The 288,358-nt window shown below is 52.9% G+C and overlaps 3 protein-coding genes across 9 annotated transcripts; 2 read left to right on the forward strand and 1 right to left on the reverse strand.

The window, feature by feature from the left end:
- Positions 1-8,708: 8,708 nt before the first annotated feature.
- Positions 8,709-81,682, reverse strand: LOC116957787 (KH domain-containing, RNA-binding, signal transduction-associated protein 2-like). Of its 3 annotated transcripts, none has more exons than XM_076073862.1 (9): positions 81,136-81,682; positions 40,096-40,217; positions 38,241-38,357; positions 20,643-20,789; positions 20,000-20,139; positions 17,431-17,599; positions 14,361-14,419; positions 12,180-12,217; positions 8,709-9,862 (listed from the first exon to the last, which is right to left on the reverse strand). In XM_076073862.1, the coding sequence occupies exons 1-9, from the start codon at positions 81,233-81,235 to the stop codon at positions 9,759-9,761; spliced, it is 996 nt and encodes a 331-aa protein (XP_075929977.1). In that variant the 5' UTR covers positions 81,236-81,682; the 3' UTR covers positions 8,709-9,758. The 3 variants fall into 3 exon arrangements, with proteins under 3 accessions (XP_075929977.1, XP_032836041.2, XP_032836040.2); XM_032980150.2 differs by having other exon boundaries at positions 12,180-12,214; positions 17,431-17,602; XM_032980149.2 differs by having other exon boundaries at positions 17,431-17,602.
- A 7,593-nt stretch (positions 81,683-89,275) lies between these two features.
- Positions 89,276-116,573, forward strand: ASRGL1 (asparaginase and isoaspartyl peptidase 1). Of its 2 annotated transcripts, none has more exons than XM_076073863.1 (7): positions 89,276-90,091; positions 99,879-100,101; positions 100,402-100,544; positions 101,528-101,679; positions 106,296-106,414; positions 113,267-113,377; positions 114,495-116,573. In XM_076073863.1, the coding sequence occupies exons 2-7, from the start codon at positions 99,915-99,917 to the stop codon at positions 114,749-114,751; spliced, it is 969 nt and encodes a 322-aa protein (XP_075929978.1). In that variant the 5' UTR covers positions 89,276-90,091; positions 99,879-99,914; the 3' UTR covers positions 114,752-116,573. The 2 variants fall into 2 exon arrangements, with proteins under 2 accessions (XP_075929978.1, XP_032836057.2); XM_032980166.2 differs by having other exon boundaries at positions 89,277-90,077.
- An 81,555-nt stretch (positions 116,574-198,128) lies between these two features.
- ENPP2 (ectonucleotide pyrophosphatase/phosphodiesterase 2) lies at positions 198,129-270,929 on the forward strand. Of its 4 annotated transcripts, none has more exons than XM_076073866.1 (25): positions 198,129-198,289; positions 210,178-210,244; positions 211,245-211,376; positions 215,490-215,615; positions 217,216-217,276; positions 221,845-221,942; positions 227,541-227,620; positions 227,855-227,974; positions 229,128-229,183; positions 230,551-230,616; positions 231,111-231,183; positions 232,538-232,646; positions 233,303-233,437; positions 237,431-237,462; positions 238,293-238,420; positions 239,185-239,254; positions 239,643-239,730; positions 240,436-240,605; positions 242,992-243,043; positions 249,224-249,363; positions 251,596-251,731; positions 257,636-257,713; positions 259,217-259,349; positions 260,198-260,357; positions 270,162-270,929. In XM_076073866.1, the coding sequence occupies exons 2-25, from the start codon at positions 210,211-210,213 to the stop codon at positions 270,324-270,326; spliced, it is 2,442 nt and encodes an 813-aa protein (XP_075929981.1). In that variant the 5' UTR covers positions 198,129-198,289; positions 210,178-210,210; the 3' UTR covers positions 270,327-270,929. The 4 variants fall into 4 exon arrangements, with proteins under 4 accessions (XP_075929981.1, XP_075929980.1, XP_032836029.2 ...); XM_076073865.1 differs by lacking the exons at positions 198,129-198,289; positions 270,162-270,929 and adding exons at positions 201,255-202,974; positions 269,868-270,050; XM_032980138.2 differs by lacking the exon at positions 198,129-198,289 and adding an exon at positions 201,375-202,974.
- The last annotated feature ends 17,429 nt before the right edge of the window (positions 270,930-288,358 follow it).

Below are 288,358 nucleotides of genomic sequence, written 5' to 3' on the forward strand. Positions count from 1 at the left end.
TGAGTTACTTTCACAACGTCTTCCGCACTTCTACTTTCCTTGCTTGTTGTTAAACAGTTTCCGCCGTTCAATGGCAAGGCGCCACTGAGAACAAATTCAAGGGCGCTTCATAACATTAAAATTATCATCGTTATTCGTGTTGATCAGCCTCCCAAGTCAACACAACGCCGTTGATGGTCGGCCCCTCTCTCTCTCTGCGCGTGTGTGTGTTTGTGTGCACGGATCTCGATTTCGCGGTTCGCAGTGTGGGTGGCTGACAAACCGGCTCGCTGGCTTTCCCCGTCTGCCTTCGTCGTGCTCCGGGCTATCGTGGGTCGCCTGAAGCAGGGGTTGTGGGCTCCTACTCCTCGGCTTTGTTGTCGGAGTCATCAAGATTCTCAGTCTGGTTTCCATAGCGAGTCGGGGTGTTCATGGTGCATGTAGTGTGTGTCATGGTGCATGTAGTGTGTGTCATGGTGCATGTAGTGTGTGTCATGGTGCATGTAGGGTGTTCATGGTGCATGTAGTGTGTTCATGGTGCATGTAGTGTGTGTCATGGTGCATGTAGTGTGTGTCATGGTGCATGTAGTGTGTGTCATGGTGCATGTAGGGTATTCATGGTGCATGTAGTGTGTGTCATGGTGCATGTAGTGTGTGTCATGGTGCATGTAGGGTGTTCATGGTGCATGTAGGGTGTGTCATGGTGCATGTAGTGTGTGTCATGGTGCATGTAGGGTATTCATGGTGCATGTAGGGTGTGTCATGGTGCATGTAGGGTGTTCATGGTGCATGTAGTGTGTGTCATGGTGCATGTAGGGTATTCATGGTGCATGTAGTGTGTGTCATGGTGCATGTAGTGTGTGTCATGGTGCATGTAGGGTGTTCATGGTGCATGTAGGGTGTGTCATGGTGCATGTAGTGTGTGTCATGGTGCATGTTGGGTATTCATGGTGCATGTAGTGTGTGTCATGGTGCATGTAGTGTGTGTCATGGTGCATGTAGTGTGTGTCATGGTGCATGTAGTGTGTGTCATGGTGCATGTAGTGTGTGTCATGGTGCATGTAGTGTGTGTCATGGTGTATGTAGTGTGTGTCATGGTGCATGTAGGGTATTCATGGTGCATGTAGTGTGTGTCATGGTGCATGTAGTGTGTGTCATGGTGTATGTAGGGTGTTCATGGTGCATGTAGGGTGTTCATGGTGGATGTAGGGTATTCATGGTGCATGTAGTGTGTGTCATGGTGCATGTAGGGTGTGTCATGGTGCATGTAGTGTGTCATGGTGCATGTAGGGTGTTCATGGTGCATGTAGTGTGTGTCATGGTGCGTGTAGTGTGTGTCATGGTGCATGTAGGGTATTCATGGTGCATGTAGTGGGTGTCATGGTGCATGTAGTGTGTGTCATGGTGCATGTAGTGTGCGTCATGGTGCATGTAGTGTGTGTCATGGTGCATGTAGGGTATTCATGGTGCATGTAGTGTGTGTCATGGTGCATGTAGGGTATTCATGGTGCATGTAGTGTCATGGTGCATGTAGGGTATTCATGGTGCATGTAGTGTGTGTCATGGTGCATGTAGTGTGTGTCATGGTGCATGTAGTGTGTGTCATGGTGCATGTAGTGTGTGTCATGGTGCGTGTAGTGTGTGTCATGGTGCATGTAGTGTGTGTCATGGTGCATGTTGGGTATTCATGGTGCATGTAGTGTGTGTCATGGTGCATGTAGTGTGTGTCATGGTGCATGTAGTGTGTGTCATGGTGCATGTAGTGTGTGTCATGGTGCATGTAGTGTGTGTCATGGTGCATGTAGTGTGTGTCATGGTGCATGTAGTGTGTATCATGGTGCATGTTGGGTATTCATGGTGCATGTAGTGTGTGTCATGGTGCATGTAGTGTGTGTCATGGTGCATGTAGTGTGTATTCATGGTGCATGTAGTGTGTATCATGGTGCATGTTGGGTATTCATGGTGCATGTAGTGTGTGTCATGGTGCATGTAGTGTGTGTCATGGTGTATGTAGTGTGTGTCATGGTGCATGTAGGGTATTCATGGTGCATGTAGTGTATTCATGGTGCATGTAGTGTGTGTCATGGTGCATGTAGGGTATTCATGGTGCATGTAGGGTGTGTCATGGTGCATGTAGTGTATTCATGGTGCATGTAGTGTGTGTCATGGTGCATGTAGGGTGTTCATGGTGCATGTAGTGTGTGTCATGGTGCATGTAGTGTGTATCATGGTGCATGTTGGGTATTCATGGTGCATGTAGTGTGTGTCATGGTGCATGTAGTGTGTGTCATGGTGTATGTAGTGTGTGTCATGGTGCATGTAGGGTATTCATGGTGCATGTAGTGTGTGTCATGGTGCATGTAGTGTGTGTCATGGTGCATGTAGGGTATTCATGATGCATGTAGGGTGTGTCATGGTGCATGTTGGGTATTCATGGTGCATGTAGTGTGTCATGGTGCATGTAGGGTATTCATGGTGCATGTAGTGTGTCATGGTGCATGTAGGGTATTCATGGTGCATGTAGGGTGTGTCATGGTGCATGTAGTGTGTGTCATGGTGCATGTAGGGTATTCATGGTGCGTGCTGGTCAACAGTGTGTTCACGTGGTGTGCACGATGAGCACCATCTGGAAAGGTGTTGCGCTTTTTAAATTGGGCTAAACATGTATTTAACAATCACCGCCTCGCCTGGTGTACAGGAGGTCGTGGTTACGACCCCGTCTCTGACACTGCCTGCTGCTGCTGTAGATTTGGAGTTTGCGTGTCTCTCTCTCATCATCACAGTGGCTAGGAGATGTTAACGTTGTTCATCACCGTCACGTGACGGTTATTGTTCATCACCGTTACGTGACGGTTATTGTTCATCACCGTCACGTGACGGTTATTGTTCATCACCGTCACGCTTGTGAACAACGAACCGTCACGTGACGTTATTGTTCATCACCGTCACGTGACGGTTATTGTTCATCACCGTCACACTTGTGAACAATGAACCGTCACGTGACGGTATTGTTCATCACCGTCACGTGACGTTATTGTTCATCACCGCCACGAGACGTTATTGTTCATCACCGTCACGCTTGTGAACAATGAACCGTCATGCTTGTGAGCCGTGGAGAACTCTTTTGTTCGGCGGAGCGAGATGCGGCGAGTCGTTGTATGACCGGGGGGGGTTATCAAAATAAAGGTACTGGGACTATTTTTAGTCAGACAAATCTAAAAGGATGGCGAAACCTTGGAAAATTGATCTCTTTCAAAGTAGCCTCCTGCTGATCGAACGGCGATTCCAGAGATTGCTGCCACGTGTCGAGGCACTCTTCTATTCGGGGGGGGAGGGGGGGGTGCTTTCAGGTACCGAGTGGCATTCTCGATGATGGTTGGAGGCCCATCCTGGCCTCCGTTGCCTTTGGGGGACGCTTGCGTTGCAGTCGGCCAGTGAAGACAACAGAGTTGAGGGTTTGAATCGTCTACAAAAAAACTTTATTTAAGTTGGGTATTTCTGCAAAATGCACAGTCTATATAGAAAGATGCATATATATTAAAAAAGATACGTCAGCTACGAGCAGTAAGCAAAATGTACATAGCCTGGCACGAGCGAAACGTTTACAGAGACGGGAGAGAGACGGGAGACAGACGGGCACAACCGGCATCTCAGTCGCGACGCTGCCACTGCTGTTGCTGCTGTTGCTGCTGCTGTTGTTGCTGCTGCTGCTGTTTGCCCGAACCCCCTCCCCCCCCCCCCCCCAAGTCTCCTCCAGCGAAGCGGATTCTAAGCTAGGCCCCCCTCGTTCCGTCGCAAGGTTAAAAAATATATGTATATATATAATGGCGCGCGAACAGAGAGAACAGTGGCAGGAATTCTGCCTTTCAAAACAAGAAACATCGTCAACATTTGCGTTTTCACGATTGGCAATTGAACGGACGAACCGGTAACACGGGGGGGGGGGGGGGTGGAGAGGACAGGGGAGACACAAGTTTGACACGAGCTTGGGGAATGTAACAAGGACCCTCCGTGGAGCCGAATCAGACTGTTGGGGGGCGAGTGCCGTTAGCGGGCAGCACCTATGAAGGGCCGGCACACAGCACACGAGGAGGTGGGTGGCCAGCACCACGCCCGGCCGCCTTTGTCTCCCCGGTTGCGACGTTTTACACACCACCGCCAGGTAAGTCATTTGAGGCCGAGTCGACCGAGGGGGAGGCCTGGTACCGGTTCAGGTAATCGTCACTGGTCTTGGCCGTGAGCGGGAATCGAACCCCGGTTGGCTGGGTTCGTAGCGCAGCGCAGCGCTCACCACTCCGCACACGGACACGTCCACGGCCCTTCCCCGCCCGCAGGCGATAGGCAAGCAGGCACGCTCAAATTAACGCGCAAAAAAAATCACATTCACAACATATTTTACCTTAAATGTTGTTGTACCTCAGCACCTTCTCAGGTGTTGTGTGTGTGTGTGTTTCACGAGTAACGATCGAGGCAGTTTTGTAAAAATATTCAACAACACGCGGGTGTCTGTTTCACCGGCGATAAATTTGCGCACGGCCGCGCTGGTGGAGGCCCCGAACTGGACTTGTGAAACCTCAAGCGGCCACCACATTTACGCACGCACGTACACGCACACGCACGTACACACGCACGCACGCACGCACGCGCACGCTCGTCCGCCTGTCACCGCAGGAGGCCCTCGCGGTCAGACAACGCACGGCACTTAAATCCGAAATGTGGCGTTGTTGCCGGGTCAAGAAATATTCTCCCCCCTCCAAACGGCGCAAGTTAAGATGATCCCAGTGACAGGAACGCACATTGTGTCTTGCGGGCCCGTTTCTAAGTGGTAGGCCGTGCGAAACGAAGCCGCGTGGGGGCCCCACGTGCCATCGGCCGAGCCCACCACGAGGGGCCCACGGGCCGGGGAGGCCGCTATCGGCGGCTGGGGGCCCGAAAACCTCGCGCCCCATGGCAGAGGTCGCCAGCGACGCGGCGACTTCGCCGGTAAACGCTCACCCCGCGTCGGCGGCGCCACGGGGCAGCCCAAGCGTCGCTATTGGCTGGCGGGAGCCACACTTCAGAAGCCGGTTGTAATTGTTGGCTGCGGCCCGAGTAATTAATTAGAGCGAGACCCGCTCACGGCCGCTGGGGGTTGTAACGACGACGCGATGCTTTGCGCGCTTCCACTGGTGCCGTGCGACGTTCGCCGGGACGCGCCTCGGACAGTCGTCGCGGTTCCCGCCTGCCCCGCGCCTCCCGGTTCCGCTGGTGCTCCGTGCCACGCCTTTACCACGCGTTTACCACAACGGCGGATGGCAAGAGATGCGGTGGAGCCGCTCGAAAAGAAAACCGGTCACGTGTGTGTGGTGGCTCGGGTCAAGGTCCAAATTTGCCAAATAAAAAAAACAACAACACATATTTACAAACTAATGCATTTTGTAAAGCCGCATGGCAACATCGCCTCCCCCTTACTGGCAGACTACGCTCGTCTGTGAACCCGTGGCAAATAGCAAAAAACGTATCAAACTCATCATTGAGTTAAAAAAATATATTATTATTATTGTTGTTATCGTCATTGTGTGCGGGACTCGGATCACCTCGCGCGTGGCGCAAGCACAGCTCACAACGGACGGTTAAGCGAAAAACAAAGCATTAATAAATCACGTCAAACAAAGGGAAAACACAACGCGTACGTGACACAACGCGTACGTGACACAGACGGGGGGGCTACTGGCGCCAGACGTAGTGCGTGCGTTCCCCTCGGTCGTTCCCCTCGGCCGTTCGAACGCGTTCCTCTCCGGAGCAGAGATCACGATACCGAGACATCACCGCGACCCAAGCCGATGCCACCACCGCCGTCACCGCCACCACGGCCACCACCACAATTGCCACCACCACCACCACGGCCACCACCACCATTGCCACCACCGCCGCAGATCGCTACCCCCACGTCCCACCCAACGCCAGAGAGAGACCCCTAGACTCAGAGACCCACACAGAGACCCATAGACTCACACAGAGACCTTTGGACTCAGAGACCCACACAGAGGCCCCTTTGGCAGGTCACGGGAAATGGGAACTCGAGCGCACTCTGTCGAGCGGGAGGGCAGAGGGGGATGGACACCCACGCTTTCCCCCACACACCACGGGGCGCAAACCCGCCAGGTCGACTTAACGTTCCAAAGGGAGAGGAAGACCCGAAAACATTTGGGCCATATACATTTTTTCCGGCCCTCCGCGGAAGACGCTCGCGCGCTAAGCCGGAGCGGCCCGTGCCGCGATGGGCCCATGGCACCGTCGCCACCGCCCCCCGCCCCCCCATCGCGATCGTGCGTCCGAAAGCGCCGCCGGCGTGCGTGGTGCTCGAGGCCATCGAGCGTCGCGACGGCGGCACCCAAAACGACACGGACGGCGCCGTGGTCGACGTCGTCCGCGACGTCGCTTGGGCCAAATAAAACCACGCGAGGAGCATTCATCTGTCGCCGTGTCCACAATGCGTACCCCTCCCAGCACAACCCCCCCGTCAGCTTGCTGTGAGAAAGGTCACACGGGACCTGAGAATGCCAACCCCCCCCCACCCACCCCCACCGGCAGTCGTAACGACTGCGGCGGTGGCGGCGGCCGCCGCTATTCAGAGCCGCCAGATTGCCCACGCACGCTTTCCTAGGTCGTATGAAAGCATTAAAATAAAAGAGTTTGTCGTGTGATTAGCCGCGGCAAACGCCCGTCCACCGCCGGCTTTTAAAGCGCCGCTCAGCTCGCAGGGGGCGGCTGCCGGTGCCGCATTGTGCCCAGGAACAAAGCTCGGGCGCGCGACGTGGGCCTCGAAGCGACCCACACATTTTTGCTCTCGTAAATAAACCACGGCACAGTTTCTTTACGCGTCGACGTTCGGTGGACGTCCCAGTGGTGGTGGTGGGGGGGCCGCCCAGCGACGACGGCCGACACAAAGGAGGCGGCGCGTCTTTCGCCACCTCCCCGCTCTGTGCGCGGCCGGCCGACTGGGTATCCGCACACTTAGCTGGCTGACGGTTCACCACCTCGCACGCCCACGCGGGGGGGATCTTTTCAGCCTTCCCACCTTTCATCTCTTCTCGCGGGGGGGGGGGGGATCTTTCGCTTCCTAAACCAACAACACGGGTTTCACCCCATCACACCGGGCAGCGCACGCACGCACGCGAAGGGTGGACACGTAAATATATATACGCGCGGATTAGCGCGCGCGTCCAGGACCGCGAAACGCGCGTCCCAAGTCGCCGTAGAGACAGCGGGCGGGGGGCTTGCGCGAGAGCGATGCTCTCGTACGCACAAGACTATCGCTCCCGTGGGTACGAGAGCGAATGCTTGCTTTGGCGGGGAGAGGCAGTCGGGCAGGCGCAGGGGAGGAAAAAAAACAAACAAACAAACGTGGGGTTGGATTTAGGCATGTGGAGTTGCCGAGAGGCGTTGAGAACGGGGGTTTCAACGGCACGTTCACGACTCTGCACCGACCAGCGCGGCAGTGACTCGTACGCCTTCAGTGCGGCAGTGGACTGACAAAAGGGCAGCGAGGAGTTAACTTCGTGGATTATTTTGTTTGTTTTCCTTACGGTAGTTGTTTTTTTAGAAGCTCGCCACGCTCTTGCGACCCCGACGAGCCAATGAAAAGAGCACTCTACAAACAGCAGTCTCCGTGTGCGACTCGGGCGGAGTTGAAGAATAACAATCCCGCGCCGTAACCCGAGCGGATGGAGCCCTTCGGCGCTTTTACATTTTTCTTACCCTCGATGGCGTTGCCTCTGTGAAGCCCGGCCACTCACACAAACGATTCCCCCCACCCCCCACCCCCCCACCCCCTTAAAGAATATTTTTCATTTTAAAAAACCTCGACCGCGTCGGGAAACCGAGAAACCGAATCGCGACGCCACCGCAAATCCCATGCCAGGTGACACCGACGGCCCCGCGAGTTGTTTTGATTGCGGGAGGGCACGTGAGACACTGCCCAAAGAAATCCTAGCTAATCCCTCCAAGTGAACGGCGAAGAATGTCAAAACTCGGCGTCGCTAATCCGGCCACCGCCCCCCATCGTCCCCGCCACCACCACCACCACCATCACCTCCACCGCACAACGGCGGAGACGACGACGACTACGGCGGCGGTGCTGACGAGCTCCCATCGTCTTAATCGTCGTGGTGGCGGCGGCGGTGGTAGTGGTGGCGGCGGTGGTAGTGGTGGCGGCGGTGGTGGTGGCGGCGGTGGCGGCGGTGGTGGCGGTGGTGGTGGTGGCGGCGGTGATGGTGGCGGCGGTGGTAGTGGCGGTGGTAGCGGTAGCGGCGGTGGTAGTGGCGGCGGCGGTAGTAGTGGTAGCAGCGGTGGTAGTGGTGGCGGCGGTGGTGGTGGCGGTGGTAGTGGCGGTGGTAGTGATAGTGGTGGCGGCAGTGGTAGTGGTGGCGGTGGTGGTGGCGGCGGTGGTAGTGGTGGCGGCAGTGGTGGTGGTGGCGGTGGTAGTGGTGGCGGTGGTAGTGGTGGCGGTGCTCGCGCGCCCTGAAGCCCGGCGCCTGTGCTTCGCTCGCAGCCCAACAAGTTGAGACATGCGGCAGATGGCGGAAGCCGCAGGAACGCCACGGGATCTCAGCAATCTCTTCACGGAAAATGATGCACTGTTATCTCCTGAGGTGTTGTGGCGGATGGGAGGGTGCGTGCGGGCAGGCGAGAGGGTGTACAGGAGCACGAGGGATTATGGTATGTAGTTTGTGTGGGCTTTGTGCAGACTTTGTGTGGGCTTTGTGCAGACTTTGTGTGCAGTTTGTGTCTAGTGTGTAGTGTGTGTGTAGTGTGTGTATAGATTATGCTGAGTGTGTGTTGCGTGTAGTGTGTTGTGTGTGTGTAGTGTGTGTGTAGTATGTGTGGTGTTTGTGTGTGTGTGGTGTGTGTGTAGTTTATGTCGAGCGTGTGTGTAGTGTTTGTGCATAGTGTGTGTAGTGTTTGTGTGTAGTGTTTGTGCGTAGTGTGTGTAGTGTTTGTGCGTAGTGTGTGTGTGGTGTGTGTGTAGTTTATGTCGAGTGTGTGTAGTGTGTGTGTGTAGTGTGTGTGTGTGTAGTGTGTGTAGTATGTGTAGTGTGTAGTATGTGTAGTGTGTGTGTACTGTGTGTGTGTAGTGTGTGTAGTGTGTGTGTAGTGTGTGTAGTATGTGTAGTGTGTGTGTGGTATGTGTAGTGTGTGTAGTGTGTGTAGTGTGTATGTGTAGTGTGTGTGCAGTGTGTGTGTGTAGTGTGTGTGTAGTGTGTGTGTAGTGTGTGTGTAGTGTGTGTAGCAGTGTGTGTGTGTAGTGTGTGTGTAGAGGACTTTGTGGGTTACAACCGGCCTAGGAGTGGTTGCTCTTGGCGAGGAGCTATCCGGGGGAATTCCTTCGGTCTTCTCGGGGACACTGCACATCCCGGAGTCGCGTCAGCCGCCTTGGGGATCCACGCACGCACGCACGCACAATCCTCCCGTCTTCCGGCACCGTGCGAAGTCTGTCCTTTTTCCGGGACACGTCTTCGCCTGTTACTTCGGTACCTTGAAGAGGTGGCAACACAGAGCGGGAGGCCGATGCCGCTCGTGCCGAGTTGGGGGGGGGTGGGTGGGGCGCGAGCGGGCGGGCGGGCGGGCGAGCTTGCGGCAACGGAGAGCGTTTGTCGGGACGAAGAGAAGGGGGGGCCGTGGCGGCGGCGGCGGCGGCGGCGGGGTTACCCGACCTCTCAGGTGGGACGACGGCCGGCCCTTCAGCCCGCCCGCCCGCCCGCCCGCCCGCCATGCCACCCCCCCCGGCACGGACGGATTCAGTATCTATCGTAGGGATGGGGACGATAGACGCCCTTGCGCACGCGGCTCGGCGGGTCCGCCTTGAGCGGGGCCTGCGGCGCTCGGGACCACTCCTCGGGACCTGCAGCAGGCCCACGCACGCACAGAGGGAGGGACGCGCGGCCGTGTCAACGGCGCCCACGGGCGTCACGACGACGGCGGCGACACCGCGGGGACGTTTCATGATTTTTTGTCAGCGGTCAGAGAAGCAGAAACGAGCGGTCGCTGCACTGGGATGGCCTTCGGCGGCGGCCGTGAGCCGGCAGTGGATTTCCACGTTGCCATGGCGAGGGGCAGAGCTCTCCCTGCAGAGCTCTCCCCGCAGGGCGGCCACCGCCAACTCTGGCCGCCGAGGGGCACGCGACGCCTCGCTCGCTCGCCGAACCGCAAGGCTCCCACCCACCGGGAATTTCACGTTTTTAGTTCTCAAATTTTTTTTTTACCCCCGGCGTCTGCGTCACGGCGGCTCAAAGAATCCATCCGGCCCGTGAGAAGCGGACATGACCCCCTGAGGATCCCACCAGGATTAAAACTGACGGCCTCCCAATCGTGAGGTCGATGGGTACCTCTATCACGGCGCCACGCCGCGTAGAGTTTCTTGGTTAAGATAGGCAACGAAATATTACTCGAAATCAGCTTCGTTTAAACAACAACAACTACAACAACAAAACAAACGCCTAAGCTGCGTTGCACAGCAGTCTGGATGAACACGTTATGGGCGCCACAGCTCGAGGGAGTGGGCACGCACAAAGACAAATGTCCCCCCTGTAGCCTGTAACAGACTGTCAGAGCAAGTGCTGTTCACGAGCAGCACCCATCAAGGCCGGCACAGCACACGAGGGGGGTGGGTGGTCAGCACCACGCCCGGACGCCTTTGTGTCCCCCACTGGTGATGTTTACTACACACAGCACCACGCACTCATTTGAGGCGTGCCTTAAATGAGGCGTGCCGTGCATGCACACACACAGGCTCATACACACGCCCACACACGCCCCCACACACACACGCCCACACACACACCCACGCACCTAATGGAACGGAAATGTAATGGCTGGCTAAGCTTGCCACGAATTGCTTTGTGTAAAAAATTTTTTGTCATAGCCACGAGCTATATTTGAAATGTTCAATTGGGTACAACAAGGCGTTTCTATCAGCCAGCGTTTCAGTTAAGGGGCCTGTCTGTGTGTGTATATGTACTACATATATACTCTGTATATGTACATGTACTGTGTGTATGTACTGTGTATATGTACTCTGTAGATGTACTGTATGTACTGTGTATATGTACTCTGTAGATGTACTGTGTGTATGTACTGTGTATATGTACTCTGTAGATGTACTGTGTGTATGTACTGTGTATATGTACTCTGTAGATGTACTGTGTGTATGTACTCTGTACATGTACTCTGTAGATGTACTGTGTGTATGTACTCTGTATATGTACTCTGTAGATGTACTGTGTGTATGTACTGTGTATATGTACTCTGTAGATGTACTGTGTGTATGCACTGTGTATATGTACTCTGTAGATGTACTGTGTGTATGTGCTGTGTATATGTACTGTGTGTATGTACTGTGTGTATGTACTGTGTATATGTACTCTGTAGATGTACTGTGTGTATGTACTGTGTATATGTACTCTGTAGATGTACTGTGTGTATGTACTGTGTATATGTACTCTGTAGATGTACTGTGTGTATGTGCTGTGTATATGTACTGTGTGTATGTACTGTGTGTATGTACTGTGTATATGTACTCTGTGTATGTACTGTGTATATGTACTCTGTAGATGTACTGTGTGTATGTACTGTGTATATGTACTCTGTAGATGTACTGTGTGTATTTACTGTGTATATGTACTGTGTGTATGTACTGTGTATATGTACTCTGTAGATGTACTGTGTGTATGTACTGTGTGTATGTACTGTGTAGATGTACTGTGTGTATGTACTATGTGTATGTACTGTGTATGTGTACTCTGTAGATGTACTGTGAGTATGTACTGTGTGTATGTACTGTGTATGTGTACTCTGTAGATGTACTGTGTGTATGTACTGTGTGTATGTACTGTGTAGATGTACTGTGTGTATGTACTGTGTGTATGTACTGTGTATGTGTACTCTGTAGATGTACTGTGAGTATGTACTGTGTGTATGTACTGTGTATGTGTACTCTGTAGATGTACTGTGTGTATGTACTGTGTGTATGTACTGTGTAGATGTACTGTGAGTATGTACTGTGTGTATGTACTGTGTATGTGTACTCTGTAGATGTACTGTGTGTATGTACTGTGTATATGTACTCTGTAGATGTACTGTGTGTATGTACTGTAATGTAGCGGTTAGCCTGGTGTTGTGCGTGAGCGTCGTGTTCGAGCGGGACGCTCGCAGGCTCTCACCGTATTCTTCGTGTCCGTACGCGTAGTACCGTGCGCTGCTGGCAACACAAAACAACAGCGGCGGTCAGTCGCGAGCGACGGCGAGGGATGCGTCACGCTCGCGTCCACCTGCACCCCGGCCGGGGCCGTTTGTTGCCGGGGCCGTTGGACGTGTCGGGGCCCTCGGTGGCGCTGTGATCTCGGCGACTCGCCGTGGTTACTGGTGGCAGCTTGTAACGCGCTGCAAAGTATTTACGCTCAGAACGGCGGGGAGAAGGCACTCGAGAGGCGGAAACACGATTGGCACGGTTGGCTACGCACAGCGCTGAAGAATTTCAACGTACGTACGTACGAGCGGGGAGAGGCAGCAGTAGTAGCAGCCACGCGGTGAGGAGTCGGTGTTAATGGGCCCAGATGGCGATGTGGCCTAACCCAAAAAACGATTAACGATTCGTGATGTGGCCGCGAAAACCTCCTGCACGCCAAGCCTGACCGCATTGTCGTGCAGGGTTGTATGGTGAGAGTTCACGTGCGTGTGTACGTTGAACTTCTTTCACACCATACGTAGACAACCATGCTTATCGGAGGTGCGGGGGCAAGACAACAAAATAAACACAAAAAGCAGTTTAAAAAAAAAATGAGTTTGTCAATCTAGATTATTTAAAAGTGCATAGCTCCAGTGGCTTTCTAATATCGGAAGGAAGAGCGTTCCAGACGGCCGCAGAAGCGCATCCGAAAGTGTTCGATGCGGTGTCCATCTTTGTTCGATGGCTAGCCAAAAGCCGCAACTGCGAGCATGACCGGAGATCATGTGATGACGAGATCAGCGAGGTATTGTGCTTCAATTGTGGCAAGCACTTTGTGTGTAATGAGCGTGACCTGACAACGTAATTCGTTCGGTAATCGGAAGCCAATGCAGCTCGGCGAGCACCAGATGGACACGCCTTGCCAAGCCACAGCTTTGCCACAGCCTTGCCAAGCCACAGCTTGGCAAGGCGAAGGCTAAAGGCTACGCTTGCACGGCCTCAACAGGGGGGGGGGGGGGAGGGGCTGCCGAGAACCACGGCCGTGCGCCGCATTGGGCGCCGCTCCTCGCTTGCAAGGCCTCAGCCAATGGGCGCCGCTCCTCGCTTGCAAGGCCTCAGCCAATGGGCGCCGCTCCTCGCTTGCTAGGCCTCAGCCAATGGGCGCCGCTCCTCGCTTGCTAGGCCTCAGCCAATGGGTGCCGCTCCTCGCTTGCTAGGCCTCAGCCAATGGGCGCCACTCCTCGCTTGCTAGGCCTCAGCCAATGGGCGCCGCTCCTCGCTTGCTAGGCCTCAGCCAATGGGCGCCGCTCCTCGCTTGCTAGGCCTCAGCCAATGGGCGCCGCTCCTCGCTTGCTAGGCCTCAGCCAATGGGCGCCGCTCCTCGCTTGCTAGGCCTCAGCCAATGGGCGCCGCTCCTCGCTTGCTAGGCCTCAGCCAATGGGCGCCGCTCCTCGCTTGCTAGGCCTCAGCCAATGGGCGCCGCTCCTCGCTTGCAAGGCCTCAGCCAATGGGCGCCGCTCCTCGCTTGCTAGGCCTCAGCCAATGGGCGCCGCTCCTCGCTTGCTAGGCCTCAGCCAATGGGCGCCGCTCCTCGCTTGCTAGGCCTCAGCCAATGGGCGCCGCTCCTCGCTTGCTAGGCCTCAGCCAATGGGCGCCGCTCCTCGCTTGCTAGGCCTCAGCCAATGGGCTCCACACCAGCCGGACCGGAGGCATCGCGTAGACACACACGTATATATGCATGAGTGGGTAGGGCGCCGCGTTGGCTAGGAGATGTTAACTACCTCGCCTGGTATACAGGAGGTCATGGGTTCGATCCCGACTCAGACGACTGCTGTATATTTAGAGTTTGCGTCTCTCTCTCCCCATGGAGACGTGGATATTTCTCCGGGGCCTCTGGTTTTTCCCCTCCACATTTAGAATCAACGTCACCACATGTTTAGAGTATTTAGCTGCTGCTATAAATGTCCACATGATGATGATGATGACGATAAGCCACTTCGTTGAGCTATTGTTTGCGATGGGCCAGGTCGCTTCTGCCCAATGAGCTACATAGCTCAGTGGGACCTTACCTGGTTGAAATTGAATTATTTTAGTCGTAGTTTAGTCTTGATATACATATCCAAATGAATCACTGTGATGAGTGCAGATGCACGTGGGTGCGCCGTGCGGGACCCACCTGCTGGGGTTGGACGCGGTGTTCTCGTAGCTGACTGTGTACGTCTCCTCCTCGTATTCCTGCAGTGCAAAAAAATACGGACGTCACACGCCAGAACCAATCAGAACATGTGATTTGCACCAGAGGTGATCTGATAATGAGTTGGCTAATAAATCTCTTTTTTTTTCTCCCCAAAGACGTCCAGTAGTTTCACAGAGATCCAGTAGTTTCACACACGTCCAGTAGTTTCACACATGTCCAGTAGTTTCACACACGTCCAGTAGTTTCACACATGTCCAGTAGTTTCAAAGATGTCCAGTAGTTTCACACATGTCTAGTAGTTTCAAAGATGTCCAGTAGTTTCACACATGTCCAGTAGTTCACACATGTCCAGTAGTTTCACACATGTCCAGTAGTTTCACACACGTCCAGTAGTTTCACACATGTCCAGTAGTTCACACATGTCCAGTAGTTCACACATGTCCAGAAGTTTCACACATGTCTAGTAGTTTCAAAGATGTCCAGTAGTTTCACACATGTCCAGTAGTTCATACATGTCCAGTAGTTTCACACATGTCCAGTAGTTTCACACATGTCCAGTAGTTTCACACATGTACAGTAGTTTCACACATGTCCAGTAGTTCATACATGTCCAGTAGTTTCACACATGTCCAGTAGTTTCACACATGTCCAGTAGTTTCACACATGTCCTGTAGTTCACACATGTCTAGTAGTGTTAAAGATGTCCAGTAGTTTCACACATGTATAGTAAGTCACAGATGTTCAGTAGTTCACAGATGTCCAGCAGCTCGAGACGAACGTGGCGCCGGGAGGCGCGCGCATGCGCACCGTCGCATAGGCTGAAGCTGTAGTCCAGAGCAGCGGCTCAAAAGAACTTGGATCGTGCGGCCGGCTTGTTGATTAGACCACCGGTTCACAAGAGTCGGGAATAACGCGGGCCATCTAAAGCTGTCTGAATCGGTCCCATCGACTCTCCAATTTGGTGGGCTGAATGACAAAATGTCCGCTTACTCGGTTCTGTTGAGGTGGCCGTCTGGATGAAGGCCGGGTGCTTTTGTACGTGCAGTGCTGCAACACCGAGCGAGGTCACCCTCGCAGCAGCGGCGTCTGGCTAAGCCATCGAACAGAATCGGTCACCGCATCACGCGCGCTTTCAGATGCGCTTCTGCGGCCGTCTGGAATGCTTTTTCTTCCGATATTAGGAAGTCACTGGAGCTATGTACTTTTACATCATTATCTAGATTTAAAATAATCTCTTTAGAACCTGCTTTTTGTGCGTTTAGTCTGTCGTCCTTCCCCCGCACCTCCGATGAGTACCATCGGCTACATATGGTGCGAAATAATTTCAACACACACACACACACACGCACGTACAAATATATTCGTCGAGATGCCTTACAGCGACGTTTTTCCCATCAGATTCTAACGAACGCCCTGAGAAGCGCCGTGGTCTCTGTTACGCTGCGGGCGGTCGTCAGACATGCACGTGCACGTAACAAGTCTAGCGACCTTCATCAGTTCATGCGCAACCGCGCTGGCGCCAATCCAGAGTTCCCCCCTTTCCCGGGGCAGGCACCACGAACTTTTAAGCGGGCGGCAAGCTCATAGAACTAAACTATCGAACGAGTTCTTCGGCAAAACGGCGCCCCGAGGGATGTTTCGTCTGAAACACGACCCCGCCCCGGTTATTTGCATCGTGGCGATGATTAATTTATCCGTTCGTTTGCGCGCCCCTTCTGAACACCACCACCACCAGCCGCCGCCGCCGCCGAAGACGGCGACGACGAAGACGGCGGCGAGCCCTTCGCGGCGGCAGCTCGCAGCCCGACGCGAACTCGCCGACTCGCTTTCAAACTTTGTTGGTGTCGTAACTTCCACGCGACTTTACGCTTTTATCCCGACCGCGCCGATCGGCGTCACCGTCGCCGCACAGAACTCTAGCGCAGCAGCGCGGCAACGCTCGAATTGAGATTTTTTCCGACAGATATTGAGATAAAAATTTTTTCAAGTCAAGCTTCAGTTCAATATTCACTGTGTAGTAGATTTTAAACACGTGATGGAGCATTACCACGTGATACCATCAAAATACGAACTGTTCTATATATTCTAATGCAAGGATGAGGACTTAAAATATATGAATTGCTTCCAGCGTGTATTTATGAAAATGTTTGAAGTGAAATAGAACAATCAAACATAGAACAATTGTTAACTTTTAAAATCGCAAAAAATCGCAGCCTTTGCGATTTGCTAATTGCATTGTTTCAAATTGCGATTTCGACTTGAAATCTATGAATCATTCAGCCCTAATACAAACGTTAGTTTTTTTAAATTTCGTGCTCAGACAATCGACAAAATTACGGGAGAGTTTTACTTGGCGAAAATTGCCCCGGCACGACGCGCAAAAAAGTTAACTTAGCACAGGCTACCGGACACGCGCCGGACAGTGCGACGGAGGCAGCCCTTGAGACGCGCCCATTGCCAAATAATCCAACGGTCGATGGCAGGGCGAAATCTCGGCCCTCGTCTAGGCAGACACAGCCACAAATGGGTATCGAGCACCGCCTAATGTGTGTGAACACCGCCTAGTGTGTGTGAACACCGCCTCATGTGAATGAACACCGCCCCATGTGTGTGTGAACACCGCCTCGTGTGTGTGAACACCGCCTAATGTGTGTGAACACCGCCTCGTGTGTGTGAACACCGCCTAATGTGTGTGAACACCGCCTCGTGTGTGTGAACACCGCCTAATGTGAGTGAACACCGCCTAGTGTGTGTGAACACCGCCTCGTGTGTGTGAACACCGCCTCGTGTGTGTGAACACCGCCTCGTGTGTGTGAACACCGCCTCGTGTGTGTGAACACCGCCTAATGTGTGTGTGAACACCGCCTAGTGTGTGTGAACACCGCCTCGTGTGTGTGAACACCGCCTCGTGTGTGTGTGAACACCGCCTCGTGTGTGAACACCGCCTCATGGGGGAGCGTGCGTGGTGGTGGTGGTGGTGGTGGTGGGCGCTACATCGGGGGAGCGTGCGTGGTGGTGGTGGTGGTGGGGGGCGCGTGGTGCCACTCACGTATTCTCCGTGCGTTGGCGCCGGCGCCGCCATGTACACGTCGTGGGCGTCGCGCGCATGGGGGCGGGCGGGCACCGCGCCTGGCACGGCGCCGTGCGGCGCGCGCACCACGCGCACGGGGCGAGACATGGGCAGCGCTACCGCAGCCACCACGTGGCCACTGCTGCTGCTGCTGCTCCGCCACGGGGGCACAGGGAGGTGGGGATGAGGAGAGGGAGGAGGGGAGGGTGAGAATGGGGAGGAGGAGAGGGGTGGAAGGTGAGGAGGAGGAGGTGGGGAACGGGAGAAAAGGGAGGAGGTGGGGAGGAGGGGAGGATGAAGAGAGGGGGAGGGTGAGGAAGAAGCAGGAAGTGGGATGAGGAGGAGAGGGGGAGGATGAGAGGGAGATTAAGGGGAGGAGAGGGGGAGGAACGTGAGAAAGGGGCAGGTTGCGTAAGGAGCAGGTGGGGTTGGGGACGGGGATGCGGAGTAAGGCAAGAAGGAGGAGGTGGGGAGGGGGACGAGGTGGGGAGGGGGAGGAGGGAGATGAAGAAGGGAGGAAGGCGGAGGAAACGTGCTCAATCAGAAACACGCGTCGCCACCACAACACCCGCAGAGACACCTTGCCAGGCCATCATCATCATACCACCACCACCACCACCACGAGCCATAAACATCTTTAATAAAGATAATTACCACGAAAGGCAGCTTTATGGACCTTGCGTAGCGACTGACTTTTGAACATTTTAATGTTTCTTCGTGCCAACTTTATCGCCCTGTACAAATGTTTGCGTGCTATTGCGACGTAACAGGATGCAATAAACTACTGAGCATTAAAACGAATGACTACCGGAATCGTTTTAGCCGCATCTGCCGAGCGAGGAACGGTAGATTTATCACCCGCGCAGACCAAAGTCTCTCCGATATTAAAACTGACCACCCTGTTGAACGCAACACTTTGCGCCCGGCACAGTTCACTTTGCGCTTTGAAACGAACGCGCTTGCCCACGGTTTCACTGGCAATTAAAAGGCAAACCCCCTTTAAAGACAATGCTGAAAACCTTGATTCACAATCGATATTTTGGGGGGGGGAGGAACGCGTGAAGATAAATGGCGTTAAGGCGCGCCGGCGAGCGACGCGGCCGAACGCGTTTACTCGCCACACCGCCATTGAGAGCCGTAGCCTGGAGTCATCCTCACTCTGGTCGTGAGGATGACTCCTCTTCTGGACCCGATGGGACGAGCGAGTCATGATGATCACGGCCGCCACTTCCCTACACCCCACTCGCTCAACCACCCCGCACCACTACCGTTACACGTGTGCTGGTCCGACAGAAGGAGGGAGGGGGGGGGGGTCGAGATCGTTCCCAGCAACGCCGGCAACGGGTGCCGGCCGTCACACGGCCCCCAACCCCCCCCCCCACACACACACGTGTAGATTTGTGTCGTGAGACGGGAGGAAAACGAGACCGCCGAAAGGGCGGCTTGCGGGGCCACTTCGTCGAGCGCACGCACGCATGGCACACACGTGACACGCACGCACACGTGACACGCACGCACACGTGACACGCACGCACACGTGACACGCACGCACACGTGACACGCACGCACACGTGACACGCACGCACACGTGACACGCACGCACGCGGCGGCGGCTCGCGCAGTCACCGTGAGTCACACGATGACGCTCTACGCTATTTGCATACGCGGGTGACCTTTCCACGGGCACGGCTAATCAATCATCATCGACGCCACCTTGCCACACTCCTTCCTCCCTACTCGTTCCCTCCCCCTCCTCCCTCCCTGCCTCCTCCCCTTCCCTCCGCCCTCCTGCTCCTCCCACTCCCTTCCCCCTCCCTCTCCCGTCCTCCTCTTTTCTCCCCCTCCCTCCTTCTCCGCCAAGTTCTTATCGCCTTCTGCTCGATTCGAGCAACGGCCAAAACTCTCTCGTCTGTTCAAACTCCGATTGCGGGCCTCTTTCGCAGCGACCGCGATTAAAATCGAATGCAAAACCAACAAAGAAAACGGCATCCCGCGTGTTGTTTTGTCGGCGCGTCCGCCCTGCACAGAGAGGTGGCCCGCGGCCAGCAATCAATGGGTTTATTTCACATCCTGGGGTAATTAATGGGTACGGATGGGGGTAATTAAAGGGTACGGAGTGGCTGACGTCTCATGGCAGACGCGAATGACCGTGTGCTAATGTAGCAAGACCGCGCGGACCATCGGTCACAAAGCGGTGGGCGAAGTGAACCCTGCGTGAGTCAATGAGTCTCTACGCAAGTCCGCGACTATTTGCGGAAGTCGATGATTCCCCTCCGCGCAGCAACGACTTTTGGGTCTCCCGATTATTTTTGTCAAAACCACACAGGGAGCGAAGCAGCGCAAATTCTACGCGAGCCTACGAGTCTCGAGGAACTCCACGCAAGTCTACGAGGCCTCTACGTAAGCATCGGAGTCGCCGTGTGAAACCAGACAGGAGTTGAACAGCGGTGAACTCGGACCGTCCCAGCGAGTCGTAGACGTTGCTCGTCACGCAGGTTGCAGGCAAGAAGACGAGGAAGATTAAGAAGAGGAAGAAGCTAATTCTCACCGTGCCATGTGGTGGGGGGCTTGACGAGACACGGGGCGGCCTCTCCCGGGCGGCCCATGGCTCGCGGGAGCTGGCACCAGGGCGTAGGCCTCCTCCTCTTCGCCGTTCATGTAACTCGACTGCCCGTTCGTTTCGTAGTCCTACAAAGACAAAGATACCCCGCATAGCCTTAGCAAACTGTAGGAGCAAGTGCCGCTGTTAGAGGGTAGCACCCCATGAAGGCCGGCACGGTACACGAGGGATGGGTGGCCAGCACCACTCCCGACCGCCTTTGTCTCCCCAGTGGCGATGTTATTACACTCCGCGATGTGTTACGAACCCGGCGACCCGAGTTCGATTCCCGCTCATGGGCAAACACCGGTGACGATTACCTGAACCGGTCCTGGGGCCTTCCCCAAGGTCGACTCATCCTCAAATGAGTACCCAGTGCAGTGCGCGGTAAACATCGCCACTGTACCAGCCACCCACCCCCTCGTGTGCGTGCCGTGCCGGCCTTCGTAGGCGCTCGCCACCCGCTCACAGCACGTGTCCCAACAGTCTCTTACAGGCTATACGAGGGAGGGAGGGGGGCGGGGGGGAGAGAGAGAGAGAGAGACCTTTTCTCTTTGCATTGCCCCTCATTTGCCGGGCGAGGCCTGCTCACCGGCTGGAGGAAGTTTTGCAGCTCGGCGATGGCGGCCGCCATGCGTGCATACGCCTCCTTGGGCGGCGCGTTCACCATCACGAACACGTGCAGCTGCTCCTTGAGGTGGGCGTACTTGAGCTCCGCGCCGTTTCGCAGCTCCTCCTCCTGCAAGCGCAGCAGCAGCAGCAGCAGCGGTAGCAGCAGCAGCAGCAGCGGCAGCGGTAGCGGCAGCAGCGGCAGCAGCAGCAGCAGCAACGGGGCGTTAGAGGGAAGCTTTTAACACAAAGTGCTCGCCACAAATGAACCACAGTACCTTGCTGATCTCGTCAAGGAGCATAAACCATCGTCACGCAAACTCCGGTCATTCTCATAGCAGCGGCTTTCGGCTCGCCATCGAACAATGGCGGTCACCGCATTGTGCGGCACTTTTCAGATGCACTTCTGCGGCCGTCTGGAATGCTCTTCCTTCCGATATTAGGAAGCCACTGGACCCAAGCACTTTTAAATCGTCAAGACTGACAAACTCATTTCTTTAGAACTGCTTTTTGTGTTTGGTTTCTCGTCCTCCCCCCCCCCCCACCTCCGATAAGCACGGTTGGCGACGTACGGTGCGAAAGAAGTTAAACATACAGGCCTACACACGTACATACAGTGAGGGAAAAAAGTATTTGATCCCCTGCTGATTTTGTACGTTTGCCCACTGACAAAGAAATGATCAGTCTATAATTTTAATGGTAGGTTTATTTGAACAGTGAGAGACAGAATAACAATAAGAAAATCCAGAAAAACGCATGTCAAAAATGTTATAAATTGATTTGCATTTTAATGAGGGAAATACGTATTTGACCCCCTCTCAATCAGAAAGATTTCTGGCTCCCAGGTGTCTTTTATACAGGTAACGAGCTGAGATTAGGAGCACTCTTAAAGGGAGAGCTCCTAATCTCAGCTTGTTACCTTTATAAAAGACACCTGTACACAGAAGCAATTAATCAATCAGATTCCAAACTCTCCACCATGGCCAAGACCATCTTAAGTTTGCCAATGAACATCTGAATGATTCAGAGGACAACTGGGTGAAAGTGTTGTGGTCAGATGAGACCAAAATGGAGCTCTTTGGCATCAACTCAACTCGCCGTGTTTGGAGGAGGAATGCTGCCTATGACCCCAAGAACACCATCCCCACCGTCAAACATGGAGGTGGAAACATTATGCTTTGGGGGTGTTTTTCTGCTAAGGGGATAGGACAACTTCACCGCATCAAAGGGACGATGGACGGGGCCATGTACCGTCAAATCTTGGGTGAGAACCTCCTTCCCTCAGCCAGGGCATTGAAAATGGGTCGTGGATGGGTATTCCAGCATGACAATGACCCAAAACACACGGCCAAGGCAACAAAGGAGTGGCTCAAGAAGAAGCACATTAAGGTCCTGGAGTGGCCTAGCCAGTCTCCAGACCTTAATCCCATAGAAAATCTGTGGAGGGAGCTGAAGGTTCGAGTTGCCAAACGTCAGCCTCGAAACCTTAATGACTTGGAGAAGATCTGCAAATAGGAGTGGGACAAAATCCCTCCTGAGATGTGTGCAAACCTGGTGGCCAACTACAAGAAACGTCTGACCTCTGTGATTGCCAACAAGGGGTTTGCCACCAAGTACTAAGCCATGTTTTGCAGAGGGGGTTCAAATACTTATTTCCCTCATTCAAATGCAAATCAATTTATAAAATTTTGACATGCGTTTTTCTGGATTTTGTTGTTGTTATTCTGTCTCTCACTGTTCAAATAAACCTACCATTAAAATTATAGACTGATCATTTTTTTTGTCAGTGGGCAAACGTACAAAATCAGCAGGGGATCAAATACTGTTTTTCCCTCACTGTACCTAGAATCCGTCGAGGCACGAGGGACAACATCATCGCCTCTGTTGCGAGGGCGACCTGAGCTACATCAAGGTCAATTTAAGAAGACGCACGATATAAAAAAAATAGGTAAATGTAACAGCCATATACCGAATGCAAGAATAAATAAAAATACGGCACAATGTGACTATGGATATTAAAAACAAAAGGATAAATTGCACCTGAAGGCGTAAGTGTGAAGATATTAAATAACACCGGCCAGCGTTCATCAAACTGCCGCTAAGTAGCTGGCAACGGCATACAAATACGAACGCGAGCTGCTGCATTCAGCACCCGGGGCGAGGCGACGGACATCGGAGAGCCACATTTGGATGTCTCTGGCCCAGCGCTTCTCCCGCCAAGTTCAACGCACGCACGGGAACCTTCCGACCCGCTCCCGGTGCATTCTGCCCGACAACGTGGCCGCTCCGGCGTTCCGAGTCAACGGATTCGAGAGAGGCAACCCACAAGCGGCGTTACGCCACGGCAAAGCAACCCGCCCAATCACACACTGTTGTGTCCAATCAAAGACAAAGATCCCGAGTGTCGCCTGAACACTTTTGGGGCAAGTGCTGTTAGCGAGTGGCACCTATGAAGACCGGCGCCGTACACGAGGGGGCGCGTGACCAGCACCACGCCCGACCGCCTTTGTCTCCCGAGTGGCGATGTTTACACACCGCACCAGGTACTCATTTGAGGTCGCGTCGACCTAGGGGAAGCCCAGGACCGGTTCAGACAATCGTCACCGGTGTTGGCCACGAGCGGGAATTGAACTCGGGTCGCCGGGTTCATCGCGCAGCACCAACCACAACACTGGCGCTCCCCATACCCAATCGCGCGCGCACACACAGGACGCACCACGGCCGTCAGCCGCGGGCAGCAGGGGACCCGGTCAGGTCGAAGGGGTGCAGCCGTGGGAACTGGTTAGGCGGCGACGCCATCAGGCAGCAGTGTCAACGGTGCAACCTTTCACTTGAACCCTACCCCCACCCCCCACATTGTCATGCTGTGGACGAACTGGGAGGTCGTTCAATCTGTCAACAAGACCTCGCAGTCTCTACCAAACAGGCATTCTCCACCTGCATGCTTGCAGCACCGGTCAATCGACAACCACTCTTCAGAGACGCTTAAAGAGCCCACCTCGTTCTTAAAGGCCCCAAGTCTTTCTCAAGATCCCCACCTCGTTCTTAAAGGCACCCAACACTTTTTTTTTAAAAGCAGGCGCAGAGGCCACTCGCGGTGTGGCCTCAAAGTGCACTTGGCCTGGCACAGGAGCAGCGGCGTCGTCGTCACCGCCGCTGAGTGGCGGAAGGCGGATGTTGGTATTGGTGCGCGAGTGCGCGTGCGAGTGCGGGGCGGGAGTGTAGTCGAGGGTCACAGCTTCGAGTGAGCGCTGTCGAGCGTTGCCAAGCCGGGTTTGCAACACGCGCACGGCGGGTTTGCCTCGGGACCCGCCAAGCGTTCTCTGGCTCTCGCTGCTGTGCCGAGGTGGGTGGCCAGCACCACGCCCGGTTGCTTTTGTCTCCCCAGTGGCGATGTTTACACGCCGCACCAGCTACTCCTTTGAGGCTGAGTCGGTTCAGGTGGAGGCCCAGGACCGGTTCGGATCATTGTCACTGGTGTTGGCCGTGAGTGGGAATCGAACTCGGGGCCCCAGGTTCGTGGCGCAGTGCGCTAACCGCTACGCCAGCGCTACTCAAACACAGACTGCGCGCACGCACGCACGCACGCACACAACCACGCGCAGACAGACAGATGACCGAGTCGGGAATCAAACCCAGACCCTTCTTGCCGTGTGGCGGCGGTGAACATCGGCCACCGGGCGCGGCCCAACCAAGAGAGGAAGCAGTACGTTTGAATGACAAGGCCTGAATTAGCACGGCTGAAAAAAAAACAGCAGGCGTGAAATCAGAAGGTAATCGCGGTATTTATAGCGCCTGGGGCAGGGCAGGGAGGGGCACATTCCAGCGGGGCCGGCGTCCGTCCCGGCCTCACACCGAGGGAGAGCCAGGTCCCAGCCTCCACATTCCTAAACCCCGAGCCATCCTCCGTACTCCTCCCACACTCCTCCCACATACCTCCCGCATGTCTCCCGTACGTCACCCGCACTTCACCCGAACTTCACCCGAACTTCACCCGCACTTCACCCGTACGTCCCCGTAGGTCTCCCGTACGTCTCTCGCACATCACCCGCACATCTCCCCCACACCGACATCTGCCAGATGTCTCCCGCACATCTGCCGCACGTCTACCGTACGTCATCTGCACGTCTCCCGCATGGTTCCCGTACGTCTACCTATGTCGCAGTGACCGCCAAGGACTTACGAAACTCGCCCCACCTTTTCAACTGCTGCCCCAGGGGTTCGAATGGACGTTCGGCGAACCTCTGGATTGCGAGCCCACTTCTTAAAGTCCACCAACTAATATATATATTTTACCAGGTAAGGCTTTAGTTTGTCGTCCTTCCCGCGCACCTCTAGTTAGCACGGTTGGCTACGTACGGCGGAAAGGAAGCTCAACATACATGCATACAGGCTCCACTGAGCTATTCATCTCTTTTTCAGAAGCAACTTGGCTATCACAAATTATAGCCCCACGAAGTGGCTTATCATCATCGCGTGTTAATTTATAGCAGCAGCCAAATACTCTTAAAAGCGTGATGTTCATTCTAAATGTGCAGGGAAAAACCGGAGGACTCGGAGAAAAGACCACATGACCACGGGGAGAGAGAGACACGCAAACTCCAAATATACAGCAGGCGTCAGGGTCGGGATCGATCCCACAAACTCCTGCATACTGTGGCGCCCCGTATGGTGGGGTAAAGTGTGGGTACATGGAAACACCAGGCCGGAGACAGAGGCAGACACAGAAAGAGGTGATTCACGCCATGGGAGTCATGTGGGTTAGTTTGACCATACCTCACCACACTAGTCAGTGCGGGTTGGTGAGGAGCACAGGCGTGCAGTACAATAATGCATTTTACCATCCACCACATGACCAAACAACCTACAACAGCTGTTATGCATGGCAGTCGACCATTAAAGCCCTGCAGAGGCTCAACCCAGCTCAGGTTCTGAGAACTGATGGGAGCGGGTGGTGGGGTGGAGGGTGCATGCCGGGTGATTTGGTGATAGGCAAAGAGATGTCTCTATACAAATATACAACAAAGACAAAGATCCCCCACGTAGCCCTTGAACAGACTGTTGGGGCAAGTGCTGTTGGCGAGTGGCACCGATGAGCGCCGGCACGGCACGCGAGGTGGATGGGTGGCAGGCACCATGACTCGCCAGTGCCAACGTTTACATACCAGGTACTCATTTTCGGTTCAGTCCACCTAGGGGAGGCCCGGGACCGGTTCAGATAATCGTCACTGGCGTTGGCCGTGAGCGGTGAATCGAACCCGGGTCGCCAGGTTCGTAGCACAGCGTAGCGCTAACCGCTACACTACCACTCCTCATACACAAACTGCATACACGCAGTTTGCCCGGCTCTCTCTGGCAGAGCTCTTCGCCTGCTCGAGTCAAGGAACCGTGGCCGCGAATGCTGGGAAGTGGAACGGATGCGACGCGGTCCGTCTCTCCAACGGGACCCCCCGTGACCCAGTTTGGCTTCCTCTGACGCCACGTGCACATCGAAGGAAAGGCGAGAGGCAGAAACGCCGCCGGCGACGGCGCCGTTGCTCGTACGTAATGCCCGCAGAACTTCTTTCGCACCGCACGCGGCCAACCCTGCTAATCGGAGGTGCTACAGGGTACGACTCGGCCTCAAATGAGCAACCTGGTGCGGTGTGTAAATATTGCCACGAGGGAGACAAAGGCGGCCGGCCGAGGTGCTGGCCACCCACCCACCTCGCGTGCCATGCCGCTCTTCATCGGTGCTCCTCGCTAACGGCAAAGCGGTGCTTGCCCTCGAGCGTGTGTGGGCCAAGGTCACTGTAAAAGGATCTCAGAGGTGGCTCTGTGATGTCCGTTCTCGCGGGGACGTTCCCGAGCTTACGGAGAGCGGGACGCACTGCCCCGCGAGCGTTCCGGGCGGCTTGTACCGCCCGGTGACAACGCGACACCGATTGCCCGACGGGGAAAGCATCGGAGGAAACCACTCTTTTGTTTTTGGCAAATCACGACGGCGCAGGCAGTTTGAACGAACACAACGCGGCGCCGTGACGGGGAGCCGTGGTGGCTAGGAGGTGTTGACCTTGCCTGGTATGCAGAAGGTTTGTGGGTTCGATCTTGACACTGATGCCTGACGTATTATTTATTTGGAGTCTGCGTTTTTCTCTCCCTCTCCCCACGGTCACGTGGATTTTTCTCCGGGTCCTTCGGTTTTTCCCATCCACAATTTGCATCATCACCCGCGTTTAAGAGTATTTGTCTGCTGCTATACCTTTCCAGGTGATGATGATGATGAGCCACTTCGTTGAGCAATCATTTGCGATGGCCAGGTCGTATTTGAAAAGTGCCAAAGAGCCTTAACTGGTGAAATAAAAATAGTTTAGTTTAAAGTTTACGTTGAACTTCTTTGGCACCGTACGTAGCCATCTGTGCTAATCAGAGGTGCAGGAGGGGGGGGGGGGAAGGACAGCAAACTAAACACAACAAAAAGCAGTTCCAAAGAAAAGAGAGTAAAAATCCACAACATTTACTCTCCAACACACCGGTGGGCTGAAGTAGTAACCAATTGGCGTTTGTTTACGTGACACATCCCTTATAAATTGGTGGAGGGTTACGACACATTTATATTTACGCTATCTAACCCAAAACCTTTATTATGAATAATACCGGTCGCGAAAGCCCTCGTGTCAAACCAAAGAAAACAGTTTTCAATCCAGATGATTTCAAAGTGCGTGGCTCCCAGTGGCTTCCTAGCATCAGAAGGAAGAGGCATTCCAGGCGGCCGCAGAAGCAGCTCAGTGGGGGCCTTACCTGGCAAAATAACAACGTTAAAAGTTTTGAAAACGGCGTGGACGCTCGGCCGTGGCTGCACGCATGGGAGAATGCGAGACACCGACGATGGCCGGGTGGGCGGGGCCGTGCCCTCTCCTCAACTGGACGTCAACAGCGAAGCGATTGTCCTTCTGACAAAACCCAGAACACGGCTCCTTATTGTGCACTCCGTGAATGGGCGGCGAGCCCACGCGACAATCTCACACGGACTGCGGCGGCCCGGCGGCCATCGGCGCACCAACGGTGGCAGAGTGCGGCAGCTCCGTTAATTAAAAAAAAAGGGCTAAAACGCCGTTCTTCGTTGTCTGCAACGCAACTGTTGGAACAGGGATGGGCCTTTGTTTTTTTAACACAAGTAGATTGTTCATTGCCGTACCATTCGTAATTGGCTTCTTATGCCCTCCTCGTCCTTCCCACCACACCCCTCCCGATCATAGCGCGGTTGGCTACGTGCCGTGCAAAATAAGCTAAACGAAAACACAACGTATACCTGACGCAGCCGGGTAATCAATGTGTCACGTGACTTGCAAAGCGGGCAAGTTTGTTGCCACCTCAGCAGCAGCGCAATGTTTCGCTTGAGATCATGCCCAGCATCATCAGGTTGTCAACCGGAGCTCAGATCTCTGGCCACTAATCTCGGGCGCAATGTCGCACCCATAAAAAAATTGCCAGATTACTTCTTCAGCTACGACGCCGGTGGTGCCGCTGAAGCGGTAACACATTGGGCCACGTGTGATCCCTACTCGCGATTCACGCGCGCAATTCACGTGCGATCCGCACATGTGATCCACGTGTGATCCACGTGGGATCCGCACATGTGATCCGCACGTGTGATTCCCGTTTGGTTCACGAGACACGTTTTCATCCATTGGGTGCGTCGCTTGGACCGGTGAGACGGGTAAAAGCCGCACGGGGGGAAAAAAAAAATCCCCCTTGAGGGCGTCTTCTCGGGCACATTCTCTCCTCGGGTCGAAAATCCATCGTGTGAGAGTTCTCGGCCATCAATCATCACAGCATGGAGGCCGGGACTTTCCCAAGCCCACTTTACTTTGTTCGCAATCAAAAGCGACGTCTCCAACCTGCGGGGTATGTTCGCGAATCCACGCGCGTCCCAGCGCGTATCCCCGCCGCTTTGCGCACCTTTCCACCACAATGTTTGGCAATCCTCATTTTTTTTGTACGTCTCCCCCCCCCCAACTACTCATTACGTATCCCCTGCAGTCGCCCTGCATCGCCCTTCAAGGCATCACGCGTCAACAGCGCAGGCATCCGCCTCGCCCTTCCGATGCTTGGAAGCCACTGGGAGCAATGTGTTTAGTTTGTTGTCCTTCCCCCCCCCCCGCACCTCCGATTAGCACGGATGGCTACGTACGGTGCGAAAGAAGTTCAAAATAAACGATTAATTAAACTAATTTTGATTTCACCAGGTAAGGCCCATTGAGCTATTCAGCTCTTTTTTTCAAAAGCGACCTGTCCTCAACGAAGTGGCTTATCGCATGGGAATGTATGGTAGCCAAATCACTGTACAAGTACGTTTCTAAATCGAGAGGATAAAATCTCGGGAGGACCCGGAGAGAAATCCACGCGACCACGGTGGAGAGAGAGAGAGACGCGCAAACTCCGAATATAAAGCAGGCGTCAGGGTCGGGATCGAACCCCACGGCCTCCTGTACAGCAGGTGAGGCAGTTAACAACTCGTAGCCACATACGTGCAACAAATCTGACGTTAATGTCAGTGACGTTCCAGAAGGGTCTAAAGAGGGGCGAGAGGGGCGGCCGAAGCAACATTCAAAACGACTTCCATGTTCGCGGCCGCTCACCGATGCCGGACCGCCCAGCGGACATTTTTGTGATGGTGGCCAACGAAAGTCATGCTCACGACGTCGTCGCCGCTGCCGCCATTCTCCTCGTCCGCCACTTTTATTGGACGCTCACGGGGGGGGGGGGGGGGTGGGCTTCAAAGGGCACTGATAGTGGAAAGCTTTTTCCTCCCCCCCCCCCCTTCCTCCGTGGGAGATAACATTTACAGCATTCAGTAGCCCAAACACGTGGTCCCGACCGACCCAGTGTAAAGGTCACGCGTTCAACTAATCTAAACTGCACGTGTGCACGTGATCCACCGCCCCCCCGGTTAAAAGTCATACCTATCAGACTGGACATTCGTTTTTCTTCACGATTCGACGGCAAACGCTGCTATTAACAAAATAACACGTGATGTACATTTGAATTAAATAAACTAAACTATTATTTATTATTACCAGGTAAAAAGGCCCCACTGAGCTATGGAGCTGTATATATTTTTTCAGAGGCGACCTGCCAATCACAAATGATAGCTCAACGAAGTGGCTTATCATGTAGAAATTCACAGCAGCAGCCAAATACTCTCAATGTGGGGGGGGGGGGGGGAAACTGGAGGACCCGGAGAAAAATCCACACGACCACGGGGGGGAACATGCAAACTCTAAATATAGAGCAGGCCTCAGAGTCGGGATCGAACGCCACGATCTCCTGTATACCAGGCGAGGTAACTAACATCTCAACACCGCGGCATCCTTTTCACCGGGCAGATCGCCCCCCCCGCAAGACTGCTCAGTCCACGCTGCTGCTGCTGCTGCTGCCGCTGCTGCTCCCGAGCGGTGTCGCGGGAGCCCAGAGTGCGCTCCTCCTTCATCATTCACCCCGTCACGTCTGTGTACGTACCCACACTGGTGCATGTTTACAAGCTCGTGACATTTCACACAAAGAATATTTCGAACTATTACATGGTCACCGGTAAAACGACCATAAACCACACACACACCCCCAACCCCCTCCAAACCTAACATTTAGCCAACCCAAGGGAGGGAGGGAAAAAAAACCACGACACCCGAATGCATCGGCGCCACGTGAAAACGGAAGACCTGTCAACCCTGCAGGCCAAACAGCGCAACCCCACAATCGCTCGCCCGACGTCCTGGGAAGGAATAATGTGGGATGGGGGCCACCCAAACGCTGTGCCCCACCGTACGCGGCCTGCCGATGGTCGATGAACCGTGGTCTTCGCTGTGAGACTTTAAGACGCTGGCGGCGCCGTTTCAGGTGACGCACGGCAAGGTGGAGTCTAACCGGTGCGCCTCTGGGTTGCAAGTGCGGCCTGCGAACCGTCATACCGCGGCGGCGAGAAGACGTTAACTACATCGCCTAGTATGCAGAAGGCCATGGCTTCGATCCCGACCCTGACGCCTGTTGTACATTTGGAGTTTGCGTGCTCTCCCCGTGGTGGCGTGGATTTTACTCCGGGTTCTCCGTTTTTTTCCCTCCACATTAAGAATCAACATCACGCATTCGGAGCATTTGTCTGCTGTGATTTTCCGCGTGATGATAAGCCGCCTCGTTGAGCTATAATTTGTGATGGCCAGGTCGCTTCTGGAAAAGAGCTACGTAGGTGGGCCTTACCTGGTAAAAAAAAAATAACATTGTTTAGTTTTAAGTCCGTAACAGGTAACTGTAACGTTCCTTTTCAAGTTTTGTCTTTTACCAACCCCTAGCGCCAACGGTGTCGCGTCACGAGATACCGCATTCGCTCGGATCTCTCACGGAGTAGTGCGGCCCTTCCTTTTAGAGAACGGCCATCGGAAGGAGACGCCCGAAAACTACCTCCGAGACCCCTTCTGGTCTGCACACTCAGAGGGTGGCACTTTCCCAGCCACTCTGCCGCTCAAGAGCATGGGGCAGTCCTCGACTTAGGGAACAGCTTATGTTCCTGAGAGCCGTTTGTAATTCGGGTCGTTCGTACGTCGAAACTCAACCGTTAATTGCACGTACGGTCAGTGTTATAAAATGTGCTATGGTTGAACGAAACAGGGTAGCATTGTTAAACTAATACACAAGAAGTATTGTACATTTGCATGTAATACTGTAAAAATACTGGATAGTAAATAAAATCTAAAGTAATGCAATAAAAATCTGTTTTATTTTCACTTAACTTGAGTCGAACGGTTCACTCGTTGTTGTTGTGCATCACGCGGGATGCTGGGGCACATCACATCTCGCGGAAGATCGCGCCGCCCAACAAAATAGTTCCGCGGTTGGGTTTGTAAGTACAGCCAAACGTTCGCAAGTCGGACAGTTACAAATAACGTCTCAACGGCGGTTCATTCGACGTTCGTAAGCGGGGACTTTGTATGTCGGACGTTCATATCTCGGGGACTGCCTGGAATGTTCATCCACATGGCAGTCAACCCGAAAGTTTTAACTCAAGAGCTGGATTTATCCCAATTACCGCGTGTGCAAAACCAAATTTAAGTGATGTCTTTTAGAGTGCGATAATTGCCTGATAGGTCTGAGACCATCAACTTCGGTACAATCGAAAACCAGGTTCTGCCTGGATATGAACCCCGGTGCTCAGCGGAGGCAGCTCCTGCGACGTCTCAGCCGCCCGGCCACCTCGCGGGGAAAACCTCCCGTCGTGGAACGTCCAAGATCGGCGCGGTTGGGCCACAAACGGTGCGAAAGAAGTTTCTACGTCCGTCCGTACACACGTCCGTACACGCGTCCGTACACGCGTACGTACACACGTACGTACACGCGTGTACGTACGCGTGTACGTACGCGCGTACGTACATCCACACAGAACATCCCCCCCCGCAGCGACTTGTGCAAAAAGAACTAACGGCCGCCGGCTCGACTGCGGGCCTCTTTGAGACGGCGGTGACGTGAGCCCGGCGGTGGCCGAAGGGCTGGGAGCTTTGGCACGGGCAACGCCGGGACACCTCCGCGCCTCTTAAAAACCGTTGCTTCCAAAACGCCGCATGCGGCTTGTCCACGCCGGGTAGCCGGGTAGCCGGCACGCCCCCCCCACGTTTATTTTTTTGCGAACGTTGACGTTTCGAAACTCGCCTGCCGGTTTTCTGGCACCGCGATAAAACTGAACTCTCCGGTTTCGCTCTGCGAGCAACCGCCAATAATTTGCACGTAGACAAAAGGACCAGACAAAGATCGCTCCCGTCTTGTAGCCCGCCACGGACTGTCGCGGCAAGTGCCGTCGGCGAGCAGCAGCAACCCGTGAAGGCCGGGACGGCACCCGAGAGGGTGGGTGGCCAGCACCACGCCCGGCCGGCGCCTTTGTCTCCCGAGTGGTGACATTTACTACACGTTGCACCAGGTACTCATTTGAAGCCGAGTCGACCTAGAGGAGGACCAGAACCGGTTTAGATATTCTCCACCGACGTGGGCTGTGAGCGGGAATCGAACTCGGGTCGCCGCCTTCGCAGAGCAGCGCGCTAACCACGACAAAATCTGAATATTTATGCTGGAGGAATCCGATGAGCTATAAATCTCTTTTTCACAGATGCTCAGTCACGCTCCCCAAACTCAGTGTGTGTGTGTATGTATATCCACACACATAATGTTGTTTTTACATGTGTGTATGTATATCCACACACATTGTTGTTTTACATGTGTGTATGTATAGCCACACACACATTGTTGTTTTTACACGTGTGTATGCATATCCACACACATATTGTTGTTTTTACATGTGTGTATGTATATACACAGAAAGACAAATATCCTTCGTATCGCCTTAACAGACTGTTGGGGCAAGTGCTGTTAGCGAGCAGCTAGCTATGAAGGTCGGTATGGCACAAGCGGGTGTGGGTGACCAACACCACGTCCGGCCGCCTTTGTCTCCCTCGTGGCGATGTTTACACACTGCACCAGGTACTCATATGACGCCGGGTCGATCTAGGGGAGGAGTCCCAGGACCGGTTCAAATAATCCTCACTGGTGTTGGCCGTGAGCGGGAATCGAACTGGGATCGTAGCTCAGCGTGCTAACCGCTACACCACCACTCCCTACAAACACACACACACACAGCCACCGTTCCTGTCATCACCTGTATCGAGACAGCGTTGCACCTGAACGCCCAGAAGTCATCGGCACCGGGCGTGTTTACTCTGCGTCACCGCACGTGCACGCAAACTTCAGTTACCACAGTCCACGTCGCGCAGTAATCAATTTGTGATGGATAAAAGTTGCACAACGGGTAGAAGAATGACCGTCGAACACCGTTTCATGTAAAAACACACACACACACACAACGCACTACAAAAAGATTTGCTCTCAGATGAACACACACACACACACTCACGTTGGTTTTACAGAACGGCTGTTTGCACAGCACCTGCGTTGGTCAGTGGGGGCACACTCAGTAGCCGCAGTGAGGGCCACCCTTTTGTGACTCCGGGAGCAATCAGTGTCGACAATTGCACCGGGAACGCACAGGAGACCCGAGTCAACTTTCACGCAGTCCAGAATAGATCTGGATTCCGGCAATCAATAAAGCGCCCAAGCAGTTAACGTCCCCACTGTTTCGGCGCGGCATTCATGGGATGCGGCCACACTTCAGACAGCCGCGGTGCAACTCAGCATTGTATCGCACAGCCCTGGCACAAACACACAGAGAGAGACTGACACACTCGGCTCACAAGAGCCGCGACAACAGACAGCCACAGACTTAGATAGAGACCCACGGGACTCACATGGAGACCCACAGGCTCCTCACACGAAGAGCCACAGAATCACCACACAGTGATCCACAGACACCTCACACTGAGACTCACCACACTCTCCATTGGTAACATTGCCCCAGCAGCAAAAACTTCAAACTCAGCAAATATTTCCTGGTACAATTCATTATCTTGTGGATGCGTCTGGCCAATAGCAGTTTACATTTTATGCATTTTTTTTAGCTCTAGTAGGAAGCCCAACCACCCCCCCCCCCCAGAGGAATCCCATGCAGAACAGGGTTGAGAACGTACAAACCTCCACACATACAGGCACCCAGATTGGGGAATCGAACCCAGGCCCTGGGTTCGATTCGCCACGCCGCACGAGTGACGCCAACCGCGCTCTCCAACCGAATCCCATTCCGTCACCGCAAGGTAGAGAGCACCGCCAACCTGACATTAACACGCACCTACGCACGCACCTAAGAATGCACGCAACTAATCTGGGCACAAAGCTCCGTCTCCAACACCGGCGCTGGCACGGGCGAGAGTGTGTGAGTGTGTGAGTGTGTGTGTGTGTGCAAGCCGCGCAGGGTGGGCCCCCGCTCGCAAACAAGCAAACACACGTCGGGGTGGTGGCAACATGAGTTAGACGAGACCGCCGTGGCACCCGTCCCAATAATCCGCCCGAAAAGCCGGCGACCGCGGCTCCCACAGGTTCTCACACGTTCCCACACGCTGGGTGGGGGGAGGGCGGGGGGGGGCGCAGGGGGGCACACGCGGGTGGGGGGGGGGCACCGTGGAACTGATCTAGCGGCGGCGGCGGCGGCGGCGGCGACACTCCCTCTTCATCTTCTCCTTCTTCTTGTCGTCCGGCTGCTGATGCGAATGCAGAGCAACAACAGCGGCTACGGTCTCACATTCAGGTGGTCAATCCAGCAGACAACAGCGTCAGGAGCTAGCGGAGTAGTGTGTCATCAGCGTCGTCGTCGCTGCCATGTCTCTCTCCTTCGTACTTGTAGATTTGGGCGTTGCGTACGGTCTCCGTTCTGGACGTCCACAGGCGTACACTGCCGCAGAGTTTCACACTTTCCACTTGTGCACCAGGCATCCGCATCTACTGCCATGGCTTGTGCGGCAGATGCGGTGTAGGGTGGACCATGAGCAGCTTCGTGGAAGATCAAACACCGGGGGATCCTCCACGCTGGGTCTTTCTGCTGCACATTCACGTCAGCAGAGACAGGATCCCAATGGTGGGGACTCTTCAATTGAATTCCCACGCCGATGATGTACGCCACGCGGTCATTCACGATGATGTACGCTACGCGGCCATTCCCCTTTTGAGCACGCCAACGCTGGACGAGCACACTTCACCACCGCACCGGTCAGTTCGCATTGGCGAAGGCGGGCAGAATGGATGTGGTGGCGTAGTTGTGGGGCACGCCGATGGATTTTTCTGCACCACCCCCCCGCCCGCCCTGCTGCCCACCGCATTACCCCACAGCCTATAGCAACTGTTCCGCCACATCCGGCCTCTCATAACTTCCCAGAAGTGAAGAGATGTGGGGGGGGGGGAGGGGAGCGCATTTCCCAGGTGGTAGGTTACAAGATGTAACCTATCGGGGGACGGTTATCGATGATGTAGATGGTGGTGGTAAGATAATTTTTAGTCTGGCATTCCGAATGGGCCCGTCCCCCACGCCGCCAGTGACGCAGGGCTGTCGTTGGGTTACCGGCATTATTTTGGGGCTTAACGTGCACGCCCGGCGTCGACTCTTCTTTTCTATTGTCTCTTACGAACCAGACTTAAGACACGCCATCGCAAAGCCTCAGAATTATAGGCTTACTGCCAGTCGACTGCCTCCCTTGCTGACGTCCTCACTGTCAACTCGTCACGGTGAGCCACGGTGAGCCACGGTGAACCACCCAGGCTGGGCTCACGACCGTCCACGTTTCAGCATCGGTTAACTTGACCATACTTCACCGTGGGCTGGGGAATTTTTTTTTATTGGTGAAAGAAGGCGGAGGAGCCATAAACCCGGGAATGGGGTGCGGTCTATACCCTCCGTGGCGCTTCGTAACGTTATTTTGTACGAAGGATATGCCGTGACATAATCGCGTTCACTGCGGCGGCTCTTGAAATGTTAACTTTGATTTTTTTACCAAGATGGTTGCCGACCGCCCCCCCCCCCAAACCCCGCCCGCCATAGGCGTCGGACAAGCACTGGTGAGCACAGAAACACGGACACTGGTGAGCACAGAAACACGGACACTGGTGAGCACAGAAACACGGACACTGGTGAGCACAGAAACACAACACACTGGTGAGCACAGAAACACGGACACTGGTGAGCACAGAAACACGGACACTGGTGAGCACAGAAACACAACACACTGGTGAGCACAGAAACACGGACACTGGTGAGCACAGAAACACGGACACTGGTGAGCACAGAAACACGGGACACTGGTGAGCACAGAAACACGGACACTGGTGAGCACAGAAACACGGACACTGGTGAGCACAGAAACACGGACACTGGTGAGCACAGAAACACGGACACTGGTGAGCACAGAAACACGGACACTGGTGAGCACAGAAACACGGACACTGGTGAGCACAGAAACACGGACACTGGTGAGCACAGAAACACGGGACACTGGTGAGCACAGAAACACGGACACTGGTGAGCACAGAAACACGGACACTGGTGAGCACAGAAACACGGACACTGGTGAGCACAGAAACACGGACACTGGTGAGCACAGAAACACGGACACTGGTGAGCACAGAAACACGGACACTGGTGAGCACAGAAACACGGACACTGGTGAGCACAGAAACACGGACACTGGTGAGCACAGAAACACGGACACTGGTGAGCACAGAAACACGGACACTGGTGAGCACAGAAACACGGACACTGGTGAGCACAGAAACACGGACACTGGTGAGCACAGAAACACGGAGCAGCGACGGGACGACCGATGCCTCCTCCACTGTGCACCCAGTAGACCCACGGGCGCGGCCGGGGTGGGGGCACCCCGTGGCCGCGTGCCGGCGGCCCTCCCGTACCCACGATTGCGGAGCTTCCTCCGCGGGGACGGGTTGGCGTGAGGCCATTCCGCGCGGGCGGGCGGACGTGACCGGGGCGCCGTGCAGTCGCCGGGCACGCGGTGACCGGCGGTCAAACCCAGGCGATGGCAGCCAGGGGTCAAAGTGACGTTGGTTCTGGGCGAGCCGGGCCGCAGATGTCACGATGGCAGCGTGGGCCTCGTTTGTAAGAGCGGCGAAGGTGGGCGAGGCTCGCGTCACTACCCCCATCGGGAACGGCGAACGCCGAATGGCGGGGGGAACTTTCGACGGAACTCCGAAAAACACTGCGACAATTCTCGATTCGTCGGCTGAGTGTTTTCCGTTGCGTCAACTTTTCAACACATGAAGAGGCCCCCACGAAAATGCATCCACGTTGAAGAAGACAGCGCCGCAATATATAACCGTGCAGAACAAAAACAGACACACACGCACACACACGCACACAGACACACACACACAGCCACACATGCACACAGACACACACACACAGCCACACACGCACACAGACACACACACACAAACACACACACACACACATGCACAGACACACACACACACACAAACACACACACACACACACGCACGTACGCACACCGACACACGGACTTCTTTTGAAACAGTCAGCCGCCATGTGAACCGCAAAGAATGAAACTATCACCAAGCGCAGCGCGGGCCCGGCCCGTGTGGGACCAAAAGTGAAAGTGGCTTAACCCGACGGACGCACAACACCGAGCGCACGGCCCATAAGATACACTCACGCGATGTGGTGACCGGTGACAGAAGTGAAACTGTGACGAGCGTCGCAGCAACGCCATCTCCGCAGCTTCCGCTTGTCACCCGCCCACTCGTCAGGCGGGCGGGTGAGAGAATTGGTGAGTGAGCAACCGAGTGGGTTGGGATGATGAGCGAGCGAGCAGGAGAGCGAGTTGGTGAGTGATCGGGCGAGCTTGCGAGCGAGTGGGTGAGTGCACGAGCGAGATGGTGAGTGATCGGGCGAGCTTGCGAGCGAGTGGGTGAGTGCACGAGCGAGTTGGCGAGTGATCGGGTGAGCGAGTGGGTGAGTGCACGAGCGAGATGGTGAGTGATCGGGCGAGCTTGCGAGCGAGTGGGTGAGTGCACGAGCGGGTTGGTGGGTGAGCGAGTGGGTGAGCGTATGGACCCGGTGCCACGGTGTTAACCCCCCCCCCCACCGTACCTTCTGCTTGTCCCTCATCGACCCCCGCCCGCAAATGGCCATGCGGGCGCCCGTGCTGGCCTGCAGCTGCTTCAGCGTCTCTCCCTTCGGCCCCAGCAGCTTCCCGATGAAGTTGAACTGCGAGGCGACGAGTGGAGAGAAGCGTCAGTCCACAGGAAGATCCCCACAAAGATGCCCATCCCCCCTGTACAGCCTTAACAAACTGTTGGGGCAAGTGCTGTTAGCGAGTAGCACCAATGAAGGCCGGCACTGTGGCACACGAGAGGGTGGGTGGCCAGCACCACGCCTGGCTGCCTTTGTCTTCCTAGTGACGATGCTTACACACCACACAAGGTACTCGTTTGAGGCTGAGTCGACCTAGAGGAGGCCCAGAACCGGTTCAGATAATCATCACTGGTGTTGGCCATTAGCAGGAAGCGAACTCGGGTCGCCGGGTTCGTAGCACGGCGCGCTAGCCGTTTCACTTCCAGTCCCCACACATATGAATAGTACATACACACAGTATACACACACACACACACACAGAGAAAGGCCCCTTAACTGCAACGCTGGACAGAAATGCCACGTCATATGGCAGCCAATAACACCTGCTTGTAGCCAATTCAACATTTCCTAGGGGAGGCCAAGGACTGGGTTCAGATAATTGCCACTGGAGATTCCTACGCTGCCTCGCTTGCACGCAGCTTCTCCTTTCGTCCCATGTCATGATTGTTGGTTACAAGAGTAGAATAACTTGGGGGGGGGGGGGGTGACGATGATGGTAGGTAGGGAATTCCAAAGCGGAGCAGTGCGAGGGGACAAAAATAAAATATAGAAGTGTTGTGACCTGTGGTGTGGTGAGTGACTGGGTGGGTGAGTGTGGGTGGGTGAGTGGGTCAGTGAGTGAGTGAGTGGGTGGATGAGTGTGGGTGGGTGAGTGGGTGAGTGAGTGGGTGGGTGAGTGACTGGGTGGGTGAGTGGGTGGGTGAGTGAGTGAGTGGGTGAGTGGGTGAGTGGGTGGATGAGTGTGGGTGGGTGAGTGGGTCAGTGGGTCAGTGAGTGAGTGAGTGGGTGGATGAGTGTGGGTGGGTGAGTGGGTGAGTGAGTGGGTGGGTGAGTGACTGGGTGGGTGAGTGGGCGTGTGGGTGGGTCAGTGGGTCAGTGAGTGAGTGGGTGGATGAGTGTGGGTGGGTGAGTGAGTGAGTGAGTGGGTGGGTGAATGAGTGGGTGGGTGAGTGAGTGAGTGAGTGGGTGAGTGGGTGAGTGGGTGGATGAGTGTGGGTGGGTGGGTGGGTGAGTGGGTGAGTGGGTGGGTGAGTGGGTGGATGAAAAGTTTTTGGGACCTGCGGTGTAGTGAGTGAGCGACTGGGTGAGTGAGTGGGCGTGTGAGGTGATGAGTGAGTAGGTGGGAGGATGAGCGTGTGAGTGGGTGAGCATGTGGGTGAATTGGGTGAGTTGTTGAGACCTCCAGTGTAGTAAGTGGGTGACTGGATGGGTGAGTGGGCATGTGAGTGGGTGAGTGAGTGGGTGGGTGAGTGAGCAGGTGGGTGAGTGGGTGGGTAAATGGGTGAGTGTGTGAGTGGGTGAGCGTGTGGGCGAGTTGTTGTGACCTGCAGTGTAGTGGGTGAACAAAGTGTTGTGGTGAAGATGAAAGTGTCTGGTACAGACCGAGCCCTCAACACGGGTGGAGGAATCAACGGGTAAAGTTCACGGGCACAGTAACTATGGTAGCAGTGATAGAAGTTGATGGGAACAGTAACAATGGTAGCAGTGATAGAGCAAGTGACTGGAGTGAAGCAGTGAGCGCCGAAAAGCCGCCGCACAATCCTGCTGTGATGGTCGTGCAAGGCCCACCACCACCGCCACCACCGCTCACCTTGGGGTGTTCCTTCACCGGTATGAGCACCTTCTCGGACAGCTTGATGGACTTGTTAGCCAGGATCTCCAGGTACTTGGGCTCATCCCGCTTGCTCGCAGCGTGGCGAACTCGCGTGATCTCTGTCAAAAAAGTAGAAAAAAATAACCACGTTGCATGAGCAAAAAAAACATTTTGTATTTTACCAGGTAAGGCTCCACCGAGCTGAGCAGCTGTTTATTCAGAAGCGACCCTGGCCATCGCAAATGATAGCCCAACGAGAGTCGCTGATAGCCGTGTGGAAATGTACAGCAGCCAAATACTCCATGAATCGGTGATGTCGATACTAAATGTGAAGGGAAAAAGCGGAGGATCCGGAGAAAAATCCACGCGCCCACGGGGAGAGAGAGAGAGACATGCAAACTCCAAAAATACAGCAGCAGGCGTCAGGGCCGGGATCAAACCCATGACATACTGCATGCCAGGCGATGTAATTAACATCTCACCACCTCGGTGAGATGTTAGTTGAATTTCTTTCATACCGTACGTAGCCAACCGTGCTGATCGGAGTTGCAGGGGAAGGAACAATAAACTAAACACAAAAAGCGGTTCTAAACAATTCGTTTTCAATCTAGATGATGGTTTTGTAATATCGGAAGAGCATTCCAGACAGCCGCATCATCAACATCACCACCATGACCACCATCAACGTCAACATCTCCCACTTCCTCATCATGCAGCTATCTCCTCAACACCATCACCACCATCAACATCATCACCACCATCATGTATGTATCTACGTTCAACTTCTTTCACACCGTATGTAGCCAACCGTGCTCATCGGAGGTGCGGGGGGAAGGACAACAAACTAAACACAACAACAAGCAGTAAAAAAGATAAAATAAGTTTCTAATCTAGAGGATTTAAAAGTGCATATCGCTCCCAGCGGCTTCTGAATATCAAAAGGAAGAGCGTTCCAGACGGTCCGCAGAAGCGCCGCATCTGAAAGTGCTTGCGGGGCGGACGTGGTCGTCCAGCGAGCCGGCGCTGCCCGTCCGCTCGCCCACCCGACAAGTGGAGGATTGCGGCCCCCAGTGCCTCGTGAACATCGCCCCGCCGTCCCTAACCCCGACGTGGTGGTGGTGGTGGAGGCGAGCGCGCGACTCGCTCGCGCCTGGAACAGCAGCAGCGTCGAGCCGCGTGATGGCGCGTGCGTGTGCGTGCGTTAGTGTGCACACGCGAGCGAGCGATCGAGCGATATTTCCTCCGAGGCACCGACAACAACAAACACCGGCATAAATGATGCGCGCGAACAAAAAAGCAGGCCAAGGCAGCGGGGCGTCGCGCGCTTCTCGTAAGCGGGGGACGAACGAAAGCCAAGTGAGGCCGCAAGACGCAGGTGGCGGCGGCATCGGGTTGTTTCGCGAGGGCGGTGCACGGAGTTTGCCGAGCATGGAGTTTGCCGAGCGCGGAGTTTGCCGAGCGGGGAGTTAGCAGAGCGCGGAGTTAGCCGAGAGGGGAGTTAGCCGAGAGGGGAGTTAAGTCGAGCGCGGAGTTAGCTGAGAGGGGAGTTAGCCGAGAGGGGAGTTAGCCGAGAGGGGAGTTAGCCAAGCGGGGAGTTAAGTCGAGCGCGGAGTTAGCTGAGAGGGGAGTTAGCTGAGAGGGGAGTTAGCAGAGTGCGGAGTTAGCCGAGAGGGGAGTTAGCTGAGAGGGGTGTTAGTCGAGAGGGGAGTTAGCCGAGAGGGGAGTTAGCCGAGCGGGGAGTTAGCTGAGAGGGGAGTTAGCCGAGAGGGGAGTTAGCCGAGAGGGGAGTTAGCTGAGTGGAGTTAGTCGAGAGGGGAGTTAGCCGAGCGGGGAGTTAGCTGAGAGGAGAGTTAGCTGAGAGGGGAGTTAGCCGAGCGGGGAGTTAGCCGAGCGTGGAGTTAGTCGAGAGGGGAGTTAGCTGAGCGTGGAGTCAGCTGAGAGGGGAGTTAGTCGAGAGTGGAGTTAGCTGAGAGGGGAGTTAGTCGAGAGGGGAGTTAGCTGAGAGGGGAGTTAGCCGAGATGGGAGTTAGCCGAGCGGGGAGTTAGCTGAGAGGGGAGTTAGGTGACAGGGGAGTTAGCCTAGAGAGGAGTTAGCTGAGCGTGGAGTTAGTCGAGCGTGGAGTTAGTCGAGAGGGGAGTTAGTCGAGAGGGGAGTTAGCCGAGAGGGGAGTTAGCTGACAGGGGAGTTAGTCGAGAGGGGAGTTAGCCGAGAGGGGAGTTAGCCGAGCGGGGAGTTAGCTGAGAGGGGAGTTAGCCGAGAGGGGAGTTAGCCGAGAGGGGAGTTAGCTGAGTGGAGTTAGTCGAGAGGGGAGTTAGCCGAGCGGGGAGTTAGCTGAGAGGAGAGTTAGCTGAGAGGGGAGTTAGCCGAGCGGGGAGTTAGCCGAGCGTGGAGTTAGTCGAGAGGGGAGTTAGCTGAGAGGGGAGTTAGCTGAGAGGGGAGTTAGTCGAGAGGGGAGTTAGCTGAGAGGGGAGTTAGTCGAGAGGGGAGTTAGCTGAGAGGGGAGTTAGCCGAGATGGGAGTTAGCCGAGCGGGGAGTTAGCTGAGAGGGGAGTTAGGTGACAGGGGAGTTAGCCTAGAGAGGAGTTAGCTGAGCGTGGAGTTAGTCGAGCGTGGAGTTAGTCGAGAGGGGAGTTAGTCGAGAGGGGAGTTAGTCGAGAGGGGAGTTAGCCGAGAGGGGAGTTAGCTGACAGGGGAGTTAGCAGAGTGCGGAGTTAGCCGAGAGGGGAGTTAGCTGAGAGGGGTGTTAGTCGAGAGGGGAGTTAGCCGAGAGGGGAGTTAGCCGAGCGGGGAGTTAGCTGAGAGGGGAGTTAGCCGAGAGGGGAGTTAGCCGAGAGGGGAGTTAGCTGAGTGGAGTTAGTCGAGAGGGGAGTTAGCCGAGCGGGGAGTTAGCTGAGAGGAGAGTTAGCTGAGAGGGGAGTTAGCCGAGCGGGGAGTTAGCCGAGCGTGGAGTTAGTCGAGAGGGGAGTTAGCTGAGCGTGGAGTCAGCTGAGAGGGGAGTTAGTCGAGAGTGGAGTTAGCTGAGAGGGGAGTTAGTCGAGAGGGGAGTTAGCTGAGAGGGGAGTTAGCCGAGATGGGAGTTAGCCGAGCGGGGAGTTAGCTGAGAGGGGAGTTAGGTGACAGGGGAGTTAGCCTAGAGAGGAGTTAGCTGAGCGTGGAGTTAGTCGAGCGTGGAGTTAGTCGAGAGGGGAGTTAGTCGAGAGGGGAGTTAGCCGAGAGGGGAGTTAGCTGACAGGGGAGTTAGTCGAGAGGGGAGTTAGCCGAGAGGGGAGTTAGCCGAGCGGGGAGTTAGCTGAGAGGGGAGTTAGCCGAGAGGGGAGTTAGCCGAGAGGGGAGTTAGCTGAGTGGAGTTAGTCGAGAGGGGAGTTAGCCGAGCGGGGAGTTAGCTGAGAGGAGAGTTAGCTGAGAGGGGAGTTAGCCGAGCGGGGAGTTAGCCGAGCGTGGAGTTAGTCGAGAGGGGAGTTAGCTGAGAGGGGAGTTAGCTGAGAGGGGAGTTAGTCGAGAGGGGAGTTAGCTGAGAGGGGAGTTAGTCGAGAGGGGAGTTAGCTGAGAGGGGAGTTAGCCGAGATGGGAGTTAGCCGAGCGGGGAGTTAGCTGAGAGGGGAGTTAGGTGACAGGGGAGTTAGCCTAGAGAGGAGTTAGCTGAGCGTGGAGTTAGTCGAGCGTGGAGTTAGTCGAGAGGGGAGTTAGTCGAGAGGGGAGTTAGTCGAGAGGGGAGTTAGCTGAGAGGGGAGTTAGCTGAGAGGGGAGTTAGCAGAGTGCGGAGTTAGCCGAGAGGGGAGTTAGCTGAGAGGGGTGTTAGTCGAGAGGGGAGTTAGCCGAGAGGGGAGTTAGCCGAGCGGGGAGTTAGCTGAGAGGGGAGTTAGCCGAGAGGGGAGTTAGCCGAGAGGGGAGTTAGCTGAGTGGAGTTAGTCGAGAGGGGAGTTAGCCGAGCGGGGAGTTAGCTGAGAGGAGAGTTAGCTGAGAGGGGAGTTAGCCGAGCGGGGAGTTAGCCGAGCGTGGAGTTAGTCGAGAGGGGAGTTAGCTGAGCGTGGAGTCAGCTGAGAGGGGAGTTAGTCGAGAGTGGAGTTAGCTGAGAGGGGAGTTAGTCGAGAGGGGAGTTAGCTGAGAGGGGAGTTAGCCGAGATGGGAGTTAGCCGAGCGGGGAGTTAGCTGAGAGGGGAGTTAGGTGACAGGGGAGTTAGCCTAGAGAGGAGTTAGCTGAGCGTGGAGTTAGTCGAGCGTGGAGTTAGTCGAGAGGGGAGTTAGTCGAGAGGGGAGTTAGCCGAGAGGGGAGTTAGCTGACAGGGGAGTTAGTCGAGAGGGGAGTTAGCCGAGAGGGGAGTTAGCCGAGCGGGGAGTTAGCTGAGAGGGGAGTTAGCCGAGAGGGGAGTTAGCCGAGAGGGGAGTTAGCTGAGTGGAGTTAGTCGAGAGGGGAGTTAGCCGAGCGGGGAGTTAGCTGAGAGGAGAGTTAGCTGAGAGGGGAGTTAGCCGAGCGGGGAGTTAGCCGAGCGTGGAGTTAGTCGAGAGGGGAGTTAGCTGAGAGGGGAGTTAGCTGAGAGGGGAGTTAGTCGAGAGGGGAGTTAGCTGAGAGGGGAGTTAGTCGAGAGGGGAGTTAGCTGAGAGGGGAGTTAGCCGAGATGGGAGTTAGCCGAGCGGGGAGTTAGCTGAGAGGGGAGTTAGGTGACAGGGGAGTTAGCCTAGAGAGGAGTTAGCTGAGCGTGGAGTTAGTCGAGCGTGGAGTTAGTCGAGAGGGGAGTTAGTCGAGAGGGGAGTTAGTCGAGAGGGGAGTTAGCCGAGAGGGGAGTTAGCTGACAGGGGAGTTAGCCGAGCGGGGAGTTAGCCAAGAGGGGAGTTAGCCGAGCGTGGAGTTAGCTGAGAGGGGAGTTAGCCGAGCGGCGAGTTAGCCGAGAGGGGAGTTAGTCGAGAGGGGAGTTAGCCGAGCGGGGAGTTAGCCGAGCGGGGAGTTAGCTGAGAGGGGAGTTAGCCGAGTGGGGGAGTTAGCTGAGAGGGGAGTTAGCTGAGAGGGGAGTTAGCCGAGAGGGGAGTTAGCTGAGAGGGGAGTTAGCCGAGTGTGGAGTTAGCTGAGAGGGGAGTTAGCCGAGCGGGGAGTTAGCCGAGCGTGGAGTTAGCCGAGCGTGGAGTTAGCTGAGAGGGGAGTTAGTCGAGAATGGAGTTAGCTGAGCGTGGAGTCAGCTGAGAGGGGAGTTAGCCGAGAGGGGAGTTAGTCGAGAGGGGAGTTAGCTGAGAGGGGAGTCAGCTGAGAGGGGAGTTAGCCGAGAGGGGAGTTAGCTGAGAGGGGAGTTAGCCGAGAAGGGAGTTAGCTGAGAGGGGAGTTAGCTGAGTGTGGAGTTAGTCGAGAGTGGAGTTAGCTGAGAGGGGAGTTAGCTGAGAGGGGAGTTAGTCGAGCGGGGAGTTAGCCGAGCGGGGAGTTAGCTGAGAGGGGAGTTAGCCGAGCGGGAAGTTAGCTGAGAGGGGAGTTAGCTGAGAGGGGAGTTAGCCGAGAGGGGAGTTAGCTGAGAGGGGAGTTAGCCGAGTGTGGAGTTAGCTGAGAGGAGAGTTAGCCGAGCGGGGAGTTAGCCGAGCGTGGAGTTAGCTGAGAGGGGAGTTAGTCGAGAGTGGAGTTAGCTGAGCGTGGAGTCAGCTGAGAGGGGAGTTAGCCGAGAGGGGAGTTAGTCGAGAGGGGAGTTAGCTGAGAGGGGAGTCAGCTGAGAGGGGAGTTAGCCGAGAGGGGAGTTAGCTGAGAGGGGAGTTAGCCGAGAGGAGAGTTAGCTGAGAGGGGAGTTAGCTGAGCGTGGAGTTAGTCGAGAGTGGAGTTAGCTGAGAGGGGAGTTAGCTGAGAGGGGAGTTAGTCGAGAGGGGAGTTAGTCGAGAGGGGAGTTAGCCAAGAGGGGAGTTAGCTGAGAGGGGAGTTATCCAAGCGGGGAGTTAGCTGAGAGGGGAGTTAGCCGAGCGGGGAGTTAGCCGAGCGTGGAATTAGCTGAGAGGGGAGTTAGCCGAGCGTGGAATTAGCTGAGAGGGGAGTTAGCCGAGCTTGGAGTTAGCTGAGAGGGGAGTTAGCCGAGAGGGGAATTAGCCGAGCGTAGAGTTAGTCGAGCGTGGAGTTTGCCGAGCGTGGAGTTAGCTGAGAGGGGAGTTCGTCGAGCGTGGAATTAGCTGAGAGGGGAGTTAGTCGAGAGTGGAGTTAGCTGAGAGGGGAGTTAGCCGAGAGGGGAGTTAGCCGACAAGAGAGTTAGCCGAGAGGGGAGTTAGCCGAGAGGGGAGTTAGCCGAGAGGCGAGTTAGCCGAGCGTGGAGTTAGTCGAGCGTGGAGTTAGCTGAGAGGGGAGTTAGCCGAGCGTGGAGTTAGCCGAGCGTGGAGTTAGCTGAGAGGGGAGTTAGTCGAGAGGGGAGCTAGCCGAGCGTGGAGTTAGTCGAGAGGGGAGCTAGCCGAGCGTGCAGTTAGCTGAGAGGGGAGTTAGCCGAGCGTGGAGTTAGCTGAGAGGGGAGTTAGTCGAGAGGGGAGCTAGCCGAGCGTGGAGTTAGTCGAGAAGGAAGTTAGCCGAGCGTGGAGTTAGCCGAGCGTGGAGTTAGCAGAGCACGGAGTCAGCCGAGTAGGGAGCTAGTCGAGTAGGGCAAACACCCCTGCTTGCCCTAACCCAGTGTCGTCGCGACTTGGACAAGTTGCGCCTGAGACAGAGAAGGGGGAAAAGCGCGACGATTGGAGAACGCGACGAAGCGCTCGTACGCAAACGAGCCGCAATACACCTCGCTGCCGACCTCGTGGAGGAGCGTAAACCATCATCTCGCAAACTCCGGTCATCCTCGCAGCAGCAGCAGCGGCGGCAGCAGCGGCTTATGGATAACCGCCGAACAAAGACGGTTGCCGCATCGCGCGCTTTCAGATGCGCTGCTTCTGCGGACCTTCTCAAACGCTCTTCTATTCGATATTAGGAAGCCACTGGGAGCTAGCCACTTTTATAATCGTCACCCAGATTGAGAACTCATTTCTTTAGAACTGTATATTGTTGTGTTCAGTTTGTTGTCCTTACCCCTGCATATCTAATGAGCAAGGTTGTCTATGTGCGGTACGAAATAAGTTCAACATACGTACAATGATGGTGGTGATGATGTTGATGATGTGGCCATCTTGAACGCTCTTCCTTTCGATACTAGGAAGCCACTGGAGCTGTGCACTTTTTAATCTACGTTAAAAACTCATTTCTTTAGAACTGCTTGTTGTGTTTTAGTTTGTTGTCTTTCCTCCACACCTCCAATCAGCACGGTTGGCTACGTATGGTGCGAAAGAAGTTCAACACACACACACACACGTACGGCGACCGGTGGCTGAGACTAACAACCGAGTGGCAGCCGTAGGAGGGAACGCACGCCCTCCACGCCATACACTTCCGTCCGTTACGTTCAACCCTGGAGATGGGGCAATGAAATTGCCTCGCGTGCAGGAACGAGAGTGGATCGCTGCCGTCGCTCGCGGTCTCGCGACGGCAGCGGCAACGTTGCCCCGAGTGGTCTCCTGCGCGGCGGACGTTAAGGGATCCCCTTCGGCGTCCAGCGTGTACGCCGGCATCATTTGAGTGCACATTTGTTTCGCCACATTCGAGAACTGCCCGCAAAACGACTCGGTTGGGATCGCGCGCGGACCCGATCGTTGACAGGTCACCCTCGCAAATGTTTTTTTACGTTCCTGGTCTCTTGAGTTCCTGGTCTCTTGAGTTCCTGGTCTCTTGAGTTCTCGTTCCCGGGGGGGGGACAAAAGAATGAAACTTTGCCCAAGCGAGTCGACAGACCGTGCCTGATAACGACGGCGGTATGGCTGGGTGACAAGCGAAGAGGCGAGCAGGCGTGTAATCCATCACGACATGGTGGCCTGGCAGGGCGTCACGGGGCTTCCCACAAGCCACAGCCGCCACCGCCGCCACAGCACCCCCGGACAGGGGGCAAAAACTTCACGGCCTCCAACAAGCAACAACAACCGCCATTCGCCAACTAAGTGGCGGTGACGTCACCGCGACGCTTGTGCCAGGCCATGTGCACCTTGAGGCCCTGTGAAGTGTCGAACGCCCGCTGACAGGAGGTCATGGGGCAGACCCAGGTGCCATGGGTCGACTGACTGAGATGAGTGGCTGATGCACCACCTGTGACCCCTACTGTGCCAACTTGCTGTGCTTTAGTCACCCGGCGCTCCGCTCTCCGTTGTTGTTGGAGGGCGACTGCCTCCAACTGCCCAGTAGCGTCCTTCACGAGCCTCCTCCACAGAGGCCGATCTTGACACCGCTGGTACCAGTCATCGGCAAGTCCACTCAGCTCCACATCCTCCTGTACCACATCACTCCATCTCTTCTCCAGCCCGTGCTGCGCCCATTTAGCCCCTCTATCCGGCCGAACAAAAGCTGTTTAGGAATGCGGTGGCTGGGCATGCGGGCTACATGACCCAGCCAACGCAGCCTTGCCTGCCGGAGGAGCTCACCGATGGGACTTTGTCCAGATCTTTCAAGGATTTGTGAGCTCCTCACAATCCAGCCTGGTTAAAATAAAAATGGACCGTAGGCTGGCCAGCCTAAATGTTTCGAACCGGCGAAGATGTTCCATTAGGGGGGTCCCACGTACACACGCACGCACGCACACACGCACGCACACACGCATGCATATAGCGAAATGGCGCTGCCGTGCCATTGATTCACACTGAACTCACGTCACCAACACCGTGACTCTAAAACTGAAACGTGTGGAATTGGCGACGCCACGGGCGATGGCTTTGCTTCATGCCGCTTCAAGAAGAAAGGGCCATTGGACAAGATGTCGCCTGTTATATATTTCCCTCTTCGGGCCACAGTTATAGCTGATCGTCGATTTATCCGGCGCCAGATTATCTGGCTGCTTCCAACATTATCCGGCAGTCCCAGTCCGATCCGGCAAAATCAGCAAAACCGCTCCAAAGGCTGTAACCAGTTGTGTGATCGGCAGCACCGTGTGAATGACAAAAAAAAATAGCTATGCTTGATTTGTGTTAAATATTACATATGTTACATTATACACTACATACAACATAAACAATGCAAATACTGCGCATATATATACGTCACCCCGTGATACAGACTGTTCGAGATTGCAGTGGTAAGTACGGTACAGTAAATACGTAGCTTTTTAAAGTGGGATATTTATTTGCGTCTATTTGTATGTTTATTTCGGCCAATTTAACAGAGTAAACACATAAAAATATAACACCTAAAAACATAATGTAATGCAAGAATGTGCAATTTTCTTTTCTGAAGATTAGTGATTATTCGTCATTTTTGAAAGTCGCTGGACAATCGATGATGGACTGGTTTTTTTTTTACACAGCAAAGCCTCGCCGAGTTTCATAACTCTTATTCAGGCGGGTCCAGCCAAGAGAAATTTGCAGGTTAACTTTTCAGCACTGGGATGTTTTGGCCCGACATCATTTGCTTTGTGTGGGTTTATTTTAATTTTAAAGCTACGGAGAGGAAAAATACGGAAGGCCCGGGAGGAAACCCACGCAGAACGGGGGAAGAACATACGCATTCCACATGCAGAGGCACTCCAGCTGGGTATCGACCCCGGGCATCGAACCCGGGCGCCTCCGTGGAGCGAGGGCGCGAGCGTTACAGCCCGTGCCGCAACAACCCTGAGCGATGACATCTCGAACGGACAGAGCGCGGTTTGAATGTTTGCGTTCCTGACGCACGGGCCTGGGAGCGCACGGCACGCCAAGCCACAGAGCCACACTCCCCTACACCCCACAGATCCACACTTGCCCACATCTCACACTCCACAGAGTCACACTCGCCCACACCACACGGATCCACACTTGCCCACACCCCACAGAGCCACCCTCCCCACATCCCACAGAGCCATACTCTCTGACAACCCACAGGGCCACACTCCCCCACACCCCACAGAGCTCGACTCCCACACAGCCCACAGAGCCACACTCCCCAACATCCCCACACCCCACAGAGCCACACTCTCCCACACCCCACAGAGCCACACTCCCCCACACCCCACAGAGCCACACTCCCACACCCCACAGAGCCACACTCCCACACCCACACATCCCCACACCACACAGAGCCACACTCCCCCACACCCCACAGAGCCACACTCCCCCACACCCCACACCCCACAGAGCCACACTCCCACACCCCACAGAGCCACACTCCCACACTCACACATCTCCACACCCCACAGAGCCACCCTCTCCTACACCCCACAGAGCCACACTCCCCCACACCCCACACCCCACAAAGCCACACTCTCCCACACCCACACCACACAGAGCCACACTCTCCCACACCCACACCACACAGAGCCACACTCTCCCACACCCACATCACACAGAGCCATACTCTCCCACACATCCCCACACCACACAGAGCCACACTCCCACACACCCCACAGAGCCACACTCCACCACATCCCCACACCCCACAGAGCCACACTCCCACACCCCCCACAGAGCCACACTCCACCACATCCCCACACCACACAGAACCACACTCCCCCCACCCCACACCCCACAGAGCCACACTCCCACACCCCCCACAGAGCCACACTCACCCACATCCCCACACCCCACAGAGCCACACTCCCACACCCCCCACAGAGCCACACTCACCCACATCCCCACACCCCACAGAGCCACACTCTCCCACACCCACACACCCCACAGAGCCACACTCCACCACACCCCACAGAGCCACACTCTCCCACACCCACACACCACACAGAGCCACACTCCCCCACACCCACACACCCCACAGGGCCACACTCCTGCACATCCCACAGAGTCACACTCCCCCACACCCCACAGATCCACACTCCACCACATCCCCACACCACACAGAGCCACACTCTCCCACACACCCACACAGCCCACAGAGCCACACTCCACCACACCCCACAGAGCCACACTCCCCCACATCCCCACACCCCACAGAGCCACCCACCCCCAACACCGATTCCGTCCCGACGACGGAACGTACACGCACCGTCATCGGAGTGGGAAGTGGTTAAGCAAATTCTACGAGCCGGGAGTGGATTTGCTACTTGAACGAGCGTCGTTTTACAGCCCAGAGCCCGTGATGAAACAAGCAAAAGCCACATTCCTATAGCGGGCGTGGATGGGGGACACACAACGACTGCCGACTTCCTCATCTCGTGTGTTAGCTCAATTGGATGACAACGAAAAGATGATCGAGCAGAGTCGACCACCTCTCCCTTGGCCGGATTTTTAGTTTCACTCGTGATTTTGTTTGAGTGTAACACGTAGTAGTCGTAGGCCTTCCGCGACCAATATTATCCGTGAGAATTGTTTTTGTTGAGTTAAATCGCGTAAATGATAAAACCACAACCTGACACAGCCAATCACTAAAGGGTTTGTCGCATGAACAAAACGATGATCGATCAGTTACTAGTTCAGCACTAACCGGTTGTGTGTTGCAGAATAAACCCACTACAACGTTTGTAATTCGAGTACCGTGACATTTTGCAGGTAATCACAAAAACAGCCAGAGTTGTGGAGAAATCCTCCTCCTGCTGTTTTAGCCTTAAATAGAGACATAAATGTGATGTCATCACTTATGAGCCAATCAGCTGTAGATATACAATGCATTCATATAAATTACAATGTGTATCTATTGTTGGTTGGGTTATTCACAGTTAATCAACATAAATAATGTATGTACGTTATAAATTACAATGTATATCTATTGTTGGTTGGTTTATTACAGTAGATCAACATACATAATGTATGTACATTGTACATTACAATGTGTATATATTGCTGGTTGGGTTATTTACAGTTGATCAACATACATAATGTATGTACATTGTACATTACAATGTGTATATATTGCTGGTTGGGTTATTCACAGTTGATCAACATACATAATGTATGTACATTGTACATTACAATGTGTATATATTGCTGGTTGGGTTATTTACAGTTGATCAACATAAATAATGTATGTACATTGTACATTACAATGTGTATATATTGCTGGATGGTTTATTACAGTTGATCAACAGATATAACGTATGTACATCATTGTTTCAATAAACGATATTGGAGCATTTAGCGGCTTTTAAAATGTACTCATGACATCAACGAGGCTGCCACCACCACCCCAAACAACACCGCACCACGGGAGGCCCTCCTCGTCCGGCGCGTGTGTACAGGTGTGTGTGTATACAGGCGTGTGTGTGTATACAGACAGGTGTGTGTGTGTATACAGATAGGTGTGTGTGTGTGTGTGTATACCAGGGACGTGCGGTCAAGTGAGGCAGGGGAGGCAGAGCCTCACCTGTCATACTACAATTAAAATAGCTGTTAAAAAAAGTAAAAAAAGAATAATCAAATAAATAAATATTAAGATTTTTCCTCTGATCTGTGTTATAAATGTCATTTCCGTACGATTCCAATCATTTTTAGAGTCAAAATCGCCAAATTTGCGGAGCTCCGCTGCAAATACAGCGAGAGACGAGAGGTGAGGCAGCGACGAGCTCAGCCTCCCCTCTGATTGCGCAACCTCTCAGTAACTGGATGGAGCGCGGGCAGTAAGCGCGTGCCTGTTACTATCTCTCTGTGTGTCACCAATGTGATGTTTGTAGACCCCTTCATTTCATGTCCTCGCCTTCCATACTCCAGGTAACTTATTTCACGTACGTGTATAAAGATATTTAGGCTCGCTGGTCTCGTCATGAAACTGCAATGAAAAAGCACCAGGGGAGGCAGCTATCACATCTGCCTCACTGAGGGGGACGTGTCTAACACGCCCCCCTCAGTGAGGCCACGCCCCCTTCGCGAGGCCACGCCCTCTTCAGTGTGTGAATCTGGCTCTGACACTAGCCAGTGTCTCTCCAGCCATTGACCTCACCGCACGTCACTTGTGTATACAGGCGTGTGTGTGTGTATACAGGCGTGTGTGTATACAGGCGTGTGTGTAGACAGGTGTGTGTATACAGGTGTGTCTGTGTGTATACAGACAGGTGTGTCTGTGTGTATACAGGCGTGTGTATTTACAGGCGTGTGTGTGTAAACAGGCGTGTGTATAAACAGATGTGTGTATACTGGCGTGTATGTGTATACAGGCGTGTTTGTAAACAGGCGTGTGTGTGTAATCAGGCGTGTGTGTATACAGGCGTGTCTGTGTGTATACAGACAGGTGTGTCTGTGTGTATACAGACAGGTGTGTCTGTGTGTATACAGGCGTGTGTATATACAGGCGTGTGTGTAAACAGGCGTGTGTATTTACAGGCGTGTGTGTAAACAGGCGTGTGTGTAAACAGACGTGTGTATACAGGCGTGTATGTGTATACAGGCGTGTTTGTAAACAGGCGTGTGTGTGTGTGTATACAGGTGTGTGTGTGTTTAAACTGGAGAGGTATTGTAGCGGTTAGCACGCCGTGCTACGAACCCGGGCACCCGAGTTCCATTCCCACTCACGGCCGACAAGCACCAGTGACGATTATCTGAACCGGGCATGGGCTGCCCGCAGTTCAACTGAGCCTCAAATAAGTACCTGGCGCGGTGTGTTGCAAACATCACCACTGGGGAGACAAAGGCGGCCGGGCGTGGTGCTGGCCACCCACTCCCCTCGTACGCCATGCCGGCCTTCATAGGTGCTACTCGCTAACAGCACTAACAGTCTGTTCAGGCTATACGGGGGGATATTTGTCTTTATATACAGGTGCGTATGTGTATATACAGGTGTGTATTTATACAGACGAGGAAAGTCGATCAGAGTGAAGACCTCACGGCACAGAGACGACACGACCTTTCCATTCACGTGACGAAGACCACACGTGATCAGGGTCAAAAATGCGTCAATATTGTTAAATCGCCGGGGAACACACACACACAAACCCATGCGCACACACACGCACTCATCCACGCACGAGCAACGGCATTCGAGGGCCCGTTTTCACGGCTTGTTTAACCGGCGAATGACGAGGCAAGCGGCGGGGGGGGGGGCGAGGATTTGACCAAAAACCTTTTCACGGAGCGCGGGGGAACACGTTGTTGCACGCCCGTGCCTTCCGCAGGCGGCCTGCAGAGAAGCGACGACAACTCCTCTCACCGAAGAGCGTCCAACGAGACCAAGCGCTAAGACAAAACCCATTGTCTCATTGACAAGAAACCCATTGTCTCATTCACAAGAATAATATTGACTCATTCACAAGAATCCCATTGTCTACCCACGCAAGGGGGATGCTCATAACCTCCCAGTTACTAAACTGCAGTCCGCCAACCCCTCCACCCACCCCCACTTTGGGCATTGTCCAATGCTGAGGCTCAGTGCAGAGCTACATGGGGGCAAAGGGTGCTAGAGTGATGGTGGTGGTTGGAGCAGTTGTGACATCGGGTGCCTCAAAGCGAGAAGATCCTAGGTTCGATTCCCGACGTGGGCGCCTACTCTGTGTGGAGTATTTAAGTTCTCTCTCTCCCCTCCTTGTTCTGCGTGGGGTTTCCTCTGGGTTCTTCAGTCTTCCTCCCATAACTGAAAAAAAAACCCTTACCCACGTTGTGACCGGTATTGGCCAAGTTACAGCCCCAATACCGAAAATATACTGGCAAATAACTCAATATCTTGCCACCCTTTTATCTTTCTGTGTCGCCTTCTCGCCCTCTAGGGTCTCAATCTCTGCTGTCTCTCTCTGTTCCTCTTCTTCCTTGTGCTCAATCCACGCTGTCGCTCTCTCTCTCTTCACTGGAACAAACTTCCCCCTCCACGTTAAGCAGTCACTAGTTTCCGCTCCACACCCAAAACTCACTTATTGTTCCCTAGCTCACCCCACGACCGCTTAATCTCTCCCCCTCATAACCGCCAACGCTACTATTCCCTCTTCATGTTCTCATTATATGTTCAGGTGGCGACATGGCCAAATAATGACTCGGCGAGTCACGGGACTGGAGCAAGCAAGGAGAACTGCCAAGACAACTAAACGAGGGCCCCTGTTTAATCCACTTTCTCAGGTCAGGAGAGAGCGCAGCGAGACGAACACGGAGCAAAGGGACCCTTGCTACAGCAGGTGACTGGGAGATGCTGGCAGACCTCCGGAAGCAGCTTCGATTCCCAGAAGCGATAGCCGGCAAACAAGCCTCAGACTGGGCATCGTCCTCTGGTCTAGAGGAACCAATCAGGTGGTCCTCGTCGAGCTCACAGTACCCTGGGGAGGAGAGGGTAGAGGCAGCACATGAGGAAATGCCAGTCCCTCATCCTTGAGAGCCAGCAGAATGGATGGAGAGGCTGGAATCTACCAGTTGAGGTCGGCTGCGGGAGCTTCGCAGGACAATCACTCCGGAGAGCACTGGGGGCTGCTCGGCATCGAAGGAAGAAGTTGTTGGCAGGCAGGCAGAAGCGGCATCCTGTTGGATCCGGCTGAAGATGTGCGAGCGGTGGCAGAGCCAAGCAGGCAATGGGGAGGGCAAGGGCTGAGTTTGAGTGGCGGATCGAGGGGGCAGTTCCAGGACGCTGGCTCTGCCGTCGAGCCGCCCCGAGGTGTAGTGGGCTAATTGACGAAACACCGGCAAAGGAGGGGCGGGGGTTCGCCCACTTGAGAAACCGGTGAAATTCCCACTCGGCTCGGTCCCAGTTAGGGGAGTGGTGCCTTGAATGAGGAAGGAGTAGCGATTGAAGTGCCATCCGGCCAACAGAAACCAAAGGGAAGTGAGTACCTGTCAGGTGAGCCGGCAGCGATGATCCCCATTGTATTTCGGATATATGGCTATGGTTAAGAAGCTATGTCATTTATGTTAAGATGAGATAAGCAGTAGCTGCAGCAACAATATAGCCTCCCCAACTAACCACGACAATAAGAATATTTATTTAGACTGCAGGAGCAGGTATCCGATGAGCCATGAAGCTCTTATTAACAGACGTCCAGTCTGGGGGCATGGGGTCAGCAAAGTTACGACAACAAAAACGACAACAACGAAATTATACGAGTGCAAAAATAGAGAGAAAAGGTAAGCAAATCACTAAATATACATAAATAAATAAAAACTAAGTAAATTTGTCCAAATTTTCAACACTAAATGCCAGCTGGGGAAAGGCAGTTTAACACATAGTAGTAGGAGGGCTTTCGCGACCAATATTATCCATGATAAAGGTTGTTTTTGGGTTAGATAGCGTAACTATGAATGTGTCATTAAACCCGCCGCCGCCACCACCCCCCCGACACGGCCAATTAGTAAGGTTTTGTCAAGTAGAAAAATGTGCCAATTCGTTACCAGTTGAGCAATACAGCAAAACAACAAGAACAGTCCCAGACTACAGCAAGACAACAACAACACAGCAGTAGTAGTCCCTCAATGAAATGGCAAGTTGACATTTAATTATCGATACCACACGGGTAAGAATAAAAAGTCACAAATCACAAACTTGGCAGGACCCTCCGATTGGTGCGGTTGGCGACTTACGCTGCAAAAGAGGTTCAACGTACACGCAAAAAAGACAAAGATCCCCCGTATAGCCTAAACAAACTGTTGGGGCAAGTGCTGTTAGCGATAACACTATGTAACACAATTTTTGTTCCTGGGTAGCAAGTGTTATTTCCTAACTGCCTATGCCTAAAAGTATAGAAAATGGCTATTATTCCCCACAAACTTTTGTGACCAGGACAGTGATATTTTGAAATTTACCTATTTTCAATGAGAAAATGGGCGAATGTGTATTTTCGTTCACATAAAGTCATAAAAAAACATGAATCAAAATTAACGTATTTATACTAAAGTAATACTAAAATGACTACAAAAGATTTAGAAGTTAATAGTTTTTCGAGATTTACGATTATACTGTAAATCACTCTCACGAATCAGCCCCCAAATGTTTTCTCCCATCATGTTCTCGTTATACTGTCCTTGTTAGCGTCGTTGAAAGTCTAGGCTATCCTGGTGGAAGCGCTCGCCTTGCTCCTCCGAGTACGCTCCCATGTTCTCCTTGAATTTATCAAGATGAGCATCAAGGATATGGACTTTGAGGGACATCCTACTGCCCATTGTGCCGTAGTCCTTCACCAAAGTCTCAACCAGCTCCACATAGTTTTCGACCTTGTGATTGCCCTGGAAGCCACGAACCACTGCGACAAAGCTGTTCCAAGCCGCTTTCTCCTTACTAGTGAGCTTCTTGGGGAATTCATTGCACTCCAGGATCTTCTTTATCTGTGGTCCGACGAAGACACCGGCTTTGACCTTTGCCTCAGACAGCTTAGGGAAGAAGTCTTGAAGGTACTTGAAGGCTGCTGACTCCTTATCTACAGCTCTGACAAATAGTTTCATAGGCCCAATTTGATGTGCAGTGGTGGCATCAGCACCTTCCGGGGGTCCACCAGTGGCTCCCACTTGACGTTGTTCCTCCTCACAGAGAACTCGGTCCGCTGTGGCCAGTCCCGCCTGTGGTAGTGCGCCTTGGTGTCCCTGCTGTCCCAAAGGCAAAGTTATGATGGACACTTGGTAAAACCGCCTTGGAGACCCATCAGGAATGCCACCATTTTGAAGTCCTCGATGACCTCCCAGCCGTACTCATCATACTTCAAGGTGTCCAGCAAGGTCTGGATGCTGTTGTAATCCTCTTTGAGGTGCACCGAGTGAGCCAGGGGAAGAGACGGTACTTGTTACCATGATGGAGCAGCACGGCTTTGAGGCTCCTGGATGAGCTGTCAATGAAGAGGCACCACTCATTCTGGTTACAGGCGATACCGATTGCCTCGAACAGATTGGTCACATTGTGGCAGAAGCAGAGGCCCATCTTGACGGGTGAAGAAGCTGCAAAAAGGTTGGTGACGCTTCCTCCGATCTGCGACTTGCACACTTTCATCCAACAAGTTCCACTGCTTGAGCCGATACATCAACAGCTCGGCATTGGACTTGGTGAGACCAAGATATCTGATCAAGTCGTTGAGGTCTTTTTGGTTGGGGTCGTATAGGTTTATCTCCTCATGCTCCACCTCTGAAATTGTCATCTGGATCTGCAACGTCTTCCTCGCTCTCTGACTTGCTGCTCTCTTCTAAAGACGGCTGCTCTCTCTCCGGAGGAGTGGGTACGGGGAGCTCATGGCAGTGTGGCACCGGGGCGATGGATGAAGGAAGGTCCGGATACGTGATAGCAGGTGCATTCTTGCCAGTCCAACGTTTGGAAGGGTCCACCATGCAAAAGTAGCAGCTGCTTGAGTGGTCGGTGGGTTCCCGCCAAATTCTTGGGATAGCAAACCTCATGGCTCTCTTTTTCCCTCTGTACCATGATTAATGTGTAAGAGATTCTCGCTCCATTTTTCATGTGTTATATATATATTTTTTATAACATTGAAAATTTCGATTTAAAGCTTTCGTGACTGCAAGGATTCATCTTCTTTGGTTCTTTCAGTAAAGTCATGTAGAATGAGAATAAAATAATAAATTGATTTTATTCTCATTCTACGTGACTTTACCGAAAGAACCAAAGAAGAACATTGAAAATTGTAAAACGTTTTTTAATTAAAAACTTTTACAATTTTAATTTTTTTTAAACTAATTTTATAACATAATATTCCGAGTAACAATTGTCCATCTTACCTTCCAGAGTTTTTGTGTATTGCTCGCAGTTGAAATGAGGTGTCCAGGGTTTGTCTTGATCCCCGACAGGCATGCTGAAATATGCCTTGTACGCCTCACATCTTAGCGGATGCTTCCACAGAGTACGTTTTCGCTCTCGTCTTGATAAATTGGCCACAGACAAAGCAAAATGCGTCTGCCGGATGCTTGCAGCCTCTTGATGCCATCTCAGAAAAATGCAGATATGTATTCACTTAGGCAGCTGGAACTAAACTGAACTGGTGGGCTTAAGGCCCCTGTATTTATACTACTATTTATATTACTGGAAAGTTCTAGAATGCTCTAGAAGTTACTCCAAGTTTACTCAGCACTGAATCTATCTGGAATGTTCTGGAAAATTGGTAAATTTCAAAATATCACTTTCCTGGTCACAAAAGCAAAGTTTGTGGGGAATAATAGCCATTTTCTGTACTTTTGAGGCATAAGCAATTAGGAAATAACACTTACTACCCAGGAACAAACAAAAAATTGTTACACAGTGTTACCTATGAAGGCCAGCATGGCACACGAGGGGGTGGGTGGGCAGCACCACGCCCGCCTGCCCGCCTTTGTCTCCATAGTGGTGATGTTTCACACACTGCACCAGGTACTCATTTGAGGCCGTGTCGACCTACCGGAGGCCCAGGACCGGTTCAGATAATTGTTACTGGTGGCGGCCGTGAGCGGGAATCGAACTCGGCTGACCAGGTACATAACACAGCACAGCGCTAACCGCTACGCCACCGCTCCCCACAGACACACGGACACATCCGTAAACACATGTACACACACGTACACACACGTACATACACGTACACACACGGACACACACGGGGGCGACAATAAGAGAACAACGGGGGAGTGGCGACGGGGGAGGGAAGGAGAGGGACTTGCGTTGCCGAGCGACGCTCTTGAGGATATCTAGCTCAACGTACTTGAAATATACGTAATCATTGTTATTGTTGTGACAGTTAATCTGCTTGTTTAACCCAGGAAAGCCTCAGCGAGATCTCAAGACCTTTTCAAGCGTTCGCAGGAGAGGGGCCTGATGGCTGCTGCGTGTCACTACCAATTGAGGACATTCGGCGAAAATTTGGGCCGCGACGGCAGCCAGTGGCATGCAGCGGCGGGCCGAACTCGTGACGATGCTGTGTCACGGGATCGTCCCCTGCGTTACGGGATCCCCCGGTGCCAGGGTTAACGAGGGTGGCCCTCCGGGACTCGAAGCGCGAACCTATCCCAACGAGTGGCGAGTGCTGGGCCACTGCTGAGCCCACCGCTGGGGACACCGCTGGGGCCACCGCTGGGCCCATAGCCGGGGCCACGGCTGGGGCCACCGCTGGGCCCATAGCCGGGGCCACCGCTGGGGCCACTGCCCCAAACGAGAAAGCAAGCGGCAAAACTGTTACCCGTCTGGAATGCTGCTCGCTCCCGTAGACGTCTAATTCCCCTCCCGTAGACGTCTAATTCCCTTCCCGTAGACGTCTAATTCCCCTGGCATTCTACTCACGCAGCAGCGCTCAAGAATGTTGTGGCAATAGCGTCGGCGATTTTAAAAACAGGTGAGAAGATGCACGGGCAAAGGCCCGCGGCAGTGGGTGGGTGGCAGAGGTGGGGGGGGAGGTGGCCAGCAGCAGTCCTTGCTCTGGTCTAAAAAAAAATGTCAAAGAACCAGTTATTCCTGTGACCGCTGTGACAGGTGAGGGAGCATCGTTTATGAATTTCTGCTGCTGCTGCTCCCTCGTAGCACGGTTTTGCAAAAAACTACCCACGCATGCAGAATACCACACACACGACAACGACAAGTGTACGCAGCAGCACTGTTACTTCCTCGACACGCTCGGAGGGAGAGCACGCACTAAAATGAAAACGGCGGCCTCATCGCCAAACAAGGGTCATGCGGCGTCAACGTTTAAAAGACTTTCACATTCTAAATGTAACACGTAGTAGGTGGCTTTCGCGATCAATATTATTCACAATCAAGGTTTTTGGGTTAGATCACGTTAAGTATAAATGCGTCATAACCCACCACCACCCGACACAGCCAGTAAGGGTTGTCACGTAAACAAAACGTACCAATTAGTCACTCCTGGCTGTCTCGGGGGATGGAGGGATACGACACATTTATACTTACACAATCTCACCCAAAAACCTGTATTGTGAATTCATTCTCTGTACAAGCGGCGGTGACGTCACCGTGGAGCCTGTGCCAGGCCGGGTGCACATCTGAGGCTATCACGTGACGTGTGGAAGGCTCGTTGCTGGTAGGATGTCACGGGACAGACCCAGGTGCCATGGGTTGATTGTCTGAGACGACCGGCAGAAGCACCGACTGTGCTCCCCACTCTCTCAACTCCGCATTTTACCCGCCCGGCGCTCTGCTCGTTGTTGTGAGCGTCGTTGCTCTGCCCTCGGCTGTTGTTGGAGGGTGACTGCCTCCAACTGCCCAGTAGCAGCGTCCTTCACGAGCCTCCTCCACAGAGGCCGATGTTGACATTGCTGATACCGGTCTTTGGCAGGTAAACTCAGCTCCACATCCTACTGTAGGATGGTGCGGAAAGCTCGCTGGCAGGAGGTTACGAGACAGACCCAGGTGCCATGGGTTGACCGACTGAGACGACCGGAAGACGCACTACATGCGCAGACGCACCACCTGGACTCCCCATTCACTGCCTATTCTTAGCAGGGGATAATAATGGGCCCACATCAAGGGGGCAAAGCAGTATCGCAATCAAGAATCAGCCACGATCAATCCACTGCTGGGCAGAGGCCTACCCTCCAAAGCTCTTGCCAGCATCCTCGACCGAGGGGTGTGTAACCATCGCAACTGCATTGAGCGGTAACGAACGAACGCAGCACCCGCGATGCCGGCTAATGTCATCGGATCCCGGAAGCTAAGCGGCGGTTCAGCCTGGACAGCGCTTGGATGGGTGAAGTCACATGCACGCCAAGTTGCCAGAGTTCACTTTGAAACTCTAAACCTGCGGTTGCTGTCCATCAGCGCTGCTCTTCTGGACTTCGGAAGGCCCACGCGGCTTACGCTCGCCACCTTCCCCAACACCCACTGACCAGTGTGGTGAAGTATGGTCAAAGATAACCCACACCGTCTCACACGGCGAAGGGAGGCCCTTAACCAGCAATAAAAGGGCTGTAAACCGCACGGCTCACCGGGTGAGCGCAGGCGTCACAAACCGCACGGCTCACCGGGTGAGGGCAGGCGTCACAAACCGCACGGCTCACCAGGTGAGGGCAGGCGTCACAAACCGCACGGCTCACCGGGTGAGCGGGAGGAACGGGGGGCGAGAGCAGGAGAAATGGGGGATCAGAGTGACAGTGGGCCTCCCCGGGTGAGTGACAGCTACAAGTGGCGGTGACCACGACGCGTGACGCGACGAAACTCTGGGCAAAAAAAGCTCCGAGCGCCGACGTCACCTCGCGACGGCGAGGACGGGAAACGTCGCCCGCCCGTACAACAGTAGCAGCAGCAACGTCACCACGGCGCTTGTGCCAGGCTAGGTGCACTTTGGGGCCACGTCAAGTGTTGAGAGCTCGCTGCCGGCAAGAGGTCACGGAACAGACCCCAAGTGCCGTGGGTTAACTGACCGAGATGACTGGCGGATGCACCCACTGTGGGCTGAACACGGACAGTAGTAATACTGAAAGATAAAGTGTACACCACGGGTCTGCACCTGCTTGTGACACTTAAACCCAAACGCAGGTGATGCGATATTTGATTATTCCTCGCACTTGCTCAATCACCGAGGTTTTTTTTACACGTCATCTTCATACCCTCGGACGGGGGTGGGGGGTGCACGAACACAACGTGGTGTTGCGTTGCGCGTCGTGTCGAGTCGCATCAATAATGCACGCAGCAGCAGCCTCTGTTTAGTAACAAAGATGCAGAGAGTGCACACCGGTGCCAGGCGGCGGCTTAGAACAGACGAGCGCATCCTTCACAGTCGCAGCTTTGCTGACGCCGCCACATTGTGGCTGAATGGAGTTTGAAAGAACTAACAAACACCGCCTTGTTGTGAAAGACCCGGCGAGGAAGATCCCCTGGGGTTTGATCTTCCAACGAAGCTGCTCACGGTCCACCCTAAACCGCATCCTCTGTACAAACCGTGGCAGCAGCAGAAGATGCGGATATGCAAATGTAGTCTGCGACTGTGATGGTCCAGAACGGACCGTAACAACAACGACGCAATGCCCTATCCACAAATACGACGGAGACATCGCGGCGATACACTCAGCCATACAAAGGAAATAAATATTGACCAACTCTTACTCATAAACTCGCCCAAGACTAAGGTATGGAGACGTCACCGTGGGCCAAGCCGGTGATGCCACATCCACAACAACCACCGCCACCACCACCGCTACCACCACCACCACACCTCACTACCAACGCGTCTCACCCACCGCCAGATCCTCCAAGGTTGCCCTGACAGTCTCATTCCATCATCTGGTGTCATACTCACAGAAACCCATAGCCTCACACAGAGACCCTTACACTCACGCACAGACCCAAACACTTGCAGAGACCCATCGACTGATACAGAAACCCACAGACTCTCAGAGATACTCATAGCCTCTCAGAGACTAATAGCCTCACACAGAGACCCATAGGCTCTCACAAAGACATAAGATTCTCACAGAGACCCACAACCTCACACAGAGACTCAGCCTCAGACAGAGACCCATAGACTCTCACAGAGACCCATACACTAACACAGAGACCCAATAAGTTGCAGTGACCCATAGAGTAAGACAGAGACCCATAGACTCTCACGGAGACTCCTAGACCCACACAGAGACACAAAAACTTCTATTATTTTTTTTATTTTACCAGGTAAGGCCCGCTGAGCACTTTTTCAGAAGTGACCTAGCCATAAATGATAGCTCAATTAAGTGGCCTATCGTGTGGAAATGTATATCAGCTACAATACTCTAAACGCACGTTGATTATAAATGTGGAAGGAAAAAACAGAGAACCCGGAAAAATATTCACACAACTACGGGGAGAACATGCAAACTCGAAATATATAGCAGGCATTAGTGTCGCGATCAAACCCACGACATCCAGTATACCAGGTGAAGTAGTTAACATCTCCTAGCCACCACTTGCAGAGATCCACAGACTCGCACAGACACCCATAGACCTTGGACAGAGACCCATAGATCTTTCTCGGCAGCATCCCACCAACTGCTCTTAGGCCTCCACTTCCCGTTAAACGCCGGTCTCATGAACACCACTCCAACGCATGCCTTGTTGTGCATGTAACTTACTACGTGTGAATTTATATATAGGCACCATACGTAGTAACACCTTTACACATTAGCAAGTGCGGGCATGCCTTCAGTAAAGGTGGCTTTAGCTGTACGAATGCTATTCTTTAATTCAATTTGCTGGGCTAATTGGTTTGGCATTCCGAGCGAGCGACCGACCGACCGACGGGACACGTAACATTGCCCCGCCCCGGCGGGTCTCAGAGGAACGCGCGAGGATAGCGAATGGATGGGCAAGTCGTAGGCCGTAGATATAAAAACCTGGCGAGGGGGAAGGTCACGATCCCCCCCTCCCCCCCTCGCGGCCCGACTTGCATTCTGGAAAACACATCACAGTGATGAATGTACGGTAGACTCTCGATTATCCGCGTGCGGTTTAGCCGATTTGCAGATTAACCGCGCACACTGAGATTTTGAAATAAGCTAATAGCTCGTGGATGTTTCCTCGAGCCCAAATTAATAATCTAAAAAGAGTGATACATTGTTATTCTTGGAAATGTTCATTACAAGTCGCACCATGCTTAAGCCAGATAAATATGTTGTTCTGTTTCGATTTAAAGCTTTCGTGACTGCAAGGATTCATCTTCTTTGGTTCTTTCTGTAAAGTCACATAGAATGAGAATAAAATAATAAAATAAAATAAGACAATAAAATTCTCACGACAAGTAGCCCTCTTCAGGTGAAGTAACAAAACTGTCGCGACGACAGTAGTTGCAATATCAGTACAGAGGGGCAGAGTTTGATTGATGTTGATTGGCATGGCTCTGCTATCATCCACTTAGTAGGCCAAGTCTTCTGACGGGAGCAGCAAAGTGTTATCACTGAGCAAGCAAATTGATCGGTCGATCGTTTATTTTTGGCAGAGATTGACAGAAAATGGTTATATTTTTAGATTACCCACATTTTTACATGTGTGGTCGGAAACGCATGTTTCTTCATAACGCGGATGCGACATAGATATAACGCGATCGAGCGAACAGAAACTGCGTCTCGGCATAGCATCATCATCGCACAATACATTGGGATGCTGCCGGATACTTCTAGATGCTACCCACGGCGCCCCGGTCTTTGTTCAGGCCTGCGTACACATCTCACGTGTTATCCCGGACTCACAGCCACCACCAGGCACGCGAGCGAGCTGGCTGGCTTTGTGGCCAGGTTAGGGCCCGCAACGACCTGTAACACCAGAGCCTCAATGACAACCCGTGCGTGTGTACGTACGTTGAATGTCGTTCGCACCGTACGTAGCCAACCGTGCTAATCGCAGGTGCGGGGGAAGGACAACAAACTAAACACTAAAAGGAGTTCGATGTAAAATGAGTTCTCAATATAGACGAGTTAAAAGTGTGTAGCTCCATTGGCTTCCTAATGTCGGAAGGAAGAGCGTTCCAGACGGCCGCAGAAGCAGCGCATCTGAAATCTCCGCACACGATGCAGTGTTCGTCTTTGTTCGATGGCCCGCGAAAAGCCTCCAGCGGTAATTACGGCATCAATTGCTGTAATCTGACTTCTCACTCAGCACAGCTCCTAATTTGCTCGAGGCTAAACTGCTAATTTCTTCTCCGTTAAGTACCAAAAAAATCTGGGGTTGTGTTCACGGTTCACGGACTCCAAAAGCAAGCGCTTGACTTACCCCTCCAGCCTCTCGGGCCATTTATCGTCGTCCGAGACGTGCAAGGTATGCATATGTTAGTCACCGGTTTACAGCGAAGAGCTCCATCTCCCCCCCCCGGACGCGTTCTGTCCCCTCGGGCCGTCACTTCCCAATCACCCGTGACCATCGTCCACCGTTGGCCCTTGTCGCGCGATGCGTCCGGCCCTCGCCCACTCTGAATTCATCAATAGTAGCAGCGGTCGCGGCCGACTGTGTTCTCCGATCCGCTCCCTCGCTCTCTCTCTTCAACTCTCTCCCTCTCTTTCTCTCCTCTCTTCTCTCTCTGCCTCTCTTACTCTCCGTCCCTCGACGTGATCCCCAAACGTGCTTCTCTCCATGCTTCCTTGCGCACTTTTCAGCCGTTGGCGAGACGATTAATTCATTTGGGTTTCAACAATCGTGAGTCTGAACCCCACACACACGTCATGGCGGGTAAACTGCCACGCAAAGCTACTCAGGGTAGAATTAATCCAACGAACCTGAATGAATTCGCCTTCATTTTAATTCTGAAGAACAGCAAACAGGCCTCTCGCCTTGCTGAATACCACCCTAACCACTTCCGTCTTTCTACAACTCCACTTTAGAATTACACCCTTTCTTCACAACGCGTGTTTGTTGTCTTTGTACAACGGGGGAGTTTGAATAGCCCGCGTGGGTTGGTAACCACACTGCAATAACACCGGCTGCTAGAGTTGAAACGGAGGTAAATAAAGTATAACTTACATTAAGAGGTCATTGGGAGAGAGTGGATGGGGCGCCACGGTGGGGAGATGTTAACTACATCGCCTGGTATACAGGAGGTCGTGGGTTAGAGTGGATGGGGCGCCACCACGCCAAGATGTTAACTACCTCGCCCGGTATACAGGAGGTCGTGGGTAAGAGTGGACGGGGCGCCACGGTGGTGAGATGTTAACTACCTCGCCTGGTATACAGGAGGTCGTGGGTTAGAGTGGATGGGGCGCCACCATGGCAAGATGTTAACTACCTCGCCTGGTATACAGGAGGTCGTGGGTTAGAGTGGATGGGCCGCCACGGTGGTGAGATGTTAACTACCTCGCCTGGTATACAGGAGGTCGTGGGTTAGAGTGGACGGGGCGCCACGGTGGTGAGATGTTAACTACCTCGCCTGGTATACAGGAGGTCGTGGGTTAGAGTGGATGGGGCGCCACGGTGGTGAGATGTTAACTACCTCGCCTGTTATACAGGAGGTCGTGGGTTAGAGTGGATGGGGCGCCACGGTGGCGAGATGTTAACTACTTCGCCTGGTATACAGGAGGTCGTGGGTTAGAGTGGATGGGATGCCACAATGGTGAGATGTTAACCACCTCGCCTGTTAAACAGGAGGTCGTGGAGTTTGCACGACCTCCTTGGAGTTTGCATGTCTCTCTCCCTATGGTGGTGGGGATTTTTCTCCGGGCCCTCCGGGTTTTTCCCCTTCACATTTAGAATCGACGTCACACGTTTTAGGGTATTTTCATGCTATCAATTTCCACACAATGATAAGCCACTTCATTCAGCTGTTATTTGTGGCCAAGTTGCTTCTGAAAAAGGGCCATACAGCTCAGTCGGCCTTGCCTGCTAAGATAAAATAAAGTTTAGTTTGAATAGATAATAATATTGATTTAAAGCTTTCGTGACTGCAGGGATTCATATTCTTGGTTCGTTCGGTAAAATCACGTAGAAGGGAAACGATAAAATGTGTTGCAGTCGAAACGTCATGAGAATTCATTGTTTTATATTTTTATTATTTTATTGTTTCCCTTCTACGTGACTTTACCGCAATAACCAAGAATATAGATAATAATAGTTGGAGACTGCACTTGTTTACACCTGATGACCAGTTTGTTTCTTTTAATTGGCGGAGGTAACTATGCACACGCCAATTAAAGCAATTGTTTAATCCGAATAATTTGTTTCAAAGAAATTCTTATCAGGGCCCACGGTGTAAAGTCTCCAACTCTTAATATCCCCTCTGTCTCTATGGACTCTCCATGTGCCATGAAGAAGGGCCATTGCCCGAAATGTCGCCTATTTCTATCTCACCTCTTAAGGCCACGCAATTTTGTTGTTGACAAATGACGTGTTGACTAGTTGTTGTTTGTTTGTGCTTGGGCACGACTGTAAATAATCAGCAAATAATTCGTGAAGTGAATTAAGATTTGAAGTTTTCGTGACTGCAGGGATCCATACTCTTTGGTTATTTCGGTAAAGTCACGTAGGTAGAAAAATAAAATAAAATAAATAATGCCAACGCTTACATTATGAGACCTCCTTTGCCAGTAACAAGATATTACTATTACTATATCTTGTTACTGGCAAAGGAGGTCTCATAATGTAAATGCTCACCCCGAGCCCTCAATACTCTGATAGTGCGCTGTTTTTGAGTTGTACGCCTTTTGGCGTCTTCTGGTCCAACACCAGTGGAGACTAGGCTCTAAGAAAAGCCGTCTCGGGTGTAGACCAATCAAATTCAAGGACAGTGCATATTATTATCATAGTTGTCTCTTTTGTTTGCATTTTGACTGCTTGTGTTGTGGTTATTGCAAACATGATGCCTTGAATAAAGGTGTCAGTTTTTGTGCCAGTTAAAAGGGAAAAACCTATTACTACATTCCAACGCTGTCCTCGTGACAGTACGGTCCCTTCACCTGATGAAGGCCACTTGTGTTGTGGCTGAAACGTCGTGATTTTTGTTGTTTTATTTTTTACCTACGTGACTTTACCGAATAGAACCAAAGAGTAAGTGAATTAGAGTTTCGAGTTTGCTTTGTCTAAGCGGGTGAGAACTCGAGAGACCAGACCAGAGTTTCGTTTGCAAGAGTGACCCGGGTCACCACGATGGCAAAAGCAAAACAAATAAAATGAAGTAAAAGAGAGGTTGGCGTGCGTGGGCCTTTAATGTGGTCCTGGTATCCTGGACTCCCCGTCGTACGACATCAATCTCACTACTACTACTACATGATCACACTGCACTACTACAGGCTCACACTACACTAATACTACAGGATCACACTGCACTACTACAGGATCACACTACACTACTACAGGATCACACTACACTACTACAGGATCACACTACTATAGGATCACACTACTACAGGATCACACTACTACAGGATCACACCACACTACTACAGGATCACACTACACTACTACAGAATCACACCACACTACTACAGGGTCACACTACTACAGGATCACACCACACTACTACAGGATCACACTACTACAGGATCACACTACGCTACTACAGGAACACACTACTACAGCATCACACTACACTACTACAGGATCACACTACACTACTACAGGATCACACTACTACAGGATCACACTACACTAGTACTACAGGATCACACTACTACAGGATCACACTACACTAGTACTACAGGATCACACTACACTACTACAGGATCACACTACATTACTACAGGATCACACTACACTACTACAGGATCACACTACACTACTACAGGATCACACTACACTAATACAGGATCACACTACTACAGGATCACACTACACTAGTACTACAGGATCACACTACACTAGTACAGGATCACACCACACTACTACAGGATCACACTACACTACTACAGGATCACACTACACTACTACAGGATCACACTACACTAATACAGGATCACACTACTACAGGATCACACTACACTACTACAGGATGACACTACTACAGGATGACACTACACTAATACAGGATCACACTACTACAGGATCACACTACACTAATACAGGATCACACTACTACAGGATCACACTACACTACTACAGGATGACACTACTACAGGATGACACTACTACAGGATCACACTACACTAATACAGGATCACACTACTACAGGATCACACTACTACAGGATGACACTACTACAGGATGACACTACTACAGGATCACACCACACTACTACAGGATCACACCACACTACTACAGGATCACACTACTACAGGATCACACTACTACAGGATCACACTACACTAATACAGGATCACACTACACTAATACAGGATCACACTACACTAATACAGGATCACACTACTACAGGATCACACTACTACAGGATCACACTACATTACTACAGGATCACACCACACTACTACAGGATCACACTGCACGTGCTGATTCAGTATTAACCTGAGCAACGTGTTCCCCACTATATGGACATGAAAAATCCGGACTGACAGCTTGCGACAGAAAGGCCCTGCAGACTGCTGTAAGAATGGCTAAAAAAATTCCCCCGTATAGCTTCTTCAGGCTGTTGGGGCAAGTTTCGTTCGTGAGTGCACGGTGGTTACCTCAACGATTGCTTAACAATGTTATGATGGATAACATCGGCGGTGTCATAGGTATGCCCCGTTTCTGGGTCTCCGCCAGGTCGACTCAACCTCACAACATAAGTACCTGGTGCAAAGTGTGTGTGTGCGTGTGTGCGCGTCAAAACAAAAGCACTGGGGAGACAAAGGCGGCAAGGCATGAATGCTTGCTGGCCACCCGCCCTTTCAAAGTGCCCACGCAGGTTGCCAAAGCATGCCGCAGCAGCACCGTGGTTCGGCTCCACTGGGGTTTGTGATCTTTGGTCGTCACACAAAGCGGCGGTCGGGCGGCTTTGTGTGACGCTTGAGCACAAATGAAGAGGATATTTACAAAACACATCAGAGATGGCGCTCTCACTGCCCGCAGCGAACACGGCAAGGTGTTTGTTGTAACCCGTTGACCCGCCGCCGGCCTCCCCACACAGGATGTCTGTGAATAAGAACTTCGCAGCTCATCGGATTCCTCCTGCAATCGAAATAAAGATTCCGATCCCGATTGTGGACACCGCTGCCGCTTTATAATCTCTTCACCCCACATCTTGTGCACGCAGCGGCGCAGCGTGATTATCCGATGCTCGTGCTAAACAACCAAAATTATAACCGTGTTCACGAAGAGCTACCCGTGTTCTAACCGTGTTCACGAAGGGCTACCCGTGTTATAACCGTGTACATGAAGGGCTAACCATGTTCACGAAGGGCTAACCATGTTCTGTGTTCACGAAGGACTAACCGTGTTCACGAAGGACTAACCGTGTTCACGAAGGGCTAACCGTGTTCTGTGTTCACGAAGGGCTAACCGTGTTCACGAAGGGCTAACCGTGTTCACGAAGAGCTAACCGTGTTCACGAAGGGCTAACCGTGTTCTGTGTTCACGAAGGACTAACCGTGTTCACGAAGGACTAACCGTGTTCACGAAGGGCTAACCGTGTTCACGAAGGGCTAACCGTGTTCTGTGTTCACGAAGGACTAACCGTGTTCACGAAGGGCTAACCGTGTTCACGAAGGGCTAACCGTGTTCTGTGTTCACGAAGGGCTACCCGTGTTATAACCGTGTTCACGAAGGACTAACCGTGTTCACGAAGTGCTAACTGTGTTCTGTGTTCACGAAGGGCTACCCGTGTTCAAGAAGGGCTAACTGTGTTCAAGAAGGGCTAACTGTGTTCAAGAAGGGCTAACCGTGTTCACGAAGGGCTAACTGTGTTCAAGAAGGGCTAACCATGTTCTGTGTTCACGAAGGGCTAACCGTGTTCACGAAGGACTAACCGTGTTCACGAAGGGCTTACCGTGTTCACGAAGGGCTAACCGTGTTCTGTGTTCACGAAGGACTAACCGTGTTCACGAAGGGCTAACCGTGTTCACGAAGGACTAACCGTGTTCACGAAGTGCTAACTGTGTTCTGTGTTCACGAAGGGCTACCCGTGTTCAAGAAGGGCTAACTGTGTTCAAGAAGGGCTAACTGTGTTCAAGAAGGGCTAACCGTGTTCACGAAGGGCTGTGTTCACGAAGGACTAACCGTGTTCACGAAGGACTAACCGTGTTCACGAAGGGCTAACCGTGTTCACGAAGGGCTAACCGTGTTCACGAAGTGCTAACTGTGTTCTGTGTTCACGAAGGGCTAACCGTGTTCAAGAAGGGCTAACTGTGTTCAAGAAGGGCTAACTGTGTTCAAGAAGGGCTAACCGTGTTCACGAAGCGCTAACTGTGTTCAAGAAGGGCTAACCGTGTTCTGTGTTCATGAAGGACTTACCGTGTTCACGAAGGGCTAACCATGTTCTGTGTTCACGAAGGGCTAACCGTGTTCAAGAAGGGCTGTGTTCACGAAGGGCTAACCGTGTTCACGAAGTGCTAACTGTGTTCTGTGTTCACGAAGGGCTACCCGTGTTCAAGAAGGGCTAACTGTGTTCAAGAAGGGCTAACCGTGTTCAAGAAGGGCTAACCATGTTCAAGAAGGGCTAACCGTGTTCACGAAGGGCTAACCGTGTTCACGAAGGGCTAACTGTGTTCAAGAAGGGCTAACCGTGTTCACGAAGGACTAACCGTGTTCACGAAGGACTAACCGTGTTCACGAAGGGCTAACCGTGTTCACGAAGGGCTAACCGTGTTCACGAAGGACTAACCGTGTTCACGAAGGGCTAACCATGTTCAAGAAGGGCTAACCGTGTTCACGAAGGGCTAACCATGTTCACGAAGTGCTAACCCTGTTCACGAAGGGCTAACCGTGTTCACGAAGGGCTAACTGTGTTCACGAAGGGCTGTGTTCAAGAAGGGCTAACCGTGTTCACGAAGGGCTGTGTTCAAGAAGGGCTAACCGTGTTTACGAAGGACTAACCGTGTTCACGAAGGGCTAACTGTGTTCACGAAGGGCTAACCGTGTTCACGAAGGGCTAACCGTGTTCACGAAGGGCTAACTGTGTTCACGAAGGGCTAACTGTGTTCACGAAGGGCTAACCGTGTTCACGAAGGGCTAACTGTGTTCAAGAAGGGCTAACCGTGTTCACGAAGGGCTAACCGTGTTCACGAAGGGCTAACTGTGTTCAAGAAGGGCTAACCGTGTTCACGAAGGGCTAACCGTGTTCACCAAGTGCTAACCGTGTGCTAGCAGTGCTCACGAAGGGCTAGACCTACCAACATCACTTGTACAGACTTTTTGTCAATGCAATTCTGGAATACGGACTCCCAACACCACGTGGAATGCGAAGTCCATATGACCGTACTTCACCACGCCGGTCGGTGCGGGTTGTTGAAGGCTGGAACACAGTGCAGTGCAGTACAACGGTGCACTTTTGCCACACTGCTCTCCAATGATAAACGTAGGCCCGCAGCAGCCTATATGACCTATTTTGTTTGTTACAGGAGGCGATTGGAGCCGGTCCAAGCACAGGGTCAACATTTATTTTTGTTTCCCCTGCTTAGCTTGTGAGAGTCGAGGAGAACCGGTGGGGCGCGTGTGTTCTGGGCGACTTTGTCGAAGGTGCTAAGATAAATTACGACGAGAATTCAACGCTCGAGATAATAGACGTGGGGGGCGACCTAAAACAGGAGCGGCCATGCGCTTGGGCCTAGCTATACATTCATCACGTGAAAAACATTAATATTGCCTTGTTGCCATATTTTTCGTCTTAACATATGATAAATCGAAGGGTATTCATAGGTGCTACTCGCTAACAGCACTTGCCCCAACAGTCTGTTCAGGCTATGCGGCGGATCTATGCGGTGACGTGGGGGGATCGAGTTCGAGACAAAACTCTACGAATACAACTGCGTTACACTACTGGACTAGGTGGGTGTTTGTTAGTAAACACAAGCAGTGATTACTACACTAGACTAGGTGGGTGTTTGTTAGTAAACACAAGCAGTGATCACTACACCAGACTAGGTGGGTGTTTGTTAGTAAACACAAGCAGTGATCACTACACTAGACTAGATGGGTGTTTGTTAGTAAACACGTGCAGTGATCATTACACTGGACTAGGTGGGTGTTTGTTAGTAAACACGAGCAGTGATCACTACACTGGACTAGGTGGATGTGTGTTAGTAAACACGAGCAGTGATCCCTACACTGGACTAGGTGGGTGTTTGTTAGTAAACACAAGCAGTGATTACTACACTAGACTAGGTGGGTGTTTGTTAGTAAACACAAGCAGTGATCACTACACCAGACTAGGTGGGTGTTTGTTAATAAACACAAGCAGTGATCACTACACTAGACTAGGTGGGTGTTTGTTAGTAAACACGTGCAGTGATCATTACACTGGACTAGGTGGGTGTTTGTTAGTAAACACGAGCAGTGATCACTACACTGGACTAGGTGGGTGTTTGTTAGTAAACACGAGCAGTGATCACTACACTGGACTAGGTGGGTGTTTGTTAGTAAACACGAGCAGTGATCACTACACTGGACTAGGTGGGTGTTTGTTAGTAAACACAAGCAGTGATCACTACACTGGACTAGGTGGGTGTTTGTTAGTAAACACGAGCAGTGATCCCTACACTGGACTAGGTGGGTGTTTGTTAGTAAACACAAGCAGTGATTACTACACTAGACTAGGTGGGTGTTTGTTAGTAAACACAAGCAGTGATCACTACACCAGACTAGGTGGGTGTTTGTTAGTAAACACGTGCAGCAATCATTACACTGGACTAGGTGGGTGTTTGTTAGTAAACACGAGCAGTGATCACTACACTGGACTAGGTGGGTGTTTGTTAGTAAACACGAGCAGTGATCACTACACTGGACTAGGTGGGTGTTTGTTAGTAAACACAAGCAGTGATCACTACACTGGACTAGGTGGGTGTTTGTTAGTAAACACGAGCAGTGATCACTACACTGGACTAGGTGGGTGTTTGTTAGTAAACACGAGCAGTGATCCCTACACTGGACTAGGTGGGTGTTTGTTAGTAAACACAAGCAGTGATTACTACACTAGACTAGGTGGGTGTTTGTTAGTAAACACAAGCAGTGATCACTACACCAGACTAGGTGGGTGTTTGTTAGTAAACACAAGCAGTGATCACTACACTAGACTAGGTGGGTGTTTGTTAGTAAACACGTGCAGCGATCATTACACTGGACTAGGTGGGTGTTTGTTAGTAAACACGAGCAGTGATCACTACAGTGGACTAGGTGGGTGTTTGTTAGTAAACACGAGCAGTGATCACTACACTGGACTAGGTGGGTGTTTGTTAGTAAACACAAGCAGTGATCACTACACTGGACTAGGTGGGTGTTTGTTAGTAAACACAAGCAGTGATCACTATACTGGACTAGGTGGATGTGTGTTAGTAAACACGAGCAGTGATCCCTACACTGGACTAGGTGGGTGTTTGTTAGTAAACACGAACAGTGATCACTACACTGGACTAGGTGGATGTGTGTTAGTAAACACGAGCAGTGATCCCTACACTGGACTAGGTGGGTGTTTGTTAGTAAACACGAACAGTGATCACTACACTGGACTAGGTGGGTGTTTGTTAGTAAACACGAGCAGTGATCACTACACTGGACTAGGTGGGTGTTTGTTAGTAAACACGAGCAGTGATCACTACACTGGACGAGGTGGGTGTTTGTTAGTAAACACGAGCAGTGATCACTACACTGGACTAGGTGGGTGTTTGTTAGTAAACACGAGCAGTGATCACTACACTGGACGAGGTGGGTCTTTGTTAGTAAACACGAGCAGTGATCACTACACTGGACTAGGTGGGTGTTTGTTAGTAAACACGAGCAGTGATCACTACACTGGACTAGGTGGGTGTTTGTTAGTAAACACGAGCAGTGATCACTACACTGGACTAGGTGGGTGTTTTTAGTAAACACGAGCAGTGATCACTACACTGGACTAGGTGGGTGTTTGTTAGTAAACACGAGCAGTGATCACTACACTGGACTAGGTGGGTGTTTGTTAGTAAACACGAGCAGTGATCACTACACTGGACTAGGTGGGTGTTTGTTAGTAAACACGAGCAGTGATCACTACACTGGACGAGGTGGGTGTTTGTTAGTAAACACGAGCAGTGATCACTACACTGGACTAGGTGGGTGTTTGTTAGTAAACACGAGCAGTGATCACTACACTGGACTAGGTGGGTGTTTGTTAGTAAACACGAGCAGTGATCACTACACTGGACTAGGTGGGTGTTTGTTAGTAAACACGAGCAGTGATCACTACACTGGACTAGGTGGGTGTTTGTTAGTAAACACGAGCAGTGATCACTACACTGGACTAGGTGGGTGTTTGTTAGTAAACACGAGCAGTGATCACTACACTGGACGAGGTGGGTGTTTGTTAGTAAACACGAGCAGTGATCACTACACTGGACTAGGTGGGTGTTTGTTAGTAAACACGAGCAGTGATCACTACACTGGACTAGGTGGGTGTTTGTTAGTAAACACGAGCAGTGATCACTACACTGGACTAGGTGGGTGTTTGTTAGTAAACACGAGCAGTGATCACTACACTGGACTAGGTGGGTGTTTGTTAGTAAACACGAGCAGTGATCACTACACTGGACTTGGTGGGTGTTTGTTGTTTTTGTTGTTCGGCACGCGGATGTCCAACATTTCGCTCCACGTGCCGGGAGCTTCTTCTTGATTGAAAAAAGGCCCACAAACACCACGTACGTGGGAACTCAGGTGTAAGAAGTGAGCCTCGACTCGACATCATCGGATTCCTCCGGTATGACTAAAGATTCTGAATCTAACACTTCAAACGCAATGTTACCAGCATGCCAGGTTTGGCTTGAGGAAGAAATGAAAGTTTTTTTGTTTATATTTCTGTTCAGGCCACATTCTAAGCTGAAGGGGCAAGTGAGCACGTGTGTGTGTTTGTTTTCTATCACGGGGGGGGGGGTCGGTAGTGTCGCGGTTAGCGCTGCGCTACGAACCCGGTGACCCGAGTTCGATTCCCGCTCACGGCCACCAACACCGGTGACGATTATCTGATCCGGTCCTGGGCCTCCCTGAGGTCCACTCAGCCTCAAATGAGGACCTGGTCGCGGTGTGTGTAAACATCGCCACTAGGGAGACAAAGGCGGCCGGGCGTAGTGCTGGCCACCCACCCCCTCGCGTGGCCTTCGTCGGTGCTCACGAACAGCAACTTGGCCCCAACAGTCTGTTAAGGCCATATGGGGGATCTTTCTCTTTTCGATCACGGTCATTGGGCACGGGCCCCGATGCTCAAAACGCCACGCGGCCAGCAACAAAAACATGGGCTGATAAATTCGGGACAAGTTCCGGCTGAGAAAAAAAACGACAGGAAAAACCATCGAAGACGGTTATAATGTTAGCATTGTTACTGCGTGCCGAGTGCACACAGACGGACAGACACACACGCCACGTGGATTTTTAATACAGTTCCACGTCAAATTCTCTCTTTAAGATCACAGCCGTGCGTCACACTACACCGAGCCGCAGGCTTGCGCGCACGCACGCACACGCGCGCACGAATGTTAACTCATGACAGAATATGCGTGGTATGCAGCCTCCCAAATGCATCACTCTCCTGCCACTGCTACTCTACTACCTTGGTTAGTGTTCCCGTGAACTCCACTTATTCATTCCTCCACGCATGCTGAGACCTCGGGTCGACCAATTTCTAATAATAATCCTCATAATTTACAATTGATTGCTGTGTTCAACCACCACACAATGCAAGTCACAACAACAACAACAGTCACTCACTCACCCACTCATTCACCACACTAGCGGCCACAACAACACACTCACCCACTCACTCTCCCACGCAGCCACTCACCCACCCACTCATTCAACACACTGGCGATCACAACAACTCATTCACCCACTCACTCTCCCACCCAGCCACTCACCCACCCACTCATTCAGCCACTCATTCAACACACTGGCGATCACAACAACTCATTCACCCACTCACTCTCCCACAGCCAATCATTCACCACACTAGTGGTCACAACAAACACACTCACTCACTCCCTCACCACACTGCAGGTCACCTCACTTCTCTATCTCCCGTTCCTCCCCTCTCACCGCTCCACCCGGTGGAACTCCCTCCCTCCCTCCCATCGTCTCCAACATTCACAATCCCCTGTAGTAAATCGCCTCGCTCATTTCAGGAAAACGTATCTATTACAACTGTATAATGCACACAACTTGGCGTGCACGCACACAGACACATACACCGCACGGTAACTGTTTACACGCCGGTATTAAGTGTGGCACTACAACCATGGTTCTCTTAAACATTACCATAACATTGCACCCCCTTGGTTCTGAATCGTTAAAAAACGTGCATAACGTTAGTAACTACGTAGGTGAGATGAAACAACGTGGTTGTGTAACTTACGTGCCCCATGATTAATTTGTGTTTTCGATGATTACCTCCTAAAATAATCTGGCCATGTCTCACTACCCCCTAGGAAAGGGCATCTCAGAAGCACCGTCAGCAGTGTGCGTGCATCCCAGGTTACAACTATGTTAAATTTTGATTTAAAGCTTTCGTGACTGCAGTAATTCATATTCTTAGCTCTTTCGGTAAATTCACGTTGAAGGGAAACAATAAAATATATATAAAACAATAAAAATTCTGGCTTAGCGATCATTGGAAGGATTTGATCAACCATTTCAGGTCTTAATTGATTGTTCACGCTTACAGTGGCTTTCAGACAGCATACATTAAATTTTCGTCTCCCCCCTCCTCTTTTCAGAACATAGATGGACTAGTCCTTCTAAATAAACTGCAAAATCGCTGCGCGTGGCGCTGACGTTTTTTTATAAGTAAATGCACCGTTTAAAAATAAATAAATTAATGCAAACCGACACACCTGATGACGACCGTTTGTGTTATGGTCGAAACGTCGTGAGAATTTTTATTGTTTTATATATTGTATTATTTCTTTGTTTCCCTTCAACGTGACTTTAGCGAAAGAGCTAAGAATGCAACTATGTTGTTTCATCACACCTATGCAGTTATTAACATTATACATTTTTTTATCGATTGAGAATCAAACAGGCGCAAGGATGCACAGTGAAGGTTTAAAGAACCAGTGGGTGAGTGGCAGCAACGGTTCGGACATCACTCGCCACCGATGTGTTGTGACCCGCGGCCAGAATCGAACTCGGGGGAGTGCAGTGCGCTAACCATTGCGCCACGGCTCCCCCCTTTCACAACACCCATCACCCAATGTGCCAAGAGCAAGCGAGAGATTTTGGTACCAACCTAAGGTTGCAGGCTTTCGCGACCAACATCATCCATAATATATTGTAGGTTTTTTTTAAAAGTTAGATCTCGTAAACATATAAATGTGGCGATTTAAAGCTTTCGTGACTGCGGGGATTCATATTCTTGGTTCTTTCGGTAAAGTCACCACGTAGAAGGGAAACAATAAAATAATAAAAATATAAAACAATAAAATTCTCACGACGTTTCGACTGCAACACAAGCAATCATCATCAGGTGTGAAAACCACAGCAAGAACATTTGGAAAAAGTGTTTTTCCACACCTGATGATGATTGCTTGTGTTGCAGTCGAAACGTCGTGATAATTTTATTGTTTTATATTTTTATTATTTTATTGTTCCCCTTCTACGTGACTTTACCGAAAAAACATAAGAATATATAAATGTGTCGTATAACCCGCCACTACCTAACAGCCAATTAGTAAGGTTTGTCAGGTACAAATAAGTTGCCCAATTCGTTACTAGTACAGCACACCGGTGTGTTGGAGAGCAAATTCACATTTACAATCTGAGTACTCGATTTGCTAGTAACGAATTGGCACGTTCTGTTTACGTGAAGAAAATCTTACTAATTGGCTGTGTCGGGTGGTGGTGGGTTTACCGACACATTTATATGTTAACGAGATCTAACCCAAAACAAACTATACTGAGGTAGCAACACATTTGGTCGCACCGACCGACCAAGTCCAATCAGTGGGATTATGTTGAAAAACCAAACTCATTAATCACATCATTCAGGGACATTGGCCACGCAGATAAATCGGAAGAGCCTTAAGTTGTGCCACTTTCTAGGTGGTATCGACTCGTGAGGCGTCTTCTGGGCTCATGGACTAGAGCATCTGCAGTCACAATAATTTTGAACGAGAAAATCACATAATTTTTAATATATACACACACACACAAATGTTTGAATTAAAGACAGAGAGAGAGAACCCTGCAGTGCAAGCGCGTATGGCACTAAGAAGAGCAGGTGAGTGGTGGTGAGTCAGGGCAGCAGGTGAGTGGTGGTGAGTGAGAGGGCCGTCAGGGCAGCAGGTGAGTGGTGGTGAGTCAGGGCAGCAGGTGAGTGGTGGTGAGTGGGCAGTCAGGGCAGCAGGTGAGTGGCGGTGAGTGGGCAGTCAGGGCAGCAGGTGAGTGGTGAGTGAGTGGGCAGTCAGAGCAGCAGGTGAGTGGCGGTGAGTGGGCAGTCAGGGCAGCAGGTGAGTGGTGGTGAGTGAGTGGGCAGTCAGGGCAGCAGGTGAGTGGTGGTGAGTGAGTGGGCAGTCACGGCAGCAGGTGAGTGGTGGTGAGTGGTGGTGAGTCAGGGCAGCAGGTGAGTGGTGGTGGTGAGTGGGCAGTCAGGGCAGCAGGTGAGTGGTGGTGAGTGAGTGGGCAGTCAGGGCAGCAGGTGAGTGGTGGTGAGTGGTGGTGAGTCAGGGCAGCAGGTGAGTGGTGGTGGTGAGTGGGCAGTCAGGGCAGCAGGTGAGTGGTGGTGAGTGAGTGGGCAGTCAGGGCAGCAGGTGAGTGGTGGTGAGTGAGTGGGCAGTCACGGCAGCAGGTGAGTGGTGGTGAGTGGTGGTGAGTCAGGGCAGCAGGTGAGTGGTGGTGGTGAGTGGGCAGTCAGGGCAGCAGGTGAGTGGTGGTGAGTGGGCAGTCAGGGCAGGTGAGTGGTGGTGAGTAGTGAACAGTGTAAGGGCAGCAGGTGAGTGGTGGTGAGTGGGTAGTCAGGGCAGCAGGTGAGTGGTGGTGAGTGGGTAGTTTGTCACGGCAGCAGGTGAGTGGTGGTGAGTGGGCAGTCAGGGCAGCAGGTGAGTGGTGGTGAGTGGGCAGTCAGGGCAGCAGGTGAGTGGTGGTGAGTGGGCAGTCAGGGCAGCAGGTGAGTGGTGGTGAGTGGGCAGTCAGGGCAGCAGGTGAGTGGTGGTGAGTGGGCAGTCAGGGCAGCAGGTGAGTGGTGCTGAGTAGTGAACAGTGTAAGGGCAGCAGGTGAGTGGTGGTGGTGAGTAGTGGGCAGTGTGTAAGGGCAGCAGGTGAGTGGTGGTGGTGAGTAGTGGGCAGTGTGTAAGGGCAGCAGGTGAGTGGTGGTGAGTGGGCAGTCAGGGCAGCAGGTGAGTGGTGGTGGTGAGTAGTGGGCAGTGTGTCAGGGCAGCAGGTGAGTGGTGGTGAGTGGGCAGTCAGGGCAGCAGGTGAGTGGTGGTGAGTAGTGGGCAGTGTGTCAGGGCAGCAGGTGAGTGGTGGTGAGTGGGCAGTCAGGGCAGCAGTTGAGTGGTGGTGAGTAGTGGGCAGTGTGTCAGGGCAGCAGGCGAGTGGTGGTAGTGAGTAGTGGTGAGTGGTGGTGAGTAGTGGGCAGTGTGTGAGGGCAGAAGGCGAGTGGTGGTGGTGAGTGGTGGTGGTGGTGAGTAGTGGGCAGTGTCAGGGCAGCAGGTGAGTGGTGGTGGTGAGTAGTGGTGGTGGTGGTGAGTGGTGGTGGTGAGTAATGGGCAGTGTGTGAGGGCAGCAGGCGAGTGGGCAGCACCTTCCTGGATGAGTCGCTTGCACAGTCCCTGGCTGCTGCCCAGCTTGTCCCGCTCCGTCTCCAGCTCGAGTACGTAGCCGCGCGCCTTCTCCTCCTCCATGGCTGCGTACAGCTCCTCTCTCTCTGAGGTTGGAGGCGCGAGGGCTGCCCCTCTCCTTCTCTCAGGGGCAGCACGGGGCCACAGGGGGGGGCAGCACGGGGCCACAGGGGGGGGCAGCACGGGGCCACAGGGGGGGGCAGCACGGGGCCACAGGGGGGCAGCACGGGGTCACAGGAGGGCAGCGGCGCTTCTCGCCGTTTCAGCTGCTGTGTTTTGGGTGATCCCGGCTTCGCAAAGGCTGCTGCAGCTGCTGCTTCTCCCTGGTTATCGGTGGTGGTATCCCTTTATACAACCAAAGTAAAACAACGACGACGACGATGATGATGATAACGACACCACAGCTTGACAATTGCGATCGCTGCAGCTAATGCTGCTGCTGCTCCTGCTGTCTGAAGCCGCTTCAGCCTCCCGCAACTCCCGCTCGGTATCACTCCGCGACTAACCACCCACCCCCACCCACCGCCGGGCCACGTCACCGCCGACTTGACTCACGCCGCGAGAAGAGAGGAAAAATAATCCCCCAAGAAGAGAGATTAAAACGGCGCGAAGTTGAATTTAAGAAAGGAAAACAACAACGAGGAAGGACGGACGACGCGATATTAGGGGCCATCCATTTAGTACGTCCGCATGGAGCGGGGAGGTTAACACAAATGCGTTCGCTTGCGTATGAGTGGTGCATGTTTGCTTAAGCACGTTAATATTATTAATCCTTGATCGTTTCTGCGTGGATTAAATATCGGACGTTCTATAGGATTCGGGGGGGGGGGGGTCTTGAGAGATTGTTATGCACCTCACCAATCACTCACCTGCTCACCAATCACTCACCTACTCACCCTCACCAACTCACCCTCACCAATCACTCACCTACTCACCCTTACCAATCACTCACCTACTCACCCTCACCAATCACTCACCTACTCACCCTCACCAATCACTCACCTACTCACCCTCACCAATCACTCACCTACTCACCCTCACCAATCACTCACCTACTCACCCTCACCAATCACTCACCTACTCACCCTCACCAATCACTCACCTACTCACCCTCACCAATCCCTCACCAATCACTCACCTACTCACCCATCACTCACCCTCACCAATCACTCACCCTCACCAATCACTCACCTACTCACCCTCACCAATCACTCACCTACTCACCAATCACTCACCCTCACCAATCACTCACCTACTCACCCTCACCAATCACTCACCTACTCACCAATCACTCACCTACTCACCAATCACTCACCTACTCACCCTCACCAATCACTCACCTACTCACCCTCACCAATCACTCACCTACTCACCCTCACCAATCACTCACCTACTCACCAATCACTCACCTACTCCCCCTCACCAATCACTCACCTACTCACCCTCACCAATCACTCACCTACTCACCCTCACCAATCACTCACCTACTCACCAATCACTCACCTACTCACCCTCACCAATCACTCACTTACTCACCCTCACCAATCACTCACCTACTCACCAATCACTCACCTACTCACCCTCACCAATCACTCACCTACTCACCCTCACCAATCACTCACCTACTCACCCTCACCAATCACTCACCTACTCACCCTCACCAATCACTCACCTACTCACCCTCACCAATCACTCACCTACTCACCCTCACCAATCACTCACCTACTCACCCTCACCAATCACTCACCCTCACCAATCACTCACCTACTCACCCTCACCAATCACTCACCCTCACCAATCACTCACCTACTCACCCTCACCAATCACTCACCTACTCACCAATCACTCACCTACTCACCCTCACCAATCACTCACCTACTCACCCTCACCAATCACTCACCCTCACCAATCACTCACCTACTCACCCTCACCAATCACTCACCCTCACCAATCACTCACCTACTCACCCTCATCAATCACTCACCTACTCACCCTCACCAATCACTCACCCTCACCAATCACTCACCTACTCACCCTCACCAATCACTCACCTACTCACCCTCACCAATCACTCACCTACTCACCAATCACTCACCTACTCACCCTCACCAATCACTCACCCTCACCAATCACTCACCCTCACCAATCACTCACCTACTCACCCTCACCAATCATTCACCTACTCACCCTCACCAATCACTCACCCTCACCAATCACTCACCTACTCACCCTCACCAAGTTTGAACGCAGCGCGTGCTGAGGTGAATGTGACATCAACACTCACAACCCCCGCCCCCGGCTCCCGGGGGCGGGGCCAACGACTAAGGGGGTGGGGCTAGAGTTAGAGGGCAAGGCCAGTGTCGAGGGGCGGGGCTAAAGTGCGAGGGCGTGGTTAGAGGTAGAGGGCGGGGCCGGCGGCGGCGGCGGCAGGGGGAAGGGCTATGGCTCGCCAGGGGCAGAGTCACAATCAAGGCCCTTTGTAACGCTAATTAATTGTAATTAGCGTATTTGTTTACGTGAAGGCCGGTACGGCACACGAAAGGGGGCAGCGCCACGTGTAAACGTCGCCACTGCATCGCGAGTGGGCGACGTTTACACACCGCACCACGCACAGTAATCCCTTGCCAACCGCGAATTTACCGACCGCGGGATTTGGAGTATATGCGGACTTACTTTTATATCCCTAAAATAGTTTTTTTTTTGGGGGTTAGATCGCGTAAATATAAATGTGTCGTTAAACCCGCCACCACCCGACAAAGCCAATTAGTAAGGTTTCTGACGTAAACAAAACATGCAAATTAGTTACGTGTTCAGCACGTCTATGTGTTGGATAGTAAACCCACGACAACATCTACAATTGTAGATGTTTTGTTTACGTCACAAAGCTTATTAATTGGCTGTGTCGGGTGGAAAACATTGGTCGCGAAATCCTGCTGCGTGTTAAACGCCGATTAAATCCGTGGGATTGTTTTAGTATTTGTGGGATTTTCAGTATGGCACGATGGGTTATAGCTCAAGTGAATTTTCACGCGATATGGTTGGGGGGTCCTTGCTATTGAGTCATTTGTTTCCCAATGATACCAACTGCCCTGCTGTCAATCAACATCAATAATGTGACGTATCAATAACAACAGCAATAACATTTACAACAAGTGATATATATATAACTGGTAACCAACGTCAACACCAACCACGATTTGACACATCACCAACTGGTGATGCTGCTGCTACTGGCAGCGGTACACAAGCAGTTCAAAACAACAACAACGACAAAACTCAACCAACACGTTCCGTGGCCATTACACTGTGTCGCCCGGACAGGAGGGAACATATAATTGGCGACGTTTCGGACAAAGGCCCTTCTTCATAGCGCACACAGAGAGAGGCCAGAGAAGATGAGTGGATAAAAGTTGGAGCCTGACGATAATTAAATGGCACGAATTTGAACGTGTCTCGTTGTACAGTGGTGCAATTTGGCATCTGAATGGATACGTGCCTTTGTTCTCGTCTTACTTGTGCAAGGGTTGCGCCTACAGGCTCGGGGCAAGTCGTGGAGGGTAGATGTAACACCCGCGTGTCACTCCGCTCCTGGATGATGTCCTCCCCTCGCCGTACGGGATCGTAGGGGTTGTCTGACAGACTGTTTGTAACAGCCTAACGCCAGACTAGATTCGAAGCTTTCGTGAATGCAGGAATTACTCTTTGGTTATTTCGGTAAAGTCACGTAGGATAGAAATCAAATGAAATAATAATAGAATACGACATTTCGATTGCAACACAAGCAACCATCATCAGGTACAAATTAATGAGAAAACAAACCTAGTAAACTTGGAAATAAAATGCAATACAGCACAGAGAGTCGGCCAACACAACAGTCAACACCCCACCTGGTTGATTACGTTCTTCCAAAGATTGCTAAATTTGAGAAGAGAGACAAAACATAGACACGGAGACGCATAGACAGACACATACGCAGAGAGAGACTCACACAGAGACAAACAGACAGACACACAAGCAGAGAGAGACTCACAACATAGACACACAGAGACACACACAGAGAGAGACACACAGAGACACACACAGAGAGACACACAACATAGACACACAGAGAGAGAGACACACAACATAGACACACAGAGACACACAGAGAGAGAGACACACACAGAGACACACACACAGAGACACACAACATAGACACACAGAGAGAGACACACAACATAGACACACAGAGACACACACAGAGACACACAACGTAGACACACAGAGAGAGAGACACACAACATAGACACACAGAGAGAGACTTACACAGAGGCAAACAGAGAGAGACACACAACATAGACACACAGAGACACACACAGAGACACACACAGAGAGACACACAACATAGACACACAGAGAGAGACACACACAGAGAGACACACAGAGAGAGACACACAGAGAGAGACACACAGAGAGACACACAACATAGACACACAGAGACACACAGAGAGAGACACACACACAGACACACAGAGAGAGACACACAGAGAGAGAGACACACACAGAGACACACAGAGAGAGACACACAGAGAGAGACACAGAGAGACACACAACATAGACACACAGAGACACACAGAGAGAGACACACACACAGACACACAGAGAGAGACACACAGAGACACACAGAGAGAGACACACACAGACACACAGAGAGAGACACACAACATAGACACACACAGACAGAGACACAACAGAGACACAGAGAGAGAGAGACACACATAGGCACACAATCTAACGCCAGTTCTGCCATTATGCGTGTCAAAGAGCATAGACTACCATCACGTGAACTCCGATCATCCTCGCAGCAGCAGCAGCGGCTTTTGGCTTGGAACAAAGACAGTGGTCACCCCATCGCACAGCGCTCTCAGGTGCGCTTCTGCGGACGTCTGGAACGCTCTTCCTTCTGATATTACGAAGCCACTGGGAGCTATGCACTTTTACATCACCATCTCGATTGACAAACTCATTTTTTAGGACCGCTTTTTAGTGTTTAGTTAATTGCCCTTCCCCCCGCACCTCCGTTTAGCACGGCTGGCTACGTACGGTGCGAAAGAAGTTCGACCTGTATACGTGTGCAACGCTCCCTCTCATCTTCGTGGTCGCCATTATTTTCAATTACCCACGCGAGTGTTTTTGTTATTGTTATATTTGTTCTGATTGCTACTTACCTCATTGCTGTACCATATCATTAGACCCCCTTTGCCAGTACCAACATATAATAATAGGTGGTTTTCCCCCTTTTTTTTTCTGGCAACAAAACTGCAACCTTTTTACAAGGAATCACGTCTGCATTCACCACAATACTTGTGGTGAAAATGTAAACGAAAACCCACCCTGAAAATATGATGCATTGTCCTTGAAACTGATTGGTCCACACCAGATACGGCTTTCTTTTTGCCACTATCAAAGTAACGAGGGCTCGGGGTCAAGCATCTACATCATTAGACCTCCTTTGCCAGTACCAAAATATAATAATAGGGGTTTTCCCCTTTTTTTCTGGCAACAAAACTGAAACCTTTTATACGAGGAATAATGTGTGCTGCACCATACTTTAAATTTGTACTGTTTGTACCTTCATCATTTTGGTGAGCCACGTCACACTCTCTTGCAAACTAAACTATTGTCCTGGTCTCTTTTATGTATATTGAACTTTTTTCGCACCGTACGCCGCCAACCGTGCTAATCGGAGCTGCCAGAGTTCTTGCCCGCGTAAACAAAATCCGCTTCACTTGCACTCTTGCTCATGAGATAATCATATTCTTAGCTCTTTCAGTAAAGTCACGTTGAAGGGAAACAATAAGGTAATAAAATATATATAAAACAATACAAAAAATTCTCACGACGTTTCGACCATAACACAAACGGTCGTCATCAGGTGTGTCGGTTTGCATTATTATTGTGAGAATTTTTTTATTGTTTTATATATATTATTATTTTATTGTTTCCCTTCAACGTGAATTTACTGAAAGAGCTAAGAATATGAATTACTGCAGTCACGAAAGCTTTAAATACAATTTTTAATTTTTTATGAGATAATCCTTGTTTAAAAAAAAATCTAACCTTCAAATAAATGGTGGCGATGGCGACTTGGGGAGTGGGCGTTCATGCAGCAGTGGAGTGACCATGGCTTAGGATGATGATGATGAACCATCAAAACCACATCGGCCACCACCACCCTCATCGAATAAACAATCACAGAGACCACGTGACGCCGAGACCCGCTGTGGGTCTCCGCAGATAAGAATGCGATTTTATGAGACAATGAGCAGCAGCCGATTGGCTTTCCAGACCAAATCCGACGCAGCAGCAACAGCAATCGTTTAATTGAGAAACCTCTGAACCGGTTTCGGCCTCCTCATTATTCCTGCGCTCCAAACAACAAGAAGCACGTACCGGTGGGTGAAAGCACGGCTATAGCGACCTCTAGTGGTTGCGCTAGGACGTGACTGCCATGCGTTGAAACTGCCCCGCCAGTAAACATTACAAACTCGGCTGTGTCTTTTGAGAACCGATTGGCTGTTCCGCAAAAAAAAAAACACTAAATCGTGCAGCTGTAAACGTTGGTAGGGAGAGGTGGGCCAACCCACATTTTACCCCACAGCACGCGACCTGCTGGCCGTAGAGACAGAGGTGGGGAGGGATTTGTTTAACTTTAAATCATCGCTTCGACTTTCAGCTGCCGCGCCTGGAGGTAAGACTCCAGCGAGCCCAGTGGCAGCCAATCAGAGTCTGCAATTGTCCTGGAGGAATCCGAAAAGCTACGAAGCTGTTCCCCCCCACCCCCGCCACAGATGTACACCAACAACAAAGGGGGGAGAGGAACTCGCCCGAGAGGATGTCGAACCGAGTAGATGGGCCGATGAAAATCAGTTCACATCGCTGCTGTCAACCCATACCCCGTATTCCTGTACAGGGAAATTGAGTCTTCAGGTCCATACGGCGTACAGCCGTTTCAATACGGGCACAAAAATAATGTCTATTTGTTTGTGTTTCTCCCTTGTGATGGGACTTTGTAGAATGAGCGTTGAGATTTATAAGGGACACGAGGTGACCAATAAGGCCTGAATGGATCTGTAATAAGGTAGGCACTGATAAGGGGTTGACAGCTGTGAGTTCAGGTGATGGGTGGATCGTCTTACATTTCACACACCGTGCCGATTGGACGGCTATATTTATCAGTGAAGTACACTCGAACAATTATAATCTCCCTCATTTGTAGTGTTTTGAGAGCCGGGTGTGTAAGTTGGGAGATTCTATCTGACGAGCCGCACAATTCCTGGCGAGACTCAGAATCCCAATGTAACAAGTGGTAACTCGGCTTTAGCGCCCAATATTCACGATTAAAGGTCTTTGGATTAGATCGCGGAAACTATTAACGTGTCGTTAACCCACCACCACCACCCGACGCGATCAATGAGTCGGGGTTGTCGCGTGAACGTGCCAGATGGATCTGCCAGTACTTCAGCAAGCGTGATGGCGAGCAGCAGTTTGGCATCCCCAATGGGCAATTCTGGCAAATCGCCTGATGAAGCTGGTTGTAATCACCAGCGAAACGTCGTACTCCAATTGTCAATGTTGGGGGTTTACTCGCCCATTGACACAAACCCAGAAAAATATCAAAATTTTAAAACTAATTTCCTGCCTAAAATATAAAAAAAAATTGACTAACACATGGGATGAACTTCTTTTTACAATAATGTCTACTAGTGCGTTGGCTGGGTCATGTAGCCCGCATGCCCAGCCACCGCATGCCCAAACAGCTTTTGTACGGCCGGATCGAGGGGGATAAACGGGCGCGGCACGGGCTAGAGAAGAGATGGAGTGATGTGGTACAGGAGGACGTGGAGCTGAGTGGACTTGCCAATGACTGGTACCAGCGGTGTCAAGATCGGCCTCTGTGGAGGAGGCTCGTGAAGGACGCTACTGGGCAGTTGGAGGCAGTCGCCCTCCAGCAACAACGGAGGGCGGAGGAGCGACGCTCACAACAACGAGCGGAGCGCCGGGTGCCTAAAGCACAGCAGGTTGGCACAGTAGGGGGCACAGGTGGTGCATCAGCCAGTCATCTCAGTCAGTCGACCCGTGGCACCTGGGTCTGCCCAGTGACCTCCTGCCAGCGGGCGTTCGACACTTCACGTGGCCTCACGGTGCACATAGCCTGGCACAAGCGTCGTGGTGACGTCACCGCCACTTAGTGGCGAATGGCGGTTGTTGTTGTTGTGTGTGGTGGGGGGGAGCGGTAGTGTAGTGGTTAGCGCGCCGCGCTACGAACCTGGCGACCCGGGTTAAATTCCCGCTCACAGCCACCACCAGTGACGATTACTTTAACCGGTCCTGGGGCTCTCCTAGGTCGACTCGGCCTCAAACGAGTAACTGGTGTGGTGTGTGAACATCGCCACTAGCTGTGTACTACCCGGGCAAAGCCGGGTAGTGCACAGCTAGTACAGTATATTCTGTGTGGAGGGAGCAGTATATTCCAATTACGTCTTTGGCGGTGAGTCTGAACCGAGGAAGGCGAATCTGGGTGGATGGCAAGCCCTCTCACTCAGAGTGAAACATTAACAATCCCCGATCATTACACGATTTCGCTTTGCAGTCAATCCGAGAATCGATTTGCTGTTGTCTCGCCGTCAATCGCCTCCTTTGTGGTCGATTATTAAAATTACAATGTTTTTGTTTGTTCTCTATCATGTTGTATTTAGTTATGTGACTGCCATTCGTGGTCACATTACGTCATTTGTACGTACGGGATAGTGTATATAATATTTGGGAATCGAAAACATCGATTCAACTCCAGGTCAGCTGATCGTGATGTAACCGTCAGCTGGTTGCGTGCTGGATTCTTGACTGGGACGCTACCGGCGGGGAGGTGAGTGGTGATTGGTGAGTAGTGAGTGAGTGGTGAGTAGTGAGTGGTGAGTAGTGAGTGAGTGGTGAGTAGTGAGTGAGTGGTGAGTGGTGAGTATAGTGAGTGGTGAGTATAGTGAGTGGTGATTGGTGTGTAGCGAGTGAGTGGTGAGTAGTGAGTGAGTGGTGAGTAGTGAGTGAGTGGTGAGTAGTGAGTGAGTGGTGAGTAGTGAGTGGTGAGTATAGTGAGTGGTGATTGGTGAGTAGTGAGTGAGTGGTGAGTAGTGAGTGATGAGTGAGTGGTGAGTGGTGAGTATAGTGAGTGGTGATTGGTGAGTAGTGAGTGAGTGGTGAGTAGTGAGTGAGTATAGTGAGTGATGAGTGAGTGGTGATTGGTGAGTAGTGAGTGATGAGTGAGTGATGAGTGAGTAGTGAGTGGTGAGTAGTGAGTGATGAGTGAGTGATGAGTGAGTAATGAGTGATTGGTGAGTAGTGAGTGATGAGTAGTGAGTAGTGAGTGATGAGTGAGTAGTGAGTGATGAGTGAGTGGTGAGTAGTGAGTGGTGAGTAGTGAGTGAGTGGTGAGTAGTAGGTGGCCTTCGTCGGTGCTCGCGAACAGCAACTTGGCCCCAACAGTCTACACGTGGGGGAGGTTATCTTCGCACGTGGCCGTGCTGATGATCGCTCATGAGCGTGGACCCGGAAGGCCACAGCTGCAGTGAGGCTTTTGCCTCTTATGGTGGTGGTGCTGCGTCGATTGTCATGACGATCGCGACTTAAGGAAACGCGAGATGGAGACTTGGGTCCGCGTGGTTTATCAAACCTTCGTGCAAACGCCTCGCTGTGAATTACTTTGGCGGCGGTGTTGCCCTCCAGTCCGACTGCCCTTCCCACCCAGCCCGACTGCCCATCCCGCCTGACTGCCCTCCCGCCTGGCCCGACTGCCCTCCCGCCCGACTGCCCTTCCCATCCCGCCCGACTGCCCATCCCGCCTGGCCCGACTGCCCTCCCGCCCGACTGCCCATCCCGTCCGACTGCCCTCCCGTCCGGCCCGACTGCCCATCCCGTCCGACTGCCCTTCCCACCCAGCCCGACTGCCCTTCGCGCCCGGCCCGACTGCCCATCCCGCCTGACTGCCCTCCCGCCTGGCCCGACTGCCCTCCTGCCCGACTGCCCTTCCCACCCAGCCCGACTGCCCTCCCGTCCGACTGCCCTCTCGCCTGGCCCAACTGCCCTCCCGCGTGACTTCCCTTCCCACCCAGCCCGACTGCCCTTCCCACCCAGGCCGACTGCCCATCCCGCCTGACTGCCCTCCCGCCTGGCCCGACTGCCCATCCCGCCTGACTGCCCTCCCGCCTGGCCCAACTGCCCTCCCGCGTGACTTCCCTTCCCACCCAGGCCGACTGCCCATCCCGCCTGACTGCCCTCACGCCTGGTCCGACTGCCCTCCCGCGTGACTTCCCTTCCCACCCAGCCCGACTGCCCTTCGCGCCCGGCCCGACTGCCCATCCCGCCTGACTGCCCTCCCGCCTGGCCCGACTGCCCTCCTGCCCGACTGCCCTTCCCACCCAGCCCGACTGCCCTCCCGTCCGACTGCCCTCTCGCCTGGCCCAACTGCCCTCCCGCGTGACTTCCCTTCCCACCCAGCCCGACTGCCCTTCCCACCCAGGCCGACTGCCCATCCCGCCTGACTGCCCTCCCGCCTGGCCCGACTGCCCATCCCGCCTGACTGCCCTCCCGCCTGGCCCAACTGCCCTCCCGCGTGACTTCCCTTCCCACCCAGCCCGACTGCCCTTCCCACCCAGGCCGACTGCCCATCCCGCCTGACTGCCCTCACGCCTGGTCCGACTGCCCTCCCGCGTGACTTCCCTTCCCACCCAGCCCGACTGCCCTTCCCACCCTGCCCGACTGCCCTTCGCGCCCGGCCCGACTGCCCATCCTGTCCGTCTGCCCGCCCTTCTCCCAACCGAATGCCCTCCTGACCGGGCCGACTGCCCTCCCGCCCGACTGCCCTCCCGCCCGACTGCCCTTCCCGCCTGACCCGACTGCCCTTCCCGTCTGCCTGCCCTCCCGAGACGGGAGGAGAGAAGCCAGGCGGACTAGAGAACACGCACGCTCGTCAATCAACCATCACGCCGGGTACAGGACAAGGAAACCATCACAACGGAGACATTGGCGCAGCGGGAGTGGTTCTTAACTTGTACTACAGCCTCGCAATGTATAATGTTAATGAATACGTAGGGGTTGATGAAACTAAGTGAAGTTGTAACTTACGTTGCCACGTGCTTCATTTGTGTTTTCGATGATTTACCTTCGAAAACAACTCTGGCCATGTCTCCCACCTCCCCAGAAAGGGCATCTCACAGCACCCCCAGGGGGTGCTCTGTGATGCACTCCAGGTTAAGAAGAACCACTGCCCTTAACACTACGCCTAACACGAGCACTACTCCTAACCACACACTAACCCTACCCCTAACACCACCACTAACCCTAACACAGTGGTTCACAACCTGTACTGAAGCCTTGCACCCCTTTGCTTCCCAAACGTAATGTTTTTGTAACGTTAATAACTACTTAGGGGTTAATGAGACAAAGTGATTGTGTAACTTAACATGCCCCGTGCCTTAATTTGTGTTGTCGATGATTTACCGTCGAAAGAAAATCTGGCCATGCCTCGCACCCCCCCCCCCCCCCTCCAGAAAGGGCATCACACAGAGCACCCCCAGGGGGTGCTGTCTGTGATGTACCCCAGATTCAGAAGAAGAAGAGCCACTGCACTAAGGCAGCGGTCCACAACCTTTCTGGCACCAGGGACCGGTTTCGTGGAAGACAATTTTTTCACGGACCGGGGGGGGGTTCATCATTGGGTCTTTCTCCCTTTTCAAAGAAGCTCTTAAGCGACGTTTCATTTTTCTTACTCATTGTGGCTACTCGGGTTGTTAGAGCTTGTGGGCTTACCAACACCACGTGACTGAGACGAGTGCGCAGTGCGGGAAAGAGGCGCGGATGGATAGTGGTAAATAATAAAATAATGGGGCGGGCCACGCGCGGACTCACCGCTGTCGCCTCCTGCTGTGCGGCCCGGTACCGGTCCGCGGCCCGGGGGTTGGGGGCCCCTGCTCTAAGGGAAGCGAGCAGGATTGGGTAGGCCATGTCCACGGCTCGAAGGGACGACAATGGTCGAGACGAACCAAAAGGAGGGGCACACGCCCCGGAGATAACGGTGACCGCGGAGATGGAGCCACTGAATCGGCTCGCGTGCAGCAGGAGCGAGATCGAGGATCGTTGCATCGGAGAACCGCCTGCAGTGGCGACGGCTTGGGAGAGCGAAGGCTTCATCCAGCGGGTGGATAGAACCGCGGCTGATCACGATGATGAAAGTTGTCTTGCGAGAGCATCGGGTGACGGAAGGGGCCTTGATCCACGCGTCAGGGTAGCGAGCGTTTACCTGGAGGGTCTAACACCTTGGCAGTTCGGTATCTGGCTCGCTGTCAATTCGTGTTTACCCCTCGCCTGGCAGGGTACGCGATCGTCGGCGCCAAGAGTTCTGCGGTTGTCGAGATATGGATTAGGCGGTGGGTGGCTCAAAGGTCAAGAGCGCTGAGCCGTCAACGGCTGGGACCCTGGGTTCAAATCCAGGCAGCCGCCCAACTGTGATTAAATCCAGGTTCTCGAGTGTATAGTGGAGATGGTGTATGCCTCAGCCTGGTCACAAACAACTCCACAAACACTATTGAATTCTAGCTTTAATTTTTTTTTTACTTTCATTCGAAGAGCATTACCCCAAGGCGGCAGGGTTGGTCGAAGATACTGCCTCAGACGCAACCTTGAACGGATTTTGCTCTATGACAGTGGTTCTTCTTCACCTGGGATGCACGCACTTCCGGGGGTGCTGCGAGGGATGGACTTTCTGGGGGTGCGAGACATGGCCAGATTTTGTTTTCAAAGGTAAATCATTTGAAACACAAATTGAGCACGGGCACGTTGAGTACAACTACTTTGTTTGATCAAACCCTATGTATTTATTAACCAATTTTTTTTTTTTTACGATTGAGAACCAAATGGGGTGCAGGCTGCAGTAAAAGGCTAAGAACCACTGCTGTATGATGATATCTGCATCCGTGGGCCGTCTTATTTCTCAGGGGTACAAATGCACTGCTACTGGAAAATCACGAGGAACGTTTATTCCGTATGACATTTGAATGAATGTTTAATGCTTGCCTATGGGCTATGCATTAATTAGAGCCTTACATGTCAGCTGCATGTGAGGCTCGTTTCCAAACACCCCTTCATGGGCCCTGCTTGATAGCTCTCTGCCATCCTCTCTTCATGTTCTCGTCATAGCTCTCTGCTCCGAAGAAGGTGCATTCCCCAAAACGTCGACATTTCTTTATGTGGCAGTGTTGTTGCCGTGTGCGTTTTGGGATTACGTTATCGATGCTTGTGCGCAGCGTCTCTTGTTCAGATGGATCTCGTGTCGTCTTACCGGACCTCCTGTGTATTGAGCAACGCGCATTGGCACGTACAAAAGCTCCTGTCCTTATCCACACCACCAGTTCAAGAGAGCTGAATGTGCGTGGGACCCACAAGTGTGGTTTTCAAAATCGCCCACTCGAGAGTTGAGAAGACGATAGCCACCCCCGCCGCTACCACTGCCACCACCTTAGGCACCGTGCCAAAGGCGGCCGCTGTCGGACGTTGCCTCAAAGGCGACGAGGTAGCAAACCCCCACACGGCCCTTCATCTCGGTGATGATCACAGCCGGGGTGTGGTAGCCACGTGGCCACCAGCTGGGCAGCAGCTGGCCAGGTGTAGCGCCCCGTTTTGAGGTTGCTTGACGGCACACTCTGCTACGCTTCCGAGCGCGTTTGCCGCCCCCCCCCCCGATGGGATTGGCCCAAACGGTTGTAAAATAACCACAGGAAGAGGAGCGGTCTCCGGCGAAGCGGTGAACATCGACCGCGTGAAATACTCTTATGTAAGCGCACAACTTTATCTTATCTTCCCGTCGTCCCTGCGCCCCCTGCATGAACGACGGAGGCGCAGGGACAGACGTTCGATTACGTTGGAATCAACCTGCAGACGGCGGTCTTCTCGCACGGCCAGCAGCTCTATGTCGCCTTATCTCGATCCCGTAATCCCAAACAGGTGAAAGTCCGCAAGGCCATCTACTTAACGACGAGAGAAAAATTCACACGAAATGTCGTTTTCAATGAAGGCTTCCGGATGTAAAATGACATAAGCTTTTAATGAAATAAATGAAATGATCTAATTCAAAACATAATACAATTCAAAGATGTTTCATTTTAAAACTTCAAAACGTAGCATCGGGTGCTTGCGTGCACGCGTCGTTCGTGTGCAATTTTTTACCTGACTTTCCTGGCCGACGGCCGTAAATGGTTGGTCGGGGGTGCCGTAGGTGCGGCGACCCCGAACAACCCCTAGTAAATTGATAAAAATGCAGAAATCACTGCCAGGACAGGTTCGCTCGGCGTGCGGTCGGTGCGTACAACGTCTAAAAATACATTGCGGCATATCCGCGCCATGCTTTGTAAAGGTACTGTGGCGGTAATGCCTCCGAGCTGCTTGTCGTTCCCGGAACGTGCAAAATACCGATTTAGTTGATGACGCATCCTGCCCAAGCCCAGTTGTCTCAACTGTCAATACTCTGTCCCTCACCAGTCCTTTGTTCTCTGTTCCTCGTCTCTTCACTCGGTTTAATCCCACGCACGCCACCTCTCCGTGCTGCTGATGAAAGTGCTGTTTAATGTACGTTGAACTTATTTCGCACCGTACGTAGCCAACCGTGCTAATTGGAGGTGCGGGGGAAGGACAATAAATTAAACAGAAAAAGCAGCACTAAAGAAATTAGTTTTCAGTCTCGTACAGCATGGAACAATTCCACCACTGAAAAATGACAAAGATATTATTTTCGAGGAGATGTCTTAAAGTGACGATACTGAGCCCTATTGCAAAACAATAGTTTAGTAACTTTTTAATTTTGGTGGAATGTTCCTGCCATGGTTCATCCCAGCCTTGGTCTGGTCTCAAATGTCGCTGAAAATATTTACAAAAGACTCAGCACCTGCGACTGTCACCTGCTATCGCCACCACCTGCCCGTGTGTAAAACTATACACGGGCACGCATGCACACACGCGCTCACACACACGGCCGTGGCAGTCTCGTAGGAAAACAGAGAAAAAAACATTAGGGCAAACATTCGCCATTGCATCAGCTTGCACTTCCCAGTTATTAAGATCGACCTCTGTATTTGCTGACGGCCGTGGACGTCGCAAAGGTCAAACCGCACAGGCTCATTGCAGTGCTTTGATGGAGACAGATTTAAAACGTTTAACTATTAAAAACTTAACTTTTTATTTTATTTTACCAGGTAAGGTCCCACTGAGCTGTGTAGCTGTTTTTTTCAGAACCGACCTGGCAGCCACGAATGCTAGCTCAACGAGAAGTGGCTTATCGCGTGGACATTTGTAGCAGCAGCAGCCAAATATTCTAAACGCATGTTTACAAATGTGAAGGGAAAAACCGGTGGACCCGGAGAAAAATCCACGCGACCACGGGGAGAGAGAGTGCATGAAAACTCCGAATGTACAGCAGCAGGCGTCAGTGTCGGGATCGAACCCGTGACCTCCTGTACACCAGGCGAGGTAGTCAACATCTCATAGCCACCACGGCAGTACATCAAGTGGATTCATTTCCATCTGTCTTCCATCTGTTCTCTGGGTGCTTCGGTATCCTCCCGCATGCTTAAATGGTAATTTGCGGAATTGGCCAAACATCTCGAATGTACGGCCACAGAGCTTGAGCAATTAGCAGCACTGGTTCTGGCTGCGGCGTTACAGATTTGCGTGTATATTTATATTTAAAGCGAACGTGTTGACAAAGTAAAACATGGCGTGAGAGTTTCAGCGTGGGGATGGATGTGCTTTCCGGATTAACACAAAAAATCTGAAGATCCAATCTAGTTAATGAAATGTTGGATAATCCCGTTTTTTTATATTCGGATTGATCCAGATACATAGAATATATCACCGGCATGACATCACTTCCCTCAACAGTGGCGTCACCTCACACTAAGATGTGAAATATAAGAATAGGTTGTACCCATATCTGGCAATAAAACAGGTGCTTCGATGTTAATATTCCAAGTTGATGCCTCTTGCAAGGAATCAATTACTGCCTTAACCACACACGGTTCTTGTGGTGAACATGCAAACAAACATGGCGCTGATAACGCCTTTGAAACTGATTGGCCTACACCATTGACAGCAGCCTTCTCTATGGCCTAGTCTCACCACCACCACCACCAGTGTCAGGCCAGAGAACGCCAAAGGCGAACACTACAAAGACATTGCCACACTTATCCAGGGCATTTATCGCTCCAGGTGGGGGATACTGGAAAAAGGTGCCATCCATGATCGCGCTCAGACGTTCAGAATGAGTACACGTCGTCACGTCCGTGATATGAGGAATTAAACGAACGCGTCCTTCGTCTATAATTACAACGTTGCATCATGGTTCTCGGTCACATGACATGAGGCATAGGCTACATCGATTTATGAAGTGGGACAGTCTGGGCTATCACGCCGCGTGTTTTCAGAAGGCGAATCGGGATATCGCGCGGTGATGAACTGCATGAGGGAACGCACTTTTCGATAACGTGGATGCGAATTTGATATAACGCGATTTGATTGAACAGAACCGCGTCGCTGCGCCAGTAGGCATAGGCGGTCGTACGGCTGCCTCGGCGGCGTAGCATCATCATCATCGTCACACGAGCCATTGGGATGCTGCTGGATGCTGCTTGTAGATGCTACCCACGTGCCTCAGCCTGTGTACGAATCTCACGTGTTATCACGGACCGTGCTCTACCCCCTATGTTACATGTTATTTATTGTAACGTGATGTTACCACAATGTGGTGTTCTTCAGGAGTGCAACTACCACCGCGTTCTCTAGGAGAAAAGGCTATAAATTGAATAACTCGTGACAGTACTGTGAGGATGCCTTCTCCGCCTTCGTAACTTCACCAATTCACACGGTAAACAATGACCAACTTACCATTCATGTTGTCATTCATATTACCATTTATATTGACAATTATATGATATTTCATACTGTTCAGTGTTACAAAAAAACGGACGTGAATAAAGGGAACGTGGAGTGGCCTGTAAAATAAATACTCGCGGGGCCGTCTCCGATTGGGTCGTAAGGCGGTTGCATTGCCCACCACATACACCACAGCTACTTAGACGTGGTGCCTTGCTGCGCGCTGATTGAGACGAATTAAACCGTATTTAACTGTACTTTTAATCTTTTTCATGTAGTACCGCAGAAGGATACTTTTATTCTTGATTTGAAGCTTTTATTATTCATTCATTTCAGTGCATTTATTATTTCACTCGATTCTTATTCCCATTTATATAATGGTAAATCAATCCGGAGTTTCTTGCACAGAAACTATGTATATTGAGTATTTGCATATTGAGGTATTTACTACATCAGGTGTCCATACAAAAGTCAGAAGTTGACACGAAAAATCCGCCCAGCTCTGCGGTGAGCGATGTTCCCACTGCAAACCGAGACGTTTGCGAACAGGTCGTGCGAACAGGTCGCGCAAAGTTACAATTTGCATACAGGAACATTGTATTACTCGTGATGCGTGTCTGTTTAAAATACTGGTGGTTATAATAGGGTTTTTCCCCTTTTTTCTGGCAACAAAACTGAAACTTTTTTACAAGGATTCATGTCTGCATTAACCACAATACCTGCAGTCAAAATGCAAACAAAAAATACTATGATAATATATGCATTTTCTTAGCTCTTTCGGTAAAGTCACGTTGAAGGGAAACAATAAAATATATATAAAAATACAAATTCTCACGGCTTTTCGACCATAACACAAACGGTCGTCATCAGGTCACGACCGTTTGTGTTATCAGGTGACGACCGTTTGTGTTATGGTCGAAACGTCGTGAGAATTTTTATTGTTATATATATTTTATTATTTTATTGTTTCCCTTCAACGTGACTTTACCGAAAAAGCTAAGAATATGAATTACTGCAGTCACGAAAGCTTTAAATCAAAATATATGCATTGTCCTTGAAACTGATTGGTCCACACCAAGGGACGGCTTTCTTTTGAGCCTCGACCCAATTGGTGCTCGACCACATGACGCCAGAAGGCGTCACACAGCTCAAAGACAATGCATTTTGACTGCAGGTATTGTGGTTAATGCAGACATGAATCCTTGTAAAAAGGTTTCAGTTTTGTTGCCAGAAAAAAGGGGAAAAACCCTATTATTACATTTTGGTACTGGCAAAGGAGGCCTAATGATGTAGATGCTCACCCCGAGCCCTCATTACTTTGATAGTGCATTGTCTTTGAGCTGTGTAACGCCTTTTGGCATCCTCTCGTCGAGCACCAATTGGGTCGAGGCTCAAAAGAAAGCCGTCCCTTGGTGTGGACCAATCAGTTTCAAGGACAATGCCACATATATTATCATAGTATGTTTTTTGTTTGCATTTTGACAGCAAGTATTGTGGTTAATGCAGACATGAATCTTTGTAAAAAGGTTTCAGTTTTGTTGCCAGAAAAAAGGGGAAACCCCTATTATTACATTTTGGTACTGGCAAAGGAGGTCTAATGATATACTGGTGGTTCTTAACCTTGAGTGCGGCCTTGCACCCCTTTGGTTCTGAATCGTTAAAACAATTTTAATGTTCATAAATACACAGGTTTGACGAAACAAAGCAAGTTGTCGCGCGGCAGCGATTAAACACCGCAGGCTCTTCTCTGTTTCAGGAGGGGACCTCGCGGGCACCGGCCGTGAGAGCCACGATGGAGGGCGTGGTGGTGGTGCACGGCGGCGCCGGCGTCGTCACCGACGACCGGGCTGAGGCCTGCAGGGCGGGCGTGAAGCGCGCCGCGGCCCAGGGGGCCCGCGTGCTCGCCGCGGGGGGCTCCGCCGTGGACGCCGTGGAGGCGGCGGTGGCGCTGCTGGAGGACGACCCCAACTTCAACGCGGGTGGGGCGCTCACGTGACCACCCCCCTCCCACTCACGTGACCCCCCCCCCCCCTCCCACGCACGTGACCCCCCCCCCTCCCACGCACGTGACCCCCCCCCCTCCCACGCACGTGACCATCCCCCCACGCATGTGACCCCCCCCTCCCACGCACGTGACCACCCCCCCTCCCATGCACGTGACCACCCCCCCCACGCACGTGACCCCTCCTCCCACGCATGTGACCCCCCCCCCCGCACGTGACCCCCCCCCCTCCCCCCCCTCCCCCCCCTCTCTCCCCGCGCATGACCCTGTTGTGCAGGCGTGGGCTCGGTGCTCAACGCGGACGGGGATATCGAGCAGGATGCACTCGTGATGGACGGCTCGCGCCTCGCAGCCGGCGCCGTCTCCTGTGTGCGCAACATCGCCAACCCCGTGCTCCTCGCTCGCCTCGTCATGGACAAGGTGCCACGCTACCCCCCCTCGCCCTGGCCACACGCGGACTCACGAGGGGCGGAGGGGCGGACGGGAGGAGATTGGGACGGATGAATGGACAGGTGGATGGATGCGTGTATGTTGAACTTCTTTTGCACCGTACGTAGCCGACCGTGCTATTCGGAAGTGCGGGGGAAGGACAGCAAACTAAACAAAAAGCAATTTTAAAGAAATGAGGTTTCAAGCTCGATGATTTAAAAGTACATAGCTCCCACTGGCTGCCTAATATTGGAAGGAAGAGCGTTCCAGACCGCTGCAGAAGCGCATCTGAAATCGCCGCGTGATGCGGCGACAGCCTTTGTTCGATGGGCAGCCTAAAGCCGCTGCTGCCAGGATGACTGGAGTTTGCGTGATGGTGGTTTATCAGCGAGTTGGAAGGATGGATGAGTGGACAGGCGGACACGCGGGCGGTCGTAGGTCATTTTTGGGATAGGCCATGTGACGTAAATGTGTGTGGATACTACCCTCCACTACCCGACACAGCCAGACAATTTGAATTGTCACGCACGCAAGTGTTGAACCACGCGCCGATCAGCATTGTTTCAGTTCGCTCACCGGTGATTTGAGGGGCAATTCCTCACAACTAAAGTTAGCCGGAGATTTGACCTAGCCGCTGTATTTACCGGCGAGTGAGCTGACGCCAGAAGTCCTCCGCATATATGCGGGACTCCCAGAGGCACGTGGCAACAGCGAACGGTGATGATGCTACTGTAACCGACGTGCCCTGGTGAGCGTGAAACTGGTCTACAGCTGCGACCGCTGGGACGATCACGTCCTGCCAGCGCCTTGGGCTGACGGCATAAACGTCCAGTTCCCTCGGGCCCCGTTGGCCTGGACAAGGCTGTACGAGGTTTTGCGCGCGCGATGCTTGCACACCGCCGGGCGCGATGCGAGCGAGCGCGGGTGGCTAAACACCGGCCCCCATCTGCCTGCGTGCACGCGCGCGGTGGCAGACGAGCCACGCGATGCTGACGGGGAGCGGAGCGGCGGAATTCGCGCGCTCCCTGGGAGTCCCCGAGGTTCCCGCGGAGCAGCTGGAGACGCCGCGCTCCCGCCAGCGCTGGGAGAAGAACCGGCGGCCTGACCCCCAGCGCCACCCAGACGAGTAGGGCCCCCCCCCCCCCCCCCCACCCACCCCCTACCCACACTGCACCGGTACACACCAAAGTTCCCTCTTACCTATGTATACAAGTGAAATATGACTCTGGTCTCTACGATAGTCTACAGGTCCACTGTTAGCCTTCCGCAGTGGTGGCCAGTACCCCGAGCACCGTGATCCATGCTGGTGCATGTCACCGGGAAGCTTCGACCAACAATCGCGCGGGCGGATTCAACCCTGCAATGTACTCCAGACATAGCAAGTACAAACGCCGACTCGGTAGAAGTGATGTGTTTCAGTGATCTTCATTGCAAGGCCACAGCGGGCCCACTGGCAGCCCCTGGTGGCCTTTAGCGCGCACCCCACATCGTCATCATTGTGTTGTCACAAGCCCCCAATGGTTTAAAATGGTGTGTCGGCCCTCGCACTAATGCTGGCTTATCGGCGAAAGTGGCGCCCCTCTCAAACTTCGTGAAGCAAACTGGTGTTTAATGCACAAATTCTTAGGGGATTTGCATTTGCCATCGGCCGTAAAGAAATGTTCTGTCTGCCAATGTCGGTGTTTGTTCCGAGTTGTCCTGATATCCACAACAAAATCGCTCGTGATGATCCACCCGCGGATCGCGATTCACGTACTAGCCTCCACCGCTCTATGGGATGGCCCACAGCCATTTACAATAAGTAAAAAAGTAATCATCATCATCTGCCTCCTTGGGCAGGTTACATTAATCTCATTTCACACAGACGGTTTTGCCACCTAGTTTGCGTTACATGTGTAGTGTCAACGATTCAGAGATAGAGTTTCTAGGAGGCACTCTCTTTATTAACAGCTATCACGGTCTCATCTGCACACTCTCCACAGTAGCTCAGCCTAGTCTGTACACAACACTGGCCGTCTAACACTGACGGCGCTGACTGAGATAGCTAACTGCTCTCCTTCGTAGCGCGATATCTAGCGGAGACGTTTAGCGACGCCGGCGACGAGACGACAGCGACGACGAGATGAGTCCATTCCCAGAACCGGCAGCCTGGGGCCTCCAGACGGGGTCCTCCGTGACCCTTACCCTAGTTCCTCCCCCCTGCCCACACACCGTGCACGCCCTCACCGGCGCGTGTACTGTCTGTGTCCACCACAGTTGCCGCTGTTGTCCACCAGCCGGCGCTATTACACTAGGCGTGTATTTACTCCCACTCGCATTAACAAAGCCACTGTGGTGAGACGTTAACTATCTCACTTGGTCTGCAGGAGGTCGTGGGTTAGATCTCGACCCTGACGCTTGTATAGTTGGAGTTTGCAGTGTCTCTCTCCCCGTGGTCGTGTGGATTTTTCTCCACATTACTAATCGACATCACGCGTTTTTGAGTATTTGGCTGCTGCTATACATTTCCACACGACGACGATAAGGCCACTTCGTTGAGCTATCATTTGTGATATCCAGGTCGTTTCTGAAAAAGAAAAGCTACATGCTCAGTGAGGCTTTACCTGTTAAAATAAAAAATAGTTAGACGGAGCCGGTGCAGAGCCACGCATGACATTGGAGAAGAAGGGAGCCCACAATAGAGCCTGCCGTAAAGCACACGTACACACAATGGAGTGCTGCTCAGCGAACACAACGCGAGACAACGTGGATCTACCTAGCGGCGTCTAAATGCGATCGCGTCTCAGGGCACCGCACAAAAATTAGAGAGCACTGCTGTTGTGGTGCTGAGAGGCAGCCAACAGACTCGATTCTGATTGGTTGTTCCCCGTCATCTCGTGGCATCTGTTTAAAGGGAGCCTGGTCTAACTTCCTGAATTCTCATTGAAACTAAACGATGTTTATATTATATTTTTTTTCGGTAAAGTCACGTAGAAGGGAAACAATAAAATAATAAAAATATAAAACAATAAAATTCTCACGACGTTTCGACTGCAACACAGGCAATCATCATCAGGTGTGAAAACCACAGCAAGAAATTTTGAAAAAAGTGGCGTTTTTTTTAACGTTAGCACCACGGAGAGCGATTTGGCAGTTATTCAGATGGACGAGTCGATCTTTGTTCGGAAAAGAGGAGGGGGGAGACGAAAATAATGGACGTTTCTGATAAGCCACCGTAAGTGTGAACAATCAATCAAGACCCGAAATGGTTTATCAAATCCTTCCAATGATTGCTAAGCCAGAATCCATCTTCTTGGTTGAGATTGTCTCTGTGTTTGTATATGTGGATAGCCTCATGAACGAATCTTTCATGGTAGCCAGATGGCTTGCAAAGAACCTCTGTCTTGGAGAAGTCAATGTCATGTGAGCCTACTGAATTATAACAGTGATCTGCCACGGCCGAGGTGTTGGTCCTACCGTGTTTTAGGTCTGCTTTGTGTTCACGAATGCGGTCCGAGACATGTCGTTTGGTTTATCCAATGTAACTACTACCACAGAGGCAACTGAGTTTGTAGACGCCAGGGTACTGTATGTCTGGAATCACATCTTTTTACAGACGGAACCAGATCACGGATTTTATGTAATGTGTTGAATCGGACCTGGATCTTGTGTTTATTCAGGATTTTGGAGATCTTTTTTGTGATCCCCGCAATGTAGGGTAAAGTGATGGTTTTGAAAGGCTCCTCAAGAGGGTCCTTCTTCATGGTTGGAGTGATAGCTTTGCGGATTCTGTATTCAGAGTAACCATTAGCCTTAAGAGCTTATTGTATGTGCTTGAGTTCACTGACTATGTGTTCCTGGTCGGATATGCATTGGGCTCTATGGTGCAGAGTCTTGATGAGGGAATTCTTCTGGGATGGATGGTGGTGGGAATCCGGTTTCAGGTAAGCATCCGTATGGGTAGCTTTCCTGTAGACAGAGTGGCTCATTGAACCATCAGGTCTCTTTTTTTATCAGGACATCCAAAAAAGGTAGCTTGCCATCTTTTTCGACTTCCATGGTAAATCTGATGGCTGGGTGTATGGAATTGATGTGGTTGAGGAATTGGTCTAGAGCAGGCCAGCCATGTGGCCAGATGACAAAAGTGTCATCCACGTACCTCTTCCATAAGGTTGGGCGCAGAGTGGCAGTCTGGATGGCGTCAGTCTCAAATTTCTCCATGAAAATGTTGGCTACAACCGGATATAGGGGGGAGCCCATTGGGGTGCCCTCAGTTTGTTTGTAGAAAGTTCCATTCCAAGTGAAGTATGTATTGGTTAAGCAGTGCCTCACCAGGGGGGGTACCTCAGTGTTTAGTACTTGATGAACCAAGTTTTCAATGATTGCGATGGTGTCAGGTATAGGAACTTTGGTGAATAAGGAAACTACATCAACACTGACAAGCAGGTCGTCTGGGGACAGGGAAATACCCGTGATTGTCGATACCAGGTGAGTAGAATTTTGTACCGCAGAGGTGGTATTTCCAGTGAAAGGCCGCAGGATTTCAGACAGAAAACGAGCCAGTTTGTAGGTGGAGGAGTGATAGTAGAGACGATGAGACGAAGGGGTGTATCTACTTTATGTAATTTTGGTAAGCCGTATAATATTGGTGGCCTGGCAGCAGAAGGTTTCAATGAGAACTGTTTGGTTTGATCAATTAATGCGGTTGAATCAGAAATGATTTTGTTGGTTTGTATGACGAGGCTGTTGGTGGGATCTCTTTATTTTTGTATAGCTGCCATCGTTGAGTAATTCTTGAATTTTGTTGTTATTCTATTTTACCCATGATGACAGTGGCATTGCCCTTGTCGGCAGAGAGGATGACAATGTCATCCCTCTTTTTTAATTTATATAATTCAAAACGCTCATCTTTGCTGAGGTTGCTAGCTGGCATCTTAGCGTTTATATTACCAGGTAAGACCCCTCTGAGCTATATCGCTCTTTTCTAGAAGCAACCTGGCCACCACAAATGATAGCTCAACGAAGTGGCTTGTCACCACTTGGACATTTATAGCAGCAGCCAAATACTCTTAAACGCACGTCGATCATAAATATGTTGGGAAAAAACCAGAGGACACAGAAAAATCCACGTGACCACGGGGAGAGACACCGCAAACTCCAAATATACAGCAGGCGTCAGGGCCAGGACCTAACCCACGACCTCCTGCACACCAAACGAGGTAGTTAACAAATTTCCACATTGAGGCCCTGGGTACTTTTTCCCTGATGATGCCTCACCTATTCACAAATCAAACATCGTGGACTTGTGTTCTTGATTCTTTCGGTAAAGTCACGTAGAAGGGAAGTAATAAAATAATACAAATAAAATAATAAAATTGTGGAATTTTATTGTTTTATTTACATTATTTTATTATTTCCCTTCTACGTGACTTTACCGAAAGAACCAAAAATATGAATCCCTGCAGTAACGAAAGCTTTAAATCGAAAATTAAAAATCTTGGACTTGGTTGCGAGATTTGCTCTTCAACTCGCCAACAATAATTTGTACGCTGTTTAAATGCTCGTGCACGCGACAATTTAACTCGTTTGTCTGTGTTGGTTGGCGGAGGATTGCACGACACATCTGGTTATATCACTTACATGGCCTCACGAAAACAATCGGTCGGTAGTAAAACTACATCCCGCGGCGACGCTTCCTCTGCCGCCCCTCCCTGTGGCTGTGGCGCTCTCCGACCAACCCCCCCCCCCCTCCCCGACTGGCAGGCTGCACGGTACCGTGGGAGCGGTGGCGCTGGACCGCTCCGGCAACCTGGCGTGCGCCACGTCCACCGGAGGGATGACCAACAAGATGGTGGGCAGGGTTGGAGACACTCCGTGCATTGGTGAGTCACGCCGATGGCTGAACTACATGCGGTGACGCGGTTGGTACACGGGGGTGGCACGGTCACCTTGCGCGGCTGTCGGGGGCCGGCGTCGCCACTCGCCCCTTTTCGTGAGCTGCCCAACCGTAAAAGTTGCGCGCTTCAGTTGGCGGCTCGACTTCGAAGCGGGCTACGACGGAATCGCCGATCTTGCTGATGTTAGCCAATCCAATAGAGAGGGGCGTGGTGGGGTTACACGATTACTCGATCCAAGTATTGCTTGCCAATGAATCACTTGCCAATTAATTGATTGCCAGAGAATCTCAATGAATGGTCTTTTTCAAGATGGCTGCCCGTTCAATTTCACGCGACTGTCGGATTGACGGAGCGGAATCGATTACGATCATGCCTCGATTTACGATCCACAATGACCATATATGGGCAAAGACAACGCTCCCTTCGGCCAACGCCTTACTTTCTTCCATATATGGGCAAATCTCCGATCGGTGATTTTGTCGCGTTTCCGAATTCATCGTGTTAAAGCGCCGCACCTGTGGTCACCAACCCCCCGCCCCCTCGTGATCCGTGGATCAAACAAATCCCTCGAGACGCCGGTGTACAGCAGCAAGAGCAGTTTATGGGAACGCTGTCGCAAGAGGTCACACGTCTGGCGCAATGGCTCCTTCGCTGACTCCGCGTCGATGAATGAATGACCCGACCGTGGCCGCACTCGCAGGCCTGGCACGAGGTCCCTGGTGCTAACTCTCGGTTGAGGGTCGCACCGGAAGCCTCTTTTGTCTCCTGGATGTGTTTCCACTTTCTTGCACCGGAGAACCTCCTCGGTGCCTGGCCTGAGCGCCGCCAGGGTCGGAAGAGGCCTCGTACCGGGCCCGTGCATCGATACATCCCCTGAGCGCCACCGGGGTCGGGCAGAGACCTAGAGCCGGGCAGGCGGGCGGGCGGGCGGGCGGGGCGACGCTGGCTCGCGTGTTACGTCAAGTGCAATGACAACAACGACGATGATGATAACAACAACAACGGACGTAGGGGAAAAGGAACCAAGTGTTTTTAATTCGGGCTCTCGTGACAAACTCGCATCAACAATAGTTCTAAGATGCTTCGTAGGGGCACGACGCATGCAAGGGTGTGATCGCCCACAGGTTTGCAGGATTGTATGAAAAGGAATTGTTTTCGTGTTTTGTCAAATTATTTTATATCAGATCTCAGCAGTGAAGGCTCAGTGAGCCGAGGGAATGCAGGGCTGGGCTCGTTACACCCCGAGATGTACTCCTGCATGGCGGGGGGGGGGGGGGGGGTTGGGCGGGCAGTATAAAATATGTTGAAGATGATGTTAAAGTAATCGGTTCAAATCCAGTGCCGAGGCTGGGCGGCGTTTGATCGATATGGGGCCTGAGGAGGTGAGGAAGACCCAGAGCTTCGTGAATTTCGCGAGTGAGTCTTGGGCCCTCAATTTTGACGCCCGGTTCCTGGCAAGCCCACTCGTCGACCCCAAGTGTTGGCTTTGCGGTACGCGCCGTGCGTTGAACGTTACTCCCCCAAAAAGCTTTCACCGCGCCCCCCACCCACCTGCTGCTTGCTGTGACGAAGGCAAGGGAGAGATGGCCCGCTAAGTAGTGCAAGGCGAAAGTTTTCGAGAGAGAGAGAAGGAATGCTCAGCCTCAGCCTTCTTGTGTTCTCGAGTCTCGACAACCAGCGGGGAAATGGCATTGGCTCTGAACGAATTGCACCGAGAGATGGCGAGGTCGTGGGGCGAGTCGGCTCGCAATATCAAGGGTTGACCAGTTCAACCTTCGGATGGGGGGGGTCGACTCGGCTCAATATCCTTTCCTCTGGGCGTTGATAAAAAAATAGGTACCGCTTTGTGTCGGGGGATGGGAAGTCACCAATGGTTGAATCAGAATTCTGAATCTGTATTTATCCTGGCGAAATTCGTTGAGCTATGAAGCTCTTTTTCACAGATAACACAATACAAAATATTGGAGTGCAAAGTAAATGTGAATGGTAAGACAATCACGAATCAATAAATAGGAAAATTAGATGAAGGACACAATTACAAATTGTACACGTTCATAAATACTTCATGAACTTGAACTTGTACAGAGAGTATTATGACTCTCCCCCGCCATAGGAATGTGGCTCTGCAGGGGTGGGGTGGGAGGGGTGTTAACGGGAGGGGCACCCGCGCGTCGATGCCCGTTTAAGCGGCAGAAGCTCGCTTTGACTCGGGAACGACGTCCGTGAATGATCGCGATTCATTTTATTTTCCCATTGAATGACATCTGTGACACTACTGGACACGCGTGAAGCTACTGGACACGTGTGAACTACTGGACATGTGTGAAACTACTGGGTGTGTGTGAAACTACTGGACGTGTGTGAAACTACTGGACATGTGTGAAGCTACTGGACATGTGTGAAACTACTGGACGTGTGTGAAACTACTGGACGTGTGTGAAACTACTTGACATGTGTGAAACTACTGGACATTTTGTGAACTACTGGACGTGTGTGAAACTACTGGACGTGTGTGAAACTACTGGACGTGTGTGAAAATACTGGACGTGTGTGAAACTACTGGCCGTGTGTGAAACTACTGGACGTGTGTGAAACTACTGGACGTGTGTGAAACTGCTGGACGTGTGTGAAACTACTTGACGTGTGTGAAACTACTGGACGTGTGTATGAAACTACTGGACGTGTGTGTGAAACTACTGGACGTGTGTGAAACTACTGGACTTGTGTGAAACTACTGGACATGTGTGAAACTACTGGACGTGTGTGAAACTACTGGACATGTGTGAAACTACTGGACATGTGTGAAACTACTGGACATGTGTGAAACTACTGGACGTGTGTGAAACTACTGGACGTGTGTGAAACTACTGGACGTGTGTGAAACTACTGAACATCTTTGAAACTACTAGACATGTGTGAAATACTGGACATGTGTGAAACTACCGGGTGTGTATGAAACTACTGGACGTGTGTGAAACTACTGGACGTGTGTGAAACTACTGAACATCTTTGAAACTACTAGACATGTGTGAAATACTGGACATGTGTGAAACTACTGGGTGTGTATGAAACTACTGGACGTGTGTGAAACTACTGGATGTGTGTGAAACTACTAGACATGTGTGAAACTACTGGACGTGTGTATGAAACTACTGGACGTGTGTGTGAAACTACTGGACGTGTGTGAAACTACTGGACATGTGTGAAACTACTGGACATGTGTGAACTACTGTACATGTGTGAAACTACTGGACGTGTGTGAAACTAGTGGACGTGTGTGAAACTACTGGACATGTGCGAACTACTGGATATGTGAAAAAGAGCTTTACAGCTCATTGGATTCCTCCTGCAGTCTAAATAAATATTCTGATCCCGTGCACCACCACCACCACCACCACCACCCACCCACACCTATGTCCCAGCTGGAGAACGTTGACTTCCTGTGCGCCGGGGCGAGAAGATGGCATTTTGTGGCGGGCGGAGGATCCGCCCGTGTGTGTGTGTGTGCGTGTGTGTTGGGGCCTGATCGCACGTTGCCTCGTGCCATTAGCACCCCTCCCCAAGTTTTCGTCAACCGAGCTCCCATCGTCATCGTCGTCATCATCATCGTGGTCCCCCCCCCACCCGCTTATCGCGCCGTACGATTAATTGGGCGGTCGGGGGCAGGGGGAGGGTGCCGTATTTACTTTTTGTACATTCTGTGGACTGCCTCGGTCCAATTGTCTGTGTGGTGTGTGTGTGGTTGCGTGTGTTCATCTGGAGTAAACACGACAAGGTTGTTCCACAATGGCAATGGACGAGGGGACCGGAGGGGCGTTGAGGGCTCGTATTCACGCCACCCCCCCGCTCGGCAAGGCCTGCAGTCACATTGAGTTTATTTGATATTGACTTTGTATCGTCGCACGCTGTTTATCCAGGGACAGCTACACCAAGCCTCAAGACTTTGTTTTTCTTTAAGGGGAGGGGTCCTGCCAAGTTTATGGTGATTGGCGTGGCGGTGATCACCTGTGACCTCATAGCGATATACGCTTGGGTTTGATTCCCGACCCGGGCGCCTCTCTGTGCGGAGTCTGCATGTTCTCTCTCTCTATTCTAGTGAGTGTGTGAGAGTGAGTGTGTGAGAGTGAGTATGTGTGTGGAGTCTGCATGTTATCTCTCTCTCTATTCTAGTGAGTGTGTGAGAGTGAGTGTGTGTGTGTGGAGTCTGGATGTTATCTCTCTCTCTATTCTAGTGAGTGTGTGAGAGTGAGTGTGTGTGTGGAGTCTCGCTAACAGCACTTGCCCCTACAGTCTGTTAAGGCTATATGGGGGATCTTTGTATCTTTGTTTTTGTGTGGAGTCTGTATGTTATCTCTGTATTCTAGTGAGTGTGTGAGAGTGAGTGTGTGTGTGGAGTCTGTATGTTATCTCTCTCTCTATTCTAGTGAGTGTGTGAGAGTGACTGAGTGTGTGAAATCTGTATGTTCTCTCTCTCTCTCCCTATTCTAGTGAGCATGTGGGATAGAGTCATCTTGTTGGGCGACTTCAATGCCCGAGTTGGTTATGATGCTGGCACCTGGTCTGGAGTGATTGGAAGGCATGGGCCAGATGAGCTCAATAACAACGATAGGAGGCTGCTAGATTTTTGTGCAGCCCATGGGCTTGTAATTACCAACACGCTGTTCCGGCATTGGCGCATCCACACAACATCATGGATGCATGCCGGGTCCAAGCAAGAACATCTGCTGGACTACATAGTGACGGAACAGCGGATGCAGGCCCATGTCCTTGACACCAGGACCTACCGTGGAGCTGATCTGCCCACTGAACTTGTCATCTGTAAGATGCACCTGCCATTCTTCCACTCCGGTGGTGGGTGCACAACCAGGACCCGATTCAAACTCATAGTGGCCTGGTCTCAGCTGGCGGATGAAATATGCAAGCGAGAATTTCATCATCGCTTGCGGCTGGGGTTGGCATCGTTCCCCACTCCTGATGTCGAGGGGAAATGGGCGAGGTTTAGGACTGTGGCTCATGCAGCTGCAATGGCTGCTTTGGGTACTGGGGGAGGGGAAATCCCTCAGCCGGGAAAACATCGTGGCACAAAGTGGGGATGACCCTGCTGAGGCTGCGGTGCCTCAAATATTGGAAGAAGTCACCCCCTGTGAGTGGCTGGCTGTGGTGCTATCTGTTGAGGAAGTACTGACGGCGAACCAGAGTCTGAGAACAGGAAAGGCACCGGGCAGAGATGATCTCCCAAGTGAAATGCTGAAGGAGGGTGGCGTTTGTGCACAGACTGCCCTACATGACATAACAACAGTCTGGACCACTGGATGGGTTCTGCAGGATTGGAAGGATGCCCTGGTGGTCCCCCTCTTCAAGAAGGCGGACTGCACAGACTGTAACAACTACAGGGGCAGCTCACTCCTCAGTGTACCGGGAAAGGTCCTGGCAAGGATTATTCAACATCGCCTTGCCAGGCATGCTGAGGAGAGGCTTGCGGAGCTCCAATGCGGTTTCAGGAAAGGGCGGTCCTGCACAGATGCCATATTTTCTGTCCGTCTGCTACATCAGAGGTGTAGGGAATTCCAACAAGACCTACACTTCTGTTTTATTGACCTGGTCAAGGCCTATGATACCATCAGTAGGCCTGGGCTCTGGGTTGTTCTTCGTGCTTTTGGAGTCCCTGACCGTCTGCTCACGATCATTAAGGACCTTCATGATGGTGAGCGGGCCCAGAACAGTTCACCTGGCCTCAACTTGCACATAGCCTGGCACAAACGTCGTGGTGATGTCACCTCCACTTAATGGCGAATGGCGCTTGTTGTTGTTGAGTCTGTATGTTCTCCCTGTTCTAGTGTGTGAGTGTGTGGAGTCTGTATGGTCTCTCTCTCCCTGTTATAGTAAGTGTGTGCTAGTGAGTGTGTGAGTGTGTGGAGTCTGTATGTTCTCTCTCTCGCCCTGTTCTAGTGAGCGTGTGCTAGTGAGTGTGTGAGTGTGTGCAGTCTGTATGTTCTCTATCTGTCCCCCGTTCTGCACGGCTTTCATCCGGGTTTCTCTGGTGTCTTCCCAAACCTAATGAAACGCGAACGCATTGTCACCGGTATTGGCCAAGACATCCCAATGCTCAAAGATGACCGACAAATTACTCAATGAGGCATCACACAAACAGCAACAGCAGCAACGTCGCCCCCTGCTGTGAGAACTTAGCGGGACCCTTCGGAAAAATAGTCTGGAGACTCGTGCAGGCCTCCCTGGGTTCGACAAGGGAAATAATAATATTGGTGATAATATTATGATCGCCAATTTTGACCGTGATGCTGGTGCACAAAGGCCCGCTTTCATTTATTTTTGTATAGCATCTCGGGATCTTGAACGTCCCAGCGTGAAGCACAGACAGTGCATCATATTGCCGTAGGAAAGAAATTCACCCCAGTATTAACCAGGGTGGCCGTGGGCTCCAAGCACGAATCTCTGGAGCATGCGGTAAGACACGTGGCCATGACGGCTCACCGGAGCCACGTGACCGTGACGGCTCACCGGAGTCACGTGACCATAACGGCTCACCGGAGCCACGTGACCATGACGGCTCACCGGAGTCACGTGACCATGACGGCTCACCGGAGTCACGTGACCATGACGGCTCACCGGAGTCACGTGACCATGACGGCTCACCGGAACCACGTGCTGGGTGGATTGTAACATCGCAGGATCGTGTGAGGTAACGACAGCTTGACAGGGGGGAGATGTTCATCTAGCAGTGGATTGACCATAGCTGATGGTGCTAATTATTGGGGCATGTGGTGATGACGGTGGTGGTGGTGGTGGTTGTGCTGGCCCCGTGTGTCTTCCACACAGGGAGCGGAGGCTACGCAGACAACGAGCTGGGCGCGGTGTCGACCACGGGCGATGGCGAGTCCATCATGCGCGTGGTGCTCGCGCGTCTCGTCCTCTTCAACGTCCAGCAGGGTGAGGCACCGGCTCCCATCGCCACGGTGGACAAGCGCAGGCCCAGGCCGCCGCCTCCGGCTGGCGCGGCGTCGTGCGATAAGGCCTCTGATGGTCGCCGGCACTTGCGCCGCCGTGTGTGTGTGTTGTGCGTATGTTGTATGTGTGTTTGGTGTGTGTATGTTGTGTGTGTATGTTGTGTATGTGGTGTGTGTGTGGTGTGTGTTGTATGTTGTTTGTGTGTATGTTGTAGGTATATTGTGTGTGTGGTGTATATTCTTAGCTCTTTCGGTAAAGTCACGTTGAAGGGAAACAATAAAATAATATTATTGTTTCCCTTCAACGTGACTTTACCGAAAGAGCTAAGAATATGAATTACTGCAGTCACGAAAGCTTTAAATCAAAATTTGTGTGGTGTATGTTGTGTGTGTGTATGTTGTGCGTGTGTGTGTGTATGTTGTGCGTGTGTGTGTGTGTTGTGCATGTGTCTGTATGTTGAATACGTGTGTGTATGTTGTATACGTGTATATGTTGTGTGTGTGTATGTTATGTGTGTGTGTGTTGTGTGTATGTTGAACTTTCCACCGTACATCACCAACCACGCTAATCGGAGGTGCCAGGGGAAGGATAACGAACTAAACGCACAAAGCAGTCGTAAAGCAATGACTTCTCAATCTAGATGATTTACAAATGCACAGCTCCAGAAAAGCAGCTTGAGCTTTCTTCTTCTTCATCTTATCGTCCGCTGTCAAGCAGCGTTCACCTTTTCTGCCTCTTGACCTCTTCTCCAGAAGCTTTTCCGTCGATCTCTAGCTCCTGAGAACAGGGCTCAGCCCACGTCGGTTTCTGCCCCGTGTAACCGCACTGCCCCGCGCTGCCCCGCGCTGCCCCGTGTAACCGCGCTGCCCCACGTGATCACACTGCCCCGCGCTGCCCCGTGTAACCGCGCTGCCCCGCGCTGCCCCACGTGATCACACTGCCCCGCGCTGCCCCGTGTAACCGCGCTGCCCCGCGCTGCCCCACGTGATCACACTGCCCCGCGCTGCCCCGTGTAACCGTGCTGCCCCACGTGATCACACTGCCCCGCGCTGCCCCGTGTAACCGCGCTGCCCCGGCGGGCCGACTGTTTCTTGGGCAGGCATGAGCCTGGAGGAGGCGGCCGACTCGGCGCTGAGTCACATGACGGCGCGGGTGGGCGGCACGGCGGGCCTCGTGCTGCTGGCGCCTGACGGCCGCTGGGCCGCGCGCTGCAACTCGCTCCGCATGTCCTGGGCGGCCGCCTCACCCGGGGCCGCCCTGCTTCACTACGGCCTCGAGCGTGGGGAGATCCTCACTGAGCCGGCGCCACCGGTGCCGCTCACCGGGCCTGGGCTTGGGGCTGGGCCCAAGCAGTGACCCGGGGGGAGGGGGGGGGGGTGGGGAGGACGGTGGGGTGGGCGGCGAACGTCGGCGTCGTTCGCACGCTGGCGGTGATCGCGGGCGGGGGGGGCGTGCGGCGCTGAGACGTCGGTCGGGCTCTGGGCCGCGCGGGAGAGGTGGCTGCGACGTGCCGGCGTGGGTAGGAGGGGAGACGCGGCTCTGTCAGCAAAGCCAGAGTGATTTCCAATGAGGCACTGTTCACAGCCCTGATCCAGCCATGGAAATCCCACATTCCTGCGGCGGGGGGCGAGTCTATCCATAAGACGACTACTGTCGGCTTCCCCCACAACGTGGCACCCGTTTTATCATCCCCCGGGACGGATGATGGGCTGAGTCGACCGCTGCCGGATGAATGCTTCGCCCCACGCCGCGCCGAGCGGGAGGGTAAGGTTTGACGCGTCGCGTGCAAGCGGCAGCGCTTGCGAACGTCGCGAGCTGTACATTGGCGGCGTTTGTCTCTCGTGGAAATGGCGGACGGGGCTTGGGTAAGAAGAAAAATGGATTCACGTGGAGGCTTCCCGCCGGTGTGTCGAGGCCTCGCGGCCACACGGGTACACCGGGGCGCGCGTGCCGGCGAGGCGGAGGGGCCCCCGAGGAGCGTGTCCCTGTCCTTTACTGGACCCCCCACATGCTCTGTTCCTCAGGTTCTCGTTTTAAATTCGCGGGAGGTGTGTTCAGAATCGCTGTGTAGGCGGTACGTCTGTGTGCGTCCGTGCGTGTGTGTCTGTGCGTGTAGGGAGCGGTGGTGTGGCGGTCAGCGTGGCCCGAGTTCGATTCCCACTCACGGCCAAAACCAGTAACGATTATTTGAACTGGTCCTTGGCCTCCTCTAGGTCGACTCAGCCTCAAATGAGACAGGCAGCTGGTCATGGTGTTGGCCACCCACCCCCTTGTGTGTCGTGCTGGCCTTTAAAGGTGCTCGCTAACAACACTTGCCCCTACAGTCTGTTCAGGCTATACGGGGGATCTTTGTCTTTGTGTGTGTGTGTGCTGCTCGTTAACAGCACTTGTCCCAACAGTCTGTTCAGGCAATATGGAGGATCTTTGTCCCTGGAGCGGTGGTGTAGCGGTTAGCGCATTGCTCTACGAACTCTGCCACCTGAGTTCGATTCCCGCTCATATAAAAAACCGGTGACGCTTGTCTGAACCGATCCTAGGCCTCCCCTAGGTCGACTCAGCCTCAAATGAGTACCTGTTGCAGTGTGTAAACATCGCTGCTGGGGAGACAAAGGCCACCCACCCAGCTTCATAGGTGATACTTTCCCAAACAGGTGACACTTTCCCCAACAGTCTGTTTAGGCTTCACAGGGGGTCTTTGTGTGTACAGCTCGTTTTGCCACTCCACTGCTAGACGAGGGCTTCCCCCACGCTGCGTCGGTCTTGTGCGGTAGTTTATCTGTACTTCACCAGGGTGCCGCGATGCTGCGGTGGTGAGATGTTAACGACGTCACCTGGTATACAGGAGGTTCGATCCCGGCCCTGACGCCTGCTGTATATTTGGAGTTTGTTTGTCTCTCTGTCTCCCCGTGGTCGCGTGGATTTATTCTCTCCGGCTCCTCCGGTTGTTACCCCCACATTAAGAAACAACGTCACGCGTTGAGAGTATTTGGCTGCTGCTATAAATGTCCACGCCATAAGCCACTTCGCTGAGCTATCATTTGTGATGGCCAGGTCGCTTCTGATAAAACGAGCTACACAACGTTTAGTTGAGTACTGAAGGAGCATCCATCGATTGAAGCCACTGTCATTGTCGTTTGTTCCTGTGAAAATTAAAGGGTTTTTTCCTGTGGCCCCTTCAGCCGCTCTCAAGCCGTTTCTTCTTGAGCGCCCGCGTGGTCTTCGCTCCGGCGACGGCGAACTCCCCAGGCCGCCGGGACCACGAGTTGGCCGCGTGCCGTCGTCCCCCTGATCTTCCGCTCGCTCGCTCCCTCGCTCGCTCACCCGCGGCGTGACCTGAGCGGGCCGCTCGTTGCGAGGCTTTTTTTGTCGCAGCGGACAGAGCGGCCGCCCGTCCCGGTTGACGCTGCGGCGCACGCCAACCGTTGGATACTCGGCGCCGTCCGCCTAGCGGTGGACGCGAAACGCCCTCGAGGCGTCGTTCGCAAACAAAAGTGGGCCGCTATGCGCACGCGCCGGCATCGTGGTTTCACCGCAGATTTACTCATTTGGGAAGTGCATCGTGGTGGCATCGGCCACTCCTTGCAAAACTAAAGTTCACCATGGGAGTCCAGTTCACCGTATTAGTCCATATTCTTGGTTCTTTCTGTAAAGTCACGTAGAAGGGAAACAATAAAATAATAAAATATATATAAAACAATGAAATTCTCACGACGTTTCGACTGTGACACAAATAGTCATTGTCAGGTGTTACAGTCGAAACGTCGTGATAATTTTATTGTTTTATATATATATTTTATTATTTTATTGTTTCCCTTCAACATGACTTTACCGAAAAAACCAAGAATATGAATCACTGCAGTCACTGAAAGCTTTAAATCATATTAGTCCAGTTTATCATGGGAGTCCAGTTGACCACGGTAGTCCAGTTTAGCATGGGAGTCCAGTCCCCTATTGAAGTCCAGGTCACCATGGGAGTCTCTTTAAGTGACCGCTTCGTGACCATTGTTAATTGAAGGACCATCGCTGTCTCGTATTCACACATGGGACATCGCAGCTTTTTGAAAAATGTACTTATTGATTTTTTAAAAAAACCTTTTTACCGAATTCGTTATATAAATGAAAAATGTCTCGTTGTTGGTTTGCCGAACCCGCCCCCCCCCCCCCCCAGGGCCAGATCATGGTCCCGTGAGGTCAGTAGTCACGTGTCTTTTGGAGGCCCCCCCCGCTTTCCTATATTGGTGTCTTGTCTTTCTCCTCGCAAAATCATTCACTAGATCGTCAAAATCTCGCTGTCTGACAAGGTCTGACTCTTGACACAGGTGGCAATGAGCTGAGACGTGTTTGGCACATGCTACTCCTCAGCTAATTTTTTTATTCTGCCTAGAAGGGAAAATGTCCCCTCAACCTGGCAGTTTTTCACTGGAAAAGTTGGGAAAATCCGAAGTGCCACGAGAACATTGGGGAACACTCAAACTTCTCAAGCAATTTAGTTGGGCACTTCTCACCCTCAGTCAGACATAAAAGACTGGAATTTGATGAGTTCGTTGGCAAAGTTCATGTCCAGGTCTGATGTATTTGCAGCGGAGAGTGAATTTACCTTTTCCACTATGACATCACTGTTAGACACCTGATCTGACATAAACAGAACTCCAAAGTGACTGGTCAAACGCTTGTAAGCGTCCAAGCAATGTTCATGGCATGCCACTAGCTTATCAATGATTACATAAAATGTTTCTATTTTGAACTTCTCCCTCCCCTCAGGTGTCACACCTGCCTCTGAGCTCTCATCTGTAAATGTTTTTGCGTTTCCTCTTTCGCTGAAGATCGTGCTTATATGACTGAGAGACATCTGTCACATTTAAGGCTGCCCTTTCAAAAGCTTCAAACTGGTCTCGCTGTCCCGCCACAGAATCCCTCAACGAAGACAAAAGCTGTGCTGCTACGGAGATGTCAACGTCACTTTTCTGTAGGTGCATGCAAGTGTGATGTCCCAGAAATGTGCCATGAACACCACCTCTAAGGTGTCCAATTTAGCACAGAGACCAGCGGCCTTAATTCGAGTATCTCTTTTCTCATTACAATCATTGCACATACCACCCAAGACCTCTCTAATGCGGGTGTCATTTCTCCACAGTGCCTTGGTTGACTCTGCCCGAGCACTCCACCGAGTACTGGACAGCGATTTTAATGCCAGTCTGACATCTGTCTTCCGAAAGACTTTCCCCCATCTGTGTGTGGATGAAGAGCAAAATGTGTACAGTGACTGCAACATGTTAAAAAAGACTCGTCAGCCTCTGGGCTGCTTCCGTCAACTCACACTGTAAGCGCTGCGGGGCTGGGAGGCCCTAGTGGTGAGCTCACGCTTTAAGTACCGAGAGGCCTCACACTGTCAGCACTCAGGGGCCGGGGGGCCCTAGTGGTCAACTCACGCTTTAAGTACCGAGGGGCCTCACACTGTCAGCACTCAGGGGCCCCGGGGGCCCTAGTGGTGAACTCACGCTTTAAGTACTGAGGGGCCTCACATTGTAAGCGCTGTGGGGCCTGGGGGCCCTAGTGGTGAGCTCACGCTTTAAGCACCCAGGGGCCTCGCGTTGTAAGCGCTGAGGGGCCGGGGGGCCCTAGTAGTGAGCCCACACTTTAAGCACCCAGGGGCCTCGTGGTCAGCTTGCGCTGTGTGCACCGAGGGCCCTGGCGTTCAACTTCCTTCGGAAGTCGTGGGCCACGCACCGCGTGCAGCCTGAGGCTTGGAGGCCCCTGGCAGTCCGAGGCCCCGGGGTACTGGCACCACTGGCCCCCCGCCCCTTGCTCAAATCTATGCCCGCAGGCGCGAGTGGCTTCCGAACGCCGCCCGCGATTGGAATTCCAAATTCAGCCGACAGAGGGAGCCAAGGGATTGGTGTACAGACGCTGTGGAGATGATAGGCAGCCAGCAACCACATGGGCCAGGCACCAGCAGCCACGCGGGCCAGCCACCAGCAAGCTGATTTACTCCAGGAGTGTCGGGTTTGTTGTGAATACATCTCACGCAGGAAAATGGCCAAGTTAAGAGCCCAGGAGGTGAACCTATTGCACGTTGGTGGAATGCCGACTCCGTCAATATTTGGCAGATAACAAGTTTTTGACGACCTGATGCATATTGGCCCCAAGCTGCTTCCCGCCTCCCAACCACACACGGAGCACATACAGAGTGCATACACACAGCACATGCAGAGTTCATACACACAGCACGTGCAGAGTTCATACACACAGCACGTGCAGAGTTCATACACACAGCATATACACAGTGCATACACACAGCATATACACAGTGCATACACACAGGACGTGCAGAGTCCATACACGGAGCAATACACAGTGCATACACACAGCATATACACAGTGCATACACACAGCATATACAGAGTACATACAGCATATACACAGTGCATACACATAGCACGTATAGAGTGCATACACACAGCACATACACAGTGCATACACACAGCACATGCAGAGTACATACAGCATATACACAGTGCATACACATAGCACGTATAGAGTGCATACACACAGTACATACACTGCTTACACAACACTTACACAGTACATACAGCGCACAGCACATACACACATCATATACACAGTGCATACACACAGCATATACACAGTGCATACACACAGGACGTATAGAGTGCATACACGGAGCACATACACAGTGCATACACACAGCACATGCAGAGTACATACAGCATATACACAGTGCATACACATAGCACGTATAGAGTGCATACACACAGTACATACACTGCTTACACAACACTTACACAGTACATACAGCGCACAGCACATGCACACAGTATATACACAGCGCATACACACAGCACATACACAGTACATACACAGCACGTACAGAGTGCATACATACAAAGACACCTCACACACAGCACACACATATATACACACAGCAACAACGACAAAGCCGGTGCTTGCAGCGAGTAGCAGCACCTTTGAAAGCCGGGACGGCACACGAGGGGGTGGGTGGCAAGCACCACGTCCGGCCGCCTTTGTCTCCCTAGTGGCGATGTTTTTACACACCGCACCATGTACTCATTTGAGGCTGAGTCGACCTATTGGGTGCCCAGGACCGGCTTAGATAATCGTCACCGGTGTTGGCCGCTACTAAGTGTCAGTGACGCCACCACGGTGCTCGTGCCAGGCCACGTGAAGAATGTATGTTGAAGGAATAGGTTTTACCCTTTTAACTGGCACAAAAACTGACACCTTTATTCAAGGCATCATGTTTGCAAAAACCACAACACAAGCAGTCAGAATGCAAACAAAAAAGACAACTCTGATAATATGCACTGTCCTTGAATTTGATTAGTCCACACCCGAGACAGCTTTTCTTAGAGCCTAGTCTCCATTGGTGTTGGACCAGAAGACGCCAAAAGGCGTACAACTCAAAAACAGCGCACCATCAGAGTATTGAGGGCTCGGGGTGAGCATTTACATTATGAGACCTCCTTTGCCAGAAACAAGATATAGGAATAGGTTTTACCCTTTTAACTGGCACAAAAACTGACACCTTTATTCAAGGCATCATGTTTGCAAAAACCACAACACAAGCAGTCAGAATGCAAACAAAAAAGACAACTCTGATAATATGCACTGTCCTTGAATTTGATTGGTCCACACCCGAGACAGCTTCTCTTAGAGCCCAGTCTCCATTGGTGTTGGACCAGAAGACGCCAAAAGGCGTACAACTCAAAAACAGCGCACCATCAGAGTATTGAGGGCTCGGGGTGAGCATTTACATTATGAGACCTCCTTTGCCAGAAACAAGATATAGGAATAGGTTTTACCCTTTTAACTGGCACAAAAACTGACACCTTTATTCAAGGCATCATGTTTTGCAAAAACCACAACACAAGAAGTCAGAATGCAAACAAAAAAGACAACTCTGATAATATGCACTGTCCTTGAATTTGATTGGTCCACACCCGAGACAGCTTTTCTTAGAGCCTAGTCTCCATTGGTGTTGGACCAGAAGACGCCAAAAGGCGTACAACTCAAAAACAGCGCACCATCAGAGTATTGAGGGCTCGGGGTGAGCATTTACATTATGAGACCTCCTTTGCCTGGCAAAGGAGGTCTCATAATGTAAATGCTTGGCAAAGGAGGTCTCAATACTCTGATGGTGCGCTGTTTTTGAGTTGTACGCCTTTTGGCGTCTTCTGGTCCAACACCAATGGAGACTAGGCTCTAAGAAAAGCTGCCTCGGGTGTGGACCAATCAAATTCAAGGACAGTGCATATTATTATTATCAGAGTTGTCTTTTTTGTTTGCATTTTGACTGCTTGTGTTGTGGTTTTTGCAAACATGATGCCTTGAATAAAGGTGTCAGTTTTTGTGCCAGTTAAAAGGGTAAAACCTATTCCTATATCTTGTTTCTGGCAAAGGAGGTCTCATAATGTATGTTGAACTTCTTTCGCACTGTTCGTGGCCAACTGTGCTCATCAGCGATGCGAAGTGTGCAAGGCTCGTTAGGAGGAGGTCACGGGTCACTCTATCTACGAACCGCCATCAAGCGCTCGCCGTAAGTTCGCTGCGCGGAGGAGAAGGACGTCCCCAAGACGTCCCTCGCCTTCCGTAGCGCACTTTTGAAGACGGACCACGACGGAGTCGACTCGTTGGTCCTCAAGAGATTGCTGACGTTGGCAAAGGACCTCAACATCGTCCTGCCGGCCGTCGACGAAGACTATTTGTCTTCTCTCAAGGTTGCAAGATGCATCCAGGTGCACCAGCCCTGGCAACGACCTAAAGGGTTGGCGGCGTGCACCTCGCCATTCCTACCCACAGACGGATGGAATGGTGGAGCGCTTGCACAGGACTCTTGGCTTTCGTGTTGAGCCACCAGGTCAGCGAGTCTCAGTTTGACTGGCACTTGCATGTTCCTGGGGTCCTGGCTGCCTATAGAATGGCCCCTCATGCGTCCACCGGCTATTCATCATTTTCTTTAATGTCCAATTACAAGTCGCGCCAAACAAGGCTAAATTAAAAATTTTGGAGCCCATGCGCTTTACTCTTCAGAGGCTTTCCCGAAGCGCGTGAGGCTTCCAGAGAAAAATTCCAATTCGCGCCAATTGGCAAATTAGCGGCTGCACATGAGTGGGCTCCAGGTGACAGAGCTGGCTGCGCTGTCCCCAGGTACCGGTGGGTACGTCCTCCAAATTGTTTAAACCCTGGAGGGGGCCCGGTTGATGTTATTCGGGTCGTTCGGCCCCAGTGCGCTCAAATTCTCTGGGGTCAGCGGAGTTGGTTTGTGCATCCCTCTTGCCTCAAGCCTTTCATCGCACCGCGTAAATTCATCCCATCTCCACTACGCAGGGGCCGAATGTCAGATGTGTCCGGCGAACTGAGGTGTGTACCCGCTGAGGTTGGGAACACTCAGGTGAGTCGTGTGATCCCATCCTCGGGTGCCGGGCGCCACCTGCGCCGTGTCCACAAGGTTCGGGAGAGCAAGGCGCCGTCAGCCCGGCCGACTGCTCTTCGTGAGGAGCCGGGTTCGACGGGACATGTTATAATTCCCCCCGGGACCCCCAGGGAGAGTACGCCCACCTCACCTGGGGGCCCGGACACAAGGGCTCGATCAAAGACTCTGCGGTTTTCGTGATCCCCATACACGCACGCTCCCACGCCGTCAGTCGGTTGTCGTACTCAGCAGGCCGTATTGGTTATTGGCTGAACCTGGCCTTCATTGTGCTTGCAGGTGGTGTTACACGGTGAGGGTGGGAGATGCCGGTGCTAGGGGGGGGTCCCGAGGTTCCGCGTGTTACTGCGTTTTTTTTTTAAATCTCTCTTCCTCTCTCTCTCTTCTTTTGTTTTTGCCTATTGTTGTTCTGTACTTCCGTCCCCTTTCCCCATTCGTTACTGTATGTTCTGTACATAGTGTATTGTACATATTGGAAAGATGGGTTGGGGTATTTATTTGTTGAGGCACACTAAGGGGTTTTGTTCTTTTGTTGAGGGGGAGTTGACAGCTGGGACCGCTGAGTGCTGCGAAGGGGGGGGGGGGGGGGTGATGTAGTGACATCGCAGGATGTCACTGTGCAGTGCCGGCCCTAGAGAGGCACGGCATGCGATGTAACGACATCGCGGACACCACGATGGTGTGGGTGTAGTACCAGCCCTAGAGAGGCCCACTGAGTGCTGACCAATAGCGCTGGATGGCACCACGCTTGGCGTGCAGTGCCAGCCCCTACAGGACAGGGTGTGGGAGTGCCGGCCGTAAGAATGGGGTTACTAAAGGCCATGGCACTCTGGTTGACCCGAGAAGACACGTGACCGGTTAAGTCTACAAAGGGGCCCAAGTGGGGGCTAGGGGTGGTCACGTGGTTAGCATCCAGATCCTTCGCGAGGATTCTGGAAGGTGGTCGTGGTCAAGGGCGGAGCCAGCAACGCCGCAGAGAATATCAGCCGGGTCCCCAGAGGGACCGGCGTTGTTGTTCATCATGAAGAAACGTTCGTCTACGTTCTACATTCTCCGAGTCTCCAACACATGGACCTGGACCCGAGCTGTGGTCCCGGTCCGTAGTAGAAGTTACGTTGTGATTAGTGTAGTTAGCCTGGTGGTCACCACCATAGGTTGTTATTCTGTTAAGGGGGAGTTATCCCGTGTGTTGGAGTTAAATAAACGTGTTGCCTCCAAGTATACATCTGCGACTCAGTTGAACTGACTGCATATGCACACAGCACGCACACACAATACAAAGACCCCCCATATAGCCTTAATAGGCTGTTTGGGCAAGTGCTGTTTGCAAGTAGCACCTATGAAGGCCGGCACGGCACGCGAGGGGGTGGGTGGCCAACACCACGCCCGGCCGCCTTTGTCTCCCCAGTGGTGATGTTTAAACGTGAGTGGGAATCGAACTAGAGTGTTGGAAGCAGAGCGCTAACCACTGCGCCACTGCCCCCCGCTACGCACGCACAGGACACAGAGAGAGTGGTTTTATCTCTCGTCACCGGTTTGTGGACTCTAACACTCTAAAAAATATTTGTTTTATTTTACCCGGTAAAGCCCCACTGAGATGCGTAGCTCTTTTTCAGAAGCTACCTGGCTATCACAAATTATAGCCCAAAGAAGTCGCTTATTATCACGTGGACATTTATAGAAGCAGCCAAATACTCTAAACGCGTGATGTCGATCCTAAATGTGGAGGGAACAACCCGGAGGACCCGGAGAAAAATCCACGTGACCACGGGGAGAGAGAGACGCAGATTCCAAATATACAGCAGGCGTCGGGGTTGGCATCCAACCCACGACTTCCTGCATACCAGGCGAGGTAGTTAACATCTCCTAGCCACCGTGGGAAGCGCGGTGTAGGCGCGGTGTTGGGGAGCGTGCGGGTGACGAGTTGAGGCGCACCGCGTCTCGCTGCGTGGCGACACGCAGAGACACTCGGGGACATGCGGGGACACGCGGGGACACGGCGACACGCAGAGACACGCCGAGACACGCGAGGACACTCGAAGACATGCGGGGACACGCGGGGAAACTCAGCGACACGCGGAGACACGCAGGGACACTCGGCGACACGTGGAGACATGCGGCTATACGCCATGACACTCGGGGACGCGGGGACACGCGAGGACACGCAGTGTCACGCGGCGACATGCGGCGACACACGGAGACGCGGGGACACGCGGGGACACACAGTTACACGCGGAGACGCGGGTACACGCGGTGACACGCGGCGGCGGTGGTGGCACCAGAAGGTGATGACCCCGCCACCCCCCTCAATGCTAGTGGACCCCAGGGGCCGTGAGACTGGCGCCAGCGCACCGGGTTCCCCATCGTGTACCCTGCCGCTGGAGCCACCGCTTTCATCCATTTACCCCGATCCAGACCGTGCCGCTGGCGTCGCGCGTCACGAAATGCAGAAAGTGTCAAATTCACGCCTGTCGCATAGAGAGACCGGCCCACTGGAAGTGGACATCGCCGAGCTGCTTCTGAGGCCCCTTCGAGTGGCCCCTCTGGGCCACAGAGCGGAAGGGCAGGCACTCTTCCCAACCCACCTTGCTACGTGAGGATCTCAAAGCAATACTTGGCGCAATGGCCCCTTCGCCGGTTGCGCGTGATGAGCGAACGAATGAGGAGCGGGAGAGGGTTGCGCGAACCGCCACCCACGATGCCGTGCACCACTCCGAGTTGATAAAGCTGCAGTCGCGGCATCTTGGGTAGTAGCCTAGCGATGGTGGGGGGGGGTGAAGGTCAGAGGTCACCCTCCACGATAACAAACCCCGCGTCGCTCACCAATTTGGCGACACGGCTCGGCGGCAGTGCCGTGTCCGCGGTTACGACTCCCGGGCCAGGCCACCCTGGTTAATATCGCGGCGGTCGTTTAACCGTTAAGCACCCATCCGTGCCGTCCTGCCTCGCTCGCGCTGGTGATGCGAACAACCCCGGCCGCTTGTTCGCGTGCCACCGGCGTCGCGGTCCGACTTTGGCCAAATGTAAAAAAAAACACTCGCTCGCAAGTTGCTCGATTTGGACAGCACACGCACACACCAATTGTCGCCCCCGAGTGAGAAGGCTGGGCAGGACCCTTCTGAAAGAAGCGTTTTGGGGGGCCCGGGTGAGGGCTTTCCTGGGTAATAAAACACAAACTACCAGCTTGTACATCGCCCGGCCAAACCGTTGCAGTTAATTTGAAGGTTCGCGCGGGAGTGTTTTCTTGTTGTTTGGCCCTTTTGTCGATACGCTTCTAAGCCTTCTTTAGAGTTCTGCGCTGGATTTCCGTGGACAATAAAAGTTGTTTCTGCTTTTGCTCTCGCCAGTTTGCATATTGCCTCCACCCCGCGGTGTCACTGCCGCCACTGCTGAGGCTCTTGGACTGTGGTCTCTTGCGTCTCTATGCAACTCTATGAAGCTCTGCGCCAGTGGTTCTTCACCTTTACTGCCGCCTTCCACCCCTTTGGTTGTCAATCGTTCAAAAAGTGTGCGGCAATCTGGCCATGTCTCGCACACACCCCAGGTGAAGAACCACTGCTCTATGAGATTCTATCCATCTCTTTGTAACTCTATGGCTCTCTGTGTAACTAATGTATATAATTCGATGGGTCTCTATGCAACTTTGTGGATCTCTATGTAACTCCATAGATCTCTATGTAATTTTGTTGCTCTCTATAAAACTCTTTAGGCCTCTATGTAACTCTATGGGTCTCTGTGTAACTCTGGCTCTCTATGCAACTCTGTGAATCTCTATGTAACTCTGTGGCTATCTATGCAACTCTATGGATCTCTATGGCTCTCTATGTAACTCTATGGGTCTCTGTGTAACTCTGGCTCTCTATGTAACTCTGTGGCTATCTATGCAACTCTATGGATCTCTATGGCTCTCTATGTAACTCTATGGATCTCTGTTTAACGCTATGGATTTCTGTGTAACTCTATGTAACTTTATGGCTCTCTATGCAACATCTATGGATCTCTACTTAACTCTATGGCTCTCTGTGCAACTCTATGGCCCTCTATGTAGCCACTCTATGGCTCTCTATGCAACTCTACGGCTCTCTGCACGACTCATCGTCCTTCCGCCGCTACCGCCACTGCTGCGACGATCCGTGGTGGTGGAGGCGGGGGTTGTTGGGGGCTGCTGTGGTCGCCGAGGTGACGGGGGGGGCGACCCCCAGCTTATCTCAGCTTGAGATAACAGCCCCCCCCCCTCTGAGAAAGTAGGGGAGGAGGGGGGGGACGGGAACACGGCGTGCGCTAGCTGGGAGAGATAGGGTAAGCCGACCTTGTACGCACGCTGGCGGTCGTCACTGCTTGTTATATAAGCCCGGGGGCATTGGGCCCGGGAGTTATGGGGGACAGGGGGAGGCGCACACAGATAACGGCTGCCACGGGGCCCCAGAATGGATGTTGTGAACTTCTTTGGCACCGTACATAGCCAACCGTTCTCATTGGAGGTGTGTACAGTGCCGATAAAAAGGTTTGTGAACCCCAATGATAATTATGGGAATTCCATAACTTTACCATGATAGCCTTCTTGAATGAAAACTGGTCTTTTCTTAAATATCCAAAAGAGTTTATATTCACCAATTCCAAGTCTTTTGACACAAAATTACGCATGAATTAAACAATGAGTCATTAAGGTTCAGAGTATGTAAAACAGGAAGGTAATCCCTGGTTTCATTAGCTCAATTAAGGGAATGATTATAATTTGGTGTTTAAATAATTAGGTAGAATTTCAGGGGAGAGTTTTTGAGGCCCCACCCTTTATAAATATCAGAAAGTTTGTGAGTTTGGTCTTCACCATATAGGTGCGTGTGGAAACAAGGCATGCCACGATCAAAATAAAGATATGAGGATCTCAGAAAAAGAGTTATTGATGCTCATCAGTCCAGAAAGGATTCCAAAACCATGCCTAAGAATTTGGGGCTCCACCAATCCACAGTCACACAGATAGTCTACAAATGGAGAAAGTGCAAGACTACAGTCACTCTACCCAGCAGCCGTTGTGCTACCAAAATCTCTCCAAGTACAAACCGGAAAATCAACAAGGAAGCTGCAAAGAACCCTAGAGAAACATTCAAGGACTTGCAGGCGACTCTCGCCTTGGCTAATGTGAGTGTTAATGACTCAACTATGAGAAAAATACTGAACAAGAATGGTATGCGTGGAAGGATACCTTCTGAAGTTCGCCAAAGAGCACACAGATGATCCACAAGGCTTCTGGAACAATGTTCTCTGGACAAATGAGTCAAAGCTAGAACGTTTTGGCCTCAATGAGAAACGTTATATTCTTGTTTTTTTCGGTAAAGTCACGTAGAAGGGAAATAATAAAATAATAACACATAATAAAATAAAATTCTCACGACGTTTCGGCCACAACGCAAGCAGCCCTCCTCAGGTGAAGAACTAATTAGGACGCTGTCTTTCCGACAGCTCTGTTCTTTACCTGAGGACGGCTGCTTGCCTTGTGGCCAAAACGTCGTGATAATTTTATTTTTATAATGTAAAATTTTTATTATTTTATTATTTTCCTTCGACGTGACTTTACCGAAAGAACCAAGAATATGAATCCGTGCAGTCACGAAAGCTTTCAATCGAAAAAGTGAAGCGTTATGTTTGGCAAAAACCAAACGCTGCTTTCAAACATAAGAATATCATCTCATCTGTCAAGAGTGGTGGTGGTTTGGGGCTGCTTTGCTGCTTCAGGACCTGGATGGCTTGCCGCCATTGACACAACCACGAATTCTGCATTGTATCAGGATATTCTAGAGGAGAATGTCAGGCCATCCGCCATGTAAGCTGAACCTGAACCGAAAGCGGATGTTGAAGCAAGACAATGCTCCTAGACATACATGCAGATCTACAAAAGAATGGCTGCAGAAGAGGAAATTCCGCGTTTTACAATGGCCTAGTCAAAACCCGGACCTAAACCTCCATCGAAATGTTGTGGCAGGACCTGAAGCGAGCTGTCCATGCAAGGCAACCCTTGAATGGCTCCCAGTTGAAATAAATTCTGTAAGGATGAATGGGCCAGAAATCCTAAAATCAAAGGTTACAGGAAACGCTGAGTTGCAGTCATTGCTGCTCAAGGGGGTGTCACCAGTTACTGAATCTAAAGGTTCACACACTTTGTTTACACGTGTTTATTGAATGTAGACTCACTTGGGGATGAATACATGTTCGAAAGAGGATCGTGTTTTTGTGTAATTTGTTTACACAGGTTATCTTTATTATTATGACTTAGATTAAGATCTAATAACATTTTAGGTTTGAATTATGTAAAATACGTGAAAATCCTAAAGGGTTCACAAACTTCTTCTCGGCACTGTACATGGCCAGTAATAATTTCGTTAGAAGGTCACAATAGCATTTTGCGGTGACCCAAATGCAGCAACTACGTATCATGAACCTCCCGACACAATCTGCCATAGTCTATGAGTAACTGTGAGTCTATGGGTCTTCTGTGTGAGTCTATGAGGCTTTGTTGTGAGTCTATGGATCTCTGTGTAAGTCTAAGGGTCTCTGTGTGTTAAAGTGGTCGAGGCTTGTCCAAGTTTTTCCGTGGAAAGTCGAACCCTGGGGACTTCACTGCACGGAGTTGAACTTCTTTCGCACCTCCAACCATTGTAGTTGGAGGTGCGGGGGAATGAGAACAAACACCAAAAACAGCTGTAAAGAAATTCGTTTGTAAATCTAGATTTAAAAGCGCATAGTTCCAGTGATATCGAAAGGAACAGAATTCCAGACTGCCACAGAAGCACATCTGAAAGCGCCGCGCGATGCGCTGCCCACCGTCGTTCGGTGGCTGGCCAAAAGCCGCTGCAAGAATGACAGGCGTTTGCGTGATGGCTTCTGGTGTTTGACGAGATCAGCGAGGTATTGCGGCTCATTCGTTACAAGCCTTTTGTGTGTGATCAGTGCAACCTTACAACGCATGTTCGTCCGGCAACAGGAAGCCAACGCAGCTCGGAGAGCACGGAACGGACGCGGTCGGCTCTTGAGGCGCTCGTCAGGACGCGTGCCGCTGAATTGTGCACGCACTCTGCAGCCTGGTGATGCTTTTGCCAGACGTCCCGTAGAGTAGTGGAGTTGCAATAATCGTAGCCCTTGTCGATATGACGCTATGTTTTGCACAGCACCGTGTTGGCTTCGTCACGACTCAAAACGTTGACACGTTTTCGCATGCCCCTTCGTGCCCTGCTCATAAACAATGCGATGGCTTTTGCGCGAGAGGTGCATTTTTAAATCGAATTTTCACTCTCTTTCAATTATACTCCAATAGATATATACAGTATGAAGAAGGCCCACTGCTTGAAACGTCGCCTATTATATATGTTTTTCTACGAGCACGCGAGCGCTATTGATGAAGAGTTTTTTTTTTAATCGCAGTGGTTTGTTGCTAGAATTCAGTCCGGAGCGATCACCGGTTCGATGGCATGTCCCGGCGCAGCAGTTGAAGCAACGATTCAAGCTTCTTCACCCCCTCCACACTAGTCCTCTGTCTACCCTGCACGGGCGCCACGGTGGCTAGGAGATGTTAACTACCTCGCCTGGTATACAGGAGGTCGTGGGCTCGACCTCGACCCCGATGCCTGCTGCTGTATATTTGGAGTTTGCGTTCCTCTCTCTCCCCGTGGTGGCGTAGATTTTTCTCTGGGTCCTTATCACAACGCAATCTATGGGTCTCCACGTGAGTCTGTGGCTCTCTACGAGGGGCTACAGGTCTCTGTGTGAGTCTAGGTCTCTATGTGAGTCTGTGGGTCTCTATGTGAGTCTATGGGTCTCTGTGTGAGTCTGTGGGTGTCTGTGTGAGTCTGTGGGTCTCTATGCGAGTCCGTGGGTCTCCACGTGAGTCTGTGGCTCTCTACGAGGGGCTATAGGTCTCTGTGTGAGTCTAGGTCTCTATGTGAGTCTGTGGGTCTCTGTGTGAGTCTATGGGTCTCTGTGTGAGTCTGTGGGTGTCTGTGTGAGTCTGTGGGTCTCTATGCGAGTCCGTGGGTCTCCACGTGAGTCTGTGGCTCTCTACGAGGGGCTATAGGTCTCTGTATGAGTGTAGGTCTCTATGTGAGTCTGTGGGTTTCTATGTGAGTCTATGGGTCTCTGTGTGAGTCTGTGGGTGTCTGTGTGAGTCTGTGGGCCTCTATGCGAGTCCGTGGGTCTCCACGTGAGTCTGTAGCTCTCTACGAGGGGCTATAGGTCTCTGTGTGAGTCTAGGTCTCTATGTGAGTCTGTGGGTCTCTATGTGAGTCTATGGGTCTCTGTGTGAGTCTGTGGGTGTCTGTGTGAGTCTGTGGGTCTCTATGCGAGTCTGTGGGTCTCTATGTGAGTCTGTGGGTCTCTACGTGAGTCTGTGGGTTTCTATGTGAGTCTATGGGTCTCCACGTGAGTCTGTGGCTCTCTACGAGGGGCTATAGGTCTCTGTGTGAGTCTAGGTCTCTATGTGAGTATGTGGGTCTCTATGTGAGTCTATGGATCTCTGTGTGAGTCTGTTGGTGTCTGTGTGAGTCTGTGGGTCTCTATGCGAGTCTGTGGGTCTCTATGTGAGTCTGTGGGTCTCTACGTGAGTCTGTGGGTCTCTGTGTGAGTCTATGGGTCTCTATGCGAGTCTGTGGGTCTGTACGTGAGTCTCTGTGTGAGTCGATGGGTCTCTATGCGAGTCTATGGGTCTCTAAGCGAGTCTGTGGGTCTCTATGTGAGTCTGTGGGTCTCTATGTGAGTCTGTGGGTTTCTATGTGAGTCTATGGGTCTCTGTGTGAGTCTATGGGTCTCTATGTGAGTCTGTGGGTCTCTATGCGAGTCTATGGGTCTCTGTGTGATTCTGTGGGTCTTAATGTGAGTCTGTGGGTCTCTACGTGAATCTGTGGGTCTCTGTGTGAGTCTATGGGTCTCTATGCGAGTCTATGGGTCTCTATGCGAGTCTGTGGGTCTCTATGTGAGTCTATGGGTCTCTATGCGAGTCTGTGGGTCTCTACGTGAGTCTGTGGGTCTCTATGTGAGTCTGTGGGTCTCTATGTGAGTCTGTGCGTCTCTATGCGAGTCTATGGGTCTCTGTGTGATTCTGTGGGTCTTTATGTGAGTCTGCGGGTCTCTACGTGAGTCTGTGGGTCTCTGTGTGAGTCTATGGGTCTCTATGCGAGTCTATGGGTCTCTATGCGAGTCTATGGGTCTCTATGCGAGTCTATGGGTCTCTACGCGAGTCTATGGGTCTCTATTGAAAAATTATTGAAAAATTATTGAAATACCAAATTAGCAGTTTCCTGTCCACCAACAATCTACTACATCTAAAACAATCTGGGTTCCAGAAAAAAATTCAGCACCACATCTGCTGCATTAGACTCTTTGAATCAAATTTACAATAGCCTTGATAATAAGCAGTACTGTGCCTGTCTTTTTCTTGACCTGTCCAAAGCTTTTGATACAGTAGACCACAACACCCTGCTTCGTAAACTAAGTTGCCTCGGTTTTTCCGAGAACACAGTACAATGGTTAAAAAATTACCTCTTTTCTCACACCCAAACTGTATTCACAGATGGTTGGAGGTCAAACAGTGTTAAGATAACAAAAGGGGTTCCACAGGGTTCCATCCTCGGCCCCCTCTTGTTCTCTCTTTATGTCAATGACTTGGGCACTGAACTGGATCATTCCAGGGTAAATCTTTTTGCAGATGACACGATACTGATTACTGGCCGCTCTCCGGATGACGTGATTGCTAAGCTCCAGGGTGATTTCAACAAACTACAACATCAGCTAGTTTCTCTTAAACTAGTCCTCAATACCTCCAAAACCAAGGTGCTATGCTTCTCTCCGGGACTAAAGCAGGAAGTTATTTTTCCCCAATTACATTCCTTGAATAATTATCAAATAGAGCAAGTCAAGATCTATAAGTATCTTGGGGTCATCCTGGATTCAAAACTTAGTTTTGAAGATTACATTGATTATATTGGTAAAAAGACAAAAATAAAAATTGGTTTTCTGTATCGACACAAGCACTGCTTCCCCCCAATGTTCCGTTTGGAATTGATAAAAGCTACCATACTGCCTCTACTTGACTACTGTGACATCGTGTATAAATCAGCCCCAAGTACTGTACTGAAGAAGCTTGATTCCATCTATCACTCGGCCTTAAGATTTGCATTGAACTGCCCATATAGGACTCACCACTGTGATCTCTACATTGGGTCAAACTTAACATCTCTTAATGTTCGGCGGCTTGTGCACCAGATCTTATTTATTCACGATGTACTTACAAAAAATTCCGCAGACTACCTACTGGATCTCCTCTCTGTTTCAAAGAACAAATTTTACCTCAGGTCTTCGCTCATTTACCAGCTTCACATTCCCTATTGCCGTACAAAAACTGGAGGAAGGGCCTTTGCTATTGATGCCCCCAGGGTCTGGAATGCTATTGCCAATAAACTGCAACTTGAATCACTACCTATGAGATCTTCACTCAAAACTGCTCTAGAGGAGTTGTACAACCCTAGCTGCCACTGTTATTCAGTGGCCTAAAATATGGCTCTAGATATTGGTGTTATAATTTATTTATCTAGTTTATTGTTAAAAATTCGGTCACAGTCCCTATGATCACTGTTACATTGCATTTATGGCTTTTATTTTGGTGATTTCGAAAACGTTTTTTTTTGTTTTGGCCATGTTTTTGTTTATTGTAGTACGGAGTTAGACTGATGGCCTTAATCTTAGTTGTCTTGTGGTTGTTGTTGTTATTTGATTTGCATCCCACTGGGATTTTTGCATACAGAGTTGGTGTACGGTGCTATTTCAGGAATATTTTGATATTTTTTTCCTGTATTTTCTGTTTGCACAGTCACATAATCACTTTAAGATGTTTTCTTGTTCATGTTTTTTGTTTGTTGCGGTTGCACCCGATTCAAGAGCCGAATGGCTCACAGGGCTATACCAAATAAATGAACGATGAACTATGTGAGTCTGTGGGTCTCTATGTGAGTCTGTGGGTCTCTATGCGAGTCTGTGGGTCTCTGTGTGAGTCTGTGGGTCTCTATGTGAGTCTGTGGATCTCTATGCGAGTCTGTGGGTCTCTATGTGAGTCTGTGGGTCTCTATGCGAGTCTGTGGGTCTCTGTGTGAGTCTATGGGTCTCTACGCGAGTCTGTGGGTCTCTACGTGAGTCTATGGGTCTCTATGCGAGTCTGTGGGTCTCTATGTGAGTCTGTGGGCCTCTACGCGAGTCTGTGGGTCTCTATGTGAGTCTGTGGGTCTCTGTGTGAGTCTGTGGGTCTCTATGTGAGTCTGTGGGTCTCTACGCGAGTCTGTGGGGCTCTATGTGAGTCTGTGGGTCTCTGTGTGAGTCTGTGGGTCTCTATGCGAGTCTGTGGGTCTCTATTCGAGTCGATGGTCTCTATGTGAGTCGATGGGTCTCTACGTGAGTCTATGGGTCTCTACGCGAGTCTGTGGGTATCTATGCGAGTAAATGGGTCTCTGTGTGAGTCTGTGGGTATCTATGCGAGTAAATGGGTCTTTATGTGAGTCTGTGGGTCTCTATGTGAGTCTGTGGGTCTCTATGCGAGTTTTTGGGTCTCTATGTGAGTCTGTGGGTCTCTTAAGCGAGTCTGTGGGTCTCTATGTGAGTCTGTGGGTCTCTATGCGAGTTTGTGGGTCTCTATGTGAGTCTGTGGGTCTCTATGTGAGTCTGTGGGTCTCTATGCGAGTCTGTGGGTCTCTATGTGAGTCTGTGGGTCTCTACGCGAGTCTGTGGGTCTCTATGTGAGTCTGTGGGTCTCTTAAGCGAGTCAGTGGGTCTCTATGTGAGTCTATGGGTATCTATGTGAGTCTGTGGGTCTCTGTACGAGTCTGTGGGTCTCTATGTGAGTCTGTGGGTCTCTTAAGCGAGTCTGTGGGTCTCTGTGTGAATCTGTGGGTCTCTATGTGAGTCTGTGGGTCTCTTAAGCGAGTCTGTGGGTCTCTGTGTGAATCTGTGGGTCTCTATGTGAGTCTATGGGTATCTATGTGAGTCTGTGGGTCTCTGTACGAGTCAGTGGGTCTCTATGTGAGTCTATGGGTCTCTTAAGCGAGTCTGTGGGTCTCTGTGTGAATCTGTGGGTCTCTATGTGAGTCTGTGGGTCTCTTAAGCGAGTCTGTGGGTCTCTGTGTGAATCTGTGGGTCTCTATGTGAGTCTATGGGTATCTATGTGAGTCTGTGGGTCTCTGTACGAGTCTGTGGGTCTCTATGTGAGTCTGTGGGTCTCTTAAGCGAGTCTGTGGGTCTCTGTGTGAATCTGTGGGTCTCTATGTGAGTCTGTGGGTCTCTTAAGCGAGTCTGTGGGTCTCTATGTGAGTCTGTGGGTCTCTGTACGAGTCTGTGGGTCTCTATGTGAATCTGTGGGTCTCTTAAGCGAGTCTGTGGGTCTCTGTGTGAATCTGTGGGTCTCTTAAGCGAGTCAGTGGGTCTCTATGTGAGTCTATGGGTATCTATGTGAGTCAGTGGGTCTCTATGTGAGTCTATGGGTATCTATGTGAGTCTGTGGGCCTCTGTGCGAGTCTGTGGGTCTCTATGTGAGTCTGTGGGCCTCTGTGCGAGTCTGTGGGTCTCTGTGCGAGTCTGTGGGTCTCTTAAGCGAGTCTGTGGGTCTCTGTGTGAATCTGTGGGTCTCTTAAGCGAGTCTGTGGGTCTCTATGTGAGTCTGTGGGTCTCTTAAGCGAGTCAGTGGGTCTCTATGTGAGTCTATGGGTATCTATGTGAGTCAGTGGGTCTCTATGTGAGTCTATGGGTATCTATGTGAGTCTGTGGGCCTCTGTGCGAGTCTGTGGGTCTCTATGTGAGTCTGTGGGCCTCTGTGCGAGTCTGTGGGTCTCTGTGCGAGTCTGTGGGTCTCTTAAGCGAGTCTGTGGGTCTCTTAAGCGAGTCTGTGGGTCTCTGTGTGAATCTGTGGGTCTCTGTGTGAGTCTGTGGGCCTCTGTGCGAGTCTGTGGGTCTCTGTGCGAGTCTGTGGGTCTCTGTGCGAGTCTGTGGGTCTCTTAAGCGAGTCTGTGGGTCTCTGTGTGAATCTGTGGGTCTCTGTGTGAGTCTGTGGGTCTCTGTGTGAATCTGTGGGTCTCTTAAGCGAGTCTGTGGGTCTCTGTGTGAATCTGTGGGTCTCTTAAGCGAGTCTGTGGGTCTCTGTGCGAGTCTGTGGGTCTCTTAAGCGAGTCTGTGGGTCTCTGTGTGAATCTGTGGGTCTCTGTGTGAGTCTGTGGGTCTCTGTGTGAATCTGTGGGCCTCTGTGTGAGTCTGTGGGTCTCTGTGTGAGTCTGTGGGTCTCTTAAGCGAGTCTGTGGCTCTTTAACACTGCACGTGAGACGCCGCACTGAACCACAGCAGCCGCGCAGCTGAAACCTGCGCCTCGAACCCAGGCATCCTCAGCGGTGCCAGCTCAGCGCTGAGCCCCCGACCACCCCAGCCGCTCATTTTTTCAATAATTTTTGAGAACAAAAGCCGTTTTGTTACAGCGAAGGGTTGAAATCTCGGCCAGACACAGGGAGAGAGCGCGCGACAACCCCTCCTGCAAGAGGCCTCCCTCGCGTGTCCGAGTGCCGTTGTTGGCAGGCTCTCCGGACTCGGCGTGTTTACACCGCAAAGCCCCTCGCTGAGTCGCAGGGAGTCATGGGTCCTGCCAAGTTTTTCCGCAATCCCCGGTGCAACGTTGCCGCTGTCGTTGCCGCTGCTGCTGTGCGATTCCCCCGTTTTAGTCATTCGCAGGTAACGTTTCAGCATAAGGATGTTTGGCCAATGCCGGTTACGTTGCGCGTCCGTGTGTGTGGGGAGCGGTGGTGTAGCGGTTAGCGCGCTACGCTGCGCTACTAACGAACCCAGCCACCCGAGTTCGATTCCCACTCGCGGCCACCAACACCAGTGACGGATCATTTGAACCGGTCCTGGGCCTCCCCTGGGTCGACTAAGCCTCAAATGGAAAGCCGGTGCGGTGTGTAAACATCGCTGCCGGGGGAGACAAAGGCGGCCGGGCGTGGTGCTGCCCTCGTGCGCCGTAGGTGCTGCTCGCTAACAGCACTTGCCCCAACGGGTCATTAAGGCTATGGCGGAGGGATCTTTGTCTTCTTTGTTGAGCTCTGGGGAGAATGCCCAAAGCGCACAGGGAGAGACGTGCGAGTGGGAACTCGAGCGGGCCAAGCACGCCGCTGGCCCCCATTGGCCGCCGTGACGCAGCGGAGTGGCACTGCGTCGGGGTGCTCCGCACGGCTCCTCTCCCACGGCTCCTCTCCCCACGGCTCCTCTCCCCACGGCTCCGCTCCCACGGCTCCTCTCCCACGGCTCCTCTCCCCACGGCTCCTCTCCCACGGCTCCTCTCGCACGGCTCCTCTCCCCACGGCTCCTCTCGATTTGTGTCCCGCGGGGGCGTGGGGCTAAGGAGCTTCATTGGCTCGTGGGGAAAAAAAAGATTGGGATTTCCTCGATCCGATGAAATCCCAATCTCTTTTTGTCCAGGAACCGAAGCTCAAGAAGCTGAACGGCCACGCGCCGCCAGCAGCAGCAGCGGCAGCGGCAGGGGCAGGGGCAGCAGCAGCGGCAGGGGCAGCAGCAGCGGCAGCGGCAGCAGCAGCGGCAGGGGCAGCAGCAGCAGCGGCAGCAGCAGCAGCGGCAGTAGGGGCAGCAGCAGCGGCAGGGGCAGCAGCGGCAGGGGCAGCAGCGGCAGGGGCAGCATCAGCAGCGGCAGGGGCAGCAGCAGCGGCAGGGGCAGCGGCAGCAGCAGCAGCGGCAGTAGGGGCAGCAGCGGCAGGGGCAGCGGCAGCAGCGGCAGGAGCAGCAGCAGTAGGGGCAGCAGCAGCAGCGGCAGGGGCAGCAGCGGCAGGGGCAGCAGCGGCAGCAGCCGGACCGCGAGCGCCTGCGCCCTTGGGGCGAGAGCCTCGCTCGGCCAGCAGAAGGTTCCCGTTTGGCTACGTACGGTGGGAGAGAAGTTCATCGTACGTACAAAGACAAAGATCCCCTTCTTACCGCGTAGCCTCAGCAGACTGTAGGGGCAAGTGCTGTTAGCGAGCAGCGCCTGTGAAGGCCGACACGGCACACGAGGGGGTGGGTGGTCAGCACCACGCCCGCCCGCCTTTGTCTCCCCAGTGGCGATGTTTACACACCGCACCAGGTACTTATTTCAAGCTGAGTCGACCTGGGGGAGGCCTAGGACCGGTTCAGATAATCGTCACTGGCGTTGGCCGTGAGCGGGAATCGATCTCGGGCTGGCGGGTTCGTAGCGCAGCGCAGCGCTAACCGCTACACCACCGCTGCGGTAGGAGAGGAGTCCATCGTTCGTGCGCGCACACACGCACGCACGTACAGGCGCCGGACGGTGCCTGGCTGCTCCTCCAGCCCCCGGCTCGGACGGCGAGAAGCGGCATGGCCGTGCCCATCGTGCAGGGGGGGGGAGGGGGGGGTCCCACGTGGTTTAGATTGAGAAGCGAGCGGTGCCGATTGTGGTGGTGGTCAATCGAGCGCAGCGTCCCCCGACTCCCCGCCGGCCGGGCCCGGCTGAGCGAGCGCTGACGTTGGGGGCGGCTTTGGCGCCGGATTTTCCTCAAGTGCACCGCTGGCTTGCGTCGAAACGAAGCGCCGGGTGGGTGGGCGAGTACGTGGGTGGGTGGCTGGGTGGGTGGGTGGCTCAGTGGGTGGCTGGGTGGGTGGCTGAGTGGGTGGCTGGCTGGGTCGCTGGGTAGGTGGCTGAGTGGCTGGGTGGGTGGGTGTCTGGGTGGCAGAGCGGGTGGCTGGTTAGCTCGCTGGGTAGGTGGCTGAGTGGGTGGCTGGGTGGGTGGCTGAGTTGGTGGCTGGCTGGGTCGCTGGGTAGGTGGCTGAGTGGCTGGGTGGGTGGGTGTCTGGGTGGGTGGCTGGGTGGGTGGCTGAGTGGGTGGGTGGCTGGCTGGCTCCCTGGGAAGGTGGCTGAGTGGGTGGGTGGTTGGGTGGATGGCTGAGTGGGTGGCTGAGCGGGTGGGTGGCTAGGTAGGTGGCTGAGCGGGTGGGTGGCTGTGTGGGTGGCTGGGTGGGTGGCTGAGTGGGTGGGTGGCTGGGTGGGTGGCTGAGCGGGTGGGTGGCTGGGTGGGTGTTGGGGAGAAAATTGCAACTCTGGATTGCAACTTCACCATCCCCGAGTTAAAGGAGGCTGTGAATTTTGTCGTGAGAAGTTCGTTCCTTGAGGTCCCATGATGAAGAAGTCCGTTCCGTAGTCCCAGATGTGTCCCCCCCACACCCCCCCCCCCCTTGGTTCTCCCCCTGCCCCGTGCTTCTGTCTCTCTCCCTGGTGGTGCAGGGCCTTGCTGCGGTCAGCGCCTCCCCACCTGGTTTAAATAAGCGGCGGTCTCTGTTCGCATCGCGTCGTCAAGCCAGGTCCACTGTGCACTGTGTGAACCTTCTCCCTCCTCTCTCTCTCTCTCTCTCCTCGCTTTGTGTTTCATGTCCCTGGTTACCGCGTGCCTCTGTTGTGTTTACCCTCGGTTATAAACAGAAAAGTTGCCCATGCAGCAAACTATATTGTTTGTGAAAAAAAAAGTTGTAACAAAAATATATTATAATAATCACCCAGTTCTCTGACTGCTTTGGATGCGTAATACTCCGCCGACTCACGCACCGGTGCTGGAGGAGCTGCTGGAAGAGGAGAATGGGAAGTGAAACCAGAGAGAGAGAGAGAGACGATGTCTCTCTCTCTTGGCATGAAAGGGGAAGCCAGCGGCACAGGAGGGATATTCGCGCGCGACGTGCGATCTGATGAGACAACGTGGAAAAGATTACACATCCCATTTCCACCCCCCCCCCCAGCGCCCGCGACCACGACGCCAATTTTTCGTCCGCTCGCCTGTAAGCACGGGTCTGGTTTTCATTTCTGCGCACGGGGATCCACGTGGAGCGAGAGAGCGAGGCGACGCCACGAGGAGCCCGTTAGAGCGAGGCCGGCGGGGCGTGTGGGCGATAGATCACAGCAGCAGCAGCAACAGCAGCAGCGCCGCTCACAAACAGGGGGTCCATTGTGCGCACGCACGCACGGCCGGCGGGAACGCGCTAGCGCGCGCGCGTGCGCTCTCCCAAACGATCCCCATGACCTAATGAGCCCCCCCCCCCGAAGGAAACTATTACTCACGAGCCAGCGGGCGGCTCCAGTCCCCGGGCCCCGTATCGAACAAAAACATCGCCGGGTTCCACCTTGGCAACTGAGGGAGCGCCGCGCTCCGCGTCAACGTAAATTGCTACCACCTTGTTGCGCCTCCGACGTGGCTTCCTCTCCCCGGCGCTCGGTTATTACCCGCCGGGTCCCCCCACGTGGCAGCTGCACGCACGGAGCGAGCGAGCGAGCGAGCGTGGAGACGTTTTAGGTTTCCAGGTTTGTTCGCTTTTCGTGGGTTCAGTGAATTTGCCCTCGGCGGGCTGTGTGGTCGCTGAACGGCACGACCGCTTCTGCAGTCGGCCCTAGCCTTGCCCAGTGTACGCGTCTGTCTCTCTCTCTGTGTGTGTGTTGAACTTTTGTCGCACCGTACGTAGCCAACCGTTGCCAATCGGAGGTGCGAGGGAAGGACGACAAACTACGCCTCTGATTAGCACGGTTGGGTTCAGTAAGGTGTGAAAGAAGTTCGACACGTATACAACAACAACAACAACAACCGCCATTCGCCACTAAGTGGCGGTGACGTCACCACGACGCTTGTGCCAGGCTATGTGCACCCTGAGGCCACGTGAAGTGTCGAACGCCCGCTGGCAGGAGGTCACGGGGCAGACCCAGGTGCCACGGGTCGACTGACTGAGATGACTGGCTGATGCACCACCTGTGCCCCCTACTGTGCCAACCTGCTGTGCTTTGGCCACCCGGCGCACCGCTCGTTGTTGTGAGCGTCGCACCTCCGCCCTCCGTTGTTGTTGGAGGGCGACTACCTCCAACTGCCCAGTAGCATCCTTCACGAGCCTCCTCCACAGAGGCCGATCTTGACACCGCTGGTACCAGTCATCGGCAAGTCCACTCAGCTCCACGTCCTCCTGTACCACATCACTCCATCTCTTCTCTAGCCCGTGCCGCGCCCGCTTTGCCCCCTCAATCCGGCCGAACAAAAGCTGTTTCGGCATGCGGTGGCTGGGCATGCGGGCTACATGACCCAGCCATCGCAGCCTTGCCCGCCGGAGGAGCTCACCGATGGGACCTTGCCCAGATCTTTCAAGGATTTGTAAGCTCCTCACACAATCCAGTCTGGTTAAACCCAGGATAGATCGTAGGCAGGCCAGCCTAAATGTTTCTAACCGGCGAAGATGTTCCATTAGGGGGGTCCACGTTTCGCAAGCGTAGAGAAGGGAGGGAATGACCGTGGCCGAGAAGACCTGAAGCTTAGTGCGGAGCGACAGACCAGGTAGCTTCCACACAGCGTTACGCAACCGATGAAAAGATATTGCCGCTCGACTGATTCGGAGTGAGACCTCTGCTGTTAAACTGGAGCCAGTCATAAGCACACTGCCCAGGTATGGGAAACTCTCCACTCTCTCCACAACTGCCCCATCACCGATCGGGAGTTGTGGGGGTGGAGTGTCCGATGGTTCAAAATGCCCAGGCAGGTGCTTAGTTTTGGTGGGGCTGATGGTAAGGCCCCACCTCTTAGTGGCACGCTCCAGTCTCAGCAGCAGCGTCTCCAACTCCTCCTCTGACTGAGCAGCTATTACCAAATCATCAGCATACATAACGTGGTTGAGCAATAGGGAGCCATCCCTTGACCGCACCCGGGCATCGATCAGCCTCCCATTGTATCTGTACCATATGGAGATTTCCCCCAGTACAGCTATTGAAGGCTTCACGAACTACGTGGTCAAAATAGATGTGAAATAATGTGGGAGCCAGAGGACATCCCTGTCGCACCCCAAGGTGTACAGGGAATGGCTCTGACTCCCGGCCACGTAGTTTTACCCGGGCCCACTCACCATCATGAAGGTCCTTAATGATCGTGAGCAGAGGGTCAGGTACTCCAAAAGCACGAAGAACGACCCAGAGCCCAGGCCTACTGATGGTATCATAGGCCTTGACCAGGTCAATAAAGCAGAGATGTAGGTCTTGTTGGAATTCCCTACACCTCTGCTGTAGCAGACGGACAGAAAATATGGCATCTGTGCACGACCGCCCTATCCTGAAACCGCATTGGGGCTCCGCGAGCCTCTCCTCAACGTGCCTGGCAAGGCGATGCTGAATAATCCTTGCCAGGACCTTTCCCGGCACACTGAGGAGTGAGATGCCCCTATAGTTGTTACAGTCTGTGCGGTCCCCCTTCTTAAAAAGGGGGACCACCAGGGCATCCTTCCAATCCTGCGGAACCCGTCCAGTGGTCCAGACTGTTGTTATGATGTCATATAGGGCAGTCTGTGCGCAAACGCCACCCTCCCTCAGCATTTCGCTTGGGAGATCATCTCTGCCCGCTGCCTTTCCTGGTCTCAGACTCAGGATCGCCTTCAGTACTTCCTCAACAGATGGCACCTCAGCCAGCCACTCACAGGGGGTGACTTCTTCCAATATTTGAGGCACCGCAGCCTCAGCAGGGTCATCCTCACTTTGTGCCACGATGTTTTCCTGGCTGAGGGATTTTCCCTCCTCCAGGACCTCACAGAAACGCTCAGCAAATCTGCAAACCTGTTCCTGGGGGTCGGAGATTGGATCACCGTTTTTTCCCCTAATGATGGTAATAGGTGTGGCGCTGCAGGTTACTTTTTTGATGGAGTTAAATAGAGATTTGTGATCACGGGCCACTGAGGCAGACTCCATCTCCTCAGCAACCCGCGACCACCACCCATTCTTGCAGCGCCTCACGGCTCTCCGAACCTCCGAGCGAAGGCTGCGGTAAGCCTCCTCATTCTCTGACGTGGGATTCTGTAGCCGATGGCAGTGGGCCTGTCGCTTTTTCTCAACCATCCTGAACACCTCCTCTGTCAGCCAGGGTCTCTGGGGAGGTCTGGACCGTGTACCCAAAGCAGACATTGCAGCTGCATGAGTCACAGTCCTAAACCTCGCCCATTTACCCTCGACATCAGGAGGAGTCGGGGACGATGCCAATCCCAGCCGCAAGCGATGATGAAATTCTCGCTTGCAACTTTCATCAGATAACTGAGACCAGGCCACTTTAGGTCGGAATGGGGTCCTGGGTGTACACCCACCACCGGAGTGGAAGAATGGCAGGCGCATCTTACAGATGACTAGTCGATGGTCAGAGGGCAGATCAGCTCCACGGTAGGTCCTGGTGTCAAGGACATGGGCTCGCATCCGCTGGTCCATCACTATGTAGTCCAGCAGATGTTCTTGCTTGGACCCGGCATGCATCTATGATGTTGTGTGGATGCGCCGATGCCGGAACAGCGTGTTGGTAATTACAAGCCCATGGGCTGCACAAAAATCTAGCAGCCTCCTACCGTTGTTATTGAGCTGATCTGGCCCATGCCCTCCAATCACTCCAGACCAGGTGCCAGTATCATGACCAACCCGGGCATTGAAGTCACCCAGCATGATGACTCTATCCCGAGGGGCCACTTTAGCCAGCACCTGTAACAGGAGGTCATAGAAGGCATCTGACTCATCCGCTTTGCCTGCATCCCTCCACCGATGTTCATCTTCGGTGGGGTCATAAGTAACCACGACCACCATTCCTCGCCTCCGGTTGATGGGAAGGCGAGCCCAAAGTAGCCTGGGGCTTACAGCTTCCCACACCTCACCGCCACGCTCCCACGCCCCCTTCATTCTTTTGTTCAAAAGAAGAGCCACACCCTGTTGTTTGGCAGTCTGCTGCCCCGAGTAGAGGACGGTCCACCCCTCATGGTGGCAGGAGCCAGAGCCGGTCCACCGGACCTCCTGAATGCCGCATAGATCCAGGCGGTACCGGTCCAGCTCCCGACAGAGGAGTGGCAGCCTCTCCTCCGCAGTGAGCATTCGAACATTCCTCGTGGCCACCCGTAGTGGCTTTTTGTTGTTTCTGGAGTAGCCCCGAGGGTAGGTATTCAATCTCCTGGCTCCGCCAATTGGGGTTTGGCCAGGAGACGTCATAGACGCCTGGCCCCCCGGGGCCTCCGGCACAAGCTTATTAGTTACATTTTTCAGTTTAACTCGTGGTTTCGTGGTAATTAATTGAAGGTGGAGGGGTTACCAGCCCCTCGCACCCGTCCAGAGCCCCCATTTAGCCCCTGTGGTGGACACATATGCCATGAGGGGAGGAGCCAATCAAAATTGGATCTCCCCCCACAGCACTGTCCACGACTGAGTTGCCCGTCCGGCACCGCGAGGAGGTAGGGGGTTGTTTTGCCGGATACATACACACACTCACCCACACACTCGCCCACTCACCCCCGCACCTGTGATTATCAGAAGTTGAACATACAAACGCAACAAATAGTTGTAAATAAATGAGTTTTCAATCTAGATTTACAATGCATATCTCCACTCTTCCTTTTCTTTTTCTTCTTCTTCTTCTTCTTCTGTAGGACTGATGATGGAGAAGCAGAGCAAATAACTTCACATCCAGGTGGTCACGCCATTGTCTCTGAGATGTCGCTTTTGTATTTGTGGAACGGGGTGTTGAGCAGACGCGAAGGGGACATCGCATCGACGGTGATGATGAAACACCACCACTCATCTACTCCTGACGCGGTTATCTCTGGCCTTGACCACCTCAATGTGAAATTGCAGTTGCCGCTGTGCGTCTACATCCAGTGGCTTCCTAATATCGGAAGACAGAGCGTTCCAGACAGCCACAGAAGCAGCGCATCCGATGATCTCGCTCTGGCGCCTGCACTCTGACTGCTTAGTGGCACGAATAGAAAATCGTGATAATAATGGTTGATTCTGGCTCACGGCCAACCAGTCCTAGGCCTCCCTTAGATCGACTCAGCCTCAAATGAGTACCTGGTGCGGTGTTTAAACTTCGCCACTGGGGAGACGAAGGCAAGCCGGTCGTGGTGCTGGTCACCCACCCCCTCAGGTCCCTTCCTTCATAGGTGCTCGCTAACATCACTTTCCCCAAGAGTCTGTGAGGGCATACGGGGATCTTTGTCTTTGGGTGTGTATGTATGCATGTATGTTGAACTTCTTTCGCACCGTGCATAGCCAAACATGCTCATCGGAGGTGCGGTGGTGAGTGGGTGAGTGAGTGGGTGGGTGGGTGAGTGTGTACATACGTATGTACGTTGAACTTCTTTCGCATCGTACATAGCCAAACGTGCTAATCGGAGATTCAGGCGTGAGTGGGTGCCAGACGGTAACACTGGTGGATGTGAGCAATGCAATAGGAGGAACGGCCCATTCCATTCGGCTTTTCCCCTCATGGCGCTTGTAGCCACCACAGTGGCCAATGGGAACTCTGGTCGGGTGCGAAGGGCTGGTAACCCCTCCACCTTCAATTCAAGTACCATTAAAATCTAACTTAGCTTGTGCCGGAGGCCCCACGGGAACAGGGGTCTATGACGTTTCCTGGCCAAACCCCATTTGGCAGAGCCAGGAGACTGAATCTCTACCCTCGGGGTTCCTCCAGAAACAACAAAAAGCCACTGTGAGTGGCCACGTGGAATTTTCGAATACTCACTGTGGAGGAGAGGCTGCCACTCCTCTGTCAGGAGCCAGACCGGTACCGCCTGGATCTCTGTGGCATTCAGATGGTCCGGTGGACCGGCTCTGGCTCCAGTCTCCATGAGGGGTGGTCAGTCTTCTACTTGGGGCAGGAGACTGCCAAACAACAGGGAGTGGCTCTTCTTCTGAACAAAATAATGAACGGGGCATGGGAGTGTGGCGGTGAGTTATGGGAAGCTGTTAGTCTTAGGCTACTTTGAGCTCACCTTACCATCCACCAGAGGCGAGGAGTGGTCGTAGTTACTTATGCTCCCACTGAAGATGAACATCAGTGGAGGAATGCAGAACGTAGGCCCCCTTAATGGAACATCTTCGCCGGTTAGAAACATTTAGGCTGGCCTGCCTTTGATCCATCCTGGATTAATTCAGCCTGGATTGTGTGAGGAACTCACATATCCTTGAAAGATCTGGACAAAGCCCCATCATGTAGCCCACATGCCCAGCCACCGCATGCATAAACAGCTTTTGTTCGGTCGGATAGAAGGGGTTAAACGGGCGTGGCACGGGCTAGAGAAGAGATGGAGTGATGTGGTACAGGAGGACGTGGAGCTGAGTGGATTTGCCAATGGCTGGTATCAAGATCGGCTACTGGGAACTTGGAGGCAATCGGCCTCCAGCAACAACGGAGGGCAGAGGAGCAACGTTCACAACAATGAGCGGAGCGCCAGGTGGCTAAAATGCAGCAAGTTGGCACAATAGGGGGCATAGCTGGTGCATTGGCCAGTCATCTCAGTCAGTCAACCGGTGGCACCTGGATCTGTCCCGTGACCTCCTGCCAGCAGGCGTTTGACACTTCACGTGGCCTTAAAGTGCACATGGCCTGGCACAGGCATCGTTTTGACATTACCACCACTTAGTGGTGAATGTCGGTTGTTGTTATTGTTGAGTGGATGGGTGAGTATGTATGTATGTTCAACTTCTTTTGTGCCGTATATAGCCAACTGTGCTAATCGGAGGTGCGGGCATGAGTGAGTTAGTGGGTGGGTGAGTGAGTGTGTATGGATGTGTAGGGTCCTCCTCGGTGTGTGTATGTGTGTGTGGCAGGAGGCACCTTCTCTCTATATTTCCACCAACTCCGGCCTTCTCTCTCTCGACCACTCTGCCATTCAGCCCGGCCTAGACACAACCCTGACCGCGTTGCACCGACGGCGTTGACCGAGACAGCCAACCACTGTCCGGCCACGCAATCATCGGGCGAAGGCGGCAGCGGCGATGGTGGCGAACAGCGACAGCGACGACGAGACAAGTCCAAACCCAGAACCGGCAGCCCGGAGCTCCCCGCTCTCCGCTGCTTTTATTCTACTCGGCACGGCCTGGCTCCGCCCTGGCCGCGCCTCCCTTCTCGAACCTACCAGAGGGTTCCCGGGGGCCTTCCGATGAGGTCTTTCGTGATCCTTGCCCCAGTTCCCCCGCCCTGCCGGCACCCACACCGTGTATACTGTATGCTCGACGGCGTGCGCGCTAACTGTCCACCGCAGTTGGACAGCAGTCGGCACTGTGTCACTACATATGTAAGTTGAACTTCTTTCACACCGTACTTAGCTAATCGTGCTAATCGGAGGTGCGGGGGTGGGTGAGTGTGTGGGTGAGTGTGTGGGTGAGTGTGTAGGTGAGTGTGTGTGGCCGAGTAGGTGGGTGAGTATGTATGTTGAGCTTCTTTCGCACCGTATGCAGCAAACCCCGCTAATCGGAGGTGTGGGTAAGGCCCACTGAGCTATGTAGCTCTTTTTCAGAAGTGACCTGACTATCACAAATGATAGCTCAAGGAAGTGGAGTATCATTACGTGGATATTTATAGCAGCCACATACTCTGAATGCATGATGTTGATTCTAAATGTGGAGGGGAAAACCGGAGGACCTGGAGAAAAATCCACGCGACCACGGGGAGAGAGAGAGAGTCTCTACAAACTCCGAATTTATAGGTGTCAGGGTCTGAATCGAACCCACGACCTCCTGTATACCAGGCGAGGTAGTTAACATTTCCCAACCACCGTGACTTCTCGCCATTGAAATTGTGTGCTCCCAGAAGGCCGGTGTGGCTGATGAGGAAGTCGTTGGTTCTGCTATACAGCAGCCAAATTTGCTCTGAATGCTCTTTTTTAGTGCAGCGGATGCAGCTCAGGGGGTTCATAGCCCCGGTTACTTTTCTCTGCGTCTCTCACAGGGAGGAAGGAAGGAGAAGGAGGATTGTCACTTGTTGCGACCTCCCGTTTGGCATCGTCAGGGTTGAGAGTCCCACCAAGTCGCTGACCGCTCGGCGAGTGTGGCCGATCATGGAAGTCGTCGACTCTGCTTTTCTCCGCATAATGAAAACAACTCAGGCAAAACCCCTGGGGCGGATGGGAAAAGGCTGCGGACGCGATCAAAGAGGAGGGCTTGAGCAACTGTTGGGAACGATTGGCGGGACTGACCCCGCCCCCCGTCCCCACGATGTCTTTCGCAGGGAAATAGAAAAAAAATTGGCGGGCGAGAACAAAACAACGCCTCGGTCGTTGCCTATTTAAAAAAAGAGGTGAGGGACTCAAATCTGAACGAGCCGCAGGTCCGTCAAGACGCCATGCGGCTACGTGTGGAGATGGTTCGGGAAGGAGCCGGAGCGCGCCAATGTTCACGGAGGAGGCAAGGTTCTAAACGAGGCCAACTCGGCACGTGACCGCCTCCGCGTTGGCTCAGTGCGGCGTTGGGCAGTGAAGTGGACTTGCGATCCAGAGGTCGCCGGTTCGACTCCAAACCTAAGCTCTTTTAAACATTGCGCACACTTGTGAGGCCAGTACATCACCAGTGCGGATCGATCACACATTGAAGTAGCCTTTCTGAAACAACACCGTTTTTGAGTCGGTTCCAGAACTGGCTCAGACTCAGAGATGGATCCGGAACATGAGCTGGTAGCCATGCTCCAGGCTCTTTGGGCGAGAGGACCTCGAAACTGCCCACGTCTTATATCGCACAGCAGCGGGTCGCCGCGAGCCCGTGGATCGTAATCGGGAGTCGATTTACCAGGTGAGGCCCCGCTGAGCTGTCGGTTTTTTTTCTTTTCAGAAGCGGACCTGGCTATCGCAAATGATAGCTCAACGAAGTGGCTTGATGCGTGGACATTTATAGCAGCCGAAAACTTTAAACGCTCGTTGCTAAATGTGGAGGGGAAAACCGGAGGACCCGGGGAAAAATCCACGTGAACACTGAGAGAGAGAGAGGCATCGCAAACCCCAAATATACAGCAGCCATCAGGCCCGGGGATCGAACCCACGACCTCCTGTATACCGAGCGAGGTCGTTAACATATCGTAGCCACCGTGGCGACCATTAACGACCCGCGTTCCAGCAGGCGAGCAACGCGCTCGTTGCAATAAAGTGGCGCATCGCCGTGGTACGTGTCCGTGGTACGTGCTAGTGGTACGTGTCCGTGGTACGTGTTAGTGGTACGTGTTAGTGGTACGTGTTAGTGGTACGTGTCCGTGGTATGTGTTAGTGGTACGTGTCCGTGGTACGTGTTAGTGGTACGTGTCCGTGGTACGTGTTAGTGGTACGTGTTAGTGGTACGTGGCCGTGGTACGTGTTAGTGGTACGTGTTAGTGGTACGTGGCCGTGGTACGTGGCCGTAGCTCATGTCCCTCGTCCTCCAGTTCAGCTTTCCGATGCAAAACACAAACTGCGAAGGGCGCGAACAAGGCACGGAGCGACGCCGGCTTGGAATTGCTCCGAGCGACAGCGGGGGAAGAGGAGGAGAGAGGAGCCCAATGTGGACGAAGAGAACGTACACACATACACACACACACACAGGGGAGCGACGTTATACAACCTATCGGGGGACGATGGGCGACGGTCAACACTGATAGTGGAGCGGCAGACAGGTGGGAGCGGAACGCCACCGGGGGAGATGGAGCGAGGGAACGAGTGCGCGGGTGGCCTGCTGGGTGGGTTGTTGCATCGCGAGAAATTGCGAGAGGTTGCGGCGGTGCCGTCATCCAGCAGTGAATTGACCATGGCTGTTTGATGATGATGATGATGATGAAGTTTCGCGTTGGGATGATATCGCATTGCCGAATCGGAGCGATGCCTGAAATCTTTAAGGAGACAGACGCCCTTAAACCTCAAACACCCTCCTCTTCTGCTCTGCCGTCATCCTGACGAGGACGACCTGTCTGTTGCATTGCTGCTTCTCGATGTCTGTCCGTCCGTCAGCGAGAGTGAGAGAGAGATGCTCAAAACGCAACGTGAAGAGAACGCAAAAAAAAAACAAGCGAAATTTTTTTTAAACCTTCGCCACAATAACCCGGCGCTCCATCTGTATGCATATATATTTTTAGACATGATTGCTCCAAAGCACATTGGGGTCCGACATCGGGGCCGCGCGCAAACTACCGGTCGAGTTACAAAGCCCCAGAAAATAAACTGCACATCTGGGGCTGGCTGGGGGTCAGGGGGGGGGGCCGAGGGAGCTGGGGGGTTGGCTGGCAAGACAATCAATGTCCATGAATTAGAAACAGATTTTTATGAAGCTGTAAAGTTGGACAGCGGGCCCTTGCGCTAACCCGGTTTCCTCCCCGCACACGTGCAGGCCATTATGAAGCGAACAGGGGGGGCGGTGGGGGGGTTAAAGACAGATGTCCTTTGTGTTTTGCTTTGCCGGGAGCCTCACGGAGGTGGAGCGGCAGAAAGCCTGGGCAGGTTCGCGACGCCGCCGACGACGACGGCAAAGACGACGACGCCAACGATGACGCCGACGACTACGACGAAGCTTACGACGACTACGATGACGACTACGATGACGACGACTACGATGACGACGACGACAATGACGACGCCGCCGACGACGACGACGGCAAAGACGACGACGCCAACGATGACGCCGACGACTACGATGACGACGACTACGATGACGACGACGCCTATGCCGACGACGACGACGCCAATGGCGATGACTTTTATGACGACGATTATGCCGAAGATGACGCCTCCGACTACGACGAAGCTGACGACGACATCGACGACGAAGCTGACGACGACTACGATGACGACGACTATGACGACGACGACCCCAGCCACGACGCCGACGACGACAATGACGACGAAGACTATGCAGACGATGACGCCGACGACGAAGCTGACGACGCCGACGACGACGAAGCTGACGACGACTTCGCCGATGACGATGCCGATGACGACGATGACGCCAACGACGATGCCGGCGATGATGGCGCCGACGACGGCGGTTAAACTAAAAAACGAAAACAATATTTTTGTTATCCATAACAGAGGTAGGTTTCTTATTTTTGGGGGGGTAGGGGGGGAGGTTAGATCGCGTAAATGTATAATTGTGTCGTCAAACCCGCCATCACCACCCGACACGGCCAATTGGTAAGGTTTGTGACGTAAACACAAAACGTTCCACGACTTAATTGCAGGCGAAACGTCACGCTACTCAAACTGTGAACGTCGTGGGTTTAACTACCAACACACAACCGCTGAGTGCTGAACTAGTAACGAAATTGGCACGTTCTGTTTACGTGACAAACCTTCACTAATTGGCCGTGTCGGGTGGTGGCGGTTTTAACGACACATTGTCGCGATCTAGCCACAATAAAACGATATCATGGATATATTATTGGTCACGAAAGCCTACTTAGGTGTTAAACTGCCAATATATATTTTTATTTTATTTTACCACGTAAGGCACACAGAGCTATGCAGCTCTTTTTACAGAAGCGGGTCTGGCTGTCACAAACGATCGCTCCAACGAAGTGGCTTATCGTCGTTATCACATGGACATTCATAGCAGCAGCAGAATTACTCTAAACGCGTGATTGTTGATTCGTAATGTGGGGGGAGCAAACCGGGAGGACCCGGACAAAAATCCACAACATCCTGCATACCAGTCGAGGTAGCTAACATCTCCTAGCCACCACGGCACTGTCAGAATTAGAATCAGAATATGTATTTATTACGAGAGGGAGCTATAAAGCTCTTTTTCACCGATGTCCAGTCTGGACCTGACGTAACAACGTTACTACAACAAACATTACCAAAACATGATTGAAGTACAAAAGTACAGGAAAGGTTAAAAACAAATCACCAAACCCACGACCTCCTGTATACCAGGCGACGTAGTTAACATCTCCTAGCCATGCAGACAAAACAATCGACGTACGGTCCGTTCTCCGATAGCATGGTAGTAGTTGGGTTCCTGAAGAACACCGCCTTATTGAAAAATCGCGTTATAATTGTTTTATATAAAACATAGAGGGTGAAGCACGGTGCGCGATAACCCCGTGAGATGCGTAACGCAGGCCGAGCAAAGACCAAGGCGCGTGGGTAACATCTAGAAGCAGCATCCAGAAGCAGCATCCAGCAGCATCCCAATGCCTTCTGTGGCGATGATGATGATGCTGCTACACCGAGGCAGCAGCCGATACAACCGTTCATTCCTACTCGCGGGCGACGTTGTTCTGTTCACTCGATTCGCGTTATATCCAATATTAACGCTTAGAAAAATGCGTTCCCTAAAATACATTCATCGTCACGTGAAGTCTGCAATACGTCCGCACAACTCGGTTTGAACCCGGCAACCCGGGTTCGATTGCCGCTCACGGCCAACACCGGTGACGATTATCTCAATCGGGCCTGGTCCTCCTTCCGTAGGTCGACTCAGCCTCAAATGAGTACCTGGTGTAGCGGTGTGTAGTAAACATCGCTGCTGGGGAGACAAAGGCGGCCGGGCGTGGTGCTGGCCCCCCAACCCCTCGTGTACCGTTCTGGCCTTCATAGGTGCTGCTCGCAAACAGCACTTGCCCCTACAGTCTGTTAAGGCTACACGGGGGATCTTTGTCTTTGTTTTATTGGAGAGCGCTAGTGTAGTGGTTAGCGCTACGCTGCGCTACGAACCCGGCGACCGGAGTTTCGATTCCCGCTCACGGCCACCACTCAGTAACGATTATTTTAACCGGTCCTGGGCTTCCCCTAGGTCGACTCAGCCTCAATTGAGCGCCTTTCTGTCAAGACTATAGGTGGGGATCTTCGTCTTCGTGTGCACGCGCACGTCACAACACGATGTTGTATCGGACCCGCGCATCGTCTCGATAAAAAAATAATAAATATGAACATGTAAATAAAAGACGAGACCTCAACATTGGATTAAGTTTCCATTTATGAGTTATAACCCTGTGAGCCATGCGGCTCTTGGCTCTGGTGCAACCGCAACAAACAAAAACACGAACAAAGAACATCTTAAAGTGAGGACGCGCAACAGAAAAATCCAGGAAAAAACAGCAAAGTCTGTATCAACGCTGTGTGCAAAAATCCCAATGGGATGCAAGTCAAACAATAACAACCATAAGACTTTTGATTTAAAGCTTTCGTGACTGCAGTAATTCATATTCTTAGTTTTTTCGGTAAAGTCACGTGACTTTACCGAAACGTGACTTTACCGAAAAAACTAAGAACCATAAGACTATTTAGATAAAGTTATCAGGCTAACTCCGTCATCCCTCCAGTCTTTATGTGTGTGTGCCTCTCCATGTGCATATGTCTCTTGGTGTGGTGTTACTCCTGTTGTCCATCTGTGCTGCCCAATACATCTTTCCCTGGATGTTCTTCCCTGTGTATGTATCTCTGCTACCTTGTACCTCGTATTTGTTCACTCTGTCTATGCTGGTTTGTTCAACCCAGAGGATGAACGCGAAATTGAGCAGTCTTCTGAAACACGTGGTCAACCAGGTCAGCGTCTAACTGTGTTGTTGTTGGCCGACTGGTTTTGCATCGCGTTATTTTTCTGAAGGTTTGTTGAGTTTCTCGCCTCTCATCTTCTTGTTGTTGTATTTGCCTCCGTGCTGTTTAAAGTTCTCTATGTGCTATGTGCGTGATGTCACCCTATGTGGTCCCTCGCTATTTGTTTTACACCTGATGATGATCGCTTGTGTTGCGTTCGAAACGTCGTGATTTATTTCAATTTAATATAGTTACATTTTATTTTATTTCTACATACGTGACTTTACAACAAAAAAAACAATGAGTATAGTAATTTCTGCAGTCACGAAAGCTTCAATTCTACACTAATGTAACAGTGCTCATAGGAACCGTGATTAAAATTGAACAATAAACGATATGCATAACGTGTACGACCAAACTTTGCAGCCATAGCTGGCAGCATGAGTCACTCCACAACAGCACGAGGAGTATCAGCAGGAGACAAGCGCAGGGTGTCGGGGTCAAGGCCCCCCACGTGGGAACGCGTCGGGGTCAAGGCCCCCCACGTGGGAACGCGTCGGGGTCAAGGCCCCCCCACGCGGGAACGCGTCGGGGTCAAGGCCCCCCACGTGGGAACGCGTCGGGGTCAAGGCCCCCCCACGTGGGAACGCGTCGGGGTCAAGGCCCCCCCACGCGGGAACGCGTCGGGGTCAAGGCCCCCCCACGCGGGAACGCGTCGGGGTCAAGGCCCCCCCACGCGGGAACGCGTCGGGGTCAAGGCCCCCCCACGTGGGAACGCGTCGGGGTCAAGGCCCCCCCACGCGGGAACGCGTCGGGGTCAAGGCCCCCCCACGTGGGAACGCGTCGGGGTCAAGGCCCCCCCACGCGGGAACGCGTCGCGGCCAGGAGGGCCGGCGACGGATGGAGGGAGTCGCGCTCCCGAGCGGAGAGACGGAGCGGTGGAAATCATCGCGCGGCGCAGGAGCCGGACCCAATCGTCGAAGTGATCATGAGAGAGATAAAGAGGGACGGCTTGGGGGGGTCATTCATCCAGCAGTGGAGAGATCACGGCTGATCACGGCGATGGTGTTGACACATAAAGATCCAGTGCAGGTCCCTGTACTGTGTCTCCCCTCCCCCCCACCCCCTGCATCCTTCAATTCCGCGGAAGCATCTCCTCTCCGCGGCCTTCCCTTCGCACATTTTCAACTTCTGTTTCCACCACCTTCTTCTTGTTGTGCCGGTGTGATGACGCCTCAATTGTTTCCCCCCCCATTGAGGGCGTCACACACCGCATCGGGGGGCGACGGTGCCCCTTCACCCTCCCGCCGCCTGTGGGGGGCAGCTGGCCCGGGCTGTGGGCGAGCCGTGGGCGCGCGGTCATCGGCACTTCGCGGAGTCGTGGAGTTAGAGCCAGCCCCGTGACGCTCAGAGCTCAGCACAATAGCGGCGATTATGCGACGTCTCTCACCCCGCCGGCAAGACTACGATGATGATGATTATTATTGTTGTTGTTGCAGAAAGTGGTCCATTAGTGGTGACGATGACGACGATGATGAAGTGCTCTATAAAAATAGAGACTTGCGTACGCGAGACGGCTTAAGGGGTAGAGGGGATTAAAAATACAGCGCAAGCTCTCTCCGACGTACGACTCTGCTTCTCAAAGGCAGCCGCTTGCACACGCCAGGATCCCCCGTGATATATATGAATTGTCCCCACATTTTGGGGGGTAAATGATTATGCTATTCCGCCTTATTATTATTCCGCTTGTTTAACCCAGGAAACCTTTTACCGAATCTCAAGACTCTTTTCAGGAGGGTCCTGCCAGGTTTTCGCTGTAGCAGGGTGGGGGGGGGGGGCGATGTTGCTGCTGCTGCTGTATGTGCTCTGTTAGCCTAGGGGCACCCCCAATTGGCAACTGTGCCTGTGAATTAGGCTGCAGCTCCTGCCAGTAGCAGGGGAAGATGGTGCTGATGCTGCTGCTGTGTGATCCGGATTGAGCGATTTGCAGGGAAATTGTCAGGACTGGGATGTTTGGTCCCTGTACTTGCATCTATCGCGGTAATCTGCACAAGCGGCTCCTCACCTGAGCCGTAAATGTAGCAAGCGGCAGCACTGCTCAAGCCCAGTGGCAATCAGCGCTCAACAGCGGCGGCGATTACGCGAGGCTTGAACGAGTGTCGCGACTACTCTTTTATTGTTGTTGTTGCTGCAGGAAGTGGGCCATTAGTGGTAACGACGACGACGACGATGATGATGATAATGAAGTGCTCTATAAAAATAGAGACTTGCGTACGCGACAGGGCTTAAGGGGTGGGCTTTAAAAACACTCGGCGCGCTCTCCCTGACGTACGACTCTGATTTTCATTGGTAGCCGCTTACACCCGCCAGGGCTCCCATAATGTATGAATTACCCACACGTTTTGTAGGTAAATTATTATTTTATTAAGTCTTATTATTATTGTTTAACCCAGGCAAGCCTCGCCGAGTCTTATCATGGCTCTTTTTCAGGAGGGTCCTGCCAGGTTTGCGCAGTAGCGGGGGCGGGGGGGGGCGATGTTGCTGCTGTGTGTGGTCTGTTAGCCTAGGAGCACCCCCAGTGGCAACTGCCCCTGTGAATTAGCCTGCTGCTGCTAGTAGCAGGGGGCAATGTTGTTTCTGCTCTGTGTGGTCTGTTAACCATCTGAAGATCCACAAACAGGACCCACCAAGAGGACAATCGTACTCGACCCCGAGTGATCGCCGACGATGAGCCGAGGGGCACCCCCAGTGGCAGCTGTCCCTGTGAATTAGCATGCTGCTGCCAGTAGCAGAGAACGATGTTGCCCCTACTGTGTAGTTTTTTAGCATAAAGGGGCACCCCCAGTGGCAGCTGTCCCTGTGCATGAGCCTGCTGCTGCTAGTAGCTATAGGAAGAGATTGGAGAACCCAGAGAAAACCCGTGCAGAACAGGGTTAGGGAAGGACATACATCAAAATCTGAATATGTATACTGTAGAAATGCCATGAGCTATGAAGCTCTTTTCCACAGATGCCCAGTAAACCAAACATTACACACAACAAGGCCTGGAATCGAACTCAGGTCCTTGTTGCTGTGCGGCACGATAATTTATCACTTTGTTAATTGCGTCTCGCATCGTCATCGCAGTATTCGGCATTCTCTTTGCACGCTTCACCTTTTGGTGAAGCGTGCTCTAAAGAAGGCTGTCTGGTGTAGGCCAATCCGTTTCAAAGACAATGCCATCTATTAACAGATCATGTTCGTTTGCATGCTCACCACAAGCTGTGTGTGTGGATAATGCGGTTCTTGATTCGTTGCAAAAGGTTTCTATTTGGCGTTTTAACATCTTAACACCTCCTGATTTATTTCCAGAAAGGGTACAAGATAAAGGCCTTGCCCTGAAATCACCTGCCCCACGCCCGCTGCCGGCACCGCTGTCGGAACGGCCTCAACAATCACGTTGGCCTACTCTTCCGCTCCGGCCGGACGTGTTTGGTAAGCGATGGGAGTACCCACACTTCACCCTACCACACGCGCGACCCACAGATCGACTTCACCGGTGGTGCTGGTGGTCGAATCCACGTGCATTGCAGAGTGGACAAAGGGGACGGGATGATTTCAACTGCAGCCCTGCCGGGAGATGGCAATGCAATCGAACTTGCAACCCCCGTTGTTTCAAGTTCAGAATCAGAAACTATATTTATTGCTGGAGGAATCCAATCAGCTATAACGCTCTTTTTTATCCCACATGTCTAGTCGGGGCACGGGGTCAGAACGTTACAACAACAATACACAGACACGATAGGAGCGTGCAAACTGTCAAGCCACAAGCCGGGGAGGACCATCGCCCTCGGCGCTACGGACATCAACAGTGGCCCTCGCCTACTCTGTAGTCGAGCACGTTGCACCAGCATGGACCAGAAATAGTCACCACTCGACTTGTTGATGTCCAACTGAACCATCATCAACACCGCCACCATCGTGAACATCACGATCAACAACATCACGTGCCATCATCACCACGAGGCATCATTACTGCACATCGCCATCATCACCACATCTCACCATCACTATCCGGCACCACATGTCACCATCACTACCCATCACCATCATCACCACGTGTCACCATTACTACCCATCGCCATCATCACCACGTGTCACCATCACTACCCATCACCATCATCACCACGTGTCACCATCTCTACCCATCGCCATAATCGCCACGTGTCACCATCACTACCCATCACCATCATCACCACGTGTCACCATCACTACCCATCACCATCATCACCACGTGTCACCATCACTACCCATCGCCATGATCACCACGTGTCACCATCACTACCCATCACCATCATCACCACGTGTCACCATCTCTACCCATCGCCATAATCACCACGTGTCACCATCACTACCCATCACCATCATCACCACGTGGCACCATCACTACCCATCGCCATGATCACCACGTGTCACTATCACTACCCATCACCATCATCACCACGTGTTACCATCACTACCCATTACCATCATCACCACGTGTCACCATCACTACCCATCGCCATCATCACCACGTGTCACCATCACTACCCATCACCATCATCACCACGTGTCACCATCACTACCCATCACCATCATCACCACGTGTCATCATCACTGCCCATCACCATCATCACCACGTGTCACCATCACTACCCATCACCATCACCACCACGTGTCACCATCACTACCCATCACCACCATCACCACGTGTCACCATCACTACCCATCGCCATGATCACCACGTGTCACTATCACTACCCATCACCATCATCACCACGTGTTACCATCACTACCCATTACCATCATCACCACGTGTCACCATCACTACCCATCGCCATCATCACCACGTGTCACCATCACTACCCATCACCATCATCACCACGTGTCACCATCACTACCCATCACCATCATCACCACGTGTCATCATCACTGCCCATCACCATCATCACCACGTGTCACCATCACTACCCATCACCACCACGTGTCACCATCACTACCCATCACCACCATCACCACGTGTCACCATCACTACCCATCGCCATCATCACGACGTGTCACCATCACTACCCATCACCATCATCACCACGTGTCACCATCACTACCCATCATCACCACATGTCACCATCACTACCCATCACCACCATCACCACGTGTCACCACCACTACCCATCACCATCATCACCACATGTCACCATCACTACCCATCACCAACACCATCACCACGTGTCACCATCACTACCCATCGCCATCATCACCACGTGTCACCATCACTACCCATCACCATCATCACCACGTGTCACCAACACTACCCATCACCATCATCACCACGTGTCACCATCACTACCCATCACCATCATCACCACGTGTCACCATCACTACCCATCGCCATCATCACCACGTGTCACCATCACTACCCATCACCATCATCACCACGTGTCACGATCACTACCCATCGCCATCATCACCACGTGTCACCATCACTACCCATCACCATCATCACCACGTATCACCATCACTACCCATCACCATCATCACCACGTGTCACCATCCCTACCCATCGCCATCATCACCACGTGTCACCATCACTACCCATCGACATCATCACCACGTGTCACCATCACTACCCATCACCATCATCACCACGTGTCACCATCACTACCCATCGCCATTATCACCACGTGTTACCATCGCCATCATCACCACGTATCACCATCACTACCCATCACCATCATCACCACGTGTCACCATCACTACCCATCACCATCATCACCACGTGTCACCATCACTACCCATCACCTTCATCACCACGTGTCACCATCACCATTATCACCACCACGTGTCACCATCACTACTCATCACCATAATCACCGCGTGTCACCATCATTACCCATCACCATCATCACCACGTGTCACCATCACTACCCATCACCATCATCACCACGTGTCACCATCACTACCCATCACCATCATCACCACGTGTCACCATCACTACCCATCGCCATCATCACCACGTGTCACCATCACTACCCATCGCCATCATCACCACGTGTCACCATCACTACCCATCACCATCATCACCACGTGTCACCATCACTACCCATCACCAACACCATCACCACGTGTCACCATCACTACCCATCACCATCATCACCACGTGTCACCATCACTACCCATCACCATCATCACCACGTGTCACCATCACTACCCATCACCAACACCATCACCACGTGTCACCATCACTACCCATCACCATCATCACCACGTGTCACCATCACTACCCATCACCATCATCACCACGTGTCACCATCACTACCCATCGCCACTGAACACCGCAATGTGGTGGTGTATCGCTGGAACCCTCAGGTCGACCCCAACCACCCTGGCTGCCCGTGCTGTCACCAAATCTCTCCCCCAGCCATCCGCCCCGACGCAGCAGCCCTGTGGGAAGTCCTCTGCGAACCATCAGGGACAACAGTCGCCCCCTTCCCACCCGCCAGGACCTCAATAACATCCCTCGACATCGCTTGAAGTCACGCAGCAAGCCCCTTTTGGACCCCACGAGCTTCACCTTCAACGATGCGAGTTCGACTCCCCGATGAAGCTTGGGAGAGCTGAACGGAGTTCAACAGAACTCACGAACAGACACTGCCTTGCTGTGAAAGAGCCAACGCCTAAGATCCCCTGGGGTTTTTTTTAATCTTCCACGAAGCTGCTCACGGTCCACCCTAAACCGCATCACCCACTGCACAAACCATGGCAGTAGATGCGGACACCTAATTCACAAATGGAACATGTGAAACTCCCCTGCAGTGTGCGACTGTGGTCATCCAGAACATGCCGTATAACGTGTAATGACGCAATGCCCCGATCCAAAAATACGAAGGAGACACCGCAGCGACGATGGTGATGATGATGCACTACTCCGCTGGCGCCTGACGGCGGTTATCTGCTGGCTTGACCACCTGAATGTCAAATTGTGAGTTGTTGCCCTGCATCTACATCAGCAGCTGTACGACAACAACAAGAAGAATAAGAAGATATTCAGGCCGCACCAAACCAGCGGTAAACAGTCACAGGCACAGTTCGTGTAATTACCAAACCTCGCCTCCCCTTTCAGTTGAGGGTGACGTTATTGAGCGGAGACAGAGGCCACGTGAAACTGATTGAGGGCTAGAACATTGGCATAATGAGAGCCTCCTGTGTGGGACGTTTAGCAGACGCCATCCCCCTTCCCCACGAACCCCACGCGCCCCCCACCCCACCTCGCACCCCACCTCCCACACACACCCGCACAGCTGGTCGCCATCTGAAACCGATTTGTGGAAGAACAATCGTTAAGGCCTGGCCCTGGAGTGATTCACGCCGGGCAGCTCGCAGAGACCACAGCAGCTGTGTGGCCAGCGCTCGCTCTCTCGCTCGCTCGCTCACTCTCGGGTAGCCGCAGTTAAGGTCTGGCACGGGGCCCAGGGGGGAATCTTAACATTGAGAAGGAACGGGGGTGGGGAGCGGGGGGAGAGCTACGGGGAAGGCCGCATGGAGAGGGCCACGTGGAGAGGGCCACGTGGAGAGGGCCACGTGGAGAGGGCCACACGGGGAGGGCCGCACGGGGAGGGCCGCACCGGGAGGGCCACGTGGAGAGGGCCACGTGGAGAGGGCCACGTGGAGAGGGCCGCGTGGAGAGGCCCACGTGGAGAGAGCCACGTGGAGAGGGCCACACGGAGCCACGTGGAGAGGGCCGCACAGAGAGGGCCACGTGGAGAGGGCCACACGGGGAGGGCCGCATGGGGAGGGCCGCGTGGAGAGGGCCACGTGGAGAGGGCCGCACGGGGAGGGCCGCACGGGGAGGGGCGCGTGGGACGTCATGGAGTGCGGTGGTGCTGCCATTGATCCGCATCGGCCAGTCATCTCAGTCAGTTGGTTGGCACAGTAAGGGGCACAGGTGGTGCATCAGCCAGTCATCTCCGTCATTTCAGTCAGCTGGTTGGCACAGTAAGGGTCACAGGTGGTGCATCAGCCAGTCATCTCCGTCATTTCAGTCAGTTGGTTGGCACAGTAAGGGGCACAGGTGGTGCATCAGCCAGTCATCTCGGTCATCTCAGTCAGTTGACCCGTGGCACCTGGGTCTGCCCCGTGACCTCCTGTCAGCCGGCGTTCGACAATTCGCGTGGCCTCAAGGTGCACATGGCCTGGCACAAGCGCCGTGGAGACGTCACCGCCACTTAGTGGCGAATATCGGTTGTTGTTGTTGTGTCATCACAATCGAGTTTATTTGCGGGGTAGTTTTTCTAACTTGGCAAGTTTGGACCGTAACGCTGGCACACTCTAGCAACTATAAATATGTTTTTTGTTTTGCCAGGTAAGGACCACTGAGCTATGTTGCTCTTTTTCAGAAGCGACCTGGCCAAATGATAGCTCAACGAAGTGGCTTCTCATCATCGCGTGGAAATGTATAGCAGCCAAATACTCCAAACGCGTGATGGAGTGGGGGTCCTATTTGGGGGGGGGGGGTTGCTGAGTGGGGGTTAGGGGGGTTACAGTGAAGAACCTGGCAAGAAACGCGTGGCCCTCACAACCCCACCTAGACTCCCCCCCCCCCCCCACCACACACAACGCACCAACACAAACAGCCACCGCCGTTCAGTACTTCGCGGCGGCGACGTCACCACGGGGCCTTTGCCAGGCCAGGTGCACTCTGAGGCTATCAGGTGAAGTGTCGAAGGCCCGCTGCTGGCAGGAGGAGGTCACGAGACAGACCCTGTAGGTGCCGTGGCTTGACTGCTGTGCCAGACTAGGTGCAGGGGGAGGTCACGGGACAGGCACTGGGGGTGCCGTGGGTTGACCGACAGAGATGGCTGGTAGCTGCACCAACTGTTGACCCCCTACCGTGCCAACTTAGGTGCCACGCGACGCACACCGCACCTCGCACTCACATCCACGCCCTATCCATGACAATATACAGTCCATAATAAAGGTTTTTGGGTTATAGACGCATAAATATAAATGTCGTTAAACCCGCCACCACCCGACACGGAACCTGGGCGGAGCCGAGCTAAAAGGGAGGAGCCGCCAAAAGTGTTCTTAGGGGGGGCCCCGTGACGGAGGCGGTGTCGTCGTGGGGAGCCAGGGTAAGGGTCGGGGGGAATAGGGTCTCTCCCTCCTCGTCACGGAGCGGTGTTGGCTGAACCCCCGCTCCGGGCAGGCGAGTGAGAGAGCCCAAAGGGTAGCCGAGGTGTAGGACCCAGATAGTCTTCTGTGTCCGTGGTAAAGGACCGAGATAGAGTGCACCTACACGGGTGTGAGTGTAGGATGTCGAGTGTGAAAGTGTTTTATTAAACGGCAACAGCCCTTATAGAATTCCTCGTCTCCGCGCGGTTCCACTGCACTGCAATGTAATTCGTCACCTGTGAGCCAATCAGGTGCGAGGGCCAGAGGGGAGGGGGAGGAGTTAATGTATGGATATAAATGACAATTGATATTCATTATCGGTTGGGTTTTAATGTACAGCCCCGTTGTCGATCCACTGCTGGATGGAACTCTCTCCGTGTCGTTCCGCCGACGACCGTTGTTTCGTTACAAAGCACAGGCGAATAGAACTGGAGCACGTGTCGATCCATTGCCGGGATGGTGGCCTCTCGTCGACCTATCTATCATCATCGTAGTGATAATAACAACAACAACACCACTATTTATAACGCGTGTATATTGCGTGAGCCGGATGTTGGATTGAGAGCTCAGGGGCAACGAACCAGAGCTCAAAAGTGCCTCGTACGCCAGCCTGGACCAGGTAAGGGCTGAACAGGTGAGGGCCTGGACCACGTGAAGGTCTGTGCCAGGTGAGGGCCTGGACCAGGTGAGGGACAAAACAGGTGAGGGCCTGGATCCGGTGAGGGCCTGAAAAGGTCAGGGCCTGGACCGGGTGAGAGCCATAACGGGTGAGGGCCTGGACCACGTGAAGGCCTGGACCAGGTGAAGGTCTGTGCCAGGTGAGGGCCTGAACAGGTGAGGGCCTGGACCACGTGAAGGCCTGGACCAGGTGAGTGCCTGGACCACGTGAAGGTCTGTGCCAGGTGAGGGCCTGGATCCGGTGAGGGACTGAACAGATCGCGGCCTGGACCAGGTGATAGCCTGAACAGGTGAGGACCTGGACTAGCTGGGGGGCAGGGAGACAGGAGCTGTAGTGCAGGGTGACAGGAGCTGTAGTGCAGGGTGACAGGAGCTGTAGTGCAGGGTGACAGGAGCTGGGGGGCAGGGAGACAGGAGCTGTAGTGCAGGGTGACAGCAGCTGTGGTGCAGGGTGACAGGAGCTGTGGTGCAGGGTCACAGGGGCTGTGGTGCAGGGTGACAGGGGCTGTGGTGCAGGGTGACAGGAGCTGTAGTGCAGGGTGACAGGAGATGTGGTGCAGGGTGATAGGAGCTGTAGTGCAGGGTGACAGGAGCTGTAGTGCAGGGTGACAGGAGCTGTGGTGCAGGGTGACAGGAGCTGTAGTGCAGGGTGACAGGAGCTGTGGTGCAGGGTGACAGGGGCTGTAGTGCAGGGTGACAGGAGCTGTGGTGCAGGGTGACAGGAGCTGTGGTGCAGGGTGACAGGAGCTGTGGTGCAGGGTGACAGGAGCTGTGGTGCAGGGTGACAGGAGCTGTAGTGCAGGGTGACACACACTCACCCTCTCATCCACAAATTAACAGTCTCACTATCACACTGACACCCTCAAGCACACACAACCTCACAATGACGCACATCTTCTCACCAACAACAACGAAAACAGCCATTCATTCACCACTAAGTGGCGGTGACGTCACCACGGCGCTTGTGCCAGGCCAGGTCCACTTTGAGGCCACGTGAAGTATCGGATGCCGTCTGGCAGGAGGTCGCTGGACAGACTCAGGCGGTGTCATGGGTTGACTGACTGAGATGACTGAGATGACTGAGATGATTGAGATGACTGAGATGATTGAGATTACTGAGATGACTGAGATGACTGAGATGATTGATATGACTGAGATAATTGAGATGACTGACATGACTGAGATGATTGAGATGACTGAGATGACTGAGATGATTGAGATGATTGAGATGACTGAGATGAGTGAGATGACTGAGATGACTGAGATGATTGAAATGACTGAGATGACAGATGATTGAGCTGACTGAGATGACTGAGATGACTGAGATGATTGAGATGACTGAGATGACTGAGATGATTGAGATGTCTGAGATGATTGAGATGACTGAGATGACAGAGATGATTGAGCTGACTGAGATGATTGAGATGACTGAGATGACTGAGATGACTGAGATAACTGAGATGATTGAGATGACTGAGATGACTGAGATGATTGAGATGACTGAGATGAGTGAGATGACTGAGATGATTGAGATGACTGAGATGACTGAGATGATTGAGATGACTGAGATGACTGAGATGATTGAGCTGACTGAGATGACTGAGATGACTGAGATGATTGAGATGACTGAGATGACTGAGATGATTGAGATGACTGAGATGATTGAGATGACTGAGATGACTGAGATGATTGAGATGACTGAGATGATTGAGATGACTGAGATGACTGAGATGATTGAGATGACTGAGATGACTGAGATGATTGAGATGACTGAGATGAGTGAGATGACTGAGATGATTGAGATGACTGAGATGACTGAGATGATTGAGATGACTGAGATTACTGAGATGATTGAGCTGACTGAGATGACTGAGATGACTGAGATGACTGAGATGATTGAGATGACTGAGATGACTGAGATGATTGAGATGACTGAGATGACAGATGATTGAGCTGACTGAGATGACTGAGATGACTGAGATGATTGAGATGACTGAGATGACTGGGATGATTGAGATGACTGAGATGATTGAGATGATTGAGATGACTGAGATGATTGAGATGACTGAGATAACTGAGATGATTGAGATGACTGAGATGACTGAGATGATTGAGATGACTGAGATGAGTGAGATGACTGAGATGATTGAGATGACTTAGATGACTGAGATGATTGAGATGACTGAGATGATTGAGCTGACTGAGATGACTGAGATGACTGAGATGATTGAGATGACTGAGATGACTGAGATGATTGAGATGACTGAGATGACTGACATGAGTGAGATGACTGAGATGACTGAGATGATTGAGATGATTGAGATGACTGAGATGATTGAGATGACTGAGATGACTGAGATGATTGAGATGACTGAGATGACTGAGATGATTGAGATGACTGAGATGAGTGAGATGACTGAGATGAGTGAGATGACTGAGATGACTGAGATGAGTGAGATGACTGAGATGACTGAGATGATTGAGATGACTGAGATGACTGAGATGATTGAGATGACTGAGATGACTGAGATGACTGAGATGAGTGAGATGACTGAATTGACTGAGATGACTGAGATGACTGAGATGACTGAGATGATTGAGATGACTGAGATGACTGAGATGATTGAGATGACTGAGATTACTGAGATGACTGAGATGACTGAGATTACTGAGATGACTGAGATGATTGAGATGACTGAGATGACTGAGATGATTGAGATGACTGAGATGACAGATGATTGAGCTGACTGAGATGACTGAGATGACTGAGATGATTGAGATGACTGAGATGACTGAGATGATTGAGATGACTGAGATGATTGAGATGACTGAGATGACTGAGATGATTGAGATGACTGAGATGATTGAGATGACTGAGATGACTGAGATGACTGAGATAACTGAGATGATTGAGATGACTGAGATGACTGAGATGATTGAGATGACTGAGATGAGTGAGATGACTGAGATGATTGAGATGACTTAGATGACTGAGATGATTGAGATGACTGAGATGACTGAGATGATTGAGCTGACTGAGATGACTGAGATGACTGAGATGATTGAGATGACTGAGATGACTGAGATGATTGAGATGACTGAGATGACTGACATGAGTGAGATGACTGAGATGAGTGAGATGACTGAGATGACTGAGATGAGTGAGATAACTGAGATGACTGAGATGACTGAGATGATTGAGATGACTGAGATGACTGAGATGATTGAGATGACTGAGATGATTGAGATGACTGAGATGACTGAGATGATTGAGATGACTGAGATGACTGAGATGACTGAGATGATTGAGATGACTGAGATGAGTGAGATGACTGAGATGAGTGAGATGACTGAGATGACTGAGATGAGTGAGATGATTGAGATGACTGAGATGACTGAGATGACTGAGATGAGTGAGATGACTGAGATGACTGAGATGATTGAGATGACTGAGATGACTGAGATGATTGAGATGACTGAGATGATTGAGATGACTGAGATGAGTGAGATGACTGAATTGACTGAGATGACTGAGATGACTGATATGACTGAGATGATTGAGATGACTGAGATGATTGAGATTACTGAGATGACTGAGATGAGTGAGATGACTGAGATGACTGAGATGATTGGCAGATGCACCACCTGTGCCCCCTGCTGTACCAACTTGCTGGGTCTCTCCCGTGACCTGTCGGCTTGCTGGCACGGTGTTGTGAGCGTCTCTCCTCCGCCCTCCGTTGTTGCTGGAGGGTGATTGCCTCCAACTCTCCAGTAGCAGCGTCCTTCGCGAGCCTCCTCCGCGAGCCTCCTCCACAGAGGCCGATCTTGGTACCAATCATTGGGAAGTCCACTCAGCTCCACATTCTCCCGTACCGCATCAGTCCATTTATTCTCCAGCCCGTGTCGTGCCCGTTTAGCCCCCATCTATATGGCAAAACACGAAGCTGCTCGGACATGCGGGCTACATGACCCAGCCAACGCAGCCTCACCTGCAGGAAGAGCTCACCGTTGGGACTGTGTCCACATACATCAAGGATCTGCGAGCTCCTTGCACTGTAATCCGGTCTGGTTATACCGAGGATGGATTGTAGGCAGGCCAGCCTGAATCTTCTCAAACTGGTGCAGATGTTCCTTCGGAGGGTTCCAGTATTGGCGAGCGTAGTGAAGGGAGGGCGTGACTTGTCGCCGAGAAGAACCGGAGCATCGTATGAAGCGACACTTCTGTCACAATAACACTGACACACACACCCTCACCTCAAAGATCCCCCATATAGCCTTCACAGACTGTTGGGGAAAGTGCTGTGAGCGGGGAACGTGCTCATACCGTACACACGCTTACACACCTACCGTGTCACCATCACGCTGAATCTCACCCTCAAGCACACTGGCTCCGCACACTCAATGTAAGTGGTAGGAGCGCCGATATGATGCCAGTTCGGTCTGTAGCAGCAGCCCATGTTCTCTGCCGTTTCCCCCGGGATGTGAACTCCCTCGCCTGGTATACAGGAGGTCGTGGGTTCGATCACAACCCTGGCGTATATATATATTTGGACTTTACATATTCACTCTCTCCGTGGTCGCGTGGATTTTTCTCCGGGTCCTCCGGTTTTCCCCTTCACATTTAGAATCAACATCACGCGTTTGGAGTATTTGGCTGCTATACATTTGCACGTGATGAGCCACTTTGTTGAACTATCATTTATTATAGCCAGGTCGCTTCTTAAAAACAGCGGTATAGCTCAATGGGCCTTACCTATAAAGTTACCACCTAGAAGGGAAAAAATAAAATAATAAAAATAAAAAACAATACAATTCTCACGACGTTTCGACTGCAACACAAGCAATCGTCATCAGGTGTGAAAACCACAGCAAGAAAATTTTCTTGCTGTGGTTTTCACACCTGATGATGATAGCTTGCAGCAAGAACATTTTCTTGCTGTGGTTTTCACATCTGATGACGATTGCTTGTGTTGCAGTCGAAACGTCGTGAGAATTGTATTGTTTTATATTTGTATTATTTTATTGTTTCCCTTCTACGTGGTGACTTTACCGAAAGAACGAAGAATATGAATCCCTGCAGCCACGAAAGCTTTAAATCAAAATGTGGGCCTTACCTGGTTAAATCATAATTAAAGTTTCGAGCAGTGGTTCTTCTTAACCTGGGGTGCACGCAGAGATGCCCTCTCTGGGGGTGCGAGACATGGCCACATGTTTTTAGTAGGTAAATAATCGAAAGACAAATTAAATACGAGCACGTTAAGTTACTTTATATATTTTTGTACTTTATCAATGTTTTCACGATTAAGAAGCAAAGGGGTGCAAGGCTGCAGACAATGTTAAGAACCGACTGGGTGAGAGTACCCTATAGAGCCATGCTTATCAATCAGCTTGTTGACTCAGAAAAGCCTCACTGAGTCTCGTGACTTGGCGATGTTGTTCAGGTGGGTCCTGCCAGCCTCTGGCAGAAGTACGGAGCGATGTTGTTGCTGCTGCTGTGGGATCCCGATTGAGTGATTAAACGATCGTTTTCAGTGGCGCTGTGCCATGGAAGGGCGGAAAATAGTTTAACACCAAGCAAGGACAGAGAAAGTGAGAAATACGTTTGAAATGTTATGTTTTTAGTCGAGATTTTAAGATTTTCAAGGTTCCCGGAAGCCCACTGACCTCTAAGGTGCAACGAGTTACGTAGTTTAGGCGCCGAAATTGCAAATGCACCGTCACCACCGCCAAGCGTGAAGCCTAGAGACCGTGGTGACAAGCTATGCACACGCTGAGGGTCTTAATGATATTGATGGCGTATACTGTACGTGGCTGAAGCAGGTCACGAATGTAGGGAGGAGCAAGGCCATTTAAGGCATTGCATACCAGCGAGAAAATCTTAAAATCAGTACCGAGGGTACGGACAGGAAGCGAGTGAAGGCACCGCAGCACAGGTGTGCCACGTGGTCCTTGAAGGGCGTTGTACCACTTCTTAGTTTGAGTAAATGACCTCAAATCTTGTGAAGAGCAGTGGCCGCTCGATGCGTGACCTGGCGAGAAGTGGCCGCGTTCCGCGGTGTGAACGGCGCAGATCCCACAACTCCACCCCACGACCAGGTGGGGGGGGGGGGGGGGGTGAGAGCACCACCAGGTGGGGGTGGGGGGTGAGAGCACCACTAGGTGGGGGGGGGAGAAAGCACCACCAGGTGGGGGTTGAGAGCACCACCAGGTCCTCCGTCATGGGGCCTCATGGCAGGCCCACACACACGCACACAACAAAAACCGCCATTCGCCACTAAGTGACGATGACGTCACCACGACGCTTGTGCCAGGCCATGTGCACCCTGAGGCCACGTGAAGTGTCGAACGCCTGCTGGCAGGAGGTCACGGGGCAGACCCAGGTGCCACGGGTCGACTTACTGAGATGACCGAGATGACTGGCTGATGCACCACCTGTGCCCCCTACTGTGCCAACCTGATGTGCTTTAGCCACCCGGAGCCCCGCTCGTTGTTGTGAGCGTCGCTCCTCCGCCCTCCGTTGTTGTTGGAGGGCGACTGCCTCCAACTGCCTAATAGCGTCCTTCACGAGCCTCCTCCACAGAGGCCGATCTTGACACCGCTGGTACCAGTCATCGGCAAGTCCACTCAGCTCCACGTGCTCCTGTACCACGTCACTCCATCTCTTCTCTAGCCCATGCCGCGCCCGTTTAGCCGCCTCGATTTGGCTGAACAAAAGCTGTTTCGGCCTGCGGTGGCTGGGCATGCGGGCTACATGACCCAGCCAACGCAGCCTTGCCTGCCGGAGGAGCTCATCGATGGGAACTTGCCCAGATCTTTCAAGAATTTGTGAGCTCCTCACACAATCCCGCCTGGTTAAATCCAAGATGGATCGTAGGCAGGCTAGCCTAAATGTTCCTAACCGGCAAAGATTTTCCATTAAGGGGGTCCACGTTTCGCAAGCGTAGAGAAGGGAGGGAATGACCATGGCCACTTTGTGCCACGATGTTTTCCTGGCTGAGGGGTTTCCCCTCCCCCAGGACCTCACAGAAATGCTCAGCAAATCTGCAAGCCTGTTCCTGGGGGTCGGAGATTGGAACACCGTTTTTTCCTCTAATGATGGTAATAGGTGTGGCGCTGCAGGTTACTTTTTTGATGGAGGTAAATAGAGATTTGTGATCGTGGGCCACTGACGCAGACTCCATCTCCTCAGCAACCCGCGACCACCACCCATCCTTGCAGCACCTCACGGCTCTCCGAACCTCCGAGCGAAGGCTGCGGTAAGCCTCCTCATTCTCTGATGTGGGATTCTGTAGCCAATGACAGTGGGCCTGTCGCTTTTTCTCAACTATCCTGAACACCTCCTCTGTCAGCCAGGGTCTCTGGGGAGGTTTGGACCGCGTACCCAAAGCAGCCATTGCAGCTGCATGAGTCACAGTCCTAAACCTCGCCCATTTACCCTCGACATCAGGAGGAGTGGGGGACGATGCCAACCCCAGCCGCAAGCGATGATGAAATTCTTGCTTGCAACTTTCATCAGCTAACTGGGACCAGGCCACTTTAGGTTGGAATGGGGTCCTGGGTGTACACCCACCACCGGAGTGGAAGAATGGCAGGCGCATCTTCCAGATGACTAGTCGATGGTCAGAGGGCAGATCAGCTCCACGGTAGGTCCTGGTGTCAAGGACATGGGCTCGCATCTGCTGGACTATGTAGTCCAGCAGATGTTCTTGCTTGGACCCAGCATGTATCCATGATGTTGTGTGGATGCGCCGATGCTGGAACAGCGTGTTGGTAATTACAAGCCCATGGGCTGCACAAAAATCTAGCAGCCTCCTACCGTTGTTATTGAGCTGATCTGGCCCATGCCCTCCAATCACTCCAGACCAGGTGCCAGCATCATGACCAACTCGGGCATTGAAGTCACCCAACATGATGACTCTATCCCGAGGGTCCACTTTAGTCAGCACCTGTGACAGGAGGTCAAAGAAGGCATCTGACTCATCGGCTTTGCCTGCATCCCTCCACGGATGTTCGTCTTCGGTGGGGGCATAAGTAACCACGACCACCACTCCTCGCCTCCGATTGATGGGAAGGCGAGCCCAAAGTAGCCTGGGGCTTACAGCTTCCCACACCTCACCGCCACGCTCCCACGCCCCCTTCATTCTTTTGTTCAAAAGAAGAGCCACACCCTTTTGTTTGGCAGTCTGCTTCTCCGACTAGAGGACTGTCCACCCCTCATGGTGGCAGGAGCTAGAACCGGTCCACCGGACCTCCTGAATGCCACAGAGATCCAGGCGGTACCGGTCCAGCTCCCGACAGAGGAGTGGTAGCCTCTCCTCCGCAGTGAGTGTTCGAACATTCCACGTGGCCACACGAAGTGGCTTTTCGTTGTTTCTGGAGGAGCCCCGAGGGTAGAGATTCAATCTCCTGGCTCCGCCAATTGGGGTTTGGCCAGGAGACGTCTTAGACGCCTGTCCCCCCGAGGCCTCCGGCACAAGCTTATTAGTTAGATATTTTAGACGTGGTTTAGTGGTAAAATTTTGAAGGTGGAGGGGTTACCAGCCCCTCGCTCCCGTCCAGAGCCCCCGTTTAGCCCCTGTGGTGGTCACAGACGCCATGAGGGGAGGAGCCAATCGGAATTGGCCCTCCCCCCACAGCCCTGTCCACGACAGAGTTGCCCGTCCGGCACCGCGAGGAGGTAGGGGGTTGTTTTGCCGGACACGCACACGCACACACGCACACACGCACGCTAAAATCCTGCGGGTGCTGGCCAAGAAGCTGCGTTTTTGTTTAAAGAAGAACCAAGTCCAGTTGTTATCCGGTTGCCTTGAGATCCATGTCTTTGTTTGCTCTTGTTTCGCTCACGCTGCTGCTAGGCAATGGTTATCTCTCCGCCACGGCCTCCCGCTTTCCGCCAATCTCGCCACTCTCCTTTCCAGAAATTGTGTAACATTTACTCGCACGCACATATATGTGCAGTATTTAAAATGTTATCGTTGCAAATTGGCCAATTGCTTTGAGTGTTTTTGTTCCCACTTACTCGGCCCTATTCCCGTATTTGTGAACATTTGAGGTGGGATTTTTGCGGAGCGTTTTACTTCTAATTGACTTGATGCGGGAGTCGGGGCCGGCCTGGCTGACCAGGCAGTGTTTATTTAACGCTGCATCTCCTCTCGAGATACGGGGTGGGGGCGGGGGCACAGTGGCTAGGAGATGTTGACTACCTCGCCTGGTATACAAGAGGTCGGGAGATGGATCCCGACTCTGACGCCTGCTCTCTCTCTCTCCCCCAGTGGTCACGTGGATTTTTTTTTCTCCGGGTCCTCCAGATTTCCCCTCCACATCTCGATCCGTGCGTTTCGAGTATTTGGCTGTTATGAATTGCCACGTGATGATAAGCCACTTTGTCGAGCTATCGCTTGTGGCCAGGTTGTTTCTGAAGAAGAAGCAAATTGCTTATTTGGCTTCATCTGATCAAATAAAATACATTAGTTTCATTGTAATGTTTCTCGTGATTTGTTTACGTTACCGGTACTTTGCACTCCTATCTTAGTTTTTTTGGTATCGTTTCTTGTCGTAACGTTCTGACCTCGTGCTCCCGACCGGACTATCTTTGAGACAAGAGCTCGTGGGATTCCTCCCGCAGTAAATTAAAGTCAACATTCCGATTCGTGGTCCCATAAAGGATACCCATGGCGCTGACCACTATTGCTTGCGCTGGACATAACGACGCCGGCAGAACTATACTCGGGGTCAAACACGGATCTGCCCACACACAGAGAGCGAGAGAGATGATGGGTAGAGGGGTGGGGGAGTAGGAGGGGGGGTTCAAGAAGGGAAAGGGGTTACGTGACATCACCCCCAGCACCGGCAAGCGGCAGCGTTCATAACCCCCCCCCCCCCCCCCCCCGGGGGTCGCCGAGTGAATGGCCCTCATTGTGCGGGTCACGAGGCCCTTATTGTGCGGGTCACGAGGCCCTCATTGTGCGGGTCGCGAGGCCCTCATTGTGCGGGTCGCGAGGCCCTCATTGTGCGGGTCACGAGGGCCTCATTGTGCGGGTCACAAGGCCCTCATTGTGGGGGTCACGAGGCCCTCAATGTGTGGGTCACGAGGCCCTCATTGTGCGGGTCACGAGGCCCTCATTGCGTGGGTCACGAGGCCCTTATTGTGCGGGTCACAAGGCCCTCATTACGCGGGTCACGAGGCCCTCATTGTGCGGGTCACGAGGCCCTCATTGTGCGGGTCACGAGGCCCTTATTGTGCGGGTCACGAGGCCCTCATTGTGCGGGTCACGAGGCCCTCATTGTGCTGGTCACGAGGCCCTCATTGTGCGGGTCACGAGGCCCTCATTGCGCGGGTCACGAGGCCATCATTGTGCGGGTCACGAGGCCCTCATTGTGCGGGTCACGAGGCCCTCATTGTGCGGGTCACGAGGCCCTCATTGTGCGGGTTACGAGGCCCTCACTTGGCGGGTTACGAGGCCCTCATTGTGCGGGTCACGAGGCCCTCATTGTGCGGGTCACGAGGCCCTCATTGTGCGGGTCACGAGGCCCTTATTGTGCGGGTCACGAGGCCCTCATTGTGCGGGTCACGAGGCCCTCATTGTGCTGGTCACGAGGCCCTCATTGTGCGGGTCACGAGGCCCTCATTGCGCGGGTCACGAGGCCATCATTGTGCGGGTCACGAGGCCCTCATTGTGCGGGTCACGAGGCCCTCATTGTGCGGGTCACGAGGCCCTCATTGTGCGGGTTACGAGGCCCTCATTGTGCGGGTTACGAGGCCCTCATTTGGCGGGTCACGAGGCCCTCATTGTGCGGGTCACGAGGCCCTCATTGTGCGGGTTACGAGGCCCTCATTGTGCGGGTTACGAGGCCCTCATTTGGCGGGTCACGAGGCCCTCATTGTGCGGGTCGCGAGGGGGCGGAAGGTCGCGGGCGCTCGGCTTCACCCCGGGGGGCCCACTACGCGGAGGCTGCGGCGGCCGACTTTGAAGAAGAGATCGACTGTTGTGTGTGGGGCTGCTCACGCAGGAGGGAGGTGGGAGGGAGGGTCACAGGGTTTCCTGGCCCCCTCCTGGATGGGAAGCGGGACGCATCCAGGTCGGCCTGGGGGTTCGCGCTCTCGCTCACTCGCCCGCTCTGTGTCGATTGGTAACGCGAGCCCGGCGTGCTAATAGCTGCCAGCGTCAAGGGTCTCTTCCTCTACCCCCCTGCGGAGGCTTCACTCTCACGGGGGCCGGATCACGCCCGCCTGCCACCACCCCACCGCCCTCACCGGAGTGTCGGTGGGGAGCGGGTGGGGGCTGTAGGGGAGCTATCCACCAACCCCTCCCAACCACACAATGATAGATTGTTGTAGGTGAAGTCAAAGTAATGATTATTATTGGGAATAAAACGAGAAGTGATCAGGCCGTGGGCGACGCAGCTCGTCAACCCATCGTGCCTCGCGCGTCATATCGGTGTGACGTCCCTGTGTGACGTCCCTTTTACGTTGGTGCCCCCACCCACCCGCCCGGCCCCCCTCAATCTCTTTATGTGCCCCCCCTCCCCCTAAACAAGGTCACACTTCAGGGTTAACGCACGCACAGTAATGCACACCGTGCCGGAGTAAGTTGAACATTTTCACTATTTTGTATTTTCCCCGGTAAGTGCCCCACCACTGTACTGCTACGTCGCTGATTTTCAGAAGTGATGCTGGCCGTCACAAATGATAGCCCAACGAAGTGGCTTATCGCGTGGAAATTTAAAGCCGCCAAATATTCTAAACGCGTGGTGACGTTGATTCTAAATGTGAAGGAAAAAACCGGAGAGACACGCAAACTCCAAATAGTCAGCAGGCGTCAGGGTCGGGATCGAACCCACATCCTCCTGTATACCAGGCGAGGTAGTTAACATCTGTTTAACACGTCGGCTTTCGCGACCAATATAATCCATAATAAAGGTTGTTTTGGGTCAGAACGCGTAAATATAAAAATGCGTCGTTACACCGGAGGCCCCGGAGGGAAAATCCACGCGACCACGGGGGAGAGACTTTTGACTTTTAAACAACTTTCAATTGTCGCCAGCAGCAACAGCCACTGGAGGCGATTCCGATATGAAACACAAAGTCACCAGCAACACAAACACACAAAGTCACCAGCCACACAAATGAAAATAAACGCTGTAAATCCACGCGCTGCGGCGCTAAATGCACCGCGCACAACACGAAATAAAAGTCACGTGGTGGTGGTGGTGGTCATCGCGCACGCCACGTTGACGAGCGAGCGCTTCAGAAGGTGAACACGTGGGGTGCCGTCCACGCTGGTACAGAAAGGGGCTTCTCCGGCTCCCCAGCGTTCGAAGAAGACGCGCTGCACATCACCGACACGTGTGTGGTACGTGGCGTGCTCCAGAGAGACACACGCAAACTCCATTTATACAACAGCAGGCGTCAGGGTCGGGATCAAACTCATACCATATTGACGTACACATACTGGAGGAAGGGCTTTTGCTGTTGATGCCCCCAGGGTCTGAAACGCTAACGCCAATAAACTGCAACTTGGATCACTACCTGTGAGATATTCACTCAAAACTGCTCTTGAGAAGCTATACACCCCTAGCTGCCATTGCTATTCAGAATGTCCTGAAATCAAATGAATCGCTCCGGATGACCGCTGCAAAGTATGATCTTGAGTTTTGATTATAGTGTGCTGATCTTTAAAGGTGTATTGAAAATGTTTGATTCTGCTACTGATACTCCTGCTGTTATGGAGTGACTCATGCAGCCACACAGTCTGCTAAACTTTAACCAGTGTGGCTCTCAATTGGTTGAAAGCACAGGAATCGCTCCACCACCTTCCCGCTGCTGTTAACAAACCGGAATATGAACGTCAATTGGTCCACATGTGACAGGTCTGGGGCGGAGTCAACAATTATTGAAAAATATTTGGCATCCCGAATCTCGTCTGCTATTGTTTGGAGTGACTCATGCTGTCAGCTATGGTTACAAAGTTTGGTCGTACATGTTATGTATATCGTTTATTGTTAAATTTGAATCACAGTTTCTATGATCACTGTCACATTGTTTTTATAGCTTTATTTTGGTGATTTCGAAAACGAATGGCTTAGCCATGTTTGTGTGTTGTAGTGCAGAGTTTAGCCTGATAACTTTAATCTAAATTGTCTTGTGGTTGTTATTGTTTGACTTGCATCCCACTGGGATTTTTGCACACAGCGTTGAAATACGGTGTTTTTTTTCTGGAAGACTTTGCTGTTTTTTCCTGGATTTTTCTGTTGTGCTTAGTCACTTTAAGATGTTTTCTTGTTCGTGTTTTTGTTTTGTTGCGGTTGCACCCGAGTCAAGAGCCGCATGGCTCACAGGGCTCTACCTAATACATGAAACTGAGGTAGTTAACATCTCCTAGCCACCGCGAATGGGGCCCTCGGATGTTTTAATCTCATCTAATTCCGTATTTATTTTTAATATATAGAGTGCCTTAACTCAAGGCGCTTGACATGGCTTGAGAAACGGAGTGGAGTGTTTCGATGGCACGGGGCGTGCTGGGACAATTGAGGAATGAGTGACCGCGATCGAGAGATGCTTTTATGGCTCACGAAAGCGTAGGGGAAGGACGGGAAGAGAATGGGGAGGGGTGGTCCCTGTAGTCAACATCTCGTTGCTGTGGCGGAGATGTTAACTACCTCGCCTGGTATGCGGGAGGTCGTGGGTGTTGCTGTTGTTTTTAATTGATGGGCGTGAAAGCGGAGAAGCCGGAGGAAACCCGCGCAGAACGAGGGTGGAGAGAGGGGACTTACAGACTCCCGAAGCGGTCCTTACTGTGAGGCACCAGAGTTACCACTGCGCCACCCTTAGGCATGGTAGGCAGGTTTAACGGGGCTCAGTGTGAACCTGTGGGTCTCTGTGTGAGTGCGTGGGTCTCTGTGTGAGTCTGCGAGTTTCAGTGTGAGTCTATGGGTCTCTGTGGCAGTATGTGGATCTTTGTGTAAGCCTGAGGGTCTCTGTGTGAGTCTGAGGCTCAGTGTGAGTCTGTGGGTCTTTGTGAGTCTGTGAGGCTTAGTGTGAGTCTGAGGCTCAGTGTGAGTCTGTGAGGCTTAGTGTGAGTCTGAGGCTCAGTGTGAGTCTGTGGGTCTTTGTGAGTCTGTGAGGCTTAGTGTGAGCCTGAGGCTCAGTGTGAGTCTGTGAGGCTTAGTGCGAGTCTGAGGCTCAGTGTGAGTCTGTGGTCTCTGTGTGAGTCTGTGGGTCTCAGCGCGAGTCTGTGAGGCTCAGTGTGAGTCTGTGGGTCTCTGTGTGAGTCTGTGAGGCTTAGTGTAAGTCTGAGGCTCAGTGTGAGTCTGTGGGTCTGTGTGAGTCTGTGAGGCTTAGTGTGAGTCTGAAGCTCAGTGTGAGTCTGTGAGGCTTAGTGTGAGTCTGAGGCTCAGTGTGAGTCTGTGGGTCTTTGTGAGTCTGTGAGGCTTAGTGTGAGCCTGAGGCTCAGTGTGAGTCTGTGAGGCTTAGTGCGAGTCTGAGGCTCAGTGTGAGTCTGTGGTCTCTGTGTGAGTCTGTGGGTCTCAGCGCGAGTCTGTGAGGCTCAGTGTGAGTCTGTGGGTCTCAGCGCGAGTCTGTGAGGCTCAGTGTGAGTCTGAGGCTCAGTGTGAGTCTGTGGGTCTCTGCGTGAGTCTGAGGGTCTCTGTTCGAGTCTGTGGGTCTCAGCGCGAATCTGTTGGTCTCTGTGTGAGACTGCGAAGCTTAGTGTGAGTCTGAGGCTCCGTGTGAGTCTGTGGGTCTCTGTGTGAGTCTGTGAGGCTTAGTGTAAGTCTGAGGCTCAGTGTGAGTCTGAGGCTCAGTGTGAGTCTGTGGGTCCAAACAGCACTTGCCCCCAACAGTCTGTACAATGACTATACGGGGGACCTTTGTCTTTGCGTGTGTGTGTGGAGACTGCTGCGGGCTTGTACACGCATGTGACCCTGGGGTTAGCCATGTGTGTGTCTGCGTGTGTCTGTCTGCGTGTGTGTGTGTCTGCGTGTGTGTCTGCGTGTGTGTGTCTGCTTGTGTGTGTCTGCGTGTGTGTGTGTCTGCGTGTGTGTAGCGGTTAGCACGCTGCGCTACCAACCCGGCGACTCGAGTTCGATTCTCGCTCACGGCTGACACCAATGACGATTATCTGAACCGGTCCTGGGCCTCCCCTAGGTCGACTCAGCCTCAACTGAGTACCTAGTGCGTTGTGTCACTTTTAAGATGTTTTCTTGTTCATGTGTTTTGTTTGTTGCGGTTGCACCGATTCAAGAGCCGAATGGCTCACAGGGCTAGACCAAATAAATGAAACGGAAACCTGTGTTGTAATATCGCCACTGGGGAGACAAAGGCGGCACGTGCGTGGTGCTGCCATCCCACCCCCTCGTGTGCCGTGCAGGCCTTCACAGGTGCTACTCGTTTAACAGCACTTGCCCCAACAGTCTGTTAAAGGCTACACGGGGGATCTTTGTCTTTGTCTTGTGTGCCCGGGACAGGCAGTGCCACTTATCTCGCCACACTGTCGCCTCCTTTCAAGTGTCTTCACGAGGTACCCCCCCCCCCCACCCCCGGCCGACACGAGAGGCAATTCCGCGGAAAATCGCTCGCCCTGCCGACCGGGGGGGGGGGGCGAGGAGGAGGAGGGGGGGGGGCAGCCCCGCCCCGTGGGCTGCAGGGCCGAGGGGAGGGCCTTGACAGGCGACCGTCAAAGGCCGTGGCTTTGCGCTGACAATGGGCGCGCTCTACGGTGGCGAGACGTGAACTATAACACGGCGTTGATTTTTATTGGGGGTTAGATCGCGTAAATATATAAATGTGTCGTTAAAGCCGCCACCACCCCGACACAGCCAATTAGTAAGGTTTGTCACGTAAACAAAACGTGGCAATTCGTTACTGGTACAGCGCGCCGGTGTGTTGGAGAGAAAACCCACAACATTTACAATCTGAGTACGACGTCTCGCCAGTAATTGCGACGTGTCTGTGTCGAGTTGTGGCGGGTTTAACGAAACGTTAATACATTTACGCGTTCTGACCCAAAACAACCTTTATTATGGATGATATTGGTCGCGAAAGCCTACGTGTTAAACAGATGTTAACTACCTCGCCTGGTATACAGGGGGATGTGGGTTCGATCCCGACCCTGACGCCTGCTGACTATTTGGAGTTTGCGTGTCTCTCTCTCTCCCCCCGTGGTCGCGTGGATTTTTTTCCTTCACATTTAGAATCAACGTCACCATGCGTTTAGAAAATTTGGCGGCTTTAAATTTCCACGCGATAAGCCACTTCGTTGAGCTATCATTTGTGATGGACAGCATCACTTCTGAAAAAAAAAAATGTTTTACGTAGTTTTAGACAATTTGCGCGTCGAAAGCTGTCCACAGTTGTAGAATATTTATTTCACAATCAGAATATTTATTTATTACTAGATGAATCTGATGAGCTATAAAGCTCTTTTTTCACAGATGTCCAGTAGGGGAACGGGGTAAGAACGTTACAGCAACAGTACAAAAACACGAAAGTAGTGCAATCAAGGTGAGCAAATCACCCAAACGCAAACAAATACAACACGAAGCCATCCCCATCCTGCCAGGCAAAGCCCACTGAGGCATTAACTTATTTTCCAGAAGCGACCTGGCTATCACAAATGGTAGCTCAAACAAAGTGGCCCCATCATTTGGACAGTTGAAGCACCAAAACAATCTCAATAATCTCAAGGCATGCTTCTAAATGTGCCCATAAAAATAAATGGTTGAGAACCACCGATTGACCCATCGCTCGCTCCATCGCACCACCGCTGCCCCAGCGTTGACGGAGGGTTCGCACCTTGAGCCCGCTGCAATGTGCCGGGTTTTATTATGAGATCTCCAGGCGCGGCAGTTGAAACAAAGGGAGACATTGTCTCCAGATGCCCACCCACCCCACCTACCCAGCCATGAAAATGGTTGAGAACCGGTGAGGCTGATGGAGCCGTCAAACCACAGGGCCGGGGCCTCGCTACCCCGCCCGACCCCGCATTGGGATGTCTAAATATCGACGATGTTGAACGATGCCACGCGGCCGAACGGACTCGCACAGCGAGTGAGCTACACACTGTCGTAGGTGAGTGTAGCGGGTGTGTGGTGGTGGGTGGTGGGTGGGTGGTGGTGGTGGTGGCTACACGTGGGTGGTGGGTGGGTGGTGGTGGGTACACGTGAGTGGTGGGTGGGTGGTGGTGGGTAGGTAGGTGGGTGGGTAAGTGGGTAAGTGGTGGTGGCTACACGTGGGTGGTGGGTGGGTGGTGGTGGGTAGGTAAGTGGTGGTGGCTACACGTGAGTGGTGGGTGGGTAGGTGGGTGGGTAGGTAAGTGGTGGTGGCTACACGTGAGTGGTGGGTGGGTAGGTGGGTGGGTAGGTAAGTGGTGGTGGCTACACGTGAGTGGTGGGTGGGTAGGTGGGTGGGTAGAGCGCTAGTAATGGCCTCATGCTCCGTGGGTTCGGGTCGAGGCTCGCGCCGCGCTTGGCCCGGGCCGCCGCTGCCGAGATGCTAATTACGTCACTCTCGTGATGATGATGGCGGTGGTGGTGATGGTGCTGGGGGTGATGGTGCTGGGGGTGATGGTGCTGGGGGTGATGGTGCTGGGGGTGATGGTGCTGGGGGTGATGGTGCTGGGGAGTGGTAGTGTTGCAGTTCGCGCTACGCTGCGCTATGAACCACGGCCACCCAAGTTCGATTCCCGCTCACGGCCAACACCGGCGACGATTATCTGCAACGGGTCATGGGCCTCCTCCCCTAGGTCGACTCAGCCTCAAATGAGTACCTGGTGCGGTGTGTCAACATCGCGACACGTTAGGGAGACAAAGGCGACCGGGCGTGGTTGCTGGCCACCCACCCCCTCGCGTGCCACCGTGCCGGCCGTCATAGGGCAGCACCTGCCCCTCGACAATCCGGTTCCAACTTGATTAGGTGCTTTCGTGACTGCAGGGATTACTCCGTCTCTCTCTCTCTCTCTGTTCCCTGGTGTGTCCGTGTTAATTCCCTCTACTTAAGATCTGTATATATATCTGCGGTTATGTGTTTCCTCTCTCTCTCTTAAATTGAGCTCTTCTGTACCTGATGATGATTGCATGTGTTGCAATCGAAACGTCGTATGCTATTATATATATATTTTTTATTTCTACGTGACTTTACCGAAAAAAACCAAAGAGTAATCCGTCCCCACTCTACATGGCGGGGGGTGATCTTGTCGTCTTCTTGGCGGCGCCTCGTCCTGGGCCCCCGCCACAAGAGAGCCGTAGCGGCGCGTTGTTGTTGCGCGCCCGGAGTGTGAGCCGGGTTCACCTCGTGGCGCGCGCGTGAACACACACCCGGCAGGCGAGCCGCCTCGCGCCCGCTGCGTGGCCCCACCCCCTCAACCGCTCCCACCTCTTCGCGCTCATTGCGCGCAGCGGAGCGCTCGGCCGCGAAAGGAACCACGGCGTCCCCTTGCTTGGTCTCGTCAAGGAGCGTAAACCGTCGGCCACGCGAACTCCGCTCGTCGTAGCGGCAGCGCGCGGCGCTTTCAGATGGCGCTGCTTCTGCGGCCGTCTGGAACGCTCTTCCCTTCCACTGGGAGCTATGGTGCACTTTTAAATCATCATCTAGTTTTAAAAGCTCATTATTTAAATTTTTTTTGTGTGTTTAGCGGTGTTGTCCTTTCCCCCCCCCCCACCTCCGATTAGCGCGGTTGGCAACGTACGGTGCGAAAGAAGTTCAACACACACACTCACCCACCTACTCACTCTCACACACACACACCCACCTACTCACCCACTCACCTCCAATTAGTGCGGTTGGCTACGTATGTTGCGAAAGAAGTTCAACATACACACACACTCACCCACCTACTCACCCACCTACTCACCCACCTACTCACCCACCCACCTACTCACCCACTCACCTCCGATTTGCGCGGTTGGCTACATACGGTGCGGAAGACGTTCACTGGGTGAGTGAGTGTATGTATGGTGGGTGAATAAGTGAGTGAGTGTATGTATGGTGGGTGAATAAGTGTTGAACTTCTTTCGCACCGTACGTAGCGGGTTGAAGGACAATAAACCAAACACAAGAAGAAGAAGGAGCGGTGAGGAGCCAACCCCCGGAATACGAAGAAAGCGAACGAGGCCTCTGCGCTCCAGGGCTCGGCAAAGCAAAACAACAACAAGAGTCGTAATAAAAAAAACATTGAATTTGGTCCAGAATGAAACTCAATATTTCAAAAGCCGCGGTGCAATAACGTCACGACGCGGTCCCTTTAAAGAGCCACGTGGTTGGTAACCCCCCCCTCCTCCTTGCAAGTCGACAGGCACGAGGGGCCAAGTGAAACAGGGGGAGCAGGGGGGAGTGGGGGGAGTGGGGGGGGCAGGGGAGAGTGGGGGGGGGAGCAGGGGGGAGTGGGGGGAGAGTGGGGGGGGAGCAGGGGGGAGTGGGGGGAGAGTGGGGGGGGGAGCAGGGGGCAGTGGGGGGGAGCAGGGGGAGTGGGGGGAGAGTGGGGAGAGTGGGGGGGGGGGGGAGCAGGGGGGAGTGGGGGGGAGGGGGGAGCAGGGGGAGCAGGGGGGAGTGGGGGGGGAGAGTGGGGGGGGGGAGCAGCCACCCCCCCTCTGTAACCCCCCACCCACCCCCCCACAACTGCCAGAATCCTCAGCAGCAACAGGCCCTGGGTCGCGCGTCGCCACTGAGAGGCTGCAACCCCCCCCTGACGCTTTGGCTCCATCGCTACGTGGCGACGGTGGCGCTGTTCCTCCTCCTCCTCGCACACGTGCTACGACATGGGGGGCCACGCGGGGGGGTGGGGCATTGGGGGAGGGGGACATTGGGGGGCATTGGGGGAGGGGGACATTGGGGGGGGCATTGGGGGAAGGGGACATTGGGGGGGGCATTGGGGGAGGGGGACATTGGGGGAGGGGGGGCATTGGGGTAGGGGGGGCATTGGGGGAGGGGGGACATTGGGGTAGGGGGGACATTGGGGGAGGGGGGGGACATTGGGGGAGGGGGGGACATTGGGGGAGGGGGGCCGTTGGGGGAGTGGGGGGCATTGGGGGAGGGGGGGCATGGGGGGTAGGGGGCATTGGAGGAGGGGGGACATTGGAGTAGGGGGGCATTGGGGGAGGGGGGGCATGGGGTGGAGGGGGTGCTCGTTGTAGTCCTGGGCAGACAGTCAAGCAACAGAAGACGCGGTCGACTCCCGGTTGGGAGCGGTTGAATCGGCCCATTGTCACCATCATCGCTTACTCAGGTGGTCGATAAAGTGGGGAACCCTACCACTTTGTGGCGAAGTGAACAGCGCTTGCCCCGTGGATGTACTCGCCCCTGTCACGAGAATGTAAAATTTCCACAAGTTTGGCTCTTGCAGGGATGTAATGAATTACAGAATTGAGACAATTGGTGCTCATCTCCCGGTGTGGTGGGAGGTGGGGGGAGAGTGAGACTGGCCTGTTGTGTGTGTGTTGTGTGTGTCGTCTTGGGTGTGTTGTGTGTGTGTTGTGTGTGTTGTGTGTGTGTGTTGTGTGTGTCGTCTTGTGTGTGGTGTGTGTGTGTTGTGTGTGTGTTGTGTGTGTCGTCTTGCGTGTGTTGTGTGTGTGTTGTGTGTGTGTTGTGTGTGTCGTCTTGTGTGTGGTGTGTGTGTTGTGTGTGTGTTGTGTGTGTGTTGTGTGTGTCGTCTTGGGTGTGTTGTGTGTGTGTTGTGTGTGTCGTCTTGGGTGTATGTGTGTTGTGTGTGTCGTCTTGGGTGTGTTGTGTGTGTGTTGTGTGTGTTGTCTTGGGTGTGTCGTCTTGTGTGTGGTGTGTGTGTGTGTTGTGTGTGTCGTATTGTGTGTGTTGTGTGTGTGTTGTGTGTGTCGCCTTGGGTGTGTTGTGTTGTGTGTGTTGTGTGTGTTGTGTGTGTGTTGTGTGTGTGTTGTGTGTGTCGTCTTGGGTGTGTTGTGTGTGTCGTCTTGTGTGTGGTGTGTGTGTGTTGTGTGTGTGTTGTGTGTGTCGTCTTGGGTGTTGTGTGTGTGTGTTGTGTGTGTGTCGTGTGTGTGTTGTGTGTGTGTTGTGTGTGTTGTGTGTGTCGTCTTGGGTGTGTTGTGTGTGTGTTGTGTGTGTCGTCTTGGGTGTATGTGTGTTGTGTGTGTCGTCTTGGGTGTGTTGTGTGTGTGTTGTGTGTGTTGTCTTGGGTGTGGTGTGTGTGTGTGTTGTGTGTGTCGTCTTGGATGTGTTGTGTGTGTCGTCTTGTGTGTGTTGTGTGTGTGTTGTGTGTGTTGTCTTGGGTGTGTCGTCTTGTGTGCGTTGTGTGTGTGTTGTGTGTGTTGTGTGTGTTGTGTGTGTGTTGTGTGTGTGTTGTGTGTGTTGTGTGTGTGTTGTGTGTGTGTTGTGTGTGTCGTCTTGGGTGTGTCGTCTTGGGTGTGGTGTGTGTGTGTGTGTGTTGTGTGTGTTGTGTGTGTGTTGTGTGTGTGTGTTGCGTGTGTCGTTTTGTGTGTTGTGTGTGTCGTCTTGGGTGTGTTGTGTTGTGTGTGTGTTGTGTGTGTGTTGTGTGTGTGTTGTGTGTGTCGTCTTGGGTGTGTTGTGTGTGTGTTGTGTGTGTCGTCTTGGGTGTGGTGTGTGTGTTGTGTGTGTTGTGTGTGTGTGTGTTGTGTGTGTGTGTTGCGTGTGTCGTCTTATGTGTTGTGTGTGTGTGTGTTGTGTGTGTCGTCTTGGGTGTGTTGTGTGTGTGTGTTGTGTGTGTCTGTGTGTGGGGAGCGATAGTGTAGTGGTTAGCGCTACGCTGCGCTATGAACCTGGCGACCCGTGTTCGATTCCCGCTCACGGCCAACACCAGTGACGATTATCTGAACCGGTCCCGGGCCTCCCCTAGGTCGACTCAGCCTCAAATGAGTACCTGGTGCGGTGTGTGAGCATTGCCACTAGGGAGACAAAGGCGGTCGGGCGTGGTGCTGGCCACCCTCCCCCTCGTGTACCGTTCCGGCCTTCATAGGTGCTCGCTAACAGCACTTGCCCCTACAGTCTGTTAAGGCTATACGGGGGATCTTTGTTGCGTGCGTTCTGGCGTGTGTTGTTGTGTGTGTGAGTTGTGGCGTATGTTGTGTGTGTTGTTGTGTGTGTTGTTGTTGTGTGTGTTGTTGTTGTTTTTGCGGCTGTGTCTGTGAGCGCATCCTGAAATGTTTTTGTTTAGTTTCAGCTCCCAGCTGACGACCGCAACCCAACGCAACCAGCCACGAGCGCATGTTGGTGTAGACATAAAGTGTTGACAACAACAACACTCACCAGCGTGCCAATGTTGACAACAACAACACTCACCAGCGTGCCAATGTTGACAACAACAACAACACTCACCAGCGTGCCAATGTTGACAACAACAACACTCACCAGCGTGCCAATGTTGACAACAACAACACTCACCAGCGTGCCAATGTTGACAACAACAACAACACTCACCAGCCTGCCAATGTTGACAACAACAACACTCACCGGCGTGCCAATGTTGACAACAACAACACTCACCAGCCTGCCAATGTTGACAACAACAACACTCACCGGCGTGCCAATGTTGACAACAACAACAATAACACTCACCGGCGTGCCAATGTTGACAACAACAACACTCACCAGCCTGCCAATGTTGACAACAACAACACTCACCGGCGTGCCAATGTTGACAACAACAACAACAACACTCACCAGCGTGCCAATGTTGACAACAACAACACTCACCAGCGTGCCAATGTTGACAACAACAACAACACTCACCAGTGTGCCAATGTTGACAACAACAACACTCACCAGCGTGCCAATGTTGACAACAACAACACTCACCAGCGTGCCAATGTTGACAACAACAATAACACTCACCAGCGTGCCAATGTTGACAACAACAACAATCACCAGCGTGCCAATGTTGACAACAACAACAACACTCACCAGCGTGCCAATGTTGACAACAACAACACTCACCAGCGTGCCAATGTTGACAACAACAACACTCACCAGCGTGCCAATGTTGACAACAACAACACTCACCAGCGTGCCAACGTCACCTGCCAGTCGCTGTCACGTGTCTGCTCACAGTTACTTTGATGGCGTGGCAGACAGAGACGCAACAACGGAGTTGTGCACGACCCGCTGAAGCGCCGCGGGCCGTGTGTGTACGCGTCTGTCTTAATGTTGTTGTTGTTGTTGTTTTGCAGCCTGCACTGTGATTCTGTTGTCCTGCTGCTGCTGTTGTTGCTGATGACCCTGGTGGGCTACTCATCATGCGCAGATCTGATCGCGGTGACAGTGACGTCAGGCGCTTCCAGGCACCCCACGCAGCGCTGCGGGGACTCGCCACGTGCGGAACCTCGCGGCAGAGTTCGAGTCCCACTCACGGCCAACGCCGGTGACGAGTATCTGAATTGGTCCTCCTCCCCTAGGTCGACTCAGCCTTAAATGAGCACCCGGTGTAAACATCGCCGCTGGGGAGACAAAGGCGGTCGGGCGCGGTGCTGGCCACCCACCCCCTCGTGTGCCGTGCCGGCCTTCATTGGTGCTCGCTAACAGCACTTGCCCCTACAGTCCGTGAATGCTACACGGGGGGTTTTCTGTTCTTCGTTTTGTGTCCACAGTGGCCTACCGGTCGCTGGCACTGCTGCTTCTACAGCTACGCAAGATGATAGTTTTGATGATAATGTTGGCTTCAGATGATGATGCTGCCGCGACTGATGATGAAGCTACTCCTGCTGCTGCCTATGATGCTGCTGCTTCTGAAGACGATGCTGGTATCTGAACATGCTGCTGCTACTGATGATTCTTCTGATGATGATGATGTTGTTGCTGATGATGATGCTACTACTACTGCTTCTATTGATGTAGCTGCTGATGCTGATGACGCTACTTCTGAAGTTACCGCTTCTGAACATGCTGCTGATGGTTCTTCTGATTGTTATTTCTGATGCTGCTGATGCTGCTACTACTGCTGCTTCCGTTGTTGCTGCTTTTGAACATGCTGCTGCTACTGATGGTTCTTCTGATGGTAATAATTATGAGTTCTGCTCAAGGCCGTAGCCATGGAGTCAACATTGGGGGGGACCAAATCTTCCAGGGGGTCTGGGGGTCCCCCCCCCCAGAAAAAAAATCTAAATTTGAAAACGAATTTCCTGCCTAAAATATTTTAAAAATTCACTAACACATAGGATGGACTTTTTATTATTTTTGTTACAATAATGTTTAATAGTGTATAATGTATTACATTGCTCTGTTTTTACTTTTTTACCTTTTCTTGTTTCATTGTACGTAATGGCAGAGATTAGGGATTCATAAAGTACAACCATAACCACAATCATATAAACAGATTGTATTTTATAACAATATATTGGGGGGGACATTTTGAGCATATTTGAATATGGGGGGGGATGTGCCCCCCCCCAATATATATTATAATTACGGCCTTGGTTCTGCTGCTGATGTTGCTGATGATGTTGATGACGCTGCTACTACTGCTGCTTCTGATGCTTCCACTGCTGCTTGCCGCTGATGCTGCTGATGATGCATGTTGGCCGTCCCCCTGCCGTGCGCCTGTGCTGTTTGTTTTGCGAGTCAAACAGTATGCGCAGCAGCAACAGCAGGAGGGGCAGCAGCAACAGCAGCAGTAGGGGCAGCAGCAGCAACAGCAGTAGGGGCAGCAGCAGTAGGGGCAGCAGCAGCAGTAGGGGCAGCAGCAGCAGGGGCAGCAGCAGCAACAGCAGTAGGGGCAGCAGCAGCAGCAGTAGGGGCAGCAGCAACAGCAGTAGGGGCAGGGGCAGCAGCAGTAGGGTCAGCAGTAGCAGCAGTAGGGGCAGCAGCAGCAGTAGGGGCAGCAGCAGCAGTAGGGGCAGCAGCAGCAGCAGGGGCAGCAGCAGTAGGGGCAGCAGCAGTAGGGGCAGCAGCAGAAGTAGGGGCAGCAGTAGTAGGGGCAGCAGCAGCAGTAGGGGCAGCAGCAGCAGTAGGGGCAGCAGCAGCAGTAGGGGCAGCTGCAGCAGTAGGGGCAGCAGTAGTAGGGGCAGCAGCAGCAGTAGGGGCAGCAGCAGCAGTAGGGGCAGCAGCAGTAGGGGCAGCAGTAGTAGGGGCAGCAGCAGTAGGGGCAGCAGCAGCAGTAGGGGCAGCAGCAGCAGTAGGGGCAGCAGCAGCGTTTGTGCAGTTGCGACAGCGCGCGGGCCCTCTGGGTAACGGGCCTGGCAAGCAGCCGCGCCTGGGGCCGTGTCCGCGGTGGGGGGGGGGGGGTCGCCAGATTGGTAAACAAATGGTCTCCGTGGCAACCGAATGTCCGGCCAGCCCCCCGCACCGCGACGCTCACAACAAAGACAAAAAGGTCACAACCCACGGGGCTCCCTTCCAGCAGAGTGCGATTCGCGAGCGCCTAATGCGGCCCGCGACAGCTGCGAGCGATGCGATGGTCAACGCTTTGCCTCTGCTTACAACTTTCTTCGGCTGACCAGTGACCGGGTTCATTTGGGTTTGAATTGGGGGGGGTGGGAGGTGGTGGATTTTCCTGTTGCGGGTCCACCTCCAGTTGTTTTCCCCCTCCACATTGAGAATTAACATCGCGCGCGTTTAGACTATTTGGCTGCTGCTATAAATTACCACACGATGGTGATGATGATGATGAGCCGCTGTGCTGCTATCATTATTGATAGCCTGGTCGCTTCTTAACTGGTAAAATAAAATTACAATTGTTAGAATGCCCACCACCGCCACCACCACAGTGGGAGAATGGCAAGCGCATCTTGCAGATGGCACGCCGATGGTCATTGAGCAGATCAGCTCCACGGTAGATCCTGGTGCCACGGGCATTGACCTGCCATCCACCGTTCTGTCACTATGTGCATCCATGATGCTGTGTGGATGTGCAGATGCCAGAGCAGTGTATTGGTGATTTACAAGCTCATGGGCCACACAGAAGTCTGGTAGCCTCCTACCGTTGTTATGGAGCTGATCTGGCCCATGCCTTCCAATCACTCCATCACAAGTGCGAGCATCGTGACCCACTTCGGGCATTAAAGTCACCCGAAAAGATGACTCTGTCCCGAGGGACCACTTTATCCATCACCTAGGACAAGGGGTCATCGGAAGCTCTTGTAACTCTTCAGCCTTACGTAAATCCTTCCACAGATGTCCAACTTCGGTGGGGGGTGGGGGCGTTGGCCACCACCATCACTAGCCCTCGCCTTCTGTTGATGGGGAGACGAGCCCACAGCAGCCTGGAACGAGCGGCTTCTCACACCTCACCGCCACGCTCCCACACCTCCTTCATCCCTTAGCTTGGATGAAGACTCACTGCCTGATGAGTGGCAGTTTCCTACCCCGAGTTGACGGCTATCCACCCCTCATAGTGACCGGAGCCAGAACCAAACCGCCGGACCGCCTGTATTCCACAGACCTTCTATGTGGCGCCAGTCTATCTCCCGACACAGTGAGCGTTGGGACGTTCCTCACAGCCAGCCGTAGCGATTTGCCGCTTGCTTCCGGGGCAACCCCGAAGGCGCTGAGTGGGTGGTCCGAGTCTCCTGGCTTCATCAAAACGGGCTTTGGCCAGGAGACATCTGCCACGTGTTCGGTTTATGTTTAAAACACATTTACATTTGTGAAATTCGTCTACAGGTGGAGGTCGGTGAGCCCGTCCGTTCACCCCACGTGGGCCGCTGTTGTGGCTGTGATTGCCGTGAGCGTCGCAGCTGATAATATTTCTATTTGACCAGGTCAGGTCCCACTGAACTGCATAGATTTTTTTTTCGCAAGCGACCTGCTTATCACAAGTGATTGCCCAACGAAGTGGGCTTATCATCATCATCATCGCCGTGTCGAATTGTACAGCAGCAGCAGCCCAAATGCTCTAAACGCGCGATGTTGATTCTAAATGACGAGGGGAAAAAACCGGAGGACCCGGAGAAAATCCACGCGACCATGGGGGAGAGAGAGACACCGCAAACTCCTCCTGTATACGAGGCGAGGTAGTTCACATCTCCTAGCCTCCACGGCGCCGCTAGATAGCATCGCTTACTCAGATCTCCCGCATTGCAACGGCATCGCTCACAATACGCCACCGAGTCTCCATCCGTGACACCGGTGGTTGTGGTCGTCGTCGTTGATGGTGGTGGTTGTTTTGCCTGACACTCACACACAACCGAACGCAAGGATCCTGCGCGTGGCCCTGAGCAAGCCGCTAAGGCTGTGTGGGAGCTGGCGCCTTCGGTCTTCCCCCGGAGCTCATGGTTACTACACACCGAACCAGACACACGTTTTCTGAGGCTGAGTCGACCTAGCGGAGACCCAGGACCGGGTCAGATATTCGTCACTGATGTTATCCGGGTCCAGAACTGACTCTCAGGTGGAACACAAAGACAAAGGTCCCCCGTGTAGCCTCAACAGACTGTCGGGGCAAGTGCTGTTAACGAGCACCTTGCACACACACACACAGAGAGATGCTCACAGGAGGCACTGTCAGTCGCGTCCAGAGTCGCCACCACCTTCTCCACAGAGCAAACCCAGGCGGGCCACGTTCTCAAATCGACACCACCAGCAGCACCAGCAGCACCACGAGGAAGTCTCTCGTCGAACCCTGGCGCAGTATCCCTCGCTGCGGTACAGTCCAACACAGCACGAGCAGCGGGGCAGCGGCAGCACCGCCGCCGCTGCCGCCGCCGCATCTCTGTGACGACAAATACAATCTTGCTGCCACCTCCGGACCGTCCGGGTCACGTGAAGAACCGGGACAGGTGGTAACCAGGCGCGAGTTTGTGAGGCTGGGCCTGCTGGGCATCCTGTGACCGGTTCAGTCCGGGTGGATGCCCCCCCCCGTGCCCCCCACCCACCCCGCCCCTTTACCCACTGCCCCCCACCCACCCCGCCCCTTTACCCACTGCCCCCCACCCACCCCACCCCTACGAAACGGGACGCGGTGTTCCCGGCTACGGGGAAATCCCCCCCTCCCCCACCGCTTGCTGGACATGCGCCACGTGTGTGTTGTTGTTGTTGTGAGTATTGTTGTTGTCATGTCCTCTCCTTTCCCATGTGCTTGGGAAACGTGGACCCCTCTGATGCAGTGGCTCTTCTTCTTCACCTGGGGTCTTTACCTGGGGTCTTCACCTGGGGTCTTTACCTGGGGTCTTTACCTGGGGTCTTTTCCTGGGATCTTTACCTGGGGTCTTCACCTGGGGTCTTCACCTGGGGTCTTCACCTGGGGTCTTTACCGGGGGTCTTCACCTGGGGTCTTCACCTGGGGTCTTCACCTGAGGTCTTCACCTGGGGTCTTCACCTGGGGTCTTTACCTGGGGTCTTCACCTGGGGTCTTCACCTGAGGTCTTCACCTGGGGTCTTCACCTGGGGTCTTCACCTGGGGTCTTTACCTGGGGTCTTCACCTGGGGTCTTCACCTGGGGTCTTTACCTGGGGTCTTCACCTGGGGTCTTCACCTGGGGTCTTCACCTGGGGTGCACGCCACTCCCCTGTGGGTGCTGCCAGATGCCCTTTCTGGGGGTGAGAGACATGGGCAGATTTTTGTTTGGGTAAGTAAATAATTGAAATACAAATTGAGCACAGGCACGTAAGTACAACTTACTTTGTTTCATTGAACCCTATGTATTAAGATTTTAACGATTGAAAACCAAAGGGATGCAAGGTAACGGTAAGAAACCACTGCTACAATGGAACATCTGCGCCGGTTAGAACATTCAGACTGGCCCTGCCGACGATCCATGCTGGGTTTAACCAACAGGCTGGATTGCGTGACGAGTTCAAAATCCTTGAAAGATCTCGACACAGTCTCATCGGTGAGCGCCTTCCAGCGGGCGAGGCAAGACTCTGTTGGCTGGGTCATGTAGCCCGCATGCCCAGCCACCGCATGCCCAGCCACCGCGTGCCCAGCCACCGCGTGCCCAGCCACCGCGTGCCCAGCCACCGCGTGCCCAGCCACCGCGTGCCCAGCCACCGCGTGCCCAGCCACCGCGTGCCCAGCCACCGCATGCCCAGCCACCTCATACCCAAGGGGCTTCTGTTTGACCACTTAGAGGGGGCTAAACGGGCACGACACGGGCTGGAGAAGTGATGGAGTGATGTGGTACAGGAGGATGTGAACCCGAGTGGACTTGCCGATGACTGGTACCAGCGGTGTCAAGATCGGCGTCTGTGGAGGAGGCTCGTGAAGGACGCTGCTACTGGGCAATTGGAGGCAGGATAAAATAAAGAAAGTTGGCACAGTAGGGGGTACAGGTGGTGCATCGGCCAGTCATCTCAGTGAGTGAACCCCTGGCCCCTGCTGGGTCTGTCCCGAGACCTCCTGTCAGCGTGCCTCCGATACTTCACCTGGCCACAGGCGCTGTGGTGCAAGGCAGTAATTATAATATATATTAAGGGGGACACATCCCCCCCAATATTCAAATATGCTCAAAATGTCCCCCTCACAATATATTGCTATAAAATAGATTTATGTTGATATGATTGTGGTTATGATTGTACTTTAGTCATCCTTAATCTCTGCCATTACATACAATGAAACAAGAAAAGTAAAAAAAACAGAGCAATGTAATACACTATTAGACATTATTGTTAAAAAATACTTAAAAAATCCATCCTATGTGTTAGTGAATTTTTGTACATTTTAGGCAGGAAATTCGTTTTCAAATTGAGATTTTTTTTCTGGGGGGGGGACCCCAGACCCCCTGGAGGATTGGTCCCCCCCAATGTTGACTCCATGGCCACGGCTTTGCTGTGGTGACATCACCGCCACTGAGTGGCGAATGGCGGTCGTTGTTGTTGTTGTGAGTGGTAAGCAGCGGTGCAGTGGATAGCGGGCGCTGTCCTGCGGGCCGGGCGACCAGAGTTCGATTTCCGCTCACAGCCACCAACATTGGTGATGCGTTTCTCAGCCGGTCACGGGTCTCCACTCCAATAGGTGTGGAATGAGCGCAGTCCCAGCTACCTTGAGTGAGTGCAGTGTCAGCTACCTTGAGTGAGTGTAGTGCCAGCTACCTTGAGTGAGCGCAGTGCAGCTACCTTGAGTGAGTGTAGTGTCAGCTACCTTGAGTGAGTGCAGTACCAGCTACCTTGAGTGAGTGCAGTACCAGCTACCTTGAGTGAGTGTAGTGTCAGCTACCTTGAGTGAGTGCAGTGTCAGCTACCTTGAGTGAGTGTAGTGTCAGCTACCTTGAGTGAGTGTAGTGCCAGCTACTTTGAGTGAGTGCAGTGTCAGCTACCTTGAGTGAGTGCAGTGTCAGCTACCTTGAGTGAGTGCAGTTTCAGCTACCTTGAGTGAGTGCAGTGTCAGCTACCTTGAGTGAGTGCAGTGTCAGCTACCTTGAGTGAGTGTAGTGTCAGCTACCTTGAGTGAGTGTAGTGTCAGCTACCTTGAGTGAGTGCAGTCCCAGCTACCTTGAGTGAGTGCAGTGTCAGCTACCTTGAGTGAGTGCAGTGTCAGCTACCTTGAGTGGGTGCAGTGCCAGCTACCTTGAGTGAGTGCAGTGTCAGCTACCTTGAGTGAGTGCAGTGTCAGCTACCTTGAGTGAGTGCAGTGTCAGCTACCTTGCGTGAGTGTAGTGCCAGCTACCTTGAGTGAGTGCAGTGTCAGCTACCTTGAGTGAGTGCAGTGTCAGCTACCTTGAGTGAGTGCAGTGTCAGCTACCTTGAGTGAGTGCAGTGTCAGCTACCTTGAGTGAGTGTAGTGCCAGCTACCTTGAGTAAGTGCAGTGTCAGCTACCTTGAGTGAGTGTAGTGCCAGCTACCTTGAGTGAGTGTAGTGTCAGCTACCTTGAGTGAGTGTAGTGCCAGCTACCTTGAGTGAGTGTAGTGCCAGCTACCTTGAGTGAGTGCAGTGTCAGCTACCTTGAGTGAGTGCAGTACCAGCTACCTTGAGTGAGTGTAGTGTCAGCTACCTTGAGTGAGTGTAGTGTCAGCTACCTTGCGTGAGTGTAGTGTCAGCTACCTTGAGTGAGTGCAGTGTCAGCTACCTTGAGTGAGTGCAGTGTCAGCTACCTTGAGTGAGTGTAGTGCCAGCTACCTTGAGTGAGTGCAGTGTCAGCTACCTTGAGTGAGTGTAGTGCCAGCTACCTTGAGTGAGTGTAGTGTCAGCTACCTTGAGTGAGTGCAGTGTCAGCTACCTTGAGTGAGTGTAGTGTCAGCTACCTTGAGTGAGTGCAGTGTCAGCTACCTTGAGTGAGTGTAGTGTCAGCTACCTTGAGTGAGTGCAGTGTCAGCTACCTTGAGTGAGTGTAGTGTCAGCTACCTTGAGTGAGTGCAGTGTCAGCTACCTTGAGTGAGTGTAGTGCCAGCTACCTTGAGTGAGTGCAGTGTCAGCTACCTTGAGTGAGTGCAGTGTCAGCTACCTTGAGTGAGTGTAGTGTCAGCTACCTTGAGTGAGTGCAGTGTCAGCTACCTTGAGTGAGTGTAGTGTCAGCTACCTTGAGTGAGTGCAGTGTCAGCTACCTTGAGTGAGTGTAGTGCCAGCTACCTTGAGTGACCGCAGTGCCAGCTACCTTGAGTGAGTGTAGTGCCAGCTACCTTGAGTGAGTGTAGTGCCAGCTACCTTGAGTGAGTGTAGTGTCAGCTACCTTGAGTGGGTGCAGTGTCAGCTACCTTGAGTGAGTGTAGTGTCAGCTACCTTGAGTGAGTGTAGTGTCAGCTACCTTGAGTGAGTGTAGTGCCAGCTACCTTGAGTGAGTGTAGTGCCAGCTACCTTGAGTGAGTGTAGTGTCAGCTACCTTGAGTGAGTGCAGTGCCAGCTACCTTGAGTGAGTGTAGTGTCAGCTACCTTGAGTGAGTGCAGTGTCAGCTACCTTGAGTGAGTACAGTGTCAGCTACCTTGAGTGAGTGTAGAGTCAGCTACCTTGAGTGAGTGCAGTGCCAGCTACCTTGAGTGAGTGTAGTGTCAGCTACCTTGAGTGGGTGCAGTGTCAGCTACCTTGAGTGAGTGTAGTGCCAGCTACCTTGAGTGAGTGCAGTGTCAGCTACCTTGAGTGAGTGCAGTGCCAGCTACCTTGAGTGAGTGTAGTGTCAGCTACCTTGAGTGAGTGCAGTGCCAGCTACCTTGAGTGAGTGTAGTGTCAGCTACCTTGAGTGAGTGCAGTGCCAGCTACCTTGAGTGAGTGTAGTACCAGCTACCTTGAGTGAGTGCAGTGTCAGCTACCTTGAGTGAGTGCAGTGTCAGCTACCTTGAGTGAGTGTAGTGTCAGCTACCTTGAGTGAGTGTAGTGCCAGCTACCTTGAGTGAGTGTAGTGTCAGCTACCTTGAGTGAGTGCAGTGTCAGCTACCTTGAGTGAGTGCAGTGTCAGCTACCTAGAGTTAGCAAGGTAGCTGGCACGGGGCTCCCTGCTCCATCCTTTGACTTCCACTCCGCCGCTCGTCTCGACCACCGTGCGCAACGCGAGGCGGAGGTCCGCGCTTTGGAAAACAGAACTCGGCTGCGATGCAGACGTCACTGTGAGATGTCGCGGTGGCTAGGAGATGTTGACTACCTCGCCTGGTACACAGGAGGTCGTGGGTTCAATCACAGACACTGAGAGATGTTGACTACCTCGCCTGGTATACAGGAGGTCGTGGGCTCGATCCCGACCCTGACAATGCCTGCTGCTTTATATTTGGAGTTTGTGGTGTCTCTCTCTTTCATCATCATCACGGTGGCTAGGAGATGTTAACTACCTCGCCTGGTATACTAGAGGTCGTGGGTTCGATCACTACCCTGACAATGCCTGCTGCTGCTGTATATTTGGAGTTTGCGTGTCTCTCTCTCATCATCATCATCACGGTGGCTAGGAGATGTTGACTACCTCGCCTGGTATACAGGATGTCGTGGGCTCGATCCCGACCCTGACAATGTCTGCTGCTGCTGTATATTTGGAGTTTGCGTCTCTCTCTCTCATCATCATCATCACGGTGGCTAGGAGATGTTGACTACCTCGCCTGGTATACAGGAGGTCGTGGGCTCGATCCCGACCCTGACAATGCCTGCTGCTGCTGTATATTTGGAGTTTGCGTGTCTCTCTCTCATCATCATCATCACGGTGGCTAGGAGATGTTGACTACCTCGCCTGGTATACAGGAGGTCGTGGGCTCGATCCCGACCATGACAATGCCTGCTGCTGCTGTATATTTGGAGTTTGCGTCTCTCTCTCTCTCGCCGTGGTCCCGTGGATTTTATCTCCGGCTACTCCGGGTTTTCCCCTCCACGTTTAGAAGGAACATCACGCGTTTAGAGCATTTCGCTGCTGCTCTGAATGTCCACGTGATGATGATAAGCCAGTTCGTTGAGCTATCATTTGTGATAGGCACGTCGCTTCTGGAAAAAGTGTGCGTGTGTGTGTGTACCTGTGTGTACACTCGGGTTAAGTTTGTGTTTGTGTGTACTCGTGTGTACACTCGGGTTAAGTGTGGTTCGAGATCGAATCCACGACCTCCTACATACCAGGCGAGGTAGTCAACATCTCATAACCACCGTGGTGATGATGATGATGAGAGAAATACGCAAACTCTAAATATACAGCAGCAGCAGGCGTCAGGTTCGAGATCGAATCCACGACCTCCTGCATACCAGGCGAGGTAGTCAACATCTCCTAGCCACCGTGATGATGATGAGAGAGAGACACGCAGACTCCAAATATACAGCAGCAGCAGGCATTGTCAGGGTCGGCGTCGAACCCACCACCACCTCCTCCATACCAGGCGAGGCGCCCGTGTGATGTGCTCCCGGCTAACATCAGTGGTGTACAATATAGTTGAACCGGTCCAGGGACTGCCACTTGATCGACTCGGCCTCGAGTGTGTGACTCAGTCCGGAGACAAAGGCGGACGGGCGTCTTTGCTGTCCACCCAACCCCCTCGTGTGCCACAGTGCCAGCCCGCTAACTCCACTTGCCCCAGCACTCTGAAGGGCTACACGGGGGATCTTAGTCTTTGTGTCGGGGGGGGGGGGGAGTGGTGGCGCAGTGGTTAGGGACACTGCCGCTACGCACCCCGGCGACCCGAGTTCGATTCCCGCTCACGGCCAACATCGGTGACCATTGTCTGAACCGGTCCTGTGCCTCCCTTAGGTCAACTCGGCCTCAAATGAGTACCTGGTGCGGTGTGTAAACAATCGTCCCTGGGGAGACAAAAGCGGTCGGGCGTGGTGCTGGCCACCCACGCCCTCGTGTACCGTGCTGGCCTTCGTAGGTGCTCGTGGGGAGCACTTGCCCCTACAATCTGTTACGGGTCCACGGGGCGGTCTTTGTTATTGTTTGTTGAGTGTGGCACTGTGTGGATGTAACCTATATATACACAGGCGTCTGGGTTTCGTGTGTGTGTGAGAGAGAGTGCGCGCTTGTGAGCGTGGCTGTGTGCGTGTGTGAGTGTCTGTGTGTGTGTCTGTGTGTGTGAGTCTGTGTGAGAGTCTGTGTGTGTGTGAGAGTCTGTGTGAGAGTCTGTGTGTGTGTCTGTGTGTGTGAGTCTGTGTGTGAGTCTGTGTGTGTGAGTCTGTGTGAGAGTCTGTGTGAGTGTCTGTGTGAGTCTGTGTGTGTGTGAGAGTCTGTGTGAGTCTGTGTGTGTGTGTGTGTCTGTGTGAGAGTCTGTGTGAGTTTGTGTGTGTGTGAGAGTCTGTGTGCGCGTGTCTGTGTGAGCGTCTGTGTGTGTGAGTCTGTGTGTGTGTGAGAGTCTGTGTGAGAGTGTGTGTGAGGGTCTGTGTGAGTCTGTGTGTGTGTGTGTGTCTGTGTGAGAGTCTGTATGAGTTTGTGTGTGTGTGAGAGTCTGTGTGCGCGTGTCTGTGTGAGAGTCTGTGTGTGTGAGTCTGTGTGTGTGAGAGTCTGTGTGTGTGTCTGTATGTGTGAGTCTGTGTGAGAGTCTCTGTGTGAGAGTCTGTGTGTGAGAGTCTGTGTGTGTGTCTGTGTGTGTGTGAGAGTCTGTGTGAGAGTCTGTGTGTGTCTGTGTATGTGAGTCTGTGTGAGGGTCTGTGTGTGTGTGAGAGTCTGTGAGAGTCTGTGTGTGTGTCTGTGTGTGTGTGTGAGCGTCTGTGTGTGTGTCTCTGTGTGTGTGAGAGTCTATGTGAGAGTCTGTGTGCGCGTTTCTGTGTGCGTCTGTGTGTCTGTGTATGTCTGTGTGTATGTCTGTGTGTGTATGTCTGTGTGTGTGTATGTCTGTGTGTGTGTGTCTGTGACGCTCACAACAACGAGCGGAGCGGCGGGTGGCTAAAGCACAGCAGGTTGGCACAGTAGGGGGCACAGGTGGTGCATCAGCCAGTCATCTCAGTCAGTCGACCCGTGGCACCTGGGTCTGCCCCGTGACCTCCTGCCAGCGGGCGTTCGACACTCCACGTGGCCTCAAGGTGCACATGGCCTGGCACAAGCGTCGTGGTGACGTCACCGCCACTTAGTGGTGAATGGTGGTTGTTGTTGTGTCTGTGTGTGTCTGTGTGTGTGTCTGTGTGTGTGTGTCTGTGCCAAACGGTAGGCGGGCGGCCGTGGTATTGAACCACCCCCTCGTGTCCCTACATTGGCGACACTCGCCACTCACAGCACTTGCCCCTCACTCACAGCACTTGCCCCTCACTCACAGCACTTGCCCCTCACTCACAGCACTTGCCCCTCACTCACAGCACTTGCCCTTCACTCACAGCACTTGCCACTCACTCACAGCACTTGCCCCCGACAGTCCGTGACAGGCTACACGGGGGCCGCGGCGAGGGCGGCAGGGATCCTTGCGTCTCTTGTCTCTGCGCGTGCGCTGAACGCGACCCACGCGGGCTGGGAGCAGCGTTGTTTGTGAACTATCGCCCGGGAGAGGCTTGCGGACGGCAAAATCCACGACGCGAAGTGGGTGGCGCGGTGCCGGAGAGCGGAGGGAGGGCAGTGGGCACAGCTGCAGCGGGCGGGCACCCCGGCTCGGTGGGTTGCTCCGTGTAGTGGTGGTGGTGCACTGCTTACTGCTGGCCACAGAGACCCCCCCCCCACCACCACCACCCCACGGAGAAGAGAGGGGGGGGGCGTAGGGGGTGCCGGGTGGGAGAGGAGGAGGAGAAGAGGAGGAGGAGGTGGTGGTGAGGTCCTCTCGCTGAAATGAGAGCCACGTGTTGGGACCCACCTCCCCCTCTGCGCACCCCGTAGGTGGTGGTGGTGCCCCTCCCAATCCTCGACCCCCCTCGAAAGAGGAAACTGGGAGGGAAATTTAGGAACCGCAGCAGAGGAGAAAGGTGGAGGGGGGTGGTGGTGGAATTATTTTATTATTATTCTTATTCTTCACGGATGTTTTTTTGACTTTCCTCTCTCTGATGGTGACAGTAAAAGCCGAGGGCTCGCGGCTCTGCACGAACACTCTCGTCTCTGTCTCGCTGTCTCGCTGTCTCTGTTAAGTCTCTCTGTCTCCCTGTCTCTCTCGCCTCTGTCTCTGTCTCTCTGTCTCGCTGTCTCTGTTAAGTCTCTCTGTCTCCCTGTCTCTCTCGCCTCTGTCTCTGTCTCTCTGTCTCGTTGTCTCTGTTAAGTCTCTCTGTCTCCCTGTCTCTCTCGTCTCTGTCTCTGTCTCTCTGTCTCGCTGTCTCTGTTAAGTCTCTCTGTCTCCCTGTCTCTCTCGCCTCTGTCTCTGTCTCTCTGTCTCGCTGTCTCTGTTAAGTATCTCTGTCTCTCTGTCTCTCTCGCCTCTGTCTCTGTCTCTCTGTCTCGCTGTCTCTGTTAAGTCTCTCTCGCCTCTGTCTCTCTGTCTCGCTGTCTCTGTTAAGTCTCTCTGTCTCCCTGTCTCTCTCGCCTCTGTCTCTGTCTCTCTGTCTCGCTGTCTCTGTTAAGTCTCTCTGTCTCCCTGTCTCTCTCGCCTCTGTCTCTGTCTCTCTGTCTCGCTGTCTCTGTTAAGTCTCTCTGTCTCCCTGTCTCTCTCGCCTCTGTCTCTGTCTCTCTGTCTCGCTGTCTCTGTTAAGTCTCTCTGTCTCCCTGTCTCTCTCGCCTCTGTCTCTGTCTCTCTGTCTCGCTGTCTCTATTAAGTCTCTCTGTCTCCCTGTCTCTCTCGCCTCTGTCTCTGTCTCTCTGTCTCGCTGTCTCTGTTAAGTCTCTCTGTCTCCCTGTCTCTCTCGCCTCTGTCTCTGTCTCTCTGTCTCGCTGTCTCTGTTAAGTCTCTCTGTCTCCCTGTCTCTCTCGCCTCTGTCTCTGTCTCTCTGTCTCGCTGTCTCTGTTAAGTCTCTCTGTCTCCCTGTCTCTCTCGCCTCTGTCTCTGTCTCTCTGTCTCGCTGTCTCTGTTAAGTATCTCTGTCTCTCTGTCTCTCTCGCCTCTGTCTCTGTCTCTCTGTCTCGCTGTCTCTGTTAAGTCTCTCTCGCCTCTGTCTCTCTGTCTCGCTGTCTCTGTTAAGTCTCTCTGTCTCCCTGTCTCTCTCGCCTCTGTCTCTGTCTCTCTGTCTCGCTGTCTCTGTTAAGTATCTCTGTCTCTCTGTCTCTCTCGCCTCTGTCTCTGTCTCTCTGTCTCGCTGTCTCTGTTAAGTCTCTCTCGCCTCTGTCTCTCTGTCGCGCTGTCTCTGTCAAGTCTCTCTGTCTCCCTGTCTCTCTCGCCTCTGTCTCTGTCTCTCTGTCTCGCTGTCTCTGTTAAGTCTCTCTGTCTCCCTGTCTCTCTCGCCTCTGTCTCTCTGTCTCTGTCTCGCTGTCTCTGTTAAGTCTCTCTGTCTCCCTGTCTCTCTCGCCTCTGTCTCTCTCTCTCTGTCTCGCTGTCTCTGTTAAGTCTCTCTGTCTCCCTGTCTCTCTCGCCTCTGTCTCTGTCTCGCTGTCTCTGTTAAGTCTCTCTGTCTCCCTGTCTCTCTCGCCTCTGTCTCTGTCTCTCTGTCTCGCTGTCTCTGTTAAGTCTCCCTGTCTCTCTCGCCTCTGTCTCTGTCTCGCTGTCTCTGTTAAGTCTCTCTGTCTCCCTGTCTCTCTCGCCTCTGTCTCTGTCTCTCTGTCTCGCTGTCTCTGTCAAGTCTCTCTGTCTCCCTGTCTCTCTCGCCTCTGTCTCTGTCTCTCTGTCTCGCTGTCTCTGTCAAGTCTCTCTGTCTCCCTGTCTCTCTCGCCTCTGTCTCTGTCTCTCTGTCTCCCTATCTATCTCGCCTCTGTCTCTCTCTCTCTCTCTGTCAAGTCTCTATGTCTCGCTGTCTCTCTCGCCTCTGTCTCTCTGTCTCGCTGTCTCTCTCGCCACTGGCTCTCTCTCTGTCTCACCGGTGTGTGTGTCTCTCTCTGTCTCTGACCTCTCTCTGTCTCTGACCTCTCGCTGCCTGCGTGTGCCGTGGGTTCGAGCAGCTGTGTGGGTGGGAGAGGGAGGGAGGTGGTGCGGGGGGTGCCTCAGGGGTGAGTGCGTGGCTGCTGTAAGAGAGCGCTGTGTGTGGCGTGACAGGAGCTGTGAGTGAGTGAGGGAGGAGTGAGTAGCTGAGTGTGTGTGGGTGGCTGAGTGTGTGTGGGTGGGTAGTCGTGTGGGTGGGTGGCTGAGTGTGTGTGTGTGTGGGTAGTCGTGTAGGTGGGTGGCTGAGTGTGTGTGTGGGTAGTCGTGTGGGTGGGTGACAGAGAGTGTGAGTAGTCGTGTGGGTGGGTGAGTGAGAGTGTGGGTAGTCGTGTGGATGACCGAGTGTGTTAGTGAGAGGGTAGTCGTGTGGGTGACCGAGTGAGTGTGTGGGTGGATGGCTGAGTGTGTGTGTGGGTAGTAGTGTGTGTGGGTAGCTGAGTGTGTGTGGGTAGCTGAGTGTGTGTGGGTAGCTGAGTGTGTGTGGGTAGTCGTGTGTGTGGGTGGCTGAGTGTGTGTGGGTAGTCGTGTAGGTGGGTGGCTGAGTGTGTGTGTGGGTAGGCGTGTGGGTGGCTGAGTGAGTGAGTGTGTAGTCGTGTGGGTAGGTAGCTGAGTGTGTGTGGGTAGTCGTGTGGGTGGGTGGCTGAGTGAGTGTGTGTGGGTAGTCGTGTGGGTAGCTGAGTGAGTGTGTGGGTAGAAGTGTGGGTGGGTAGCTGAGTGTGTGTGGGTAGTCGTGTGGGTGGGTGGCTGAGTGTGTGTGTGGGTAGTCGTGTGGGTAGCTGAGTGAGTGTGTGTGGGTAGTCGTGTGGGTGGCTGAGTGAGTGTGTGGGTAGTCGTGTGGGTAGGTAGCTGAGTGTGTGTGTGTGGGTAGTCGTGTGGGTGGGTGGCTGAGTGAGTGTGTGGGTAGTCGTGTGGGTAGCTGAGTGTGTGTGTGGGTAGTCGTGTGGGTAGGTAGCTGAGTGAGTGTGTGGGTAGTCGTGTAGGTGGGTGGCTGAGTGTGTGTGTGGGTAGTCGTGTAGGTAGCTGAGTGTGTGGGTAGTAGTGTGGGTGGGTAGCTGAGTGAGTGTGTGGGTAGTCGTGTGTGTGGGTAGCTGAGTGTGTGTGTGGGTAGTCGTGTGGGTAGGTAGCTGAGTGTGTGTGTGGGTAGTAGTGTGGGTGGGTAGCTGAGTGAGTGTGTAGGTAGTCGTGTGTGTGGGTAGCTGAGTGTGTGTGTGGGTAGTAGTGTGGGTGGGTAGCTGAGTGTGTGTGTGGATAGTCGTGTGGGCGGGTGGCTGAGTGAGGGTGTGGGTGGGTAGCTGAGTGTGTGTGTGGATAGTCGTGTGTGTGGGTAGCTGAGTGTGTGTGGGTAGTCGTGTAGGTAGGTAGCTGAGTGTGTGTGTGGGTAGTAGTGTGGGTGGGTAGCTGAGTGAGTGTGTGGGTAGTAGTGTGGGTGGGTAGCTGAGTGAGTGTGTGGGTAGTCGTGTGTGTGGGTGTCTGAGTGAGGGTGTGTGTGGGTAGGAGTGTGGGTGGGTAGCTGAGTGTGTGTGTGGGTAGTCGTGTGGGCGGGTGGCTGAATCCAGTACAAGCCACGTCGCCACGCGTCTATCTCCGTCCGTCTCCACGGTCGCTGATATTTTTCGTGGCGACGTGAAATATTGAACCGGCCGCTGTGACTCACTCCCTCGCTCCTGGGTCATCACCCCACCCCCGGGCACCCAGCCGCCCGCTCAGCGAAGAGGCGACTTCGAACAAGCGCACGAGGAGAGAGAGAGAGAGGGAGCTGCCGTCATGGGGATGGTGAGCGTGATCCTACAGGTAAATGCAACGTACAATCCACTCGCTCACTGCCGGCACCACCAACAAGCACGACTATCGCGATCCTCGCTCGCATCGCTCCACGGCATCCTGGTCGCAGTCCACGAGCATTGAGTGCGGCATCGGGCAGTGGATTTGGCACGGGCTGACACGAGCACAGGCGAGAGATATACGGCGAAAGATGTGGTGTGCCGGGCGGCGAAATATGATTTAGTTTCCCTCCCCGGGTCGCCGGTAAGGCTTGAGTGTGGGTGGCATGCGACTGCAATGAGCTCGTTAAAGCGTCGTAAAAGCGAGAGCTTCTACGACGAGAGCTTCTACGATTGCACTCGACGTGGGTCTCGCTGCGTTCGGTAACGGGGAACGAGACCGGGGCCCGCATCATCCGGACGGACCTTAACTAATCCGCGAGTTCAATTTACAAAAGTTAATTGCGCCACGTGTGTGTGTGTGTACTTAAGTCTGATGTGTGTGTGTGTGCGGGGAGCGGTAGTGTAGTGGTTAGCGCTACGCCGCGCTATGAACCCCGCAACCCGAGTTCGATTCCCGCTCACGGTCAACACCGGTGACGATTATTTGAACCGGTCCTGGGCCGCCCCTAGGTCGACTCAGCCTCAAGTGAGCACCTGGTGTGGTGTGTAGTAAACATCGCCACTGGTGGAGACAAAGGCGGTCGGGCGTGGTGCTGGCCACCCATCCCATCGTGTACCGTTCCTGCCTTCATAGGGTGCTCGCTAACAGCACTTGCCCCAACAGTCTGTTAAAGCTACACGGGGGATCTTTGTAATCGTTGTGTGTGTGTGGGGGGTGTTTAAATGGTCTAATCCGCGGGAGGATTAGTGAGCGAAAGACGTTCATGATTAATGCCTTTTGTGTGGCGACTGATCTTCAACAAAGACGGTTCTTCGGGGGCGCCTATTGAGTTTGCACTGAAGGGCTTGATTTAATTCGTGTGTGGCTTTGTAAAACCCATCTCTAGTCCTACCCATGTCACTCCGCTGCCGAATTGACGGCCGCGAGTCGTCTTCTCGTCGACACGGTTGATCGTTTGGCCATACTTCGCCACGCCGGTCAGTGCGGGTTGGTGAATGTTTCGGGGTGGACGGGGTGAAGGGGAAAGGCCGCAGTTTGCGGATCACAAATCACTCGTCACTGACGTCCCCTCGCCCCGGGCGCACTGTGGCGCTATGCGCTAACCACTGCGCCACCGCTCCCGTCGTGTTCCGTGCGTTCACAGACGTGGATAACGCCGTGGTGTCCGTAGCAACCGGTTAACGGGTTCTGTCGTAACCGGTTAACGGGGACCGCAGCCACCCCGGGCTGCACGATTCAGAAGAGCTGGTGTCGTCGCCACGTTGGCTAGGAGATGTTAACTCCCTCGACCGGTGTGCAGGAGGTCGTGGGTTCGATATCCCGACCCTGACAATGCCTGCTGCTGCTGTATATTTAGAGTTTGCGTGTCTCTCTCTCTCTTTCTCCCTGTGGTCGCGTGGATTTTTCTCCGGGTCCTCCGGATTTTCCCTTCACATTTAGAAACACACCTTCAGAGTATTTTTGACTGCTGCTCTAACTTCCCACGCGATAATGATGATAAGCCACTTCGTTGGGCTATCATCTGTGATAGCCAAAGATGGCCACATCGCTCAGTGGGGCCTTGCCTGGTAAAATAAAAAACAATGTTTAGTTTGTAGTTGCTGACTTTGGTGTTCGAGCCAAAGCGGCACACACACACAGAACGCAACAGCGTGGTGTTCACCAACCGACCATTCCAATTGTTGAAACGTCACCTGCACATCACTCGATTGGGATCCCACAGCAGCAGCGGTAGCAGCAACATCGCTCCGTACTGCTGCCAGAGCCTGGCAGGACCCTCCTGAATAACATCACCAAGTCGCGAGACTCAGTGAGGCTTTCCTGGGTCAACAAGCATGGCTCCCATCGTGTTCTCTCAAACCTAAATTACAACTCGCGTTTTTATTTGACCAGCTAAGTCCCCGCTGAGCGTCTGAATATGCGATCCTGGCTATCACAGATGATAGCTCAACGAAGTGGGCTTACTCATCATCATCATCGCGTGGACATTTATAATAGGAGCAAAATACTCTAAAAACGCGTCATGTCGATACTAAATGTGGAGGGGGAAAGCCAGAGGGCCCGGAGACAAATCCACGCAACCATGGGGAGAGAGAGACACCGCAAACTCCAAATATACAGCAGCAGCAGCAGGGGTCAGGGTCGGGATATCGAACCCACGACCTCCTGCATACCAAGCGAGGTAGTTAACATTCCCCTAGCCACCGCGGCGCCCGTGTGACACCATGGTCTTGTCATGCCGTCAAACGCAACGTTTGAGATGTTGGGGCCACATTCTCAGCGCTGGAGAGTTGATCGGCAGCATTTCATGTCGACATGTCGGGGTACTTGCTGAGTGAGCGCGCCTGCGAGCGAGCACGTGGCATTATTGGGATATCTGAGACGCTGTGTGTCGATGGATCCACGGCTTGTGGTAGAGACTAGCGCAGATGATTCACAGACTTACACAGAGACACCGCTTCGAGACCCACAACAGAGCCCATAGGCGAATGGTCGCGGTGGGCGGTAGCGTTACTCTGCTGTGCACGGTTTAATACGACTCGCATGAAGATTCATAGACTTGCACAGCGAACCTTAGGCGTACACTGAGAACCATGGACTTACACAGAGAACCATAACATTACATAGAGAACCATGGACTTACACAGAGAACCATGGAATGACAGAATCATGGACTTACACAGAGAGCCATGGACTTACGGAGTATCCACACTCACACTCGTGTCTCAGACTCAAATGATCGCCAGTGTAAAGCCGATGCCAGTTGTGTGCAGTATGCGATGTGCTGTGTGGTTTGCTGTGTGTATGTGATGTGTGCTGCGTGGTGTGTACTATGTGATGTGTGTGTGTGCTGAGTTTGATGTGTGTTTGGTGTGATGTGTGTGCGGTGTTTGGTGTGCTATGTGTGCGGTATGCTGTGTGTGTGGTGTGATGTGTGGTGTGTACTGTGTGATGTGTGTTTGGTGTGATGTGTGTGCTGTGTGTGTGGTGTGCACTGTGATGTGTGGTGTGTACTATGTGCTGTGTGTGCTGTGTGTGCGGTGTGTGCGGTGTGATGTGTGGTTTGGACTATGTGATGTGTGCTGTGTGTTTGGTGTGCGGTGTAATGTGTGCTGTGTGGTGTGTGATGTGTGGTTTGTACTGTGTGCTGTGTGTGCTGTGTGTTTGGTGTGATGCGTGCTGTGTGTTGTGTGATGTGTGGTTTGTACTGTGTGCTGTGTGTGCTGTGTGTTTGGTGTGATGCGTGGTGTGTTTGGTGTGATGCGTGCTGTGTGTGCTGTGTACTATGTGCTGTGTGTGCTGTGTGTTTGGTGTGATGCGTGCTGTGTGTGATGTGTGGTTTGTACTGTGTGATGTGTGTGCTGTGTGATTGGTGTGATGCGTGCTGTGTGATGTGTGGTTTGTACTGTGTGATGTGTGTGCTGTGTATTTGGTGTGATGCGTGCTGTGTGTTGTGTGGTGTGTGGTTTGTACTGTGTGATGTGTGTGCTGTGTATTTGGTGTGATGCGTGCTGTGTGTTGTGTGGTGTGTGGTTTGTACTGTGTGATGTGTGCTGTGTTTGGTGTGATGCGTGCTGTGTGATGTGTGGTTTGTACTGTGTGATGTGTGTGCTGTGTTTGGTGTGATGCGTGCTGTGTGTGCTGTGTACTATGTGCTGTGTGTGCTGTGTTTGGTGTGATGCGTGCTGTGTGTGATGTGCGCTGTTGGTAGTGGGAGTGGTTAGCGCACTTCGCTACGACCCCCGACCACCCGAGTTCGATTCCCGCTCACGGCCAACACCAGTGACGATGATCTGAATTGGTCCTGGGCCTCCCCTAGGGCGACTCAGCCTCAAATGAGTACCCATGCGGTGTGTAGAAAACAACGCCACTGGAGAGACAAAGACGGCCGGGCGTGGTTCTGGCAATCCACCCCCTAGTGTGCCATGCCAGCCTTCATAGGTGCTCGCTAAAAGGCACTTGACCCTATAGTCTGTTAAGGCTATACGGGGGGGGGGGGTCTTTGTATATGTGTTGTGTGTATGTGATGTGCTGTGTAGTATGTGATGTGTTGTGTGTATGTGATGTGCTGTGTAGTATGTGTTGTGTGTATGTGATGTGCTGTGTGTATGTGATGTGTGTATGTGATGTGCTGTGTAGTATGTGTTGTGTGTATGTGATGTGTTGTGTGTATGTGATGTGCTGTGTGTATGTGATGTGTGTATGTGATGTGCTGTGTAGTATGTGATGTGTTGTGTGTATGTGATGTGTGTATGTGATGTTGTGTGTACGTGATGTGTTGTGTGTATGTGATGTGCTGTGTAGTATGTGATGTTGTGTGTATGTGATGTGTGTATGTGATGTGCTGTGTGTATGTGTTGTATGTGTTGTGTGTATGTGTTGTGTGTGATGTGTTGTGTGTGTGATGTGCTGTGTAGTATGTGATGTGTTGTGTTGTGTGTATGTGATATGTGTATGTGATGTGTTGTGTATGTGATGTGCTGTGTAGTATGTGATGTGTTGTGTGTGTTGTATGTGTTGTGTGTATGTGATGTGTGTATGTGATGTGTTGTGTGTATGTGATGTTGTGTGTATGTGATGTGTTGTGTATGTGATGTGTTGTGTATGTGATGTGTGCTGTGTGTATGTGCTGTGTGCTGTGTGTATGTGATGTGTTGTGTGTATGTGATGTGTTGTATGTGTTGTGTGTATGTGATGTGTTGTGTGTATGTGATGTTGTGTGTATGTGATGTATGTGATGTGTGATGTGTTGTATGTGATGTGTTGTGTGTATGTGATGTGCTGTGTTGTATGTGATGTCTGTGTGTATGTGATGTATGCTGTATATATGTTATGTGTGCTGTGTGTATGTGATGTGTGTATGTATGTGTGGTGTGCTGTGTGTATGTTATGTGTGCTTTGTGTATGTGATGTGTGGTGTGCTGTGTGTATGTGATGTGTGCTGTGTATGTGATGTGCTGTGTCGCGTGGTGCGTGTTCGTAGTGGTTGATTTCACTCGGACAACTTTTGTCATTCTTCCAGCACCACTTTATTTACAGTTCTCCACACGTCCTCTGTGCTCCACAGTTCCCTTGTTGCCACAGCTCGCTCGCCGTGCCTCACTCGACTCGCTCGCCGCCTTTGTCTCTCCAATCTCCACTTCTCCGTCAGCTCCGATGTCTCTGTGCTCTCTCCACTGCTGGCTGCTTCGTCTCTGCTCTTCGCTCTCCGCTATCACCATGCTCTCTCCACTGCTAACTGCTTCATCCCCGCTCTCCGCTATCACTATGCTCTCTCCACTGCTAACTGCTTCGTCTCTGCTCTCCGCTATCACCGTGCTCTCTCCACTGCTAACTGCTTCGTCTCTGTTCTCCGCTCTTCACTATCACTGTGCTCTCTCCACTGCTAACTGCTTCGTCTCTGCTCTCCGCTATCACCATGCTCTCTCCACTGCTAACTGCTTCATCCCCGCTCTCCGCTATCACTATGCTCTCTCTACTGCTAACTGCTTCGTCTCTGTTCTCCGCTCTTCGCTATCACCGTGCTCTCTCCACTGCTAACTGCTTCGTCTCTGCTCTCCGCTATCACCGTGCTCTCTCCACTAACTGCTTCGTCTCTGTTCTCCGCTCTCCGCTATCACCATGCTCTCTCTACTGCTGGCTGCTTCGTCTCTGCTCTCCGCTATCACCGTGCTTTCTCCACTGCTAACTGCTTCGTCTCTTCAGCTCCTCCACGTCTTGCCTCGTCCAGCCCCCGACTCCAACCCCCCGTTTCTCCTCACGTCTCCCCCAATGTATCCCCGCTCTCATCACACCCCAACTAATTAATCCGCAGTCCCAACGCCGCTCCGCGTGCCCGTGCGCCTGTGACCTCGTCAGACTTCAAGACGCCACTCCAGCCCTGACAACAACACCAGCCAATCACACTACAGCCCTGACAACCACACCAGCCAATCACACTCCAGCCCTGACAACCACACCAGCCAATCACACTCCAGCCCTGACAACAACACCAGCCAATCACACCTCAGCCCTGACAACAACACCAGCCAATCACACTCCAGCCCTGACAACCACACCAGCCAATCACACCTCAGCCCTGACAACCACACCAGCAAATCACACTCCAGCCCTGACAACCACACCAGCCAATCACACTCCAGCCCTGACAACCACACCAGCCAATCACACCTCAGCCCTGACAACCACACCAGCCAATCACACTCCAGCCCTGACAACCACACCAGCCAATCACACCTCAGCCCTGACAACAACACCAGCCAATCACACTCCAGCCCTGACAACAACACCAGCCAATCACACTCCAGCCCTGACAACCACACAGCCAATCACACTCCAGACCTGACAACCACACCAGCCAATCACACTCCAGCCCTGACAACCACACCAGCCAATCACACCTCAGCCCTGACAACAACACCAGCCAATCACACTCCAGCCCTGACAACAACACCAGCCAATCACACTCCAGCCCTGACAATCACACCAGCCAATCACACTCCAGCCCTGACAACCACACCAGCCAATCACACTCCAGCCCTGACAACAACACAGGCCAATCACACCTCAGCCCTGACAACAACATCAGCCAATCACACTCCAGCCCTGACAACCACACCAGCCAATCACACCTCAGCCCTGACAACAACACCAGCCAATCACACTCCAGCCCTGACAACCACACCAGCCAATCACACTCCAGTCCTGACAACAACACCGGCCAATCACACCTCAGCCCTGACAACAACACCAGCCAATCACACTTCAGCCCTGACAACCACACCAGCCAATCACACTCCAGCCCTGACAGCAACACCAGCCAATCACAGCCGTCCCTGGCTCCCCCTCAGCTTAATTGGCCCAATCGTTACCTCATCGTCCCAATATGACCCCCTACTGTCCTGTTCCCGCGCAGATTCACCAATTACCCCCCATCCGCCGATTTATTCCACTACACGTGCATGTGATGTGTGTACCGGTAGTGTACTGTATCTGTACTGTACGCACCGCGCGAACCGTTGTGCACTTTACACGCACGTACTGTACACGCACCCGCACTGTACTCACTGTATGTGTACTGTACTCGCACTGTACGTGTACTGTACACAGGTGGCTGCGCTCTGGACCGGCGTCGCGAGCGGAATGAGCCTCCCCAGCGTCCTCAACCGCTCCCAGGGTAACCATGGCAACCGCAACAACCACCCTTACCCCTCCCACAGTAACCACGGTAACCACCCTTACCCCTTCCACAGTAACCACGGTAACCACCCTTATGCCTCCCACAGTAACCACGGTAACCACCCTTACCCCTCCCACAGTAACCACGGTAACCACCCTTACGCCTCCCACAGTAACCACGGTAACCACCCTTACCCCTCCCACGGTAACCACGGTAACCACCCTTACCCCTCCCATAGTAACCGCGGTTACCAACCTTATACCTCGCATGGTAACCACGTTAACCATCCTCAACGCGAGCATGGCATTTGCATATAACAGTGATGGGCGTCCACTGCATGCGAGGGGTACCCCCAGTGGAAGCTGACCCAAGTTATGATGCTCGCTCACGGCCACCAACACTTCTGACGATTATCTGAATTGGTCCTGGTGTGGTGTGTCCTAAACATCGCCACTGGGGAGACAAAGGTGGCCGGGCGTGGTGCGGGCCACCCACCCGCTCGTGTGCTCGCTAACAGCACTTGCCCCTACAGTCCGTTGGAGGCTACACGGGGGGAGGGATATTTTATCTTTCATCCCACCTGAGTCGTTGGCGGAGTAATTCTTCGATTCGGGCACATGTTGTGACCGCTGAGGCCAGTGGCTCACGGTCGCCGACCCTTGCAAACGACATTCGCCGAGATCTTTAGACGCCCGGTGACGATTCTCTGAACCGGTCCTGGGCCTCCGCTAGGTCGACTGAGCCTCAAACGAGTAGCTGGTGCGATGGATAGTCAACATCGTCACTGGGAAGACAAAGGCGGGCGCAGTATTAACCAGGGGGGGTCGGTCACCATGGGTGGGAACGCGAACCCGCTGCGGTGAGTGGCCGCAGGGCTGCCCTTGACGACTAAAAACCTGCCAAGGGCACGGCCTACAAGCGGGGGCAGTAGAGTGGTGGCGGTGGCGGTGGCCACCGCGTACTGACGGCGCAGCATGTGGGCCGCGTGTGGGCCCAGGGTCGGCCTCCTCGTGCAGGGAGCGCTGCTTCGAGGTGACCCCCAGCGCCGAGGACGCGTGCAGCTGCGACGCGCTCTGCATCGCCTACAACACGTGCTGCGCCGACTTCAACGAGCTGTGCATCCAGCCAGGTCCTCTGCCGCACCGCACGCGCACACCGTGCCGCACACACACACACAAACACACCGTGCCGCACACACACACACACACACCGTGCCGCACACACACAAACACACACCGTGCCGCACACACACACACACCGTGCCGCCCACACACCACACATACACCGTGCCGCACACACAAACACACCGTGCCGCACACACACACACCGTGCCGCACATACACACACACACCCTGCCGTACACACACCACACACGTACAACAACAACCGCCATTCGCCACTAAGTGGCGGTGACGTCACCACGACGCTTGTGCCAGGACATGTGCACCTTGAGGCCACGTGGAGTGTCGAACGCCCGCTGGCAGGAGGTCACGGGGCAGACCCAGGTGCCACGGGTCGACTGACTGAGATGACTGAGATGACTGGCTGGTGCACCACCTGTGCCCCCTACTGTGCCAACCTGCTGTGATTTAGCCACCCGGCGCTCCGCTCGTTGTTGTGAGCGTCGCTCCTCCGCCCTCCGTTGTTGTTGGAGGGCGACTGCCTCCAACTGCCCAGTAGCGTCCGTCGCGAGCCTCCTCCACAGAGACCGATCTTGACACCGCTGGTACCAGTCATCGGCAAGTCCACTCAGCTCCACGTCCTCCCATACCGCATCAACTCCATATCTTCTCTAACCCGTGCTGCGCCCGTTTAGCCCCCTCGATCCGGCCGAACAAAAGCTGTTTCGGCATGTGGTGGCTGGGCATGCGGGCTACATGACCCAGCCATCGCAGCCTTGCCCGCCGGAGGAGCTCACCGATGGGACCTTGCCCAGATCTTTCAAGGATTTGTGAGCTCCTCACACAATCCAGTCTGGTTAAACCCAGGATGGATCGTAGGCAGGCCAGCCTAAATGTTTCTAACCGGCGAAGATGTTCCATTAGGGGGGTCCACGTTTCGCAAGCGTAGAGAAGGGAGGGAATGACCGTGGCTGAGAAGACCTGAAGCTTAGTGCGGAGCGACAGACCAGGTAGCTTCCACTCAGCGTTACGCAACCGATCAAAAGATATTGCCGCTCGACTGATTCGGAGTGAGACCTCTGCTGTTAAACTGGAGCCGGTCATAAGCACACTGCCCAGGTATGGGAAACTCTCCACTCTCTCCACAACTGCCCCACCACACACACACACCGTGCCGCACACACACAAACATACCGTGCCGTACACACACACACACACACCCTGCCGTACACACACACACACACCCTGCCGTACACACACCGCACACACACAACATGCCGCACACACACACACACACCCTGCCATACACACACCGCACACACACAACATGCCGCACACACACACACACACCGTGCCGTACACACACACACACACCGTGCCGTACACATACCGCACACATTCCGCACACACACCGTGCCGCACACACACCGTGCCACACACACACCGTGCCGCACACACACCACACACACCACACACACACCACACACACCATGCCGCACACACACCGTGCCGCACACACACACACCAAACACACACACACCGTGCCGCACACACACACACCACACAAACACCACACACACACACCACACACACACACCACACACACACACACACCGTGCCGCACACACACCACACACACACCACACACACACACCACACACACACCACACACACACACACCGTGCTGCACACACAAACACACCGTGCCGCACACACACACACACCGTGCTGCACACACAAACACACCGTGCCGCACACACACACACACACCGTGCTGCACACACAAACACACCGTGCCGCACACATACACACACCGTGCTGCACACACAAACACACCGTGCCGCACACACACACACACACCGTGCTGCACACACAAACACACCGTGCCGCACACACACACACACCGTGCTGCACACACAAACACACCGTGCTGCACACACAAACACACCGTGCTGCACACACACCACACACACACATCGTGCCGCACACACACAACGTGCTGCACACACAAACACACCGTGCCGCACACACACAACGTGCTTCACACACACACCGTGCCGCACACACACACACCGTGCCGCACACACACACACCGTGCCGCACACACACACATCACACACACCCCGTGCCGCACACACACACACCATGCCGCACACGAACACCACACACCACGCACGCTTTCTCTCATCCCGTCTCACGACGACGACGACGACCTGCTGCTGCTGCTGCTTTGGCTTCTCAGCCGTACCGATTTTGCCCTAAACCCGCTTGTGCATCACGGCCACTCGCACCTCTTGATGAGCACGGTTGGCTGCGTACGGCGCAAAATAAGTTCTCGGATCTACACCAGCGACCAGTGAATATTGCTGCACCCGGCACACTGCATCCAGGATACCTCTCACTGCGGCTAATACTCGTCACCTGCCACTTACTCCAGCATATCTGCTACCAGGAGGACATTCTGAGAAACTCACCCCTGCTGTGAATCACTTCCAATCGGCGAGCGTGTGAGCCTCCCCCTGCTGTGTGCTCGGTAGGGCTCCATCACTCGCTCCCCCACTCGCTCCCCCGCTCGCTCTCCCGCTCGCTCCCTCGCTCGCTCCCTCGCTCACTCCTTCACTCGCTCCCCCGCTCGCTCCCTCGCTCACTCCTTCACTCGCTCCCCCTCTTGCTCCCTCGCTCACTCCTTCACTCGCTCCCCCGCTCGCTCCCTCGCTCACTCCTTCACTCGCTCCCCCTCTTGCTCCCTCGCTCACTCCTTCACTCGCTCCCTCGCTCGCTCCCTCGCTCACTCCTTTACTTGCTCCCCCTCTCGCTCCCCCGCTTGCTCCCTCGCTCGCTCCCTCGCTCACTCCTTTACTTGCTCCCCCTCTCGCTCGCCCGCTCGCTCCCTCGCTCGCTCCCTCACTCGCTCCCTCGCTCACTCCTTTACTTGCTCCCCCTCTCGCTCGCCCGCTCGCTCCCTCGCTCACTCCCTCGCTCGCTCCCCCGCTCGCTCCCTCGCTCGCTCCCTCGCTCACTTCTTCACTCGCTCCCCCTCTCGCTCCCCCGCTCGCTCCCCCTCTCGCTCTACCCCGGTCGCTCCCTCGCTCGTTCCTCCTCTCGCTCCCTCGCTCACTCCTTCACTCGTTCCCCCGCTCGCTCCCCCGCTCGCTCTCTCTCTCGCTCCCCCGCTCGCTCTCCCGCTCGCTCCCTCGCTCACTCCTTCACTCGCTCCCCCTCTCGCTCCCCGCTCGCTCCCCCGCTCGCTCTCTCTCTCGCTCCCCCGCTCGCTCCCTCGCTCACTCCTTCACTCGCTCCCCCTCTCGCTCCCCCGCTCACTCCCCCGCTCGCTCTCTCTCTCGCTCCCCCGCTCGCTCCCTCGCTCACTCCTTCACTCGCTCCCCCTCTCGCTCCCCCGCTCGCTTCTCCTCTCGCTCCCTCGCTCACTCCTTCACTCGTTCCCCTGCTCGCTCCCCCTCTCGCTCCCTCTCTCGCTCCCCCGCTCACTCCCCCGCTCGCTCCGTCGCTCACTCCCCCGCTCGCTCCCTTGCTCACTCCTTCACTCGCTCCCCCTCTCGCTCCCCCGCTCGCTCCCCCTCTCGCTCCCTCGCTCGCTCCTTCACTCGCTCCCCCGCTCGTTCCCCCTCTCGCTCCCCCGCTCGCTCCCCCGCTCGCTCCCTCGCTCACTCCCTCGCTCACTCCTTCACTCGCTCCCCCGCTCGCTCCCCCGCTCGCTCCCCCGCTCCCTCGCTCACTCCTTCACTCGCTCCCCCGCTCGCTCCCCCTCTCGCTCCCTCGCTCGCTCCTTCACTCGCTCCCCCGCTCACTCCCCCTCTCGCTCCAACGCTCGCTCCCCCTCTCGCTCCCCCTCTCGCTCCCTCGCTCACTCCTTCACTCGCTCCCCCGCTCGCTCCCCCTCTCGCTCCCTCGCTCACTCCTTCACTCGCTCCCCCGCTCGCTCCCCCTCTCGCTCCCCCTCTCGCTCCCCCTCTCGCTCCCCCTCTCGCTCCGCCTCTCGCTCCCCCTCTCGCTCCCCCTCTCGCTCCTCCACTCACTCTCCCGCTCCTCTGCTCCCCTGCTCCCCCGCTCGCTCCCCCGCTCCCTCGCTCACTCCCCTACTCCCCCGCTCGCTCGTGCAGGCTACGCGTGGAACTGCGTCAAATCGCGCTGTGGGGAGAAGCGCACCAACCAGACGTACTGCAACTGCGCGGACGACTGCCTCGAGCACAGAGACTGCTGCACCAACTACAACGTCGTCTGCAAAGGTGCGTCCCTTCGACTGCCACCCCCCCCACCCCGCGCCACGCCTGATGATGACGACGGACGACGGACGAGCGAGCTCTCGGCGACATCGCTCGGCGGTTCTCCGCGACGCGCTCGCTTTGCGTGTCACGGCACCACTGGTGGTGGTGGTGACACTCGCAGCAAGGGTGGTGCCTGAGTTCGATTCCCGACTCTGTGTGGAGGTCGTGCGTTCTCTCTCCTCTCCCCCCCCGCCGTTCTGCATGGGTTTGCCTCCCACGAAAACCGAAAAAAGAACCACGATCACCTCCACGCCACCCAGTTGGGATCACAAAGATCCCTCCCCGTGTAGCCTGTAACAGACTGTTGAGGCAAGTGCTGTTAGTGGCGAGTAGCAGCACCTATGACGGTACACGAGGGGGGTGGGTGGGTGGCCATCATCCATGCCCGGCCGCCTTTGTCTCCCTAAGCGGCGATGTTTACACACGCCCGGCCGCAGGTCATGCTGAAAGATGACCTGCAAATCACTCGCCTGGCAATGTTTACACACTGCAGCAGGTACTCAGGGGGAGGCCCGGGAGCGGTTCAGATCATCGTCACTGGTGTTGGCCGTGAGCGGGAATTGAACTCGGTTCACCGCGCTCTGTAGCACAGCGCAGCGTGCTGACGATAGAGTGGTGGACTAGAGGGGTGGACTAGAGGGGTGGACTAGAGGGGTGGAGTAGAGGGGTGGACTAGAGGGGTGGACTAGAGGGGTGGAGTAGTGGGGTGGGGTAGAGGGGTGGACTAGAGGGGTGGAGTAGAGGGGTGGACTAGAGGGGTGGAGTAGAGGGGTGGGCTAGAGGGGTGGAGTAGAGGGTGGACTAGAGGGGTGGACTAGAGGGGTGGACTAGAAGGGTGGAGTAGAGGGTGGAGTAGAGGGGTGGAGTAGAGGGGTGGAGTAGAGGGGTGGACTAGAGGGGTGGACTAGAGGGGTGGAGTAGAGGGTGGAGTAGAGGGGTGGACTAGAGAGGTGAACTAGAGGGGTGGACTAGAGGGGTGAACTAGAGGGGTGGACTAGAGGGGTGGAGTAGAGGGTGGAGTAGAGGGATGGACTAGAGGGGTGGACTAGAGGGGTGGAGTAGAGGGGTGGAGTAGAGGGTGGACTAGAGGGGTGGACTAGAGGGGTGGACTAGAAGGGTGGAGTAGAGGGTGGAGTAGAGGGGTGGACTAGAGGGGTGGACTAGAGGGGTGGACTAGAGGGGTGGACTAGAGGGGTGGAGTAGAGGGGTGGACTAGAGAGGTGAACTAGAGGGGTGGACTAGAGGGGTGAACTAGAGGGGTGGACTAGAGGGGTGGAGTAGAGGGTGGAGTAGAGGGATGGACTAGAGGGGTGGACTAGAGGGGTGGAGTAGAGGGGTGGACTAGAGGGGTGGGGTAGAGGGTGGAGTAGAGGGGTGGACTAGAGGGGTGGACTAGAGGGGTGGAGTAGAGGGGTGGAGTAGAGGGGTGGAGTAGAGGGGTGGACTAGAGAGGTGGACTAGAGGGGTGGACTAGAGGGGTGGACTAGAGGGGTGGACTAGAGGGACGGTGAGAGAGAGGCGCGGTGTCGTCACCGGCTGGAGCTGCTGTCGTTTTGAACAGGAGAGAAGCACTGGGTGGACGACCAGTGTGACGACACCGCGGAGCCAGAGTGTCCACCAGGGTGAGTGTCCACCAGGGTGAGTGAGTGTCCACCAGGGTGAGTGTCCACCATGGTGAGTGTCCACCAGCGTGAGTGAGTTTCTGCCTGGGTGAGTGTCCACCAGGGTGAGTGTCCACCAGGGTGAGTGTCCACCAGGGTGAGTGAGTGTCCACCAGGGTGAGAAATCTCCATATGGTACACGCTGTTCAGGCATTGGCGCATCCACACAACATCATGGATGCATGCCGGGTCCAAGCAAGAACATCTGCTGGACTACATAGTGACGGACCAGCGGATGCGAGCCCATGTCCTTGACACCAGGACCTACCGTGGAGCTGATCTGCCCTCTGACCATCGACTAGTCATCTGTAAGATGCGCCTGCCATTCTTCCGCTCCGGTGGTGGGTGTACACCCAGGACCCCATTCCAACCTAAAGTGGCCTGGTCTCAGTTATCTGATGAAAGTTGCAAGCGAGAATTTCATCATCACCTGCGCCTGGGGTTGGCATCGTCCCCCACTCCTCCTGATGTCGAGGGTAAATGGGCGAGGTTTAGGACTGTAACTCATGCAGCTGCAATGGCTGCTTTGGGTACGCAGTCCAGACCTCCCCAGAGACCCTGGCTGACAGAGGAGGTGTTCAGGATGGTTGAGAAAAAGCGACAGGCCCACTGTCATCGGCTACAGAACCCCACGTCAGAGAATGAGGAGGCTTACCGCAGCCTTCGCTCGGAGGTTCGGAGAGCCGTGAGGCGCTGCAAGGATGGGTGGTGGTCGTGGGCTGCTGAGGAGATGGAGTCTGCCTCAGTGGCCCACGATCACAAATCTCTATTTAACTCCATCAAAAAGTAACCTGCAGCACCACACCTATTACCATCATTAGGGGAAAAAACGGTGATCCAATCTCCGACTCCCAGGAACAGGTTTGCAGATTTGCTGAGCATTTCTGTGAGGTCCTGGGGGAGGGAAAATCCCTCAGCGAGGAAAACATCGTGGCACAAAGTGAGGATGACCCTGCTGAGGCTGCGGTGCCTCAAATATTGGAAGAAGTCACCCCCTGTGAGTGGCTGGCTGAAGTGCCATCTGTTGAGGAAGTACTGAAGGCGATCCGAAGTCTGAGACCAGGAAAGGCAGCGGGCAGAGATGATCTCCCAAGTGAAATGCTGAGGGAGGGTGGCGTTTGTGCAAAGACTGCCCTATGTGACATCATAACAACAGTCTGGACCACTGGACGGGTTCCGCAGGATTGGAAGGATACCCTGGTGGTCCCCCTCTTTAAGAAGGGAGACCGCACAGACTGTAACAACTACAGGGGTATCTCACTCCTCAGTGTGCCGGGAAAGGTCCTGGCAAGGATTATTCAATATCGCCTTGCCAGGCACGCTGAGGAGAGGCTTGCGGAGCCCCAATGCGGTTTCAGGAAAGGGCGGTCCTGCACAGATGCCATATTTTCTGTCCGTCTGCTACAGCAGAGGTGTAGGGAATTCCAGTAAGACCTACATCTCTGCTTTATTGACCTGGTCAAGGCCTATGAAACCATCAGTAGGCCTGGGCTCTGGGTTGTTCTTCGTGCTTTTGGAGTACCTGACCCTCTGCTCACGATCATTAAGGACCTTCATGATGGTGAGCAGGCCCGGGGAAAACTACGTGGCCGGGAGTCCGAGCCATTCCCTGTACACCTTGGGGTGCAACAGGGATGTCCTCTGGCTCCCACATTATTTAACATCTATTTTGACCAGGTAGTTCGTGAAGCCTTCAATAGCTGTACCGGGGGAATCTCCATGTGGTACAGATACAATGGGAGGCTGATCGATGCCCGGGTGCGGTCAAGGGATGGCTCCCTATTGCTCAACCACGTTATGTATGCTGATGATTTGGTAATAGCTGCTCATTCAGAGGAGGAGTTGGAGACGCTGCTGCTGAGACTGGAGAGTGCCACTAAGAGATGAGGCCTTACCATCAGCCCCACCAAAACTAAGCACCTGCCTGGGTATTTTGTACCATCGGAGACTCCACCCCCACAACTCCCAATCGGTGATGGGGCAGTTGTGGAGAGAGTGGAGAGTTTCCCATACCTGGGCAGTGTGCTTATGACCGGCTCCAGTTTAACAGCAGAGGTCTCACTCCGAATCAGTCGAGCGGCAATATCTTTTCATCGGTTGCGTAACGCTGTGTGGAAGCTACCGGGTCTGTCGCTCCGCACTAAGCTTCAGGTCTTCTCGGCCACGGTCATTCCCTCCCTTCTCTACGCTTGCGAAACGTGGACCCCCCTAATGGAACATCTTCGCTGGTTAGAAACATTTAGGCTGGCCTGCCTACGATCCATCCTGGGTTTAGCCAGACTGGATTGTGTGAGGAGCTCACAAATCCTTGAAAGATCTGGGCAAGGTCCCATCGGTGAGCTCCTCCGGCGGGCAAGGCTGCGATGGCTGGGTCATGTAGCCCGCATGCCCAGCCACCGCGTGCCGAAATAGCTTTTGTTCGGCCGGATCGACGGGCTAGAGAAGAGATGGAGTGATGTGGTACAGGAGGACGTGGAGCTGAGTGGACTTGCCGATGACTGGTACCAGCGGTGTCAAGATCGGCCTCGTGAAGGACGCTGCTGGGCAGTTCGAGGTAGTCGCCCTCCAACAACAACGGAGGGCGGAGGAGCGACGCTCACAACGAGCGGAGCGCCGGGTGGTTAAGGCACGGCAGGTTGGCACAGCAGGGGGCACAGGTGGTGCATCAGCCAGTCATCTCAGTCATCTCAGTCATCTCAGTCAGTCGACCCGTGGCACGTGGGTCTGCCCCGTGACCTCCTGCCAGCGGGCGTTCGACACTTCACGTGGCCTCAAGGTGCACATGGCCTGGCACAAGCGTCATGGTGACGTCACCACCACTTAGTTGCGAATGGCGGTTGTTGTTGTGTCCACCAGGGTGAGTGTCCACAAGGGTGAGTGAGTGTCCACCAGGGTGAGTGTCCACCAGGGTGAGAGAGTGTCCACCAGGGTGAGTGTCCACCAGGGTGAGTGTCCACCATGGTGAGTGTCCACCATGGTGAGTGTCCAACAGGGTGAGTGAGTGTCCACCAGGGTGAGTGAGTGTTGCTGCATGCCGTGAATACAGCCCGGGGCATTGTGGGTCCCCACAGATGCAGCCCCAACGCAGCCGCCTCTCTAGACGCTGCACAGGAGCAGTGAGCGAGCTTATCTCTAGACAGTCATAGGTCGCTGTGTGTGTCTGTAGGTCACTGTGTGAGTCTGTGGGTCTCTGTGTGAGTCTGCGGGTCTCTGTGTGAGTCTATGGGTCTCTGTGTGAGTCTGTGGGTCTCTGTGTGAGTCTGTGGGTCGCTGTGTGAGTCTATGGGTCTCTGTGTGAGTGCAGGTCTCTGTGTGAGTCTGCAGGTCTCTGTGTGAGTCTGTGGGTCTCTGTGTTAGTCTATGGGTCTCTGTGTGAGTCTATGGGTCTCTGTGTGAGTCTGTGGGTCACTGTGTGAGTCTATAGGTCTCTGTGTGAGTCTATGGGTCTCTGTGCGAGTCTGTGGGTCACTGTGTGAGTCTGTAGGTCTCGGTCTGAGTCTGTGGGTCTCTGTGTGAGTCTGTGGGTTTCTGCATGAGTCTGTGGGTCACTGTGTGAGTCTGTGGGTCACTGTGTGAGTCTGTGGGTCTCTGTGTGAGTCTGTAGGTCTCTGTGTGAGTCTGTGGGTCACTGTTTGAGTCTGTGGGTCTTTGTGTGAGTCTGTGGGTCTGTGTGAGTCTGCAGGTCTCTGTGTGAGTCTGCGGGTCTCTGTGTGAGTCTATAGGTCTCTGTGTGAGTCTATGGGTCTCTGTGTTAGTCTGTAGGTCTCTGTGTTAGTATGTGGGTCTCTGTGTGAGTCTGTGGGCCTCCGTGTGAGTCTATGGGTCTCTGTGTGAGTCTGTGGGTCATTGTGTGAGTCTATGGGTCTCTATGTGAGTCTATGGGTCTCTGTGTGAGTCTGTGGGTCTCTGTGTGAGTCTGGGAGTCGGTGTGAGTCTGTGGGTCTCCGTGTGAGTCTATGGGTCTCTGTGTGAGTCTGTGGGTCTCTGTGTGAATCTATGGGTCTCTGTGTGAGTATGTGGGTCTCTGTGTGAGTCTATGGGTCTCTGTTTGAGTCTGCGGGAGAGAGAGAGAGGCAGTTGGACCCAGGCAAAGGAGAAGAGGGGCAGGAAGTCGACAGCACGGATGTCTGGGAGAAGGGAGTTCCAGACTGTGGGGGCAGCAGAAGAGAAGAGCGACCTCCCACCACTGAGTGATCGCGTGACTAGGGGATTCCACAGAAACCCTTGGTCACTGGAGAGGAGAGTGCATGGAGGGGAGTGAAGTGAGGTGAGAGGGGAGAGGCAGGAGAGTGCATGGAGGCGAGTAGAGTGATGTGAGAGGGGAGAGACAGGCATGGTGTGCGTGATGTTAAAACCGATCCAGAGGGATCGTAACGTTGATGGGGAGACGGTGGGCCGAGGTGTCTACGCTTCTCAAAACAGACACTCCCACCCCATCAAGCAACAACAAAAACGGCAAAGATGAAAATGCGAGGGCGAAAGCGGCCTCGGTAACAACTCCCCCCCCCCTCCCCGTGTGCGTTCGGCAGCTTCTCGAAGCCTCCGCTCATCCTGGTGTCTCTCGACGGCTACAAAGCGGACTACCTCAACTTCGACAAGACCATCATCCCCGTGGTGCAGAAACTCCGTGAGTAACACCCCCCCCCCCCGCCGATTTCCACTCGCACCCGTGCGCGCCAGGCCCCGTTGTCTCTCCACTGCTGGATGAGGGAGGGTAAGAGGGCGGGTGTCTCCCCACGCCTTGCGGAGACCTCCGGTTAGCAGGGTCGGCTCCGTGCGGCGGTGTGACAGAAGGTCAACCACGGGTGAGGTGAAGGTGGGGGTGGGGGAGCACAGACCGGGCAGGCGTAGAAGTACAGTACAACAATGGGTGTTTGCTCAACACGACGCGGAATAATAACGGAAGCGGTGAACGTCGCTTCGAAGTTCAGACCTAAGCGGTTCGGCTCCAGCGGCCGCCCTGGTTAATACGGCGTGTGTAACAACAACACTGTGTACCAACAACACTGTGTACCAACAACACTGTGTACCAACAACACCGTGTAACAACAACACCGTGTAACAACAACACCGTGTACCAACAACACCGTGTAACAACAACACCGTGTAACAACAACACCGTGTACCAACAACACCGTGTAACAACAACACCGTGTAACAACAACACCGTGTAACAACAACACCGTGTAACAACAACACTGTGTAACAACAACACCGTGTAACAACAACACTGTGTAACAACAACACCGTGTAACAACAACACCGTGTAACAACAACACTGTGTAACAACACCGTGTAACAACAACACCGTGTAACAACAACACCGTGTAACAACAACACCGTGTACCAACAACACTGTGTAACAACAACACCGTGTAACAACAACACCGTGTAACAACAACACCGTGTAACAACAACACCGTGTAACAACAATACTGTGTACCAACAACACCGTGTAACAACAACACCGTGTAACAACAACACCGCGTAACGACAACACCGTGTAACGACAACACCATGTAACAACAACACCGTGTACCAACAACACCGTGTACCAACAACACCGTGTACCAACAACACCGTAACAACAACACCGTGTAACAACAACACCGTAACAACAACACCGTGTAACAACAATACCGTGTACCAACAACACCCTGTACCAACAACACCGTGTACCAACAACACCGTGTAACAACTACACCGTGTACCAACAACACCGTGTACCAACAACACCGTGTAACAACAACACCGTGTAACAACAACACCGTGTAACAACAACACTGTGTACCAACAACACCGTGTAACAACAACACCGTGTAACAACAACACCGTGTAACAACAACACCGTGTAACAACAACACCGTGTACCAACAACACTGTGTAACAACAACACCGTGTACCAACAACACCGTGTACCAACAACACTGTGTAACAACAACACTGTGTAACAACAACACCATGTACCAACAACACCGTGTAACAACAACACTGTGTAACAACAACACTGTGTAACAACAACACCATGTACCAACAACACCGTGTAACAACAACACTGTACCAACAACACTGTGTAACAACAACACCGTGTAACAACAACACCGTGTAACAACAACACTGTGTAACAACAACACCGTGTAACAACAATACCGTGTACCAACAACACGTGTACCAACAACACCGTGTAACAACAACACCATGTAACAACAACACCGTGTACCAACAACACCGTGTAACAACAACACCGTGTAACAACAACACCGTGTACCAACAACACTGTGTAACAACAACACCGTGTAACAACAACACCGTGTAACAACAACACCGTGTAACAACAACACCGTGTAACAACAACACCGTGTAACAACAACACCGTGTAACAACAACACTGTGTAACAACAACACTGTACCAACAACACTGTGTACCAACAACACTGTGTAACAACAACACTGTGTAACAACAACACTGTACCAACAACACCGTGTAACAACAACACCGTGTACCAACAACACCGTGTAACAACAACACTGTGTAACAACAACACTGTACCAACAACACCGTGTAACAACAACACCGTGTAACAACAACACCGTGTACCAACAACACCACTTGGGGTCGCACGCGCACACATGCACACACGCACAGACACGCACACACACGCACGCACACGCGCACACATGCACACACAACAACAACAACCGCCATTCGCCACTAAGTGGCGGTGACGTCACCACGACGCTTGTGCCAGGCCATGTGCACCTTGAGGCCACGTGAAGTGTCGAACGCCCGCGGGCAGGAGGTCACGGGGCAGACCCAGGTGCCACGGGTCGACTGACTGAGATGAGTGGCTGATGCACCACCTGTGCCCCCTACTGTGCCAACCTGCTGTGCTTTAGCCACCAGGCGCTCTGCTCATTGTTGTGAGCCTCGCTCCTCCTCCCTCCTTTGTTGTTGGAGTAGCATTCTTCACGAGCCTCCTCCACAGAGGCCGATCTTGACACCGCTGGTACCAGTCATCAGCAAGTCCACTCTGCTCCACATCCTCCATTACCACATCACTCCATCTTTTCTCTAGCCCATGCCACGCCCATTTAGCCCCCTCGATCCAGCCGAACAAAAGCTGTTTCGGCATGCGGTGGCTGGGCATGCGGGCTACATGACCCAGTCATCGCAGCCTTGCCCGCTGGAGGAGCTCACCGATGGGACCTTGCCCAAATCTTTCAAGGATTTGTGAGCTCCTCACACAATCCAGCCTGGTTAAACCCAGGATGGATCGTAGGCAGGCTAGCCGAAATGTTTCTAATCGGCGAAGATGTTCCATTTGGGGGGTCCACATTTCACAAGCGTAGAGAAGGGAGGGAATGACCGTGGCCGAGAAGACCTGAAGCTTCGTGCGAAGCGACAGACCAGGCAGCTTCCACCCAGCGTTACGCAACCGATGAAAAGAGATTGCCGCTCGACTGATTCGGAGTGAGGCCTCTGCTGTTAAACACGCACACATGCACACGCGCACATGCACACAAGCATGCACAGTGACAACCTGGCAGGACTGTCGTGCAAGTGAGGCCGAGAGAGACTCAGCTAGTGTTTTCCTGGTGACCGAGCAGAGTAACCAACGGTGGAATCAGCCCCATGTTCTGTGTGGTGTGGAGTGAACAGCTGTGGTGTGGAATGAACAGCTGTGGTGTAGAGTGAACAGCTGTGGTGTGGAGTGAACAGCTGTGGTGTGGAGTGAACAGCTGTGGTGTGGAGTGAACAGCTGTAGTGCAGAGTGAACAGCTGTGGTGCAGAGTGAACAGCTGTGGTGTAGAATGAACAGCTGTGGTGTAGAGAGAACAGCTGTGGTGTAGAGTGAACAGCTGTGTTGTAGAGTGAAAAGCTGTGGTGCGGAGTGAACAGCTGTGGTGTGGAGTGAACAGCAGTGGTGTGGAGTGAACAGCTGTGATGTGGAGTGAACAGCCTTGGTGGCGAGAGAACAGCTGTGGTGTAGAGTGAACAGCTGCCTAGAGTGAACAGCTGTGGTGCAGAGTGAACAGCTGTGGTGTAGAATGAACAGCTGTGGTGTAGAGTGAACAGCTGTGGTGTAGAGTGAACAGCTGTGTTGTAGAGTGAAAAGCTGTGGTGCGGAGTGAACAGCTGTGGTGTGGAGTGAACAGCAGTGGTGTGGAGTGAACAGCTGTGATGTGGAGTGAACAGCCTTGGTGTCGAGTGAACAGCTGTGGTGTGGAGTGAACAGCTGCCTAGAGTGAACAGCTGTGGTGCAGAGTGAACAGCTGTGGTGCAGAGTGAACAGCTATGTTGTAGAGTGAACAGCTGTGGTGTGGAGTGAACAGCTGTGGTGTGGAGTGAACAGCTGCCTAGAGTGAACAGTTGTCGTGCGGAGTGAACAACTGTGGTGCAGAGTGAACATCTGTGGTGCAGAGTGAACAGCTGTGGTGTGGAGTGAACAGCTGTGGTGCAGAGTGAACATCTGTGGTGCAGAGTGAACAGGTGTGGTGTGGAGTGAACAGCTGTGGTGTGGAGCGAATCTTTGATGCAGAACGAACAGCTGTGGTGTGGAGTGAACAGCTGTGGTGTAGAGTGAACAGCAGTGGTGTGGAGTGAACAGCTGTGGGGTGGAGTGAACAGCTGTGGTGTGGAGTGAACAGCTGTGGTGTGGAGTGAACAGCTGTGGTGCAAAGTGAACAGCTGTAGTTCGGAGTGAACAGCTGTGGTGTAGAGTGAACAGCTGTGGTGTGGAGTTAACAGCTGTGGTGTGGAGTGAACAGCTGTGATGTGGAGTGAACAGCTGTGGTGTTGAGTGAACAGCTGTGGTGTAGAGTAAACAGCTGTGGTGTCGAGTGAACAGCTGTGGTGTGGAGTGAACAGTTGTAGTGCGGAGTGAACAGCTGTGGTGTAGAGTGAACGGCTGTGGTGTGGAGTGAACAGCTGTGGTGCAGAGTGAGCAGCTGTGGTGTAGAGTGAGCAGCTGTGGTGCAGAGTGAACAGCTGTGGCGCGGAGTGAACAGCTGTGGTGCGGAATGAACAGCTGCACATAGTGAACAGTTGTGGTGCAGAGTGAACAGCTGTGGTGCAGAGTGAACACCTGTGGTGTGGAGTGAACAGCTGTGGTGTAGAGTGAACAGCTGTGGTGCAGTCTGAACAGCTGTGGTGTAGAGTGAACAGCTGTGGTGTAGATTGAACAGCTGTGGTGTGGAGTGAACAGCTGTGGTGTAGAGTGAACAGCTGTGGTGCAGAGTGAACAGCTGTGGTGTAGAGTGAACAGCTGTGGTGTAGAGTGAACAGCTGTGGTGCGGAGTGAACAGCAGTGGTGTAGAGTGAACAGCTGTGGTGTGGAGTGAACAGCTGCGGTGTGGAGTGAACAGCTGCGGTGCAGAATGAACAGCTTTAGTGTGGAGTGAACAGCTGTGGTGTAGAGTGAACAGCTGTGGTCTGGAGTGAACAGCTGTGGTGTAGAGTGAACAGCTGTGGTCTGGAGTGAACAGCTGTGTGGAATGAACAGCTGTAGTGCAGAATGAACATCTGTGGTGTGGAGTGAACAGCTGTGGTGCGGAGTGAACAGCTGTGGTGTAGATTGAACAGCTGTGGTGTGGAGTGAACAGCTGTGGTGTGGAGTGAACAGCTGTGGTGTAGAGTGAACAGCTGTAGTGTAGAGTGAACAGCTGTGGTGTAGAGTGAACAGCTGTGGTCTGGAGTGAACAGCTGTGTGGAATGAACAGCTGTGGTGCAGAATGAACAGCTGTGGTGTGGAGTGAACAGCTGTGGTGCAGAGTGAACAGCTGTGGTGCAGAATGAACAGCTGTTGTGCGGAATGAACAGCTGCGCAGAGTGAACAGCTGTAGTGCAGAGTGATCAGCTATGTGAATGTGCCCTCCTACATACCAGGCGAGGCAGTTAACATCTCCTAGCCACACTGTACTCCAAATGTACAGCGGGCGTCAGTGTTGGGATCGAACCCTGGACCTCCTGCGTACCAGCCGCGGTAGTTAACATCTCCTAGCCACCATGGCGCCTCACGGAGGCTCTCTCTGCTCTGTGAGATCCCCGGAGTGGATCCTCGGTGTCGTGGCCTCGACCGCGCGGTTCCGGGTAAAACCGGGAAATAAGATCGGCCATGTCACTGCAGAAGGCCGGCCTCCAGCAGTGGGTAATCGACTCAGGGGCTGCCGTGCGTGTGTTCATGCGTGGATGTGTGTGCGCGTGCGCTCCGTTGCGTTTCCCCAGGCACGTGCGGGACCAGCGCGCGCCACCTGAGGCCCATGTACCCGACCAAGACGTTCCCCAATCACTACAGCATGGTTACGGTGAGGCCACCAAGCGCACGCGACGCTCGCCACGGGAGCGCGAGGGGCGTCTTTAAAAGGGAGTGGTGGGGGCACCGGGGGGGGGGGGGAGGAGGAGAGGCTCATGCACGGCTCTCACACGCGGACGAGGGTCTAGCCGGCTTAGCGTCGTCACACGGTGCCCGGCGGTCCCTCCCAGCCTCCCTCACTCTCTCTCTCTTTCCCCCCCCTCTCCCCGCCCGGGTCACCGCTCAGGGCCTCTACCCAGAGTCCCACGGCATCATCGACAACGTCATCTACGACAGCGAGTTCAACGCCACCTTCACCTACCGGGGCAAGGAGAAGCTCAAGCACCGCTGGTGGGGGGGGCAGCCAGTGAGTACTGGGGGGGGGGGGCAGCCCCTGAGTATCGGGGGGTGAGGGACGCCCCTGAGTACCGAGGGGGGGGGGGAGCGGGACCAGTCCAATTGTGAATTGCCGACAGTGCCGTTTCTTCATGTACCACCACCTTGCAACTGCACACAACCTAGCCCTTAATCCGAAAAAGTCAGTGGTCTCAACTCATCAGCACTCCCAGCACACATACACATCTTTGGTCACAGCATCAGGTTCACCGATCACTTCAGCTACCTCGGTGTCATCCTAGATTCAACTTTATCCTTCGACCGTCAAACCAATCACATCATCAGTTCATGTAACTTTCACCTGAAGGCTCTCAGACACCTATGTCCTCTCATCTCCACTGAAATCGCCAACACATTGGCATGTTGCATAGTTGGGTCTCGCCTTGACTATTGCAACTCCGGCCTAGTCCGGACCTCCACTGGCAACCTAAAAAACTTCAAAGACGACAAAACGATCTGGCACGCGTCGTCATTGGCCGCACTCATCCCCGTCTCGACTCGCTTGCCTCTCTCTCCGTGCCCTCCACTGGCCACCCATCGCCAGCAGGGTCACATACAAGATCGCCTGCCTCTGCCACCGTGCCTTCACATCTGCCTGCCCACCGTACCTTTCTTCATTACTGACGACTGTGCAGCTCAGCACACGGCAAAATTCCTGCGCAACGCGACTCACGACCTCCTCTTGATACCGAGATCCAGGATGGTCACGTCTATGTGCCGCTTCTCGGTGGCAGCCCCAACAGTCTGGAACGCTATCACCCCTCTGCACATTCGCAGCATCACCTCAATCACCTCCTTCAAAAGACACTTAAAAACTCACCTCTATAACCACGCTTTCGAGCGACTCTGAGCTTGGCTCCGCGCCTCTGAGTTGCCGCCGTTACGTCCGGAAATTTGTGCGCGTTATAAATTGCATTATTATTATTATTCAGATGGCGAGTTGTTATGTATTTGGAGATGGCCGTTGTTAATTTTCTTCCCTCTACTTCTTCTTCAGTCACCCGGCTAGGTTCCGATCCGGGTGCCAGCCAGCCGGCCAGGTTCCAATCCGGGTGCCAGCCACCTGGCATTCCGCTAAATACCAGTGGCTGAGAACGCAATGCCTGTTTTTTTCGCGCCCACAGATTTGGATCACGGTGGAGAAGCAAGACAAGAAGTCCAGCACCTTCTTCTGGCCAAGGTGAGAGAGAGAGAGAGAGGGGAGGGGGGAGAGGGAAGAGCAGGGGCACATGTGGGTGTGTGTGCCTGTGCCTCAAATGATGTGCAAAAACATCACCACTGGGGAGACAAAGGCGGCCAGGCATGGTGCTGGCCACCCACTCCTTTCGCATGCCGTGCCGGCCTTCACAGGTGCTACTCGATAACAGCACTTGCCCCAACAGTGTGTTAATTCAACACGGGGGATCTTTGTCTTTGTGTGTGTGTGGCGGTAGTGTAGCGGTTAGCACTGCACTATACACCCGGCGAACCGAGTTTGATTCCCACTCACGGCCAACACCGGTGACGATGAATTGAACCGGTCCTGGGCCTCCTCTAGATCGACTCAGCCTCAAATGAGTACCTGGTACAGTGTGTAAACATCGCCAGTAGGGAGACAAAGGCGGTCCGGCATGGTGTTGGAGACCCACCCCCTCGTGTGCTATAGTGCCAGGCTTCATAGATGCTTGCTAACAGCACTTGCCCCCAGCAGTCTGCTAGAGGCTACACGGGCGGATCTTTGTCTTTGGTATCGCAATAACGGGCCTATCCATTTAGAAATGGTAAAACCTGTTCTCATTTTTCATACCTTGATACTGGGAAAAAAGTGTCCCACGATACAGCTGCTCACCCCAGGCTATACATGCTCCGATACTTGTGGCATTGTCTTTGTACTGTTCGGCTTCTGTTGTTCTCTGGTCTGACACTGGTGGCAGTGAGACTGGGCCATGCAGAAGGCTTCTGTCCCTGGTGTAGGCCAATCAGTTTCAAAGACAATGCCATCTATAATTATCAGAGCGTGTCCACCATAAGTAGTGTGTGTGGTTCATGCGGTACTTGATGCCTTGCAATAGGTATCATCTATTTGGTGTTTGAACAGCTCAACTTCTGTTTTATTGCCAGGTAAGGGTGTAAACATCTCTTCTATCACATTGTTCAACCTCCCCGGCGTTCTTCCTTTCAAGGCCACCGCCTAGGGGCTCCCACTACCCTGATGAGATGTTAACCACCTCGCCTGCTATGCAGGAATGTCGTGGGGTTCGAACCCTGAGCCTTGATGACGCCTCCTGCTGTATATTTGGGGTTTGCATCTCTCTGTCTCCCCGTGGTTGCGTGTCGTGCACGTTCAGAGTTTTTGGCTGTTGCTATAAATGTCTACGTGATGATGATGATGCTAAGCCAACTTTCCTTGTGCCTATCGTTTGTGATGGGCCAGGTCGCTTCTGGAAAAATATCTTTAAGCAGTTTGGTTGAATTCCCCAGCAGCACGCACTGTGGAGGAGGGGGAGGAGGAGGGGAGGATGGTTTGTGCTGAGACGCGTGAGGTTTGTTTCTCTCTCCGATCTCTAGCGGCATCAACCACGACCTGCGCGTGTTCACGATACTGCGCTGGCTCGACCTTCCCCCAGCCGAACGGTGAGCTCTTTGGCAAATACCCTCACGTGGTAATTCAACGCGGACGATTGCCACTATTCACATCATCGTGTTCGCTGCTACGGTTTTAGCGTCATTATTTTGTATTTCCCTGAACACACTTTGACCACCCCCTCCTCCCGCAACGCAACAACGCTGAGGTCAGCGTTAACATTTGCCTGTGCAGTGACAGTTTGTAGTGAACACTACAGTGAACACTACAAACTCTGTCTTTTTCCTGCCCTCTTCTTGTCCCTATTACACCTAAAACTCCCCACGGTGCTTACTTGCACCTGTGCCTCACACCTTATTTCCCCCCCCCCCGATGTGCCGCGTGTCTACGTCCCTGTGAACGCAAACCACGGTGCTTACCTGTGCCTTTTAATTTATTTTCTGGGCCCCCTCGATGCGTTGCATAACGCTGCCCACACACGTACCCCTCCAACCCCCCACCCCCTTTGCCCCCCCCCCCGGCTCTCTCACTTCTCGCCCCGCAGGCCCATCGTGTACGGTCTGTACGTGGAGCAACCGGACCTCAACGGTCACCTCTACGGGCCCAACAGTTTCAAGGTTCGTGAACTTTTAATTATTAATCCCTTCAAAGGGGCTCTCCCCCGTCCTCGTCCCCCCCCCACCCCGGTCCCCGCTGTTTGCCTGCCCATGCGGCGCTATCTACGCGACCCGCGCTATCTCGCACGTGCCTGCGCTTGTCTCCCTCTCGCCCTCGCCTCCCGCTCTTGCGCCAGTGGAGATGAAACGGACAGCGCGTTTGTTGTGCCGGCGTGGGGGTCGGAGGGGTGGAGGTCAGCGCGTGGTTACAATCCGGCGGTCACACGAAGGTTTGCGTGGGGGGTGGTGGCGGTGGCGGGGGGTCCGATGGCAACGAGACACGCTCAGGGATAAGCGCCGAGTTTCACCGGGGTTCACGGCATGCTCTCGGCAAGGACACTCGCGTGGGGGGGGGGGGTTACAGGAAAGGGATGCGCACACACGCGCACACGTGCACACGTGCACAAAGATATACATGTCCCGTAGGGATTTTAACAGACTGTTGGGGCAAGTGCTGACGTTCACGAGCAGAACTTGTGAACTCCGGCAAGGCAAAGAACAAATTTGACCTCAGGTCTTCGCTCATTTACCAGCTTCACATTCCCTATTGCCGTACAAAAACTGGAGGAAGGGCCTTTGCTATTGATGCCCCCAGGGTCTGGAATGCTATTGCCAATAAACTGCAACTTGAATCACTACCTATGAGATCTTCACTCAAAACTGCTCTAGAGGAGTTGTACACCCCTAGCTGCCACTGCTATTCAGTGGCCTAAAATACAATAAAATGTTTCGCTCCGGATGACCGCTGCAAAGTATTATCTGTATTTTGATTTCGTGTGCTGATCTTAAAGGTGCATTGAAAAATTTGATACTCCGACTGATGCTCCTGTTGTTGTGGAGTGACTCATGCAGTCAGCTGTGGCTCTAAGGTTTGGTGTTACATGTTGTTTACGTAGTTTATTGTTAAAAATTCGGTCACAGTTCCTATGATCACTGTTACATTGCATTTATGGCTTTATTTTGGTGATTTCTAAAAGGTTTTTGGTTTGGCCATGTTTTTTTTATTGTAGTATGGAGTTAGACTGATGGCCTTAATCTAAGTTTTATTGTTGTTGTTGTTGTTTGACTTGCATCCAACTGGGATATTTTGGTGTACGGTGCTATTTCAGGAATATTTTGATTTTTTTTCCTGGATTTTCTGTTTGCAAAGTCACACATAGTCACTTTAAGATGTTTTTCTTGTTCGTGTTTTTGTTTTTTTGTTTGTTGCGGTTGCACCCGATTCAAGAGTCGAATGGCTCACAGGGCCATACCAAAATAAATGAAACTATGAAACTATACGGGGCGTCTTTGTGTGTGTGCGTGTGCACGGCAGGTGAAAAGCATCCTCGTGTACGTGGACGAGCTAGTGGGGAAGCTAATGGACGGCTTGAAGCAGAGGAACCTGCACAAGTGTGTGGACATCATGTTCGTGTCAGACCACGGTAACGCACCACAGCCTCCTCCCCTCCCTCCTCATCCCCCTTCTCTTCTCCTTACACTCCTCTTCCCTCCTCCTCCTCATCCCCTTCCTCCCCCCTCCTCCTCTCCACATTTAGAATTGACATCACGCGTGTTTAGAGTACTTGGCTGTTCCTATACATTTTTACACGACGACGACGATGATGATGATGATGAGCCACTTCGTTGAGCTATTATTTGTGATGGCCAAAGTCGCTTTTTTTCATCGTTTTAGTTTCAATAAACGTCCTCGCAGTGTCGCTTCAAGTCCAAATCTTCGGACAGCAGTTGCCCGGCTTACACGTGGTCTGGCGAGAAGCGGCACAAACGGAGCCCTCATCCGTGAAGGCCTAACAGAGCCCCATGATAGCTTCAGTGAGGCCTTCCCTGCTCACCTCGTTTCCGCTCCTCACTCAACACTCACTTCTTGTCCCCGAGCTCACCCCGTAACCACCTTAACCTCCCCTGACACCTGCTGTAATTTTTTTGAGTTTGCGTGTCTCTGACTCTCTCCCCGTGGTCGCGTGGATTTTTACTCTGGGTCCTCCGATTCTAAAAACGACATTAAAAACTTTAGTGTTTTTTTACTGGAGTTCGGACTAAACCTCGGAGGGTGCGGTGTCGCCACGTGTGTACGCAGGCATGGCCGACGTGAGCCGCAGCCGTGTGGAGTTCCTCAGCTCCTACCTCACCAACGTCGACAACTTTGAGCTCATCCACGGCTCGTCGGCACGAATCCACCCCAACGCCGCCGCCGCTGGCGGCCACCAGACGTGTGAGCATCGCACCCATTGCCAATTCGCCCACACACAACAACAACCACCGTCATTCGCCACTTAAGTGGCGGTGATGTCACCACGGCGCTTGTGTCAGGCTATGTGCACGTTAAGGCACACACACACACATAGACAAAGATTCCCCGCGCGCGCTGATGCACGGACGGACAGACGGACGAAGATCCCCTCCACCCCCCCTTGTAGCCTCGACAGGATGTTGAATGTGTGTGTTTTTATCGATGAAACCCTACCTAAGAGCTTCTTAGCTCACTTTATAATCAACCGAACTCTTTTGTGGGCAAGTGCTGTCGGCGAGCACCGACGAAGGCTGACACGGCCCGCCTATGACGGGGGGCGGTGGATTGGCCAGCGCCACTTGAGGCCGAGCCGACCTAGGGGAGGCCCGGGACCGGTTCAGACAATGGCCACTGGCATTGGTGGCCGTGAGCGGAAACCGAACTCGGGCCGCCGGGATGATAGCGCCGACCGCTGTCCCGCCGCTCCCCGGTGTATTCGCGAGGAACAGCGCTCAGCGGAGTTACAGCCGAGAGTCTGGTGCGTCCCAGCGTGCTTCACATCTGTAGGGTTGTCTTAAGGGGTTGCATCAGGAGATCCCCTCGGCCTTCCGGCACCGGTGTAGAGTCGGCATGCGTCGCTTATAGCAGAACCGTGCTTTTACGCAGGGCGGCCTTCGCACGAAGCTCCCAGAGGCACCGTGGGCGAGGGGGAGCTGGGCCCCCCTCAGTCGTTAGTGACACAAAGCCAGGCCCCCTGTCAGGGGCTCTGTTGTGAGGCCCACTCCGGGCGGCCCTGTGCTTGTACTGTGCTTGTACTGTACTTGTACTGTGCTTGTACTCTACTTGTATAGTGCTTGTACTGCTCTTGTACAGTGTTTGTACAGTGCTTTAGTTGCCTGCACTGTGCTTGTACACTGCTTGTACAGCACTTGCACTGTGCTTGTACAGTGCTTGTACTTCGCTTGTACTGTGCTTGTACAGTGCTTGTACTGCGCTTGTACAGTACTTGCACTGTGCTTGTACAGTTCTTGTACTGCGCTTGTACATTACTTGCACTGTGCTTGTACAGTGCTTATACAGTGCTTGTACAGTACTTGCACTGTGCTTGTACAGTGCTTGTACTCGCTTGTACAGTACTTGCACTGTGCTTGTACAGTTCTTGTACTGCGCTTGTACAGTACTTGCACTGTGCTTATACAGTGCTTGTACTGCGCTTGTACAGTGCTTATACAGCGCTTGTACAGTGCTTGTACCGCGCTTGTACAGTGCTTGTACAGTACTTTCACTGTGCTTGTACAGTGCTTTGCGCTGTGTTTGTACAGTGCTTGCACAGTGCTTGTACTGCGCTTGTACAGTACTTGCACTGTGCTTGTACAGTGCAAGTACAGTACTTTCACTGTTGTCGTGGCTCCACGTTCGCTGCCAGCGGCTCGCTGTTTCGATCAGCGACGGCGCGGGTTACCCAAACAATGTTCTCCGCCAAAGTCCTTCCTTCGCGAGAGCAGGCGATTGCCTCGCCAGCATCCTACTTCCAAAAGTGTCCCGCAAAGTCTTGGTTCTTTCGGTAAAGTCACCACCACGTAAAATGAGAATAAAATAATAAATTGATAACACAATAAAATTCTCACGACGTTTCGGCCACAGCACAAGCGGCCTTCATCAGGTGAAGGGACGAGACTGCCTGGAGGACAGCGCTGGAGCGAACACAGCCAAGCTCAGACCGCGACCTTTAAGCTGTGTGAGAAGAAACCAAGCGCCTTGACAAAAGGAATTAGCATACAAATTAGCATTGAAATAGCTGAGTGATTAGCTTGTGACTGGTCACAGAAATGGCCGCTTATGTTGTGGCCAAAACGTCGTGAGAATTTTATTGTGTTATTTTATTTTATCAATTTATTATTTTATTCTCATTCTACGTGGTGACTTTACCGAACGAACCAAAGAAGATGAATCCTTGCAGTCACGAAAGCTTTAAATCGAAATTTATCCCGCAAAGGTTCTGGACATCACTCGGCAATGCACTCAGTGCGATATACGCAGCAGCAGCAGCGATTGTCGCTCTCCCTCCCCCCTGCTCTGCTGTGGTTTTATTCCGGGTTCTCTGGATTTCCCTGCCGTAGCTAAACAAAGACAAAGATACAATAAAATTATATTAAAACAAAAAACATTCACGACGTTTTGATCACAACGCAAGCGATCTTCATCAGGTGTCAAGAACAAATCACGGAGGTAAATACAACAAAAAGATGAGAGACGAGAATTCAACAAACCTGAAAAAACATTATGTGAAGCACAACCAGTCAGGCCAACAACACAGTTAGACGAAATTTAACACTCCTCTGAAATTCGTGGTCCGCCAGGAAGTGTCTAACTGTGTTGTTGGCCTGACTGGATGTGCTTCACATAATGTTTTTAGGTTTGTTAAATTCTCGTCTCTCAGCTTTTTGTTGTAATTACCTCCGTGATTTGTTCTTGACACCTGATGAAGATCGCTTGCGTTGTGATCGAAACGTCGTGATTGTTTTTTGTTTTAATATAATTTTATTGTATTTCATCAGACGTGACTTTACCGAAAAAAAACAATGAGTCATTTTATGCAGTCACGAAAGCTTTAATACTTTATTAAAAACAAAGATCCCCCGTATAGCCTTAACAGACTGTAGGGGCAAGTGCTGTTAGCGAGTACCTACGAAGGCCGGCACAGCACACGAGGCGGTGGGTGGCCAGCAACCACGCCCGGCCGCCTTTGTCTCCCCACCCCCTCATGTGTTACAGTGCCGACCTTCATCGGTGCTACTTACTCGCTAACAGAATTTGCCGCAACAGTCTGTTACCGGCTATACGGGGGATCTTTGTCTTTGTGTGATATCACAATTCTGAGAATAGGCTCAAAACGGAAGGTGTTAAGATGTTCAAACACCAAACAGACAACACCTATTGCAAGGCATCATCACGTCTGCATGAACCACACCTGTGGCAAAAGCACGTGTGATAACGACGATAGGCGAGTTCCGTGGCAACGAGCGAATACTCCTGCGTTGTTTTCTTCCCTTCCTCTGGAGGGTCGAGTAACTCCACCACCAGAGGGTTGTGGAACGGCAACTCTTTATTTCAAAGGGTTCCTCTGAGGAACATCCGTTACGACCAGGTGCACACCAGTCGACCCCACGTTACACAGCACCTCACTGCTTAATCCCTGTACAGCTTCCATCCGAATTGGAATAGATGCCCTGTACTCTGAATTGATTACTCCACTGGTGGGTGTGGCCTACTGTGCAGTCACGTGAGTCTATGGGTCCAATCCATGGTCATCATTAACTCCACAATTATACGTGTGATTTATGACATTAAGCCCATACCGGCTATACATGCAAACACGCATCCTCTGATAATAATAATACAACACCAGAAACAGCAGCCTTGGCCTTGTCTCATCACCGGTGTTCGACTGGAGAACGACGCCAAAAGGCGGACAGCACAAGTGGAATGAAAGTATCAGAACACTTATAGCTCGGGTCAAGCAGATCTATATACATGACATTGCCAATATCCAAAATTATAAAAAATATAGTAACAATAGGTTTCACCTTTTCTGACAATTAAACAGGAGGTGTTAAGATGTTCATACACCAAATATAAACCTTTTGCAAGGCATCAAGGCTGCATTGACCACACATACGGCAAAACATGCAGACGAACGTGCTCTGGTAATGTATGCATTGTCTTTGAAACTGATTGGCCTACACCAGAGACGGCAGCCTTCATTATGACCAGTGAACGATGACAATAAACGCGGACAGCACAAGGGCAATGCAAGTATCAGAGCATGGTTAGCCCCGGTAGTTGTTGACGTTGTCGTCATCGCCACCGTGTGCAGAGTGCTGAGTGCAGTAGCCCGGGTGTTGTGCATCGGCACCTGCCGTCATTTTTACCCCGTGTGTTGTTGTTGTTCACTTCTCCCCTCTGTCTCCCTAGTCGACCAAAAGGCTGTCATGGCGAACTTAACTGTGAGTTTGCTTTTCCTCTCCGTCTCGTGCCGCGGCTAGGAGATGTTAACGACCTCGCCTGGTATGCAGGAGGGTTCGTGGGTTCGATCTCGACCCTGAGACGCCTGCTGTATATTCCCCGGGTCCTATGTTTGTTCCCTAGGCGTTTAGAATGAACATCACGTGTTTATAGAGTATTTGTCTGCTATTAATTTCCACGTGATGATGATAAGCCACTTTGTTGAGCTATCATTTGTGATAGGCAAGTCGCTTCGACAAAAAGCGTTATGAAGCTCAGTGGGCCTTATCTGGTAAAATAAAAAGTTAACTTTTTAGTTTAGGTGCCCTTCCGATTAGCATGGTTATCTATGTACGGTGCGAAAAAAGTTTAACATACATACGTACACACGCACACACATGCATGCGCACACACAGCGCACACATCACCACATGCGAGCACACACACATGCATGTGTACACACAGCGCACACATCACCAAATGCGAGCACACACACATGCAAACATCAAAGGCAAAATTCATCCGTTCAAACTGTGATGTTAGCGAGCAGCACCTTTGAAGGCTGGCATGGCACACAATGTGGCAATGTTTACACACCACAACAGATACTCATTCCAGGCTGAGTCGATCTAGGGGAGGCCCAGGACCAATTCCGATAATCGCCACTGGCGTTGGCAGTGAGCGGGAATCGAACCCGGGTCACCGGTTCGCCGGGTCGCCGGGTCGGTAGCGCTAACCGCTACACTACCGCTCACCACACACACACACGCACGGACCGGCGGTGCGACCGAACCGGGTGACGATGCCTCGCCCCTCTCGCCGCTCGTCCCAGTGCCGAAGACCGGATCAGCACTTCCGGCCGTACCTCAAGCAGCACCTGCCCAAGAGGCTGCACTACGCCTTCAACCGCCGGATCGAGGACATCCACCTCTTTGTGGACGAGCGCTGGCTGGTGGACAAGTAAGCGTTGCGTGCGGCGATGGGCGACTTGCGAGCGGCCGGGCAATCTGGTGCCGTGGAGGTGGCGAGCAAGGGTTGGTGGCTCACCGACGCGCCCGCGTCGAGGAGGAAGCCGTTAGGGGCCATCCATTTAGTACGCAGGCATGGAGGGGGGAGGGGAGGTTAACCCAAATGCGTTCGCTTGCGTATGGGGGGATCTACTAACAATGTGTATACGCATAGGAAACGGGGGGGGGGGGGGGTGGTGAAGCCTCGATAACAATTTGTTTACATTGGCCTTCAAATGAGCCACAGTTCAGTTTCTTCAGCTGTCTGACAACAAGTACTACCGGGAGAGGTAGGCCTGTGGGAGAGGTGTCACTCGTGTGCCACCGTGCCCCTGACTGCAGCTATCACGCAGCTCAGCAGTGAGTCTGACATCGTCTGGCGGCCTGCCCCACCGTGGATGACCACACATCCTTCAATCTGGCCTCACCGCAGACTTCCGCTGGCTCAAGATTTTAGCTGCCGCGGTGCTCTGTTCGTGCTGCCGCTGCTCGGACTACAGTACTAACACTGGTCTGAACATCGGTCTGCTGCTACAGCAGATGTTCATTCCGCTCGGCTGTTCATTCTGCGCAGCAGCGGTGTCACCGGGTAACGTGTCGTCGGAACGAGACGCCTCTGCTGCTTGCGTTTTTTTGTTTTTTTTGTCCGCTCTTGACCTGCGGGACGTCTGTACAAAGCTGTGACGGTCCGCCCCGCGTGCGCGTCGTTGCTTTCAGGAAGGAGAGCGGCGACAAGGATTACCTCTCTGGGGAGCACGGCTACGACAACCGTTACGAGAGCATGCAGGTGAGTGGCACGCCGCACGGGCACGGGGGCGGTGCCACGCGGCGCGGGGGCGGTGCCACGCGGTGCGGGGGCGGTGCCACGCGGCGCGGGGGTGGTGCCACACGGCACGGGGGCGGTGCCAAGCGGCAGGGGGGCGGTGCCACACGGTGCGGGGGCGGTGCCACGCGGCACGGGGGCGGTGCCACGCAGCACGGGGGCGGTGCCCACTTGGAGCAGCGATAGAACTGATTGATTGTAGCCAATGATGATGATGATGACGATGATGATGCCGATGACGTTGATGATGCCGACGACGTTGATGATCCCGACGATGATGATCATGCCGATGATGATGACAATGATGATGACGACGATGATGATTATGACGATGGCGGTGTTTGCTTTGTAGGCAGTCTTCATTGGATACGGTCCCAGCTTCAAATACAAGACGGAGGTGGACGCAGTGGAAAACATCGAGCTCTACAACCTCATGTGTGGTGAGCGCATGACTCCTCCTCCCTCTCCTCCTCACTCCTCCTCCTCCTCACTCCTCCCTCCTCCTCCGTCGTGCCGACTACACCAACTCTCCTGGGGGGGCAAAGTGAGCGGCTCGCAAGAAAAAGGTCACGAGTTCACATCCTGCCTGGGGTGGGCTGGGGGTCGTTAACGCAGCCCATCATCATTTCCTCCCTGCGGGGAATGGGGAGATAAAATAGGGTACCACTTTGTGGAGGAGTAAACAGCGGTTCGCCCCTGCCATAGGAATGTGTAATTTCCAACACTGGCTCTGCAGGGCTATATAGACAGGGGATGACCACCACACATGTGTGTGTGTCAGGGTGCGTGTTGTGGGGAGCGGTAGTGTCGCGGTTAGCGTGCTGGACTTTTAACCTGGCGGCCCGAGTTCAATTCCTGCTCACAGTCAGCACCGGTGACGATTATCCGAATCGTTCCCGGGCCTCCCCTAGGTCGACTCAGCCTTTAATGAGTGCATGGTGCGGTGTGTAAACATCGCCACTGGGGAGACAAAGGTGGCCGGGCGTGGTGCTGGCCACCCACCCCCTGGTGTGCCGTGCCGGCCTTCTTAGCTACCGCACGCTAACAGCACCAGCCCCGACAGTCCGTTTGCGGTGATGTTTGCGCGTGCGCTGACGGTGCGCTCGGTGGTGGGGGTGGGACTTTGCGTGTTGTGCCTCGCGTAGACCTCTTGGGAGTGATGCCCATGCCGAACAACGGCACGCACGGCAGCCTGAACCACCTCCTGCGGAGGCCGGTGCACCGGCCGGCGCTGCCCGAAGAGGTCTCCAAGCCGGCCTCGTGCCCGGCCACCGTCGCGGCCGATGAGGACCCGCAGTGCGAATGCGACCCCGGGGTACCGGCGGCACGGAGCTCGCTCACCCCCCCCCACTCACCCCCCCGCTCACCCCCCCCCCCCCCACTCACCCACCCCCACTCACCCCCCCCCGCTCACCCCCCCGCTCACCCCCCCCGCTCACCCCCCCCGCTCACCCCCCACTCAACGCCCCGCTCACCCCCCCCCAGCTCACCCCCCACTCAACGCCCCGCTCACCCCCTCCGCTCACCCCCCCCCACTCAATGCCCCGCTCACCCCCCCCCTCCCCCACTCAACGCCCCGCTCACCCCCCCCCGCTCACCCCCCCTGCTCACCGCCCCCCCCCCCACTCAACACCCCGCTCACCCCCCCCCCCCGCTCACGCCAACTCACCCCCATTCACTCCCCGCTCACCTCCCGCTCACCCTCCGCTCGCCCCCAGCTTGCCCCAACTCACCCCCCACCGCTCGCACCCGGATTGCCCCCCAACTCACCCCAACTCACCCCTGCTCACTCCCCGCTCGCACCCCGCTCACCCCAAACCACCCCTGCTCACCCTCCGCTCACTCCCACATTCGCTCCCCGCTCACCCCAACCCACCCCCCGCTCGCCCGCCCTCCCCGCTTGCTCCCCACCACTCGCTCCCCACTCACACCAACTCACTCCACCACTCGCTCTCCACTCACCCCAACGCGGCTCAATTAGGCATTGAGGCACGGGTGCTCAACTCCCGTTCGCAGCCCTGACAAAAAACCCAGTCGTGGAAATTCCACATTCCTATGGCGAGGGGGAGTATACCCATAGTACGACCGCTATTGAATTCCCGCAAAGTGGTGCCGATTGTATCGACCCCGGAGAGAAGGAAGGGATGATGATGGGCTGAGTTGACCGCCTAATCGGGATGCGAACTCGCGAGATAAACTTAACCATTTTGTATTTGACCAGGTCAGGCCCACTGAGCTGTGTAGATATTTTTTAAAAGCGACCCACGCCATCACAAATGAGAGCTTAACCACGTGGCTTATCACGTGGTAATCTATAGCAGCCAAGTACTCTAAACGCGTGACGTCGATCCTCAATGTGGAAGGGAAAAACCGGAGTACCCGGAGAATAATCCACGCGACCATGGGGAAAGAGAGAGAGACACGCACAAGCTAAAAATATACAACAGGCGTCAGGGTCGGGATGAAACCCGTGACCTCCTGTATACCAGGCGAGGTAGTTAACATCTCCGAGCCACTGTGGTTCCCAGATCTCCCGGCTGCGTGTCGCTCGCTCGTCCGCTGGCTACAGCGACAATGTTTAGGCCGCAATATTGATTCCACATTAAAGTGAGTTTTTATTTCACGTGTACATTACTCGTATTGTTGTTGTCGTCGTTACTCTGCTCGTTCAAAACTCAGACTAAGCCTCGCGGAGTCTCAAGTCTCATTCTCAGGAGGCTCATCATGTCGCAAGGACCAAGCGATCTTGCTGCTGCTGCTGCTGTGAAATCACAAATGAGTCATTTGGCATGAGGATCTTTGGCCACTGCCAGTTGCTTGGTTTTTTGTTGTTGGTTTAACATCTAGTCGTGGGTTTGTGCGACCAATATTATCCATACTAGAGATATTTTTTTGGGATAGATCGCATAAATATAAATGTGCCATTGAACCCGCCACCACGACTACCCGACACAGCTAAACACTCAAGGGTTTGTCACGAAAACAAAGCTGTGCCCAATTCGTTACCAGATGAGCACTTTACCGGTTGTGTGTTGCAGAGTAAACTTACTACAACGTTTATAATTCGAGTAGCATGACGTTTACACCGGTAATTACAACAACCAGCCTCGCCAGGCGACTGATTGCCACGTTTTGTTTCCGTTACAAACCTTACTCATTGGCTGTGTGAGGTGGTGGTGGCGGGTTTAACGCGATCTAACCTCGACAAAGCCTCTATCATCGATGTTTTTTTCTTGTTATTTAGCAGACTACATGTAGAGAGGCGCCAGAGTCGGGAATCGAACCCCAGGAATTTTTGTTGCCGTGAGGTGCGAGTGTTACCACGGCAGGTGTCACCAGGTGGCACTCATGTATGTGCTCTATGTTGAACTTCTTTCGCACAGCACGTAGCCAACCGTGCTAATCGGGGGTGCGGGGGGGGAATGGCGACAAACTAAAGACAACAACAACAACCACATGCAGATCTAAAGAATTTACTTTGTCAATCGAGAAGATGATTTTAAAGTTGCGTTGCTCGCAGCAGCTTCCGAATATCTTTAGGGAAGAGCGTTCCAGACGGCCGCGGGAGCGCGTCTGAAAACGCGCGTGGCTGTCCCGACAACAACGACGCAGGAGGCTGTCGTACGGGGGGAGAGGCCGTCGCTAACGCCGCCAGCGACACCAGCGCCGCTGACACGCTCCTCTCTGCTTCTTTGTTACAGTCGTACCCAGCCGATTCGCTCAACCGCCAGCTGCTCAACTCCGTCCCGCAAGGTGCGTTGAGCCCCCCTCCCCTGCCTTGCATCCCACCTCGCCGTTTGAAACGCGCCGATGAGCGAGCTGCGTCCGTCTGTCGCCGTGCGCCTGTGTGTCTGTGTGCCTGTGTGTCTGTGTGTCTGTGTGTCTGTGTGCCTGTGTGCCTGTGTGTCTGTGCGTCTGTGCGTCTGTGCGTCTGTGTCTGTGTGTGTGTGTATGCTGATGATTTGGTAATAGCTGCTCATTCAGAGGAGGAGTTGGAGACGCTGCTGCTGAGACTGGAGCGTGCCACTAAGAGGTGGGGCCTTACCATCAGCCCCACCAAAACTAAGCACCTGCCAGGGTATTTTGTACCATCGGACACTCCACCCCCACAACTCCCAATCGGTGATGGGGCAGTTGTGGAGAGAGTGGAGAGTTTCCCATACCTGGGCAGTGTGCTTATGGCTGGCTCCAGTTTAACAGCAGAGGTCTCACTCCGAATCAGTCGAGCGGCAATATCTTTTCATCGGTTGCGTTACGCTATGTGGAAGCTACCTGGTCTGTCGCTCCGTACTAAGCTTCAGGTATTCTCGGCCACGGTCATTCCCTCCCTTCTCTACGCTTGCGAAACGTGGACCCCCCTAATGGAACATCTTCACCGGTTAGAAACATTTAGGCTGGCCTGCCTACGATCCATCCTGGGTTTAACCAGACTGGATTGTGTGAGGAGCTCACAAATCCTTGAAATATCTGGGCAAGGTCCCATCGGTGAGCTCCTCCGGCGGGGAAGGCCGCATGCCCAGCCACCACATGCCGAAACAGCTTTTGTTCGGCCGGATTGAGGGGGCTAAGCGGGCGCGGCACGGGCTAGAGAAGAGATGGAGTGATGTGGTACAGGAGGACGTGGAGTTGAGTGGACTTGCCGATGACTGGTACCAGCGGTGTCAAGATCGGCCTCTGTGGAGGAGGCTCGTGAAGGACGCTACTGGGCAGTTGGAGGTAGTCGCCCTCCAACAACAACAGAGGGCGGAGGAGCGACGCTCAGAATAACGAGCGGAGCGCCGGGTGGCTAAAGCACAGCAGGTTGGCACAGTAGGGGGCACAGGTGGTGCACCAGCCAGTCATCTCAGTCAGTCGACCCGTGGCACCTGGGTCTGCCCCGTGACCTCCTGCCAGCGGGCGTTCGAGACTTCACGTGGCCTCAGGGTGCACATAGCCTGGCACAAGCGTCGTGGTGACGTCACCGACACTTAGTGGCGAATGGCGGTTGTTGTTGTTGTGTGTGTGTGCGTCTGTGTGCCTGTGTGTCTGTGTGCCTGTGTGCCTGTGTGTCTGTGTCTGTGCGTCTGTGCGTCTGTGTCTGTGTGCCTGTGTGCCTGTGTGTCTGTGTGTTGTGTCTGTGCATCTGTGCGTCTGTGTCTGTGTGTGTGTGTGTCTGTGTCTGTGCGTCTGTGCATCTGTGTCTGTGTGCCTGTGTGTGTGTGTCTGTGTGGTGTGTCTGTGTGTCTGTGCGTCTGTGCGCCTGTGCGTCTGTGCGTCTGTGCATCTGTGTGTTGTGTCTGTGCCTGAGCGTCTGTGTGTTGTGTCTGTGCGTCTGTGTGTTGTGCATCTGTGCGCCTGTGCGTTGTGTCTTTGTGCCTGTGCGTCTGTGTGTCTGTGCGTTGTGTCTCTGCCTGAGCGTCTGTGCGTATGTGCATCTGTGCGTCTGTGTGCCTGTGCGTCTGTGCGCCTGTGGGTTGTGCGTCTGTGCGTCTGTGTGTCTGTGCGTCTGTGCGCCTGTGCGTCTGTGTGTCTTTGCGTCTGTGTGTTGTGTCTGTGCATTTGTGCGTCTGTGTGTCTGTGCGTCTGTGCGCCTGTGTGTTGTGCGTCTGTGTGTTGTGCGTTTGTGCGTCGTGTGTCTGTGCGTCTGTGCGCCTGTGTGCTGTGCGTCTGTGTGTTGTGCGTTTGTGCGTCTGTGCGCCTGTGCGTCTGTGTGTCTGTGCGTCTGTGTGTCTGTGCGTCGTGTGTCTGTGTGTCTGTGCGCCTGTGTGGTGTCTGTCTTTGTCTTTGTGGTGCATCGGGCCAGTCGCGTGGGGAGCAGTAGTGTAGCGGTTCGCGCGCCCCGCTATGAACCCGGGCCTCCCCTTGGTTGACTCAGCCTCAAACGAGTACCTGGTGCGGTGCGTAATAAACATCGCCACTAGGGAGACAAAGGCGGCGGGGCGTGGTTGCTGGCCACCCACTCACCCCCTTCATCTGCCGTGCCAGTCTTCATAGGTGCTCCTAACAGCACTTGCCCCCCACAGCCTGTTACAGGCCATATGGGGGGGGAACGGCGGGGTGTGCGATGATGATGACGCTCGTAGAGTTGTGATCCGTTGATTCGATGTGAAGGGAACTTTGAAGAGGGGGTAGAGAACCGGGCTCGGTGGCTCCAGGGGTTATCCCGCCAGCATTTGGAATGAACAAATACAAACACCCAGCGCTGCATTAGGCATCGTCATGCATGGCGATATACGCTAAACTCATTCTTAAGGCCGCACTTAGCTGCTGCTACGTAGCTCTTTCTCAGAAGCGACGTGGGCCATCACAAATGATAGCCCGACGAAGAGGCTTACCATCGTCATCATCACGTGGAGGTTTATTGCAGTCAAAGACTCTAAATCGCGTGATTATTGATTCTAAATGTGGTGGGCAAAACCGGAGGACCCGGAGAAAAATCCACCCAACCACGGGGAGGGAGACACACAAACTCTAAATATGCAGCAGGCGGCAAGGTCAGGATTGAACCCATGACCTCCTGTATACCAGGCGAGGTAGTTAACATCCCGCCACCGCAATGCACGCGAATACGAGACGGTGGTCATTTTGTTATATATTTATTTTTTATATAGGAAGCATTTTTTGGTCACGGAAGGAACGCCAGAATACGGATAATACGGAACAAGCTCGGAGTAACGTAACCAACGGGGGATTCATATACGGCGTCACGAAGAGGTCGCTTGATGAACCACAATGCACCGTGATGATGATGACGAGACGGTGACCCGTGATGAATGACGTCACGAAGAGGTCGCTTGTGGAACCACAATGCACCGTGATGATGATGACGAGACGGTGACCCGTGATGAATGACGTCACGAAGAGGTCGCTTGAAGAACCACGATGCACCGTGATGATGACGAAACGGTGACCCGTGATGAATGACGTCACGAAGAGGTCGCTTGTGGAACCACGTGGTCTCTAGCCCAGTGGTTCTTGACCTTTACTGCAGCCTTGAAACCCTTTTATTCTCAGTCGTTGAACAATGTACAATGTTAATAACTACGTAGGGTTTGATGAGAGAGAGTAACTTGACGTGCTCCGTGCTTCATTTCTATTTGCGATTATTTACTTTCTATAAACTCACCTGGCCCCGTCTCGCACCCTCAGAAAGGGCATCTGACAGCGGGCTCGTGACGTCAGCTCTGCAAATCCGCATTATCTCTCGTGACAACAGTGATAACGGTGTCAAGGCGTTGCCATTATTCTCGAGTCCGATTGTCTCATCGCCATTAACAGAGCTTGCGCCACCTTGCAGACTGTTGCTTTACCCAAGATGACGATGATGATGGTGGTGGTATGGTGGCGGTATGGTGTCGGTATGGTGGTGGTGGTATATAGTTCTCCGTGTGGCTGACATTGATGACGAGCATGTGGGATTTTACACCGAGGTGGTCGATGAGCGTGATGATTTCGTCAGGAGGGGTAGCCTAGTGGGGAATCATCGCCGCTGTGATGATGACGCCTTCGTATAGATCTCTGTGTGGAGTCTGTGGGTCTCTGTGTGAGTCTGTGGGTCTCTGTGTGAGTCTATGGGTCTCACTGTGAGTCTGTAGGGCTCTGTGCGAGTCTATGGGTCTCACTGTGAGTCTATGGGTCTCTGTGTGAGTCTATGGTCTCACTGTGAGTCTGTAGGGCTCTGTGTGAGTCTATGGGTCTCTGTGTGAGTCTATGGGTCTCACTGTGAGTCTATCGGTCTCTGTGTGAGTCTGTAGGGCTCTGTATGAGTCTATGGGTCTCACTGTGAGTCTGTAGGGCTCTGTGTGAGTCTATGGGTCTCACTGTGAGTCTATGGGTCTCTGTGTGAGTCTATGGGTCTCTGTGTGAGTCTATGGGTCTCTGTGTAAGTCTATGGGTCTCACTGTGAGTCTATAGGTCTCTGTGTGAGTCTATGGGTCTCACTGTGAGTCTGTAGGGCTCTGTGTGAGTCTATGGGTCTCACTGTGAGTCTGTAGGGCTCTGTGCGAGTCTATGGGTCTCACTGTGAGTCTGTAGGGCTCTGTGTGAGTCTATGGGACTCTGTGTGAGTCTATAGGTCTCACTGTGAGTCTGTAGGGCTCTGTGTGAGTCTATGGGTCTCTGTGTGAGTCTATGGGTCTCACTGTGAGTCTATGGGTCTCTGTGTGAGTCTATGGGTCTCACTGTGAGTCTATGGGTCTCACTGTGAGTCTGTAGGGCTCTGTGTGAGTCTATGGGTCTCACTGTGAGTCTATGGGTCTCACTGTGAGTCTGTAGGGCTCTGTGTGAGTCTATGGGTCTCTGTGTGAGTCTATGGGTCTCTGTGTGAGTCTATGGGTCTCTGTATGAGTCTATGGGTCTCACTGTGAGTCTATGGGTCTCACTGTGAGTCTATGGGTCTCTGTGTGAGTCTATGGGTCTCACTGTGAGTCTGTAGGGCTCTGTGCGAGTCTATGGGTCTCACTGTGAGTCTATGGGTCTCTGTGTGAGTCTATGGGTCTCTGTGTGAGTCTATGGGTCTTACTGTGAATCTATCGGTCTCTTTGTGAGTCTATGGGTCCCACTGTGAGTCTGTAGGGCTCTATGTGAGTCTATGGGTCTCACTGTGAGTCTATGGGTCTCACTGTGAGTCTGTGGGTCTCTGTGTGAGTCTATGGGTCTCACTGTGAGTCTATGGGTCTCTGTGTGAGTCTATGGGTCTTACTGTGAGTCTATCGGTCTCTTTGTGAGTCTATAGGTCTCTGTGTGAGTCTATGGTCTCACTGTGAGTCTGTGGGTCTCTGTGTGAGTCTATGGGTCTCACTGTGAGTCTATGGGTCCCACTGTGAGTCTGTAGGGCCTCTTTGTGAGTCTATGGGTCTCACTGTGAGTCTATCGGTCTCTGTGTGAGTCTGTGGGTCTCTGTGTGAGTCTATGGGTCTCACTGTGAGTCTGTAAGGCTCTGTTTGAGTCTATGGGTCTCACTGTGAGTCTATCGGTCTCTGTGTGAGTCTATGGGTCTCTGTGTGAGTCTGTGGGTCTCTGTGTGAGTCTATGGGTCTCACTGTGAGTCTGTAGGGCTCTGTGTAAGTCTATGGGTCTCACTGTGAGTCTATGGGTCTCTGTGTGAGTCTGTGGGTCTCTGTGTGAGTCTATGGGTCTCACTGTGAGTCTATGGGTCTCACTGTGAGTCTGTAGGGCTCTGTGTGAGTCTATGGGTCTTTGTGTGAGTCTATGAGTCTCTGTGTGAGTCTATGGTCTCACTGTGAGTCTGTAGGGCTCTGTGTGAGTCTATGGGTCTCACTGTGAGTCTATCGGTCTCTGTGTGAGTCTATGGGTCCCACTGTGAGTCTGTAGGGCTCTGTGTGAGTCTATGGGTCTCACTGTGAGTCTATGGGTCTTTGTGTGAGTCTATGGGTCTCACTGTGAGTCTGTAGGGCTCTATGTGAGTCTATGGGTCTCACTGTGAGTCTATGGGTCTCACTGTGAGTCTGTGGGTCTCTGTGTGAGTCTATGGGTCTCTGTATGAGTCTATGGGTCTCTGTGTGAGTCTATGGGTCTCTGTGTGAGTCTATGGGTCTCACTGTGAGTTTATGGAGTGTATCGCTGCAGTGGTGATGATGATGCCTCCTCGTTCGTGTGGTTCTGTTCTGGATTATGACCACAGTCTCCGCACACTGTCCGGAGAAATCTTTCATTTCCCATTTGTGCATCATCATCAGCGTCACCGAGCATATTGAGCGGCTGCGGCTGCTGTGGTTTGTGTGCGGATGCAGCTCAGGGTTTGGGGCCCATGAAGCTTGTGATGATGGCGATGATGATGATAATGATGGCGATGATGATGATGGCGATGATGATGATGGCGATGATGATGATGGCGATGATGATGATGGCGATGATGATGATAATGGCGATGATGATGATGGCGATGATGATGACGATGATGATGATGGCGATGACGACGATGTCTGTTTGCAGATAATCACCACTTACCGTTCGGCCGCCCCAGGGTGCTGCTGGACACGCGCTACTGCCTGCTGCACCACACGGGCTTCGAGAGCGCCTACAGCGAGGATTACCGCATGCCCCTGTGGACCTCCTTCACACTGCCCAAAAGCGTGAGCCCCGCCCTCCCCCTGCCCTCCACTGCGGTCGCTCGGCCCCCTCGGTTCAGCGCTCATCACGTGGTGTGGCCGAACCGGGAGGTCGCTTGGACCGCTCGTGGCCGGGCGACGTCGCGAGCGGGCCGAGGGTTGTGGGGGGCGAGCGAAGTCGGGGGAGGGGGGGGGGGTGGCCCGGCCAGCGACGCTGCGGCCCGGCGGGCGGTAGCGTCGCCGGCCGCTCGTCGCGGCCGGTTCGAATTTGGGTGGCCGCCCCGGTTAACGCTGCGGGTGCGGTGACCACGAGGCGCGCTTCCTTGCTGCCTCGCGGCGTGCGCTGGCGACGCCCAGAGTGGCGCCGGTCAGAGGGAGAGTGGCGGGGGGCCGTCGCGGTCAGAGGGAGAGTGGCGGGGGGGGCCGTCGCGGTCAGAGGGAGAGTGGCGGGGGGCCGTCGCGGTCAGAGGGAGAGTGGCGGGGGGGGCCGTCGCGGTCAGAGGGAGAGTGGCGGGGGGCCGTCGCGGTCAGAGGGAGAGTGGCGGGGGGGGCCGTCGCGCACCGCCAGCGGTGGCGGTGGTGACGCAGTCGGCGAGTTTGGCAAATTTTAAAAGTGACACGAGGGCAAATTTTTGTTTATCATTCTGGCAGGACCCCCCCCCCCCCCCTGAACAAAGGGGAGTCTCGAGACTCTTTGGTGAGGCTTCAATGGGTGAACGAGTGGATTGAAATCAAAGAGTAATCATCTCGCTGCAGATAGTGGCACAATGAACTCAATAATTAACCCCCCTCTCTGCCGTTATCCTCGGCGCCCCCCTAAACGAGTTGACCAGACAATGGAGTTTGTGTTAGGTTTTCAATTTTAGCTTCTCTTGGACTTCCACGAAAACGTGCTTCTGTCATGAGCAGCATCCCTCTTCAATAGCTAGTAACTCATTGATTGCACATTGTGTGTTTGTTTACCAAACCTCGTTAATGATTTACCTGGGCAAGGGGCCAGGTCTACCAGAGAGGGCCCCTTGCCCTATGAACATCTGGGGCAGTTCACCAAGCATTGGTGCAAGCAAAGTCTGACTCTGCTGCTGCTGCTGCTGCTGATGAGACACGGAATATCGAAACCGGTCCAGAGTTTTGTTTGTGTTAAACCAGTGCTGTTGATGAGATGCACTCCCAAAAGGCCGTTTGGCTGATGGGATGTTTAAACAAAAATACTGTATTTTTGTTAGGAGAGACAAATTAGAAATAATAATAAATGATCATTTCATATCTTTAACTGCCTCGCCTGGTATACAGGAGATCGTGGGTTCGATCCCGACCCTGACATTGCCTGCTGTTAATTTTGAATTTGTGGTGTCTCTCTCTCCCCATGGTCGCGTGGATTTGTCTCCGGGCCGTCCGGTTTTATCCCGCCACATTTAGAATCAACGTCACGCGTTTAGAGTCTTTGGCTGCTGTTATGAATTTCCACATCATGATGGTGATGATGATGATAAGCTATCATTTATGATGGCCAGGTCGCTTCTGCAAAAAAGAGCGACATAGTTTAAAGTTGAGAGGCGCGAGAAGGAGGAAGCGCAGATACCAACGATTGCCCAAGCACTGCAGTCCTCTATGTATGAAGGCGTTAGCGAGCACCTATTAGGCCTTTCACACTTCTGAGACGTCTGCAAAGTTGGCGGTTGGCGGGTGGTGGGTGTCCCGTTCACCTCCGAACCTCGGAACGCGCGAGCGGGCGGTTCACAGCGTTACATTTTATTTAGAGAGGCGTGGTAGAAGCAGCGCCGTTGTTTTAAATGAACATTGTTACTCACCGCAGAGAACTGTAGCGACGCGACCGCCGCCACTTGACGATAGCCGGCAGGCAAAACTGTGCCTTACACGGCCCCTCCCGCATGGCCTTGTGGGAGCCTCAGGAACCGATGACGTATGTTCCGGTGACGTAAACGCATGTACATGTATTCGTCATCGGATCGGAATTGGAATAAAAACCGGTGGACGTACGTACACGTGTACGTACATGTGTACGTGTGTGCGTTCCATTCGTACATGAATGAGTACGTCACGTACACGTGTACGTGCGTGTGTTACGTTCGTACATGAATGAGTACGTCACGTGTACGTGTCTATGTTCCGTTCGTACGTGCACATGTACGTCACGTACACTTGTGTACGTGTGTGCGTTCCGTTCGTATGTGCACGCGTACGTACGTCATGTACACGTGTACGTGTGTGTGTTCGCACGTGCACGCCTCGCAGATCAACATCAACGAGCCCTCGGCCGCGCTCGCCCAGTGCTTGAAGCCCGACATCCGGATCCCCGTCAGCAAAGTCACGGCCTGCAAAGCCTTCAAGTCCACGTCCAACCTCTCCTACGGCTACCTCTACCCCCCGAGTAAGGCACAGGGCGCCCCCGGGCCCTCGCACAAAAGGGGGCAGCCTACCTCTGGGGCCTCGCACATAAGGGGGCAACTTGCTCCTGTGGCCTCACACAAAAGCGGACAGCCTACCGTTGGGGCCTCACACAAAAAGGGGCTAAAATGGTGATGTCATCTTATACCGCTGCGCTACTACGGCACGGAGATGACTCAGAGGTGCGAGGGTGCCACGGTGGTTGAGGTGCTTACTCCCTTGCCTGGTTTGCAGGATATCGTGGGTTCGATCCTGACCCTGAGGCTTGCTCTATATTTAGAGTCTGTGTGTATCTTTCCCCGTGGTCACGTGGATTTTTCTCCGGTTTTTCCTCCACATGAGAACTGACTGCTGCTATAAATGTCCACGTGGTGATAAGGCCACTTTGTTGAGCTATCATTTATGATAGCCAGGTTGCTTCTGAATAAGAGTTACATAGCTCAGTGGGGGCCTTACCTGGTACAATAAAAAGTAGTTTAGGACAAAGCACAGACGAGCGGGAAAGTCAGCCAGACGGTTAGCCGATGCCAAATTCCACCCCCAAAGATCTGCGGTCCTATATATATTAAATATGCTATCAGCCCATCAATGAGTACACACGTGTGTATGTATGTATGATGAACTTATTTCACGCCATACGTAGCCAACCGTGCTCCCGAACAAAACCCACCCGGCGTACGAGAGGGAATCGCTCTACCCCAGGCGTTGGCAAACGCTGCGCCTCCGGAGTGGCTCTTTGGCCTCCCTCTTGAAGCTCTTTGGCTGCGAAAAAAGATTGAAGTGTAATTTGACGGCAAGATAACCGATTACATTTTTGGCAGGGAATGATGGGGTCACGGCGAAATGCCTTGGTGGTGACAACAAAATAAACACAACAGTCACAAACGGTTCTTGTTAAAGAATACTGGAAGGGGCGGGGGAAAAAATCAATAGACGCAAGTTTATTCCATCGCCTATAATGCAGCTTTGGTCACGTGAATATCTAAATGTGTCGTTCAAGCCGCCACCAGCCGACACAGTCAATTAGTAAGGTTTGTCACGTAAACAGAACGTGCCAATTCGTTACTAGCACACGGTTTCGCCAGTAATTACTTCATCAGGCGGGAGCCAGATTTGTGGAGAAGTCCTCACCTATGTGTTGTTGTTGTCGTCGCCTGCCATGTCTGTGTACAAGCGGCTTCTTCTTCTTCTCCTCCTACTTCTTCTTCCTCTTCATCTTCTTCGACATCTGCTGCTGTGCCGCGTCCTCTTGGCGCCCATAACGACCGCGCACTAGAAGACGCGTCCCCGGGGGATGTTTTTTATTGACAATATAAAAAAACAACCTCACAGAGCCATTGCTAAATGAATCCAGCTCGCGAGAGAGTAAACCGATTCGCCCAACAAATTTTTAGAGCTTTTGGGAAAAGTTCGATTCGAGCAGATACCTGAGCCCAGCGTTCGTGACGTGAAGCATTCCACAAGGCTCGGAGAATATCAATAATTCTGTACTGCCTTCTACTCGCAGAGCCAGGGTACAGCTCCTCCTGGACACCCACCCACAGGCAGATTGGAGTGAGATGGAACAGATGGAGTTTAGTCCACACACGATGTTGTACTGCCTTGTCGTGGCAGAGCCAGGGGTACAGCTTCTCCGTCTAGGAAGTTCACCATATGTGGATGTGTGTTGAACTTTCACACCACCGTACGTACTGTAGCCAACCGTGCCAATCGGAGGTGCCGGGGAAGGACAACAAGCTAAACACTAAAAGCAGCCCTAAAGAAATGAGTTTGTCGATCTAGATCAGGAGCGGGGAACCTTTTTCTCCGCCAAGGGCCATTTGGATATTTAGAACATCATTCGCGGGCCATACAAAATTATCAACTTAAAAATTAGCCCGTTATATTTGGTCAAACATTGAATTAACTAACCCCTAAAGTGATGGCTGGAACTGCTTCTCTTTGGTGAGGCGTGTGATGATGTTAGCTGGTATTGACGATGTTGCTACTCGCAACTGCTTGTCCAGGTTTGCTCCTAGATTTGTTGAATTTCGAGTCCCGCCTGCGGTTGCCTTGGCAGGGCCAGAGACCAAATGATTTCATGGGCCTCATACGGCCCGCGGGCCGGACGTTCCCCACCCCTGGTCTAGATGATGGTGATTTCAATGTGTATAGCTCCAGTGGCTTCTTAATATCGGAAGGAAGAGCATTCCAGATGGCCCGCAGGAGAAGCGCGTCTGAAAGTGCCGTGCGGTGATGCAGTGACCACCACCGTCTTTGTTCAACGGCTCGCAGCCAAAAGCCGTCGCTGCTGCTGCTGCTGCTGCGAGGATGAGCAGAGTTGTTACCGTGGCGATGATGTTTAGTGTGGAGTTGTTACCGTGGCGACGGTGTTTAGAGCGTACCGTAGCGATGGTGTTTAGAGCGGAGTTGTTCCGGTGGCGACGGTGTTTAAAGCGGAGTTATTACCTTGGCAACGGTGTTTAGAACGGAGTTGTTACCATGGCGACAGTGTTTAGAGCGAAGGTGTTACCGTGGCGACGGTGTTTAAAGTGGAGTTGTTACCGTGGTGATGATGTTTAGAGCGCAGTTGTTACCATGGCGACGGTGTTTAGAGTGGAGTTGTTACCGTGGTGATGATGTTTAGTGTGGAGTTGTTACCATGGCGACGGTGTTTAAAGCGTAGTTGTCACCTTGGCGACGGTGGTTAGAACGGAGATGTTACCGTGGTGACGATTTTTAGAGTGGATTTGTCACCGTGGCGACGGTGTTTAGAGCGGATTTGTTACCTTGGCGATGGTGTTTAGAGCGGAGCTATTACCGTGGTGACGGTGTTTAGACCGGAGTTGTTACCGTGGTGACGGTGTTTAGAGCAGAGTTGTCACCGTGGCGATAGTGTTTAGAGCGGAGTTGTTACCAGGGCAATGGTGTTTTGAGCGGAGTTGTTACCTTGGCGATGGTGTTTAGAGTGAAGGTTTTACCAGGGCGATGGTGTTTAGAGCGGAGTTGTTACCTTGGCGATGGTGTTTAGAGCGGAGTTGTTACCGTGGCAACGGTGTTTAGAGCGGAGTTGTTACCGTGGTGACGGTGTTTAGAGCGGAGTTGTTACCATGGTGACGATTTTTAGAGCAGATTTGTTACCATGGTGACGGTGTTTAGAGCAGAGTTGTCACCGTGGCAACAGTGTTTAGAGCGGAGTTGTTACAGTGGCGATGGTGTTTAAAGTGAAGGTGTTACCAGGGCGATGGTGTTTTGAGCGGAGTTGTTACCTTGGCGATGGTGTTTAGAGCGGAGTTCTTACCGTGGTGACGATTTTTAGAGCGGATTTGTTACCGTGGTGACGGTGTTTAGAGCAGAGTTGTCACCGTGGCGATGGTGTTTAAAGTGAAGGTGTTACCAGGGCGACGGTGTTTAGAGCGGAGTTGTTACCATGGCGACGGTGTTTAGAGGGAAGTTGTTACCGGGGCGACGGTGTTTAGAGCGGTGTTGTTCCCGTGGCGACGGTGTTTAGAGCGGTGTTGTTCCCGTGGCGACAGTGTTTAGAGCGGTGTTGTTACCGGGGCGACGGTGTTTAGAGCGGAGTTGTTACCGAGGTGATGGTGTTTAGAGCGGAGTTGTTACCTTGGCGACGGTGTTTAGAGCGGAGTTGTTACCGTGGTGACGGTGTTTAGAGCGGAGTTGTTACCTTGGCGACGGTGTTTAGAGCGGAGTTGTTACCGTGGTGACGGTGTTTAGAGCGGAGTTGTTACCGTGACGATGGTTTACACTCCTTGACCAGGATCGGTGAGGCGTGTTGCGGGTTCACTTTTCTTTAGTGTGTGTCTGTGTGTGTGTGTTTGTGTGTGTGTGTGTGTGTCGGACAGCAACGTTGTGGTGGGTAACTTCTGTAGGGGGAGCGCCAATTTGAATTGGCCTTTCCCTTCATGGCGGTTGTAACCACCACAGTGGCCAAATGTGGGCTCTGGACGAGTACAAGGGGCTGGTAACCCCTCCACCTTAAATTAACTACCACTAAACTCCGAGGTCAAAAAATGTTTAAGCTTGTGCCGGAGGCCCCGGGAGGACAGGCGTCTATGATGTCTCCTTGCCAAACCCCATTTGGCGGAGCCAGGAGACTGAATCCTTACCCTTGGGGCTCCTCCAGAAACAACAAAAAGGCACTACGGATGGCCATGTGGAATGTTCGAACGCTCACTGCGGAGGAGAGGCTGCCGCTCCTCTGTCGGGAGCTGGAATGGTCCTGCCTGGATCTCTGTGGTGATCCAGGCAGAACGGTGATCCAATCTCCCACCCACAGGAACTGGTTTGCAGATTTGCTGAGCATTTCTGTGAGGTCCTGGAGGAGGGGAAATCCCACAGCCTGGAAAACATCGTGGTACAAAGTGGGGATGACCCTGCTGAGGCTGTGGTGCCTCAAATATTGGAAGAAGAAGTCACCCCCTGTGAGTGGCTGGCTGAGGTGCCATCTGTTAAGGAAGTCCTGAGGGCGATCCAGAGTCTGAGACCAGGAAAGGCACCGGGCAGAGATGATCTCCCAAGTGAAATGTTGAGGGAGAGTGGCGTTTGTGCACAGACTGCCCTACATGACATCGTAACAACAGTCTGGACCACTGGACGGGTTCCGCAGGATTGGAAGGATGCCCTGGTGGGCCCACTCTTTAAGAAAGGGGACCGCACAGATTGTAACAACTACAGGGGCATCTCACTCCTCAGTGTGCCGGGAAAGGTCCTGGCAAGGATTATTCAACATCGCCTTGTCAGGCATGCTGAGGAGAGGCTTGCGGAGCCCCAATGCTGTTTCAGGAAAGGGCGGTCCTGCACAGATGCCATATTTTCTGTCCGTCTGCTACAGCAGAGGTGTAGGGAATTCCAACAAGACCTACATCTCTGCTTTATTGACCTGGTCAAGGCCTATGATACCATCAGTAGGCCTGGGCTCTGGGTTCTTCGTGCTTTTGGAGTCCCTGACCCGCTGCTCACAATCATTAAGGACCTTCAACATGGTGAGAGGGCCCGGGTAAAACTACGTGGCTGAGAGTTGGAGCCATTCCCTGTTAACTTTTGGGTGCGACAGGGATGTCCTCTGGCTCGGTGTGTCTTCGTGTGTGTCTCTCTCTGCATGTGTGTCTGCCTATGCTGTTCACGTGTCTGTGTTCTATCATTCATTCTTACCTGATGATGGCTGCTTGTGTTGCAACCGAAACGTCGTATTATTATTTGATTTAATTTTCTACGTGACTTTACCGAAAGAACCAAAGAGTAATTCCTGCAGTCACGAAAACTTCGAATCTAGTTTGAGCTCACAAATCCTTGAATGATCTGGACAAAGTCCCATCAGTGAGCTCCTCCGGCAGGCAAGGCTGCGATGGCTGGATCATGTAGCCCGCATGCCCAGCCACCGCATGCCGAAACAGCTTTAGTTCAGCCGGATCGAGGGGGCTAAGCGGGCGCGGCACGGGCTAGAGAAGAGATGGAGTGATGTGGTACAGGAGGATGTGGAGCTGAGTGGACTTGCCGATGACTGTTACCAGCGGTGTCAAGATCGGCCTCTGTGGAGGAGGCTCGTGAAGGACGCTACCGGGCAGTTGGAGGCAGTCGCCCTCCAACAACAACGGAGAGCGGAGGAGCGACGCTCACAACAACGAGCGGAGCGCCGGGTGGCTAAAGCACAGCAGGTTGGCACAGTAGGGGGCACAGGTGGTGCATCAGCCAGTCATCTCAGTCAGTCGACCCGTGGCACCTGGGTCTGCCCCGTGACCTCCTGCCAGGGGGCGTTCGACACTTCACGTGGCCTCAATGTGCACATAGCCTGGCACAAGCATCGTGGTGACGTCACCGCCACTTAGTGGCGAATGGCAGTTGTTGTGTGTCTGTGTGTGTGTCAATTTCCCGAATCCCACCGTTGCAGGTCTCAGCCGATCGGAGTCGTCGATGCACGAGGGTCTGCTGGCATCGAACATTGTGCCCATGTACAAGCCGTTCAAACGCAAGTACCCCACACCGGCACCCACCGATAGTTTTTTTTTTCCCCCCGAGTTGATTTTGCGAGCGACCCAGGTGAGGGCTCTTGGGTGACGGAGTAAGAGAGAGAGACAGACAGAGAGAGACAGAAAGAGAGACAGAGACAGACAGAGAGAGAGACAGAGAGACAGAGAGAGACAGAGAGACAGACAGAGAGAACGAGAGAGACAGACAGAGAGACAGAGACAGACAGAGAGAGAGACAGACAGAGAGACAGACAGAGAGAACGAGACAGACAGAGAGAGACAGAAAGAGAGACAGAGACAGACAGAGTGACAGAGCGAGAGAGACAAACAGAGAGAACGAGACAGACAGAGAGACAGAAAGAGAGACAGAGACAGACAGAAAGACAGAGACAGACAGAGACAGACAGAGAGAGAGACAGAGACAGACAGAGAGACAGAGAGAGAGACAGAGAGACAGACAGAGAGAACGAGAGAGACAGACAGAGAGAGACAGAAAGAGACAGAAAGAGAGACAGACAGAGACAGACAGACAGAGACAGACAGAGAGGCAGAGACAGACAGAGAGATAGACAGAGAGAGACAGAGACAGAAAGAGAGACAGACAGACAGAGACAGAGAGACACAGAGAGAGGCCACGATAGGAAAATTGTATTGGCGCTTCGAGCAAATACGTTCCCTGCAGTGCAAGTCGGCTCATGGGGAGTCATTTAAAATTTCAATTTTTTCTGACCGATCCTCGTAATTTGTTGCGAATTAAGTCGAGAGAGAAACCTTGAAGTGGATATGGGGCGGGCGGTGACCGCGTTGTGCCGATACGTGAAGGGACGAGGGTTTAACGGGGTCAATTTCCGCCAAGGTACGCGATGTCTTGCCACCGCCGGATTTATATTAGACATTTCATTCCCTCTGGCCGCCATTCGCGAGAGTTGACCATTGCGTGCCGGCGCCGAGGGGCCGAACTTTTGTCCAAATTCTGAACAACCGCACGGCAAATTGACCCTCGGCTGTCAGCTACGGAGGTCAGCAGCCTTCGCCCCCCAGGTGTGAGCACGTGGCAGGGACCCTGCTGGGCAGGGGTCGCGACACTTGGCACGCCTCTCATGGGTGAACAAGCGTAATAGTGACGACGATGACGACAGTGATGATGACGATGTCGATGACGGCTACGACGATGATGTCGTCGATGATGATGACGGTAACTACGATAATGATGATGATGATGACAACGACGATGACGATTTTTATGATGACGATAATGATGATGATGACAATTACGATGATGATGACACTATGATGATAACGACGATGATGACAATGACGACCATGACGATAATGACGATGATTACAATGACAACAATGGCGACGATAATGACGATAATGATGATGACACGATAATGACGATGATGACAATGATGACGATAAAGACGATAATGATGATGACACGGTGATGACGACGATGACGACAAGAACAATCACGATGACGACCACGTTGTCCGAAACAGGAATATGGAAACACTTCCACGACGTGCTGCTCAAGACGTACGGCAACCAGCACCATGGCATCAACGTGGTGAGCGGGCCTGTGTTCGACTACAACGTCGACGGGCGCTTCGACCCCGTCGACAAAATCCTGCAGTGAGTCCTTCACGTCACCAGCCCGCACTGGCCATTGTCAACCACTGGCTTAGCTCGTGGCTAGCGACGATGATGATGACGATGGTGATGATCATGATGACAATGGTCATGATGATGATGATGACAATGGCCATGATCACGATGATGATCATCATGACGACAATGGCTATGATAATGATGATGATCATGATTACAGTGATCATGATGATCATCATCATCATCATCATAATCACAATGGCCATGATGATGATCATGATGACAGTGACTATGGTGACAACGATGATGATCATGACGACAATTACCATGATGATGATGATCATGATGACAACCATGATCATGATGATGATGACAATGGCCATGATGATGATCATGATAATCATGACAATGAATATGATGATGCTCATGATGACAGTGACTATGATGATGATCGCGATCATGATGATCATGATGACAATGACCATGATGACAACGATGATGATGATCATGATGAAAGTGATGACGACGATGATGATCATGAGGAACATGATGATGATCATGATAAAAATGATGATCATGATGATGATGATGAGGATAATGATGATCATGATGAAAATCATGATGAAAATGATGATGATCATGATGATGATGATGACCACGATAATGATCATGATGACAATGATGATGATGCTCATGACGACATTGATGATGATCAGGATGACGATGATTACGATGATGATGATGATCTTGATGACAATGACGACGACGATGATGATGCTCATGACGACAACGATGATGATCACGATGACGATGACGTTGACGACGACGATGTCGATGATGATGTTGCTGCGCACCGCCCCTGCCCGCCCCAGGTACACGGACGCGTCGCTCTTGATGCCGGTCCCCACCCACTACTTCATCGTCATCACGAGCTGTCGGGACAAGGCGAAGGGGCCCAACCAGTGCGAGGGGAAGCTCGAGGCCTCCTCCTTCATCCTGCCGCACAGACCCGACAACGAGGAGAGCTGCAATGTGAGTAGACACCCACAGTGTAGACACCTGTCAGTGTAGACACCCCCAGTGTAGACACCACCAGTGTAGACACCCCCAGTGTAGACACCTGTCAGTGTAGACACCTGTCAGTGTAGACACCCCCAGCGTTGACACCCCCAGTGTAGACACCTGTCAGTGTAGACACCCCCAGTGTAGACACCACCAGTGTAGACACCCCCAGTGTAGACACCACCAGTGTAGACACCCCCAGTGTAGACACCCGTCAGTGTAGACACCTGTCAGTGTAGACACCCCCAGCGTTGACACCCCCAGTGTAGACACCTGTCAGTGTAGACACCCGCAGTGTAGACACGCCCAGTGTAGACACCCCCAGTATAGACACCCCCAGTGTAGACACCCCCAGTGTAGACACCCCCAGTGTAGACACGCCCAGTGTAGAAACCCGTCAGTGTAGACACCTGTCAGTGTAGACACCCCCAGTGTAGACACCCAAAGTGTAGACACCCCCAGTGTAGACACCACCAGTGTAGACACCCCCAGTGTAGACACCCGTCAGTGTAGACACCTGTCAGTGTAGACAACCCCAGTGTAGACACCCCCAGTGTAGACACCTGTCAGTGTAGACACCCCCAGTGTAGACACCCCCAGTGTAGATACCCCCAGTGTAGACACATGTCAGTGTAGACACCTGTCAGTGTAGACACCCCCCAGTGTAGACACCTGTCAGTGTAGACACCTGTCAGTGTAGACACCCCCAATGTAGACACCCCCAGTGTAGACACCCCAGGTGTAGACACCCCCCAGTGTAGACACCCCCAGTGTAGACACCCATCAGTGTAGACACCTGTCAGTGTAGATACCTGTCAGTGTAGACACCTGTCAGTGTAGACACCCCCAGTGTAGACACCCCCAGTGTAGACACCCCCAGTGCAGACACCTGTCAGTGTAGACACCCCCAGTGTAGACACCTGTCAGTGTAGACACCTGTCAGTGTAGTCACCCCCAGTGTAGACACCTGTCAGTGTAGACACCTGTCAGTGTAGACACCTGTCAGTGTAGACACCCCCAGTGTAGACAACCCCCAGTGTAGACACCCCCAGTGTAGATACCTGTCAGTGTAGTCACCTGTCAGTGTAGACACCCCCAGTGTAGTCACCCCCAGTGTAGACACCTGTCAGTGTAGACATCCCCAGTGTAGACACCCCCAGTGTAGTCACCCGTCAGTGTAGACACCTGTCAGTGTAGACACCCCCAGTGTAGACACCTGTCAGTGTAGACACCCCCATTGTAGACACCCCCAGTGTAGACACCTGTCAGTGTAGACACCCCCAGTGTAGACACCTGTCAGTGTAGACACCTGTCAGTGTAGACACCCCCAGTGTAGACACCCCCACTGTAGACACCCCCAGTGTAGACACCTGTCAGTGTAGACACCTATCAGTGTAGACACCCCCAGTGTAGACACCCCCAGTGTAGACACCTGTCAGTGTAGACACCTGTCAGTGTAGACACCTGTCAGTGTAGACACCCCCAGTGTAGACACCCACAGTGTAGACACCCCCCAGTGTAGTCACCCCCAGTGTAGACACTCAGTGTAGACACCTGTCAGTGTAGACACCCTCAGTGTAGACACCCCCAGTGTAGACACCTGTCAGTGTAGACACCCGTCAGTGTAGACACTCCCAGTGTAGACACCCCCAGTGTAGACACCTGTCAGTGTAGACACCCCCAGTGTAGACACCCACAGTGTAGACACCCCCAGTGTAGACACACCCAGTGTAGACACCTGTCAGTGTAGACACCCCCAGTGTAGACACCTGTCAGTGTAGACACCTGTCAGTGTAGACACCCACAGTGTAGACACCCCCAGTGTAGACACCCACAGTGTAGACACCTGTCAGTGTAGCCACCCCCAGTGTAATCACCCACAGTGTAGACACCCCCAGTGTAGACACACCCAGTGTAGACACCCCCAGTGTAGACACCTGTCAGTGTAGACACCTGTCAGTGTAAACACCTGTCAGTGTAGACACCCCCAGTGTAGACACCCCCAGTGTAGACACCCCCAGTGCAGACACCTGTCAGTGTAGACACCCCCAGTGTAGACACTTGTCAGTGTAGACACCTGTCAGTGTAGTCACCCCCAGTGTAGACACCTGTCAGTGTAGACACCTGTCAGTGTAGACACCTGTCAGTGTAGACACCCCCAGTGTAGACAACCCCCAGTGTAGACACCCCCAGTGTAGATACCTGTCAGTGTAGTCACCTGTCAGTGTAGACACCTGTCAGTGTAGACACCCCCAGTGTAGTCACCCCCAGTGTAGACACCTGTCAGTGTAGACATCCCCAGTGTAGACACCCCCAGTGTAGTCACCCGTCAGTGTAGACACCTGTCAGTGTAGACACCCCCAGTGTAGACACCCCCAGTGTAGACACCTGTCAGTGTAGACACCCCCAGTGTAGACACCTGTCAGTGTAGACACCTGTCAGTGTAGACACCCCCAGTGTAGACACCTGTCAGTGTAGACACCCCCAGTGTAGACACCCCCAGTGTAGACACCCCCAGTGTAGACACCTGTCAGTGTAGACACCCCCAGTGTAGACACCCACCAGTGTAGACACCTGTCAGTGTAGACACCCCCAGTGTAGACACCTGTCAGTGTAGACACCTGTCAGTGTAGACACCCCCAGTGTAGACACCCCCACTGTAGACACCCCCAGTGTAGACACCTGTCAGTGTAGACACCTATCAGTGTAGACACCCCCAGTGTAGACACCCCCAGTGTAGACACCTGTCAGTGTAGACACCTGTCAGTGTAGACACCTGTCAGTGTAGACACCCCCAGTGTAGACACCCACAGTGTAGACACCCCCCAGTGTAGTCACCCCCAGTGTAGACACTCAGTGTAGACACCTGTCAGTGTAGACACCCTCAGTGTAGACACCCCCAGTGTAGACACCTGTCAGTGTAGACACCCGTCAGTGTAGACACTCCCAGTGTAGACACCCCCAGTGTAGACACCTGTCAGTGTAGACACCTGTCAGTGTAGACACCTGTCAGTGTAGACACCTGTCAGTGTAGACACCCCCAGTGTAGACACCTGTCAGTGTAGACACCCCCAGTGTAATCACCCACAGTGTAGACACCCCCAGTGTAGACACCCGTCAGTGTAGACACCTGTCAGTGTAGACCCCCCCAGTGTAGACACCCCCAGTGTAGACACCCACAGTGTAGACACCTGTCAGTGTAGACACCCCCAGTGTAGACACCTGTCAGTGTAGACACCTGTCAGTGTAGACCCCCCCAGTGTAGACACCCCCAGTGTAGACACCCACAGTGTAGACACCTGTCAGTGTAGCCACCCCCAGTGTAATCACCCACAGTGTAGACACCCCCAGTGTAGACACACCCAGTGTAGACACCCCCAGTGTAGACACCTGTCAGTGTAGACACCCCCAGTGTAGACACCTGTCAGTGTAGACACCTGTCAGTGTAAACACCTGTCAGTGTAGACACCCCCAGTGTAGACACCCACAGTGTAGACACCTGTCAGTGTAGGCACCTGTCAGTGTAGACACCCCCAGTGTAGACACTTGTCAGTGTAGACACCTGTCAGTGTAGACACCTGTCAGTGTAGACACCCACAGTGTAGACACCCCCAGTGTAGACACCCCCAGTGTAGACACACCCCCAGTGTAGACACCCCCAGTGTAGACACCTGTCAGTGTAGTCACCTGTTAGTGTAGACACCCCCAGTGTAGACACCCCCAGTGTAGACACCCCCAGTGTAGACACCCACAGTGTAGACACCTGTCAGTGTAGGCACCTGTCAGTGTAGACACCCCCAGTGTAGACACTTGTCAGTGTAGACACCTGTCAGTGTAGACACCTGTCAGTGTAGACACCCACAGTGTAGACACCCCCAGTGTAGACACCCCCAGTGTAGACACACCCCCAGTGTAGACACCCCCAGTGTAGACACCTGTCAGTGTAGTCACCTGTTAGTGTAGACACCCCCAGTGTAGACACCCCCAGTGTAGACACCCCCAGTGTAGACACCCCCAGTGTAGACACCTGTCAGTGTAGACACCTGTCAGTGTAGACACCCCCAGTGTAGGCACACCCCCAGTGTAGACACCCACAGTGTAGACACCCCCCAGTGTAGACACCTGTCAGTGTAGACACCCCCAGTGTAGACACCTGTCAGTGTAGACACCTGCCAGTGTAGACACCCCCAGTGTAGACACCTCTCAGTGTAGACACCCACAGTGTAGACACCCACAGTGTAGACACCCCCAGTGTAGACACCCCCAGTGTAGACACCTGTCAGTGTAGACACCTGTCAGTGTAGACACTTGTCAGTGTAGACACCCCCAGTGTAGACACCCCCAGTGTAGACACCCGCAGTGTAGACACCTGTCAGTGTAGTCACCTGTCAGTGTAGACACCTGTCAGTGTAGACACCTGTCAGTGTAGACACCCACAGTGTAGACACCCCCAGTGTAGACACCCCCAGTGTAGACACCTGTCAGTGTAGACACCCCCAGTGTAGACACCTGTCAGTGTAGACACCTGTCAGTGTAGACACCTGTCAGTGTAGACACCCCCAGTGTAGACACCTGTCAGTGTAGACACCCCCAGTGTAGTCACCTGTCAGTGTAGACACCTGTCAGTGTAGACACCTGTCAGTGTAGACACCCCCACTGTAGACACCCCCAGTGTAGACACCCCCAGTGTAGACACCTGTCAGTGTAGACACCCCCAGTGTAGACACCCCCAGTGTAGTCACCCCCAGTGTAGACACCTGTCAGTGTAGACACCCCCAGTGTAGTCACCTGTCAGTGTAGACACCCCCAGTGTAGACACCCCCAGTGTAGTCACCCCCAGTGTAGACACCTGTCAGTGTAGACACCCCCAGTGTAGACACTGTCAGTGTAGACACCTGTCAGTGTAGACACCCACAGTGTAGACACCTGTCAGTGTAGACACCCACAGTGTAGACACCCCCAGTGTAGACACCTGTCAGTGTAGACACCCCCAGTGTAGACACACCCCCAGTGTAGACACCTGTCAGTGTAGACACCCCCAGTGTAGACACCTGTCAGTGTAGACACCCCCAGTGTAGACACCTGTCAGTGTAGACACCCCCAGTGTAGTCACCCCCAGTGTAGTCACCTGTCAGTGTAGACACCTGTCAGTGTAGACACCCCCTGTGTATACACCCCCAGTGTAGACACCCCCAGTGTAGACACCCCCAGTGTAGACACCTGTCAGTGTAGACACCCCCAGTGTAGACACCTGTCAGTGTAGACACCCCCAGTGTAGACACCCCCAGTGTAGACACCTGTCAGTGTAGACACCTGTCAGTGTAGACACCCCCAGTGTAGACACCCCCACTGTAGACACCCCCAGTGTAGACACCTGTCAGTGTAGACACCTATCAGTGTAGACACCCCCAGTGTAGACACCCCCAGTGTAGACACCTGTCAGTGTAGACACCTGTCAGTGTAGACACCTGTCAGTGTAGACACCCCCAGTGTAGACACCCACAGTGTAGACACCCCCCAGTGTAGTCACCCCCAGTGTAGACACTCAGTGTAGACACCTGTCAGTGTAGACACCCTCAGTGTAGACACCCCCAGTGTAGACACCTGTCAGTGTAGACACCCGTCAGTGTAGACACTCCCAGTGTAGACACCCCCAGTGTAGACACCTGTCAGTGTAGACACCTGTCAGTGTAGACACCCCCAGTGTAGACACCTGTCAGTGTAGACACCTGTCAGTGTAGACACCCCCAGTGTAGACACCCCCCGTGTAGACACCCCCATTGTAGACACCCGTCAGTGTAGACACCTGTCAGTGTAGACCCCCCCAGTGTAGACACCCCCAGTGTAGACACCCACAGTGTAGACACCTGTCAGTGTAGACACCCACAGTGTAGACACCTGTCAGTGTAGGCACCCCCAGTGTAGACACACCCCCAGTGTAGACACCTGTCAGTGTAGACACCCCCAGTGTAGACACCCCAGGTGTAGACACCCCCCAGTGTAGACACCCCCAGTGTAGACACCCATCAGTGTAGACACCTGTCAGTGTAGATACCTGTCAGTGTAGACACCTGTCAGTGTAGACACCCCCAGTGTAGACACCCCCAGTGTAGACACCCCCAGTGCAGACACCTGTCAGTGTAGACACCCCCAGTGTAGACACCTGTCAGTGTAGACACCTGTCAGTGTAGTCACCCCCAGTGTAGACACCTGTCAGTGTAGACACCTGTCAGTGTAGACACCTGTCAGTGTAGACACCCCCAGTGTAGACACACCCCCAGTGTAGATACCTGTCAGTGTAGTCACCTGTCAGTGTAGACACCTGTCAGTGTAGACACCCCCAGTGTAGTCACCCCCAGTGTAGACACCTGTCAGTGTAGACACCCCCAGTGTAGACACCTGTCAGTGTAGACACCTGTCAGTGTAGACACCCCCAGTGTAGACACCTGTCAGTGTAGACACCTGTCAGTGTAGACACCCCCAGTGTAGACACCCCCAGTGTAGACACCTGTCAGTGTAGACACCTGTCAGTGTAGACACCCCCAGTGTAGACACCCCCACTGTAGACACCCCCAGTGTAGACACCTGTCAGTGTAGACACCTATCAGTGTAGACACCCCCAGTGTAGACACCCCCAGTGTAGACACCTGTCAGTGTAGACACCTGTCAGTGTAGACACCCCCAGTGTAGACACCTGTCAGTGTAGACACCCCCAGTGTAGACACCTGTCAGTGTAGACACCCCCAGTGTAGACACCTGTCAGTGTAGACACCCCCCAGTGTAGACACCCCCAGTGTAGACACTTGTCAGTGTAGACACCTGTCAGTGTAGACACCTGTCAGTGTAGACACCCACAGTGTAGACACCCCCAGTGTAGACACCCCCAGTGTAGACACCTGTCAGTGTAGTCACCTGTTAGTGTAGACACCCCCAGTGTAGACACCCCCAGTGTAGACACCCCCAGTGTAGACACCCCCAGTGTAGACACCTGTCAGTGTAGACACCTGTCAGTGTAGACACCCCCAGTGTAGACACCTCTCAGTGTAGACACCCACAGTGTAGACACCCCCAGTGTAGACACCTGTCAGTGTAGACACCTGTCAGTGTAGACACCCCCAGTGTAGACACCTCTCAGTGTAGACACCCACAGTGTAGACACCCCCAGTGTAGACACCCCCAGTGTAGTCAGCTGTCAGTGTAGACACCTGTCAGTGTAGACACCTGTCAGTGTAGACACCCCCACTGTAGACACCCCCAGTGTAGACACCCCCAGTGTAGACACCTGTCAGTGTAGACACCTGTCAGTGTAGACACCCCCAGTGTAGACACCTGTCAGTGTAGACACCCCCAGTGTAGACACCCCCAGTGTAGACACCCACAGTGTAGTCACCTGTCAGTGTAGGCACCTGTCAGTGTAGACACCCACAGTGTAGTCACCTGTCAGTGTAGACACCCACAGTGTAGTCACCTGTCAGTGTAGACACCCACAGTGTAGACACACCCCCAGTGTAGACACCTGTCAGTGTAGGCACCCCCAGTGTAGACACACCCCCAGTGTAGACACCTGTCAGTGTAGACACCCCCAGTGTAGACACCTGTCAGTGTAGACACCCACAGTGTAGAAACACCCCCAGTGTAGACACCTGTCAGTGTAGACACCTGTCAGTGTAGACACCCCCAGTGTAGACACCTGTCAGTGTAGACACCTGCCAGTGTAGACACCCCCAGTGTAGACACCTGTCAGTGTAGACACTTGTCAGTGTAGACACCCCCAGTGTAGACACCCGCAGTGTAGACACCTGTCAGTGTAGTCACCTGTCAGTGTAGACACCTGTCAGTGTAGACACCTGTCAGTGTAGACACCCACAGTGTAGACACCCCCAGTGTAGACACCTGTCAGTGTAGACACCCCCAGTGTAGACACCCCCAGTGTAGACACCTGTCAGTGTAGACACCCCCACTGTAGACACCCCCAGTGTAGACACCCCCAGTGTAGACACCTGTCAGTGTAGACACCCCCAGTGTAGACACCCCCAGTGTAGTCACCCCCAGTGTAGACACCTGTTAGTGTAGACACCCCCAGTGTAGACACCCCCAGTGTAGACACCCACAGTGTAGACACCTGTCAGTGTAGACACCTGTCAGTGTAGACACCCACAGTGTAGACACCTGTCAGTGTAGACACCTGTCAGTGTAGACACCTGTCAGTGTAGACACCCCCAGTGTAGACACCCACAGTGTAGACACCCCCAGTGTAGACACCCCCAGTGTAGACACCTGTCAGTGTAGACACCCCCACTGTAGACACCCCCAGTGTAGACACCCCCAGTGTAGACACCTGTCAGTGTAGACACCCCCAGTGTAGACACCCCCAGTGTAGTCACCCCCAGTGTAGACACCTGTTAGTGTAGACACCCCCAGTGTAGACACCCCCAGTGTAGTCACCCCCAGTGTAGACACCTGTCAGTGTAGACACCTGTCAGTGTAGACACCTCCAGTGTAGTCACCCCCAGTGTAGTCACCTGTCAGTGTAGACACCTGTCAGTGTAGACACCCCCTGTGTATACACCCCCAGTGTAGACACCCACAGTGTAGACACCCCCAGTGTAGACACCTGTCAGTGTAGACACCCCCAGTGTAGACACCTGTCAGTGTAGACACCTGTCAGTGTAGACACCCACAGTGTAGACACCCCCAGTGTAGGCACCTGTCAGTGTAGATACCCCCAGTGTAGTCACTTGTCAGTGTAGACACCCCCAGTGTAGACACCTGTCAGTGTAGACACCCACAGTGTAGACACCCCCAGTGTAGACACCCCCAGTGTAGACACCTGTCAGTGTAGACACCCCCAGTGTAGACACCTGTCAGTGTAGACACCCCCAGTGTAGACACCTGTCAGTGTAGACACCTGTCAGTGTAGACACCTGTCAGTGTAGACACCCCCAGTGTAGACACCCGTCAGTGTAGGCACCTGTCAGTGTAGACACCCACAGTGTAGACACCCCCAGTGTAGACACCTGTCAGTGTAGACACCCCCAGTGTAGACACCTGTCAGTGTAGACACCTGTCAGTGTAGACACCCCCAGTGTAGACACCTGTCAGTGTAGACACCCACAGTGTAGACACCCCCAGTGTAGTCACCCCCATGCGTGTGTGTGTGTGTGCGCGCGTGCATGCGTGTGTGTGTGCGCGTGCATGCGTGTGTGTGTGTGCGCGTGCATGCGTGTGTGTGTGTGCGCGTGCATGCGTGTGTGTGTGTGTGTGCGCGTGCATGCGTGTGTGTGTGCGCGTGCATGCGTGTGTGTGTGTGCGCGTGCATGCGTGTGTGTGTGTGTGCGCGTGCATGCGTGTGTGTGTGTGTGCGCTTGCATGCGTGTGTGTGTGCGCGTGCATGTGTGTGTGTGTGCGCCTATGTGTATGTGCGTGTTGTCTGTTACAGGCTATACGGGAGTTATTTGTCTTTCTGGTTCAATGGTTCAGTGGTAGATGAATTGAAGGTGGAGAGTTTCCCAGCCCCTCGCACCCGTCAAGGGCCCCCATTTGGCCTGCCGTGGTGGCTACGCGCGCCATGGGGGGGGAATGGCCGATTTTACAAGTCGCCTTCCCTCCGCGTCACGTCCACCGCGGCGTTACTGTCCGGCACCACCGAGGAGGTGGGGGCCTGTTTGTGCCGGACGCTTCGCGTGGCCCTAAAGCGCACCCAGCCTGGCACGGGCGCCGCGGTGCCGTCACGGCCACTTAGCGGCGTACGTTGTGCGTGCGTGCGTGCCGCAGAGCGAGGAGGAAGAGTCGCGGTGGGTGGAGGAGCTCGTGAAGATGCACTCGGCGCGCGTGCGCGACGTGGAGCTCCTGTCGGGCCTCGACTTCTTCCACCAGACCAACTTCGCCGTCAACGAGATCATGGCCCTGAAGACGTCGCTGCCGACGTTCATGCTCTGAACGAGCCCGCGTGTTGCCCGCGTGTCGCCCGCGTGTCGCCCGCGTGTTGCTCACGTGTTGCACGCGTGTTGCACGCGTGTTGTCCGCGTGTCGCCCGCGTGTTGCCCGCGTGTTGCTCGCGCACACCCCCTTCCCCACCCCGTCCCGGCGGTTATCTCGTGTTTGATGGTGTATATTTTTCATACCTAATTTGTATTTATTGACAAGCGGAAAAGCAGCAGCAGCAGCAGCAATAAACAAACAAACAACAAAAAGTTAAAGTTAAAAAACAAAAGTGGTGGGAGCTCGGGTTGTGGTGGTGGGCGGTCGTTGGGGAGGGCTCGTTGGCATCTCCGCACGAAATCGTCAACGGACTTTCACGCTCATCATGCCTTTTATTGCCATCTCGAATTTTGCCGAACAGACGACGTTAGCAGCAGCGGCAGCAGCGGCAGCAGCAAACTGCTCGACGATATTTAACTCTCGGTTCCCCGAAGGGAACGCGACGGCGCCTCTCTCAAGCCCGCTGGAGCTTCTGCCGCGCCCGATGGAAAGCCGGGCGCGTTACTATGTACCCGTGGAAATGTTTTGTAAAAGTTTTGCCGTGCAAGAGAATGAATATTACGTGGCTTGGACGAGTTTTTATTTCACCCCCCCTCCCCCCCCATCTCTGCTTGCCACCCCAACGAAGCGGCGCGGACTGTTGTCGTATCGTACGTATGTTGTACGTGTGTTGTACGTATGTTGGACGTATGTTGGACGTATGTTGGACTTATTTCGCACCGTACATAGCCAAGCGCGCTAATCGGAGGCGTCGGGGTTAGAACAACAACTCTAAACTCTGAAAGCAGTTCTCAAGAAATGAGTTTTCAATTGAGTATCGCGGTGTCGTGTATATTAGTGTATAGTAGTTTAGTGCACTGTAGTGTATAGTATAGTGTATCGTGATGTATGTATGTTGAATTTCTTTCGAACCGTATGTAGTCAACCGTGCTAATCGGAGGTGCAGGGGTGAGTGGGTGAATGTGTGGGTGAGTGTGTGGGTGAGTGTGTGGGTGTGTGTGTGGGTGAGTGTGTGTGTGGGTGGGTGGGTGAGTGTGTGGGTGAGTGTGTGGGTGAGTGTGTGGGTGGGTGTGTGGGTGGGTGAGTGTGTGGGTGAGTGTGTGGGTGAGTGTGTGGGTGAGTGTGTGGGTGGGTGGGTGAGTGTGTGGGTGAGTGTGTGGGTGGGTGAGTGTGTGGGTGAGTGTGAGTGTGTGGGTGAGTGAGTATGTGGGTGGGTGAGTGTGTGGGTGGGTGAGTGTGTGGGTGAGTGTGTGGGTGGGTGAGTGAGTGTGTGGGTGAGTGTGTGGGTGAGTGTGTGGGTGAGTAAGTGGGTGAGTGAGTGGGTGGGTGAGTGTGTGGGTGAGTGTGTGGGTGAGTGGGTGGGTGAGTGTGTGTGTGTTTGAGTGTGTGGGTGAGTGTGTGTGTGTGGGTGAGTGAGTGTGTATGTATGTTGAACTTCTTTAACACCGTACAGCGGGGGATCGACATCGTGAGCCGGCGAGCACAATGCTTCAGCTGCAACGCTTCAGCCCAACACTTCAGCCACAACACTTCAGCCACAACGCTTCAGCCACAATGCTTCAGCGTAATGCTTCAGCCACAACACTTCAGCCACAACACTTCAGCCACAACACTTCAGCTGCAACGCTTCAGCCCAACACTTCAGCCACAACACTTCAGCCACAACACTTCAGCCACAACACTTCAGCTGCAACGCTTCAGCCCAACACTTCAGCCACAACACTTCAGCCACAACGCTTCAGCCACAACGCTTCAGCGCGACGCTTCAGCCACAACGTTTCAGCCACAACACTTCAGCCACAAAGTTTCAGCCACAACCCTTCAGCCACAACGCTTCAGCCACAACGCTTCAGGGCGACGTTTCAGCCACAACGCTTCAGCCACAACGCTTCACCCACAACGCTTCACCCACAACGCTTCAGCGTAATGCTTAAGCCATAACGCTTCAGGGCGACGTTTCAGCCACAACGCTTCAGCCACAACGCTTCAGCCACAACGCTTCAGTCCAACGCTTCAGCCACAACACTTCAGCCACAACACTTCAGCCACAACGCTTCAGCATAACGCTTCAGCCCGACGCTTCAGCCACAACGCTTCAGCCCGACGCTTCAGCCACAACGCTTCAGCCACAACACTTCAGCCACACCGCTTCAGCCACAACGCTTTACCCACAACGCTTCAGCCACAACGCTTTAGCGACAACACTTCAGCCACAACGCTTTACCCACAACGCTTCAGCCACAACGCTTCAGCCACAACACTTCAGCCACAACACTTTACCTACAACGCTTCAGCCACAACGCTTCAGCCACAACACTTCAGCCACAACGCTTCAGCCACAACACTTCAGCCACAACACTTCAGCCACAACACTTCGGCCACAACACTTCGGCCACAACACCTCAGCCACATCGCTTTAGCACCGCTGCAGTGAAATCGCCAATTTGTACACCGCCACGAAGCTGAATCTCCACGTTTCTCTTCGTCCGCCGAGGTCGATCTCCCCGCGGGAGCGAGGTTCCCGCTGTCGTTGCGCGTACCTCCGGTTGTAAAAAAGAATGCTGGGAGAATGATCACTTTCATCGTTTTTATTATTCCGCTTGATGACGACAAAAAAAAAACCGAATGAGCTTCACCCTTTCCCGGCAAGATGTTCAAACACCAAAGAGACACCGTTTACACGTCATCAAGTGTGCATTGACTACACATGCTCGTGGCAAAACATGCATGCATACATAAATACCGGCAAGCAACCACTCTTTGGTAAACGCGTGCATTGTTGTAGGCCGGTCGGTTTCAAGGAGAGCGCGCGTGCGGTTTATCGTTCGAGCGTGATGTGCGTGCGTGTGTGTGTGCGGTTAACGCAGACTCGGTCCCTTGCAATGAGTGCGTCTGTTTTGGCGTTCGCACGTCTTAACGCCCCCTGTATTCTTGCCGGAATGGGTAATGAAGCACATTATTATTATTTCGTCATCTTGATAGCGGTAGTGAAGAAAAAAAGGGTCCCAGAGTTATGATTAGTATTCCGCTCGTTCTCCCAGAAGAGCCCCTTTTTCAGGAGGGTCCTGGCCACGCTTTCACAGCAGGTGCCGATGACTGCTGCCCTTACGCCACGGTGGCCAGGAGATGTTGACTACCTCGCCCGGTATGCAGGAGGTCGTGGGTTCGATCCCGACCCTGACGCCTGCTGCTGCTGCTGCTGTATATTTGGAGTTGGTGTGTGTCTCTCTCTGCCCGTGGTCGCGTGGAGTTTTCTCCGGGTCCTCCGGTTTTTCCCTTCCGTAGAATCAACGTCACGCGTTTAGAGTCGTTTGGCTGCTGCAAGACATTTCCACGGGATGATGATGAGTCGCCACTTTCGTTGAGACATCATCTGTGAAGGCCAGCGTCATCATTTGTGATGGCCAGCGACATCATTTGTGATGGCCAGCGTCATCATTTGTGATAGCCAGCGTCATCATTTGTGATGGCCAGCGTCATCATTTGTGATAGCCAGCGTCATCATTAGTGATAGCCAGCGTGATCATTTGTGATGGCCAGCGTCATCATTTGTGATAGCCAGCGTCATCATTTGTGATAGCCAGCGTCATCATTTGTGATGGCCAGCGTCATCATTTGTGATAGCCAGCGTCATCTTTTGTGATGGCCAGCGTCATCATTTGTGATGGCCAGCGTCATCATTTGTGATAGCCAGCGTCATCATTTGTGATAGCCAGCGTCATCATTTGTGATGGCCAACGTCATCATTTGTGACAACCAGCGTCATCATTTGTGATGGCCAGCGTCATCATTTGTGATGGCCAACATCATTTGTGATGGCCAACGTCATCATTTGTGATGGCCAACGTCATCATTTGTGATGGCCAGCGTGATCATTTGTGATGGCCAGCGTCATCATTTGTGATAGCCAGCGTCATATTTTGTGGTAGCCAGCGTCATCATTTGTGATGGCCAACGTCATCATTTGTGATAGCCAGCGTCATCATTTGTGATGGCCAACATCATTTGTGATGGCCAACGTCATCATTTGTGATGGCCAACGTCATCATTTGTGATGGCCAGCGTGATCATTTGTGATGGCCAGCGTCATTATTTGTGATAGCCAGCGTCATCTTTTGTGGTAGCCAGCGTCATCATTTGTGATGGCCAACGTCATCATTTGTGATGGCCAACGTCATCATTTGTGATAGCCAGCGTCATCATTTGTGATAGCCAGCGTCATCATTTGTGATAGCCAGCGTCATCATTTGTGATGGCCAGCGTCATCATTTGTGATAGCCAGCGTCATCATTTGTGATAGCCAGCGTCATCATTTGTGATGGCAACGTCATCATTTGTGACAACCAGCGTCATCATTTGTGATGGCCAGCGTCATCATTTGTGATGGCCAACGTCATCATTTGTGATGGCCAACGTCATCATTTGTGATGGCCAACGTCATCATTTGTGATGGCCAACGTCATCATTTGTGATAGCCAGCGTCATCATTTGTGATAGCTAGCGTCATCATTTGTGATGGCCAGCGTCATCATTTGTGATGGCTAGCGTCATCATTTGTGATGGCCAACGTCATCATTTGTGATGGCCAACGTCATCATTTGTGATGGCCAACGTCATCATTTGTGATGGCCAGCGTCATCATTTGTGATGGCCAGCGTCATCATTTGTGATGGCCAACGTCATCATTTGTGATGGCCAGCGTCATCATTTGTGATAGCAAGCGTCATCATTTGTGATGGCCAGCGTCATCAGTTGTGATGGCCAACGTCATCATTTGTGATGGCCAACGTCATCATTTGTGATGGCCAACGTCATCATTTGTGATGGCCAACGTCATCATTTGTGATGGCCAACGTCATCATTTGTGATGGCCAACGTCATCATTTGTGATGGCCAGCGTCATCATTTGTGATGGCCAGCGTCATCATTTGTGATGGCCAACGTCATCATTTGTGATGGCCAGCGTCATCATTTGTGATAGCAAGCGTCATCATTTGTGATGGCCAGCGTCATCAGTTGTGATGGCCAACGTCATCATTTGTGATGGCAAGCGTCATCATTTGTGATAGCCAGCATCATCATTTGTGATGGCCAGCGTCATCATTTGTGATGGCCAGCGTCATCATTTGTGATGGCCAGCGTCATCATTTGTGATAGCCAGCGTCATCATTTGTGATGGCCAGCGTGATCATTTATGATGGCCAGCGTCATCATTTGTGATGGCCAGCGTCATCTTTTGTGATGGCCAGCGTCATCATTTGTGATAGCCAGCGTCATCATTTGTGATAGCCAGCGTCATCATTTGTGATGGCCAACGTCATCATTTGTGACAACCAGCGTCATCATTTGTGATGGCCAGCGTCATCATTTGTGATGGCCAACATCATTTGTGATGGCCAACGTCATCATTTGTGATGGCCAACGTCATCATTTGTGATGGCCAGCGTGATCATTTGTGATGGCCAGCGTCATCATTTGTGATAGCCAGCGTCATCATTTGTGATGGCCAGCGTCATCATTTGTGATGGCCAACGTCATCATTTGTGATGGCCAGCGTCATCATTTGTGATGGCCAGCGTCATCATTTGTGGTAGCTAGCGTCATCATTTGTGATGGCCAACGTCATCATTTGTGATGGCCAGCGTCATCATTTGTGATAGCCAGCGTCATCATTTGTGATAGCCAGCGTCATCATTTGTGATGGCCAACATCATTTGTGATGGCCAACGTCATCATTTGTGATGGCCAACGTCATCATTTGTGATGGCCAGCGTGATCATTTGTGATGGCCAGCGTCATCATTTGTGATGGCCAACATCATTTGTGATGGCCAACGTCATCATTTGTGATGGCCAACGTCATCATTTGTGATGGCCAGCGTGATCATTTGTGATGGCCAACGTCATCATTTGTGATGGCCAACGTCATCATTTGTGATGGCCAGCGTCATCATTTGTGATAGCCAGCGTCATCATTTGTGATAGCCAGCGTCATCATTTGTGATGGCCAACATCATTTGTGATGGCCAACGTCATCATTTGTGATGGCCAACGTCATCATTTGTGATGGCCAGCGTGATCATTTGTGATGGCCAGCGTCATCATTTGTGATAGCCAGCGTCATCTTTTGTGGTAGTCAGCGTCATCATTTGTGATGGCCAACGTCATCATTTGTGATGGCCAACGTCATCATTTGTGATAGCCAGCGTCATCATTTGTGATAGCCAGCGTCATCATTTGTGATAGCCAGCGTCATCATTTGTGATGGACAGCGTCATCATTTGTGATGGCCAACGTCATCATTTGTGATGGCCAGCGTCATCATTTGTGATAGCCAGCGTCATCATTTGTGATGGCCAGCGTCATCATTTGTGATGGCCAACGTCATAATTTGTGATGGCAAGCGTCATCATTTGTGATAGCAAGCGTCATCATTTGTGATGGCCAGCGTCATCATTTGTGATGGCCAACGTCATCATTTGTGATGGCAAGCGTCATCATTTGTGATAGCCAGCATCATCATTTGTGATGGCCAGCGTCATCATTTGTGATAGCCAGCGTCATCATTTGTGATGGACAGCGTCATCATTTGTGGTAGCCAGCGTCATCATTTGTGACAACCAGCGTCATCATTTGTGATAGCCAGCGTCATCATTTGTGATAGCCAGCGTCATCATTTATGATCGCCAGCGTCATCATTTGTGATCGCCAGCATTATCATTTGTGATAGCCAGCGTCATCATTTGTGATGGCCAGCGACATCATTTGTGATGGCCAGCATCATCATTTTTGATCGCCAGCGTCATCATTTGTGATAGCCAGCGTGATCATTTATGATGGCTAGCGTCATCATTTGTGATAGCCAGCGTCATCATTTGTGATGGCCAGCGTCATCATTTGTGGTAGCCAGCGTCATCATTTGTGACAACCAGCGTCATCATTTGTGATGGCCAGCGTCATCATTTGTGATGGCCAGCGTCATCATCTGTGAAGGCCAGCGTCATCATTTGTGATAGCCAGCGTCATCATTTGTGATGGCCAGCGTCATCATTTGTGATAGCCAGCGTCATCATTAGTGATAGCCAGCGTGATCATTTGTGATGGCCAGCGTCATCATTTGTGATAGCCAGCGTCATCATTTGTGATAGCCAGCGTCATCATTTGTGATGGCCAGCGTCATCATTTGTGATAGCCAGCGTCATCTTTTGTGATGGCCAGCGTCATCATTTGTGATGGCCAGCGTCATCATTTGTGATAGCCAGCGTCATCATTTGTGATAGCCAGCGTCATCATTTGTGATGGCCAACGTCATCATTTGTGACAACCAGCGTCATCATTTGTGATGGCCAGCGTCATCATTTGTGATGGCCAACATCATTTGTGATGGCCAACGTGATCATTTGTGATGGCCAACGTCATCATTTGTGATGGCCAGCGTGATCATTTGTGATGGCCAGCGTCATCATTTGTGATAGCCAGCGTCATATTTTGTGGTAGCCAGCGTCATCATTTGTGATGGCCAACGTCATCATTTGTGATGGCCAACGTCATCATTTGTGATAGCCAGCGTCATCATTTGTGATGGCCAACATCATTTGTGATGGCCAACGTCATCATTTGTGATGGCCAACGTCATCATTTGTGATGGCCAGCGTGATCATTTGTGATGGCCAGCGTCATCATTTGTGATAGCCAGCGTCATCTTTTGTGGTAGCCAGCGTCATCATTTGTGATGGCCAACGTCATCATTTGTGATGGCCAACGTCATCTTTTGTGATGGCAACGTCATCATTTGTGATGGCCAACGTCATCATTTGTGATGGCCAACGTCATCATTTGTGATAGCCAGCGTCATCATTTGTGATGGCCAGCGTCATCATTTGTGATGGCCAGCATCATCATTTGTGATGGCCAACGTCATCATTTGTGATGGCCAACGTCATCATTTGTGATGGCCAACGTCATCATTTGTGATGGCCAGCGTCATCATTTGTGATGGCCAGCGTCATCATTTGTGATGGCCAACGTCATCATTTGTGATGGCCAGCGTCATCATTTGTGATAGCAAGCGTCATCATTTGTGATGGCCAGCGTCATCAGTTGTGATGGCCAACGTCATCATTTGTGATGGCAAGCGTCATCATTTGTGATAGCCAGCATCATCATTTGTGATGGCCAGCGTCATCATTTGTGATGGCCAGCGTCATCATTTGTGATGGCCAGCGTCATCATTTGTGATAGCCAGCGTCATCATTTGTGATGGCCAGCGTGATCATTTGTGATGGCCAGCGTCATCATTTGTGATGGCCAGCGTCATCTTTTGTGATGGCCAGCGTCATCATTTGTGATGGCCAACATCATTTGTGATGGCCAACGTCATCATTTGTGATGGCCAACGTCATCATTTGTGATGGCCAGCGTGATCATTTGTGATGGCCAGCGTCATCATTTGTGATAGCCAGCGTCATCATTTGTGATGGCCAGCGTCATCATTTGTGATGGCCAACGTCATCATTTGTGATGGCCAGCGTCATCATTTGTGATGGCCAGCGTCATCATTTGTGGTAGCTAGCGTCATCATTTGTGATGGCCAACGTCATCATTTGTGATGGCCAGCGTCATCATTTGTGATAGCCAGCGTCATCATTTGTGATAGCCAGCGTCATCATTTGTGATGGCCAACATCATTTGTGATGGCCAACGTCATCATTTGTGATGGCCAACGTCATCATTTGTGATGGCCAGCGTGATCATTTGTGATGGCCAGCGTCATCATTTGTGATGGCCAACATCATTTGTGATGGCCAACGTCATCATTTATGATGGCCAACGTCATCATTTGTGATGGCCAGCGTGATCATTTGTGATGGCCAACGTCATCATTTGTGATGGCCAACGTCATCATTTGTGATGGCCAGCGTCATCATTTGTGATAGCCAGCGTCATCATTTGTGATAGCCAGCGTCATCATTTGTGATGGCCAACATCATTTGTGATGGCCAACGTCATCATTTGTGATGGCCAACGTCATCATTTGTGATGGCCAGCATGATCATTTGTGATGGCCAGCGTCATCATTTGTGATAGCCAGCGTCATCTTTTGTGGTAGCCAGCGTCATCATTTGTGATGGCCAACGTCATCATTTGTGATGGCCAACGTCATCATTTGTGATAGCCAGCGTCATCATTTGTGATAGCCAGCGTCATCATTTGTGATAGCCAGCGTCATCATTTGTGATGGACAGCGTCATCATTTGTGATGGCCAGCGTCATCATTTGTGATAGCCAGCGTCATCATTTGTGATGGCCAGCGTCATCATTTGTGATGGCCAACGTCATAATTTGTGATGGCAAGCGTCATCATTTGTGATAGCAAGCGTCATCATTTGTGATGGCCAGCGTCATCATTTGTGATGGCCAACGTCATCATTTGTGATGGCAAGCGTCATCATTTGTGATAGCCAGCATCATCATTTGTGATGGCCAGCGTCATCATTTGTGATAGCCAGCGTCATCATTTGTGATGGCCAGCGTCATCATTTGTGGAAGCCAGCGTCATCATTTGTGACAACCAGCGTCATCATTTGTGATGGCCAGCGTCATCATTTGTGATGGCCAGCGTCATCATCTGTGAAGGCCAGCGTCATCATCTGTGAAGGCCAGCGTCATCATTTGTGATAGCCAGCGTCATCATTTGTGATGGCCAGCGTCATCATTTTTGATAGCCAGCATCATCATTTGTGATAGCCAGCGTCATCATTTGTGATGGCCAGCGTCATCATTTGTGATAGCCAGCGTCATCTTTTGTGATGGCCAGCGTCATCATTTGTGATGGCCAGCGTCATAATTTGTGATAGCCAGCGTCATCATTTGTGATAGCCAGCGTCATCATTTGTGATGGCCAACGTCCTCATTTGTGACAACCAGCGTCATCATTTGTGATGGCCAGCGTCATCATTTGTGATGGCCAACATCATTTGTGATGGCCAACGTCATCATTTGTGATGGCCAACGTCATCATTTGTGATGGCCAGCGTGATCATTTGTGATGGCCAGCGTCATCATTTGTGATAGCCAGCGTCATCTTTTGTGGTAGCCAGCGTCATCATTTGTGATGGCCAACGTCATCATTTGTGATGGCCAACGTCATCATTTGTGATAGCCAGCGTCATCATTTGTGATAGCCAGCGTCATCATTTGTGATAGCCAGCGTCATCATTTGTGATGGCCAGCGTCATCATTTGTGATGGCCAACGTCATCATTTGTGATGGCCAGCGTCATCATTTGTGATAGCCAGCGTCATAATTTGTGATGGCCAGCGTCATCATTTGTGATGGCCAACGTCATCATTTGTGATGGCAAGCGTAATCTTTTGTGATGGCCAGCGTCATCATTTGTGATGGCCAGCGTCATAATTTGTGATAGCCAGCGTCATCATTTGTGATAGCCAGCGTCATCATTTGTGATGGCCAACGTCATCATTTGTGACAACCAGCGTCATCATTTGTGATGGCCAGCGTCATCATTTGTGATGGCCAACGTCATCATTTGTGATGGCCAACGTCATCATTTGTGATGGCCAACGTCATCATTTGTGATGGCCAGCGTGATCATTTGTGATGGCCAGCGTCATCATTTGTGATAGCCAGCGTCATCATTTGTGATAGCCAGCGTCATCATTTGTGATGGCCAACGTCATCATTTGTGACAACCAGCGTCATCATTTGTGATGGCCAACATCATTTGTGATGGCCAACGTCATCATTTGTGATGGCCAACGTCATCATTTGTGATGGCCAACGTCATCATTTGTGATGGCCAGCGTGATCATTTGTGATGGCCAGCGTCATCATTTGTGATAGCCAGCGTCATCATTTGTGATAGCCAGCGTCATCATTTGTGATGGCCAACGTCATCATTTGTGACAACCAGCGTCATCATTTGTGATGGCCAGCGTCATCATTTGTGATGGCCAACATCATTTGTGATGGCCAACGTCATCATTTGTGATGGCCAACGTCATCATTTGTGATGGCCAGCGTGATCATTTGTGATGGCCAGCGTCATCATTTGTGATGGCCAACATCATTTGTGATGGCCAACGTTATCATTTGTGATGGCCAACGTCATCCTTTGTGATGGCCAGCGTGATCATTTGTGATGGCCAACGTCATCATTTGTGATAGCCAGCGTCATCATTTGTGATGGCCAACATCATTTGTGATGGCCAACGTCATCATTTGTGATGGCCAACGTCATCATTTGTGATGGCCAGCGTGATCATTTGTGATGGCCAGCGTCATCATTTGTGATAGCCAGCGTCATCTTTTGTGGTAGCCAGCGTCATCATTTGTGATGGCCAACGTCATCATTTGTGATGGCCAACGTCATCATTTGTGATAGCCAGCGTCATCATTTGTGATAGCCAGCGTCATCATTTGTGATAGCCAGCGTCATCATTTGTGATGGACAGCGTCATCATTTGTGATGGCCAACGTCATCATTTGTGATGGCCAGCGTCATCATTTGTGATAGCCAGCGTCATCATTTGTGATGGCCAGCGTCATCATTTGTGATGGCCAACGTCATAATTTGTGATGGCCAACGTCATCATTTGTGACAACCAGCGTCATCATTTGTGATGGCCAACATCATTTGTGATGGCCAACGTCATCATTTGTGATGGCCAACGTCATCATTTGTGATGGCCAACGTCATCATTTGTGATGGCCAGCGTGATCATTTGTGATGGCCAGCGTCATCATTTGTGATAGCCAGCGTCATCATTTGTGATAGCCAGCGTCATCATTTGTGATGGCCAACGTCATCATTTGTGACAACCAGCGTCATCATTTGTGATGGCCAGCGTCATCATTTGTGATGGCCAGCGTCATCATTTGTGATGGCCAACGTCATCATTTGTGATGGCCAACGTCATCATTTGTGATGGCCAGCGTGATCATTTGTGATGGCCAGCGTCATCATTTGTGATGGCCAACATCATTTGTGATGGCCAACGTTATCATTTGTGATGGCCAACGTCATCCTTTGTGATGGCCAGCGTGATCATTTGTGATGGCCAACGTCATCATTTGTGATGGCCAACGTCATCATTTGTGATGGCCAGCGTCATCATTTGTGATAGCCAGCGTCATCATTTGTGATAGCCAGCGTCATCATTTGTGATGGCCAACATCATTTGTGATGGCCAACGTCATCATTTGTGATGGCCAACGTCATCATTTGTGATGGCCAGCGTGATCATTTGTGATGGCCAGCGTCATCATTTGTGATAGCCAGCGTCATCTTTTGTGGTAGCCAGCGTCATCATTTGTGATGGCCAACGTCATCATTTGTGATGGCCAACGTCATCATTTGTGATAGCCAGCGTCATCATTTGTGATAGCCAGCGTCATCATTTGTGATAGCCAGCGTCATCATTTGTGATGGACAGCGTCATCATTTGTGATGGCCAACGTCATCATTTGTGATGGCCAGCGTCATCATTTGTGATAGCCAGCGTCATCATTTGTGATGGCCAGCGTCATCATTTGTGATGGCCAACGTCATAATTTGTGATGGCAAGCGTCATCATTTGTGATAGCAAGCGTCATCATTTGTGATGGCCAGCGTCATCATTTGTGATGGCCAACGTCATCATTTGTGATGGCAAGCGTCATCATTTGTGATAGCCAGCATCATCATTTGTGATGGCCAGCGTCATCATTTGTGATAGCCAGCGTCATCATTTGTGATGGCCAGCGTCATCATTTGTGGTAGCCAGCGTCATCATTTGTGACAACCAGCGTCATCATTTGTGATGGCCAGCGTCATCATTTGTGATGGCCAGCGTCATCATCTGTGAAGGCCAGCGTCATCATTTGTGATAGCGAGCGTCATCATTTGTGATGGCCAGCGTCATCATTTTTGATAGCCAGCATCATCATTTGTGATAGCCAGCGTGATCATTTGTGATGGCCAGCGTCATCATTTGTGATAGCCAGCGTCATCATTTGTGATAGCCAGCGTCATCATTTGTGATGGCCAGCGTCATAATTTGTGATAGCCAGCGTCATCATTTGTGATAGCCAGCGTCATCATTTGTGATGGCCAACGTCATCATTTGTGACAACCAGCGTCATCATTTGTGATGGCCAGCGTCATCATTTGTGATGGCCAACATCATTTGTGATGGCCAACGTCATCATTTGTGATGGCCAACGTCATCATTTGTGATGGCCAGCGTGATCATTTGTGATGGCCAGCGTCATCATTTGTGATAGCCAGCGTCATCTTTTGTGGTAGCCAGCGTCATCATTTGTGATGGCCAACGTCATCATTTGTGACAACCAGCGTCATCATTTGTGATGGCCAACGTCATCATTTGTGATAGCCAGCGTCATCATTTGTGATGGCCAACATCATTTGTGATGGCCAACGTCATCATTTGTGATGGCCAACGTCATCATTTGTGATGGCCAGCGTGATCATTTGTGATGGCCAGCGTCATCATTTGTGATAGCCAGCGTCATCTTTTGTGGTAGCCAGCGTCATCATTTGTGATGGCCAACGTCATCATTTGTGATGGCCAACGTCATCATTTGTGATAGCCAGCGTCATCATTTGTGATAGCCAGCGTCATCATTTGTGATAGCCAGCGTCATCATTTGTGATGGCCAGCGTCATCATTTGTGATGGCCAACGTCATCATTTGTGATGGCCAGCGTCATCATTTGTGATAGCCAGCGTCATCATTTGTGATGGCCAGCGTCATCATTTGTGATGGCCAACGTCATCATTTGTGATGGCAAGCGTCATCTTTTGTGATGGCCAGCGTCATCATTTGTGATGGCCAGCGTCATAATTTGTGATAGCCAGCGTCATCATTTGTGATAGCCAGCGTCATCATTTGTGATGGCCAACGTCATCATTTGTGACAACCAGCGTCATCATTTGTGATGGCCAGCGTCATCATTTGTGATGGCCAACATCATTTGTGATGGCCAACGTCATCATTTGTGATGGCCAACGTCATCATTTGTGACAACCAGCGTCATCATTTGTGATGGCCAACGTCATCATTTGTGATAGCCAGCGTCATCATTTGTGATGGCCAACATCATTTGTGATGGCCAACGTCATCATTTGTGATGGCCAACGTCATCATTTGTGATGGCCAGCGTGATCATTTGTGATGGCCAGCGTCATCATTTGTGATAGCCAGCGTCATCTTTTGTGGTAGCCAGCGTCATCATTTGTGATGGCCAACGTCATCATTTGTGATGGCCAACGTCATCATTTGTGATAGCCAGCGTCATCATTTGTGATAGCCAGCGTCATCATTTGTGATAGCCAGCGTCATCATTTGTGATGGCCAGCGTCATCATTTGTGATGGCCAACGTCATCATTTGTGATGGCCAGCGTCATCATTTGTGATAGCCAGCGTCATCATTTGTGATGGCCAGCGTCATCATTTGTGATGGCCAACGTCATCATTTGTGATGGCAAGCGTCATCTTTTGTGATGGCCAGCGTCATCATTTGTGATGGCCAGCGTCATAATTTGTGATAGCCAGCGTCATCATTTGTGATAGCCAGCGTCATCATTTGTGATGGCCAACGTCATCATTTGTGACAACCAGCGTCATCATTTGTGATGGCCAGCGTCATCATTTGTGATGGCCAACATCATTTGTGATGGCCAACGTCATCATTTGTGATGGCCAACGTCATCATTTGTGATGGCCAGCGTGATCATTTGTGATGGCCAGCGTCATCATTTGTGATAGCCAGCGTTATCTTTTGTGGTAGCCAGCGTCATCATTTGTGATGGCCAACGTCATCATTTGTGACAACCAGCGTCATCATTTGTGATGGCCAACGTCATCATTTGTGATAGCCAGCGTCATCATTTGTGATGGCCAACATCATTTGTGATGGCCAACGTCATCATTTGTGATGGCCAACGTCATCATTTGTGATGGCCAGCGTGATCATTTGTGATGGCCAGCGTCATCATTTGTGATAGCCAGCGTCATCTTTTGTGGTAGCCAGCGTCATCATTTGTGATGGCCAACGTCATCATTTGTGATGGCCAACGTCATCATTTGTGATAGCCAGCGTCATCATTTGTGATAGCCAGCGTCATCATTTGTGATAGCTAGCGTCATCATTTGTGGTGGCCAGCGTCATCATTTGTGATGGCCAACGTCATCATTTGTGATGGCTAGCGTCATCATTTGTGATAGCCAGCGTCATCATTTGTGATGGCCAGCGTCATCATTTGTGGTAGCCAGCGTCATCATTTGTGACAACCAGCGTCATCATTTGTGATGGCCAGCGTCATCATTTGTGATGGCCAGCGTCATCATCTGTGAAGGCCAGCGTCATCATTTGTGATAGCCAGCGTCATCATTAGTGATAGCCAGCGTGATCATTTGTGATGGCCAGCGTCATCATTTGTGATAGCCAGCGTCATCATTTGTGATAGCCAGCGTCATCATTTGTGATGGCCAGCGTCATCATTTGTGATAGCCAGCGTCATCTTTTGTGATGGCCAGCGTCATCATTTGTGATGGCCAGCGTCATCATTTGTGATAGCCAGCGTCATCATTTGTGATAGCCAGCGTCATCATTTGTGATGGCCAACGTCATCATTTGTGACAACCAGCGTCATCATTTGTGATGGCCAGCGTCATCATTTGTGATGGCCAACATCATTTGTGATGGCCAACGTCATCATTTGTGATGGCCAACGTCATCATTTGTGATGGCCAGCGTGATCATTTGTGATGGCCAGCGTCATCATTTGTGATAGCCAGCGTCATATTTTGTGGTAGCCAGCGTCATCATTTGTGATGGCCAACGTCATCATTTGTGATGGCCAACGTCATCATTTGTGATAGCCAGCGTCATCATTTGTGATGGCCAACATCATTTGTGATGGCCAACGTCATCATTTGTGATGGCCAACGTCATCATTTGTGATGGCCAGCGTGATCATTTGTGATGGCCAGCGTCATCATTTGTGATAGCCAGCGTCATCTTTTGTGGTAGCCAGCGTCATCATTTGTGATGGCCAACGTCATCATTTGTGATGGCCAACGTCATCATTTGTGATAGCCAGCGTCATCATTTGTGATAGCCAGCGTCATCATTTGTGATAGCCAGCGTCATCATTTGTGATGGCCAGCGTCATCATTTGTGATAGCCAGCGTCATCATTTGTGATAGCCAGCGTCATCATTTGTGATGGCAACGTCATCATTTGTGACAACCAGCGTCATCATTTGTGATGGCCAGCGTCATCATTTGTGATGGCCAACGTCATCATTTGTGATGGCCAACGTCATCATTTGTGATGGCCAACGTCATCATTTGTGATGGCCAACGTCATCATTTGTGATAGCCAGCGTCATCATTTGTGATAGCTAGCGTCATCATTTGTGATGGCCAGCGTCATCATTTGTGATGGCCAGCATCATCATTTGTGATGGCCAACGTCATCATTTGTGATGGCAACGTCATCATTTGTGATGGCCAACGTCATCATTTTGATGGCCAGCGTCATCATTTGTGATGGCCAGCGTCATCATTTGTGATGGCCAACGTCATCATTTGTGATGGCCAGCGTCATCATTTGTGATAGCAAGCGTCATCATTTGTGATGGCCAGCGTCATCATTTGTGATGGCCAGCGTCATCATTTGTGATGGCCAGCGTCATCATTTGTGATAGCCAGCGTCATCATTTGTGATGGCCAGCGTGATCATTTGTGATGGCCAGCGTCATCATTTGTGATGGCCAGCGTCATCATTTGTGATGGCCAACGTCATCATTTGTGATGGCCAGCGTCATCATTTGTGATAGCCAGCGTCATCATTTGTGATGGCCAGCGTCATCATTTGTGATGGCCAACGTCATCATTTGTGATGGCAAGCGTCATCTTTTGTGATGGCCAGCGTCATCATTTGTGATGGCCAGCGTCATAATTTGTGATAGCCAGCGTCATCATTTGTGATAGCCAGCGTCATCATTTGTGATGGCCAACGTCATCATTTGTGACAACCAGCGTCATCATTTGTGATGGCCAGCGTCATCATTTGTGATGGCCAACATCATTTGTGATGGCCAACGTCATCATTTGTGATGGCCAACGTCATCATTTGTGATGGCCAGCGTGATCATTTGTGATGGCCAGCGTCATCATTTGTGATAGCCAGCGTTATCTTTTGTGGTAGCCAGCGTCATCATTTGTGATGGCCAACGTCATCATTTGTGACAACCAGCGTCATCATTTGTGATGGCCAACGTCATCATTTGTGATAGCCAGCGTCATCATTTGTGATGGCCAACATCATTTGTGATGGCCAACGTCATCATTTGTGATGGCCAACGTCATCATTTGTGATGGCCAGCGTGATCATTTGTGATGGCCAGCGTCATCATTTGTGATAGCCAGCGTCATCTTTTGTGGTAGCCAGCGTCATCATTTGTGATGGCCAACGTCATCATTTGTGATGGCCAACGTCATCATTTGTGATAGCCAGCGTCATCATTTGTGATAGCCAGCGTCATCATTTGTGATAGCTAGCGTCATCATTTGTGATGGCCAGCGTCATCATTTGTGATGGCCAACGTCATCATTTGTGATGGCTAGCGTCATCATTTGTGATAGCCAGCGTCATCATTTGTGATGGCCAGCGTCATCATTTGTGGTAGCCAGCGTCATCATTTGTGACAACCAGCGTCATCATTTGTGATGGCCAGCGTCATCATTTGTGATGGCCAGCGTCATCATCTGTGAAGGCCAGCGTCATCATTTGTGATAGCCAGCGTCATCATTAGTGATAGCCAGCGTGATCATTTGTGATGGCCAGCGTCATCATTTGTGATAGCCAGCGTCATCATTTGTGATAGCCAGCGTCATCATTTGTGATGGCCAGCGTCATCATTTGTGATAGCCAGCGTCATCTTTTGTGATGGCCAGCGT

The sequence above is a fragment of the Petromyzon marinus genome, chromosome 43 (genome assembly GCF_048934315.1).
Source record: "Petromyzon marinus isolate PM22_M1 ecotype Great Lakes invasive population chromosome 43, UKy_Petmar_22M1.pri1.0, whole genome shotgun sequence".
In the NCBI taxonomy this organism is placed as follows: domain Eukaryota; kingdom Metazoa; phylum Chordata; class Hyperoartia; order Petromyzontiformes; family Petromyzontidae; genus Petromyzon; species Petromyzon marinus.

Coding starts and splice junctions, on each gene's coding strand:
- LOC116957787 (XM_032980149.2), bottom strand. CDS start 81,235: ATGGAGGAGGAGAAGGCGCGCGGCTACGTACTCGAGCTGGAGACGGAG. Junction 38,358..40,095: donor CGGTGAAGGAACACCCCAAG/GTGAGCGGTGGT, acceptor GTCGCCTCGCAG/TTCAACTTCATCGGGAAGCT. Junction 17,603..19,999: donor GCCCCCCACCACATGGCACG/GTGAGAATTAGC, acceptor GTGGCGGAGCAG/CAGCAGCAGCAGTGGCCACG.
- ASRGL1 (XM_076073863.1), top strand. CDS start 99,915: ATGGAGGGCGTGGTGGTGGTGCACGGCGGCGCCGGCGTCGTCACCGAC. Junction 100,545..101,527: donor CTCGCCTCGTCATGGACAAG/GTGCCACGCTAC, acceptor GCGCGGTGGCAG/ACGAGCCACGCGATGCTGAC. Junction 113,378..114,494: donor CCTCTTCAACGTCCAGCAGG/GTGAGGCACCGG, acceptor TTTCTTGGGCAG/GCATGAGCCTGGAGGAGGCG.
- ENPP2 (XM_032980138.2), top strand. CDS start 202,948: ATGGGGATGGTGAGCGTGATCCTACAG. Junction 211,377..215,489: donor CGAGCTGTGCATCCAGCCAG/GTCCTCTGCCGC, acceptor TCGCTCGTGCAG/GCTACGCGTGGAACTGCGTC. Junction 239,731..240,435: donor GCTCTACAACCTCATGTGTG/GTGAGCGCATGA, acceptor TGCCTCGCGTAG/ACCTCTTGGGAGTGATGCCC.